This window comes from Microcebus murinus, chromosome X, assembly GCF_040939455.1.
Source record: "Microcebus murinus isolate Inina chromosome X, M.murinus_Inina_mat1.0, whole genome shotgun sequence".
NCBI lineage: Eukaryota > Metazoa > Chordata > Mammalia > Primates > Cheirogaleidae > Microcebus > Microcebus murinus.
In genome coordinates, this window is record NC_134136.1 from 84,829,196 (window position 1) to 85,117,553 (window position 288,358).

General features: G+C 41.7%; 1 protein-coding gene across 1 annotated transcript; it reads right to left on the reverse strand.

Annotated features, from left to right (window-relative positions):
- Nucleotides 1-9,120: 9,120 nt before the first annotated feature.
- Nucleotides 9,121-169,414, reverse strand: ANOS1 (anosmin 1). Its single transcript, XM_012782461.3, has 14 exons — nucleotides 169,107-169,414; nucleotides 141,304-141,351; nucleotides 83,697-83,759; nucleotides 67,264-67,486; nucleotides 56,845-57,029; nucleotides 53,998-54,127; nucleotides 43,042-43,247; nucleotides 41,246-41,390; nucleotides 32,274-32,420; nucleotides 20,047-20,141; nucleotides 17,103-17,274; nucleotides 16,059-16,279; nucleotides 14,758-14,899; nucleotides 9,121-13,324 (listed from the first exon to the last, which is right to left on the reverse strand). Exons 1-14 carry the CDS (start codon nucleotides 169,311-169,313, stop codon nucleotides 13,266-13,268), a joined length of 2,043 nt encoding a protein of 680 aa, XP_012637915.2. The 5' UTR covers nucleotides 169,314-169,414; the 3' UTR covers nucleotides 9,121-13,265.
- Nucleotides 169,415-288,358: the final 118,944 nt, after the last annotated feature.

Consider the following 288,358-nt stretch of genomic DNA (forward strand, 5'->3'; position numbering starts at 1 on the left):
CTTGGCCTTTGTTTCCTGGGACTGAGGCCCCCATGGCTAAGGATCCCGGACAGACACCAGCAAGAGTCCCTGGAGCCCCGTCCCAAATGTCCTGAGAGTGGGGGTAGGGCACAGAGACCATGATGCCACGACAGACTGCAACTCCAGCAAATGATTTATTTCTCAAGGTGGTAAAACATCCAGGCAAAAGACTCCTCTCCCCCGTAAGGACTCTGCAGGGGCTTCTAGGACACGTCACCGTCTCCATAAAACATGCACTTCAAGTTCTGCAGTGTTTTTGGTGCTGCAAACTGCACGTGGATGTAAGCTCATACCATGCCGTGCAGTAGGGTAGCTGCGGCCTCCTCACGCTGCCAAACCATCGCCGGACTGCAGGTCTGTTCCATGTGTCCTGTGTGACTCCCAGCGCCTTGCTCTGCTGTTTACAGGTGCTAGGGTTGTCAGCAACCACATGAGTGCCGAGGTTTTCGCTTTAGGCCCTTTTTGAGGAAGCTGGCAAAGGCCCAAGTGATGACAATCCAGCACTGATGAAGGACCAGGCATGAAGGCACACAGGTGCCACTGTCCGCACAGCGGTGGTGCTCCCACACCTGCAGTTAGAAGGCAGCCGCAGGGCCGGCGTCTGCTCTCCCTGGCACGGGCGCAGAATCTGACTTCTGCTTCAGCTTGGTAATGCTTCCGGAAACCTCTATGGGAATGCCAAAGGGAAGTCTGGTAGATGATGCCGGAGGGGCCATGACAGCTCGTTGGCATGTTCTCTCAGGCTCAGAACTGGAGTCACACACTGACGTTTGGATAAGGGAACTGTGGTGAGTGAATGTGATATTGAAGAATGAATTTGATAATGAAGAATGAATTTGATGATGATAATGAAGAAGACGTTGAAATGCTTTGCATCGTTGGCCTGGGGGTACGGAGTTACCGCTAACACAACTACCTTTGGGAGCGCAATGCTAGCAGATACTTTAATTGTTAAATCTCAAAACACTGCATGCAATTAACTTGGGAGAAAGTACAGCTATCTTCATGTGTAAAAACAACAACATTGTGTCTGCAAACTATTTATCAGTCAATAAACTTTTCTTATATTAAGGAAAATAATTATCGAATGATGTTTATAGTTAACATTTGATACGGTTTATTTAACAATCACTTATCTCTATACGGATGTAGTAAAAAAATTGGGAAACATTTGCTCATGAAAAAGACCCATAAAATCCATCTTCAATTTATTGTCTGATTTGACTGCAGATGTTTGGCACTAAGAAGCACAGGTTTGAGCCAGATGTGCTAACCTTGCCACTTTTATTTTATCTCAAACTAGAATATTTAGTCATAGCAAACCTACAAAAAGGAGTTCTTTTTAATTCTTTTTTTATTTTTAATTATGGGCACATAATAGTTGGATATCTTTATAGGATAAATGTGATGTTTTGATACAGGCATGCGATGTGAATTAATCAAATCAGGGTAGCTGGGGTACCCATCAACTCAGGCATTTATCATTTCTTTGTGTTAGGAACATTCCAATTCTACTCTTTAGGTTATTTTAAAGAATATCCTAGCTTACTTATGACTGCAGTCATTTTGTTGTGCTATCAAATATTGTTCCTTCTATCCAGCTATCTAACTGTATTTTTGCACCCATTAACCATCCCAACTTTACCTCCACCACCCTTCCCATCCTCTGGTGACCGTCATTCTACTCTATGTCTATCAATTGTTTTTAATATTTAGCTCCCACATATGAGTGAGAATATGTAGGATTTGTCTCTCCATGCTTGGCTTTCTTTTTAATTCTCTTTTTAAAACCTCTAGCAGTACAAATTCCCCATCCCATTGGCTGTTTGACTAGAAGTGATCAATAAGTGGGAACAATACAGATATTTGCACACCCCCCCCCAGGTGAAAACAAATCTGACAACTATATAATACAATAATTATTGTCAAGTCTTTGACTAAGTCCTTAAACTATGTCTCCTGAGGTTTCCAAAATTTACTCAGAAACTAAAAAGTAGAGCTCATTTTCCATGTAAAGTCAAAAGAATTAAAATTGCTTTCCTGCTATCTAGATAAGGGAGAAAGTAGAGGGAAAGGAAAAGCTTTTGTAGAGGATCTCAAGGGGTCACCTGTATACACGAGCATGCATGCCACTGGTCAAGCCAGGGAGTATTGCAAGAAAGAGAGGTGTGGCCAAATCGCAAAAGCCTGCAGTTCTGCACGGAGTATTTGGACAACCCCACATGGCAGTCGTTCTCTCTCTCTCTGGCCGCCTATTAGAATCAGTCCAGAATCTTTCAAAATATCGCACTGTCAAGAATATTCCACTATTCTGACAGAATCAGTAAGGGGTAACTGAAAAACAAACACAAACAAAACAGAACAAACAAAAAAACGCCCCCAACATACCAAGCCATATTGACATTTAACTTGCTCACCATCTATACATAGATAGTATATTTAGTATCATATACAGTTAGTATAATATGTTTCATATATTTATTGAAGTTCACACTGATACATAATATTCCATATATATTAGTATTTTATGCAGGTATACAAAGTATTTCATAATATATACACAGTATTCTATACATACATGCATAGCATTCTATGCATATACATACATATTTCATGCATATATACACAGTATTCTGTGCATAGATACGGAGCATTTCAGATACATATGCATATTTACCCACACATATATAAAATTACATGCTTACTTGTTACAGGCTACCTAATATCCTTTGTAACTTGAGCTTACAGGACAGTTTGGCAGGCAGAAGACATTAGTGATTAGCTGTGAGGACATTGAAGTTCAGTGGGTCTATTTTCAGACCCTGTCACTCACTAGCTACCTGACCTTGGGCAATTGACTTAAATGATCTTTGCCTCACTATCCTCAGCTTTAAAATTATCGCCAGCTCCATAGGGTAGTTGTAGAAATGAATGAAAGAACGCAAGTAATGCACTCAGTACCTTACAGTCGGCCCGCAGTCAATTTTAGCTCTAGAGGTTAATTCTCTTAGTAGCCTCTCAAGTAAACTACAGCAAACTAGAAGCATGACCCTGTGATTCCCTGAAGTGGGGACCGCTCCGCAGAGGAATGCAGGATGAATTCCTGTATTCAGAGTGAAGCCAATTGCACTTGATTGGCTGCTGTGTCAGATGGGGAAGGAGATTTAGGGCATGAAAAGGTTAAACCAGCATCAGTTTTGGATTCCAGGCTAGTCTGGTGCTCTGAGCATAATGACTGATCAATTCTAATCGGCTGTCTTTGCCCTTAAATCACTACCAGCTGCCCCTTGAAAGCTATTTCACAAGGCCCAGAAAAGTCATTTCTGCTAACCAATACTCTACAACACCCAAAACTATATTCGACGAGCCCTGTATTTTATCAATATTTCTCAGGATAAATTCCCAGTTATACCTAAAAGAAGATTGAAAGGAAGATGCTTATTATATCTGCACCTATATTCATGTACACGTATATATATATATATATATATATATATGTATATTTACATGCATAATCCTGTCTATAGCTACATCTTTATAATTTAGTCAAGGAAAATGTGTGGGGAGGTAAAACTTCAGTTCTCTCTGGTTGCAATCAAAATGCGATGCTTCAATATGACTTTTTGCTTCTTTAGCTCTGCAAGCGGGAGTGCTTCGAACATTTACCGTTCAATACCTCCTCAAGGTCTGGAGAAGCGTTCGTTCGTTCGCAGCACTGGGCACATATTCGAATCACCTGGGGACCCTTTAAACTAGCCCTGATGTCCGCATTTCCCTTCAGATCTGAAGATGCCCGAGCGCACTGGTCGCCTTCAAAGCCCCCCTGGGAATTCTAACAGGCAGCCCGTTTTGAAAGCCTCTGACCCAGAGGCAGGGTCATGCTAAGAATCAGAGCCCATTGTTCCAAACTCAATATTTAAGGAGTGAATTATTCTGAAACTCAATTTTCTTTCCTACTTTGGGGAATCTTTAGCTTTCCAAACAGTATGAATTTCAATGTTCTTTGTATTTTCTCAAATCCACTTCTGGACTATAAATTTGCACCAGGATTCCTCTCAGCTAGGGGAGTGATCTTTCAAAGCTATAGAATTACTTACACATAAATTTAATTTCCTTGGACAAGACAGATTGTTCTAGACAGACTTGTGAGGTGCTCTTATGCTTTATGCAAACAATCCATTGACTAAAATTCAAGACAACATCAAATGCATATTAAGTCGATCATTTCTATAGCATTAAAGTTAAAACCAGCACCAAGTAAATTGCACTCAGCCTTAGGGAAATGTGCAAACATATACAATACATCCTTAAAATTCATTCTTTGAGTAATTGTGTGTCCATTGAAAGGTGGTTGATCTGATTAAAACACAGTGGCTTGTACACATGTGATAAAATTGCACACAATGAAATACATGCAAACACCACATGTGCACACAAGTGTGTGCATGTAAAACCCACGAGATCTGAGTAAAGGATATGGTTTGTGTCAAAGTCAACCTCCTGACTGTGATACTGCACTATAGTTTTGGGAGATGTCACCATTGCAGGAAACTGGATGAGGTATTCGGAACAATAATCTCTATTCTTACAATTGCATGCGAATCTACAATTTTCTCAAAGTAAAAAATAAAATAAAAAACAAAAATACTCCTTTAAAGGAGACTGGCAAACCATAGAGGGCTTGGATTGGAATTTAAAGTTGACAAAACACAGGAAGCCCTCCAGACTACGTCAATGCCATGTACGGTAAACTTCTCCTCAGCAACGTTTAATCTAGCATGCTCCCATTTTCAAACCCACTGAGACATCCAGATCTGATCTCCAGCCCTTAGTTATTTTGTGAAAGTTCCAAGGTCTTCTCCACTCCTTGCCCACTCACCTTGGTATTAGTCTTGCTTTGCCCTATTTTCTAAATCTCCTCTTTGTTCTAATTTTTGTCTTCGTTCTTAGTCCTTTCCAAGTTCCTCTTACTATGTTCTCTGTAGGTTAGAACCTTTTGTTATGAAGATCCTATATCAACTGCTCTTTTCCTCGTCTTATCCTAAAATACATTCCGTCACCCACAGGGATTGAGTATCAAGAAGGGTTGGTGCGAATGTAATGAATGCACTTACTTTTTTATTATTAATAGTGGCACTAAATTGTTTTAGAGACTACAAGCCCTCTATCCCTGACCTTAGTCATGACATTTTAAAACACATACGTGTGCACACATGGAATTTTTCAAAGCACCTCCACATGACAGTCTTCATGGGAACCGGGAAGACAGTGGCAAAATCCTAAGTTTGGAAGAGAAAACTGAGCAGAGAAGGATGGGCATGCTCCTTTTGTCAAGGCACAACAGAGAGGGCCCAATTCTTATTCTTTTTATAATTTTTGCTCTGTTACCCACAGTGACAGGTTCCATCATTGGCTGGCATTTGTAAAAGTATCTGATTTATAACAAAGCTGTTGTCTCCAGACACATTTGGGTGACAATATCTCCCCAAAGGAAACAACAGTAAAAATATTCCTGGGGTGTAAGTCCCCGCCAGGACACTCCACGAACCCTAAGAACGTGCTGATTCTGTACCTGAGCTCAAGAAGTGAAAGAATGTGGCAGAAGGTGGGTGTTTGTTGCAATCCTCAAGGCGGGTGTCCGGGCCTGGAGCCCCAAGCCCTCTGACCTCTGAAGGCCACTGGGTGAAGCACGGAGAACCAGAGAGCAGTGGGAGGTGCCGGGCGTGCCGCTCTGCTGATAGGCAGGGGTGAAGCCTCAGATGGTGGAGGGGATAAGGACTTTGGGGACATTTGACCCTCCGAGGCCAGAGACAGGGTGGAGTCAAGTCTCGTGGGATAAGCACATTAGGAAGCTGGCAGGGGACACAGGCGGGTGGGGCAGTTGCAGCAGCCATTGAAGAAAACCAAAATATTTCAACCCAAAATATACTTCTTGGACGTATTTTGAGATGGCTGATCGGAGGCCCTGCAGACACTAGCAGCCCTGCAAAGCTGGATTTTGCGGGGGACATTCGCATCTGCAGAGAAAATGCGCGTGGATGCAGCCAGGCTTTCTCTGAGCACCTCCGGTATTGGGAATCTAGGAAAGATGGACCCAGACTGTGACATCTTTGAAAGTCTGGAAGAAGAAGCATTCGACGTCCACTCTCTCTGAGAGTCGCGACCTAGGAGGTTTAATCTCTCCAGCAAGACCACCTGTGCCAGGCAGCCTCCTCTCCTCTCCCTTCCGTAGCCTGTTCTGCCAGGATCCAAGCCCCATTATTTCTGCACCCTTACGACGGTATAAAAGTGTGAACCATCTGGCCATTTCTCTGAATTCTTCTATTTTGTAAGACTCCCATACACAGGAGTAAATTTGTGCACCTTTTCTCGTGTTAATCTGCTTTTTATCACATAATTTTCAGTGAAACTTCAGAGGGCAAAGGGGAAGTTTTTACACACGGCACCGTCAGTAACATTGCATGTCATATTCAAGAGAAGCTGGGAACAAAAGCTACACTCGCTGACACTTCCTATTTAAGATCTAGACCAGTAGGATGTTGTGTATGGCATCATGTTTGTTTAGGTTTCATTTGAAAAACCAGAGATAATTTACACTGCAAGAATCTCTAGCCACTGAGATGCCTAAGAAGCAAGAGTCATTAAGCTGTATTTATATTAAAATTGAGTATGACACACATCTGGGTCTGTTTTTGGAAATTAAGTGGTATTGCTAATATTTTCTTTTTATTGTGCCAACAGTCACATCCCATAAAACGAACCATTGTAAACTGTACAGTTTAGTGGCATTTAGCGCATTTATAATGTGAGCAAACCCCACCTCTGTCTATTCCAAAACGCTTGTATGCACCCCAAAGGGAAATCCCATACCCGTAACACAGCCTTTTTCCATCCACCCCTCCTCCAGCACCCGGTCACTACCAATCCACTTTCTGCCTCTGTGTAATCCACTCTTCTGGACATTGCGTGTAATGCAGTCATGTGACATGTGACCTTCTCCTTCTGGACTCCTAGGTGGTATTTCCAATATTACTTAAAACCATTGCACCACCACTGCTTGAAAACTGCTGAGCACCAACCACAACCATCTCTCTAGGTGCAATGGCTTCTGGCTATCCATGAACACAAAACGCACTTTTAAGCGATTTTTGGCAGGAAAAAAGATTCATAACTTTTAAGGAGTGACTATAAAACAAGAAAGCAGGGATAAATGGCCCCAGAAAAGACTCAGGAACCCCAGCCTCAAATCTAGGAGGCATTTTTATTCCTGTCTTTTGCTCCCTGCATGTGCAAGTTAATTCAGCTTCTTCCACATGACCATGACCGTGACCGTGACCGTGACCATGGTATTTTTACCTGCTCTCCGTGGGAGTTTACCTGGACTACTAGATCCGCCTCCACGTTTGTCCTTCCACAGGCCCTTGATGGGGCTCAGAACACAGCACCTGGAAATGAGGCCTCAGCAGCAGCCTCCAGAGAGAACGTGTCCCTCTGGCCTTCTCCCCACCTCCCATGTCTCAGCCTCCTTCTCCCCTGAGGCAGCCACAGGGACTAGACTCCCTCTTCCCCAAGGTGGCTCATAAAAGCCAGAATCCCTTTTCCCAAACGCTGGCCATAAAACCTGAATTATTCCATGTAAAAACTGGCCATAAGGAAATTCTCTGACTGCCTTGTTTGGCTATAGATCATGAGACCCCCATTCCAGAGAGGGTCCCGCCCCACACCCAGAAGGAAGGACGCCGCTCAGAGAGGCCAAGAAGTGTCTAGACAGACAGAGTCCCCTGGTATCTTTGGGTCTTCATTCTGAAGGGTCCCGTGTATACACACTCAATAAAATTAATTTCTATGCTTTTTCTCCTATTAATTAATCTGCCTCTCGTCAATGATTTCTAGGGGGGCAGGAGCCTTTGCCCCCACATTTTCTACATAAGAAACCCAGAGTGAGAGTCTAAAGCAGGGGTCCTCAAACTTTTTAAACAGGGGCCCAGTTCACTGTCCCTCAGACCACTGAAGAGTGGGCCGCACCGTGGGCCCGGGACGAGTCGGCTGCTAAGCAGGACAGGCAGCGGCGGCAAAAACGCCCGGAGGGCCAGGTAAATATGCTAGACGGTCCGCATGTGGCCTGTAGTTTGAGGACGCCTGGACTCTAAAGTGTTAAACATGGCGTGTGCTAACCGTGTAATGACTCCAGACCTCTCACGCCAGTCCCCCTCTGACCTCGGGGCTCCCCCACCCAGGATGAGGCCCCGTCCACCCTGCAGAGGGCTGGCGTCCCCGAACATTGACCGACTGTCCTCTGTGCGTGAGACACAGAGTCACCGGGTGACACGATGCTCTGTTTCCTTTCTACCAGAGTCCTCACCACCCCATGGCTTTTTTCGGGATTATTATGTCTTGTTTATTTATTGTCTGCCTTCTCCTACCAGAATGCAGAACCCATGGAAACAGGAGGCTTGCCTTTCCTGGTCAATGTTCTGGCTCTTGAGCTAGAGGGGCAGGGAATAATAAGGTAATGTTTGTTGGAAAAAATGCATAATCACATAAATCAGTGATTTTATGCAGAAAAAAATGATCCAAGTTCCCCCTGAGTAACACCATTTTATTTCTTATGCCTTTCCTTATTGCATAAGCGTTCTTTGAGTTCATCAGCAGCTATGCTATCAGTCTATTGCGTGTCAAAGTGGGGATGTACAAACCCCTCAAAACCCTTCTCAGATGGTGGAGATTTAAAGGCCTTCAACACAGTACGTAGTATTGAAAAACAGCGACTCGGGTGAATGCTTCTCAGCATCGCATCTACCTAGAATTTTGTGGGTAAATCTTGGCTGTTTAAAAACGATTTCAAGTTGAAATCGTTGATTAAAAATGCCACCAAAACCATCAGGAGTGACGGTTGTGAATATGATGGAAGAACTCTGAAGTGTTGATTGTCAAACTCTAAAATACCTTCATTAGGATGAAGCGCTGTCTTATTAACATTGACCAGACTTCAAATTCCAGTCATACTGACGTGGAAAGTTAGGCTTTTTGAATCTCCCTGGAAGCAGAAACTGTTAATTTTTCTGCTTCAACGAAAGAAAAGTGTTTCCTTAAGAAATAAATGAGTGGTATCGAAGGGCAGGTTTAAGGATAGTTTATTACTGAACCAGTATGTACAAACTCCAACATGAAAATAATGAGTCACAGAATATCAGACTATTTACAATACTTTTTTGTTTTTTTACAAAACATTTTTACAAGATTACTTCTCTCTAGATAACATGACAGACATACACAAAAATCAACTTTTTTTTATTACATACATAAATAAATATTGACTTTAAATGACCACTATAAGGGACATGAATTCGGCAGATCGTTTGGATGAGAAGGTAGCAGTTTTGTTATCTGCACACTACAATATAACCGAGTAAAGAGAAAAAGACAATACCTTTATATAGACCTCTGTTAATCACTCTGTGAATTGTGAAACTTGCTAAGATACCCAGAAGAGGTAAGACAGTCATGAGAGTCCATTCCATACCTGACACCGCACCTAGCCATGCAAAGTTGTAGAGAAGAGTCCACACGTTTACGGATTCATGTATATTCTACAATGAACTTTAAAGAACATGCAACGGATACTTAGCCACTGTGTTCTGGCTACAATGTGATTTAGAGTTACCTGCAGTCATGGAAATGAGCAAACTCGAGGAACCCAAGGTAGAAGGAAGGGCATTAAATAAACAAGTCAGGATCCCAAGGGACATTCACAGATACATGGAGCAAAATCAGGATTTGTACTTGTAGGACACAGACAGAAGTCAAAATCCAGTCTTTCCATCAGGTTTTTTAGTGGGTATACAAAAGATGTGATTTCAGCCTCACAAGTCAAATGCAGTAACTTCTTGGCTGTCCTGCAGGTCTTGGGGCTTGTTCCTACAATTCGCAGGGTTCCTTATAAAGGGAAAATTCTCATCTGTTCAGTAATGATCACTCTCTGGCAGTGGTTCTCAACCAGGGTTGCTTTTAGACCCCAGGGGACAGTTGGCAATATCTGGAGACATTGTTGGGAGTTTCGACTCAGGGGAGGGGACAACGGGCATCTGGTGAGTGGTGACGAGGGATGCGGCCAAACACCCTAGGGGCGCAGGACAGCCCCCCACGGCAGAGATGCACCCACCACAAAGGTCAGCAGCGCTGAGGCTCAGATAACCTGCTCTGTAGCCAGTTACGTGCTCTGAGGGTTCCAGGAGAGAGGTGTATTTTTAATCCTTGAACTTTGCTTAACAAACATTGCAAAAAATTAACTGCTATCAACTTTGTCTTCTCTAATATGTCATCTTGAAACCATGAGTGACTCAAAAGGGCCCACATTGGAATGCAAACATCGTTCTGTAGAGTTCCAGTTAGAAAAAGAGGGCAGCGCAGGTAAATGTGTCATGCAGGTGCCAACGCTTTAAATGAAGGCAATGCCCACCACGGCCGCAGAGCACCTGGAGATCACCACCTGCATTTGGTGATCGGATTTTTGCAAACCTCAATTTTATAAACAGTCACTACTATCATTGGATATATTTTCCTCATAGTAGAGGAAGGCATCTCATTTCAACAAAACATATTAGAGAATTAGGCACCAAAATTATGTTTTTAGGAAAAAAAAACCCAGATTTTTATCATTTTATGAGGGCACATGCATTTTTAAAATTCACAAATTTGTTACTATATTTTTTATCATTTGAATATTATTGGAGATTATTAAAATTTATAAAAGAAACTTATGCTTTTATTACCTTATCAATAGCATCTTTCTTCCAATAACACTAATAAAATTGAAGTTATAAATATAGCAAAATTAGAAGCTTATAAGAACGACTTTACATTTTGTAAGGAAGATGTGAGCTTAAGAACCACTATCTGAACTAAAAATATATTTATTTGTTCAATGTCCATTACCCAGACAGAAAAACATAATTAAATTTTATAAAATTAAATTTTTATAATAATTTAATAGCATTTTGTATCTATGTATAGACTCCCATATTTCTAACTATGCAACAGGATGAAAATTGGCTGGTATAAATACTTGGATTTGTTCATGACCAATTCGTATAAAAGATAAATGTGTAGCCAATAATGAACAGTTTTAATTTTTGAAATTCTAAGCACTTGCCATTCAGATGCTGGTAATGGCGCTAGGATAAAGCATCATTTAAGAGGGGTGTCAATGGCACCAGTTTGCTCAAGCTCAGGGGTGTTTTTAAATGAAGGCTGTTTCCTGTTCTCTCCATTCAAAATTCTCGGAACCGGGCGATCTCCCAACACACTGTGATAAGTGCATTCCAGCCCGCGACGGGAGCTGCAGAAAACCATTCAGGACCAGCATGAACTTTCCATTCTGACATTTCCAAGTTACGTGACTTGTACAAAGCAACATTCCTGCATCATTTGCTTTTAAAACATTGTAACACACAGGAGACAAGTTTCAGTATCTATTATCACAGTATCTATGTTTATAGCTTGTGTTGCCTAAAGATACCCATCGTCTTCATAAAAACAGTTTCCCCACATTTTATCTTGCATCCGCCTTCAGAGACTGCAGCGCAGTCTGTCTCATGGGTGCAGTGAGTGCTGAGCTGCCCACGGCGCTCCGGAACGATCAGGCGTCTGCACACCTTCCAGAAACAATCGAACAGCAAGGAGGCAAGTCTCACCAGCAAAACCTAAGAATAACGTTACTCGTTTTCTTCCCGCTGTAACTGGAGAGATAACGAAACGAGGAAGACTTTCTTTCGTAGTGTTTAATTTTGATAAATCACTCTTTCCTCAATGAATCAGCGTTGATGGGGAAAATATATTATCCTTGCGACCTTTAGAAGAACTACATCTTTATCCACCACCGCTGAGCTATGAAAACAACTTTTTCAGTGGTTCATACTCAGGGTATATTCATGTACATACATGTGTCTCTGTGTGTATATATATATATGTATATCTATATATTTGTATATATATGCACATTTATAAGTATAAAGACACATTTCTATGTGCATTTCAAACCGTGTATGTGAGTATTCCTTCAAGAAAAAGCTATGTTAAACTAAACATCTGTGTGCTTTAGGTTATGCCAATACCCACTGCAAGCCCATGTATTGAGAACATGTTTTGACTTAAGTTCATGCTGCAGGGGTAGTTTGGAACATGAGAAATTTTCCAAACAATAAGATATAATAGATTTGAATGAGTATAGGTTAATTAAAGGCAAATAATCACCCTTCTCTATCAATGAAAGTCCTTTTTAAAAAATGCATTACTGAGACTATTTTAGCATACAAATAGCTCACTTTGATTAAGAAAACACAAATCTCCATAAAGATTTGAAAATGCTCAACAGTTCAGGTTCTTTCATTGAAGCAAGAGGTTTTGTGAATTTTCAGGTGGTTAAGAAAAAAAGAAAGTGCACCAAAAGGTGCTATTCTACAGTGAGGAAAATAAGGGAAAATATAAATAACATACCAGGAAAATCTCTCATATTACAGGACGAAATATCAAAAAGCATCCCCAGAAAAGAATTTTCATTTCTCCGAGGCAAAATCTGATTAGCAGCCTAATTCATGGAGTCCCCTTGGCTTGAGTGTGTTTTTTAAATCATAATTTACAGATTGAACTTTCATTTACATTTTATAAAAAGTAGCATAGCACACTTGAAATGGGAGCATTTTTAGATTTAAATTCCTTGGTATATTTTAAGTTACAAATTCTCAGTTAAAAAAAAAAAATCACCCATGATGAAAAAGATCATACAAAAGATTTGAGTACATAGTGCTGTATAATCTTAGTTGATCTTTCAAATCAAATCAATAATTTAATCAAAAATATATTTTATTGATTGAATTTATGCTTGCTGTAGGCACGAATTGTCTATGTGTTACGCTACGTCCTGGTGAGAGTTAGCTGCACCAAATTCGGGGAAATGTCAGTTCTGAAATAATTCAATAGAGATGGGCGAAGCCACGTATGGAAACACAATTTAAAATGAAACAGGCCTATTCTTCATTTTCTCTATTCTCACAGGGGACTGGTGACCGGTTGACCGCTGGTGGCTTGTTTCCAGACGGGTCTGCGAATGACAGGAGAACTCACTGCACGACAGGTTCACGGGGGGGCGGGGCCTCTGGGGAGTTCCTACTGCCTCTAGGAGTGCGGTGCCTGCTGGCTGCCGCTCCTCAACACCCAGGCAACTTTTGAAACTCTTGCTGACCAGTTCAGTATCTTTCTGGAGAAGGCTTGTAATGATGTGGGTGACGATGTTTAAGGTGGGGTCCTGAAAAGTGACAAAAGGTAACTGTCACATCACTAGATCCACACCGAGTAAACAGTAGAGACCCATTTACTTGTCGTGAAAACTTCGGATCCAGGCAAACGTCCCCTCCTACGACCGACCGTGTCTTTCCTGTTCTGAACCCGAGTGTGCAGACTCACATTCCTGACCTCTCTTCCTCTGCCTGCCCAGTTTTTCTCTTCATCTCCCCTTCATTCCTGCCCCAAACTGTAAAATAACTAGAGAGAGAAGACGAGTTCCTTCCCTGAAGCTTGTAATTATTTAAGCAAACCATGATCCTTTTTTTATTTTCTTAAACAAGTTTTAAAAATTAGCAAATAATTGTATTGTGTACAATTTTGATGAAGAAACATCAGCAAAGCATTTTCTTCAACCCTAAAGACTTTAAGGGCTGTCCAGCTCCCCCACTGTGATGGGTTTTGTTTGTCTTCAAATTATACGCATACCAAGTTATGGGCACAAATGTGATCCATCGTTTTCAAAAATCTGAGTTAAAAATATTCTTAATTCTCAGTTTGCTTATTAACACACAAATCTTTAGACATTACTTTTTAAATTTAAGCCAGAAAATAAGTAAACAAAATACATAATTTAAAAATCAGCAAGAAGCTACTTGTTTTGAAAGAGCATATGAGAATTTTCTTTTTCTAAATTTACTTGATTTAGCAAAAGTTGAGTAGACAGATTTGGGTCATGCCATGAAGGAAATTCATGTTCTGTATTAGAGGAAAATATATGTAACAAGAAAATAAGTTCCTTAGCAAATACTATTTCCTATACTGCCATATTGGAAACTCTTCATTTAAAAACATTTCAGATTGCTATGAGACTAAATATTTTTTCCACATGTATTTATGTACAAGAGACAAGGAAAAAGCATGTATTATGTAGGGAAAGAAATGCAAGAAAGGAAGAAGGAAGGAAAAGAGGAAAGGAAGGAGGGAGGGAGAGAGGGGGGGAGGAAGGAGGAGGGAGAGAGGGGGAGGGAGAGAGAAGGGAGGGAGGAAGGAGGGAGGAGGGAGAGGGAGGGAGGGAGGAGGAGAGAAAGAAGGGAGGAGGGAGGGAAGGGGAGGGGAGAAAGGGAGAGGGGAGGAGTAGGGAGAGAGAAGGGACAGAGGAGGGAAGGAGGGAGAAGGGAGGGAGGAGGAAGGGAGGAAGGAGGGGAGAGGGAGAGAGGAGGGAGAAGAAGGGAGAGAGAGGAGCAATTAAGTATTAGCTATACTATTCTTGCTAAATGTAGCTGGAATCAAATCCAATAAGTAGGTACAAAGGTGAGTAAGTATTTCAGATAAGGAGAATGCCTTATTTCTTAGAAGTCTGTAATAATGTATCTCTTTGCTTCCATTTTTCAGCAAGACTTTTCTCTCTGTCCCCGAGACCTGTCAAACCACCTGCGTGCCCTGACGCCCACTCACGGTGTGCTGCTGAGGGCGGGAGGGCGGGCGTCCGGAACGTCTTGACCGTGGCTGGCCCCTCCCCGCCCGTGGTCAGCACTTGGACTTCCAGTCGATAGAGGGTGGATGGCCTCAGGTTGGGCACTGTTAGAACATGATGATCCTAAGGAAGCGACATAAAATACAGTCATCAATGAATGACCTTTTAAGACACAACACACAACGTACCCATAGTCACAACAGCTTCGTCCGCCAGTCTAGGGGATTATGTGCATGCATGTTGGGTTGGTCTTTAAAGTCAGGCTTTAACTACAGAATATTTCCGCTCATGTGCAGGAGTTCTCCGCCATGTGGTTTCTTAGCACCTAGCTCAACTCTTGGCAGCCTAGGACACTTGGCAGACTCAAAATGTGCCAAGGGGCCGGTTCTCAGGGCTTGCTCCGGGATTTTATTTATTTTTTACTCCTTAATATAAGACTTTCCCAGGGTTTAAAGTTTTCGGCTGCACATCTTGTGATGTGAATTCCTGATAATCCAAATTTCAGTGAATGAGCCAACTGTTTTTCTTAAAACACAATATCTGTCATTGCCCAGAAGTGAAAATGTTTATTTTTATGCCAACACATTCTTTTCAAAACTCAATAAAACCTGGTACATTCATAGAATAACTACTCTCTAATTTCATGGAATTTTTCCTTCTGGGATTTACATCTTATATATATATATATATATATATATATATATATATATATATATATATATTTTTTTTTTTTTTTCCTTTTTGTATTTTTGCAGCAGGACTTGGCTATTCTAAGGGCATTTTCAGAGAGAGTGAAAGCCCACACATTTTTTTTTTCAAGCCAAGGAATTAAGTGCCCTGGAAGACAGGCCAACTCATTACAGGCTCTAGCCAAATTTGAAGGGGGAAAAGAAAGAAAAACAACAAGCTTCTTTTTAGCTGTTTTCCCCCCAGTTCAACACTTCCAACAGGGCATGTCCACTTGGGCCAGAGAGACATGGAGTTAATGAAGATAGAAGAAAATGGCTCAATCCCTTGCATATGACATAGACAGGATAAGATCTAGTCAAGAGCTGGCTCCAGTAATCAAGATTTGCCTGGATGACAGCTCATGGGATTTCCTAACTCTTTATAACACCTGTGGCGTGGCAATGCCAGCAACATGATGCAACGAGAAGGAGAGAATGCGGAAAGAAGTTTGCATGGTACAGCAGGCAGCTGAGAGACCCCCACCCCTGACGATAACTAAAAAAAAGGTAAGAGACAGCGACAGCCCAGGCACAGGACATGAGATGGCACCTACTGAAGGCAGGATCTGGGACTGTGAAATGATACTGTTGGGTAGACTGTTCTGTCTGCTCTCTGTGGTGACCTCTGCCCACGTCACTTGGAATCCAGTCATGGGCTGATAGAGATTGGCCTTGGCCATCTTCCAGGAAAAGTGGCCCGTGATGTTAAAGTCCTGGACGATGAAGGAAGCAGAAAGGTTCTCCGGCTTGGCTAACACTTTGGAAAGAGCGTGACCTGTGGCAGTGCAGAAACGAAGGCTGGGGTTAGGAGAGAGCATGGACAGGGGATGGATTTTATATCCGCTGCAGGGATTTTCGGCTGCCATTCATTCATTCTGCAGCAAGGAAGCGGCAGTCTGACCTCATTCTTTGAGCATGGGCTCAAGCCATCACCCTTTTGACAAATGGGGATAAGTGGGTAGGAATCTTATTTTTATAACTTTGTGCTAAATGCTTCCTCTAATGCTTCGGGGATTATTTTTTAGAACCCTGCTTTGGGGATGGCAGAAAGGGAGGAGTTTAGATTCTGGCAAGACTCAGCTCTTAAAGAGCAGCAATGACTGCAGTGGGAAGGGTGAAGGTTGAAGTTATTATTAATAGAAAAGTTATTAAATCCGGGACATTTAAAGAGCCCTGGGTAGTTTTTATCACGGTAAGAAAGGGGCTTTGGTCAAAAGGGTGGTGCAGACGTGCAGACGTGAGGTTTGGTGGGTTGATGTAGAAAAGTTCGTGGAGATAACACATACATCAAAGGGGTAGGATAAAAATAAAATAACGTATGCCAAAGCTTGCCGAAATACAAGCAGTATCTAAACATTTGCTTTCATCTCCAAAAGGATGATATTGCCCACAAAGGACATCTTTCCAATGTTGTTAGGGTTCTAAAATAATACAAACATTCCTACATATCTTCCCTCCAAATTGGGCCATCATTTTACAACTTAGAAAGAGGGGCACTTTGAGACTTTAGGGTCTTATGAAGTAAGGATTGGAAATGTTTTCAAAGTGGTGCTGACATCTTAGAGCTGGACGTGGAGGTCCTTCGGGAAGACACGTACCTGCTTCTCCAGGGCAACTAACATGCTTGTGGCTTTTCCCCTTCAGAGCGGAGCAGGGCGGAGTGGCAAAGAAAACGGTCTCTGCCTTCGAGTGCCCCTTTGGCCGGATGGGTTGGACAGTCACCTTATATTTGCAGGAGAATGACAGATCTTGAAGAATTATATAATTTTCCTAGAGCAAGAGAAAGAGAATACGCTAGCAATAAGTCTCATCAAGGAGTTGAAAAAGAAATCGGCAGGAGTTGGAGTCATATTCCAACAGGGATATTTGCCTATATCTGGAGGGTGGGCACTATGGCTGTTATAGAAAGTGGAAAGGAGACACTGTCTACGTTTTGACTGATGACAATTATTAATCACTCTCATGGCCATGGGATGCATCTTGTAGCATGAAACAGTGCCGCAGCGATCCCCCATCAGAGCGGCCGGCTTCCGAGGTTCGCAGCCAGCACTGAGTCCACAGAGGCGCAGGTGGGAAGTGTAAGGCTGCCTGGTGTTTGCAAAATACAAATCTAATTTTTTTTAATTAAAAAAAATTTAAAACCCCCCAAAAACCTATTTCAGGCTTTTCGGAGACACAGAACTAGCTTATATATGTTTTCCTGTTTAAAAACATGATATATTGTTTAGCCATGGCTCTTTTCCCATTTTGGAATGCTGTTATTGCTCTCTGCCATAACGGGATTAAATATAAATAAAACAGGCTAAACTGCTAAGGAGTCAGAGGCTTCGAGTGTAACTTTAACATGACAGATGGCATGTTCTGTGATAACAGTTTGCAACTATATTTCTTTTATGTTTGGTGAGGTTCCACGGAGCTGCTCTATGTTGTAGTTATCATGTCTTAATATGTGTGCGTAAAAGGTGCAGACGGAGCACGTCTGCCTGGCAGCCCTCACGCAAACGGTGGGCGTTCCTGCCATGCAGCAGCAGGGCTGCGGGGGGAGAAAACACAAAGCAAGAATTAAAATAAAAACGGAGGCTCGCCAGGCGTGGTGGCTCACACCTGTGAGCGCACAGGTGGCTCACATCCTAGCACTCTGGGAGGCCAAGGTGGGTGGATTGCTCAAGGATTGCTCAAGGCCAGGAGTTCGAAACCAGCCTGAGCAAGAGCTAGACCCCCGTCTCTACTAAAAATAGAAAAAATTAGTCAACTAAAAATGAAACAAAAAATTAGCCAGGTGTGGTGGCTCGCACCTGTAGACCTAGCTGTTTGGGAGGCTGAGGCAGTAGGATCGCTTGAGCCCAGGAGTTTGAGGTTGCTGTGAGCGAGGCTGATGCCACGGCACTCTAGCCCGGGCAACAGAGTGAGACTGTGTCTCAAAACACAAAACAACAACAACAAAAACAGAGGCTCGAGTCCTTCCTGGGTTACCTGAGGCAGGAGTGGAAGCTGCTGCAGGTGCAGCCGGGTATGCTCAGGGCAGATGCGGGGAGAATGCCAGGGCTGCTGCCCTTGATCTAGACGGGGACATGAGTCAGGGCGGGCCCAGCTCCACATGGAGTGGCAAACCAAACAGTGCAGAGAAATCAGCTCAGTCCAGACCCCCCAGCCTGCTGCTGTGTCTCTTTGGGAGTCTGAGCTGCTTCTCTTTAGGAAGGCACCTGCACTTTATGTGGCACTAGGCTGGAACCCAGGCTTAGCCGTGAAGGACTCTGCTCCGCAGGTATGCCGAGAATGCTTTCATGTGGCCCAGAAGGCAGACGTCTGCGGCAGTTAAGCAAATTAGCCAGTGCTTCATCCTACCATGAAAGTAAATTAATTGGGCCCAAAGGTCGATTAAAAATGAAAACAGACAAGTTGTAAGCCTTTCACAGTATGCTTTTTTGAGACTTTGATTCTTATTTCTACCAGATACATTATATATGCTCCGTGAATAGCTATTCTCACTGTCAGAGTTAATGGAGGTGCCAAGCCTAGGACAGGATGGCCACGTGGCCACAAGCCAGGGTCCGGAGGGGTCCCGGGCATGTGCCACTGAGCCAGGGGAGCCTCACCCCTGCCCACAAAAATTTCTAATGAATCCTGCTTCCGTTTGATTCTTTTTCTACTTTTAAAACAGCTTTCCTTATTTCGAATGTCTGCTTAATTTCTTAATGAAGGTCACAAACTTTGGGACTAACTTAAGGATAAACAAAAGGAGTAACTTGGGTAAACTGATTGAGACAAGTCAAATCCAGAAAGAAAGAAAGAAAGAAACAAACAAACAAACAGAAAAAATAGCTGTGTGTTTCTGCAAAACCAGTGACTTGTTTTCTCTGCCTGTCTTGAAGTTATGTGATCACATATGATCCTAAACATAGTGTCCTGGTTGCTTTAGAAAGTGTTCAAGAGGAAAAGGTTCCAGCTACATATCCCAAGCCATAATACTGTACCTTTGGGGCCATGTTTTTGAGTTTTTTAAACTGTCCTGATTTTTGACATGTTCATTGCTGCTGTCAACATCGTGTATGACACAATGGCCTCTTACACATGTTGTGTTGGTTTGCTGATTCTAATCTATAACTCATGTGTTAATCCCAAAATATCCAGAACGATATTCTGAGTAGTATTCAGTTACTACCCCCAAAGAGTTGAATGCTCTCTTAAAGTTAAATCTCAAAATATAGGCACTTGCTGTGCAGGACAAGCAGCATGTCCCATTGACTGGAGGAACTGATGGCACTTAAGGACGTGGCAAAGAGAGGTGCAGAGTGAGAGCGTCACATAGAAATTCAGCATTTTAGGGCTTGCCCTGTGTCGCCAGTGGAATAAGTTCTCCATGCAGTGGTGTGCATGGATGAAAGAATGGATTAGTGACTGCTAGATTTTCAGTTTTCAATGGGCTGTTATTCGATAGCCCATTTGTGAGAGTGAGTTATCCATTTTACATATCTGGTTTGCACATCGTCCCGCCCAGCTATACACACACAGGTCAAGTCAGTCCAGAGAGCATCTTCTTACGTGGGTCATGCCGGAGGATGTCTCCCATCCCGCTGTTTTGTTGTGGGCACACGCTTCTGGAAACCACTGCACGTGATACCGGTTGACGCTGGGATCTACAACATCAGAACACACAAACGAAAGTAACGGCCTGGAAGTTACATCCCACGTAGTCCACTGTTCTTAAACGTGAGAGAATAGGAAGAGAGAACATGAAATTCTACAGGTGCCCAAAAAATGCATCGGTGAGCCCAAGGAGCTATAATTCCGATTATTTAGTGGTTAAGAGTAAAGTAAGTGGAAAAAGTAATAATACACTGCGAAAAGAAAACCTGTGTTGAAATGCAAGTACTAAGTAGGAAAAAAAAAACAATTAGCAAGGTAATAGCAAAATGATTCTAAAGGAGCCTTTCTTGAGAATAAGCTACCCATGTTTTTAGGGTACGCCAAGTCCTGCAAGAAAGGGTGACACTCAGAGCAGCTCTCTTCACGCCTGCTGTAGGAGAGAACCATTAGAAGTCTCTCAATCCTATATTTTTTGGATAAAGATGAGAAACTTTTGGACCCACAAAGAACAAAAGCAAATGTGAAGCATCGGCTATTCCTATTTATTTCCTGAAGTGCGGCCACAAGGCAGCTCCTTTGTCAGGAGGATCAGGATGTTCAGCCCCCTCTTCCCCCTTCCCTTCCGAGCGTCTGATCCCTACTGAAATGTGACTTGCTGGCCCCAAAGACAGGCAGGAACACTGGCCTTTCGGACATTTGCATTCCCAGGTGGGGCAGCATAGTTTCTGTGCATTTCTGTACTTTGGACAATAATGTGGGGGCAAGAAGGGGGAGACAAACCGAGGACAAGCGACTCATTGAGTGTGGGAAAGGAGCTCTTGACAGGCTCAGGTTTATTAATCAGCCCAGTGAGTCCGAGGGGTGTGAAACGGCGCTGCTTTGCTGGCGATTAACATCTCGTCCCGGACGCTCGCGCCAAGCGTTTGATGGGGGTTTTCAGAGGGGAAAACTCTTTGATGAAATTGGGTTGATCTAGTGGGAACTTGCTCTGAGCACTTTGGAACCAGAAAAGAAGAACTTTTAATCAGAGAAAGGAAACAGATACAAAGTGAGCACCCAGGGCGTTTAGTTTAAAGGGAAATCACGGGCTAGAGGTTTTAATTTTTGCACGGCAGACATCAAGGGTTTGATTTTCTTTTTTTCTCTTTTTAAAAGAATGATACATTCTACATAAGGATGAGGTCGGTCGGTGAGTGATTCCATATTGTTTCCTTCAGCAGCAGCAGTATAATCACACAAGCACTGCCCTCCTGAAGTGGACGTATTAACGGGGATACACAGATAGTAAGCAAAATGCATAAACATAAGATCTATATTAGGTTGAAAGTATTAAGTCTACAGATAAATACAGAAGGCCAGGGAGTAACAATTTGAAATTGTAACTTTTGGTATCTGTCATAAGTCTGCAGATAAATACAGAAGCTAAGAGAGTTACAACTTAAAATTACAATTTGCATGTAGCCAAAAAGTTACTATTTTAATTGGCCACGTGTCTCACCGAGAAGCTCACGTTTGAGTAAGGACCTTGGGGAAGCTCGTGATGGGCGCCGGAACGCAGAGACCGTGGGAAGGGCACTGTGGGTGGGCTGTAATGATGAAAATATTCCCTATGCAGTAAGCGCTCGTCACCTGTGCCTATAATGCACTTGAAATGTCACCAGTGCAACTGAGGAATTAAATTCTTAATTCTATTTCATCTTAATCAATTTAAATGTAAACAGCCGCCAGTAGCCAATGGCTGCAGTATTGGACAGTGCAGTTCTGCCTGCAGAGAACACACAGCCACTGTCAAAGTCCTGGGCTGGGAACAGAGCATGACTGGAACTGTTTGGTCGAGAACAGTGGGGATTCTGGGTTGCCATTTGACAATCACATGACCAGGCTTGGCTACCGCAGAGGGTCCTATGTAACTTGAAGATCATTTATGTATTTTATGATGCAATTATATTTTTGCAAAAGGAGGCATCAAGAATGACACAGATACTCCTTCCCTCCCATCAGCCCTAAAAGCTGCCATGCCTGAGCTCACCCCTGCTTAACTTCTCTTTTGTATCACCTCCGTGGACAATTTCATTCATTCCCATGCCTTGGAAAATCATTTTCCTGCTGACAGATCCCAAACCACTACATCCACGGGAGCTATTTCCTTGAAGAGCCAGTGCTCCCTACTTCCTATACCACATAGTGGCTTTCCAAACTCAACATTCCTAAGGCTACACTCTGGATTTCTGCCCCTAAATTGCCCCTATGCATGCAAGTTCTTTATTCTGGGTGCAGAAGGCAGAATTCTGGCCCTCGTGCACAACCTTCAAGGAAGGTGGGCTTCAGCAAGGAAGTCCTGGAACCTCACTGAGCCTGTTTCTTCATCTGAAAATAAGGGTACTAACACGGCCAGTGCAATGGGTTTGCAATCAGTCTTAAATCAGATTGTGCACCAGTTCTCTACGGAGGCTGGGACAAATTATTACCAATGTAGTTGGTTAAAGCAACATAAGTTATTCTCTTGTGAAGGTCCAAACTGAGTCTCACCAGGCTAAATTCAAGGTATTGGCAGGGCTGCGTTCATTTCTGGAGACTTTGGGGGAGAATTTGTTCTCTTGCCTGTTCTAGCGTCTAGGGGCCCCTGGCACTCCTTGGCTGGAGAAGCCGTTGCACGACCTTCAGGGGCTGGTGGGCCGAGTCCTCCCCACAGCACCTCCTCTCTGGATCTTCAGCTCTGCTGCCCTCTTCTACTCTGAAGGGCTTTTGTGACTGTCTTGGTTCCCACCCAGATCATGAAGGGTAATCCCTGCTTGTCAAGGTTGGCTTTGAGTCACGCAACGGCTTTTCTTTGCTCCGGAATACACATGATGCTCCTTTTCGTGGCCTTCCTGGTCTCGGGTGGTGACGGCCCCCAGCTGCCTGTGCACGCTCACCTCTTGCAAATCTGCCCGTGTTCTCAGCGCTTTGTTTGTTCCTGTCGCCATGTGATTAATCCCTGTCAACCCCGTTTGGTGACAGCGCCATGAACGCAAATGATGTCTCTTTGGTGTCGCTGTTGTGTAAACAAACGTGAGCATGGTGCCTTGCGCCGTGTCATAAACATGTAATGAATGAGTGAGTGAGTGAATGCCCATTCAAATTCACTTTTATTTCACTGGCTGTTCAGGTTCTAGTGAAATAGAATTCCTTATGATCCAAAAGAAAAAAGAAAAATAAAGTGTGAAAAGAAGATAAAGTATTATGCAAGAGCACTAAAAGAAATGTGAGAAGGTGAAAAATATTAAATAAACTTAGATTTAAAATGTCCTCAAAGCATTGTAAATGGCATCTCCAAAGGGCGGTTTGGGGACATTTATATTTAAAAAGCAAACAAAAATATGCACATACTTGTTTATGTTATTTGAGCTCAATTTTTAAAAAATCAATTCATAGACATTTGCTTCCATGGAAGTCATTTGCACAAACATCTTGTCTTTAGCTTCATCTTGCCAATTATTAAAATCCTAAGAGCTTGTGTTTTAGGCTATGACTGTAGGACTTGATCTATAACTTGAATATTAAAAATAGTATTATTCAATCAAACACTTCCTAAAGGGTTTCACATGAAAATTCTATGCTAAATGTCTAATTGATCTGGTTCTCGATCTTAATTTCTTCCTTCCACAAATAAATGACGCTATAAAGAAAGTACTCGAAAAGTATTTTTAAATGTTGGAATTTACTTGCGCTATGCTTCAACTATGCTTCAGAAATTAAACGCATCTCATTATGTTTTCAAATACAGCTAACTCACAGGGTCTGGAATAAATGAAGCGGCTCTAAAATTTTTAATGAAATGTGAATTCCTAAATTTGCAAAAGTCTGATGATCAGAATGATGGGGTTATTGACATTAGAGCTCTGAGACATAGAGGCAGTCTTGGGTTACCCCAGGACAACATTCGCCATAACAAATAAGTGAAAATCACAACACTAGGGAGAGGCGACATTCATTTGGGAAGGTGTCACCAAATGCCAGTTCCGTCAGGGTAGGGACGGAACCCTGACGGAACCCAGGTGCCAGTTCTGTCTGCTTCTTCACTGTGTCACTAGCACCAGAAATGGTGCCCAGCATGGGGTAGGCGCTCAATAAATGCAGAATGAATGCTGTCCTCGCATTGAGTGATGCCTCATTTTCCTTATATCTTTAAAAATGATTTGATGAAATGGAACTTTCTGTATGCAATTAAAAGAAGAATTTTTGAACACCTCATAGGCACTTGCACATAAAGTAAAAGCATAAATGTTTTCTCTCTCAGCCAGTTTTTTACAAAACTGTAAAAACTTTGTGTTGTATAAACACAAAGTCTAAAGCCAAAAAACTTAAAAACAATCAATTGTGTATTCTAGTATCACACAGGAAAAATGAACTAATGTCAATGGAATAATATAGTTATTTTAAAAATGAGCTAACTGGAATATTTCTTTTAAGTAATGTTTTTTTTTTTCTACAAATTCACTGTTGAAAATATTTGTTTTCTTTCAGAGCATTCACTATTATAACCCAACTACCATACGCATTGAAAGGCTGATATTTGATGCTTAATTCATTTTCCTATACAATTATATGCTACCTCCTAATAATTGAAACTCTCTCTTTGGGAAATTTTAAGGGACATGAATAGATCTGTGTTTTTAGATTCCTAACTCCAAGTCCAACAACAACATTTTACCTACCATCGCTTTTAGGAATTGTGCCATAAGAACCAATTTCTGTTTATAATTTTGTTTTGATGAATGAAAAAGACCCTTTTATTCCCCTAGTTGTCACCATCATTCAGCCCTTTTAGGTTTTCAGCTTCATTTATCCACTGTAGAAAATAGACTATAATTCAGGACTATTCAACTACTTATGTCCAGAAGTTTAAATCCCATTTGAGATGAATCTATTGAGTTGCATAGACAGAGCAGACAATTTCTCAAATTATATATAGAGTCCCAAAATCCAGAAAATCTAGCCAAAGCATCCTTTCCCATGACAGAAACTGAACTCATTCACAGTCTACACAGCACTGATACTCGAGTAGGACTGTGAGTCAATTTAAAAGGTCTCCTTTCCGACATGTGTGATAATTATGAATATGAACATGTTTTATAAATATCTGGGGAAACTCTTGCTGGGATTCTGTAGGTCATACAGCGAATGCATGAAAGGTTTCTGGAAGGGGTAAAAATGTGGAATAAGTTTGGAACACACACTCTCCACTTCACTTTACTCTGGACTTCCCAAAGCCTCCAACAAGCCCCTTCCTCCATGTGCTTTACCAGAATGAGCTCTGCTGCAATTTACATGGCAATTTGGCTCTCATTTTCAAAAATAAAAACGGAAATGGGGATGGATACAATTTAAGAAAAAGGGCTTTTTTTTTTTTTTTTTGGAAAGTATGAAACTCTATTTAGAACGCGCCTTGTTCTTAGTTCCTAATAAGTAACGGTGTGATCCAGTGGAAGTCAACTCACGTTTGCGGGCGTTCTGCCAGCAGCAATCGGTGACCGCACCGTAGCTCCAGCCAAATCCATACTTCTCCTGGACAGCTGTCTCCCGAGCTCTAAGCATGCATTTCTGACTGCCTATTAGACTTTTTCTGGATAGCATGCCATTAACTCTAATTCAACACACCGCACCCAAATTTCCACCCTCCCTGGGAAACTCATTGCAATTTTATTGTTCACATTCTTTGTTCATCAAAGTGCTGTTAAGTAGTCACTCAAGCCAGAAGGTAGAGGCTCCACTTGGATTCATCTCTCTTTCCTCCAGACGGGACTTAATACCCAGGTGGCTATGTGTCCTGGCTGGTTTTCCTGGGAGAGTTGCAGTCTATGTCGGCTGGTGAGGAATAACCTTGAAGAATGCCTCCTTTCATGCTCAGTGAATCCCAGCTCAGACAATAAATTACGTGGCCACTCTTACAATCCTCCCCCAGCCTGCTCCCAGCACTACTGCCTTTATTTCACGCTCCGATTGCTTCTTGTCTGGGCTACTGAAAGTAGCTACCTTCCGGCAGACAGCCTGCACCACGCTGTCTCTGAGCAGGCCTCACCCATTCTCCTCTTCCTCGCACGCCTGCCTTGGCCGACATCTCCAGCTTCTACCCGGAGCTTCCCCTCTACTTCACTTCCCTCTCCTACTGTGGAGAACAAAATCCACTCTCTCTGCTGTATGTAGCACGAAAAAGTCTCCATCATTTCATGTCCCCAGCCTCACTCTATCCCTTCCTCCTTGTCACCAACATTTGGCATTTCTGATCTTTCATCTGCATTGCTGCTCATTTCCTGGGCCAGAACTCCTCTTACCTGCCCCTCCCCCAAAATAGTAATCTGGCCTTTAAAATTCACCCGAAACTTTACCTCCTCTGTGCACAAATCAAAGGCTTTCTCCTGGCAAGTGCTCTGTGTCCATACCTTTATGAAGAATAACTCTCATTATGTGGCCACTGCCTCTTTGCCTAAGACCCAGGACGCCAGGTCCCTTCAAGGTAGAAAGTTTACCTGTTGCTGTATCCCGTCATTTGGCACAGTGTCTACTGTGAATAGGTGATGCACGCACAATAATCCAAAATAATCCAACAATGCAAAATAATTGGAAAAAATTGCAAAATAATCCAACAATGAAATGAAAATGCATTCATTGATACCTAAGTTAATTCTGATTTTTAAAACGTCCCACCTCCACGTGGAAGTTGCACACATCATTTTCAGAGATACTAAACTACTCTGCTAAAGATGCTTTTAATGTTTGTAATGCCCATTGCTTAAAGGATTAATTTAAAAGGAAAATCAGACCTTTCATTTTTTCCCCCTATATTTCTTTTATCACCTTAATCAAAGTCAAAAGCCACCACTGGCTTTCAGAGGCAAGATTTGTGCAGGGAAATTCAACTCTATTTGATTTTGTACTCTATCATTGTGGTAAAGGGCTTGGAGTACAGAGTACAGTCCTGAGTATTCCATCTAGATATTTTTACATGATGTTTCTTTTATATTCCAAACTCTTGGGGAGGATCTCCCTAAATAAAAAGTAAAAGCCAAATGCCAGATTCCATATTTTTGCCATCATTTTGAAGGGAATCCCCACAGAGTGTTTCAAGCGCTTCCTGTCACTTCAAAGAAATGTCTAACATGCACATTTAGAAAGGACACAAGCTGAAGTGGCAAGGAGCAGACTCGGGGCTGACAGAACATCTGCAATGACAGAGCCCAACGTGTCAGTAAAGACACAGAATGAATCTCCACCTCGTGAGGAGGCAGCTGCACGAGCATCGCCATGGTTTTGACTGGAAGCTGCGGTTCTCAACTGTCAACCACTGCTGCACACAACATCCTCTGGTATAAATATATTTCACATCAAGTATGTCTTTGGAATTAACGTTTGGCCAACCCCAGTGAATGTTCTCAAGCCAGCATGGATGTATACCGATTAGACAACGGTCTAACGTTGGCCTATGTGGGGGACATCCCTGGAGGTTAATAGAGCTCAGAAATTGGAAATGGATGTGATTAGAACAGTTTGGCCACTGGCCGACTGCGTGGCATTTAAGTGAATGAGACGGGTCATTCCTGATGATAGCTGCTAGCTGGCCTCCGTTGCATCAGCTCTTCACTCGCAGGTACTGCGTGGTGGCCTAGGGTTCAACTCACTAAACACGACGCAAGTCAGCATCAATTTCAGATCCCAAATCGAGGCCATTTCTTTGCCTTTGAGTCTGGTCTCCTTATTGTCAGGTTCATAAATTTACACATTGTCAAGTAAATTGGATCATACTACGTAGCCTGGAATTGACTAATAAATATGCACACAAATCTCGCCTATAGTCTCTTCAAGGACTTCTGTATTTGAGGAAACAATTGATATTCTTCACATTTATTTCTAATTTTGGATTATTTAAAGTAATGTGTGTGCATATGTGTGCATGTGTGAGTGTATATATCTATGTCAACGACCGGTGGTGATATGATCAATATTCCCATAGGACGATTCAAGTGCATAAAAGCAAACATAATTCTTTATTTGTCATGCACTCAAATCATTGTCATCTGAGAATATTGATCATATTACTGCTTGCTGATATAGTATAGTGAAGGTTAATCTTTTTTCTACTGTCAAATTTAATAAGATACTTAAGTTTTATAGCAGGCGTATTATAAATCGGACAACGAAATCATTTTTAAAGCACTGATCTTTGTTGTCTGCAAAGGAGAAAACATTGAGAGTCAGTCCTAAAGCAACAGGAAGCCTTATGGAGCTAGGCTAGCGGCTCTTTACCTCTGCGGGGATGTCCTGCCCTCTCTCTGCACTTCCGCCACTCTCTCTCTACGGCTCTGCCTATAGCAGGGCTGCAGGAATCCTCACAACTAAATATCCAGGTGTTTCCTTTGTGCCAGACACTGTCCCAAGCAATCTGTGTGTGTAATATCCTTTAATCTTCTCAACAAACCCAGAAAGTAATCCATCATTTTCCCTTTAATTCATTGTATCAAGAGAAAAAGAGAAAAATTCATTGATCATCTCACTAGATGCAAGAGAAACATTGGATAAAAATCAGTATCTGGTCATGACAGAAACTTTTTTTTTTTTTTTTTTTTTTTTAGGCAGAGTCTCACTCTGTTGCCTGGGCTAGAGTGCCGTGGCGTCAGCCTAGCTCACAGCAACCTCAAACTCCTGGGCTCAAGCGATCCTCCTGCCTCAGCCTCACAAGTAGCTATGACTATAGGCATGCACCACCATGCTCGGCTAATTATTTTTTTCTATATTTTTAGTTGTCCAGCTAATTTCTTTCTGTTTTTTTTAGTAGAGACAGGGTCTCAAACTCCTGGGCTCATGTGATCCTCCTGCCTCAGCCTCCCGAGTAGCTGGGACTATAGGCATGTGCCACCATGCCTGGCTATTTTTTTCTATTTTTTGTAGAGATGGGGTCTCGCTCTTGCCCAGGCTGGTCTCAAAATCCTGACCTCAAGTGATCCTCCTGCCTCTGCTTCTGAGAGTCCTGGGATTACAGGCATGAGCCACCATGCCCAGCCATGATAGAAAATTTGCATATAAGAACAGTAGAGAATTGTATTGATCTGACCAGAGGTATCTTCAAAATCCTAACACCTACTGTCATTATGTTTAGCGATCCTTGTACTGAAAGTCTTAGCCACTGTTAAGGCAAGGGGGAAAAAGTAAAATGTTAAAGTCCACAAAGAAAAATATAAAATTTTCATTATTTACAGATTGCTTCTACAGAAAAATGCAAAAAAAATCACCAAATGAAATATTATAATTAGCATGGTAACATAACAATATTGCTGGATTTATAGTCAATACCAGCAACAAAAATTAGAAAATGAAATAGAGGAAAAAGTATGCAATCTATAAAAGGATAAAAGAAAAAATACCAATACCTTGGACTAATCATATTAAAAGATACTATAGCCTCTCTCCAATATATCATAAAACACTGTTGAGAGAAAATTTTAAAACTTGAATAATGTAACATGCCATGTTTATGGATTGGAAGGCTCAATATTTTTAAGATATGAATTCTTAAATCAACATATAGATGAAATACAATATAAATAAAGTTTTCATAGAAAATGAAAAGCTAATTCAAATATTTATATAAAAATGCAAAAGGGCCAGGAATAGTCAAGAATATTTGAAAAAGAAATGAAAACTGGAGGATTATCTTTAAAATTTTACAAGTTTATAGTAGTTAAGACAATAAGGTATTGTCACAAAGTTGAGAAAATATGCAAAGTGACTCTGTAAAAGTCCAAAAATTAAGCTGCATATATAATACTTGATTAAGGGCAAATGTGGTACCTGAGAGCTTTGGGGAAATCATCATTTTTAAATACATGATGATGCATCAGTCAGAGAAGGCAATCAGAGGGAAAAAGTAAAAGGATATTGACCCCCATATTGGCTCCTACAACAAAACTCAATTCTGGGTAAAGTCAGCCAAGAATGAAAGGTGAAATAATATAGCTTCTGGAAGACACGGAAGGAGAGCATCTTTGTGACCTGTGTATAAATAAGCAGGAACTTCTTAACCAGGACACAGAGAGCACGAAACCTAAAGGAAGCAACGTGGTAAACTTGATTGTCTCTAAAAGTAAGACTCACTAAGACAGTTAAAAATGCAAGAGTGGATCATCAGAGTGGAAGAAAATACTTACAATACATGCAACCAACTAATGACTCACATATATAATGTATAAAGAACTCGTGCAGGACAGACTGGCAGAGGAGTTGAAAGTGTACTTCAAAAAAGAGGAGATACAGCAAACTTACGAAAAGGTATTCAACTCCTTGGGGATCAGAACGATGCAAATCTAATGAGGTATTGCCATGCACATACCAGAATAGCTTAAACCTAAAGAGATGGAAAATACCACATGGCAGAGAAAATGTGGGGCACCTGGAAATAGCACACCCTGCTGGTGAGAGTGTAAATTGGTACAACCACTTTGGAAAACTTAATGTGTTCTAAAGCTCGACAGACTCTGTGACCCTAAGAATTTCACCTCTATGGGGAGAATATGTATATACATGTGCATCAAAACACATTTGCTCATAGAGTATTCATAGCAGCGCTATTCGTAATAGCCCAACATTGAAACAAAGTAAATCTCCATCAACAGCGGAAAGAATACATACACTGAGATGAATGAATTATTGTTTCATGCAACAGAATGCATTAGTTACTCATATAAAATGCTCAGTGCAAGAAACCAAATGCATTGCAAATTGGATGATTTCATTTTGACAACTACTGAATATAGCCAAAACAAATCTTGAGTTTTAGAAATCAGGATGGTGGTGAGTACTCTTGTATGCTTCAGATGTTTACACTTTTTATACTAGATATTTACATTTTCATTTCATTACATTCAATGTTTAAATTTTTAATATTATTAATAAAATATTATGCTTTGTTAATTTATTGATAGACAATTTTAAATTGGAAAATACAATTCATCAAATCATTTTATCATTTAATATTTATTATAGAATTATTAATTTTAATGTGGACATATAATATTAATATAATCTTAATTTTATAAATATTGAGTTAAGGAACTTTAAGTTTAATTAACATATTATAGGAATATATTTGAATAAAATATATTCCTGTAATATTAATGGTAATGTTATTTTAGTTACAGAATGGATTTTAACAGCTTGAAAGATAATTCTGGAAGAAGAACTGCTCTAATATCAATATTCTTTATGGCACACGGGTCACAAATACCCTGTATGAAATAGAACTTGAGAAGAAAGAAGACAATTTTTTAAACTGAACTTTTGAAACAATCTATTTTGCTTATGTCTTTAAAATATATGAGTTATAAAGATAAAAATGTATGTTAAATAAATTCTAAAAGTACTATTTCAATAGTGCAAAAATAAATATTCTAAGAGTAAAGAAAATAAACAAAAAATCATCTTAAAGATAAATGTTCAAACAAACGAAAAGAATCTATCCTAAGGATAAATGTTCATGGCAGCCTTAATTAGAAATGAAAATTCTAAAGTCACCTAAACATTTCATTGAATTGGAATAATAACATGTACCATGACATGAGGATATACCCATGCAAAGCAACAATGAAAAAATGTTATGAAAAATGCATGACAATACACAGTTCTTATAATTTTATGCAGAATATGTGTGTATGTACACACTTACACACACACACACACACACACACACACACACACTCCCCTTCTGAAAAGAAATCCACCAAAATGCTGTTTCCAGGATATGATATTGCAATGATAGGTGACTTTCTATTTTCCAAATTATTTGTATTATAGGCTTTTTTTTAAAATAAAAAATAATTTAGAATAAAAATTACAGCTTATAATAATGGGTGATTTGAGTATTTTTGGACACAAGATCAGCCTTCTGGGAAAGAAATAAAGATAGGCCAATAACCTGAAATTCAAGCATGTAAGCAATTGACTGTTGCTGATCTCCAACTGTGGGAACCAACATCAACCCATTCGAACTTTAATACGGCAAGGCACTTTTACAAAATGCATTTGAGTGTTTTGTTCATCAACCATTTGCCTTAATGTCAATACTGTGGCCTGACATTTACTTTGTCAAAAGTGTCTTTACATCACTGTGCTGCTGAAAGCAAATAGCAAATAAGCAGCAAACTCCTGCGTACCTTCCGTCTTCTTCCAGTAGATTTTGACCTGCAGTTGGTTGTCTTGAAAGAACGGAGCTCCAACTTCCAGCGGGCGCGTTGGCCGTCGTCTTTGGAAAGGGGGCTGCATTTGCATCCCACCTTTTCTGGTTTTCCCAAGCTCTTCTTCTGCAACAAAGCACAACATTCAAATGTACCTATTAAACATAATTTTATAACCTGCTATTAATCCCAGTGCACTTAATTTCATCCTGTTTTTATTCACATCAGCACCTGTTTTGTTAAAGTAAAAGGGGATACAACTGCATATTCTTTCATGCTCAAGTTAAAAATGTGTTGGAACTCCCTTTCAAAATGTGCTGGAATACTAAAAGTATGTTACATGTGATCACTACAATTTAAACTGGTAATCAATATATATTTACCGGGCTTGAAAGTATAATTGAATAAGTGTACTTATTACTTAAGATGTTCTAAAATAAGGAGTTAGCATAAATAGTATCTCATTATAGATAGATTTTTTACAGTTATGAGGGAAATAAACAAAATAATACTGAAATACCACTTCATGAAAACAATAGATAGCTTTCACAGAAGCATGGGCATTAAACATCAACACTTGCTACAAGGCCCTAAACAGAAACAGCGTTCAACTTTGTCACGTTAGTAGTTTAGAGCACAAATTGCTTGGATCCCGTTGACAATACCAACTTCAGTCTCAGCACTCAACAGCCCATCTGGGTGCAGTTCAGGTTAGCGACAGACATTCAGACTCTGACAGATATTAAAGTGAAGTATTAAAATACCCAGGAAAGGAAATGCAATGCAATGGCCACAACACATTGGACTGGGCAATGGAATATAAGGGCGTATTCACTCATTAGTTCTTTCTGTGAGTATCTATGAGCACTTCCCAGGAGCCAGAAACTGGAGCTAGAAGCTGGGGATGTAAAGGTTTTGTACATCAGGGGCTCTTGAAACAGCAGAAGATATTTCCACCATGATTACAGCACACACTGAGAGAGAGCTCCACTCAAGGCTCCTGCCCGGCGCGAGTGCCTAAGTCTGACAAGTCACACAGTGTCTGTTCTTTGAAAAAGTGGCCAAAAAGTTTTGGATGAAACAATTCACAGAAGCACATTTGTTGCAATGTGGGATGGTATTTTGTGAATAAACCAGAACACTTCAGGAAAGAAGAGATGAGAACATGTTCACATGTTCATTATTATTACTTTTTTTTAGCATGAACATTTTTTTACCTATTGTCCATTTTAAAAATACGTTCAAAACATACTCATTGCAGAGCTAGGATAGTATAAAAGTGAATAAGAAGGACCCCAAACCCCAATACGCCATACCCAATGCGACAGAGAGATACGCTGCTATGAAACAAAACACCATGAAATAGTTCTGTGAATCAGGCAATTTTCAAACGTTTATTCTTAGGCTAGGTCACTTCTTACTGTGCTGCTGTTTAGGGTCACAATATGGCTCTAGTTTTAGTTTGCTATTTGTTTTTCTGTTTTAATTTGGCTGCATCTTCCCCTCCTGTGCCATTGCTAATTCCTGAAATCCAGTAGGCTCCTTCCTACCTACACTTCTGATTGCTTTAGCTCAGAACGTAAGGCACTACTTGTTTCTCTCTGTATCTCCCCTCTTTGTCTTTCAAAACTTCCTGTAAGCTCTCCCTGGCGAAGATGTCCCAAAGTAAATGGAAACAAACAGCTGTTTAGTGAGCCTGTATTTTCTCAGTTTTCAATATTGTTTTTCCTTAATTTGTTTGTCCAACTCCATTTAGAACTATCTAGAAAGAGACTCTTGTCCTAATTTTCCTTGGATGCCCACTGCCTACCTCAGAAACACACAAAGTCATTGCTTAATATGTATTGGATGCAGTGAAATGAACAAGTCTATGAATTCATGGCTCTATGGACCAAATGTTTGTTTATCTGGGGTTGTGTGGGGTGTTTTATTTATGTCAGTACAGTAATCCTTTGACATGGGATTCAAACATGGGGTACAATCTTCTTTGTTGTAGGAAGGGCAAAAACACCCTAACTTTTTGAGTCCAGTTGTGTTTCTGGTGGGCTTTAGTTTGGTTGGTGAGCTTTGATACTATTTAATTTATATCTGTACAGCCATCCTATGAAATAAAGCCAGTAAACTTTTCATAAAGGGCCAGATAGTAAATGTTTTCGGTTTTGTGTGCCAGTCTCTCTCCCAACTACTTAATTGCTGTTGTAGCTTAAAAGTAGTCAGAGGTGATACGAAAATGACATGTAAATAAATGTAGCCCTGAGCCAACAAAATCTTAATTACAAAATCAGGTGGGGTCTTAATTTGGCCTGTGGGCCATAGTTTGTAGACACCTGAGAAAGAAGAATTGGCTCACACTAAAGACAAGAAAACAGTAGCACTTGAAACCACTATGAATCCTGTCCAGTTTCACAATTCAAACAGTGAAGCTGAGATTGAATTCTTTGGCCACCTCATGCCAAACCTGGGTTTCCATCACCACATACTGACAGCTGACTTACATGGTTGTATAATTAGGATGTCAAAAAATTCCCCTGCTCTCAAATCTCTCCTTCACCCTCTCCCTGAATTTAGAAATTGCATGCATGGAAATTCTGTCCTTTGATGCAACTTATGAATTCCAATAGCTCTTTGAGAGATAACAAGATAGGCTATATTGATTACGTACTGATACGCTATGGATTTTTCGTTTAATAAAGCAATAACGCTTACATTCTGGGGCAGGTGAGAGGAAGACGGGAAGATGAGATGGGGAGAACTTACCCAGTCTGGGGTAAGACAGGACCAGTCAAGGGAGGCTGGAGCTGCAGATGACAATCTATACTGACTGTCACTTTCTCTCACACTGGCGTGCCCACAAAATTGTCCATCCAGTGGATGTGATGAAAAGGGAATGGAAACTTACATGAGTTAGATTTGTCTTTAGAGTATTTTTGTTTAAGGAGTTCCAATCAATGTTTGGATAACGGAGAAACACTTACTAGGCCACTATGTTGTTAGGTCCACCATAACCCTGCAGAGAGCTGGCATGGCCAATAGCACAGAGAGCTCAGAGTCCAGGGGAGGGAGAGAAACCAGACATGGAGAACTCAACCCAAACCAGTCACCTCCTTGACACCATCATGGAGTTGAAGAATCCCCCTGGTTTCACCCCAAATCTTTATTACATAATTAATTAAGGATCTAAAACAGGGGTCCTCAAACTTTTTAAACAGGGGGCCAGTTCACTGTCCCTCAGATCGTTGGAGGGCTGGACTATAGTTTAAAAAAAAACTATGAACAAATTCCTATGCACGCTGCACATATCTTATTTTGTAGTAAAAAAACAAATGGGCAAAAGCACCCACATGTGGCCCGCGGGCCATAGTTTCTAAAATTTTCACAAGCCCATTTTTGTTTCCCATTTCTTTAATAATCTGTAAGATTGAGAACTCTTCAGTGGATAACCAATGAAGATGTTTAGATACTATGTTTCAACTCGATGTGCATCCTGTCTTCCTACTTGGTTTTATATCCCATGTAAACTATAATCTTTAATTATAGATCTAAGAATGTATTTTTATATATCTCAAGATTGGACCATTATTGCTTTCCTGACATGATTCAAGAGCAGGACTCCACCAACAAGTGGTATTGCTGATACACGCCTTGGGTAAACTACAGATAAGGTGCAGATTTCAGTGCTAGGAGTATGTCCCTGACTTTATAAGAAAGTCTCCTCCACTTTCAGTAGCAAACAGAAATGAAATAAAATCATATCTACCACATTCTGAAAAGGCATGAAGTCTGATTTATGCTATTTGGTAGTCATAAAAGTTAAGACAATCAAATATGTATACTATTTTTTTCAAACATCCAAATCTTGATTAATTTTACAGATCAAGAGATTTATAATATTTTATCTCTACTCCATTCTTATTTTGGAGAGCTAGAAAAATATTTCAGTTCCATGAGGCAAATATAAAACACTTGGAAACTGTCAGCCTTGAAAATATTCCTCCTACCTCCAAAAAAACCAAGCTACATTTCCATTAAAGACAGTGTTACATCTTACTCCCTTCAACAGACTCTTTCATAAAACTGCATGAACATTCAGCCTTTGCTTGCATAAAAATATTTATCATTAAAACACCGAGTAGCCTGCAGACCTGGAAAAAATATAATTCAAAAAGTAATTTATATGCTGACATTTACTACTCTCCTTCCTATAAAATATAATTTCCCTTGCTTATACTATAAAGTTGTAATTATTCTTTACCTCTAGTTGGTTCATGATGAAATATATAGTGTTCTTATAAAAGTCATGTACTAGTGTTTATGAGATTATATATCAACATTGGGATATAAAACCCTGACAAACACTCAGCTGTATCTTACATAATCCGTTGTAAAGCAAGTTACTTCTGTAGAATAACTTGGGACCCAAACAATATGTGTTACTACAGGTACTTTGCACTATTATTTTTTTTCCCTTTTACTTTTCTTTTATTATTTTTGTGACTCTATGTGACAGGAATTAGTCCTAAGAATAAAGAGGCCTTTGATAGGTTAACTATCACATGTCTTTTTGGTTAGGCAAGACATGATCTAATTGTAAGTGATGACTAGAAAATGATCGTAGTACTGAGACTCAGCCAGTCCAATAGGTAGGGCCCTCTTTCTCTCTTCTAACTGCCATGATTCTAGTGTCTTCCCATCTGGCTAGAAACTCCCACCAGTGAAGAGAATTCCTCTGGAATTGTCAACCAAGTGAAAACACAAACTCTCGTAGGATATAGCTAAAATATGCAAACAGCCTGCAAGAGATGAACAACCTTGGTTGTTGGAAGTTGAGACTGAAAGTCACGTCATTGTCCCTTCCCTTCGTATGTATGACCGTATGAGATGAATCTATTGGAACCTTTAGAAAGCTGTAGTGTTAGCGTATGGGTCAAAGGTGGCTGAATGGAGAGACGGTCCCATTCTGCTGAGCTAAAACACTTAGTGAATTCCTACTGAGTTCCTTGAAGATTCAAGAAGCTGCAGGTCTTGACAAAAGTTGCAGGACCTAGAAATGAACTAAAGGGAACAGGAAGCAGTGAACAAAAACTCCCAGGTTTCTGGTCAGCAGTAACCCCACTGGTGACAACAAATGCCTGGGGACATCAGGCTTTGTCAGTGAAGGGTATGAGTCTAACGTGCAGAATATTGTGTCTAAGATGCTTATGTGACGTTTGGATACGAATGATGACAACCTAGAGAAATCCAGTATTAGCAGAGAAATCAAGGCTGGAGCTGAGTCATCAGGAATGTCCCCAGAGTAGGTAGTGACAAAGCTGTCAGAGTGGGTAAGATGGAACTCTGGAGAGGCCCAGAGGAGAAGGAGACCCCACAAGTAAAACTGAGCAGAGGTCTGAGAGGAATCAGGACATGTGGGAGTCAAATACACACGGGTCAAAGTGTAGCAAGAGGGCAAGTGCAGTTAAATGAAGACAAATGCATCAGGAAGGAGCAAGAAAGTTGGGAATGGAAAACGTTCATCAGACTTAGAAATTAGCAGGAGCAGACTGAGTGGGAAAGTGAGATTGAGAAACAGATTGCAGCTGCTTGAGCAACACACAGACAGGGGAAGGATAAATGGTAGCCAGAGGGAAACCAGACTCGAGGGAAGAACTGTTTTAGAATTGGAAGCTGAGCAGATCTAGCCCGGGGAGAGGAGTAGGTCGAGGGCATCGGCAAAAGAGGGAGCAGCTGGTTAATTTGGCTCCACAGATATTTGTGGTGCCATGATGATGGGCCTGGGACTATGACGGGGGCTGTGGGTCACAGGTAGAAATCTGTGTCTCCAACCTAGATGAGACTTGACCTCGGTGGATGCAGGTCTGAATCAGGAAGGGGTGGGTTCACCACGTGCAGGGGGACGGACGCCTCCACCTCACAGCACAGGGGACTGCTCAAGAGGAGCATGGGCATGGGGTGGACATGCTTATATTCATGGGGGATTGCATGGCTTATGAGAGGGAGGGATTTACACTAGACAGTGCAATGTGGCTTAAAGGAGAAAGGAAAGTTTACAATCATCCTTGGGAGAGGATAATGAACGATGTCCCTGAGGGCCACTTGGGGCTGCCCCAGGAGGAGTGAGAAAGCCTGATATGCGGGGGAGACCCAGGGCCCCACAAAAGTTCCATCCATGGGCTGGACCAGGATGAGCCTCTAGATCAGGTATCTTCAAACTACGGCCCGTGGGCCACATGCCTCCTGCCTAGCACATTTATCTGGCCCTCTGGGTGTTTTTGCCACCACTGCCTGTCCTGCTTAGCAGCTGACTCGTCCCGTGCCCACAGTGCACATGGGTGGAATGTGCGCCACCATGCTCTCCAACGGTCTGAGGGACAGTGAACTGGCCCCTTCTTTGAAAAGTTTGAGGACCCCTGCTGTAGATAATGTAACCTCAACAAGGACAAGTTGAGGTTGGGGTTTTCCCTCCTCACTCTCGGTTCTGGGAATAAACACACAGTAAATTGTGGGAGTCTGCAATCCCACACCAGTTGCTAATGGGGAAAGAATGTTGTTTGTTGCAAGAACCAGGAGAGGAAAGAGACAAGCTCATTTTACAGGGTGGGTGAGATCCCCACCACCAGCAGGAAAAGACAGGTCCTGGGTGAAGCAGAAGTTTAAAGGAATGTGGTCTGAGGAGGAGGATGGGAAGGAAAAAGGAGGAAAGCTATGAAGGAGGAAGTTTTGGGAGACGTGAAAAGAGAAGACAACTTGCTGGCTCTCTTGAGACGGGAATTCGGAAAAGAGAGAAATCTGTAATTAGGTGGGCAGTTTCTAAAGGATACTTTGCCGGCTCTACAACAGGAAGGATATTAAAGAAAGAGCAGAAACACAAACACTAATTAGGAGCCTGTTTTAATTTTACAGGAAAGAGATGATAGTGGCACAAACAAGGGAAAGAGTTGGACAGATCCCACGTAGAACTTAAAATTAGAGGCAAAAAGACTTTCAGAAGAATTGGATTTCTGGAGAGACAGAAAAGAGAGAAGAATGAAGGCTGACTTCTGCACCTTGGGCTCCAGCAACCGCGTGGAAATTGGAGGCATTTGCGCGTGGAAATTGGAGGCATTTGCGGAGACAGGAGAGCCCGGGAGAGGAGCAGGTGTGAGGGGAAGGCCGGGGCTCTGTTCGGACGTGTAACGTTTGAAATGCCTGCCAGCCGCCCACGTGGAGGTGTGGAGTAGGTTGAACACCTGAACATAGGACTTCGGAGTCCAGGGAGCGGCCGGGATGGCAGCCACTAGCAGGCGGATGGTGGTGAAATGCCTGCAACCCAGTGAGAGCTCAGGGGAGAGAAGGGTCTCCCAACACCCTCATGCCTCCCCCGTGCCGAGCTCTCTGCCTATGCTATGCACTTTTCATCTCTTAGCATGCTTACACGCTGCTGCACGTGTGTGCAACAACACCCGTGCTCTGTGAGCCCACGGGCCACTCACTTCTCAGGACTTCATGAGGAATGACATGCCTGTCCACGTTAGTTATTTCTGCTTCCCGTTTCCTGTGGTTGTGCATGCAACCCACGGGTCTCTGTGCAATCATTTTATGTATTTATCTCCCAAATTCAAAACTGGGTACTTTTAAGACAAAGATCGAAATACATGTAGTGCTGCGAGTAACGTGTGTGTGTGTATATGTGTGAGTGTGTACGATTATGTCTATATGTGTGTATGAGTGTGTACATATGTGTATGTGAGTGTTCATATGTACATCTGTGCATAGGGTGCAGATATATACATATGTGCATATAATATTTACATTTTATAGAAAATTATGGTCCATATATGCATATACACAGCATATATATAGACTATATATTTGGCACCTACGATATATAGTGTATGCATGTATAATATTATATAGTATAGTATAGTATTCCCAGCTTTAGGCACAGTAGTCTCATAATTCACAGGTGTTCAATTTCAATGTGATGGATGTAGATGGATGACTAGATTAAAACATGAATGAAGTTACTAAACACACAGAAATATTTCCATGAGAACTTTTAGTTAAAAGTCACATTGTACCCAGACTCCCATAAAAATAGCCCATTTCAAATCCATTTAATCTACAAAGAGACTATTTCTCAGGCAGGCAATGGAGTTGCTATTTCTAGAACTTTTTTGAAAGCATCATTTCAAACAAACCTGCTCATTTGGATCCTCCTTTTCTTCCAGGTGGTGGAAGGCAGTTGGGAGCAATCACTGCATCTAACTCTGCGGACCAGCCCTGCCATTCCTAAATTCAAACAAACCTTTAACACATTCTTCTTCCCCTTCTGAAGGAGGCCCCCCGCCCTGATGGGAGGCAGATGGGACCACAGGGGCCTGCTGGCCTAAGGAATCCACACTCCTGGGGCCCCAGACGCCTGGCTTTCTCCCTCCTCCTCCCTTCCAACCTGCCCCCGGTCCCTGACGCCACGCCAGGCTCCTCTGCGTGGCAGTTCTAACTTTTCAACAAAGGCAGAGACATCAAGTAACTTATTTTCTGACTCAGATGTGAACATCACGTAAGACTCTCCTCTTGCTTTGCTGTGTTTATGGCAATGGTAAGAAAAGATGGAAACATGAAAAAACCAACGTGAGAATGATTTAGTAACTTCAGTCAAAGGAGTATGAGGCAGTCTTCCCAGGAGCAATTAAGACCATTGTGGAATACCAGGAAAAAAGGGTGTGCCACGTTTTCAGAAGGGAAAGAACAGTTTATATGTGTTATCTTTAAAAACAAGTCTGCATGTGTACAAATAACGTAGATATAAAAGCAGCGGATCTGTTGGGATGACGTGTAAGTTTTCTTGCCAAACTTCCATGACGCCAGCAAAATATCACACTTAGAACACATAAAAAGCATACGGAAGAATTCAAAAGTGCGTCGTGATACGTCACAATCAGCGTGGCAGACGCGACACGCCTGTCACTTACTGTTGCCGGCCGCACGTGTGGACGTGAAATGGAGCGACGCCTTCGCGCTCTTGAGGCGCGTCTGGCCCCAGTACGCGATGGCCTGCAGCTCCGCCACATAGTCGCAGTCGGGCTGGAGCTTCTCCAGCGTCACCGAGTTCTGAAACTAGAAACGAAGAGAACATGCCCAAGCTCCATCACAAGCCTTCCACGCCTCTCACCGTCATTGCAAAGTCTTCTATGTCATTATGCGGCAGGCCAACTTCTGGCTTAGGTCTGCCTTTAGTTTTCCTAAGATTTTCTGCATCTTTAGGATCTGAAAATCCAGTTCTACTGTGGATCGGAGGAAACTTCATAGAAAGGCCAGATCTATTTTCCAAATATTGTTCCTAATCCGATTCTTGGGTGCTCCCAGGTGGCAGGGAAATGAATCATGCTGATCACTCTGCTCTCTGAGCTACCACCTTGCAGAGAAAAGAGAGCTGTTTACAGCAAATGGACAGAGGGTTATGTTGCCACGTACCTGGAAAAATTATGAATCAGCATGAATTGTATTTCTTTGATATCTAGGCTAAATGTTTATGAGCAGATTTCCACTAAAAGCTATAGGAAAAGTCAACCTGACACAATGCCTCAAGATTTTTCTGTCGCCATGTGTTGAGCAAAAAGTCTGGGTGAGGGAACCTGCCAGCATTTCATCAGGTCGCTTTTTGCCCTAGATTGCTCTGATTCCCCAATTTTAGCTCTCTCAGCTCATGAGGTAAGCATGCACTACCATTATTACTTGTAGCAAAACCCTTCAACACAAAAGATGGAATTGTCAGAATTTTTTTTTTAAATAAAATGAAAATAGTATGACAGCTACATATCCACGATATGGACTTTTTGAGACGTTTTTATAATTCTATATATAGAATTATATAGGCTGGTATATATATTGGAATCTATATAGAATACATGGAGTAGCATAGATATTAGAATCTATATAGAATTATATAGACTGGCATAGATACTGGAATCTATATAGAATATATTGAGTGGCATAGATATTGGACTCCTTAGGTCAAAACTATAGTCTTGCTATCTTTCCATTTTTAAACATATTTATCTATCCATGAGATATGACTTATTAAATTAAGGGGAAATGTGTTTAAGTAAATTTTTATAATAATAAAATAAAGGAATGTACACTAAAAGGAAACTGCATAACTCTTTTTTTATGCACCAAACATTTCAAATGATGCAAGATATTTGCAATCATAGAAATCTCATTGCAGAAAAGGTTTCAGTGAAGATTTTATTTCTTGGCATCTGAAGAATAAACCACTCCAGATTCTTTTAATCAATATACCGTCAAACATGCTGTTTCTAAGTTGTTTACTGTGTGCTGATTTGATTACAGATAGAAACACCTTTCAACAGAAAAGCCATGAACACTTGCTCTTCCATTTACAAGAATCTTGCCAAAAAGAAAAAAAAAGACCTAAATGTAAAACACATTTTGCATTATATATCATTTTCCATGGCTAGACAGGTAGGATGGGGATAATTGGAAGCATTCTTTTGATTTCTGGAGTTGTGGCTGCCATTTAGATAAGAGTTGGTTAATGGACTAAATTCAATTATTTTTGCCTTCAAATGTAAAAGGCAAAACAGCTGGCATGCTCCTGCGTTCTCTGAACCTCCTTGGTCATAACGAACAGCACGGGCATCCGTCCCTTCTCTCCGCTCAGCGAGCCCACCTCGCAGAGCCGTTGTCTTGAGTTCAAACTCCCCGTGCGGGAAGAGGCGACCCTTTCCCTCCCGCCCCCACTTACCCCGTCTGTGGTCTTTCTCCGCTTCTTCTTCGTTGGAACGAGAGACTTGCTGCTGACCGTCCAGCTCCAGAACACTTTGTAGTGGTGCACGGGGATGTCCGGCTCCTCGGGGACATCCCAGACCACAGTGACAGTCACACTCCCGTCACCGTTTACGGTGGAGTTTGCGAGCCGCAGGTTAGCCGGCGCAGGTGGGGCGGATGGGTCTGAAATCCAGCAGAAAGACAAACCGTGTGACTCAGCTACCAACGACAATGACAAAACTAGTGTCTTTGAGCCTGTAATTGACTACATGGTCATGCAGGAAGCACTGCTTTTTATATGTGGAAAAGTGGAAAAGAAGCGACAAGTAAGGTCCCCTTGTTAAGCCTCAAATGAAAATAGAGTCTATAAAACAGCAAGATAAATTTGTTTGGTCCAACAAATGTGTAGTCTAGAATGATTCTCCAAACCACTGCAACCCAGCTGGATTTTTGCTGTATTGAAATGGATACATTTCTGTAAAATCTAGTAAAATTTAATGCAGGTGAATTGACATTAAGTCAGTAAGCAAAGTAGACTCGCCCTTGAAACCTCCAAAAAGAAAAAGCTAGAAATCCAGTTCACACAAGTAATTGTTTTTGGCTTAGGGACCCTGTAGTGATTGATATTTGCATCAGCTAAGAGCAACAAAAAGAGATCAGGAAAAACAAACAAACAAACAAACAAAAAAACAACCCTGCACCATTTTTACCCACATTACAAATTGGATGACTTACTGGTAATACCCATTTTTGTAATTTTTACCATTTCTGGTTTGTCTCCTAAAACAAAATCTTTCTCAGCTGTCAAGAGAGAAATGAGGTGCAGGAATTACCACCCGGCAAATCTCCATTTAAAGCAGGTGTAGGAAGAAGACGAACTGTGAGCAAACCTACAGGGTCTTTGCTGCATTTTCCGCCACAGACTGGGTGAGTGGGGACGCCACTCACCACACACGACCTACAGACGGTCTCAATTTCAAGTCACCCTCCCAGGAAAGTGCCGTCGATAATTGCAACTATGACAGCATGTGCATCGGAGGTGCTGAGAAGTCACATACAACCTGATACAAATGAAGACTGGAGAAGAAAAAACTCCGTGTGTTTACTCTCAGCATCCCTTGTGGTTTTGGAATGAAGGAAATATGGATTTTTTTTTTTTTAATTTCTTGTTCTTCTCTATGATCTATCATGCCTGGGGGCTTAGTTAGGTTAGTTCCTTCATTTTGTAAAATAAGAAAGCTCTGCAGTCGTTTGTAGGCTCGGGGCTAACGGGAGAAGCAAGTCATGTGATGCTGGCAACCAAGCAGCTCTCCAACAAGTGACGTCAAGATGTCCCGGCCGCCCGGGACTTCCACGGGGCCTTGCTAAGCCTGTGAGTGCAGCTGGGCCCAGAAATACATGCATCGTGTGTAAAACACACAGGTAATTCTGAAGGAGACGAGCTGCAGGGGAGAAGGTAACAAGTGTGGCATGAGGTGCCAGGAGGCATGAACGCCACTAAGTTCTGGGCGCAGTGGAGACACTCGCCCCGCCCTTGGGGACAGGAGCACCGATGTCCTCACCATGCAGCTCAGCAGCACCAGCGGAGTCCTCCTCCAATCACCAATGCCCATAACCAACGCCATCAATGCCACCGCCGATCGTTTCCTTCCCTTTACAACACAGCCTTCACTGGGCTTCCTGGTCACCTCTCTCCACGGGATGTTCCTTCCGTCTCACCACTTCTCAGCCCCGCGCCCCACAGCGCCTCCCAATCCCTCCTTGCTCAACAGCAGAGCTGCCCACGTCTGCACTGACCTGGGGGCTGCGTCTCTCCTCGTGCGCACCCACTCTGCAGGAATCGTGTCCCGTGTCACTGCTCTAAAAACATCTTTGTGCCCATGGCTCTCAAACCAATGACTTTGACACAGACCTCAGCCCTGAATTCGGGTTCAGCTGTTCAGAAATCTTCCAGCCAGCTCCACTTGGAGGTCCCAGAGGCATCTCGAAACCAAAGTGTCCCAAACCAAAATGATGACCCCTACGCCCCCAACACACAGCCCAGCACCGACACCTCCAGCTCGGCACATGGCAATTCCTCCTTCCAGGGGCTCCAGCCGCAAACTTTGAAGTCATACGTCGATTTTCCACTCATAGCCTTGAGCGCATCGTGTTAGCACCACCTTCAAAATGTATGTGGAATGTAACGGCTTTGCCCCTCTTCTGGCATTCTGGGCCAAGCCACCAGTGCCTGTCCCTGTCACCGTGGAGCTCCTGGCAGCGTGCCCTGGCGCCCACCCTCCATGCAGCAGCCGGTGATGCTTCCTCACGTGGACCAGGCGGTGCCACCCTCCTCAGAAGCTCTTCACACAAAAGTGCTACCTGTCTCCGGGTGCCCTGCAAGTCTCACTTCACACCAACCTCCTTCCCTTGAGTCCCGGCCACCCCCCGACCCCAGCCACAGAGGTTCGAGGAAAGCCAGGACGCTGCTGAGGCTATCCCACTGGCTTTGCCTGAACGCATTCCCTCGATAGCCCGACGACGGGCTCCTGTCCCCCTGCAGGTCCGGCCGCCCTGTGCACAATAGCCACGTGCTCTTCCTTCCACTGATTAAAAGCCATTAAAACCCCTGATTTTCTCCGGCTCCATTATTCTCCAAAGCCCTGTCACCAACCGGCTTATCGCATACTGTGCTTGCTGTCTGCCTCTACTCACAACCAGGAAATCTCCACGAGCGGAATGGTTTCTGTCTGTTTTGCAAATTTCCATCTTTCCAGCATCTAGCAGAGCAGCCTGCCCACCATAGGTGCCCAGTAACCATTTGCGGAATGAATGAATGAATCAATGGATGAATGAAGGGCTTCTTCCAAATGTAGCTTTGATTTGTAAGGGGATATTTCGGTTTCAGGTTTAAACCGTTGTCAATCGGAATTGCTAAACCACAACAAGATCATAAAATGAATTGCAAAATAAAAGGATTGCTTATTCCCAGTTTGAAATAAGAGAATTAAAGTGACACCCCTTCCTCTGGCATTGGATTCAATCCCTAACCTACAGAAGGAAGCTACAGACCTTTCTTGACAGGGAACCTCGTGGCAAGTGAGTCATCACGTCAAGGCAAGAGAAAAATTAAAATGCATAAAGAAAAGAACAGTCATTCATGTTCTCAGTGATGCACCTGAATCTCTATATGCTGAGAATAAGCAATCACATGAATTTTCCAGGTATTCTGGGCTCAAAAGGAAAAGCTCAAAATCATCTCTCCTTTTAAAAAAAATTTTAACATTTAAGAAGGTTAACTAATGCTAGGTATTTCATCATTTTCCTTAATCAGCTTCATTCATTGTGTCATTATTTACTTCCCTGGAAAATCTTTCTTATATCTTAGATGTGATCATAATATTTCAGAATAATATCATCTAGTTAATGAAACCATGAAATGTTATAAAACATGAAACAACATAAGCTATGAAAACAATATATGAGGAAATAATGCTATTAAAATATTAATTAATAATATTTTCTCTGTATGTTCTCAAAACTAAGGCTTATTTTGAGCTTTTACAATATTAAGATGGTGCACTTCCACTATTAAAATGAGATCCTCCCAATCTCTTCCTCCCCTAAAACAATCAATATTAAATTAAAAAATGAAAAGGAAATTGTGGCAATCACCTGTTTATTCCCCCATTGCCCTCTGCAAACTAGCCATTCATTTATGCACTTACTCACTATAGGGTTCACCTAAAAGAGGATCAGTTTGGCTTATCTAATCTGAAGCATTTCATTCAATCCTAACATACTTCCAAGTTTAAACCATCCTCTGCCTTAAGAAACGATTCCCTATGCTATGAAACAAGGCATTTTCACTTGGTTGAATTATACAAAATCTTTTCTTTCAACTTACAGGATGCTTTAATTGTGTTAGAATTTTCTAATGCGGTTGGATATTTGCATGTGAAATATATATACACACACATACATCTATAGACATATATAGACAGACAGAAAGATAGAGAGACAGATCTATGTTACAATAAAGCCCTGAGAGATTCTACAGGTTATTTCACTTTTTTTTTTCTTTTTTTACTGGTGTGAGTCTTAGGGGTCAGAGAGATGAAGTAACATGTCCAAGGTCATTTGTGTAACTGGTGGCAGAAAACAGAGTGGGAAGAAAAATGAGAGGAAAAAGAGAAAGTTGAGGCTCTAATAATACAAATCTACAAGTGCCACACTCTGTATATGTTATATTCCATCATCATAATGAGGGTCAATATCCCTGCAGAAAGTAAAAATGCAAAGCCTTTTAGTGGAGAAAGTGTTCATCGTAACAGTCTGGAGCAGGCACTGACAGACTTTTTCTGTAAAGGGCCAGACAGCGAAGATTTTGGGCTCTGTGAACCACACAGTCTCTATTACAACCACTCAACTCTGCCCTCATAGCTCAAAAGCACCAGCAGACGATACGTAAATACATGAGTTCAGATGTGTTCCAATAAAACTTTATTTGCATAAACAGGCAGTGGGCCATAGATTGCACACTCCTAGCTGGGAGAATTTTGAAAACTGGGATACCATTAGCTTTAGGAAACTTGACAGGAGCACTGCTTATTTCTAGTTTTATAAACATATGGTTATATTTTGTTGACTAAATGTTGGCAATATTGCCCTTGTTTTAGAGATGAGGGAAAATTGAGGACCAGAGGGTCAGGAGCACAGAGGGAGAGGGTAGGATTCACATCACAGACCTTTGAACATTTAGTATGTAAATCCAACCTCAGCCTTGGAGAAAAGCAGTTCCTTCTATTGACGATCGTATGTGGTGCTTTTAGCAGAGGAAGATGGAACAGTTGGCTTTCAGAAAGATAGATTTCAGGTTTCATCACTTAACCTCTTGTGCTTGAAGCCACAAATGACAAAGTAACAGGCACAAAGGTCTGGTACAATGGAATGACTTTGAGCCTACGTTGGGTAAAGTGACAAGTAAAATCACTTATCACCCGTGGAGAAATGCAGGTCTATTATTGCACTGACATGAAATCTCATGGGAAAGGACGGCTTCTGCCTGTCCCGGGAGAAACCCCACCACTTTTTGTGAGGCTGGCTGCTTTAGGTTTTCAGACAACGCTATTTATTATAAACAGAAACCCATCCTTGCATGTTAAAAGAACAACTAACTAGCATGCAAGGGCCATAAAGACAGCAACTTTTACACATAATCATAAACAAACACATACGCACACACACACAGAGGAACAATGCATATTTCAGGAAAATGAACGTTGATTTTACTTTTTTGTTGTTTCTACTACTGATGTCTGTTGATCAAATTTCCCACTGAAGTGCATCTTAGGAATACTTTGTAAGGTATGTAACTGTGATCAAGTGCTGTTACATTGTAAAAGATGATACAGCTATGTCACAAACTTTCCAACGAAGTAGAAGGTTGGTTCTAATAATATTTAAGCCTTTTTTTTTTATTTGTTTCCAGACTTAGCAGTTGGGATAATGTTCCTTTGGCCATTTTTTAAAATACATTCACTCTCCAGTATCTAGACGCACAAGAACTCCTAAGTCTCTGCAAAGCTGCTGAAGCCACAACTGCAGGCAAATTTCCAGCTAGTCAATAGTTTCAAGACATATGTGCAACCAAGCCTTGCCCACTGCAAATAGCACATCCCAAGCAGCTGTGGAGCAGAGTAGAAAGTCATGGGTCCCCGGGGAGCAGCAGGGGACTTTATTACCACGAGTGGGATCTATTCTAGTTTTGCTGATGCTCTGTAATGCATGCATGGACCGACAGCAGCGAGATGCTTATGTGCTGTGAAAACAACGCCGTCTGCTTCCTTTTCCTTTGCAATGCACATGGAAAAATGGGGAGAAAAGGATGGAGGAAGAGCTTTTAATTTGAAGGGAAGTGAATATAATAACTAAAAGATTATATGTTAAAGTTAATGATAATTTCAGTTGGATTATTAAATTTTCCTTCATAAGATCCCTTAAAAGTATGTTATTTTGCAATGTTAAACTGACAATTGACTAATTCTAGATGACCAAACAAATGTTTCCCTGCTTTTTGCAACATACAAAACAATGGATCTGGATTTTGCCTTATATAGTCCATAAAACTGGAACTTTTCTTTGTCAGCTACCCATATTGACACATAGATGTGGTTTCCATGGCCAGAAGCAAGCAAAATTTATTTGCAAAATCAGCAAACTTGTAAATACCATCTTGTAATAGGTAGTCACTACTTAGCAATACATATTAAGCAAGCAACATATGTAGTTTTTTGCTTCAATAAATATCGACAATATCAAGAAAAGGTTAAACACCAATTTACTGACAAAAAGAGAACAAGTGCTAAAGTATTTTTCTAATTGCACAACCCTCACCCTACTTCCATCACTCACAAGTTTGGGCCCTGCAGTGACCTTGCGTATGGCGTCTCCATAGGCAAAGATGACCATGTCCATGTTCCAAATAAAGAGACAAAAAGCAGAATGAGCCATTAGGCATTAAGCTATTTAACTAGTATTAACTTTAGTTTTTAATTTTGATGCTGATTTTCCTTCTCAAGTACCAGGAGGAAAGACGTATAGAGAATTTAAATAAGTAAATATAGAAATTATTCCAAGCTCTTTTTTAGCCTTTCCAGTGCCAGCAAAAATTAATGATTTTACCTATTTTTTAATCATGCATTTATGGGCAAGGTAAAAGTTAGCAATAAAAATATCCCAAAGTGGTGTTAACCAGGAAGAGGAAAAGCATGAAACCGATTAACTTATCTACGAATAATTTAGAATTTTATATGAAAATAGATATGTTTAGTCAGGGTTAGATTATGGGAAAATAAATCGGTTACGAAGAAATTAACTTAAATAGTAACCAATACATTTTGGCAAACCACACACTCTTTTTGTATTTAAAAATAACCATAAAGAAGATAATGACAAGAAGTTTGGCTTAGCCATGAAAATCAGGATCATAGCCCATGAACACCAAGTGGTGAGACTAAACCAAATAAAACTCATTTTATTAATTTTGTTTTGTTTCATTTTACTTTTATTCACAGAGGTATTCATTGTGGATGGAAATAATTCCTTCCTCTTTCCCTTGACTCGAACTTAGATTATGAAGGTTGGCTCTCTCTGCAACCCAAACACACTGGATAACTGCTCACCCTTTGCACAGACTACTACTACCTTGGAGGCAGTAACTCTTTCCTTAAAGCAATTTTAAACCACTAGGAGACTGGTGCAGTTTCAGTTCTGGGGCATAACGTGAATAAGTGGGCATGCATTGACTGAAAGTGCACCATTTTCGAAACATTGTAGTCATCATTACAATGCTGTTCTATCTCCCACTTTTACAAATACTCCCCAAATTCACACTTCCATATGTCTCCTTGTGAGGAACATCCCAAACTTCAGTTCTTGCTCTCTGACAACCAAAAGTGTCTGTGCAGAATTTGCAGCAGATTCCAGGATGTTCCCAGTGAAGATGTGTCACAGAACGGCGGGGTCGTCATGGATCAGCTACCCGGCAGGGACATTCCAGCCAGGGTACGCCTAGAGGAGGCTCCACTGCTAACAAGATGGGCCACAGCTTTCCCCACCTCCCTCCGTCTCATCGAACGTAGAAAAGAGCCTCACTGGGAAAGATATGTTTAACAACTTTATTGAAATAGAATTTTCATACCATAAAATCCACTCATCTCACCTGTACTAACTAATGATCTTTACTACTTACTGAGTTGTATAACCATCACCATTACCTGGTTTTAGATTAAGTCCATCACCCCAATAAGATCCTCCATGCCTTACTAGGAAAACTTTAAAAAGTTTATTTTTCTGTCTTTAGCTTCTCTTTTTATTACTCATCTTTCATTTCTTTTTTTATACAGAAGAGATTTGTTGAGTGGCTATGGTGTGTCTGGAATGGTTCTAGGCACTGGGGATAATAAGTAAAGAAAAAGGAAAACAAACGTATCTGTTCTCATAGAAAACACACACTCCCCATCATCATCATCATCATCATCCTTGGATGCAAGGGGAAAGAGTAAGCAAGATTAATAAGTAAAATACTCTAGTGTGGTAGGGTAGATAGCGACAACTGACAATAAGAAAAATAAAGAATGGAGCATGGGAGATGCGGGTTGGTTTGTCACTCTCTTACATAGGGTGGCCACAGGTTTTGCTGAGAAAGAGATGCTTGCACAAAGCAGGCGAAGGACTCAGCCTTGGCCCCATCTGAAGGCAGAACGTCCCCAGTCCAGGACCTGGTGGCAGGTGCAAGTGTCCTGAGGCAAGAGAGAGTTCGTAGCATTCACATACTAGCAGGGCAGCCCCCGGCTGGAGCAGGGAGACGGGCCAGCAGCAGATCAAGTCCCAGAGGGAGGAGGTAGGTCTGCCTGGTCTTCATATCCACTGTGAAGAACAGGCTTCCACCCTGAGTCTGATGGGAGAGCTGTGGGACATGCTGAGCACAGAACTGGCAGGAAGTGGCTTGGGTCTTAGCAGGATCACTCCCATGGCCTCCTCGTGGACACTTCCAGGGAGGGGCGCAGAACCAGGGCTGCCCTTAGGGAGCTGCTGCGGTGTTCCTGGTTAAAGGTGACTGCAGCCTGGATAGAGCCAGAGGGGACACACGTGGGAAGGTGAGTCTGGCGGGATTCGAGGACTTGCTGTGGCTTGTACAGAATGACTGGAATCAAGAATGACCCCAAGGTTCTCTCGTCACAAACGACTGGACGAACAGCATTGCCAATTCCTAACATGGAGATGATTGAGAGAAGAGAATGTTTAAGGGGAAAGTCCTGCATTTCCTTTGGGATGCTCCTATTTCTAGGTCACTGTGGCTGCTGTGCTTGCCGTCCCAGGCTCTCCTAAGGAGTAGCTGCAGGTAGGACTCGGAGGGATACTGACCATTCTCGCAGGGCTGCAGTTGAGAATCACAGGTAATAAAAGAAGCTACAGACACAACGTAGACTCCCTTTCTGCCTTTAAACTTTCTCAGTAAGGCATGAAGGATCTTATTCGTGTGCTGGCCTCATTCCCAAGCCAGGTGATGGTCGCACAACTCAGTAAATACTAAAAATCGTTGGGTTGTTCACTTAAGATGAGAGAATTTTAGGGTATGACGATTCTATGTCAATAAAGTTGTTAAACACATTGGAGGAAGATGGGACCCATCTTGTTAGTGGTCGAGTCTCTCTCAGAGACGTCCGGGAGGGAATGTCTCCACCACTTAGCTGATCAATTACACTCCCATCTCTCTGTGACGCCCCCTCACTGGAAACGCCCTAGAGTCTACTGCGAATTCTGCGCACTTTTGGTTGTAAGACTGAAAGCACTACAGCCTGGGCTGCTCCTCACAGTGAGACATATGGAAGTATGAATTGTGGGTGTATTTATAAAAGTAAGGGCAAGAGCACCATTTTAATGATGACTGCAATATTTCAAAAATATGGTGCATTTTTATTCAATAAAAGCCCATTTAACTTCGGGGGACGAGCGACAGCTCTTACAGGTAATTAATTCAGCATCTGTCTCTAGGGGCTGGGGACCACTTCTGTCTGATGTCTGAATTGCAGGCTTGCTCTGAGAGCGCCAGCCCATCACGTCCTGCCGGCAACGGAACAGATGGTAACGCATTTTGACCACGGCATGTCTGGATCGCATTTGAACCGTGAAACCCAAGGTGAAGGGTTCTCTAGCCACCTCCCAAACCCACTATTAATTATTGATTTCACTTGCCTCTCTAAATTGTCAGATCAGCTGCAGACAGACTCTTAAGGCAAAGTTTGATGTCTTGATTTATAATTTCACTTTAAAGCTTCCTTAATTAGTGTATTTGCCTCTCTTAAAAAAATAAAAGGAACTTTCCCTTTTCTTAAAATGACTTTGTAAAAGAAAATCTACAACATGCCCTATAATAGAATCCAAATATTATATTATGTTGATTGCAAGTTTTCCACTTGACGTTTATTGTTATACAGAGAAAGGGGTAGCAATATTCCCTAGTGAAAAATGGATAGTCTATGTGAGACATGTATGTTTTTCCAATCATAGAACAGAAATAGAAATTTATAGCAGCCACTTTAAACCTTCTCATAGAAAGATATATGATTGATATTATAAGTCTTACATTATTCATTAATATCACAATGCATTTTGTTTAAGATAAATCTAAATGAACTTCCATGTAAGAAGATAAGTCCTGATTAGTAAGCGGACAACATGATTAATCTGTATTTATGAAACCAGATCTTGATGGTTAGCCAAGCAGATACATAATTAATTTGGAAGGTGCACAGCCATATGGACACAACTGGAGAAAGATTCCTAAAATATTATTAATATCTGATCAGATTATGTCCTTCAACTGTCACAGACTAAACTAACCAGAAATAGAGAACACCATTCATCTGATTTCACAGAGATTTTTAAATAGCAGTGAAATAGGAACTGAACAAAATTATAGCAATCAATTTTGATCAAATGACTCAGGAGGGGTTTAAATTGTGCATGTTATGAAACAAAGTAAGAGATAAATTCACACTCAATTTAACAATCATTTCCAAAAAGGCTGCATCCTCTAGCATGGGTGAAATTCAGTTTTTCCCTCTGAAAATTAATCGAATGGTGCTTGATGCAGAATACCGTTAAGCAAAAACTCAACAGAAGTTGATAATGGAAACGCACCCCCACTTCAAAGCTAAAAAATAAAAAAACGCTTATATTATCTTTTGTGACGCCTTGCAGGTAAAAGCCCAGTGATGCCCTTCACCAGCAATGGACAAAGTCCTTTCAAACACATCCGGTCCCACACTCTAAGGACAGAAAGCCACGTGCCCGTTAACCATTCGTGTGAGCACACAAAGAGTGCATTCCACCTGTGCCCGGGAGGGAGCGAGGCGCATGCGCGTCCGGGCAGGGCGGGAAGACCCACCTTTGGAAGAGCGGAAGTGCTTGCTGGGGGCCGTGAAGCCGCGGGTCCCGTGCACGTTCACAGCGGCCACTCGGAACTGGTACCACCTGCTGGGCCGGATGTCCATCAGCTGAACCCTCTCGTCTGTGGTCTGGGGAGAGATGTCACAGAGCACAGGGAACATTCCATTTGTATTCTGGCATGCAGCTTGGATCAGTTTTTAAAAATACACTGACTTCTCAGCCAATGCAACTCTGGGTAGAAAGCTTGTCATGCCCAGTTATGGAGGGGGCAGTTAGGGCTCAAGGAACCCCTGCTATGACACCCCAAAGAATTAAACACCTCTGGTGTTTAATTCAAAATCTTGTGATAGCTGGGCACACACAGTGGCTCACGCCTATAATCCCAGCATTTTGTGAGGCTGAGGCAGGAGGATTGTTTGAGCTCAGGAGTTCGAGACCAGCCTGAGCAAAACCAAGACTTAGTCTCTACCAAAAATAGAAAAATTAGCTGGATGTGGTGGTGCACACCTGTATTCCCAGCTACTCGGGAAACTGAGGCACAAGGATTGCTTGGGCACAGGAGTTTGAGGCTGCAGTGAGCTATGATGATGCCACTACACTCTAGCCAGAGTGACAGAGCAAGACTCTGTCTCAAAGAAAAAAAAATCTGTGACAAATGCATGGGCTATTTTTAAATCTGGTGGCTAGATACAGCATTTCAGGGATTTAATGAATAAAGAATATATATGTATAGTAATCTTTACATTATAGACATGAAGATGAAATCATCTTTAGATTATAGGAAGAAAATGCTCCTTTAACTTGCATGCCAAATATAATTCTGGAAGTTAGGTATAAACAACTCACATGCTTAAAGAACACTAACAATTTCTGGAGGTAAATTGTAATCCAAGACACTATTTTTTTTTTAATTTGAGCAAATCACCTAACATCTATGATTTTATAGGGTGAGATGTGTTAGTATATCTTTGTCCAGTAAAATGCCCAAAGCAAAAAGACACTTGGAAAGTCAGTAGGCTTTGCTGTCTGTACTGCCACGAGCCCAAGATATCAAATAACTTCAACAGTGTTCATACTATATAGACTTGCTTTCAACAGTGTTCTACGTTTTGTTCCCATTTGCAGATCTGAAAGCTTTGCCTTGAATTCCAAGGAATAAATACTCACAGTCCATGTCCTCACCTACACCTAGTGCCAAACTCAGCTTAGCTCTATGGACGAAATTGGAGAAATAGGTTTAAATTCAAACCTTTTCAAACCTCTGTCTATAATAACTTATAGAAAAGGACTGTTGCATTTACATCAACATCCAAAAGGAGCTAAACATTTCTGAGATCAAAGGAAGACTATGAACTCGTAAACTGGGCTCTCTACTTGATTTGGCAGAATTTGAGACAACACTTTCAACTGACTTCACCTTTTAGAGTTTCAGCTGTAAATTTAAAAAGCTTAAACTCAGCGGTACATCCAGAACATTTAGCTGACAAAGGGAAGAAGTACTATGTGTGGCATTAACTGGCAAGAATAATACCTACAATAATTCAGGGGCTTTCCTCTTTCCAAAAGAAGAGGATAAAAGGGATGATCTTACTGTCAGTTACTTTCATAAATCTTTATATAACTTGGAAAAGTTACAAATGAATCTGTAGTACCATTATTTATGGGAGAAGGCCAGGTACATCAAATGCAATTTTGGGCTGTTTTCTGAGTAAATTTATGTTTCATTAAAGCAAATTTTTTTTTAATAAAATAGGTATAAAATACAACTGTTAAGTTTATATGGCCAGGCATTTTTTTCTAATATTAAACTAATTTAATATTACTTTCTTTCACATTAAAGTTCTTATTTATTTGGGGGTTTTTATTTCATTTTAGTGTTTATCCCTTTTGAGACATTACAATTGAGAAAATAACCAAATTCCTCTTCTAAACACCTAAATGCTGAAATTTATTTATATTTACTGAAAAAAAAATGAAAATCTAGTTCTTAGAGAAAAATGATCTGATCAATTTAAGGTAAGAATTTTTCCCTATAGACATAAATGTGGAGAAGGCATTTTAGTTGTTGAAAAGCATGAAGCAGTTTCACATTGAGTATTTATTGTGTTTTTGTATATCCATGTAGTTTTGTGATTTTTTTCTTTTTCTTCTTCTTCATTTTTTTTTTTTTTTTTTTTTTTTTTTTTTTGCAGCTGGTAGTCCATTTAACAGCTCTTAAAAAGAAAGAAAATATTTTGCTTTTCTCATCAACAGGGCAGAAGAGGAGGAAGTACTGTTAAGATAAACTCTGGGAGTTTTGCCATCCAGGTGGTATATCAGTTTTTAAGTTGACTAAGATGAAGAAGAAAGCACTTAGCAAAGATTTATGAGCTGTTGGCTACTTCCCACTAAGCAGTTTTGTGATATGAATCTAGCTCCATGCTACCAAGGTCCCTGGGTGGAATAGTAGCTTAAATGTAGGAGAAATAGAAGAGACGCCTTGTAGATTATTAAATATCACATTAACCAGTCCTAACAGTGTGGCATTTCCCTGACTCTGGTTGGTATTGGGTTTAGCTAAAGGAAATGTAGTTCTTGGAGAAAATAAACGTGAACAATCAGATTACAAAATTACCTCCCTTCCATGTGTTTTTTGAGCAAATGAAGCCAATAGTCAAGTCCCTGGGTGTATTGGTTTATATCTGCAGTCCTCATTCTCTTTTAAGCAGATAAGCAGGATATTAATTCCACGTGTGATTAAGTTATTTTTGTAGTCAAGCTCTTCCGAGGCATAGCAAGTTAATTTTATGTAGGTGTGGAAGAGACACTACCTCAGGGGGAAAAGCAAAGTCTAGGAGGCGCTCACCTGGGCCACTGTCTGCCAATGCGTGGCATCGTCCTCACTGGGGTGGATGCCATAGTTCCACCTTCTCTGGACCACATAGATGACAGGCTCGATGGAAATGTTGAATTTCGAGGACCACTTAATCTCCAGCTGTCCAGACTGCAGTTCTGTGAATCGTAACTCTTTTCTGGGCTTCAGGGGGACACCTGCAACAAAACCATGCCAGTTAAAATAATCTGTGTGTGCCCCAGATGGAAGTCAAATTTGAGGAACAAAATCTACGAAGAGACAAATCTCATCGGCTGACAAGTGATGGTCTATTTCCATTCATAAAAGTGGCCTCTGCATGCAAGCTTTCACAACTGAAGTCTTCTGACATTGAGTGCAACTATTAGCCCCTTTTCTTTTAGCTTTTCCTTTTCTTTATTTTTTTTATGAAACAGGGTCTAAATTGATACCTGATTCTCAAACATAATGAGTGAGATGTGCAACGTTTGGGGGATGGTCACGCTTGAAGCTCTGACTCGAGGAGGGAAGGGGGGCATGGGCAATATATGTAACCTTAACATTTGTACCCCCATAATATGCTGAAATAAAAATAATAAATAAATTGATAGCTGATTCTGAACAAGTAGTTTTCTCCCTCGTAATCCCTAGGGCAATGGTTTCATGCGCGCTCTTCTGAATAAATCACATTACCAGGTTGCTTCACTTGAATTCAACATGGAATTCACACGAGGTGATAGTTATAAAGAACGTCAAGTCACTTTTCCCATTTTTAACACGCTCCATTTCTGTTGATATATTCTAGGTTCACTAGAACACGGTTCCCAGGTTTGATGTTCTTTCTATCACAGGGCATTTTCCATTTAAGAAAGAAATTGCAAAGCTAAATCTTCTCACGTGGTGAAATCTCACAAGACTGATTTCCAAAGCGTTAAGTGTTTTGGATTCCCCAGTTGATTGCTTGGGCGCTCCCCTATACATTTCATGGTTTAAAATTGGAAAAGGATGAATTTGTCATGTTCGGTTTTGGCACGAGTGAGTGCATTGCTTCAGAAGTTTCACGCAGGTGTCGCATTTTAAAGTAGTTAATCATGCTGATTTCTCGCAAGCTGTCCGGTGACTGAAGGATTTAAGATCCACAGTTCAAAATAGTAGCCATTATAGAAGGGAATTTTAAAAGAAATTTATAGTACTAAGAGGGTATGTAAAAGCAACTGATTAGGTAGAATCTCTGGTGCCATGATATTGAACACCATGGACACCTAGAACGAATGCATCATCATTAAATCATTTTCTGTGGAGAATGGGCATTTGCCTAGAGCATTGAAAACCTATTTGAAAGGCTAGTTCAGAATGCTCTATTTCTTTTCCCATTTCTCAAGTGTAAACAGAGAGGAAACTGGAAAAATGTGCAAACACCAAATGTAAATAATATTTGATACACATTGGTGACATGGCTGAATTTCAACTCATTTCATTTTGATACGAAAGCATGCTAAGTCTTGTTTAGGAAAATTTTAAAGTTATCAAATATGTAGTTGGATGGTTTGGATAATTTCTAAAAAGCATATTTATGTATATTCAAAAGTCATTGATTTTTTAAAAAAATATTTTCTAAAGAGCACATTTACCAAACCTACTGAATTCTGCATTTGATGTGCTGGTGTGTTACAGCTGTACTTTCTTGCCCTTTAGTTTACCCTACATTTGCCCCACCTGACTCTCACTGGGACTTTGTAAAGTGGGTGAAGGGTTAATTATTTGCATTTTGAATGTGAGATAATGGAGTGTAAGGAAGATTAAGTAAGTTGCCGGGAGCTATGATCTGATCTCTAGTTTCTCTCTGAATTCTCTACTTCTTTTCACATTTAAAATTAGGAAAACACACACCAACTGGTAGAGAAAAGAGGTGATTTCTGATAGATCTGCAAAACCTTGGACAATCTTATTCCAATGTCAACTTTCCTGCTTGGCTTGGAACTTGACTAAGCAAGTTTCTGGCTCCTCTTCTGCTAAGACATGAATTTCTTTCAAACTTGTATCATAAATTTTCTTCTCTGTGCATAACCTTACAATGGAGGTTACATTTACTTTGACGGCTAGAATATTTCAGCTAAGAAGACGATTTTCTAATCTATCCCCAAAATCTGCCTAGGCTGCAAGCTACCCTCTCTCCCTCCCTGCTGAATTTCTCTGCTCAAATGCCATCTCAAATTCCTATCCCCAAAATATGCTCCTTCTCCTGGGATATCTGTCTTCATGGCAACTTCGTTCTTTAGGACAACTAAGAGCTCTTAGAACATTTTGTGATTTGTTCTTGAACCCACCGACATGTAGTTGCTTTATTGCACAGTACCTTTGTAGGAATTCCTGAACCATTCTGTCTCCATGGTGACCACTCCATGTTACTTCCCTCCTCGTCTACTTTCACAATAGCTTCCCGACCCATCTCCCTACAACTCTCTTTTTCCTAATTCTCTCTTCTGGGCATTTTGTAGTTATTTTTCTAAAGTAGAAGCAAGATTCTCTCCTTCAGATTCTCAAACCCTTCAATCGCATGCCATTCTCTATAGGATGCAGGAAAACTGGCCTCTTCTTCATCCATCTTCATCCATCCTTCATCCATCCATCCATCTTCATCATAGGCTGCCATTTATCTTTCAGTTTATCTCCTCGGACATCGTACATTTTCATCACAGATCCTATCTTTAAACCCAGCTTTCCTAGAAACACACTGTCAGGTACTTCATACTACCATGGCCTGTATATGGCTTTTTTCCCCCCACTCTGAAATAACTTGCCTTCTATTTTCTGACTGCAGAAGCTTGAATACTCCCAGGCTCAGACCAAATACCATGCCTCTGTGACACTTTCCTTAAACTTCCCGGTTGGAAATAAAGGCTTTATTCTTTTGGCCCTCTTCAATGTTGAGCCTGTAGCTGTCAAGACATGCATTGAACTGCCTCTTGCTGCAGCAAGGTCATTTAATGATGTCTGTCTTCCCCAGCTAAGTCACAGCCCCCAGAGGTCCAAAACCATTTCTCCTTCATTCCTGCACTCACAACGTCCCAGGACAGAACGTTCTGCAATAGCAAATGTTCAGTAAATTTTTTGCTGAAGGAATAGCCTAATCCACTTTCCTATTCTCCACTCTAGAATGCATCTCAGGAAATAAGAGAATACTGGAACATTTATGCAAACCTTTGAGGCAATGATAAGCCTCTCCCTGCTTGAAAGTCACTTAGGGAAGAAAGAAAACATGACACATTTTCTGTGCTGTCTTCTTAAATCACATATTCTTTCAAGAAACTCAGATCTCTGTTTTCTGTCACGGTCATATTTCTCACTTGTACATTTACTTACTCTTTTGAAAAAGGTAAATACTAAATAATAAAGCAATACTAAAATTTTTGCATGTTTATTGCACTGACCATAGAACTTTTCCATTAAAAAAAGAAAGAACATTTTGTGATAGGATGGAAATCCCAAAGTTAATTGATGATTGGCTTTTATCCAGAAGTGTCAAGAAGATGCCAATGAAATTTTTTCAGAGTGATGAGAAACTAATCTCAACAGAATGATCATTTTGCATTGTTCCTGCATTCAAGGTGTGCAGGCAGGTGCTGGACACATAGTTCTCCTGAGGGCTCATGTGGAGACAGGAAGAGAGAGCAACCTCTGAGAGCATGTCACAATTCACTTGATTTTTTTTGTGTGCACGGTAAAGAGGAGATGACCAGCTCTTCAAACTCATGGAGGACACTCTCTGAGACATCCAAATCCGCCTTTCTCCTTGGCTTTCCAATGCCTGATCCTCTAGAGTAAATACAGCTACAGTAAATACTCCAGCAGCCGAAGCAACCTGAACTCGCCAGGAGCAAATCCAAGCATCCGAATCCCCTTGCTGTAAGGTTTTAATCTTGAATATCACTCAACTACCAACAGCCTTTATGGAACATAACGAGCATCAGTACGCTGTCAGTTCAAATTTCTTCATTTGAAAATCTCTTTAATTATGATGTACCCTGATCCTGCAATTTGCATGTTGAGAAACTGTCCATCTGCTTTGCATTAGGGTCAGTTGGCTGCCTTGATTGGAAGTAACTCCAGCCGCTGCTGTAATTGTGTGCAGGTGAGGCTCGGCCCCTCAGACCTCTGCCCACCACGCTGCCTGTGCACACGGTCCTTCCTCACTGGCCGAACCAGCATCCCGATTGCATAACCAGATGTGCAGACTGGCTCTCTTCTCAATGTGTTTTCTATTACGTAAATGATTGGAATTTTTTTCTTTTAAAATTATTTCTGAACAAATGAGTCATCTGAAATCTAAACTAGTCTGCTGAAAAATTCAAAAATGTTATGATATGGCACCCCACAATATGTGACAATAGAGGCCCATTTTCTTTTGTTTTTTTTGTAAATGCACAAAAGTATTCTGATGAAATTGAAAGAACAGAAACCCAGTGCTTTAAAAAATGTTGAATATATATCAATAGAAAAACCAGTGAGGATAAACAATCAGCAGTTATACTCACTGTGAGATTTTATTCCTGTAATTTTTTTTTGTCAAGAATCTAAATGATATAAACATGTAGCAAGATACCATGTCTTAGTGAGTCAATAATTAACCACTATGTAATATCTCTCATAAAGATGATCAGATAATCTAAGAGTTTGTATTTACATCACATTAAGGCATTGGGCCACTGGTAATTTATTTGTGCAAAGTGATATCAGTCCATCTCCAGAGGCCTGAAGTTTAAATATTTTATGGATTAATTATGGCAATATTAAATCAACTGCATTACCACATCTTTTTGAAAAGAAACAAATTGACACACAATTAATTGTTGGTTTATCCATTGGCAAAGGGAAACTATAGATAACTGAAAGCCACAAATTAGTCTGAATCTTTAGGTTTGTACAATTTTTCAACTTTTCTCCTTCCCTGCCCAAATCAATTGCCACAGTTGGAAACCAAGAGAGGCAGTGGGATTTGTCAGTAAAGTAGTAAGATATGTCGCTTTCTGGTAAGAAGACTGCCCACCAAAGCTATAAAATAGATTTAATACAGAAAAGAGAAGGAAGCTCCCCAAAATGCAATCATTTGTGTTCTACCTATAGAAGATAAGCTTCTTAAACTTTCTACAGCTATATTAAGGTTTGCATTTCATAGAACTAGCACTGGCAGGCATCTCCACTCAAGTTAATATTTTCAAGTCTTCTGTTTTGCTGCTTAATAATTTTATTTAAAAAGTAAAAGAAAGGGTCTCTGTTCTTTGTTTGAAATTATTAGACTCATCTATAAAGTTAACTTATAGGCATCAACTAAGACCAGTTCTAACAGCATAACCCAAATTCAAGGCTCAATTAAATTAGTACCTTCCATCTTCCCTTCCACAAACATGGCAGACCAAATAGAAAGTATGCATGTGCTTTCATAGTTAAAAAAATGTAATTAACCCAATAATTAATAAAATGAAAAACAGTGCAGGTGTTGGTACATATCAATTTATTTCCAAAGTTAAGAAAATGATTTGCCCACTATGTGGTGGTTGGTGTCATATTGACCTTTGCACCCTAACACCCATTTTGGATCATAGCAAATGTTGGGCATTCCGTAAGAGTTTTTTCAACTGGAAATGTATCTGTACTTGTTAATCCAAGTGATATCACCCCTTTTAAACTGAAACTGGGGAAAACGTTAAGAAAATGCTCTTTACAATTTTCAAATAGCAACTACCTATGCAAAAACATTTTACTAAGTAAATAATGAATGGCAAGCTCATGAGGAACTTATAGGTTTTCAATATTTGTCCAATAGAATTTGGTTCTCCATAACATGCATTCTGTATCTAATTTAAATACTTCAACTCTACAATGTAATTGACAATTAAATTCAATGAAGAACAATGCCACAAAATTCATTAGCCTTAAATTACTAATAAACCATGATTGTATTAGATTAAAATATTCTATATTGACATGTCTTTTAGTTGGCCTATTATCAATACATAATATTGTAACACATTGATGCCCAATGAGTGCTTTGGTTAGTGTCCTATACAGTCAAAATAAAAATGGCAGAGGAGCTAGCCCAGGTGGGAATAGGTATTTGATGTATTTCTGCTACCAACCACCAAATCCCTTAGGAATGGCCTGCAACCTTAGGTTCGGTGGTGGTGAACTGAGAGCAGGACTAGTTATCACCAACTACTGGCCATGGCTCCCACTCTTCCTAAGGAAAAGGACTACACACACCTAGCAGAAGCACAGGGAGAGAAGCAAGCTTATTTCACATTCACTTGTTTGGGGCAACAAGAAGGCAGTTTGGGTAAGAAAGACAGTGACCACAGGTACCCCAAGATTGCTAAGGTTGGTTTGTATGTGGTCTGACCGAGCATATGCCTTTCTCCTCCCAAAACCAAGGGAAGGGTCAGGAGACATGATTCCCTTGGGACCTTCTCTTGTCTTCTGAGTGAGCAAGTTCTCCTGGTTGGGAATGACAATGGGGACTCCAAGTGGAGAACTAGCCAAGATGTCTGTGAAAGGGTTGTAACAGGCTAAATTTCGCCCTTCTTTTTATACATGTGAACTCAGTCTTGGGTACTCTCAAACACTCCTGAGACATGGAAGCCAGCCTTCCCTAAAGGGCTCTGAGGAAGACAAAAGAAAGATGACTACCTCTACATATATATCTTTTTCAAAATTATAATCTATTGGCCTTATAATGGTCATTATGCAAAAGTCATTCACAGGTCAACAGAGTCTGTTTCTTTTATTTGTAGTTAGTTCTCCATTCATCCCCAAAATCAATAGAGAACCCTCAAAAGTCCAAGAGCTACTCTTAAATAGAAGAGTGACCTGAGCACTTAAAAAAAAGAAAAAGTTCATCTTCCCCAACTCATTCTACGAAACCAGCATCACCTTGATATCAAAGCCAGGAAAGGACACACACAGAAAACAAAACTACAGACCAATATCCTTTATAAATATACAAGCAAAAATCCTCAATAAATTACTAGCAAATTGAATCCAACAACACATCAAAAAAATAATCCACCAGGACAAAGTGGGCTTCATCTCAGGGATGCAAGGATGTTGATTTTACATATGTTGATTTTTAATAAATCAATAAATGTGATTCACCACATAAACAGAAGCAAAAAATAAAAGACTTGATGATCATCTCTAGAGATGCAGAAAAAGCATTAGACAAAACTCAGCACTCTCTCATAAAAATCCTCAACAAACCAAGCAAGGAAGGAACATATCTCAAGATTATAAAAGCCATATATGACAAACCCACAGCCACCATCATACTGAATGGGGAAAAACTGAAAGCATTCCGACTAAAAACTGAAAAAAGGCAAGGATGCCTACTGTCACCACTTCTATTCAACATAGTGCTAGAAGTCCTAGCCAAAGCAATAAGGCAAGAGAAATAAATAAAGGATATTCAAATCAGGAAAGAGGAGGTCAAACTATTGCTTTTTGCTGATGATATGCTGTTATGCCTAAAAAAACCCAAAGACTTCACAAAGAGACTCCTAGAATTGATAAATAAATTCAGTAAAGTCTCAGGTTATAAAATCAATGTACATAAATCAGTGGCATTCCTGTACACCAACAGCAGTCAAGCTGAGAGTCATATCAAAGACTCAATAGCATTCACAGTAACTACAAAGAACATAAAATACCTAGGAATATACTTAACCAAGGAATTGAAAGATCTCTGCAAAGATAACTACAAAACACTGAGGAAAGAAATCACAGATGACACTAATAAATGGGAAAACATATCATGCTCATGGATCAGTAGAATCAACATTGTTAAAATGTCCATAGTAGCCAAAGTGATTTATAGATTCAATGTAATCCCCATCAAAATACCAATGTCATATTTCACAGATCTAGAAAAAAAGAATGCTATGCTTCATTTGGAACCAGAAACAAGCCTGAATAGCCAAAGCAACCTTAAGCAAAAAGAACAAATCTGGAGGTATCACATTGCCAGACTTCAAACTATACTACAAGGCTATTGGCACAAAAATAAAGACATATCAATGGAAAAGAACAGACAATCCTGATATAAAACCATCTGCATACAGCCAACTGATCTTTGACAAAGGAGACAACAATATACACTGGGGAGAAGAAGGCTCATTCAATAAAATGTGCTGGGAAAATTGGATAGCCATGTGCAGAAGAATGAAACAGGATCCATCTCTCTCACCACTCATAAAAATTAATTCAAGATGGATAAAAAAATTAAATGTAAGGCATAAAACCATAAGAAAACCATTCTACAAGAAAATATTGGAAAAACTCTTTTACATAATGACCTAGGCAAAGAATTTATGAAGAAGACCCCAATGGCAATCATAGCAACAACAAAAATAAATAAATAGGATTTGATTAAGCTAAAAAACTTTTGCACAGCCAAGAAAATAATCAACAGAGCAAATAGACAACCTACAGAATGGGAGAAAATGTAAACTATTTATCCAATAAAGGGTTACTAACCAGAATCTACAAAGAACTCAAACAAATCAGCAAGAAAAAAAAATCAATAACCCCATTAAAAAGTGAGCAAAAGACATGAACAGAAACTTTTCAAAAGAATATAGACAAATGGCCAATAAACATACCAAAAAAAAAAATGCTTAACATTATAATCATCAGGGAAATGCAAATTAAAACCACAATAAAATATCTCCTTTCCCCCATCAGAATGGGTACAATGAACACTATCTGTGTGATGGGTACACTTATAACCCTGAGTCAAGCATAAAAAAATTGACACATGTAACCAAAAACCTGTAATATTTTGAAATAAAAAAGAAATTTTTCTCACCCCTAAAAAAAAAGTCCATCTTATTAATAGTGAAGCATAGGTTCACAGTACAAGTGTCTTTGCACAATTAATCAGTTATTCTGGCCCTTCCTATAATATTCCCCATATACTTAGTAAAACAGGAATATTTGAAATTCACAGTGATTCTTCAATGTTTTTATAAAATATGCATATTTTAATTTATATTATATCTTTAAAATGCCCGACTTTTAAAGAGCTATGGGTTTTACAAATGTATTTAAAGCAATCATTCCAAAAGCAATCCTATTTTTATGGTGAATGCTAATAATAACAGATAAGGTTTCACGATAACAGATGTTTTAGAAATTAGATGGTTTTAAGGTTTGCAGAAGTGATTTGATGTAGTTTATAATAAGAGGCCTGCAAATAATACAACACTAAATCTATTAATGAAACGTCACTCAGTAGGAACGGGAAAGCAGCAATTATTTCAAATCTGAGACATAGTACATATGCTATGTTTCCAAAAATCCAATAAAAAAAGAGGAAAACTAGATGGATTACATAGATTTCAGAGTATTTCCCAGGGGGAGCTAAAGGAAGATGGGGCCGATACCTAACTTCTGGGAGATGCAAATTGTTACAAGAGCATGGGGAAAGACGGAATCTAAAAATAGTGAGCCAGCATAGAATTCTAAACTGGTATTGAGAGTGAATTCCACTTTATACACACTAGAGAAAAAGATATAACAGTATTTAGAAATAATGTAAATTTGGCGTGAATGTGCGAAAGAGAGAGAAAAGGAAAGACATCTGTTACTCTTTCTACTTGTAATGAATGCTGCCGACAGATTGATTCTATTTTACTCTTCCAATCACACCCCCCAAAATTAACCAAATGTTGTGATACTTTGATGGTATCTCTAACTATACATCATACAAGGGAATGGGGTTGTATTATCAGGTTGTAAAAGAACGTAGTCATATTAACAGGAGAAAAGCAATTAGCACTTGGTATCAAGGAGTGAAGTGCTCTGGAAACTGCTTTTGAATGTAAACTATTACATCTGCTAAATTGTTTGATAGACTGAATCCTCATCTTTTGGAAGAGGGCAAATACTCTGTCTAGGACCTCAAGATCCTAATCAAAATATTTAAAGTCTGTACAATGACACTTCTGTTCTTGGATTATGCCAACAGTAAAACCAAAATACGGGTACATTTATTATGCATTTTTGAAGGGTACCCCACCCCAGCCTATTTTCCAAGGATTTACATCTGTTTATTCCAATGTCCCCAGTAGAACTTAATGGATTCATTCTCCTGGAGAAAAATAGAAAAAAGGTTATAGAATGAATTGCTGTGGTCCTCCATATATGTTAAGTCAAAAAGAATTGATATGAATGACCTACTCTGCCCCAATTTGAGTGTATTTTGGCTTATCTCTGTGGTCCTGGAATATTTTTGAATGTTTTTCTATGGCATAAAACAAATGTTCTTAGAGTTTTGCCTTTTTGTAGACTTTTCACAGCCGTGACCGATGCCTTTCCCTGGACGCGGCACACAGATTCCTGTGGAGGCGCAGGTCTCGTCACAGGCTCAGCTGTGCTCCTCACCTTTGTACAGGGTCTTGGGGACCTGGCAGGTGTGCCCACACCCATTCGAACAGCATTTCTTCACCCCGGAACACTCATTGTCAACTTCGCAGCTTTCAACACAGGCGGCGGCAAAGCCACTGGCTTTCTCGGGAGCCGGGCAGTCTCCCTGCTTCACCAACAGGATGTACTTGAGGAACTCGCAGCTGGTCAGGCACTCATAGTTCTTCTTGGGGAAGAGCGGCTAAGGGAGAGAAGAATTAAAAAAAAAAATGTATTTCATTAAAGACACATGCAATCTCATTTCCAAGACATCTGAAAATAAGGTCAATGTTTTTATATCATCAAAATTTCCCTTGAATGTTTTACACAATAGATGTCTTTGGTTTTTTTCCCCTACTGAAGTGACATGTTGTGCTGATTTCCCAAAAGAATATGACTCAGGAGGGATGACTTTTGTATCGCATGCAAAAGACACACGCCATGTGCATGCACACACATTCACATACCGTTATATTCCATCTCAGTTCAAAGGGGGTTGTCAAAACACTGAGTATAAATATTCACAAAACACATGAAGTATGGTTTGAGGAGCCCTTTTGGACTTTATACATTATATACATTTTTGTTTTCTAACAAGTTATTCTTTTTCATTTTTTTCATATACAATAAATGAAATACTAATCAAAATAGTAGTAGCAGTATAAAACTTTATAATTCTCACAATGGTAACACACTCACTGGTATTATTATATCACAAAGTTGTCTAAGCCTGCTAACTGAACATATGTCACTCATCTCTAGCTTTGAGGGTTAATACGGGATTGTCAATGAGTCGCTCGGTAAAAGAATGTGAATCTTCTTTAACAATCAGGGTGCCCCTATGTGACCTGTGCAACAGGTTCTCAATGGCATCTTGCTGAGGACACTTGGGTGGAGCCCAGAATCAATCAGTCATCAGCGAGAAGAGGAAGTCCTTGACTCATTAGTGGGATGCATTACTGACACAGCACGGGTACTGAAGAACCATTTATCAAATGCATCTTTTTCGTTGGGAAAAATGGTTCAGGACAGCGCTCGGTCACCCCTAAGACGTGAGCTGTGGCCAGAAGATGATGGCTTTTTCCTGCTACTGAAATGAGGCGCTGCTGAGGCACCTAGAAGCTGCCCCTCCCAGGGAAAGAAGTGGGAATGACACCCTTGGTGCTTTGTCCCTCCTTTGCCCAATGGGAAGAGAATGGCCACGGCAGCCCCAACCAGCCCCAGCCCCCTGCCCAGACCCTGACCACCGCCCTCGAGCTGGGACATAGAAGATGGCTGGAAAGACAGACGGCCACCACTAGTCTGACTTTTACCCTAAACCTCCTTTGACCTTTATGGGAGATGGCTTCCATGAAAACTACCCTAGCCCTAAATCCATTTCCACCTGGAACACACCTGCCCAGCCAGGTTAAATTTTCCCGCCTTCCTTTTACCTAGGGGTGGCCTTGAGCTGCTCCATGTGCAAAAAAGGCAAGCCTGCAAGTGCCTGGACTCTTGGACAGGTGGAGCTCTGTTGGCGACAGCGGTTCAGCTTACTCTAAGCCATGCACAGACCAAAGTCTAAGGGTCCCCGCCAGGAGCCCAGCATCCAGCGAAGGGCTGCCATGCTTTCTCCATGGAGGAGGCAGGAGTTGGACGAGGAGGGCGCTCTCTGTTTACTCGATGTCACAACAGAGTTAGGGATATAAAAATAAACGTGGTAGCGCTGCTGAACACGAGCCCGAGCAGATTACGAGCGTGCCTTGGCGGCTCGTGATGCTTTGTAGCGATGACTAACGATGCTCGTTCCTGGTAACACCTGCTAGTCCTCACTGATGGCTGAACGTGGCTCTCCTCCACCTTGGTGACACCTGAGTAACACCTGGTCATACCTGCCGCTGCCCGTTAACGCCTGGGCAACACCTGGAAAACACCTGGTAAGACCTGCGCATGCGTTGAGGGTGCTTCTCAGCAACCTGGATCTACGGCCAGGTAACGCCGCGTCCCGCCAGCGCGCAGCCTGCGGCTCGTGCTCAGGTCGCACCTCGGTAACCTGGCAGGGGACAGCGTCAGTGAAGGATTTGGGCTGTTAGCCAGGGAACGTGTCACACCATGGCAGAAGTATGCCAATTTTTGAAAAATGTACCATTATTAAACTCTCTGGGTAGAAGGTGGGAGGTTGGGGACAGGGGGAATGTCTGGAACTCTTTTCCAAAAAGGCAGTTAGTTTATTAATTTCAGCCTATCATTTCTCATGCCAATAGCTGGAAATGCCACCCAAAACTCTAAACATAACTCCTGCAAGGGAACATCCCAGTAATCCTGGGGTAACTACAACATCAGCATAAATTGTTCTCTGTTGCCTCATCAGTGCTTTCCCCCAAACCATGTTGCATTTAAAATATGTGTTAGAGTCAAGAGGGTAAATGTTATGTTTTGTGCATTTTTAAAATCTGTGAAAGAGCTGAAAATTTTATATACCATGAGGATGTGTGCAGCATCAAACAGTAGTGCTGTTTTATAGACACGATAACATTTCAGATGTTGTAAATGTAATGGATGTCAAAGTATCAATACTTTATTACAATTAAATATAATTAAATGCATGTTCTTTTCTTAGGTTAATTAACAAAAGGAAAAAAGTAGAATCACAAGCTAAAAGGAGTATAATTTCAAGGTTTGAATTAGAGTTATAAATGCCATGTAAATTTGCTTGTTAATAATCATATATAAAATTTGAAAATAACATAAATTGACTGAACTAAAATTATTTCTCAATTGAAAAACTTTACCGGTAGAACTTAGAAGAAAGGCCATATGGTCAATATTGAATGACCACAAATTTGCAGTTAGTTCATTTAAAAAGAAACCTTTTTAAATATTTAAGCATCATCAACTCTCGAGGCTTTTCTGTCTTACTCATTTCACAGTTCGGTTTTTCTGTTAACTGCTAGATATGTTTTACTTCATTGGCTTTTGAAGTTCTGAATCTAGGTTCAAACCTAAATTAGTAATAAAAGCAGCATGCTAACAGATCTATAGCAATTATGTAGTGTTTGCCAACTTTCTTCTTTCAATAAAATGTATCCATTACACACATTGGAAAAAATACTCAGTTACCAAAATCATCCGTCCCCACCATGTGGACTGAGATTTCCAAGCAGAAATGATTTTATTAAATCTGGCAAGTGTTTGCTGCTTGCTGACTTGGAAATCACAGTGATATAGTTTTGCACCATGATATAATAAAATCAACTTAGTTCATATTTTTTTCTCATAAGAATCAGAGTATGAGTCAAGAATCAGATAAAGTTTGCGTTCTCTATTCATGTTATTCTAAGTGTCTATGTGCCACCTGCCACACCCGTAAACTGCGGGGGCAGGAGAACAGAGACAGTGCCCTAGTCGTCTTCGTTGCTCACTGACCTAATGAAGCAGACCTGAAAACACATGCACAAAGACAGTGACGTAGGACAGACATGAAGCATGTGTTGTTCCCAGAGACCATAACAGGAGAATGCTCATCATCAGCCCAACAATTTAGGTCTTCCAGTTGATGTGAGAGTTGTTCTGTGTGGCTATTCAAATATTTCCCCGTTTGGTAAGGATTCAAAAATGATTTCTGTGATTATTTTGAGGACAGTGCAAACGAATCATCTTTGATTCATTTGAGTGCAAAGTTCACCTTTGCACTCGTGGCTTCTAAACTGGTGTGTAATTTTTAAATATGATAGGTGACATTGTGACTATTACATGAGATAACACGCATAAAGAACTAAGTTCTATTGTGTGCACTAATAAGAGTTAAGTGATATTTGTGTCTTATTTCTTTTCCCACTGCTACAAGTCTACTGTTTAACATTTCAAAATTCTCCTGATAGTCTGACAACATTTTTTATGAGATCCAAAACCAGAAAGTAGGCTCTGCCTTTTTCTACAGTGTGATCAGCCACTAGATTCCAACGTGCCACTCACAGGTCAAGCACCGGACTCTGCTTCTAGGGAACTGCACCCTATAGGAACTCATAAGTGTGTCTGTGACCAAATGAAGTTCATCTTACAACAACATAGATTTGGTGAAATCATCTTACAGGGGAGCTCTGTTTACCGTTCTGTTGATGATATTTATCAAAGGCAAACTTTGATGGTCTCTATCAATTTTCTTGTATAATTCTCTTGGATCAGGTTGAAAAATATTAATGGTCTGAATATAAATTGGAGAACATATGGTATGTGTACATAAGGTCTCTATCCATATCTTCAGTCATAGCTTAATGAGAATTTACTAGTGGAACGAAACATGGAGAAAAATGTGTGCAGGTCAGAGAAAACAATGTGTGAATATTAATGCTCTAGATATAAAGAAAATGTGTAAATTGGTCCCCTAATGGTCTGTAGAAATCCTGTGAAAAAAGGTCAGCTGGGTATCAGAAAAGCAATTTATGACCATTAAGCATGTAAAATTTCTTGTGATATTGCAAGTTAATTACTCAGAGACTTGTTAAGAGGAGTGTGAAAATATTAGGAAAGAAATTATTCAAATCAGGGCCATGCCCATAAATTTTATGGCAAGTGAAGACACTTGTGGCAACACAAATATATGTGCTCAATGTTCTATTTCTTGTCTATACAATTAATTCAGGCAATTACGGCAAATCATTAATTGTAAAATTAATGTAACTACAATTCCCATTATAAAACTATTCATATGAATAACTTCACAAATCAAATAAATGTCAATCTTTTGCCATGTCATTGGCTCCAACTTAAAATTTAGAAAAAATATGTTTTTACTATGCACCTTAATTTTTTTTTTTGCCCAATTTTTCTGTCCTCACTGTCCCTCAAACTAAGCAGGAGTCCTCAAAGTTTATGCATTTTCTTAGAGTAGCTAGTATCTAAATGCATCCAAAGAAGGGATAGATAAAGCAAAGTGGCAAAAAAAAAAATAGCTTAATTCAATCTCAGCATTGGATTAAGTAAAAATTCCTTCATATTTTAAAGAATACATATCTCATATTATATAAATTAAATATGCAATATTAATTAATTCTCATCAATTTCTCTTACATCTCATCTCCTAAGAGCTAAAAGCTAGTTTATTAGTGCCTTACCTGGACAATATGCTAAGTGCTATTAAGAAAAAACAAATAAAACATATTACTTTACCTATTTGTGGCACATGATGAAAAAGAAAATGAAATACTGATTATGATAGGTGACATTTCTTGAATTTTTTTTAGCAAAAGATACTATTGTCTTTGTTTAAGTTTGGTATAACATGCAAGACATTGTACAGTTAAAATAATTGTGCAGCAATCATGGAATGATGAACATAAAGACTTCCAATTCAGTAAACTACCTTAAAATGCTTAAAATCATGTGAATATGAGGCTTCGGCTATGGAGAGAACACTGTGTCTGGAATTTGATTCAATTCAACAGAATTACACCATGTGCCAGTTCACTAGGAACAGGGTGGGCTTTGCAAAGAGCCAAGTGGCTTCTCTGCCTGCTCCCAGCCAGCCATCAGGACTGCCACCTTGCATGTGGTCTCCTAAAAGAAATGCTCTATCATCATCCCTATCACGGAAGTTGCAGTTCATCGCCACCAGATGCTAATAATGTCTTCCACAGCCCTCATGCTATCCTGAGCTTTACTTCTTCCTCTCACTTATTCTTTTCCAGCCCCCACAACCATTATTATTTCCATTCCACAAATGGGGAAGCAGATGCCCAGGGGGAGCATAATGTACCCAAAACCACACAACAAGAGTCTGGACAACTATTAGATCCAGTGTTTTTCAAAGGCCCCACCATATCTCACGGTAAAACGGGAACACTGGCCTGATCCAGTTGCTCTCGGCCTGCTTTCCTATTAGAATTTTCTCAGGAGCTTCCAAAACTAACGTCCTAGGAGAACTCCTGACCTGTCACGAAACCATCATTGCTGTGGACCCTGAAACTGCACTTTTCAAAGCACGCCAGGTGATCCCAACGTGTGGCCAAGACTAGAAAGCCCTGGATGAATGGATCTCTAGATTTGTGTTCAGGTATTAGAGATTGTATGATTCTACACATGTTTAGAAATAATCTGAATTTGCATAAATGCCATCTTACAGTTCCTGGGAGAGTGATTCTGAATGACTGAAAGCTGCCCTCCCAAAGCACAGGCAAATGGACAGAATGTGAATTCAATACATTGAGGATTCAATACACACAGACAAGGCAGTGAGAGAACCGGATGAGATGGGAAGGGAGAGGAGAGAGTTACCTATAAAAATATAAAATGTAAGGCAAAACAAAAACATAAAGCTAGAAAATAAACTAGAAATAAAGAGGAATGGAATAGAGAAAAAAAATTGTAAATCAAAGGGCAGGTTATGTTCCAGGGATAATTGAAAAAGGCAAGAAACACCAGAATATAGCTTGTGCCATTGAATGCAAAGGTAAAACTATTAATACAATTTTTTAAGAATCTAGGTAAAAAGGCAAATTGATTATGAGAGAGAAAATATTACTGCCCCCAGATTTCTCTGTGTCAAATTTCATGTGTGAAGCCAATGTAACAATGTCTATATAACTCTAAGAAAGATAAACTTCATGTGTGTGTCTGTACCATGCAATGGCAAAATCTAGCCATTCTATAAATGAACAAAAAACAACAAATGGGCTAGATATCCAGTACTCAAATAAAATAAAGTAATATATATTATGCAAGAAAAAATGCCCAATCCAAGTTGTACTTCAGATATAAGAATAGATAAAATTTCTCATGCACAAACTCAAAAAAACCCACACCATCTATAAATTTATTTTTTAAAAATAAAGATATTAATGAAATTTAGAAAACCAAGAATAACTAAACTGGCTGAAAAGAAGTAGTAATCATTTTACCATCCACATAAATATAAAACTAAAATTAACCAATGTATGAATTATGGTTAAGAAAGAGAATTTGATGTAATAAAACTAAAAATAAAAAATATTAGAAAAATTGGCATTTGGAAGGAGCGATGGGTAAAACCTATGAGTCTGACTTATCTCAAACTCAATGTTTGGACATTAGTAAATAGGTAAGGAATTTTTAAAAAATAACTATTTCAGCTTCATAATTTTTTTCCTAAAATGTGAAGGGGTCTCTGTCTTCTGTTAGATTCAAATAATATTAAACTGTAATTATTTATTTAAAACTCACATGCGTAGTGTTTCCAGATGCCAGTGTTTAATCAGGCATTAGGAGAGCAGTCTCAATCCTTTGTATTAAATCTTTTCTGGATGGTGAACCATGGCTATTTCTAGAAGGTAAATCTAGAGAAATGATTGGGCTTCGCTCTTCTGTGTAGTTTGTTATATTAACTTCTTAATGGATATATATATATATATAGTTTAAAAAACAAAGACATAAAATCAAGCCAAACTTCCCAGTATATCAAGGAAGGCACCTAAATACTAAGTGTGCATGAAATAAGAAAAATAATTCTTAATTCAAATGTTTCTAATTAATGCTTAGAAATGCAGTTACAATTTGCTGGAAATTCAATTATAATTATTAATTTATTAGATGTGATTGCAATTAATTTCATTTCCAGGCAAATTATGGACATTGATCATGAGCAATATAAAATTAGGAGAAAATTAGAAACCTGCCTATTAGGGAAGTCACTTTTCTATGAGCGCACACCCTCTTTTTTCAATTGTAGTAATCTTTACTTATCTCTGTCTTGGCTTCCCTCTTCTTGGCCTGGTTCTTCTGTTCATTTTGAAGGCAAATGTGTTACTTTGTATGGGGACATGTATGAGTCAGCAGCACTTCAGAATCTTGCTGCAAGATCATCAGGCTCATAAATAATCCCAGAAATTCAAAAAATCCTAGAGAATCAGAGGTGGTCAGGACACCTTGATTAAACTATCATTTGGTTCCTTCTTCTCTCTCTTGCATTTTGTTAATGAGAATTACCAAGAATACCAATGAAATGACTAAACCCCACTGAAGCCATTTATATACTGATTCATAAACCCAAGTGGCATTCTAGGTGCTAGGAATCTGATGTGGAACAGATGAAGCTGGGAAAACAGTGCCCCACTAAGCTTCTACTTTATACGTTTACTAACAAACAGGTGAAAACATTGGACCGTTTAATTTGCGTCATAGTAAAGACAGACAAGAAGTTGTGGATGTAAATATGAAGTCCGCAAAGGCTTACACAAGGAAAAGAGTTTTAAGACAAGGCATCGATACTGAGATCAATAGTGAGGAAGATTTAAGCAGGTAAGGCTGATGTGGGAAGCAGAAGAGAACTAGGGAGCAGGTGTGAGAGCAAGCACACTACGGCATCAGTAGGGTAGGCGCTGTATGACTTGGGGGCAAAATCAATTCTGCAAGTCTCAGTTTCTCCAAATACAAAAGGAGGATCAAATATTACCCTAAGCCTTAAATTAAATAAACCTTCCAAAACACTTAGCCCTGATTCTGGTACATAATAAAGGTGCCATTAGTGCTAGCCACTAATATTCATATCAGAATTTCTTTTTTTTATTATTATTCTTTTTTTGAGACAGTCTCACTCTGTTGCCCGGGCTAGAGTACCGTGGTGTCAGCCTAGCTCACAGCAACCTCCAACTCCTGGGCTCAAGGATCCTCCTGCCTCAGCCTCCCTCCAAAGTAGCTGGGACTAGAGGCATGCGCCACCATGCACGGCTAATTTTTTTTTCTATATATATTTTTAGTTGGCCAATTAATTTCTTTCTATTTTTAATAAAGACGGGTCTTGCTCTTGCTCAGGCTGGTTTCAAACTCCTGACCTTGAGTGATCCTTCGGCCTCGGCCTCCCAGAGGGCTAGGATGACAGGCGTGAGCCACCCCACCCGGCCCAGAATTTCTAAACAGAAAGTTTAATATCTTAAATACCAAAGTCTTAACCTATAAATGATTATATACCATCTTAGAAAATGTGCCTAACGATGATGGCTACTTTATTTCCCTGAATAAAGACCAGTAAAAAACTTAAAATCAACATCCTTTTAAATTTTCCTAGTCCATTGTAATGTATCTTAGGCATGAAGAACTAGCTTGGCATAGTGAAGAAAGAAATAATTGAAGATAACTGAAAAAAAAATAATTTCTTTTAAAGACAAATGCACTATAAAGTTGTTGAATATACATGTTTACTCTTTGATTAATATTGTAAAGTTTTGGGTAGGTTTCCATCTCAGAAAATTTTGCACACACTGTCCCATTCTACAAACGCATCACACCCTTCCAAGGTTCAAGAAGAAACATACTTCAGAAAAGAAATATGGTTTTATCTTCTAGGAAATCTTCCTTGAAATCTCTCATTCCTTAGTTTGTACACTCCTATGTGAAAATTAGCCAGAGCAATTGATGCATTAGCCAGAAATGCACAAATGGAAAAGAGAGGTGAGACCCCATCACTCTCTAGAGAAGCGTGCTGGCCACGGCAGGAGACAGACGTTGCAACAACCACACCATGACCTCGGAAGCATTATAACAGACATGCACACATGTCCTAGAGAACCATGGGTAGCACATGTACAAAAGGCAATTGAACCGTGTGCAGCAGTGTGTCCTATGACAGGGACAGAGAGAATAAAGTCATAGCTTTCGCCTCCATTCTGACTGCTTTCCAACAGAGAGACAAAATGTATGTGAACACATCCTAGTGAGTGACTGCCAGATTTCAAGTCTCAACACTCTGGCAGCATTTTGCACAACCAATCGCCTCTTCCTTCTTGAAAAGCTTTCCTCATCTGCCTTTTGTAACTCCACACTCGCCTGATTTCCTCCCACCTGATTGGTCTCTCAGACTCACTTGTTCTTTAGTCCTTGTCTCCTCATCCTTCCTGTGTTGGTGTGACTCAGAGCTTAATCCATGAACCTCTTTCCCTGCCATCACCACAACCAGCTTTATGACTTTAAGTAGTACCATTGATTAAGGATGACATCTGTATTAATATTTCCAGCCTAGAATCCTCCCCAAAATTCCAGACCTGTCTTTCTTTGTCTACGGCACATCTCAAACTGATGGTCCAATTTGCATCTCAGACATAATATGCTCAACGCCAAACTTCTGATCTATTCTTTCTCCCCATCACACCCCCAAAACAACCCGTGCCTGACATATTCTATTAATATTTTCCAGCTTCCTTTCCCTAGCTGTTAAGGACAAAAGCTCTGGTGCCATCATGGATTCTTCTTTCTGCCATTCCTCGTGTCTGACCTGTCCTCAAATTCTGTAAGCTCCACCTTCAAAACGTATGCTGACCATTCCTGAGCACCTCCACCACGACTAGCCTGGACTTCTTTTTAACAAAAGTAGAGTCCATCTTTTAGATTGGACCCTAAATTAATGAATCAAGGAGAGTTCACTAATTGGCTTTTCAAAAGAATAGCGGAGACGGTGTCTGTGATTCCTATGGGGTGGACTCAAAGTCAGCTTGGTTGTCTTGAGGCTTGGGTATATCCCATAACACACACATCCGGGACATATTATATTATTTTCATGTCTACCTGTCATAAGCTTCTTTCATTACCTTTAACTATTTTACAGGTGTATCCAGACAGGTGAAGGCTCTATTTCAATTACTAAAGGGATGCATTGAATGAATACTGTAGATTTTAAGATGTGAAACGGGGCTGTGTAGCAGTGGCGAGATAAAAAATTTTGAGTGCAAGAACTCCCCACACAAGAGAGTGCATCTTAGCCCTTCTACTTTCTGAGCCTCATTTCAGTAGTGTTGAAACATTCCTTTCATGGCTACCTGAAAGTGTAGGGAGCCTCGCCTTTCTTCTTTTCCTTGAGGTGCCATTAATTACCTATGATGTCCAGTAACTAAAGCTTCCTGGTCATTTTAGAGTAAGCCTGTTCCAGCAGGGCTGGTTGGGCCGACACTTTACATTAGGCACAGGTGTGTCCTTTATTTTCCAGTGAGGGAAGTAAAACCTCATCCTCTACTTTGAATGCAGTGATATAAAATAGCTTTAGAAGGGAAATCCTGGAATAAAATATAGTAGAAAAGAAATGTAACTAGAAGTGATACAACTTGGATTTCAGATCCTATACCGCCACTAACTAACCACGTGATCATGGGCAAATAAACCTGTGTTCTCCTTGTACATCAGTTACGTTGTCCGTAAACTCTACCTAATGAAATTCGGATCTAACTCCTTCCAAGAAATGTCATGGAAATCAAGTCCAATAAGCTTGAATAACATTTTGAAAAGCAAAAATCACTAAGAAATGGCTCAGATATTATATACATAGTAGAATGAACACCTCCTTTTTCTTCCTGTTTTCAGGCTGATAAGACTGCATATTTCAGATGCATGTTGATCCAGCACAACTTATATTTTTTCCTTAATTGATTCCTGAAGTAGGTGAGGTTGTAGCTTTCCATGGCCCCAGTGTGTATTTCATACTTCCAATGTTGACATCCCAGTGGGTTTGTACCTGGTGCAGAGATCTCATGAATAAAAAAACATCAGATTCAAAGATGGGTGTTTTCTCCAGCCAGCAGGCAACTCAGAAAATATGATATCTCCAGTGTCATAAAAACTAAGACACCATTGCTTGTAATACATATGATTATTTTGTACACTATTAAGAATGAGAAAAAAATTATTGTCATTTATAATTTAAGATCCCATCAATTGTGAGAAAGGGATGTTTAAACGTAGAAAAATGTACATTTTGTGATCAGTAAGAAAAGGTTTAACATAGTTTTTAAGATTTTTAAAAATAGAAGAATGGTGATAATGGTCAGTTTATAAACTAAACTAGCAAAGCAGGATCTATCTGCCTGTCTAAGTATCTATCATGGCTCACCATATTCTAAGAAAACAATGCATGAAAAATTATCCCATAAATCCAGAGAAGAACTCTTGAAAAATCTGTTTTATGCCTATTCTAACACAAACATTTTATGTCTTCATTTTAAAAATAGCATTATTAACTATGACATAGCAAAAGTTATTTGGTTATCTGTAACAAAGTATGGATAATAAAATGAGAAGCAATAGAAATCGGCAAATGAGAAAGCAAAAGAACCAACTCTAAGGATGCTACTATTAACAAGCCTCCAAAAGTCTCTTCCGTGTAAGAAAATTTACATTGTGATTAAAAATGACCAAAGATAATGCATTATGTTTAGAAATGGGTGCTAGTAATACTGATTTAAAAATGACTCCAAATTGTTCAGTAGATTTTGTGAAATAATTATAAGAGTTCTTTCTCTTAGCATAGGAGTTGGAAAACTTTTTCTGTAAAGGACCAGATTGTAAGTAGCCTTAGCTCTAAGGGCCACCTGATCTGTCACAACTACTCAGCTGTGCTGTCGTAGCACAAAAACAGCTATAGTCAGTGTGTAAACAGACCAGGGTGGCTGTGTTCCAATAAAACTTTATTTACAAAAACAAGAGGCAGGGCAGTTTGCTCCATGGGTCATGGTTTGCCAACTCACTCCTTAGAAGAAAACTAAAGCTCAGACCATCTTGCAAATAAACACATTGGGCCAAATGTGTCTAACAGTCTAGTTGTTTCAGTTGAGGAAGAATGAAATCTAGAATCCCTTTCAGTTCTGAACTTTTACAAAGTGAAAGCTGAGAGTCATGCCAACTTCGGCTTTGTATGCATTTTTAAATAATATGAGGATGGAAAGGTTGGACAGGGTTGTATTAGGCCTGCCTTAAGAAATGACCAGCCTTAAAAATGCTGAAACAGCCTTCAGTGTTTAGAGGGTTTAGCATATTTCAACACAATAGTCACATATTTACTGCAAAATAAAACAGAAGGGAAAACCACACAGAAACCTAAAAACAATCAAAGCAACTAAAATGGTGCATCAAGGCTTGAGTTATTTTACCACTGGCCTGAGGCAGCTCAACAAAGTTTTTCACATTAACTGGCATCAGTTTTGCCAACCTTTGTGCTTCAGTTAACCTTTCCCGCCAGAGTGCATCACAATTCAAACACCTGAGTCCCATTTTAACAAACCAGATTTGGTTCACAGTTATCTAAAAGGATGGCAGTTACAGAATCCAGCTCTTAAACTTGGAATTTCCAGGGAGAAAGTTTTCAAATGACCTTCAGTTACATCTTCCTTCCCTGGGATCAGATGTAAAAAATATCAGCCCAGAGTCACTGATATTTAGGGATAATAAACTTGTAAAACAAACAGCACAGCACACCTTGTTCCTCAAAATTCTGTAAAAACATATTTTAGTTCATACAGATGCATGTTTTGTGTGCAGAATAGAATATACAATAAGTAGGAGAACAATAGTCACTCAACTAGACATTTGGATGTAATTGCATCAATATAGATGATCAATGTAAGAATTCAGAATTAATAGCTGATTCAGAGACACCTGCCAGAGCTGTGACCTACAAGCCAATAACACATAATACATATATGTGTATATATATATATATATATGTATATATATATTCTGTTACTTCATTATAGCTTGACAAGCTCTGTATAGTGTGTTCACATTCATTATCTATTTCAATCACAACACTGAATAAGATAAATAGAATAAATTCCTCCTTTGAAAATGAAGTTAAAGACATGAATTAAGTGACTTGCCTGAATACATGTCATGAGTAAGTCCTGAAGTTAGGATTAGAGTCACGTTCTCCTCATTCCCAGCTGAGATCTCCTTCCATCCAGGAGAAAACAAACCCCACCAAGGGAGGAATTTTTGTCCGATTGGTTTACTGCCATAAGCAAACTGCAGTGCCCTGCACCAAACTGCAGGTCTCGCCGTATATACTCAAAAAGTTTGCGTTGGATAAATGAATGAATAAATCTTTTCTAAAAAGTAAAAGCAGGAGCATCCTTTATAGAATGTAGAAAAAGACACTGGATGGATTCACTCCCCTTGTCTTCACATCAATTTGTTGGTTTTGTTTTATTTCTGCTGCCTTGTCTGTGTCTCAGTGGACCCAAATCCTTACTGTGGATTTGCTTTCCGCAGTAGACACCCTCAGTGACCCCCCCTCCCCCCGGACTCACACGTTGGGGCCATTACCCGCTTTATGTGTGTGCCAGGGAGCGGTGGGAACCTGGGACTTGCTCCTAGCCCGTGGCATTTGGCAAAGGTGAAGGCGTCAGCGCTGGGATCAACCTGGGACACCCAGGACTGTGTCTTAGCAGACTGGGAAGCGAGATTCTCCGGCTGGCCTCGAGGGAGCACATAGCCATGTCGGGAACTACCCACAAAAGGGCCACCTGACAAGGAACTGCAGGTGCCTCTAGGAGCTGAGCGTGGACTGATAGCCAACAACGAGAAAAGAAAACCTCTGTCCTACAACCCCAAGGAAGGGAATCCTGCCAACGAGCAGAATGAGCCTGGAAACAGCTGTGTACCTGGCAGAGCCCCAGGACTAGAACGCAGCCCAGGTGACACATTGAGTACAGCCTTGTGACACCCTGATGCAGGAGCTGCAGTGAGCTGCACCCCAACTCCTGAACGCAGACACTGTGAGCTGGAAAGTTGTGTTGTTTTAAGCTACTAAATATAGGGGTAATTTGTTATGCAGCAGTGGATAGCTAATACAAAGACACATCACACTTAGTACGCATGTTTTCTGGAAAAGTTTGGATTTTGATAAAACAGATGGATAATATGTCAATTCCCTTCAGGGATGGCAAAAAGCACAAGTTATACGACTCTGTACCATTCCCGGCATCTAGAAAAGTGCTGCATGCAAAAAGACATTTGAAGGTTCTTTTTCTGTTTGATCTAACATGAAATCATGACCCTAGCCATGGGTGTCAGTCGCAGAGCAATTGGCTAAATAGCCAGGAGTCCTATGTATTATTTGATGCATTTTAATGTTCACAATGACAAAATGATTCCAAAGCTGACATTGACAGGAATCCTCAGGCCTCCTGAGTGCTTCTAGTGACAGGCATGGTTACGTAAAGGTTTCCAAATAACTTATATTCCACCAGTCACAGAAAGCTGAGCAGGAACTACCAGAGCAAAATAAAACGAAGACAAGGACAATCGTGTATTGATCACTTTAGTAATTGAGAAACACTTTCATTCCACTTTTCTGAAATAACACTGTAACACTATGAGCCCTGGTGATGGACCATGTGGTTTTCACCAGCAGCAGCCCTTGTTTAGCAAGTGGCGTCAGAAGACAAGAGCTTTAGACCCAGCCTTTCCACCTGGAGCGCTGGCCCCTGGGTGAGCTGCTCACCTGACCAGCTTCAACTTCCCGTCCTCGTGGCCAAGAGTCCACACAACTCTTGGGGGCTCACTGTCTGCCTTGCTTAACTCTAGGGTAATCAAGAAGGCCAGATAAGATTGCAAAGAGATTTCATGCATACTATATACTGATGAAGCCATTATCCCAATTCCACAGCCATCCTCTCAGGATAGGGTCTGGGTACCTTCCAGAGTGAAACCTAGGCAACAGGATCACAGCAGCAGCAGTGGATGGAGACTAGATCACCATGCTTCTCTGGATCCTCTGGTACAGCCCCCTGTTGGCCCCCAGTTCTGTTCAAAGACACCCCCTAACATCATTTTATTCTTCTGGCTCCTCCCCAGGCCCTCCCCTGGGCTTCCCTGAGCACTGTGGTGCCCTCCTGTAGCTTGTCCTCTACGGGCCCTCATGGACTTTCAGATTCTCTTGGCTTCTTGAGGCCACTGTCTTTGGAACCAGGCAGCCTGCGGAGCCCTGCATCTTTCTGGCTACACCTTAGCAGAACCAAACCTCTGTCCCTCGTCTACCCAGTGGGACACAGGGCAGCAAAGCCTCTCTCCCGCCTTTCACACTCTCAGTGACATCAGACAGGGTTCCTCCTGGATGGTACATTCTCCTAATAAGGACAATCCATGGATAGATGATAGATAGGTACGTAGGTAGATAATACAACCGATAGCATAGGTGGAGCAGGACACCTCCCTCCCATGCCGTTAAAACTGGGCCAGCATTCTGCCCAGGTCATGGGGAGGAGCCCCGAGGGAAAACAGTAAGATGAAAATGTCTAAGAAAGCCTGATTGCAATCATACGGGCCACCTCTCCCAAACGGCTTGAACATTTCAATGACATGTGCTGAACTGCTCCTAGAATCGCCATGATGTGAGGTGGGAAGGCTGGGACAGTTTGTACCTTTAGAAAGCTTCTATTCTAGTCTTCCATCTATACATAGTAACTTTTTTTTTTCTGTCTGGTTAACCAATAACGTAAGTAGTGGGTAGCTAGGTTTTAGGAAGGCTTAAGAATTTGTTTTGTTTTTTTTTTTCCTTTTTTACATGAATTGGCATACGCATACACGCACACCCCTGGAGTAAGCTGATGGCCAGGGTGCAGGAAATGCCTGTCCCTACCCACCACCCCACTTATGCACAGTCTGGTTTGGCCGAGCGGGGACAGCACCTCCGCCACCCTTACCTCACAGAAGCTCTGGCACTGCTGCTTCGTCAGGTCCCCCGAGTCCTTGCACGGCTCCAAGCACTGGAAGACGGGAACAGTAAATGTAAGTAAAACATGGCTAAGAAGCAGAGCCAAGAGGAAAACAAAAAGAATTCACCTGCGGTGGTTGATTTTCAGTGCACGTTTTGCCTAATTTGTTTAGGAAATCCAGCTACTTAGCTGATCATTTTAACTGGATGTAATATAAGTGATTTCACCATAAGACAGAAAAATTTGGGTAAGAAGCTATTTTTTATGCAATAAGAAATAATTTTAAAGGTTGTTTGTTCAGATGAAATATTTTTCTCATAATATGTAATATTGACTTGCTTTTAGATGGCAACGTAGGGCTATTTTTTGTGCCCTCTTCTACAAGTGATTAAGTGAAAATGCATTGTATTAAATGTGCACATATATTATTGTTATTTGTGTTTTACCTTAATGAGTCCCACAGCATTAACATTCATCCAATTTAATCACCCCATTAAAATATATTGAATAAATCTAAACACTAGATTCTGACATGAGAATTTCATAATAGAAAATTAAGTTCACGTAAACACACATACACCCCTAGCTTATTACCTTGTATATTCTGACAAATCAAAGACACTAGCCAGTCTGTATTGTTCAGAAACAATTATAATATTAAATAACATTGTTGAATAAATAAATTATATACATATACAACATATAGTTTATTACCATGCATACTATATCTAAGGTATATATAGTATGTGTATATATATGGTATGTGCATGTGTGTGTACGATAGTACCATCCCTCATGGTTGAAGAAAATGTCATGTTGATATGCATGGATATTTGATTCCATGCATTAATGTTACTTTAATGGAAGTTTTAATTAGTAAACATTAATAGTCATGTATAGTCGAATGTAAGTCATTTAAATATAGGCATAGCCCTGGCTTTCATGAGCGCATGATTATTTTATCTATATTATTTTTTCTCAGTTGAATTTCAAGCATATATAATATAGAATTCAAAACATATGCTATACCGTTACTATTTCTCCACTCTATTTCCTAGTAACCTCCTCTCTGTTTTAAAATACAGATATAGTTGGAAGATACACTGGAACACTCTATGATGGAACTTAATTTTCAAATATTAATTGTCAATTTTTAATCAAAGATATATGTGAAAACAATGTCCCCTGTATCAACTGCCAATCCTTTCCAGCATACTGCTCAAAGTATGATCAATGACAAATATTATGGCCCCTCCTTCCTTGGAGTTTATTAGAAACGCAAACTCATGGACCTCTCTCTCAACCTACCGAATTGGATTCTCTGGGAACAGGACTGAGAATCCCTTCTCATAAGTTCTACTAGACATTCTGGTGCTTGCTAAACTTTAAAAAGAACCGAGATCAAATCTGTAATGTCTCTCTCTTGCTTCGTATAAGTTTCGTTAGGAACAAATATTTTTATGACAATATTGTAGATACTATGTTCAGCAATGTTGCATGTGAACAATTCATTTCTAATCACTTTAATTAAAAAAATAGACTTGAGCTCTTTAATAATTCTTTCCTAAGACTTGTATGAGCTTGTCCCAAGTTTTAGTGTTATCTCTTCCAAGCAAACCAGAAACAAATGTACAATCTTTCACCAACAGAACAATTTTAAAAGAATGCCATTTTTCTAATATCAATGAAACATTGTTTAAAAATGTGTCTACCTTGCCATATTTGATCTGTTCCTTAAAGAGTTAGTTTTGTTTCCAAAGGCTATATTATTGCTTTATCCCCAGATTTCTCTCTCTTTTTGGGGGGGCGGGGGGCAGACATTGACTCCTAGGCAAAACAGTTTACCAGTTATTTAATATGTATGCTTAGACTTAATTCTTCCTCAAGACCATTTGAAATTAATGAATGGCACTCTTCAAAATACCTTGAGATTTTTTTCAGTCCAAGAAGTGTCCTACGAGTTAGCAGGACCACTCCCCAAGATCTGGGGATTGTTCACAGACACAGGTTCAGCTACTTGCAAGGTAAGCCTCTGTCATTGCAGGCAAGAAACATTCAACAAGCATTTGTTCCATAAAGAAACTGTTAAATTCTATGTGGCTAACTATGTCTCAAAATATTGTGATTATGCAATTCTTACTCTCTGTCATTACTAAAATGTAAGTTATAAAAATATGCTGCTATGGCCGGGCGCAGTGGCTCATGCCTATAATCCTAGCACTCTAGGAGGCCGAGGCAGGTGGATCGCTCAAGGTTAGGAGTTCCAAACCAGCCTGAGCAAGGGCGAGACCGCGTCTCTACCAAAAATAGAAAGAAATTAATTGGCCAACTAAAAATATATAGAAAAACAAGCCAGGCATGGTGGCACATGCCTGTAGTCCCAGCTACTTGGGTGGAGGCTGAGGCATGAGGATCCCTTGAGCCCAGGAGTTTGAGGTTGCTGTGAGCCAGGCTGACGCCACAGCACTCTAGCTCAGGCAACAGAGTGAGACTCTGTCTCAAAATATATATATATATATATATATATATATATATATATATATATATATATATATATGCTGCTACATGTGTACCTAATTGCATTTTCACAACTGTAGGTATCACTGCACAAAAAGTCTCAATCCTTCCAGATGTCCACAATTCCACATAACCATGGTCCTGTCAAATACCTTATATAAAACACATATCATTTATAAAAACAGGCATATTTCTGAAACACTAATAGAAGAAATACATAACACACTTGTCTTCCAATTAATCCAGCATCTCTGTCTGCCAAGTCTTGCATCGGTATATGCAATTCATTTAAAGTTCTATTTTAATTGCATGCTTGCTTCATTTCCAATTGCTAGTGATCAGCAGTGTCTAAAGGTATATCTCAAAATGTTATTAGTGATCGCCAATTTTTCTTTCAATAACTCTCTATAAAAACCACCTGACAAGAACAGCTCAGATGCAATCATTTAAGTAAATCTTTGCAGGAGGAATTTGCCAAAACTCTATTTCTTTACAGTACTCCAGCCAATAAAAACGGATTTCAACAAAAGCTAAAAGGAAGGGGGGGGGGAAATGACAGCCATTTATTTTGCACTCCATATAGAAGAAAACACTTCCTGATTCTCCAAGCCATAAAAAATTTTGCCAAAAGGCAAGAGCCCTCCATTTTTCTTCCACGAGAGAAGTAAATGTGAGAGAAATGACAAAACCAACAGATAACTGCTTTGGAATTTATTACCTATCACATCTATAAATGCTATGATCATATATTGCCTAATGCTACCCAGAATGGTAACCAAAGTTAGTATTTTTAGCAAGTGTGTTAAGACTTGCAAATGTTAGAATGATAGACTGTTTGAAATCTTGTCTTCCTAGGCTACTGCTTCAAGCCCAAAGAAAACGTTCAATTTCAGAGGAAAAAACAAATAGGTTGAGAGAGCTGATCGTATATGTCATTGTTTGGCATGAAGATAGCGATTATTTTTTTTTTTACTTAATACCTAGTACCTTTCTAGACTATGGAGCACTTTTAGAACTATCTGCTCAGTAGAGCCTCATCATGACAAATCTGGAAGTATGTAAAAGTAGGTGCTATTATGCTTACATTTTCGAGAGGAAACACTCAAGGGCAGAGAGGGGAGGAAGCCAAGCTAGTGACAATGGGAGTGAGAAGGGGATTGGGATAGGAACCCACACTCCGGCACATGCAGAGGACTGTTATTTCTGTGATAAAGCATCACCCTATATATGCCACTTGCTGCAGGGGCTTCATGGGGTCATACAAGAGATTTGTAAACTGGAAAGTACGTGGCAAATATATTTTTACTTTACTAAATTATTATGATCCCAGAGAGGATTCAGTTCCAGAATGCCCTAGGTGCTAGATATTCCAAAGCATTTATAAATTTAGAAATGCTTTGGAATATATAGTAAACACAACCAATAAGCTAGAGTATTTCATGTGATGGAAAAAGTCATCCAACTCATGAGCCCAAGTACCAACAATCAAGGACGTTGTTGGTATTACTTTGGTGAACTACCATCTGGCCAGCTGAAGCACAAAATTCCATAACTTACACATTTAACCAAACACTTTCATAAAAGCACAGCAGAAGAAGCTTTATTACCTATAATAATAGGTAATAAATTTGCCATTTATATGGCAAATACTATAAATTCTGATGCAAAAAAGCTTCACACAAAATATGAATTTTAACACATGCTCAATAATCCAGGAAGTGGAACCCACAATTAAGTGATGCTAAAGAAATAGAACCCAAGCTGAAACAAAGCAACTAGCGTTCCATACATTTCAACCTGCTCCAGTTAGCATCCGATTAGCTAAATCAACAAATACCCTATGTGTAAAGTATTTGTCTAGTCACCAAGGCAGAGGAAAATGAGGCAAAAATCATTCTGCTCTGAGGTGGTGAACAATCTCTTCTGGGAGAAAAGCATGTAGATAAGGAAGTCTGCATCAAGGAATCATTAAAAAAAAAGAGAGAAAAGAACAATGTGCTGTAAGAAACTAAACAACTGGCATGTATATCCATACGGGATCATGGGAGAGGACTTTGTAGTACTGGGAACTCAGGAGTTTACTTAGAAGGATGAGCGGGACTTGAACAGCTATAAGGTCCGGGACCTGGATAATATTGTAAGTCCACTGGGGAGGGATTGTGGTGTGTGTTGTTAAAAAAAAAAAAAAGAGAGAGAGAGGACGTAGCAGAAAAGAAGGCTGGAAAGATAGCCCTTGGGATTCAATGAGGACCCAGGGATACTCTCAGCAGGGAGAGTTGCCCTTGCTCTACTTTGTGTTTAAAATGACTTGAGTGTTGGAATAGAAGACAGACTTTGAGAGGCAAGATGGAACAGGGAATGAAATCAGAGCAAAAGTCTTTACAATGTCTTCCAAATCTTCTCTCGATTATTTCTAGTGTCCGTGTACCATTTGGACGTCAGAGAAGATGGGGAGAATTGGAAAGGAAAATTAACCTATGAAAGGCAACATGGATGTGCAAGTTCTTACCGGAACCACAGCGTCATGCTAAGTGATGGGTCCACTACATCTATGAACTGCACAGGGACCTGCCTTCAAGAACCCTCCAGTCTAGAAATGTGAAAACTGCATGTTCGTTAATAAGCAAAAGTTCAGGATAGGTGTCTAAAAAGAGGTACAGAAAAAATGAGCTTGGAGTATCAAAAATTTTATGATAAAATGAAAATGACAACCTTGAGGAGATTTCATAGTGCATCAAAGTTTTTCCCTTTAATCTGTTTTGTGATCTCTTTATGTGTTTGTGGTTCAAAACAAGGTGACTGGAACATGTTGGTGGGCAGAAAGGATCAGGTGGAAGGTGTCTGACTGAAGAGGTAGGAAAAATATGAAATAATCAATTGATGATGTCCCAGAGAATGTTGCAGAGGTTACTACAACCCCTGTGGAAAGTTATTTGGAGATACCTTAAACAGCTACAAGTAGAACTACCATTCGATCCAGCAATCCCACTACTAGGCATCTATCCAAAGGGAAAAAAGACATTCCATAAAAAACACGTCTGCACTCAAATGTTTATAGCAGAACAATTTACAATTGCAAAGATGTGGAAACAACCCAAATGCCCATCAATATATGAGTGGATAAATAAAGCGTGGTATACGTATACTATGGAGTTCTACTCAACCACAAAAATCAATGGTGATCTAGCACCTCTTGTATTATCCTGGATAAAGATTGAGCCCATCCTTCCAAGTGAGGTATCACAAGAATGGAAAAACATGCATCACATGTACTCACCATCACATTGGTACTAACTGATCAACATTAAGGAGTTCACATGGTAGTTAATACTCACTGGGAGTTGGTCAGGTGGGTGGGGGGTAAACCCACAACTAATGAAAGTGGAGTGCATTGTGCGTGGGAAGGACACTCTCATAGCCCTGGCTTGGGCAAGGCAAATGCATTACATGTAACCAAAATGCCTGTATCCCCAAAATATCCTGAATTTAAAAAAATAAAAATAGATAAGATGGTAAAAAAATAAAATAAAATATGAATCCTCCATAACTGTAAAACACACACACACACACACACACACAGAATTTAAGAGAGACAAGAAACCTTTCAAGTCATTGAACTCAACCCTACACCTCCCAGATTTGAGAACCAAACCGTCTTCACAGAGGCAGTGGCCGGGTGGTAGGGCTCAGGTCCATGGGGCCACCTGTGACCGGACAGGGGCTATTCAGTGTCACTCTTTAGCTTAGAGGATGGAAGAGTTTGGCTGTAGCGGGACGTGGCCGCTTTCCTGAGCAGCACATGCTGTTCAGTCACAGGTTTCCAGCAGGGGGGACAGAGCTGATGATTCCATGCAGGTGCGATTCTGGCGTCCGGGCTTGAGTGGCCTTGAAGGGAACTCAGACCACTTTCTAGGTGAGGGACTCAGAAAATGAGGATTCCAGCCGAGTCCAAAGGGGAGAGAAAGAGCATGGAACCTTAGGGTTGGATTGACCTGGAGGAGAATCCAACTAGGTCAATGCATGCTAAATGAGTTTTCTCCATTCAGGTTTTATTTTAACCTCTTTGACCTACAGGTTTCTGACATGTAAAAGAGTAGAAGAATATTTGCCCAAGAAATAAAATTTTTGAAATAAAATTTATGAAGACCACCTTTTAAAATACCTACACATAGGAGGTCCTCAGTGAATCTGGTTTTTATCTGTTTCTAGGGGACCAAGAAGGAGAATTTCTGTTAGTTTTTTCATATTTCCCTACATATCTAGCTTTTTTGTCCTTTAAATTTTCTTTTAATCCCAGTCCCTCAAGTACATACTAGCAATTGCTTTTAAAGTGCTGGATTTCTTGCCAAAAATTCCAACAGCTATGGTTGGTTGGGTGATAATGTTCTTGCATGGCCAGAATGTGGGATGAAAAGCAATATTCCAAGACTAGGGCACTGTGCATTTTGCAGGACATATAGTATGTTTTCACAGTAAACATATAGTATATATAGTATAGGATATATAGTATATTTTCTGTTGAAAAATTAAACATATAGGACATATAGTATATTTTCTGTTGAATAATTTAAAAAAACCAATAATGATTTATATTTAATTTCTGTAGGGATTATTGCCTGGATATAAGGAATGAGCCTAGAGTTCTACCCCAAAATCCAACTTTTAAAATTGTATATGTGTATACGTTCATAGCACATGATAATGCTATCCACAGAAGTTTGCAAAGACCATTTCTGTTTTCCAAATCAGCAGTGGCAAATTTCTCTGGGAAACTGTGAATCTGTCTTTTAGATGGAAGTTTCTTTCCTTCCAAAATATTTCCGTAAAATATGCACACCCTACTGCCTTTGGAAGTATTTGTGGACTCCCTCCAGCTCTAAATTGGTGCCGTATAGAAATTGTTACAATCCTGTGTGTCGAAAAGCACCCTGTGTCTTGCCAAAATAATGAAATCTTTTGGCAGACGGCCCTCAGAATCGCGGTGGAACAATGGCCAGAGGATTAGCATGCCAGCCCAGCTCAGCGGCGCGCCCGCGATGCTTCCCATTGCAGTCCAGCTTGCTCCGAGACAGTCAAAGGACAACTGCTGTCCCATCACCGTGCTTATCAGGAAGCCTGGGCCCCGTTTTATCACAACTATTTTTCACCATACAGGGAGTCCAAACATCAAGGCCTCTTTCGGTTTCAGGGAAAGTATTCAGAAACTACATAAATAAATAAAAAAGGGAAAAGTAGTGAATCAAGGTAGTTATTATCAGAAAGCCACACTGCCGCTGTAATTCTTTCTCAGTTAAACTATATGCCATTGTGCACTTCACTGAGTCTCTTGGAGAAGACAGGGTCTGGAATTCTGTGCCATGGAAGCCTGACCACGCCTTCTTAGCGTCCGGATTTTTCAAACCCAGTGTTCTGCTGTCGTGTTGTAGCATGGTATCGAAGCCTCAAAGAGTATTCTCGTGGTTGCTTCTCAAATTCAAAAGATATTGCTTATGAAGAGCAAGCAACAACTTTATAGTAGAGAAACCTGGCAGAGAGCACCTCAGCTAAGGGATGAAAGGCACCACCTCCAGGGATGCGGGAGGGGGACAACACAAAGCCTGGGTGCCTCCTGAAAGGACACACTAGGAAGGACACAGCATCACGGAGGCAGGATTCCTGCCCAGTGTGCAGAACCTGCCTCTAACCGTGAGAACACACCAAACAAACCTGGACTGAGATGCCTTCTACAAAGCCCAGAGCCTCTAGTCTTCAAGAGTGTCGACATCCTGAAAGACGAAGAGAGGCTGAGGAACAGTTCCAGACCTGGGGAGAATAAAGACACACGACAACCAAACGCCGTGCATGACGGTGGATTTGATCCTGAATCAGACAGGATGAGGCTACAAAGGACACTACTGGGGCAATCAGAGAAATTTATATATGGGCCATGGATTCGATGCTAGTGTTACATTTAACAGTGGTTAAATTGCCTGATTGGATAATTCCACAGTAGTTAAGAGAATGCATTTGTTCTTGAGAAGTGCATGCTTAATTATTTGGATGTAAAAGTCATGATGTCTGCAATTTATTTTTAAGTAGTTGAAAAATTATCATGAATGTGCATATATATATATATAGAGAGAGAGAGAAAGAGAGAGAGAGAAAGCAAGAATTTTTAGAAAAGGAAAAGTTAATAATTGGTAACTCTAGATTGGGTTGAGAAACTAAAAACCAGGGACCAAATCTGGCCCGCCTCCTGTGTTTGCAAATAAAGTTTTATTGCAACACAGCAATGCCCACTGACGTAGGCATTATTTGTGGCTGCCTTTGCGCTACAACTGCAGAGTTGAGTGGTTGTGGCAGATGACCACGCAAGCCAAAATTACTTACAAGTTTCTGACTTAAAACTTGCTATACCCTGATTTAGATGAACAGTATATGGAAGTTCTTTATGCTATTCTTAGAACTTTCTTAAGTTCTGTTTTTCAGAAATAAAGTTAAAATTTAAAACAATCTTCAAGTTACTTAAAATCTCAAAATCACAATTTGTTTCTGGTAAGAATCATTCAAAAGCTATTGTGGATATAAACGTCTGGGCAAAGATTATTTAAAAATTAAGGTGCTCATAGGAGGAAATGGAGATTTAAAGGCAAATGCATGAGAAAACGGAAACCTCACACTAGCTGGATGGCATGTCTTCCCACAAGACTGGTTAAGAAGAAAGAGACAGAAGCCTGGAATCATTCAGGCCTGGTAAGGTATGGTCTCATAGGCTCTATAAACAGGTGGTTTAACCACTGCCTCAGGAACCCAAAGGGACAGGAGCCAGTGCAGCCTCAGTCAGCTTGGACGTCCCAGGTTAACTCCAGGGAGGTTCTGTACGGATCCCAATTGTCCTGCCTCTGTGTCCTGGCTCCTAATTACAACAGGCAGGAAACAAGTTTACCCAGCACTGCAGTCTCAGAATGCCCCTCCCTCCTTCACACTAAATAAATGCAATGTCAAAGCAAAATGTTCCTCACAATGAAAATGGGAAGTGAATATAACCCACTTCTTTGGAAGTTGCAAACTACCCCACAGCGCGTCCTGAATAAGTACGAGCTTTCAGTAAGCAATATGCGTGCTTTCTGCCCAAGTTCATGCACAAGTTCTGAAATCAACAGAATCAGTCCATGTCTATTAACTGTCCAAGGGGGACAGCTGGTGTGGGTGTCGGGCCAAGACAGAGAAGCGAAGGAGGGTGGGTCCTCCCCTCACAGGAGGAAGTTCACATCCCAACAAGAACATTTTCCTAAAGACACCAGAAGAACTGACCCTCAGTGGGGAATTTCCTGGAGAAGAAGATAGCCCAAGAAAGTGATATACATCACTAGACAGCATTTTCTCCGGGAAAATAAAATATGTTTATTTGATCAAAGTGTTCAAAATATCAATAACAGCTAGAAAATAATAGCTAGAAGAGAGCTACACATAATTTCAAACCCAGAAAGTGCAACACACACACACACACACACACACACGCTCCATTTTTTAATTATAGTTTGATTACAAGCATCTGTGTCTTTTGGCAGCCTCTCAAATCAACCATCCAGCTTTCCCCAGTATTGACCCCCAGGTAATCAAAATAATTCAAGAATCCTGGCAGAGCTACGAGTCAGTTTTTATAGGCTGAATTAAAGAGAACCACTTTGTACACCGAGAATCTCAAGCGTTCATTAGACCAGATTTTTGTATAACCAAACTGGTGTCACCGGCCACAGCACTCCGAGGGCTTAAACATCCAGACCTCCCATCTCTCCCGCAGTGAAAGTTAGGATTTAATCTGCACAGCTTGATCCTGACATCACCGAGCCCCAAGGTTAAAAAACTCCTCTGTGACAAATTGAATGGAGATTAGGGGTCCGCTGGCTTCATGCTAAATTTAAAAGCTCATGCAAGCCTAGCACAGATCCTTATCTCTGTATATATATATATATTTTTTTTTTTTCCCTACACATTTTCTTGACACACACGCTTACTAAGAAAACATTTAATTCGTAGTTCTGGGGAACCATGTCAATTGTCTTCTCAATCTGGGTGGCCTGGCATCCTTTTTCCCTGCTAATGACTTTATAAAACGTGGCGTGCATCACAGGAGGAATTGGATCTTGTTCTCTGTCTCTCTGGTAAATCTCACAGAGCTACTTACGAGCCTATCATATTTATAATACCTGCTTCCTGCTTAACAAGCTTGTTTACACCAGCAATATATAAGAATGCCATGGGTAGATATATGCTGTCTGCCTGTTATTTTCTAGAAATGAAACCTGTCTGTCTGAGAGGTGAATGGTTGTAGCAGGTTCTAAGAGAGAGCCTAAGACGAAGCATGTCCTTGCAGCCAGACAAATAAGCAAGGGTGTCAGCACTAATCCTTTGCAGATAGAAGCAGCTTGCAACACTGACAGCTTAATATCTGTCTGTGTGGTTTGGTCGTCTGACATGTGAAGCTCAAGGCAGGCATAGTGCGCTCTTGAAAGGACCAGAGAGACAAATCCCATGGGATGTTCATGTTTCCTGCCGCCCGTGCCAGATCGAATCACCCAGCTTTGTCAACATGAAGCCCCTCCCAGACATTAGTGCACCCCTGAGCAGACCCGTTCAAGCCGGCGTCATGCGGTGGGTCCACTCCAGGCTCACAAGTTAGACATGATATTCACAACTTTTCAGGAGCTGGAAACCTGCACGATCTCATTTGGATATTTAATTTTATTCTCCCTTCACCCCCAAGAAGGGCAATGTGGACGTTCTTGTGGGTGGCCAGTGGAATTCCATTATGATAAAATAACAATTAAAGCTGTTTGTGAACCCAACCAAAACCAGTAGCAAGCGCCAACTCAGTAAATTTGGATCAGAATGAAGTTTTGTTTAATTATCCCAAGTCTTTCAGGAGGTTTTGTACAGAGTCTAGAATAGCCTCCTTGCATTGTGGGCAATGCAAACCTCAGTTTCTTGAGCTTGTTTTCCCTCATTACTCCCTTTACCTGAAGCACATATGTAAGAACTCAACCGAAGACGCCTCTTCTTGTCGTTTTACATTTCACAACTCAGCTAATTGAACTCTGTTGGATTAACTCTCAGTTTATCCTCTGGAATCCTTTACCTACTTGTTCATAGTTGCTCTGCTGGAACAAAAAGCGAAAACAAATGCAGCTCACATAGTCTAGAGCAGTGGTTTACCACATAATGTGAGGGTGGGAATGTTCCACAGATATCCTGTCCAATATGGTAGCCATCAGCCACGAGAGGCCATTGAGCACTTAAAAGGCTGCCAATGAGACTGAGCAATGAAATATTTAATTTTACTTCATCATAATTAATTTGAACTTGTACAGCCATATGTGGTGCGTGGCTACCATATTGGAGAGGAAAAATTGAGATCATTAAAAGGAAAGTACATTAAGTGTGCATTCAACACCCATGACGCCCACTTTCTAGTGGGAGAGGAAGTAAAAACTGTGTTTCCCAGATGACCGTGTGACTATAATTCTGCATTCAATTAGGTCATGCTCATCAATACATATATGTAGTATTTGAAGGCAGAAGTAAAGCAGAAGGTATTTTCTTGCCTGTGCCCTGTTCACTGTCTCTGCAGCGTGGAGCCACTGTGGAGGTGGGAAGGTCTTCTGCTGTGGGCCGTAAGTCTCCCTTCCTGGGTGTCTGCAGAGCCTTCACGCCCGGGGAAAGCTTTCCTAACTCTGACACTGTTGCTCCAGAAGCCCTCCCAGGAAGCAGGGGAGCCAGCTCTCCATTGCTCTAGAATCATTCCTGGAGGCTCAGCCCGGAGTCCATTCCGTCAACAATTCCAATCATTTCAGAAGCATCTAATCCCCTGTATTAAATTCTCTCCAGTTGATGTACCTAGAGTAGTTTGTTTTCTTCACTGATGCTACCTGATACAAGCAACTTGAGATGATAGATGTGTGTTCAGATTTAACCCCTATGCCATCAAAAATACAAAGATTGTAGCCACAGCTTCTCCTGTTGTCTACTGTGTCACCAGTGTTCATTTGTGCCCTTACAAGATTCTCCCTTTCCTTTGCCATTTCTTTCTCTCACTCCCTCCCTTCTTTCCCTGCACATATACTGACTGAGCCACATCTATGTGTCTGGCAATCTGAGGGACGCCAGGAGCACATGAACACATCAAATAGACAGGCTGCATGCTTTGACCTTAGCGTGTGATGGGAGACAAAACTAATCAAGACCTAACAACACAGTGAGATTGCAGGTGTGGGAAAAGGGCGAACAGCAGCTCAGATGGGAAGAGCCTAACCTCAGTGACCGGTGTGCAAAACTCCCTGGGTGAAGGGACATGTCCAGGTGGAAAACAAAATGATGAGTAGGATTAAGCAGGCAAAAGCAGGTGGGCTGGAAGATTATGTCCCAAATAGATCTGGTCTTTTTAAGCATGAAAATCAAGCAGTAAATTTCAGCAGTGGAGGTTCACTCCATAGGTTGCTGCTGTTCTGGGACAAAAGACATGAATGATCTCTAATTCATAGGCCACTCAGAGTCCACTTTCGCTATGGGGCAAGCGGAAGCGCGGATCTTAGCAATACTTGGAGTGACTGCTGAATGTGTTTCCCGAAGTACAGCAGCCATGATGTCCGTGCAGAGCAAAGGGAAGGAAATGACTGTGTTATTAAAGGAATTCATGTTCCTTTTATCAGAGACAAAGGACCTGGCTTCTGTTTCCCCAAATTTCAAATGCCATTGATAAAACCGATTATTTAGTTGCCTCAGAAAGATAGCATCCAAAGGCCTGCTTTATCAAATGGTAAAATTCCCTAAGTAAAATTCTATGCACCTGAAAATACTTTGTCAGGGGCCACCCCTTGTTACAACAGACACGTGATGTTGATGAGGTAGGTGATGCCATTATTGACAGCTTTCTTCCATCTGGGCAAGACGCAAAAAGAGTCTTAGTCAAACGTGTGGTCGTTGTGGAGATTTTATGGCAGGTATACAAACCACACAAATCTGAACAGACAGCTTAGTATAATGAGGTGCCACTGTATTTAACACTGTAACTGGCCAGGAACACACAGAAGGAAAGTAAAAGACACTTCTTTCCAAGTTTCATTATTTTCTTCCCAATTCATTCAGTTTTTTTATACATGTATCAATTCATGAGAGTAACCTAAACACCCTGAATGCCCCCAAAACTTGTAGCATCAAGATGCTGCTAGCTGATAACGTAGCCCCACTTCACTGAGGGAAACAGATTTGTTTTGTTCCTAATGGCGTTTAATGTGCTTTTATAATTTAAGGAATGCTATTCTTCTACTTCTTTAATATAATAGAAATGTCTTCCACATGCTCACATAAAACATCAGAAACTCTTACCCAATTTATTTTTAATCTTTAATAGAAACCGTGATGGACAAAAATGCAAAGATTGTATTGCACTGAGAATGCAAAGCAAAAATTAAACGTCAGAAAGGCATCTTCTGCAGGAAACAGAGTTGGCTATGAATTTTTAGAGATTCCACATCTGTGGAGATAAGGCAAGTCCTTAAGTCCTTCCCATGAAGTGATACGCTTCTCTATCCTCTTTCTCCTTTTCAGTCTCCCCCTCTGCAGATGCAGTTTCTGTCACTCTTTGTTAATGAGCAAAGCCAGTGACCCTGGAGCTCAGAAATGACTCGCCAGTCACCGCCTCCAGCACACCCCCAGCCAGGGGACTAAATGAACCAGTGACAACAAAATGCTCTTGTGCCCCGGCCACGATTCCTCGGGGCGTTTATAGACCACCTAACAATCGCAGAGATTCCTCGGGGCATTTATAGACCACCTAACAATCGCAGAGGGGGGCTGGGGGGAGGCCCCCTTTGTCCCCACTGCTACTTTGTGTTTTTCCCTCTGGCTTCCCAGTCCCCTCCCCGCACCCCCTCCACACACACAGCCCGCATGGCTAAACAGCAGAGGCATGGGCTTTCACTCCGAATTTCACGGCATGATAAAATGCAGGGGCTGCCTGGCTGGGCATCTCAAAGCCCTCCTTTGTGGGCCCCGTTGAGGGTCAGGTTAAGCTCCGCGTTTTTGGCAGTAGGCATCTGTTTGTCTTCATGCCATGATCTCCTGAAAGGAGGGAGGGAGAGTCAGGGAAACCCCAGAGAGGAACCAGTTTCAGAAAACCATCTTCACAGGAGCAAACAAGATTCCCTTGTGCCACTGGACAGAGTATGAGGCCCATGTAAACCCGCCGCCCACCACGCTGATGGTCCTACTGAATCAACGCCGTTAAGCCGTGAGGGAGGGAGCTTTTCCGTTATTACAGGCTGAGTCTTCACTTGTTGCTTCAAGGAGAAGTAAAAACAAAACTTCTGCTCAGAATTTTTATAAGCAAAAAGAGCCTGTGCAAAATAAATAATAGGCTTGGAAAGACTGCATTTCTAGACTTTTCCCTCTTGCAATAAAATCATAGAATTTTGATATTGATTCTCCTCCATACAAGAAACCTGTTGCTATACTTAGGAGACATTTGCTATTCAAGGCCAATAAAGAGCTTATTCCATTTAAAGAAAATCTTTATGTAGAAAGGCTTTATAGGACATGACTAATATCAATTATTTCTAGAAGTTACATATACAATGTCTACTCCACGGAGAAACCAATAGGTAGAGATTATCTCCTAATATCTCAACCCACTGAATATGACAGTTCAAAAACAGAGTAGGTTTTCTAATATAATTACAACCTACATAGCAATGTTTTCTCATCATAACAGGATTATACTTCCTTCTATGACATTGTTCTTGAAGATTAGTTGCTTATTTCAACAGATCACCCTACGTGCAGAAGAATAAGCTTTTTTAAATGATGAGAAAATTATTGGAAATAAGTAGATCAGTCATACGGAATATGCAAAGGAATAAGGAATTTCATAGGGGAGAAGTCAATCAAAATAAAATATTTTATGACTCTGAAGAGTCATTGTAAAAATAATCAGATACAGATGGGCACATACATGCACACACACACATACAACACAAAGAAAAAAAGCCAACTATCCTCAGCAAAGTAGGAAATGGTAATTCATCCTCATTAAAGGAGGAAATAATCAGATGTGCAGAAAGAGGAAAAAGAAGGCTACCATCAGAGTATCAAGTGATATAAATAGTGTTCCTTACATTCATCTTCTCACTAAACCATTATCTCTGTAATCCTTTTTTTTCTTCAGCAAGGTGAATGAAATTATTCTGTTAACATTTTTTAAGGAAAAACAATGTCCATTGGAGAATCAGCCTCTTTAACAATTGTCAGAGTTGCTCTATTAGAATATCATAAAATAAAATATGCAAGATATGCATATCAGGAGACTGAAATGGAAATCACACTCATGTGTATACACACACATACACAAATATGAATTAATGCTATTTTATTTTAAATGTTTATGGGTTTCTTAAAACCCATGTGGATATTACCTCAAGTACACTGAACAGTTAGTTCAGATCCTGAAAGTAAATGTCATTCCAAGGTAATGATTTGACATTGTGTGGGGTTTAGTTAGCCTATTCATCTTTTCTAAAAAGTATTAGTCAAAATTCCCCCAAAGCTGACTTTAATATTCCAGAAGGGGACCCACTCTGATTTGTTTTCTGATTTTTTTTTCGTTTTTTTTTTTATTAGGGATTTTGGTACTATTATATCAGGGATTTGCAATGGGGAATTTAATGTAAAAATACCAGGATAAAACATACCCAAAATGTTATAATTCTATCCATACCACTAAAAACTTGTACACAAATATTCATAACAGCATTGTTCATAATAACCAAAAAGTGAAAAGAATTCTAACGCACATCAACTGAGGAATGAATAAATAAAATGAAAAAATACAATAAGATACTATTTGGCAATTAAAAATAATAGAATACAAATACCTACTACAGCATAAATGGACCTTAAACACATTATGCTAAGAAAAAGGAGCCAGATACAAAAGACCATGCATTGTATGATTCCACTTATAGGAAACATCTAGATTGACTCAGCCAACACAGGGACAGAAAACAGATTAGTGGCTATGTAGGACTGAAAGAATTAGAGGGAAAGAATTGCAGAATTGGTAATGGCTGTGGTGTTTTCCTGGAAGTAGTGATTAAAATATTCTATAATTATGCTGACAATTATACAACTCTATGAATATACAAAAAAAAATCATTAACCTGTTCAAATGGGTAAATTGTATGGCAGGGGAATTACATCTCAATAATGACAGTATGTAAAAAACAGTTTCTAGATTCCCTAATATATAATTCTTATTGAACAATGATTAAAAATGAACTGATTTTTTTCATGCCAAATCTTCAAATTGTAAGTTAAAACTTTAGTGATCTTCAACTATTCCATTTTGAATGATTAGATCCATGCTGTCAAACATAATGTAGTCCATTCAAAGGACTAAGCATGTAGACTGATGTCCCTTAAAGTGCCGATTGTATCCTCCCCTGCCCTCCCCTCTGCTTTGCCAAGATTTGGATTAAGTAGATAAGCAGATTGGAAGTTCCAATCAGGAAGAGGCGTCCCATGGGCAGCCCAGGTGATCCTTCTACAGGCCGAACTCGAGTCACGATCCAAATGATAGCAATGCTCCTAATTACACCAAGTCTGCAAATTGATACTGGCCACATAAAACTGGGAATTTTTTTAATTTCAAAGTATTACGGGGGTACAAATGTTTTTGGTTACATGGATCACCTTTGTAATGCTTGGGTCAAGGTTAAAAGTGTGCCTGTCACCCAGATGGTGTTCATTGTACCTGTTAGGTAGGTTTTTGCCCATCCCCTCCTCCCCGCCTTCCCCCTGCTTGATTTCCATTGAGTTTTACTTCTCTCTGTGCACATGCATGCTTATCACTTAATTCCAGTTTAATAGTGAGTACATGTGGTGGTTGTTTTTCCAGTCTTTAGATACTTCACTTAGAAGAATGGGCTCCAGCTCCATCCAGGATAACACAAGATGTATTAGTTCACCATTTTTTATGGCTGAGTAGTACTCCATGGTGTACACATACCACATTTTATTGACTGATTGATTTAGAAAACAATTACATTATCTTAAACTTTATAAGACAATTGAAACATGTTTTTTAATGTATTGATGACCTCTTGAAGAATAGATTATAGCCATACCAACACAAGAATTGGCACTCAATGAATTCCTAACAGTGCATATAGAGAAGGTCTTTGCATTGAAAAAGGAATATGTCTGTAACTCAAAATCATGTGCCCTTTATTAATAGTCAAAATGATATATCATCCCAAAATACTGGTGACTAAAATTTTCAGCATAAATCGTGTGTTGCACTAATGAACTGAGCCCTTCCATTCTGTTGTTCTGTTCTGCTCTGTTTATGATTTAGGTTGAAGAGCATGCCGTTATGCAGAGCACTTTAACATTATATTAAATGGGTTTCCCACGCACAATTTTGAAATAAGTGTTTTTACCATGACATGACTCAATTTCAAATGCATGCCCCTCAACAGGCAACTTAAAGCTCCTCTGGGGAGAAGCTCATGAGGCAGGGGAGCAGCTGTGACCTGCATACAACACTGGTACAAAGGACTCATGGCTTCCTTTTGCCCAAGGAGGGGAAATGACCATGCCTTAAGCAGAAAGGGGAATGAAAGTGTTTTCTGCAGATGTCGGCAGGCCATGCACTGGCTAAGCTTTCACCCTGGCCTTTCTGAAGAAACACTTCTTATATGGACCCTGACACTCCACACTCAAGACACGTGGACTCTTCACTCAATTTGAGTAAATAACCCTGCCTAACGCAGGGGTAGATACACCTGGTTGGACTTGGTGTTTTTACATTTATTCCCCCTCTTTATATTTCTCCACTCTTCTTTGGAATGTGTTATCTTTAAGATTTTTCGTGGTTGCTGTTGTTTCCATTTACTTGGAAATACATCTTATCTTTCAGTTCTAGGAGAAGAAACACGAGCTCAAACCCTGTCCGAATCCCAGAAAGTTGGGTCAACCCAATACAGTATTTCTTAAGCTTCTCTTTTGATATAAGAGTGGGGGGGTGGGAGGGAGTTGCTATATACAGATGCATTCCTCAGTAATAAACTCATCTAAGAAGATTGAAAACCCCATGTAAAAAACTACAATGGACCTCTCAGGGCAAAATCATCTGAGAAGATGGCTACAACACTCCAGAGGGGATCTCAGTAATAGAATTTCAGCTTTCTTTACAGCCTTAATCCAAAAGCCACTGGTGCCAACGCACACCACCTGATATTGGAAAGTTCAGCAAACCAGTCTACCCCTTGAATAGGGAATGAACAATGTGAGTTTCTCTGCCTGGGGGGATTCCCAAGGAGGTCCTTCCTTCCGATTCTGGAAAATACTTAGCTTGTCTTGAAACTCCCCACCATTTATTTTTTCAAAAGAGGCAAGAACATATCTAAGTACATCTAGGTATATAGGCTTATGAGACTCTTATCTATGGCCATACCACCCTGAATGTGCCCAATCTCGTCTGATCTTGGAAGCTAAGCAGGGTCGGGCCTGGTTAGTACTTGCATGGGAGAATCTTGACCAGAGGAAGAAGATGACAAAATGTGTCTATCAGAGCTTTGTTCTTTTAGGTTAATACTAAAGAGCAGAGGAAAAGATGGTGAGTTCAGTGACAGGGGCAATAAACATGGGACACTCAAGGAAGAGAACTTTAGGTAGAGCAGTTTGAATTTTGTGGGCCCAGTGATTTGGGAAACCACTGCTAGGCTTTTGAAGTGCTTTGACACTTGCTACATCGAAATGATGCCGTACTTCTCAGCATGAAAATAAATGGCAACACTAGCACCCATTTTCCGTCTTTACTTGGCTACAGTAGAAAACTTTATATCTTTTGCAGATGGCAATGATAAGGAAAGACTACTTCCCAAAAGGAGAGGGCTTGAAAATAAAATCATGTCTTACTGAGTAGTACTCCATGTGGCATTTGCATGCTACTAATGAGATCAAGGTTGAGGGCTTGATCCCACGTGGTACAATTTGTTGTGTGCACACAAAACGCCTCTATCACCAAAGGCAGGGAATGTGCTACTCATCTAGAATTGGCAGTTTCTCCGCCAGAGCTCTACTGACAGCTGGGGCCGGACAAGTCTTCTTTGTGGGTGGCTTTCCTGTGCCTTGGAGGACGTTGGCAACTTCCTTGGCCTCCACCCACTAGTTGCCAGTAGCCCTTCCCTCCCCAGCTGCAAAAATCTAAAATGTCTCCAAACATTGCCAAATGTACCCCCTGGGGGGAAAGAACTGCCCCCAGTTGAGAACCAGTGGGACAGGGTAAGAGCTTATACATAAATAAGCACAAAACCATCACTACCATGGCAAAAACCAGTCAGGGCTTTTCAAGTAAATGCTAGGAAAAAAAATTCAATAAACCTACAGGTCTGAGTCTCCACAATATCAATTTCCCAATAATGTAATCCCGATTGAAATTCTGAAAAGGGGCTAAAGCAGGCGTCCTCAAACTACGGCCCCGGGGGCCACATGCGGGTGTTTTTCCCTGTTTGTTTTCTTACTTCAAAATAAGATATGTGCAGTGTGCACAGGAATTTGTTCATAGTTTTTTTTAAACTATAGTCGGCCCTCCAATGGTCTGAGGGACAGTGAACTGCCCCCTGTTTAAAAAGTTTGAGGACCCCTGGGCTAAAGCAACTAGGTTAGAAGAGAACCAACTCACTATCACAACAATTCAAAAGATTAAAAAAAAAGTAAGTAAAACATACAGCAAGTATAATGAAAATAACTTTAGAGAATTATCCACAAAGAATTTCTACAAATCAATGCTGCTTTGAAGAGTGCTTCTGTGATATATTTGGAATATTTATGTAAAAGAAGTAAGATCTGCTAGCTTTTTAGTGAGTTGAATATATTTCCAGCTAGAAGCTATGTTAGGGACATTTTTCCTCTTAGCTACAAGCACCACATTATAAATTGATAGATGAGTCAATTAAAATAAAGCTTACCAGGTTAACCTTAATAATGGAAAATAATTTATATGCTTCCAAAGTGGACCACTATGATATATTAAAATAGAATAATTACATAAAGATAATTGTGTAACAAAGGAAACAAATTTAACTGGATCAAGTAAATGCTAAAAAAAATCCAATAAATGTCTAAACTAACTATTAATATTTGCTATAATTCAAAAGTCTGAAATAACCAAAACAATTTTAAAATGGGTAAAGTTTTCATAATTTTGCTATACCTAAATTGAAGAGTGAAATTATTTAATATATGTTGACTTTAAATTATTTTTATTTTCACTCTATATTATCACTTCATAAAATCAGGATACCATAGAAATTTGTTACTCTACTTATATTTAGTATCAGTATTTATCAAGTAACAATATTACTTTAACAATACTTTCATGAATCTCCAAATGGTCCAAATTTGCTATAAAATAGTCAGTTTTGACATATGTGATTTTTTTCTTTAGTTTCATGTCTTTTTTTTTTTTTAATAAATGTAAAGATTAGTCCTGGGGGATGTTAAGGGACACTACGCGAAGTCAGGCACACTCTAGGTGCTTAGTAAATAAAGACAGAACCCAGGAGTGAATGTTCACTTAGATATCGTTTCCTAATTATGAGGAACCAAGAGATGGTTAATCTCCCGAGTCAGCATTTCCCTTGTCACCAGATGCAGTGATGCTAATACAGAAAAGTTTAAAGAAGCGAAGATGAAGACACACTAGGTTGATGCTACTCTAGTCTACTTCTTCCCCAGGAACGGCACCCACATTCCTTCGGTACCCAGAGTATTTACAAAGAGCCCAGTCCTTAACTCCAAGCTGTTTCACAAAATGCAAATCCCAATCCATTGTCTCCATCTCTGATGGTGAGAGGCAGACAGGGGTGGAATCCTTGAGACTCGGGCATGAGGTAAAGAAGACAAAAACATCAGGGCTTATAAACCCCAGGCAAGAGCAAGACAGTCCCATTTTTCTGCTGAGGACGTTATGACTCAGCGGGTTGACAGATGTGACTGACCCAGGGCGGTATGCTTTGGTCATGACAAAACTGGAACTTGAAGATGTATCTCGCCATTGCCAGTCAGCCGTCACCCCCAGGGATCCACCAACACATCCCTGTGTCTCTGTGTCCACAGAGAAGGGACCTACCATTGCATTTCCCTCTCCTCCCCTGCCTCAGTTTCCCCCATAGCCTATTATCCTCTTCTCTTAGATCCATGAGGACAGAGTGCCGCCTCTGTTCCCACTGGCCTCCCCAGGAATACCTGGCATAAACAGGAGGTCCTCGGCCAAAGGCAGCCCCTCACTGTGGCCCCCTCCAAAGCACAGGAAGAGGGCCGGGTGATGGGTTCACGTAGAGAATTTGCAAAATTTATGTATTTCCGTCTATTTTTCTTAACTGCGTAAGTTTCCATTCCACACACCCCAGTCCTATGGTGATGATAGCTTTATATTAATATCTGGCAAGGACTTGGCCAGTGTTCCTTGTATCTGCTGCGTATGATGGCTGCCGGGGAGCTGGCCGCTGCCCCCCGGTAGCATGATCCCCTTGCTGAGATGTGGCACTTCCCCCGGACGCTCCAGTCCTCTTGGGTCTGCCCCAGGTGTTCCCAGGCAGCTGCAAAGCACGACAGCACCCCCAGGCTCTGCCAAACTGTTGCTTCAGTATGTGCTCACAAACACATCTGCGGGTGCATTTCCCAATTGCCCTTTCCAAGGACACCCCCAAAGCCTGCTTGGAAAACCAGGAAGAGCCGAGTGAGAATCAGAACACACCAAATCATATTCTCTTTGCAAATGAGAACAGCATGGCGAGAAAGCAGAGCGAGCTAGAAGACGGGTCAAGTGGCACAACCACAGAAATTATGAGAGGATGGCAAACAAGGGAGGGTGGAAGATGCAGTACTAGAAAATACCATCAGGAAAAGACATGCAGGCTGATGCACATGCATTACTGCCCATGGGAGGCTGTCCTTTTGACCACCCTCTGAGTCACAGTCCAAGGAGAGGTGCGGACAGTGGGGAGAACAGTCCAATTTGTAGTCACAGAGGGAGTACTGGGTGAAAAACATTTTGAAAAGGAGTCGGGGCTTCAAGAGAACCAGTTTATCAATGAAAGACATTTTCAAGCCCTGAAAGAGAAATTACCAATGCCCATTGCTAATTAATCACTCCCCGGATTCTCATGCAAATGCTCTTTTGCGTGGCTTTGATCTGCACTGACACCTGAAAGAAAGCACACAGTGTCCCCAGACGGACGCAGCGAGCGAAGGCTGGGAGGCCGTGGCATGTGCAGGCACTCGGACCCCCGTGCGGTCACCTCGTACCCTGGGAACGCCGGGGCCAGGCAGGGAGCGGGACACCGGGCTGCAGCCCAGCCCGCAGTGGGCGCTGGGAGATGGCTCCTCCGCCGGGCCCCTTACCTCCCAAGCCACAGACGACGCCCTGCTCACAGGCGGCGGCCTTCCCATGCCCTCTCCCTAAACCAATGCAAATCGCCTCCGGAACTGCTCAGCACTCCCGTGGGCGCTGAAAGGAGAACTGAGTGCGCTGAGACCTTGCAGAATCGGGGAGGAAATGTTAAATGAAATCAGCTGGAGACTGGCAAGGTAACAGCTGTCACCTCATTGATGGAAAAGAAGAAAAAAAGGGAAAGATTATTTGGGTAACATTGAAGAGAAATCCTTGTCCGGGACGATGTTCTCATCCAATGGTAGGCAGCCACGTGCCGTCAAAGTCGTCGTCCGTGTCAGATTCAGAACAGCGGTTTGTCCGAGGGATGGACCCCATTTAAAATTTAAAAATATGTGAGATCAAGGAACGACTTCCTTAACTGAGATTTTGCCACTGGATTCTAGAAGGTCTCGCAGTAATAAAGCACTCAGGAGTGGGAAAGAGCCCATATAAACGTAGGCGGGTTGTCGCCTTCTTACGTACATGGAATAAACTCCTGTCTCCCTCGTAGTGCAGCTCATGTTGCCCTCACTTTCCTAGAGTTTCAGCTACAAGTCGTGGTCAACGGGACCAGAGGTCCCGTCTCCCTCGCGGGAGATCTCCCCAGTGGACGTACATTTCAGACAGGTAAATCTTTACCTGAAATGTTAAATGAAATCTACTGGAGACTGGCAAGGTAACAGCTTCAGGTAAAGACTCAAAGAGGTCATTAGCGCCAGCCTGGTGTGCATTTAGTTTTCGGATTCTTTGTTGTTTTTAGGAATGATTTAAGATGACAAATATTCAGAAGAAATAGCACAATGACCTAATTTGGAAGTTAATGACAAAATAAATAAATAAATAAGAGGAAACAAGGACATCAGATGAATCCATGAATCCACTCCATGGAGTCCTCAAGCCACTGAAGGAGAGCCACAGACTTTGTTTTCAGCTTTCTACTTCCCAACAGGAAACGAATACCTTGATCGGTCTCCACAATGCAAGTATTCATGAGTTTAAAAACCTCGAAGGAGGCTAGGTTGAAAAATTATGCCCAATATAAAATCTAAAAATAATTGTCCTTTGATGTTCAGAAATAGCACAACTCGCAATGGAATGGACTCGAGGGGATCCTCGTAGCAGCATGGTTGAGGGGCTTCACGGAGCCCTTTCTCTCGCACGCTGCACGGAAGGGCCGCATCTCACCAAAGCAAGGTCAACGTCTTCAGTTCCCCAGCGCCCGACTAATCTTGCCTACCAGCACTCTGCCCAAGTGGACTAAGCCAGTCTTCATATCTGTTTACAACACCGGGTATAAGTCACAACATTCGCAAGAAGGTTTGTTTCTTTCATGTTTGCTTTTGCCATCTGCTGGTCTCGTCCCTGTACTTGTTTTAGGTTGGGTGGTTTTGGGGTGAAAGATGGAAGAAGTAGAACTCAACTTACAGCTATCTGAACAGGTCTACCTGAAGCCACTGCCATTTTACCTGGATGCTCCCCTGAATTGAAAGGAAGTACCCGGATTCTGAATTCTTAATGTCAACCCCAGTAGGGGAAGTGGGCCCTCCATGCCTGGAGTCACTGTGGACACCTTTCTTCCTCTTGTTACCCCAGTTTCAATCCTTCAGCACATCCTGTTGGCTTCACCTTCGAAATGTTTCCCAAAATACCTACATTCCCTCAATACCTACATTCCCTCCTTCACTTGCTCATGGGTGCAAATACACAAGACCTTTCACAGTTACATTTTGGAAACACTCCAAAGTAAACACTCTGTCCAAACTCGATCTCCCTTGTAGCTGGCTTCAATTGTCTCCCTTCCCCTCCTTGCTAACCACTGTCATTGACTGAACTCATTGTGTTCTCCAGTGGCCCCACGCTAGAGGGAGCTGCCTGTGGGCGTGGGCGTGTTGCCGCTCACTCTATGGACCAGAGCGGATGCTCTGTGCATGTCCCGTGCATGAGGGAAGAACGATGCGACATAACCCAGGGCTGGAGATACAAAGACGATGGTTTGGTTTCGCAGTTAAACTGCACTGAGTAGCAAGCATACCGTGTTTCCCAGAAAATAAGACAGGGTCTTCTATTTATTTTTCCTCAAGAAGACACCCTAGGGCTTATTTTCAGGGGATGTGTTTATTTCCCCTCAAAGCCTCAGCTCCCAGCACGCACAGGATGGCCAGGACTGGACAGGGGGAGCCCACTTTGTTGGTGGGGCTGCCCGCACCTTTCCGGTCACCTCTGGGAAAGTCGCTGTCATGATGGGGCAGATGAGAAGGGCTGCTCGTGTTCTTTCCTGCTCTGGGACAACATGCACGGGTTGTGCAGATGCGCTGCATAGCTACTCCCATCACTAGGGCTTATTTTCGGGGTGGGGCTTCTATTGCGCACATGCTTAGTAATCCTGCTAGGGCTTATTTTATAGGTAAGTCTTATTTTCGGGGAAACACGGTAGTACTGCATGCTACAGGTTCGCTGCGACCAACACGGACGTGGCTATAGCCCTCAGGGAATTTTCCAGCCAAACCGCTTTGCACTGACCCTGAATGGGATGAAATTCATGGCTGTGAACACCAGCTCAAGCCTCCGCCCCTCTCTGTCCTTACTCTCAACTCTAACACATGCGGCGCCAGGGCCAGAGCTGAGGCCACCTGTGCCAAGCCTGTGTCCCCCGTCCTTGAATCTGGATCTGGTGTCCTGTCTCCCCTGGGTCTGCATCAGCTCAGATGACACTGGCACAGGACTTCAGTGTCAACAAACCACTTGCGTAGCCGAAGAGCACTCAGTCAATACCCCCAACAAAGAAAGTCTGTGCTCTACTTCTAAGGAGCAGAATGCCATAAAAGAAAGAAAGAAGCTACTATAGTCTTATTGAAAATGTATCTCTATTTCATTACCCTGAAGAAATATTTATCACAGTAGCCAAATGTTTCTGACCTTCTGCTAGAAACTCACTATCATGGGAACTGACAAAAGAAAAATACATGAAGGTTGTTTTGCAGCAAGTAGGCAAAATTTTGCAAACCTTGATTCTTGCTTTTATCTCAGTTCAATTCACTAAGTATAGAAGCAGTATGCTTTTTAAAGAATTAAACATAAAACACCTCTAGCATGTGTCCAGGAGCTAACTTAAAACCCGCTGGTGATCTTACCCCCACGACTACCGCTCGCATTGCAGTGTGTTGACATGATTTACCCGTCTGTTTACTGCTCTGGAATAAGCCATAAGCTCCTTAAAATCAGGGGTTGTATGTCTCACTGGAAGTTTGGCAGGCTAAAGCCGCCGGGAACCAAATCCAGCTCTACACCTGTTTTTGTGCAGCCTGCAACCTTGCCATGATTTCTAATTTTCAGATAGTTGACAGCTAATATTTTGTAGCATCAGATAATGATATGAAAATCAAACATCGATGGCCCAAAACCAAGTTTCACTGGAACAGAGCCACGCCCGTTCATCTACGCATTGTCTACCGCTGCTTTCGTGCTACGCGCTGGGAGTATTGAGTAGCCGAGGTAGAGACCACTACATCCCACAAAGCCCAGCATACCTGTATGTCCGGCTCTTTAGAGAAAGAATTCGCCAGTCTCTGGTCAAATTCACCTCCTACTCCCCACAATACAGCAGGGGCCTGGTACAGAGCCGATATTCATCAAATGTTTATTAAAAATGAACTGAAATTGCCTGCAATCATCCTGACCTTTGGAAATAGTCTGAGATCTCACAATTATTTACTTTTATCTCATAAAGCAAGCACTGTTCGTACAGTTAGCAAAACAGGGCTCTGGCAGTTACGAAGCAAGTTTATCTCATCCAGAAAGTTCACTGGCCAGGAAAAGTGGAGAAGCCGGTTTTATCCGAGGGGATGTTGAGCAGTCCAATCCGCCAACATCGGTGGAGGAAGCGGAACTGTGAAACAGCCCCTTAGATCCCCCAAATCCCTGAGTGGACACCCAACACCGTTATCACAGATGCCGGCACCAGCCCTTGCCGAGGCAGCACTCGGCACATACCGCTGGGCACAGAGCTAAGGAGTCAGAGAATTCAAAGAGGCCTCCGCTGTCTGTGCTTGCAACATCTGACCCAGCCACTGCACGCACAGCTCCAGCACCCTCTCATAGCATCTTGCCACATTCCTGCAAATGCCTCAAATTAGAAGAGCCTTCTTCCGTACATCGCCGCAGGGCCGAACCCGCCACCTCTATACCTGCATCCAGCAATGGCGGGTAAGCGCATAGGCTGAGGCATCAGCATGGCCTGTTGTGAAATGCCCTGAGAGCTTGGCGAGTCATGTGGCCTTTCTCTGCCTCAGTTTTCTCATCAACACAATGGGAATAAAGACATACCTCCAAGTCCCAGCAGTGATGTTTAAGGCACCTACCTTTCTTGGTTACCCTTCACCATGAGCTGGTCACGGCCTGTCCATCCAGCTGCTCAGACCCTCCACTGCCCCAGTCCTTTGGAACATCCTTCACATCTTTCCATTTCTCTGCAGCCCCTGGCCCACTCGCTCACCCTCGTCCAGGTCGGTACACTTTTCTACCAAGGTTATGCACACAGCTTCGTACCCATCTCCCAGCTCCCTGACTCTCTTCCAATCTCTTCTTCCCCTTGAAGCCAGTACCGTGATGCATGGGATGGACCCCTGGTCCCCCAACCAAGTTCAGGCTCTTAACACAGATCACAAAGGACTAGACCCCGCCCACCTCCACACTTGTGGCTTTTGACATTTACACACAGACGACTGTAGGTCTGCACCGCTGAACCAGGACCTGAAGCGTCCCTGGACCTGCTGAGGGAGCGTAAGGTGTGGAACCTGGTCTCGCTCAGAGGGAGGTCTTCCTCCTACCCCTGGGAGGCAACCTCTAAACCGTCGGAACTGCCTGCGTGATAGGTTTGGGCCTATCTCTGCCCGTGGGGCCAAACCAGCCACAAGCTGCAGAACCAAACGAAACATGGCAGGAATAGATTACAGCTTATTTGAATACATCCAAACCTGTGGGTCCATAGTAACCACACAAAAATTAGTAAGAACATAAAGCTCTTCCTTAAAATAGAATGCAAGCCAATAAATGTACGAAGAAAGAAGTGCCTGGCAGCTCCCAAGCTGACCTGTCTGAGAGCTGCAATTTGGAGGGGACATATTCCACGGTGCCTTAGTAACGAGCAGAAAGGTCCTATTAATACCAAAGAGTTTTCTATTCCTGGAAAAAATAGTGGAAGGCCCTGCTGTCCAGTGTTAATCTCTGGGTGCTGGACCTACGGGCAACGTTCCTTCTCTCCAACTACTTCCATTGTGTATGTATTGCTCAATACCAGTGCGTATTGGTTTTCTCATGAAAGCAGCACGTTTTACTGCTACGTGCTCATTAAGACAACTGTCGAAGTCTAAAATATCAAAATACTTCCTTATTGAGACCACTCAAGAGGGATGTGGACATTTCAGGTGCTGAAATGTTAGGGACCCAATTCATTTAGATGTTGCTAAAATTCTCCTTCTACATAAGTTACCAGTATTGGAAAATAATGTGATCATTTAATTTAACCTTGAACAACTTCAAGCAGGTAACAGGGAGAGTATCTACAAAGCTCATCATTGCAAAGTGAATTACTTTAGACAATGTTCTTTAAAATTTAAAACACTGGCATTTCTTCACCCCAACTCCTACATGCCCCACAAAAAAGGATGGAAAAAAAAAAGATAATAAATTTTAGCCTTATTTTATAGTCTATGACTCATATTTATCAACATGAAGAGTCTCCCCTTGATCACATTTAACAAATTTTAAAGACTAACATGAGTGTAAGGGAAATAAAGGAAAAAGGAAAAGGATTAACAATTCAGTGATTTCCAGACCAGTCTTACCTTATTTTTCCTATATCATAAATGTTATAATAAAAAATGAAACAATGTTACTGGAACCTGAGACAAAATTCACACTCACACGCACACAATGCAGTCATAAAATCTGCAAAATTGTGAACTATGTTTTCAAGCCTTAACTTTCAACGTGCCGATGCCTCATTATAGCTGGTTACAATGGAAATCTCAGACGGCTGAATTTATAATGTATATCCCCCAAAGCATCTGGTATCTCAGACATGGTGATAACCGTAAGAGGAAAAATGCTCAGTATTCTCCAAATGTCCAAGGAGCAAAAACGGGCAAACTGGTTTTGTAGTCAATGAAACTGTGGCATCCATCCAAAACGTGGAGATCTCCATCAGTGCCGATAAGTGCCCTTCTACTTTCTATTTCCTCCCAGTCTCCAGCCCTCTTCACGACTGGAATAGTTGACTCCCAGACGCTGGCCTCTCTTTGTGTGCCTGGCGTAAGGCAGAGGGTCCCCAAGGGCTGACAGCATCACCCCACACCAGCAACCCCCCCTCTGGCCCTACCCTAAACAAACACACCAAGTGTCAACAATTGGAACAGCCTGGGAGAAAATGTACCCTGCTCTAAGCTAATTTGACTATTAAAAAGAGTAGAAATACCAGCCATTACCCATGGCCTTGGGCTGAAAAATGTAGAACTCTGTAGGCATCAGAAAATTGTAAATTCTGTCCACCATATGCTTTCATCCAGCCTTGCCCCATGGGGTGCTCAGAGTTGCTGAATTTTCCCAATAAAATTCTAGCACCTATATAATAAAATTCAAGTCTAAAATAAAAAGGGAAATGGGTTTACATTGGCTTGAGTTGATTGGAGAGTCAAGCCTTCCTGTTTTGTACAAATGAAACTCTTCTGTAATTTCATGTGAGTTTTTTGTGGGTTTTTTTTGGGGGGGGGCATATGGGGAGAGTCTCTCTATGTTGCCCAGGCTGGTCTCGAACTCCTTGGCTTAAGCGATCCTCCCACCTTGGCCTCCTGAGTAGCTGGGACTACAGGTGCTGTGAGCCACTGTACCTGGCTTCATTCAAGCTTTATAATGTCATCATTAATCTCAGACAAAACCCTAGGAAACCAGTCATTTCACAGTTCCAATAGAAAAGCAGAGCTCCAGAGGATGAAAATGACCCTGGAACTGGGCTTGCACAGTGGGTGGGGGACAAGTGGTGACCATGACATGGACCACCCACCCCTCATCCACTTCAGACCCTGTGAGGTCCACTGGACATAGAATATCTTCTGCAACATGGTGGGTCTCTTTGGGTGGGGTGAGGGGCAAAGAGTACACTAAGGGATTTAGCTACCAAGGACCAGAAAGGACCAGTCTCTTCTCCGAAGGCATTCTCCCAAATCCTGCCTAGGTCAGAAGGGCAAGAGTATAGCTGCAAAAGAGTAGGGAAGGGAGTTAGCTCAGAGCATGAACTGTAGAGCCAAAGGGTCTGGATTCTAATCCTGTTACTCTCAGATTCTCCCAAAGAGCAATTACTTCATAGAATTGCAGTGAGGTCTGAGCAAGTTAACACTTGCAAAATGCTTACAAGTGCCAGGAGCATAGGCAGTCTATTCAATCAAAACAACGGCAATGAAAACCTCTGCATTCACAGTAACAGGATTGGTATCATAAACAGGGGTGTGAGGTGAAGCTTCCAGAACACCAGGGACCCAAGGCAGGTAAATCAACCTGGGAGAGGCATCACCTGCCACTGTCCTGTCCACAAACCAACTGCCTGACTCATTGACTCTCTTTAGGATAATAAGACCAGGGAGTTGCCGTATCAAAGAGATCAAGTCTGCAGACCCTGGTAGGAGTTTTGAGTCATTCTTTCATTTTCATTTCTTTTCTTTTCTTCTCTTCTCTTTTCCTTCTCTTCTCTTCTCTTCTCTTCTCTTCTCTTCTCTTCTCTTCTCTTCTTCCTTCCTTCCTTCTTCTTTTCTTTTCTCTTGTCTTTTCTTTCCTTTTCTTTTCTTGCAGTAGTTGGGAACGTCCAAACCCACACGTAGAAAGTGGAGAGGGGGCATCACTCACACAGTCTTCCTCCCTCAAACACGTCACAGCCAGTCCTTTCAGAGCAGCTAGGCAGAAATCAACAAAGCCAAAAAGGAGAGGATAAAAATCCAAAGTTTCTCATGAGGACGGTAAGAAGATCGGTGGTTGCCAGGAGATTGGAGGGAGGGAAGGATGACCAGGCAGAGCACGGGGGATTTTGGGGGCTGCGAAACTACTCAACATGACATTGTAAATGTGGATACCTGACACAACGCATTTATTAAATGCCATAGATTCTACAACACCAAGAGTAATCCCAGTGTGAACTGTGGATTTTAGTTCGTAATATGCATTAACACTGGCTCATCAGCTGGGCTCGAGCAATCCTCCTGCCTCGGCCTGGAGTAGCTGGAACTACAGGCATGCACCACCACACTTGGCTAATTTCTCTCTTTTTTTTTTTTTTTTTTGTAGAAATGGGGTTTCACTATATTGCCAGAGCTGGTCTCAGACTCCTGGCCTCAAGCAATTCTCCTGTCTCGGCTTCCCAAAGTGCTAGGATTACGGGTGTGAGCCACCGCGCCCGGCCACAAGATGTCAATAATAGGGGAAGCGGGAAGAGGAAGGGTGTGGGGACTACTTCCCACTCCATTTTTCTACAAACCTAAAACTGCTCAAAAAAGTCTATTATGTTTTAAAAATCCAAAATCTCTTAATATTTTTATACATATACTAAACACATGAATATTTAATAAAGGGTAATATCGCCAGAAATAAATTTATCACCTACATACAAAAACTGTCTTGAAATTAACACCTGCTCAGAGAAGGTGTGTGGGTTGAATCAATACGATGGATGAGAAAGCACAATTTAAAATCCTACATACCCTCGACACAAGGGTTTGTAAAGAAAAAAATAAATAAAAAATAAAAAAAAAATAAATCCTACATAGATTAAAAAAAAACAGATGCATAAGAAACTATCGGTCTACTTACTTACCCTCATTTGCATATGGTAAAAACGCCACTCTGCACGTATTATTAAGGATCTTTCATTCCAGTGCAGGACAGGTGAAGGTGGCTTGCCCAATAGATACTCGATGAGAGAAATAGTAACTGCTGTTTCCTGATTCAGATATTCCAATCCCCCCACCAGATGTGTCAGAGCTCTGTGATTATTTCCATTACAAGTAGGGTCCTCGTCCTGTTCCTTAATCTTGTGGAATCGAACAGTTTTTAGGACGGTCCCCCATCTCCACCGTCGCTGGCATCTGGGCTCCTCCTCTCCTTGCTCCCAGGAGTTCATACAGCACCTTCCAGCACAGCGCCTACCACATGCTAGAAGATTTGCAGAAATCATGCTTCCCGCATGCGGAAATCATGACCCTGCAGGGAGCAGTTTCATTTTCATAACCCTTATGCGGGAGAAGAAAGGGGCAGGAAGAGGACGGGACCGGATTCCGTGCTGGCCCTGGGTACCTCCACCTCCACCCCTAACGTCTGCCGTGTCACCTTCCTAGACAGGACGAGGGTCCAGAAAACACCAGTGCTCATCACTCTGACCGTGTTTGTTGAGCTGCCGCTCAGGGAAGCAATTACAAATACTCTCTGGGGCCAAATTCTAGAAGAATCCTAGCAACGTGTAGAAATATTGAAATCACCCGAAGGTTTTCCTAGGTGCAATCATGGACAACTCGGATTTCCATGCTAGTCCTGACTGTTTCTCAGCTAGACACAGCCACCTGTCTGTCTGACAGCCCCCTTGAGAGCCCCACTGGGTTCAAAGGCACCATGACCAGAATGCACGTCCTTGTGGCTCCCCTTCTCCCCATCAGGAAAAGCCCAGCTCCTCCTCCATCCCCTTCACCCGAACGACCAGCCTGCCTTCCTGCCCACTTTCCCAAGGAGCCAGGCAGCAGAGTGCCTGCCCTTCAGACAGAAGATGAAATATGTGGTCGCCAAGGCCCTGCTGTCCGGCTCTCCTGTCACCATGCAACAGCTCGGTAAAGTTCTCCAAATTCTTCCCCACCTCAGTGCCTTTGCACATGCTCTCTTCTCTTTGCCTAGAAAATCCTGCTTTCCAACATTTCTCATCCTCAGAGCACTTTTTCAACAAGTCCCGTCTCCTATCTTTCTGATCACAGCATCCGATTTTCTTCAAGGTGCTGGATACAACATAGGTTCACTTTTGAAGAGCCTGCCTGCCTTCCTTCCTTATGTGCCTCTGCGTGTATTACACTCACTCTGCTCCTTGAAGGCAGGGTCTGTGCCCACAGACCTGAGTAGCGCCCTGTCTGGAAAGCGTCCAGCACAGAATAGGTAAAAATAAATAAATAAATAAATTATAAAGCAAATGAACGAATAAATGGTTTGCTTGATTATTTTAAACAGGAGAAACATGTTAGCATCAGAATTTCTGCATTCACTAAATATTTACACTAACCGTCTCAGGAAGGGACAATGTCCTTCTCACATGTAAGTGTCTACACTCCATGATGAGATGTCAGTGCACCCCTCACCTATGAGCCAGCCTCACTTCCAGGAGAGAGAGAAGTGAAATACTAGATTCTCAGCAACACATCCACTTGTCACCTTGAGAGGTATTTACAAAAGGTCACATCATTTACTTCAAGGAAAGATTATTTTCATCTCCATGAATAAGAGTTGCTTCATTCTGAATATTGAACATTCAAATATATTTTTTTTCCAGAAAACTGGGTCAAGGCACGTGAAAGTCACATCAGAGGATGTTTGTAGAAAGGTGCAAATTACATTTCTTGTCTGGTTGTTAACAAAGGAATACAGTGCTAAATGAATTTTCTGAATAGCAATTTCTTATTTATTTATTTATTTATTTTTTAGAGACAGGGTCTTGCTCTGTCACCCAGGCTGGGGTGCAGTGGCACTAACATAGCTCATTGCAGCTTTGAACTCCTGGCCTCAAGCAGTCCTCCCCCCTCAGACTCCTAAAGTGCTGGGATTACAGGCATGAGCTACCACACCCAGCCTCCTGTTCATTTAAAAAAAAAAAAAAAAAAAAAAGAACATCGTTCTGAAGCCTTGATATTATGCAGAGATGTAAACTCGAGCAAGTGCTTGAGATCCACCAGGAGTTACATGGGTTTTTATGACTTAGGATATATTTGTACATGCCTATAAAACCCTACCTTTTGTCAAATAAATCAGCATTTGTATGCAACTTACATTATGACTCCACATATCATGTAAATGCACGCACAAACACACAAAATGCATGTATAAAAGATCTTGAAAAAATCCGACAGGAATTAATTTTCTTTCTTTATTTAATTTGGGAAAGCATATTATTGTTTAATTGACAAATAAAAACTGTACATGTTCATGCTGCACAACATGTTGTTTTAAAACATGTGCCCATTGTGGAATAGCGAAATCAAGCTAATTAGCATATGCATTACCTCACATACTTATTTTTCTGTGGTGAGAACAATTAAAGTCTACTCTTTCAGAAACTTGCAAGAATGCGATACATTGTTATTAACTGTGGTCACCACGTTGCACACTGGATCTCTTGAATTCATTCCTCTCGATTCACTGAAATTTTGTATCCTTTGACTGATACCTCCCCAAACTGCCTCCCTCCTCATTTCCTTAAATTGCATTTAAAAAAACCTCTCTTCTCCCTGGAAAAAAATTCACAGAAGTAGACTCCTTAAGGCTTTGCACACACAAACACACATGCACGTGCATGTACACAGCCATGCACACACATAAACACGTAAACATCCCGGCTCTCCATGCCTGCTAACTGCCTCCAGGGCCTGGCGCTGAAGACGCCCCGCTGCTTGTGCACAGAGCTGTGCGCATAAATCCCTAATCTGCCAGGCCCGTGGCCTGTGAACGGGCTATTTAGGGTCGGCTGGACGCAGTGGGAAGTTGACCCACGCAAGATCACTGCCTTGTGGAGCCTCGGAGGTCAGGGTTGTTATCTCTGTCAGTGGCCGGGGGCATCTGTTCCCAGCGTGGGAGTCTTTCACTGCTCACAAAGCTGCAGCACAGGCCTGGGAGAGGTGCAGGTGGCTTGTCTCCTGGCCCCTGCGTGGGACATGGAGAAAGAGACCCCCTCAGCACTCCCGGCCTCGCCAGCCAGCGGGAAGACTCGGGGATCTGTTAATGTATCAACCGGGCTGTTCAACCTGAACACCAGCCATACTTGGACGGCAACAGGAAACTCATCCGTGAGAGGGTGTTTGATCTAACAGGGTGGGAGACCATGACTGCTACATGGATTCCTTCAGGAAGCAACAAACAAGGGTAAAAGGGCACTTTCTTAGTTGCTCTAGGGAAAATAAAACCTAGGAAAAATAATAGAGCCAAGCAAGAAATTAAAACTTTATCCAAGTAGCGCATAACTAAATTAATATCATCTAATATTGAGCAACACTGTGCTGTTCAACTTTATGGTCACATATCACAATAGAAAAAAAGAACTATAACAGAAGAATTACTTTCTACATTAAAATCATCTGTTATTTTAGACATTTTTAACATAAAAATATGAAGGTGATGTAACACGATTTTAAGATAAAACCCATATTTTACCATTCTTACTGGGCCACATCAGCTCACCTTTTGGCATTAATTTAGCAAACCACACTCAATGCTTCATTCATGGTTAACAACTCACTGGATGCATTTTGTAAGTTGGCAAGCAAAACAAAACAAAAAAAAAAATTGCCTATTGTCTCTACTTATTGATGTCATCAGGAACGATGCTTTTGTTGTTCTTTTTCACAGGCTGACAAGAAATCTTGACACAACATGATGTTGCTTCAGAAACATCCAAACAATGGGACTTGGCGGCTTTATCCCGGTTCTGTTCCCCAAAACCACAACCTTCATCGAGGGAGGAGAGCCTCTGTCAGACAGGCCCAGAGAGCTTTTGCAAATGCTGTCAGAAGATCGTGCCCTGGTTCGGACAAAGAGAGGCCAGAGCAGCCTGGTGCTTCGTCAGCCTTCCAGACTCAGCACCAGCGACCCGGCAGCGACCTTATCAAGAAAAAGAACTCCCTTGCAGCCCACAATCAACTCCTGATTTCTATCTGTCCACGTCGTTCTGCATTTTGGGAGTTTTAAGAAAGGGACAGTGAGTTCTGTCATGCCTTAGAATGTAAAATAATGTTAACTCGGATTTTGCAATGATCATGTTAGGAAAGTATCCCAAAATGAGAACGGAGACAACGCATAATTGGTTTTCCAGGTTGCACTGCGGTCCAATTTTTCAGTGAGATGGGACGACCAAATGTGCGGGTGCTGGGAGGAAGGGACAGCAGGCTGGGGACAGAGAGAGCCGCAGAGGTGTGACAAGTTTGACACCTACCTTCACAGGCCGGCTTCAGCTAGTTTCCCAGCCACGCTAAACTTTTCATCCCGAATTCGCTCTACTTTCTCTCTCTCCTCAAGGTGTCGAACAGTCTGTCATCGTGTTCCAAATGCCATCAGCAAAGGACACTTCACAGCCTCCCGAGAAGGGCCTCATAAACCAAGTGTAAGAACCTTTTGGCTTCTTTCTTTATAACGAGAAACTCATAATCTGGATATTTTCTCTTATTGGCATAGAAAGAATCTATGAAAGAAAGAGACCCCTTCACTCTTACCTGATAGGAAAACAAGAAGCAGAATCAACAGGCAAACCTGTGATAAGAGTGCAGAAACACTTCCTCAAAGTCTGGACTCATGTATGTTTTAGAAGAAAAGTATTCCTGTTTATTTTGTTTGTTTTTCTAGAAATGGGAATGGGAGGGGGGATGCCTAGTTGGTCTGTCTTGCTGTTTATGTTAGTGTTTCTGTGATCCAGGAAAATCAGACTTATAAAATTAAAAAGTTTCACAAATAGAAGAAGAATCAGTCCTTAAAATGACAAGTGTCCCCAACAGGGTGGGGTGGTTGCTTTATCTACTCTTCATGGCCTCCAGGACACAGGAGGTCCAAATGACAAGCACTCAAGTGGGGACTTCATAATAAAACGCACATGGCCCGTTCACGGGGACTTGGTAATTCATACACAGAACTCCCTGGCTCACCCTTAAAATGTGGGGGAGCCCACGAACCACAGACAAACTCCAAATGGATGTTGTCAGGCAAACCGTAGTATTTGTATATTTCACTATCCTACCAGGTCACCCCTGTTCTGCCATTGGTGCTGTCTTCCTTCCACACAATCAACTGCATCTAGCATGACAGCAAAGCCTCATTTGCCAGCCCCTCTCTGACTACAGTCATTCTTCCCAAACATGAGCCGAAATGCGTTATGTGAGCAGGTGAAGAAAAGTCTAGAAATTGAGCTTAGTGTGCTTGGGCTACCACACAGCCTATGCAAGAAATTAACTGCTCAAAATCCGAGAGCTATGAATTTGGCACCCCTCAACTAGCACAAACTTCCTTTCAAAAGTTGAGAGAAAGAGAGAGAGAGAGAGAAAGAGAGACTCCTAAGTATCCTGTAGCTTAATGTATTCCACATTTTCATAGGCGTCATTTTTAGGCCAAAACATATGGTCATACATAAATGGATCTTATGCTGCCTGCAGCTAACTCTTAGCACAGAAAAGCAGCATCTCAAAGGGGTTCAGCAAATCCTTTAAGAAAGGCGTGGTAATCACTTCCCCGGAAATCGCTTCCTCTGTGGTTCTGTTCAGAGATCGTCCACCCAACTAAGGAAATAATGACAACAGCAACCTCTACCTAAAAGTGGAGCTGAAAATAGCAGTGGGTCGTTACCACTGCTAGAATGCAGCCCTCAAGAAATTTAAACATAAGTGTATTTAATGGGTCTCTAAAATTTAACGCTTCTATCTCAACAATATAGCCTAGAAACAGTTAAGACTGGTCCCCTTGGGTGTCCTAATTTATATTCCTTACTTTTGTAAGCAAAATGCTGTTTTGACTGATCTGTCCTTTATTTAACCCAAATAGCCAACGAGCCACCTTTACTTTATAGGGCCAGCAAATTACTAAATTTGCTGAGTTCTTATATATCTGTTTTAATATTATATACTTTGATTTCCTCTCCAAATTAGATCATTTGGCTGAGATAGCACAACTGCTGTATAACTGTTTAAAGACATCGCCAACTTTTCTTTTTAAAATGCAAGCTTAAAAAAACTAAGATACATGCATTACATTATCTTTGTTTGCATAAACTAATCCAAGCAAAATGGGCTTCACAAATACAAAAAATAAAATGACTTAACACTTCCCATAAAGACTGCAACATAGTTCTGTCAAAGTGGGGGAGGGGTGGGGTTCTTCTCTTCTTTCAGGAGATGTTCCAGCAAAATTACAGTCTGTGATTTCACAAAGATCCCACACCTGTCACGTTCTTGTTCAATGAGGGGACAGAGAATCACATTTTCTTCACAACTTTCTTTCTCCGCCTTTCAACATTGACCATGGAAAATTAGGACATAAAAAATATTTTGGGTTTTGAGAGTTGATCTATTTCTAATGTTGCACGTTGACTACTTTAATTCTTGAGAACTTTACAAAAGAAGCAATGGTGATTAAAGTGGAAAAGAGAATAACTCACAAGTAGGAAGACCTGGGCTCCCTGTCCCCTGTAACAGGGACATGGTGTAGCCAGTTTTTAAAAAATATATGCACTTATTCACATATTATGACAGCCAAACAAATCACTTACACTCTCACTTTTATAACCTATGAAATAGGGAGCTTCTCTGTTTTAGAGTTTTGCAAAAATTAAATTAGACAATTGATGGTAAAATATTTGTCAGCCATGGAGTACTACAAAAACAGCAAGTGCTGTTACTAACCACACGACTTCAGTGACAATCACAATTTCTGAAACCTAAGACAGAGATTGCCTACAGAAAAGAAACCCAGGATCTGTCACACCTCATTCAAAGGAATTTATTTTCATAAGAATATCACTTCCCTGCTCTCCCGCCTCCTCACCTCACAAGACCTTCTGTCTTCTCTCTCCCCTGAGACGTTGCTGTCCGGCAGAACGAAATGTCCGCAGGAAGGGAACCGGGGAGCTGCATGCTCTATGTTGTGCCATGTGATGTCACAGCCTCTAACGGCATCCAGACATTGAGCACATGAATGTGGCCCATACCGTCTCTCGCACTCAGCACGATGGGCATTTGGGGGGCCAGAGGATTCCCTGTGCTGGGGCGTCCTGTGGACTGCAGGGTGTTGAGTGGGGTCCCTGGTCTCCACCCTACAGACGCCAGTGGCGCCCCCTCCCCTCTAGTGTGACGACCGAAAATGTCCCCAGACATTGTCCGATGTCTCCTGGGGTACAAAAATCACCTCTTGTCAAAAAACCACTAGGCCAGTGTGATGGGCGATGCAAATTTTTAATCGTACTCAATTTAAATAAATTTAAATGTAAATAGCAAACGTGGCTGGGCACTCCCATATTGGACAGCAGTGCCTTAAAATGTACCAAGATTGTTATAAAAAGCCAGACAGGACAGTTAAGAAATATATTGGGAAGTTCAGAATATATATAAATATATAATATATATAAATATATATATATATTTTTTATATATTTCTGAAAGGGCTAAAGATTGGTTAAACAAAGTAAGTTTTCATTTTATTTACATATAGTGATTGGTTTGCCGTCTTTAACTCAGTGGCGCGGTGAGAGATCATAAGCTGGCAAAGCATAAAAAGGTACAAAGTGGTAATAAAAGGGGGCAGGGGGAGCCACCGCAGGGATTTATACCCACCCCTGCCACCCAGGGAGGCAATAATGAGATGAACAGAGATCTCCCGGTAGCAGGTCTGGAATCAAAGGAGAGAATTAACAGCCATAACCACCCCAAGCTGTTCCCGCTGGGCGGCCCAGCCTCTCCCCACTGGGCGCTGGCCGGGGCTGCTCTCAGGCAGCAGGGATGACCTGACCTGCACGCTCTCTGCAGACCTGCTCTGGCGGTTTCTCATTTCCTTCATTACACAGGGAGCCAACGCACCGGAACTTTGGAAGTGGTTGCAAGGGTTCCTCCAACACACTGCAACCTTTAGTAACTATCACTTTCACTGGAGCAGTGAAAACACTTCCCTATCAACATGGGACACCTGCGTTTGGTTAGGGAATCTCATAAGTTACTGAAAGTCCCAAAGGGAGCCCAAGCTCATACAAAATATTGTGTAGAACAAGCGATCTCCTTCCGCATTTCAAAGGAGATTGAACCCCAAACGCCTAGAGACTGAGCTGTCTTACTTTCTAGCCCTGCACTTTAAGAAATGTTAGGATAGCGTGTGAAAGAAATAGCATTCAGCATGGTGGAAAACATTGAATTTTATGTTTCGTCTCCAAATACTTGGAGGGTGAATGTACTCAGTTTCTGATGCCAGGAACAGTCATTAAAAGGATGAAGACATAACATGAGCTTTAGAGACAAATATTCCAGCAATTTATCCCCCCAACTAGAAAATTTTGGGAACCTTGGACATTATTCCACTGAACCCCCATTTTTTCAACTGTCAAATGGGTAAAATAATAGCCACCTCCTCAGGTTATCAGGAGAATGCTAGGGAACCTAGACCCACCTGCATGTACCACGCATTTCACGTGTCTGAGCTCCGTTTCCCTTTACTGAGCAGGGCCAGCCTTGGTGCTCAAAGACGCAGGAAAGAATAAAGACGGCTCTGCCTTCCCAGGGGCTCACATGCACCCCAAAGGTTGGGATCCACCATCTTTCCTCCTAAGGAGACCCCAGTTGACCTGAGGAGCCAGACGCATAAACGAGTCACCCAAACAGGGAGCAGATGAGAGAAAACCGTAGTGAAAATGCAACCCACTCACTGTGGGAGCACTCGGAGCCCCACGGGGCATATACTCGGGAGGGAAAGTGCCCCCCCAAGTGAACTGCCATGAAAAGAGAGAAAAACGAACAACTCTGATCATAAAACAGAAGCCATCAGGCATCCGTTACATTCTGGGGGCTTTTCGATGAATAAATAGCTCTAAAATCATTCATTCATCTCTGTGCATTCAGCTCGAGAGACCTAGAGCCCAAATGGTGACACTGACCTGTCAACCTTCTTTTCAACAAATCAGAGTTAAAAAGTAATAATTAAATAAAAACTTGGCGTTAAAACATGCAGTGTCTGCTAACTGAGATACAAAGAAAAAACAAAATGAAGAGAGTGGGATTCCACCTAGATAAGGTCCTCAGAGTAGTCAGATTCATGGAGACAGACAGGGACTGGGAGTGAGAGTTTGACGGGGACAGATTCAGTTTGGGAAGATGAAAACATACTGGAGACCGATGGTGGTGATGGTCACACAGCACTGGGATGTACTTAATCCCACAGAACCATACACTGAAAAGTGATTAGAATGGTAATCTTTTAATGTTTTTTAACTCAATAATAAATAATAATAATAATAATAAAAGATGAGTAGACTGCTGACAATGGGGGACCTTTGTCCTCAACATAAAAGAAATTTATATTTTAGGCACATTATGTAATCCCAGCACATTGGGAGGCCAAGGTGGGAGGATCCCTTGAGGCCAGGAGTTCAAGACCAGCCAGAGCAACATAGCAAGACCCCACCTCTACAAAAACTATGAAAATTAGCCGGGTGTGGTGGCCCACGCCTGTAGTCCCAGCTACTAGGGAGGCTGAGGCAGGAGGATCGCTTGAGCCCAGGAGTTTGAGGTTGCTGTGAGCTATGACGGTGCTACTGCACTGCAGCCTGGGTGACAGAGTAAGACCCTATCTCCAAAAACATTTTTTTCTTAATTTTAAAAAAAGATACTTGAACTCAGCTTGTCTGAATGAGTTTTAGTTTGTTATGATATAAAATAAACTCACAGCTTGATGCACAGAATAATTTCCATTAGGAGCAAAAATAAATAAACAAGAATAGTTACGCAGGGTGGAATGGAGAGTTCACTCAACCGTGCGTCCAGATGACCTTTAGCACCAATCACCAAGGCAGTACTAGATAAGGCGCTATCTCCACGAGCTTCAGTATTCTCGATTTAGTGGCTTAGACTCTTGCAGCTCAAAGTGTGGTCCATGCCCCTGCAGCGTCAATATCAGCTGGGACCCTGCTGGAACTACAAGACCCTGAGCCTCACCCAGACTTGCAGAATTTGAATCTGCATCTGAGCGAGATCTCCAGGTGAGGCACTGTAAGGTTGGAAGACATCTGCGCTAGATCCGTGGCTCTCAAAGGCAGGTCTTGCCACATAGGTGTGTCATAATATGGTGTGTGACATGGCACCAGTAATCTGTGGTCTAGAGTAGCAAAAACAGTGAGAAATGTCAAATAAATAAATTGAGAATGATTCTAAATTGTTCATAGAAAGTGCAAATGTCACACACCGGGAAAAGAAGAGGGAATTGGGGAAAGAGATATGGCCAAGGTAAGAGTGTCGCCTGGCTGCACTCATTAGATAAAGCCAAGACATGCAGCAGAATGACATGAGAAGTAATGAAAAATGTAAACTAAAAGAAGAATTATTCGCAGCAGATTATTAGGCATATACTGCTCATTAAATAAGCACTACCTGAATTTTCACACAATGAAATGACACCATTTCATCCAAGTAAGCTGCACCGACCAGCCCTAGATCAAAGGAGTCCCACGCCCATGTTTGTGCAAGAGAACATTTTCCCCAACATGGTTAAATAAATGATGCCTTAGGTGTTCTTATGTGTTGGTCTTCATTTTAGATTTTGAGTATATAAATAAGTTAAAGCATTTTTTCCATTGCTGGCATTATTTGCAGACCTATCAAAATGACAATGATTAAAAATAATATGTCATCATTACAAGTGAATTTTCCCAGTGAGGTAAATTGCATGCTGATCCCAAATGTTTCCTTCCCTCTCTGAAAGCGGATAACACATCTGTGACCATTCCTACACACATGTCTCTGTCTCAGTGATGCCACCTCTGGCTCTGTGATATGCTTAGCCAACAGAACGTGAAAAGAAGTAGCAAGTATCACGTTAGAGAAGAATTTTTAAGAGCTTTCCAAAGGTTCTGTCATTCCTGTTTCCCCACCTCAAAACCACTATAAATGTCAAGTTGTATCTCACATGAACACAAGAAAAATTAAATGAAGTGAGCTTTGGGGATTGTTTCTTATGACAGCAAAACTTAGCACAAGCTTACTGATATGCCTAATAATGGTAAACAAAGAAAACATTTCGAGGCATTTGTTTGGCTCCTAAATAGCTACATTAAGAAATAAAATAGTATTATATCCATTATAAAGGTAAAAATAACAAAAGTTATATTTTGTGCTCTTTGCAAGATCCTCTATATATAACAAGGCATATTAAGACACTTTGGTCTCTGTAGACATTTAATCAAATGTGTTTCATGCCTTTAACTTTATTTATATTTATAATATTCAAATTCAGGCATTTTTCACACAAAAAATGTCTTATCCTTCAAAAACATTACTTCTATGGTCAAATTCACAGAAACAGAAAGTGGAATGGTGGTTACCAGGGGCTGAGGGAGGGTGAGATGAGAAGTCATTTGATGAGTATAGAGTTTTACTTTGCAAGGTAGAAGCACCCTGGAGATGAGGTGCATGACGACATGAATATACTTGATACCAATACCACCAAACTGCATGATTAAAAACGGTTCTGATGGTAAATTTTGTGTCATATGCACTTTTTAATACAATTAAAAATAAAAATGCTGCTTCTCTAATGAAAGAAGAGGAGCCACTTGTTAGAAAGTGAGAAGCAGCAGGAGCTGGAAGAGCTCTCCACCCTCCCCCTTTCTGCCCAGAAGCTGAGCATAAATTCCGCTTTCGTAAAGGTGACATAAATTTCCATTTGTAAGAAGTTCTCCTCGCCCACACCAGGAAGAGGACAACAACTTATGAAACAGTAGCTATCTACCATATATTTCCTAGTTGCCTTCCCACAGTCGATTGCCTCCAGGAGCCCAAATCACCCATTTTTTTTGGCCTGGTCACTTCTCCACAATTTATTGCCCTTTAACAAAATGGTATATAAACTTCCAAGTCTAACCATATCTTTAAATTTTCATTTCTTTTCTATGAAATTTCTGTGCATGTAAAAATGTTAACATCAAGTAAAATTGGTAGGTCTTATTCCTATTAACATGTCTTTTGTCAATTTAATCTACAAGCCCTAATAACAGGACCTAAAAGGGTAGAGGAAAAAAGTTTTCCTCCCCTACACTAGGCTAGTCACCTACCAATTATATACAGGGCAAAGAAAATCAGTGTCAATACAAACTAGTAAAATGTGAAGATGAATAGCTATTTATGTGGATTCAAGAGCATAAATCTTTTGAGAGATTGCCCAGCCTTTCCAAGACCTTTGTCCTCTTTTCTTTATGGCCACACAATCAAAGAAGGGGTAAACTTCCAGCACATGCTCCCTTTTCACGTCTTCCTCAACTAATATCCAGTGTGGTTCCTGCCTTCCAGGCTTCCCTAAGATTCTTCTTTCAAAGTCACCAGTGACACTGGGGTCCATTCCACCATCCCCACATTATTAGCCATGGGACTTTGAAAAGGCCACGCTGTGTCATTTCTCACACTACACTCAGGGAAAGTTAATGCTTTCCATTCCCATCTGTGAAGGATGCTTTAAAAGCAAATGGTATTAATTTATGTGCAAAGTCTATGCAAACTGCAAATCCTGACCAAATGTAAGATATTAAGATCATGAGTGAAGATCAAGCCAAAGTTACCATCAACACATGTGGGGAGGAATCCAAGAGTAATAAAAATGTCAAATTATCACTAATGTAAGATAAGGAAATGAAAGAATTACATTGATTAGGAGGTACTTCTGAGAGTGCAGAATTTCAGATTTCTGATGGGATGACTAGATTTATATCTCACTCGCTCCCCACACCCCACCCCTTGGGGCCAGGCACAGCGATGGCACATATTTAAAGCTTAACAAATGAAAAGTGAACTAAGCAGGACGAGTTCTCAAGACTCAGGCAGCTTGGAAGAATCAAAATCCATGAGACAGTGAGAGTGAGCATCAGGACAGCATCTTGCAAGCAGGCGAGAGGGACCCACTAATTGGTCTTGGGATGGACACAATATGAAAATCAGGGAAAGCTGCACAGAAAAAAAAAAACAACTATATCTGGCTTTTGGAGGAGGAGAATTTCATAGTCAAAAAAAAAAAATAAGGAAATAGAACAACAGGGAAAATAGTAATTGTAACAAGAACAACAAAGAGAGTCAACACATGTGTGCCGGGTACAGTTCTAGACTCATGGGACACATGAAGCCATTAAATCTTCACAAAAACCCATAACACAGTCACTATTGTTATCATCTCCATTTTCTTCTCAAATGCAAAAATCGAGACACAGAAGGCAAAGTGACTGGTCCAAGCTCATGCCTCCCCTGAGTAGAGAGGCCATCATCTATTAATTAACTAATGAACCATTTAATAATCACAGGCTTGCCACTTCTCTCCTCTCCCTTGCTGTGCCACTTCTGCAAAAATGGTACAATCAAAAGCAACGAGGTATAGAAGAATGTGGCATGCTGAAGAATCTGGGAAAATTCTCTAAATGATGAAAAAATGAACACAGAAAACATACACCAAAAAAAAAAAAAAGAGAGAGAGAGAGAGAGAGAGAGAGCAGACTTACCCTGAAAGTTGGGCGAGCACTCAGCGTGAAGGACACTGAAGGACATGCTAAGGATCAGATTTGACGCTGTAGCTCAGGGCCACCTTGCCCAGCTGGGATCCCCTTAGAAATGCAGACTCTCAAACCTCAACGCAGACACACGTCAGAACCTCCGAAGGCAGGGCCAGGGAATCTGCATTTGAGCGAGCTCACCCGGAGGTTCTTAAGCACGCTCAAGTTTGAGAAGCTAAGACCCTGTTCGCTGTAAAGAACAAAAAGTAGGGAGAAAACTAGGAGCTATGGGACTAGTGCATTTTAAGGACAGCGAACATACGAGTGACATCAGACGGGGTGACAAAATAGTTTCAGAGACTCATCTGGAGGACTTGTCAGAGAGCTGGCCAGAAAGGTAAAGGAGAAAAACGTACTAAGGAGGCTGTGACATGCTCAGCGTGGGTGATGGAGAGAACAGTAATGCTTGCAACTAACACTGAGACTCCAGAGACAGGCACAGGCTGGGGGCGGCTATTAGGCAGTGTGGCCCCAGGCCACGGAGCGAGGGCACCTGTCACACCTTGCACCTGTCCCACCTTGCGCACCGGCGCCCAAAGACTAGGCTCTGCTCTCCCGCTCACTGCCCCTCCCTCCAACGGCAGAAGACGTGAGTTCAAATTGGGACACGGTGACTTCAGGGGTTCAGAAGGGATCTTACTTACATCAGAAAGGGCCAGTAAGAAGTCACATCTAGCAGTCAGGACAGGACTATCGCAATGGGTGGTGCGTGTCGTCAATGGAGGAACATGGAGAAGAATGAGGCGAGAGAAGAAGACGCGTTTCAGTGGCCAGGCATGCAGTTCTCACTCGGCCTGTCAGAGCTGTCAGAGGGCCGCACTGTGGCCCCATTTCCTTCAGATCAGGGTGACTATGAACGAGAGGTGCTTCAGTTCTGCTCTGTAAAATGTCATGATGCTTGATTGACGCTGCTACGAATGCATGATTGCCATCAACCGCAAGTCCCAGGGGAGTGCAGGCACGCTGGCGTTGCCTGTGTCCTGACCAAGACACGGCCCCTCGCGACTCACAGCGAACGTGTCTGCACCAAGATTTTGGCAGAGTGGCACACGCGGGCACAGCGAGATCATCCTCCTGGCCCGTGTTGCTTTGTCCTGCCAAATACTCTGCGAGGAAGGAGCAGGAGACGATCTAGCAGGAATGCAGGAAAACGTCCCTGCGTACATAACTTTCCATCAGAGCTCACGATAGGGCCCGATACCACCCAGAAAACTAACGTCCTGAGGAAGTCACTGCCTCTCTACCGCGCCATGACCGAGAAATGGAGTGGGGACACACACAGAGCATGCATGGGATACAGGCAGGGGCGGGGGCCAGAACCAGGTGACGCTGAGGAATCTTAAAACGCACATTTGCCTTGGGGCTTGGAGCTGCTGCTGGTCCCGGAAGAGCCTAAGCGACAGGGCTTCCCGAGGTTCGGAGGACCGTCCGATGCCGCTTGGTCCACGATGGCCAAGATTTACAGTTGATTAGCCTGCACAGTTCACTTGCTTTTTCAAAAGATTCTAGGAAGGGATTATTTCTGCGCCCAAAGAGCCCGAGAGAATAGAGAGGGCCGCTCGCGGGCCGCACCGTGAATTCCCCAGACTGGGTACACTGTGCTCAGTGAAGCGGATAAAGCAAAGTTAAAGCAGCATTTAGCTCTTCAGAATGCCAGCCTTAGTAAGTATCTTTTTGTGGAAGGATTTAGGAGGAGGGGAGGGTTATCCTTAGTGCAGGCATTATTTCCTCATACAAAAAGGGAAAATGTGCATACAGTTGGATGTAAAAAGCCAAACCTCACATGACCCCCCCTTCCTTCTCCCCCAAGGAAAAGTTGCTGAACACACACTCCCAAACACGAAAGCATGAATCTTCACAGCTTAATAGTCCCGCAGCCATTGTGAGCTTTCTCTAGGGAAACGCCGCTCATTCATCTGCAACTGACCAAGTTCAAGCATTCAGCGGTGAGAACCCCAGACTCGCACCGTCAAAGCCCCGCCGTCCCCGGCCAGCGGAACCGAGGGGCTGTGTCCCGAGGAAGATCTGAGCACATCGCTTTTTACTCTCAACCATGCTCCCACGGAGGCATGTAAGAAAAGTCTGCAAAAGGCTGAATCGGCACACATCTGCAGGCGGCCAAACTCCCAGATTGATCTTTGCTTGCACGGGGCACGGCTCATCCCGCTCTTCCTGTAAACAGTGCTCCTTGTGTGGAATCCCGTGCAGAATTCGTCACTTGTAAGGAATTAAAATGCATATGGTTTAATAAGGCAATCTAATGTGAGCTCATTTTCCTGACCACCAGCAAATTTCTCCTGTTTACACCAGGTGTTTTCCCCTAACCTGTCTTCACTCGTGAATATGCACACGGACTTGGAATGAGCTGCAGGTAGAAAGAAGGTAGTAGCACCATTCCCACTGGAGTGGTATTTCCATTGCAGTTAAAGAAGTTGAGACCAGGAGCATCTCTCTCTGTGTGCTTAAAATGTTCAGCTCGGGCTACTATAACTAAGGCAGGCTGACGGAAGGTCCTACAGAGAAATCACCATAAACATTTACTAATAATAAAGAGAAAAAGAGAGAGAGAAGAAAAGAAAGAAAGAAAGAAAAGAAAAGAAAAGAAAAGAAAAGAAAAGAAAAGAAAAGAAAAGAAAAGAAAAGAAAAGAAAAGAAAAGAAAAGAAAAGAAGAGAGAAAGGGAGAGAGAAAGCTTTACAAAGTGCACACTTTAAGTCATTTTTCCCCCACACAAATGGAAAATGAACTTACCCACATTGGTAGCTCTGCTCTGAAAAGAGCCAGTTGAGAGAAGTCCTTTCTTTATTGTGTGGTTTTAAAGACTATTCTTTGACCTCTGCTATTTACGGTTTGAGGTCTGTGAAGACAGGGCCAAACCCCTTTGGCTCCAAAGGCTGCCAGAGACAAAAGCGCTTCACCTTTGTTCCACATACCTCATTTCCCCATCAGAACACGCCTCTCCTGCACTCCCTGTTTCCCTAATTTAAGTTGTGTTCTCTTATTTTTTCTTGCCTAGTTACAGCCATGACTTAATACCAGAGGCTGCCATTGCTCTGTTCCAATAAAGGTAGGGTCCCATAATCACCCCTTTCCAGCTGCAAGACCTTTTGCATGAATTTAGATGTCTAGTCACTTCATCGTGTTTAACCATGAAATTCTGGATAAAATGGTTCCAGAAACTAAACAACTCATTGGGCAAGATTCAGCCACCGCATGACACCTTCTACTTACTTATTATTTTGTGGATTGATACATTTCTCTACGGCCTTTCTCACTCTTAAAAGAATTCAAGACAGTTTACGACGCTCTGTATGACACAGCCAGAATACAAATCTTAAGTGGGTGAGAAAAATGAGATAAAAGGAAACAAAAACTGGTAGAAAATAAATAAATACATGGAATCAGAGATAAAGCAAGTTCCCCAAATATATGTGACCAATTTCAGTACATTTGCTAAAGCCAGGATAGTGCATGAATCTTTTAGCTTTCTAACAGCCAATTCTAAAAGAGAAATACTATCAATTACAAAATCTACAATATCCATAGGCTAAACAAAATGCCCATTTCTCAGGCAGGCACAGTTAGTACTGATAATGTGATCAGAAGAAATGTCCTTCCAAGTTTCCTCCAAAAAATGTCAAGAAACAACAGACCGATGTCCTGAACAACTTCATCAGAGTAGCTCCCATGACCAGGTTTGTAAAATAGCTTCTGAGAATATTACGCATATTATATTGCGGCAACATACAATTCAGCAAAAGCTACTTGTTAAAGGAAGGTTTTGCAATGGCAAAGGTGCACAGTTTAGTCTTGCAATCAACACATGGATTACACAGCATCTGGAAATAATACATCCATCCAGCAGGTATAAATATTGTTCCTCTCCATGGGCCTTTGGTACCACAAGGATGTAATGACTTTGATATTCTACTCCTTGGCAAGTTCCAGGTCCGTTGATGGCTTCGCTGAAACCTTACTGTCATTTCATAGCCAGCAGAGCTTTTGTTAGCTCTGACACTCACAGTGAAATTAACAGTCCTAACAAGGACATGTGTCTAAATAAAAAAGCAACCCCACTTCTGCACAGACATGCATCCAAGAAGGGGAAGGAAATTTTTTACAAAAACCCTCCTCAGAAAAAAGTGGTTTTCTCTTCCAACTCAGAAGAAAACAGAAGGTGTAACCTCAATGCTATATTCCATACATCACAGCTACAATGATTTTAGGCAGGAAAAAAGAGTATAAAATAAATACCCAGCTTATCCATTAAATATACACACACACAAATACACATACATGTACACACACATACATATACACGCACACATATACACATACCCTCAAATTATCCAAAGAACATCATGCCTTGAGCAATAAATCTTACAAGGAAGTTCTGTGACCTAACTATTGCAAAATAAATATATCAAGATAGTTGAATGTCATTATTTATGGGGTGACCCAGTTTCTCCTCCACTGAACAAATAAAAGGTAAGAATTTTTTAGAATTTTAGTTATGATAATTAGTCTCTATTCCTTCTTTCAGACAAGTTAGATAGCAACAGCATACATGTTCACCCAGCTGGTAAAAACAGAGTTAAAATTAAAACCTAGATTTATTTTCCTGCAATGACTGCTCCTTTAGAAACTTAGATACATAAAAATTTTCCAAAGTAGACTATGCACAAACACGACTCAGGTTTTCTAAGAGGAACGACTGTGTGTGGCTAGGTAGACAACTAGACTTGAACCTCATGCGAAGAACTACCCATAGAGTGAAGTCAAAATTATAAACACAGAAAAGCAAATGGTAACCCCCTAAATTCAAGTGAGAGTTTTCACCAGAGTAGAGAATATGTTGACAGTGGCTGTCATGGAAAAAGGAGGGTGACATAGCACAGCCTTGTGTCCAATGCCCACAAATTCTAATCTAGCAGCTATTGCATCTGTTACGTTATTGAACACAACAGTCCCCAAGTTTCAATCAGTTCGGCACTGGTGCTTTTTGCCAGTTGCCAGATCAAACCTCAGCATCTTCAAACCGTCGGCACTCATCCACGCTCTGCGTGCCTTCTGATGAACACATTACAACTTCAAAACATCTGTCAGACTGTAATCGCCATGTAACGCATCTTGGCTCAGATGGTTTTCACATGTTCAAAACAGATTCCCTTTCGCAAAAGCCAGCTTTCTGGAACCTGTCTCCGATTGTGAACCAAATGAGAGACTGTGCTTGCATCTTCTTTCATCAGGTGGAGGGAAAATTAATAGTAAGGGATTAGGAAGGGATGAAGATAAAGACTTACACCCAGGTTCTTTTTCCCTTGCACATGTCTTTCCTTTGAAGTTTATAGCAGGTGGAAAAGTCTTTCACACCCATAAAATTGACGTGGAAAATCAGAAACACATTGAGCTATTAACTTGTCACATATTGAATTTGAATCTAAAAAAGAACTTGCTCTCTTCCTTAAGTATTGATTGTGTACCAGCCTGGCAGGAAGCTTTGCGTGTCCTTTCAGCAGATAGGCTAGTTTCTAGGCTAAAGTAACCTGGAATGTTCCAGCTCCTGCAGGCTAATGATCACCCAAATGCACACTAATATGTTTGATAAAAGTTCTCAGCATGAGGGCAGAAAACACTTACCATGAGAATGACAGTGGCCCCTGCAAGCAAATCGGTGACACCCGTTCATGCTGCCTTCCAAGCTGGAGGCTCCAATTAGAACATTGAGCTTGCATTCCAGGAGGCAGAGACAGATGGAAGGTTGCGCAGACCTCTCATTGTTAAACCATTAACTCACCGACCACCTGCACCATGGCTAGAAGGGACCCTGCTGGAGGCCTTCAGCAGTTTCTCACAACCCTCAGGACTATTTCCTTACCATTTAAGAAATGGTGCTTTGAAACTAGACATTTACTTAGCTCCCCTATTTCTACATTCTTTTTTTTTTTTTTTTGGTCTATTGTGCACTCTCACTTTTTTCTTTTCTTTTTCCTCTGCATTTCCCTCTGTACATCAGAGATGGTGCCCATTTTAATGTTCTTGCAGAGCATGACCAGGTAGAACACTCATAAATGATGTCACACGTCCAACCCTAACTTGATTTTCAACTGTGTCAACTCCTTTAAGAGAGACTTTATTTCTCAGTAAGCACATAAGACTGAAGCTAACACAAGAGCCATTGGACTACTTAAAACCATGCAATTTTTGGCATGATGTTATACGACAGTCAGACAAATTTGTCTTCAACAAGTTTTATTAATCATGTGAATATAATATTGTATGTACAGATGGGTTTTTTTGAAGGACACCAGTTGAAACTTTACACACACAAACAATTCCTTTTTACATACATTCCATACAAATTTTAGGTCCACTGTTGCTTTAAGAAAATAAAAGAATATTTCTCTCATCTTGTGTAACCTTTATTAGCACATTATATTTATTTCCTCCTAAGAAACAAAGACATGATCTTTACTTGTGGAAATAATAACATTGACATCCAACATAAAGGGGAATTAATTATATCCCATTTGAAAAGTTTTCTATACGAAGCTATCTCTTTGAGTGGCACAAACTCACTTTTCTCCTGACAGTCATTGTCAAAGGTGGCTTTGGCTGGGAAACAGGCACTTGCTCCAAAAAGAGATTGATAAGTTAGACAAGAGATGCTTCATATACAGCACTTTGTCCTGGAAATTTATCATCTATAAAGTCAGGAAATATTGTACAAATATCAGTAACTATCACAATGGCTCTATAGTCTATAAAACATCTAAAATTTTGATCCATCGCTTATTAGAATTGCAAAAAAATAAAGACGCTCAACTTTGGTACTTTGATATTTAGACACAGTGCATTTCCATGTGTGTCTGAATTTTCTTTCTGCTCCTGAGAAATGTTTTATTTGGGCTCTATGGATTTACAGTCATTACCACATAAATCATAGAAAGCATCTAACACAAAACAAAAATTTCAACAGGCACATTCAGATGAGTTTCAGAGGTTTGACCCTCATCCAGTAAATTTCCCAGATGTCAAATGAAGTCATCCAGATCTTCCATACAAGCAAAACCAATCTTCCTTACCTCTAAACTTGGTCCTGAATATACCTGAAAATCCCTCTGATCTGGAGTTGTAGCACTTGTAACAGCTGAACTCCCACTGAGATCAAAGCAGCATGCCCAAGGCACCAAGAGTCTGCCCTAAATTACTACTTTTCAACACACAGGCTCAAAACCAAATGGGAAACAAAAGTCAAGTGAGTGAGTTACAGCACCCAAAGGAAGAAGAGGGAGCAGGCATGCTCCCACAGGAAGGTGGGTGTCACCGGGAATGCCATCGTGAGACGCAAGGTTTGGAAAGGTGACGCTGAGCCTGATGTCAAAGGAGAAATCTTTTATAAAGTGAAGACATGACTCTAATGCAAATGGAAGATGGAAATGTGTCAAAGACTTTATTTAGCTCATGAAATAGTGATATGTCCTGTCTGGTTCAAAGGAAATCTCCAACAGAGAGAGAGAGATGACAGATAGGTAATAGATTGAGAGGCCTAGATAGACCGCTAGATCAATAAGGAACAGATCTGGATAGATTGACAGGGAGGGTGATGGATGAATGCTGAGGCATTCCTGGATTTACAAACAGTCGCAAAACGGTGTAGTCACGGGGGAAGTGTCCGATGCATTCCACTAGACACGATTCATGTGCGGTTCCAGGGGTGAGAATTGTCTGAATTATTATCAATTTTCTACCATTCACAGAGTAGACAAATACTTCACAGGCAACGAACAGTGGACAGAACCTTTAAAAGTGCAACAAAGAGGAAAATAATCTTTTCTTTTGCCTATTTTGAAGTATTTCACAACTTTTCTTGACTCTGATAATTGCATTTTAACATTGAATTTTCAAAAATTAACTGTAAGTTATTTATTTGCAATTTTTTAACTATTGTTTGCTATTCACTCTTTCAACCAATCCCTGCAGGATGACCAACAATGCTCTATAAACCATGTCAGAAACTGTCCATTTTTGCTTGACCTTGAACACTTTAAGATATTTCTTTGACTCGACAGAAGAATGCAATTTTATTTCTTTGGTTCAGCTTTGTAAGTGTGAATGCGATGGGCTAGGACAGGGATTGACAAATGACAGCAACAGGCCAACTCTAGCTTGTCACCTGTCTTTGCACAAGCAGTGAGGTGAGAAAGGTTCTTACATTTTCAAAGGGTTGCAAAAATAAGTAAAACTCCATAACATGAAAATAATGTGAAATTCAAATTTCAGCATCCACAGACAAAGTTCCGTTGGAACGCAGCCACTCTTCCTGGTCTACGTATTATCTGTCACTGCTTTTGGTCTACAGCTGCAGAGTTGAGTAGCTGCCACAGAGACCTTGCGGGCTGCAAAGACGAAAACATTTACTATGTGATCTTTTACAGGAATCATTTGCTGACTGGCCTGGAACACTGTGTCTGATGGAAAGTTACATTGGAAAGGGTGATGGGGCTCCGGACATGCTACCCCAAAGTATGCCACCTGGGCATGTTAAAATCAGTGACAGATGCAGGAAAGTCTCTTTGACCTCTTCCCAATACACATACACACACACACACACACACACACACACACACACACATACTCACACACACACACACACACACACACACACACACACACACACTCTTCTCCCCTGATGCAGGACATGAGACCCCCATGGGAGAGGTCCCTCCCTATACATGGAGAAAAGGAACATCCTTATGTCTGAAGATGAAGGTCACAGAGAAGAATCTGAGCACACAGGCCTGACTCAGTTTCCCCAGTTTATTATCATAATCACCGTTGCTCTCATACCCACTTTGCCCTACCCAATTTTCCACAAGTACCCACTCGTCCTCACACTCAGCATAAAAACACACAGATTTAACCATTTCTTTGAGTCTTCTTTTCTTTATGAAGGCTCCTGGGTCACCTAAAACTTATTAAATAGATGTTGATGCTTTTCTCCTGTCAATTTATATGCTGTTACACGAGCTTAAGCCGTGAGTACAGGCTGGGTAGAGAGAGTAGGACATTTTTCCTCCTCTGTGAGCAAAGAGTCCCTAAGAAACACAGATATTAACACAGCTCATTAACACATGTTGCCTTCTGTCCTGTGATTATCGTGTTTCCCTGAAAATAAGACAGGGTCTTATATTTATTTTTCCTCAAGAAGACACTCTGGAGCTCATTTTCAGGGGATGTGTTTTTTTATTTTAAGTACAGTACAACAATCTACATTTATTCAAATACAGTTAAGGCGTCTTCTTCTGGAACATCATCCTCACTCTCCAAACCCCGAATTCCATCCTGAATTTCTTGCAACTCTATTTCCTTTAGAACCACTGGCCCCGATCTCTCCTGTCGAGCACTAGAGCTCTCATGGGGCAGATGAGAAGGGCTGCTCGTGTTCTTTCCCGCTCCTCGAGGAAACGCATGGGTTGTGCAGATGCGCTGCGCAGCCACGCCCATCACTAGGGCTTATTTTCGGGGTGGGGCTTCTATTGCACAATCGCTTAGACAGCCTGCTAGGGCTTATTTTACGGGTAGGTCTTATTCTTGGGGAAACACGGTATATGCCTGGGTATTTTGCCCATCATTCAAATCTCCAGGCAGATGCTCTAAAATCATTTCTAAGCTGGTCTTTGAAGAAATGATGTACAATGGAAAATGGAATCTAAGAAGAAGCCCTTCCTCAGAGGTGGAGGCTCTTTGGCTAAACAGGTGATTGCTTTAGGACTCAGCTCCTCAACTGCACAATGAAAAACTTATACTGGAGCGTTCCTAAAGTCTCTTTAGCTTTAGGACTCTTCTCTCTGTCCTTCCTGCAAATAGCGGTCTTGGGGGTCTGTATCATCCATTTTTCCTTAAAAATGCCAGTGAGCAGAGCCTGATAGAGAAAGGTCCCTCACACATTACCCACTGATGGTGACTACAAAGGGACCTCAGAATGGGGGGAAAGAGTTAGAATTGGGGAAGAATTGAGGGTCACCAAAGAGAAAAGTAGAGATAGACCCTACAGGTGTACGAATACTCCAATGTGTATATTTGGCATGGAGTAATTTGTTATTTAAGGGGAAGATTAATTAAAATAAGTCCTTACAATAATGTACATTGTTAAAACTGGACTGATTTAAAAGTACCATTGGAATGAAAATATATCACATTTTATTAGTATGTTTTACAGCATTATAGTAATATTGAATTCCAAAAAGTATTTAGGGTGATGTCATGGACTTAAAAATAAAATTAAGATAAGAAAACCTACATAGAACTTCATGAATCCCAATAGAAATGCAAACTGCAATTACTGCACAGGCATTCAGCTGTGGTGACACCCACTGAAGATAAACTTTGATTAGTATGTAAGAGTCATTCTTCAAAAGCCCAAGTTAAAGACAACCTTTAAACTTATGTCAGCATGGTAATATATTCCAAAGTTTCTGTTGGAGTTGGCTGTGACTTATTGATTCATTCTTGCTCTCAGGCAAAAGGGATTGATTTCTTTTCTTGTGAAATTCAAAGTCTCTCATGCCAGCCTTGATCATTCAATCACAAAATATGGTTTAGCCATCCATGATCCCCGGTGGTTCAAGTTTCTTCCATTGCAATAATTTGAAAAATAGTTCAAATGAACCTCTTCCATTCAAATTCCTCTTAAGTCTATAAAAACTAATTAATTTCTTGATGGGATGTGGAGAAAATGGGTGCTTAAATAAGAAGCGACACTGGTATAACAAACTATCATTCATGGAACACCCAAATAATACAAAATTGGACAAAGACAGTACTTATGAAATTTAGTCAACCTCATGGCACTATGTGTTTTCTCTTTAATATGACATAAACAAGTTACCCAAAATTCTAGTTGAAGAGCAATTAATATAATTGATGCTAGAAAATGTCTTGTCAGAGCAAATGCTTACAATATTACATAAAAAGAGTAAACAGATTGTAACCAGACATTTCATTTCCACCCAAGAACTAGAGAATCAGAGGTAAGCAAAGCTTATCTTCCCCAAATTATTTCATATTCATGTAATAATTCTGTTTTATTTTTAAATAAGATTCATGTGTATAGGATGTGTACAGGATGCAATGTGTGCATGATTGCTGGAATACATCATATAACAGAGTTTTGGTTTAGGAATATTATTCTATAATCATTTATTTTATGTGTTTGAAGAACTCAATAATAATAAAATAATAATGCTCTTTCAATATTATTATATGTTCCTTAGATTAAATTTTGGTTATAAAACAAAGGAGTATTTCAATTTTAAGGATGAACATGGTATCTATGAAATAAATCTTAACAAATCCTATTGTGATCCCAAAGTTGCTCCAATATTTTTGGCAAACTTTGTAAACTTTACTTATTTACATAATCTGATTATAAAACCTACTTTGAACTGGAGCTAAAGTATCATCATATATATATATATACATATCAAAAAAAGATTGATGTTTTAAGACTAATGTAAGAAAGTTATTCTAGTAAACACAGGAATGAATATAATGAGAAAATATAGCATACTAGTGTGCAAAAAGGAATACTAAAAAATGGAAAAGAGACTGTTTAATATATAATCAAATTATTTTACCTGCAATTCCTACAAACAAACCAAAATATATACAAAATAATTTAGGTGTAGATAGAATGCATTAAATCATCTGGTCTCACTGAAAGTCATTTTCTCTTTAACTTTTTTATCAGAAAATTACCAAACAAAGAGAAAAATAAAGCAGTATGTAGAACTATTGATACATGTATCTTGATGGCAGTGATAGATACACAAATTGAATCTATACATGTAATAAAATGTCATAAAATTACATATATATACATTCTATCAATGTCAATTTTGTGCTTTTTACATTGTTCTACAGTTATTTCAAGTGTAGCCATTGTTGGAAATTGGATACAAATGATTTCCCTGTGCTATCTTTGCAACTTCCGGTGAATGTATAATAATTCCAAAATTAAAAGTTCTTTACCTAATAATAACACAGTTGAAGGAAACTTACCTTAGAACATTGCTTGTGATTCTGGCACCAAACCAGGGAACCATTGTTCTGCAAAAAGAAAAAAATATATAATGACCCATTAAATAATCTCCTAATAAAAAACTGCACATATACACACTTACAATTTTTTTAAATTATCATTTATGTGTATAATTTTTAAATATTTATATTTTAGCAAAAGACCAATCTTGCAAACCTGATGTTCCTCTCTTCCCTAGACAGAAAGTGTGTTTCCAATATAAGTCCTACTTTGTCGTCGCTTCATGATATAAGCAAAGACACATAAAATAATAAAGATTCCAAGCTATCTGAAAGGGAACGGTATCTGAGCCAGCTTCCATGATGTGCTGAGCAATGAAATGCAGCCCAGCAGGAAAGTGAACACTAGACATTTCTTCCACACTGAGCAGCTTTAGTTAAGTGTACAAGTTAGGCTTGTGGACACTTTTGGTCTCCATCAATTTATAATAATAAGACTTGGGGCTTAACAGAAAGAGTTTCTGAGAAAAGCCTTTTTTTTCCCTTGCACTAAATGCACAACCATAGACAGGGAATTTAATGTCCCTAAGCCTTAGTTTACCCATCTGTAAACAAGCATAAAAGCAATATCTCAGGCATCAGGTCATTGCACCAGCTAAATGACATGACACATGCACACGCTATATAGCAAATATTGGGACTATGATTCATTATCCTGATTGTTAGAATTTCTGCCTGAAAACCACTATTGCACATAACTAAAATTTTGGTCACAGTGTTCACTTTGGCTGTGATATTTTAAGTCAGATTGCGCTGGGCTGGAGTAGTGGGTAAAACTGGTGGAAACCATCAAACCAGTACATAAGATGCCGTGACCTCGCTTCTCTGAAGGACAAAGTTGGAGATGAGACAAAGTCATCCATCCATTTCCTAGGTGTGAACTTCTAAAAAACTTTTGATTTGAAGAATAACAGTATAGATACAGTAGTATTACATGTGTTTGCAGTTCTGAGAAAAGAAAATTGAAATAATAATAAATCTTTTCAAAAATATTTTTATGACAAGTTTATTGAAATATAATTCACATACCGTAAAATTCATTTAAACTATACAGTTCAATGGTTTTGAGTATATTTGGAAGGCTATGTGACCATCACCAATAACTAATTCTAGAACATTTTCATCAGCCCAGAAGGAAGCCTGTACCCATTCACAGTCCCTCTCATTCTCTCCTGCCCCCTGGCTGCCCCACCCTGGCAACCTTTAATACTAATTCATTTTCTGGCTTTATATATTCGTCTGTTCTAGACAGTTCATATAAGTGGAATCACATAATATGTGTCTGGCTTCTTTCACTGAGCATAACATTTACTAATGTTAGTATGTTACTATGTTACATTACTATGCTAAATGCTATAGCAGTTTTACTTCGTCTATACTGTAGTATATATTAGTACTTCATTCTTTTTTTAATGTCAAATTCTATTGTGTGGATGTACCACATTTTGCCCATCCACTCCCAATAATACATCTTAGTATGTCCCATTACCAATGATGATACATCTTAGTTACAGGATCCCGAAAACCACTAAGTTTAAGTCTTAACCGTGTAAGATTAGAAACCTTCCTCTTATATGTAAAGATCTTTGGCTGAAGAGATCTCCATCCCATGTTAACGCTTTATCTATGAAGCCTCTCTACACACAGCCCTAACTCTCCTTCTCAGCCCGACCTCCCGGTGAGTCCTACACACCCCTAGGATTGCAGCCAATCGAGTGGCGGCCCCCCTTCCCACCCACGGAGCCCCCTCACCTTCCGGACCAGCAAGGACTGAAGCTGGGAGCATATACGAGCAGCCTGGGTGAAGTTCAGTACGACTTTTGGCAGGGGTTTGCACCAGGGACATAATTAGGCTGGGCAGAGGCTAACCCTGGACAAATAATGGGCGTGGTTTAATCACTGGGAAACGAGGCGTCAAAAAAGGTGCAAGAGAGAAAGAAGAACGTGTGCCCTTTTATAAAAGGAGTCATCGCCCTGGTAACAGACTAAAAGTTCATGGGGCGGGCTGGGGGTGGGGGTGGGGGGTCACACAGACTGAGGCGTGTTTCTGAACAGGGTGACAACTGCCCAAAGCGGGGCCAGACATTGCGAGGTGTGGAACGCAGAAGCTGGGGGCAGGGACGGGGCAGCTTTTGGAAGCCCTCCCTCCCACGTGACGGCCGCTCTTGGAAGGGCACGCCCCGTGGACCTGGGGCAGAGGTGGCTCCTGCCGGGACTTGTGAGGACCCCATGTGTCCAAGCACCTCCTGGCCGCAGCGTGAGCGTGCCATGTGCGTCGCCCGGTGACGGAACGCAGGGAGGCGCCTTCTCAGGAGACTCAGAGCTGGCACGGATGGACTCAGACCTTGGGCACCGGGTCAAGGCCGGTTCCTGACCATCTCGTTCACCACGGTCCTGGTTCGAAGACTTGCAGCCTCCTCGGGCCAGGTCAGCGAGTCCTGCTCCATGGGCCAGAAACCTGGACATCGGGGCAGATCCCACATCCTTCCCTTCCAGGTGTTTCTTTTTCCTGGGTAGCCGGACAGGCCCTCACCCCTACATGAGACAAGGGGACACTTGCTCCACCGCTCTTGGGGATGTGTCGCACCTTCTCCTGCTGTGCGACGCGTTTTCTTTTGTCTCCATCCCGGCTCCCCAAGTGGAGGTGGTCCTGGAGATGGGACTTCGCATTTCCTCTCTGCCTGTCTGTGTCGCAGCGGCCACTAGGGCAGCTCCCGGTGCTCAGAGACACGGCGTCCGTCCCAGGCTGGGCAGGACCGGGGCTTCAAAGGCAGGCGTGGCGACAGTGGCCTGTCCCCAAATTGTTGGTTAATAAAATATTGCTAATGTGCTGGTACACCTTTGACTATTATTATTATTAGTAGTAGTAGTAGTATCATTATTATATTGACCACATCTGTGTGACAGACACTTGCCTTGGTGTTTTACACATTCACCCCACGTAATTGTCCCACGTAATGGCACGCGCCTCATGGAACCACTGCCCAGTTAAAAAACCTGTAGTCAGGGAAACCAAGTAAAACATCCAGGGTCACGAAGCCAGCGACTGAACTCAGCGGAAACTAACAGAACAGGTAAAACCTCAGTTAAACGAAGAAGTGAGAGGGACACTCGGTTTTGAAGGAATTTCCAGATGTATGACCTCGGAAGGAGAGATAAAAATTGGTCTGGGTGGCCCTGAGCCTCCCACGCCCAGAAGCAGCAGGTCAGAGGGATGGTTTGCTGCAGAGAATAGGAGGGGAAATGGGGTGAACAGGTAGAAAGCAGATTACAAGGGATTTAGACTTATCTCTGGAAAGAGAACTTTTTATTTAGTAAATGTCAGAGGGTTGATAAAAAAAAAAACAAAAAAAAAAAAACAGAGGATTAGAGTCCTGACAAACCCCGTGCATTTCACACTCTGATTAGCTTCTTCTTGTTCCCTTTGCCCATAGGGAGAATGGCCAAGTTTCAACAACAGAAACACAAAGAATCCAGCAGACACAAAGAATGCCTCCACTGCCCAAATGCAACCCCACACCTCGCCCCATGCTGACCTTCCTCCTCTCCTGAACTTGACTTGCCCCATCCTATCCTATCCTATGGGCTCAGACACACCCAGCAAAATGACCAAGAAACCAACAGCCGTATACCCCATCTGTTGGACTCCTCCCATTTTACTGGGAATTAACATCAACACATTGCCTCAATCAAGGCATTTTCTTTCTGAGCAAAATTTCCCACTAATCATACAATGAAAAGCTCTGATGTTACAAAGAAATATTTGGGGCGATAGCAAGAAATCATGAAAGCTTATTATGATCAGAATGACTTTTTGTTTATTAGGGAAGACAGTATGTCGTAGGATGCTTGGGAAGATTAAAAAGATAATCCATGTAAGGTATTTAGCAAAATGTCTGGCACAGAGTTAGACATTGTTAGGGAATATCCACTGTTATTATGGATGTGATTTTGTTGTCATTTGCCATTATTATTGTCCTCAGGAGAGGGAGACAAATCCTGGACTTAAAATCTCCCCGCTCTCAACTGACGAACTGATTCCATCCTATTAGTGAGACTCAAAAGTACTTACTGTTGCAAATACTAGAATGTAGTATTAGGCATGCCTTCCCCTCCTTTTATCTTCCCTTGGGTGGTAGCAATCTGTCAGCATTTGCCATTAGGATGAGTGGGCAATGGTCTAGTATTTTTGCTTTCCTTTCCTTTGATTGGCCATTTGTATTTCTTTTATGGTAAACAGTCTGGCCCTTTTACCATATTGTAATGGTGCATTGTTTACCATGTTCTTATCAATGTTAGCAGCTATTAGTACCAGTTAGGTTTAATAATCATTTGTCCATTCCAAAAATCCTTCAACACATCATTTGCCATTTGAATTTATTCATGGAATTTTTTCCACAAAGAAATGCATGCGTACACACACAGTTATACACATCCATGCATACACGTGTATATTTTTCCTCAAAGTACACCTCTAATTCCTTTTTGGATTTGGGGTTTCCTGTTTGTCTGGAAGTAATCCCCCCCCCATTCCAAGGTTTTGCAGCTGTTCCGTGCTTCTGCCTTTATCAATCAGCATTCACCACGTTCTTTCTCTCTACAAAGAGCTTCGAAGGGCCCTGCCTGAGAAAAATCAGGGATGCCGGTAAACCCACGATTAACTCCGGCCACTTTGTTTAGGCCAGGTGTGCTCATACCTTGAAGCATTGCCATCCACCTACGCTGCTTACCTATAATGCTCTTTGAGCAGGAGAGCAACAAAAAAAATACAAGAATCCAGTCTGTTTCACCATCCCGCTGCGGGGAAAGTTCTCAGTCAGATTACAATAGCCTTCACCAGCTAAGCCACTTGACAACAAAAATAAAATACAGTATTTGCAATAACGTCTTGTTCTGGCTTAAAGCCAACAAAGATAAAGAGTCCAAGTGCATTAGGCTAGAAACACGTTTGTCTCTAGAGTCATTATTGTGACCTCCAGGTAGGATTAGACAGTGGGACTTCTGTAATTATATAAAGATTACATCCTGCATTTCATTGGTTTAACCAGATCAAACACGAACGCTAGTCAATCCGACTTTCAAAGAGTTTATATAAGTTCAATCAACTGCGCCTAGCCATTATTTCAATGACATTTTCAAAGTCTTTCTATCCCTAGCCTTTTTATTTTTCCTTAAAGAAAAATAATTCTTCAAAAGCTTTAAGTAAAGAAAACACGTCATTGACTCAAGGAAAACCCAGAGCGGAAGGATGAAGATAAATGAAAACTAGTTATCCAGATACACTGTTTGAAAAGAGAATTACTAACAGATTTCACACGTTCTCTTTAACCTGAGCAGGTGTTGGCGTGGACTATCCGTGGGGACTAATCAGCCCACAGTTTCAGAAACACACACCAAACTAGTGTCCAACAACAGGACAGAATGTTTGAAACTGACACCATCTCAGATAAATCACCATAGACCTTAACGTGACCAATCAAGGCTATAAAACTACAAATAATTAGCCATGACTCTCAATTGGCAATTCCATGCCCATGCTAAATGTAATGTTTGTTTTTTTTTTTTAAGGAATGGATTAAAATTTAGAAATTCATTTTAATCCAAATTATGTTTCTGTTATTTTGGAAGTATGGTGTTAGATAATTGAGTTCATGTATTATTGTAAGTGTATTCTTTTCTATCATCAATATACCCAGAAGTTTCTCATGTATTCCATTGGGACAAAATTTATATTTTCTGGTGAACTATGGCGTCTCCACAGACATGTACAATAAAACCCAGGAAGAGTTCAAGATGAAACAAAAGACTTCTGCTGAAATAATTCCAACTTTCAGTAGGTTTAGAGAGAACATTAAATGTAACAACTAAAACTTGGTAAATGGCTCTAATTACAAAAGAAGGGAGACATCAGCAATCGAGCACCTACCATGACTTGATAGGCACAGCTTTGTTCATGGGAAATCTAAAAAACAAAGAAATGTGTCTGTAAATCCCATTCTCCTCAGAGCCCTTCCTTTACAGCAAGGGCAAAGTGTCGATGAATGCAGACCATAAAAGCAAGCATGCCCAGACGTGACTCTCAAGTTTTTACTTGCCCTGTGTGTGACTTCTCCTAAATCCAGGACCGTCTCACCTGTCGCCGTGTCCACTAGTCTGGAAAGCTTATGGATGGAGCCACGTGACAAGTGTATAGGTCGTAGGTGCTGGGTGCATCGTGCACGAATGACCATCTGCTTCAACGCGCTCCAAGATTCTCCCTCTCTAAGGTGGAGAGTTTCAGTCGGCCACACCTGCCTCAGGTGGGGAACCTGTGGCCTTAAGGTGACATGTGGCTTTCTAGGTCCTTAAGTGCAGCCTTCTGGCTGAATCCAAATTTTACAGGACGAATCATTTGCATTTAAAAACCTAGAAGGCCACATGTGGCCTTAACGGCTGCAGGTTCCCACCCCTATATCTAACCCTTATACTGTGAAACTTTCCTGACTTCAGCATTCATAATTTGTTTGTGCCTGAGTATTGTCGAGAAAGCTACACTGGGGAGAGGAGAAAGGAAGACGTAGCAGACAGGAAGGGAATGGGATAAGGAAGAAAAAGACAGAAAGGTACCAAAAAGTCTGGGGTAAATGATGTATTGGGTCTCTGGGCATAATCGTGAAATGTAAAGACTCCTTTACAGTTTGATGGAAAAGCACATTTTGCTTTGTGATGTTGAAAATGGCAAAGGCAAAGCGTGTGCACCATGTAAGATGATTACAGCCCAACCATGCGGCAAGCCGTTGGCTCGAGGACTGCTTGCAGACACCAGTGGGCTCAGCCCTGGCAGCCTCCTTGGGGGCCTCTGAACACAGAAGAGGCTGTTCCTGACACCAGGAGGTCGTGCTGACTGATCTAGTGGCCCAGTCTTCATGGCACTTTCCAGCAATGTCTGAACTAGACTCGGCACCCTCCGCCCCCAACATTTAAGTATCTGCACACATGGGTTCAACCAACAGAGGATGGAAAACACTGGGGAAGAAATGGAGTTGTGTCTGTGCTGTTTTCCCTTGTCATTATTCCATACACAATACAGTATAACAACTATTTACAGAGCGTTTACATTGTATTGAGTATTATAAGTAATCTAGAGCTGATTTAAAGCATACAGGAGGATGTGAGTACGTTATATGCAAATGCCATTTCATATCAGGACGTGAGCATCTTTGGATTCTGGCATTCTCTTTAGCACTGCCTGGCATTGCACAGATACATCCGAGGAGGCAGCTAATCGAGCTAGGTGTTTTTAGGGCTAAAATTTTGCACCTATCGAGTGGCCAAAAGGCAAGAAAATGAAGCTACTGACCAAAAAAAAAAAATGAAAAGGATGAATCTTGAACTCTAGACATGATTTGGGACAAAATTAAAAGAGGCAGGGCCAATGTAACAGGGGCGCTTCCAACTTCCTGGGGCAAAGAGCAACCTAGAGACAAAGGCTCTCAGGGACTGACTCCGAGGGCCTGGACCTGACCCTGGCATCTGTAGACTAATCGATGCCCCAAACGTTTCTTATAGTGACACACACTTGGTAAAGATGAGGTCAGTCGGGTTGCCAGAACTTTGGGGGATTATGGACGAGGTTCTCGTGGTACAGAGCAGGGGTAGGAACGAATGAAGGCATCAAAGTGGCGGATGTCTGAACTCAGAGTGGAAAAGTGGAGTTGAAAGTATACAAGGTAGAGGAGCTGGGGCTGATGATTAGGTCTACAGTGTGTCCGTGGTTGGAAGTTCATCAACCCCCAAAGAGGAGGAATCTGCTGTACAAAATAAAAGAGTAACTGTCTGCAGTGGACACGTCATGGTGTACCCCTCAGTCCCCACATCCCATAACTGAAACGCAGATCCCCCGGCTGCGGAGGGTGTGAAGACCCGACAGTCCACAGAGAAATCCCCCTCTGTCGACCCTGAAGCTGAATTTGGGTGAAGAGAGCTGCCTGGCCCAAGACTAGGCACCTCGTTTAGAGGAAGTTCAAGTCCAGTGACAGGTTGATTGACGCTGGGTGGCAAAGGGCCCACCTCCCTTTGGTTCGGGACAGCTGCCCAGGTATTGCACAGGTGTGCCGTGCCATCTGTGAGGTGGCCGCTGCAGCTGTGTGGCAGCCCGAGGGTGCTACCCGGTAGTGTGGAGAGCTCAGCCCTCAAAATCTTGGAATATGCTTGATGAATAATAGATCGACTCATGAAAAGCTTTTGTTTTCCCATACGCTTCAAGTATGAGGGCCTAGGCGAAGGTCAGGGAAAGGTACAAAGACGGGAGGTGTATTTCTTGACAAAGATGAGGGTGTCAGGGGACTTAAACCAGGGGCGACAGGGTGGACTGGCGCCGTGGAAGTGTAGCCGGTCCGGTGGTGAGAATAGAGGCAGGACCAGGCTGAGCAGCAGAAGCGCTGGGGACGCCCTTGGTAGCCCAAGAACACACCTCATGTCAAGTCTCAAACTGTCCTCAATCAACCGAGCTACTCCAGGGTGCACTACAACCTCACTTCAGCTTGATATACTTTTCCTAAACATAAAAAATTATGTTCGCAAGGGTATTCACCCAAGAAGAACGTATTGTTGTTTCAACTGCTCCGGGCAGTTGTGTTCACTGGTGCTTTTACAAGCAACTGTAGCGCAAAGCTGTGCACTGAACAATGGAAAGGAACAGCAGAAATGCATTAAAGAGCAAACGCCAGCCCCATTCCCAAGTCCCTGTGAAGATGAAAATTATCATCAAAGAAGAAAAAATCTGCAAGACCAACACAGAAAAAAAAATATTCCTAATTATATCCTTTTATAATTCTCTGGAAAGACTATGATGTGAGACACATTTACGACTGGCTCAAGTATACTCTAAGTGACATACACAGTTTTGGAGTCCTCATACATCTTTTCTTCCCTTAACTGTTGTTGTTTTGTGTTTTTATCGTAGGCTATTTTATACATGAACAAAATTAATCAAGAGAGATTTTGGCAAAAACTAAAATTATGTAGCTAGTTCCTGGAACACTGCCTTGTGGGTTCTCTTAGCTGCATCAGGGTGCAACTTGCCTGCCGCGGGAAATGCAGTGTGCAATCACTGCTCTTATTCATCAGTGGTGGAAAACCATTTTCTTTATTATTGCATTGAAATGTCTTGAGGGCTTTTGGAATTCTGACTTCACAGTTAATCACACGAGCCACGTAGGACCCCAGAGCTCTCTGAGAACTTCTTCCACACCACTGACAGTTCTCCGTGCAAAGCACTGGCATCAGTGGGCTTGTCTGTCAGCCTCTCCCCGCTAAAGCATAGGACCTATTTGAACACAGCCAAGCCTGTTCTCCCAATACAACCAGGACAGGAAAAAAGACCCAAAATGTGATTGCACTCAAAATGTTTGTAAACTGCAGAATTCTGACTCTGATGATACCATATAATTACAAATTAGAGAAGACCTTTGAGAGTCATTTAATCCATCTTCTTCCTGAAAACAAGACAAATGTAACTCAGTAATGACATGTCATTGTCTCATAATACGAGGAACTTTCCAAGGGGAAAAGGTTACAGTGTCCCTGTAACATGCCACCCTCGGCACCAACTTTTCCACCCCGAATTCCCCGTGAGACCTCTCAAAGCCATTAAAGAGCAAAGGGGTGAGGAGTTGCACGTGCGTAACTTTCCGATTTGCTGCCTGCTGGTATTTTATTCTCTAATTAACTAAGTCCTCTAGTGATCTCTCCAAAACATTTACCGTGCCTAAGGAAAAGGTCACAGCCAGAAGGGGAAAACACAGCACAAGGTCCACCCTGGCTGGGTGTTAGGGAAGAAGGGTATCACACAGGTATTAAATTCTGTAATATTCGTGGGCACGACCAAGAGAACAAAACAAACAAGCCACATCCTGCAAGTGAACATGAAATGGGAAAATTTTTAAAGAAATGGTCACTAATGTCTGAAGGGAAAAGGTTAGTAAAGAATAAGGCTGGAGGCCGAGGCGGGTGGATTGCTCCAGGTCAGGAGTTCGAAACCAGCCTGAGCAAGAGCGAGACCCCCGTCTCTACTAAAAATAGAAAGAAATTAATGGACCGACAAAAATATATATACAAAAAAATGAGCCGGGCATGGTGGCGCATGCCTGTAGTCCCAGCTACTCGGGAGGCTGAGGCAGGAGAATCGCTTGAGCCCAGGAGTTTGAGGTTGCTGTGAGCAAGGCTGATGCCACGGCACTCACTCTAGCCTGGGCAACAAAACGAGACTCTGTCTCAAAAAAAGAGAAGGCACACTTCACTTGGAGTCAGAAGGCTTTATTTCACCTTCTAGACTGCTCATTCGCCAGGAAAATTAATTTCTTCTTTCCTTAAATGAGAAGAATGATTTTTATAAGATCATCACAGAGATGTTTATGAGGACCACCTGTGGCCATCTATGAACTCAAGGCTGTGGTCTCACCCGCAAGATGCAAAGTCCGTTGATGGGAGTGCTTGGAGCATAAGGAGTAATAGTGTAGAAGAAGGTCTCAGAGACCTGTGGTCCTACATCAAGGAATATTAATCACAGTTAATCATGAGACTCCCTGTGGCAAAGTCAGAATTCCAAGAGCCCTCGATAAGTTTTGATATAATAATAAAGAAAATGGTTTTCACTTGCTTATAAAAAAAGAACTGTTGCATGAATTCCTACATCATATGGTTGTTCTAAGTCTTTGCAAGGCACAATATCCATGCAAAGCATAGAATCCATACAGTTTTCTAATGCCGGGTTACACTAAATTGAATTCATAAATCAAAACCCCACACGAAGGAACATAAAAATGCAATAATACCATTGGATAGTATTCTTAATATTATTTAAAATTCAAAATGAAATAATAGTATCCTAGGGCTGGCAAATCAAAGCACCACAAACTGGGGGTTGAAAGGACAGTACTTGTATTGCACCCCAGTTCTGGAGGCAGTAGATGGCGGGTGGGCAGGACCACGCTCCCTGGGGCAGGTTCTAGGGGAAGAGCCTGTCCATGACCTTCATTCAGCTTCTGGTAGCTCCTCTGCAATTTTCACACCTGTGTCCTCACATCTACACGTGTCTGTGTTCAAATGTCCTCTTTTTATAAGAACATCAGTCATTTTGGGTGAGGGGCCCACCTTACTCCAGTACGACCTCATCCTAACTAATTACATCTCCAGTGACCCTGTTTCCAAATGAGGGCACTTTCTGAGCTACAGCGGGTTAGGACATCAACATATGGATGGGGGCAGGTGGCATTATTCAACCCAGAAGAGTGGCTAAAATAAACCAAAGCCATGGAACAAAAACCCTGTGTTGTTTCAATAATAACACTTCCACCTGCACCCTAGCTGAGAATCTTTGCCTTTATGTGTCCGGGTATTTTTTTTTCAATTTGCTTCAAAAATAACTATCAGTGTTTACGCCTCAACTTTGGCCCCCTTGCCACCGGCCAGCAGATGTCAGACCATAGTGTTCTGTGACCACCCCTCTGTCCAGCTCGCTGACAATGGCTTGTTTCTACCTAAAGTGCTTAGATCTTAGAGCTCATGGGTGCATCATAAGAAGACATTGGTTATCCCTAATGTAAACTGTTTAGGATGCAGTAGTCCGGTTTAGGGTGAAAACAAACTGCTCACATGCCCCTGGAAGCAGCACACAGCCATGACGAGGTGGTCTGGCCAAGCCTTGACCTTTGTTCATAACTTCACCTTCATTACCAGGGAACCCCCACCTCCCAAATTTCTGCCAAGTGCTCTTCATCCTAAACCTACAATCCCTTACCACATCTGTTCGGAGGAAGTGATAATGGCCCCTTCATCCTCAACGAGTTGGAATCAAAACTCATGTTTCAAGAGAGTTGGCAGCCAAAGAGTGATTCTGCCCCTCCCATCTGACCAAATGAGTATCCTGAGTCCAAATGTGTCTACAATGACATTCCCGCTAAGGACACCACAGCTGGCTTCTACTTAGTAAGCCAAGACTTAGTAAATTTTATGTAACCTCAAATGAAAAAGGGCTCGTCAGAGGAATGTTCGAGCTGGCAGGCAGAGAAAGGACAGTTTCACGCTAGAACTTGGCACATGTCACCAAGCAGAGAAAGGCACCAGAGAGGAGCCCTGTGGCACAAATAGCCCTAACACAGTGGCTCTCAAAGCCTCACCCTGGAGCCAGTAACATTGGCCTCCCCCAGAAGCTTGTGAGACTTATAAATCTTTGGGTCTCACCTCCAACTTGCAGAATCAAAAATTCTGGGTCGGGTGCCGCGAGCTGTTTCACACATCTGCCAGGTAAGCCCGACCCTCGCTGAAGTGCGCAGTCCTCACTCGGGGCAGTGAGTGCATTGTGCTCTGCTCTGTAGGACTTCACGGAAAGCACTCCAAACGTCTGTCTCTTCCTTCTCTCTCTCCAAGTCCATTTGCCAAGCAAAGGACTGGGTCCTTCCTCCAGTTCTTATAGGGATCTTGCAAGAATTTAGTTATTGAGAAAGAACGATCCTCTCCACAAATCAATCTCTGCATGTGTCAGTTTCTGTCACTGCGAGTCTGAGACATGCGGTCACACTGTCCAGTGGCCTGTAGACCTAGCCGTCCTCCACTCAGGCTCAGCCTCCCTCACTCTGTGCCCGTCTTCATAACAAACAACTGTAGAAAGACGTATTTATTGCTGGGGGTCGCAGTGAGGAATAAGAGCAAGGTGGACTCTTAAATCACTCGATTATTTTTCAAAATCGAGACTTGACAGCTGCAATCTGTTGTGCATAGTGAGCTATTCCCGCAAGCCACCTTCCTGCCCGGTATCCGGCGTGTTGGCCAGCACAGGCTAAGGATTAATTTTAAATTAATCAAGCTAATTACTCACAAGCATGAAGAGTAGCCAAAGACAATGCCATGCTGTCTTGCTACTAGCAATATAAACATTCCTTTAAATCTAATTTTTAATAAACAATGCCCTATAAATGAAAGGTATTATTTTTCATGTGTTTTCCTGCAGAATATTTTAGGAACACATTTTGGAATACATTCAGTAAATCCTATAGCTACCTATTTGAATAATAAAGCAAAACCTTGATAATCACATATAGCCTGGGAGATGCAAGACTTAGTCTAGTTGTAGTCTATTTGTAGTGGGAAAATCTAAGCAGGAAAAATAAATTATTATAAATATGTTTTCCCCATTCTAATTGGCTTTGTATCAGATTTTTGTCATATTGTTTTCTTGTTGATATACGCTTTTTCATCATGCTAATGTATGTGTTATTTATTAAAGACTGCAGAATAATTCATCCAACTAAAATAGAGCACCTCATAGTCTATTATGTCCTGATTTATATGATATTCTAACCCATTCATCATGATTCTGTGTTATTTTAATATAAACTTCAAAAGATAGCATATTTTAATCAGGGACCACTTGAGGAAACATGATTAATTAAATGTGATGTATGAGAAAAGAGCAATAACCCCAAGAAAAAAAACCTTGCTTTGCAAAAAGAAAAAAAAAATTCATTCCAAGAAAAATGTGTTAACTTCAGAATTATAAGCACCCAGCGTCTGGAAAGTCAGATATGTTTTCATAATTGCACAGATGATCTGGAATTAAATGACTTTTTCTCCTTACGCAATATTTATCCAGGATTTCAAATTTCAATTTAAATTCTGCTTAATCTACCCCCATGCATCACATGGGAATAGGAAATCTTTAAGTGGCAAAAGCACGCATAAGAAATCTGAATTTTTTGTGCTACCTACAGAATTGAACTCCTTTAAACAAACTTGAAAAGGTGAATTTTTTAAATAAAAAAAATTAAGTTTTTAAATTACCTTTTTATTCAAAGGGAGGGGGCTCAGACCAGACCATGAAGCACTGAGGCCCCAGGGGTAATCAATATTTATTTTGGAATCCAAGGACCTCAAGCACCAGGCACTCAGTCTGTGCCTACATCATGTTAGCAGCAGCCGGGCTTCTGCAGAGCTAACTGTGCGTTTCTGTCCTAAGTAATGTCACAGTACCATGAATGAAGCCACATTGCCATCAAAGCTGATTCAAAGGGCAGTGAAATGGTCTGCAAGAAAAGTCACACACAAAAATCTTCATAAAGGCAAAGGAGCTTCCTTGCAAAGGAGTTCCAAGGGAATGAGACTTTAGGATCAGATCACCAAAAGAAATCATAAGCATATGTATGTAAAGGAAAAGACGCAGCACGACCAGATTTATATGAGCCTATTCATGGGTGAAAAGCACCAGTTTCCTTAGATGATTATCTTCAATGCCATGACCTATCTTCAGAATCAGCGCAGAGATAAAGTTGTTTTCACCTGGGAGAGAGCATCTTAATGGAGCTTAATGGAGCTGTGCAAGGTCTCATTTACTTCGAAGGTGAAAATGTGACAGGGTAACCCTGTCCTTTTGTGGTTATCTCAGTGCACAAACCTTCTCCTCTGACTATAAATGGTGATGTCCACAGCTTTCCATAAGGGAGAAATTTCACAGTGTCAGTTTTGCTACCTAAGTTGCTCACATGAGCGATCCCATAGATGGAAGGGGACAGAACCAGGTGGGAGCACCAGAGAGTGTGCTCTGGGGCACCACCTCTGAGTGTGTGCCATGCAGTGCCAAAATTGTCCATCTGCATCCTTGGTCTGTGGTCCCCTAACACCAGACTGAGAACCTTAAGAACGGAAGAGTGTGCGTTGATCTCTGCATGCCAGTACTGAGAGCCTGACCCTGGACAGCCACTTGGTGCTTCAGTTTTGTCATGACTGAGGGTGGGAGGGGTGACACCAGCATCCAGTGGCTGTCTGGCCAAGGATGCTACTAAACCATCTAAATGCACAGGACAGCCCCCCAGCCCACAAAGGATCATCTGGTCCAAAAGGTCAATAGTACCATGGTTGGGAAACCCTGAATTACATACACATGGATACAGGCAATTATATGGAAATGGAATTCTAGCCCTAATTTCATAAAGTTGTTTAAAAAAAGGAACTTGCTCCTTTTGCAAATTGTGGAGTAATGAATGGATTTAGATTGTGTAAGCCTTGCCCTATTGAAAATAGGTTTGATGTGTTGCACAAAGCCATGGCTGCAGGCTGATGGAAAGATGAAAACTCAAATGGATGTCTGTCTGAATGCAGTTGCACCTCTAAATATTTGGTTTTCTTTCTATGGTGATCCGTGATACTTAACCAGTCAATATTGTCTGTCCAGATTTTTTTTTAAGTTTCTTTGCAGCTGTGAGGACATTAGCTCATAACTCCGGATACAAAAATGTGGAAACAACAAAAACAACCAAAAGATGTTCTCTGCTTTCTTTTAGACTCTGGCCCAAAGGGAGGGGGAAAAAAAGAACAAGTTCCCAGATGTAGGCCATCTCTGGAATGATCAGCAACTGGGTTTGGCTGTGCTATTTTCAAAGTGGTCCAGCCAAACATCAAAATAACAAGAGAAGGAGGGACAGGGAGAGGGGGACAGAGAAGAGAGCCACGAGAGAGAGAAAATGCATTTCTATTCAAAGACATGATGGGCACATCCATCAAACCTCTGCTGAGAGCCTACTTTATCCAAAGAACAAAGAGAGATCCGTGGGGTACACATTTTAGATTTTAAACGCAGAGTTCTATTTCCAAACAGCTTTAATAGCCCAAAACACGGAAGGGGAAATGGGAACAAAGCGTCTACTTTCAAACAATAGCTATTTTTAATGGTGGACACCACCCTAGGGGACTTCTCTGTAATTCCTCGCCGCAGTCCAAATAAAAGAACCTCATTTGGCAACACGTTTTCACAGCAATTGGCCTCCTGTTTTCTTCTCAGTCCTCATGAAAGGAATCAGTCGCTCCTGCAAACACTTGGCATTCTTGTGGTCCGCAGACTTAGTTTCAACCTTGGAGGGCAGACCCCAACAGGCAGCAGGGACAAGGATAAGTAGCTGGCCCTGGAGAGCAGGTGGGAATCTGAGCACCTGCACAGAAACCGTTTGCATAGAGATGTCCAGGAAAACATTTCCACATTGCCAAAGGTGGGGATTGTTACTGTTACTACCATTATGTCATGATGGGAAAGGGTCTTGTACCTGCGTTCTTCTGCAGAAAGCCCTGCAGTGCAAGGCTGGTTGGCACATTTGGTTTGTTAGAACAGCACTTGGGACCTGTCCAGAAGGTGGGGTGACACATGTCAGTATAAGATGTGTATCCTATTCAACACACCTCTCAGAATTTTAGGCTTACAGGTTCTTGTCAGCTTTCTTTCTGGTTTACACAGGATAACAAAGAGCATACCTTTCAAAAGAGTATTTTTACTTCCAATAGTGTAGATATTTAAAAACAGGAGCTGGGATATTTGTATATATCTAGAAAGGGCTGTCTCTTGCAATTATGCATTATTAGAGAATTAAACAAGAGGTAATAAACTTTCATTGAATGACCCACTTACAGTAACCCAGCGGGTGCAGAGTGAATAGGTGAAATCACTTTTAATTGGAAAACTTTATTTTTGTTTGCATTGAGACTTTCTCAGTTGTTTTAGTCTTTCTTTTAAAGAAGTGGTCAATTAAGAATGTAACCCACATAGTTTATCTTTAGAGAGGCACCTCATTTGCTTTGGGGAGAAGGAGGAACACCAAAAATAATATGATGTATTCCAAACACATGAATTATTAATGCATCAGAATCTGACAGTGAATTGAAAAAAGGTGTGAACTGAAAACAAGAACGGGGAGAAAACATCTCTAAATGTCATAAGTAAATGAATTCCCATCAGTTCTCTCATCCCAAACACTAGCAGGATTAATGACATTCTCAGAAGGTGATGGATTACTTTGCAAGATTAATGTGTTTTCTTTCATTAAATAGACTCTGTTTTGTTTTCATTTCTGAACTTATGAAATTGTCACTTCTCTGGGTAGAAAAAGAAAGTAGCTATGAAATTTAAAATGTAATCAGTGATAATAATACAAAATAGAAGAAAGAAAAGATAGTTTTGTTCTTTTAAGGTGATTTGAGATCATGTGCATTCAAATTAGGAAAACAGGCTTGCCTAAAATGAAAATTCCATACATTATGTGGTGACAGGTATCTGCCTTATCTTTCAGAGAAAGAAGGCAATTTGAAAGACAGTTATATATTTCTGAGTTCACTAACAAAATATTATTTTCTCAAGTTGGCAGGATATTAATAACTTAAAGGGCAAAAATCGTATTAAATGACAAAAGTAACAATTTAAAACAAAAGGGTAAACAGAATGAGAATTAAGAGCTTTATTTAATCCTCTTGTTGGGGTATTGTTTCTCAGATTCCCCTGAGGATAGGTTTAAACACTTTGGGGATTAAGGAGCCCCAAATCTTCACATTCTGTTTTCATGTGCAGCCTTGAGAATTTTCAGAATTCTTCTTTTCTCAGAATTTCCCATTTCCCAACCATCATATTTTACAGAGATGCTGGAAAGAATCACAAAGTGTAAACACACACACACCCAAAACCCAAACAAAAGGAAAGAAAGCGAAGTTGTCAGGCACGCTGAGCGGGTGGAAAGAACTGTCCCATACACACATGCTACAATTACCACTCACAGATACCCCAAACATGTCCCACCGCCATACATGGCAGCCCAGAATGAGGGCACAGAGATGTCTGTCATTCACAGACTGCAAACATGCCCTGTCGTGCCAAGGAGTCCAGACAGCTGTTGGTGGGATATTTCTGCAAGGATCTCAACACAACTTTGCTATTTCATGACACACGGAAATTTGGGTGGGGCTGAACAAAAGCAATTTATAAAAGGAAAAAAAAAAATATTCTTCATCTGAGAATATCAATACCCATGATCAGGTGTTAAACAATTATATATAAGGATTAAAAGATGGTTCGTGGTTACAGTAGTTTTTTTCTTTGCTCCAACAACTTGTTGCAGAAATGTGCTTTCCTTTCTCCAGTAGAAAATAATTCTCTTGAAGGCAGGAAGTGCATCTCCCTGTGCTGGGTCCTCCCAGCTAAGAGACCTGAAGGATAACTGGGTTTGACAGATTCTTATTGGCTGGAAGGATTTGGGTGGACACGAGCGTGCACCGCGGATGGTGCTGATGGACTGAGAGTTTTCAAGGCTTTTGCTACTACACCAGCAAACTTTCAACTGTCCAATCCTGTGCCACGCTGTGACGTAAAGCTGCCCCCAGGAGCCAATGAGAGAGCGAGAAGTGTAGCACTATCTCCCTGGCAACTTAGCGACTCTCCATCATGTCGCAGCTGAGACTTCCACTTTTTCTCTCACTGTTAACACACTGAGAACTGGGGTCATTCAGGGTGAACATCTGGGAATGTGACAATTAGGGCTAGAGTTTCTGCCGTGAAGCCTTGGCTCTCTCACTTTCAGACCTTCCGTTTTCTTATCTGTAAAAGAAAAAACAACACTCTGACCTGGCAGAGTTGTTGTAAATCGATATTTTATAGTGAAACGACACTGTCAACTCCAAAACATTAGGGGAGGCAATGCTAAACACCCTCTATCCCGTGGTGGCTCAGTAGTTCAGAAGCACTTCTAACTTTGCGTCCACACCCACTAATTCAGAAGTGGGGTCCCACTATAAGCCAAGGCTAGGAGCCCGCCCCTCCTTCCCCCATATTATAATGTCTGGGGCTCCTTCTCAGGGGGCTGTCAAGGATCCTAGAGCTGAGAGTCAACCCGACTAGCAAGAACCAGGGACAGTAACTACACACTCATTCTAAGCACAATGGCCGGGGCAAGCTCGTCACCTGTCCTGCAGAACAAAGGACTTAGGCTTTGTTCAGGTCACTCCCTCACTAATGAGGTCCCCCAGCCCTGCTGAGCTGGGGAGCTGATGCTGTATCTTGTCCATCGGGCCACCGTCCCCAGTGGATACAACACACTGTCGCAAGACACTGCGTTTTCACTCACGTTGTTGCGGGGTGGGATAACTCAGCTTTTGAGGTTTGCTCAAGTATCATCTACCCTGTGACACTTTCCCTAAAAAGGTGAGCCCTCCTCTGAGATTTCGTACAACAAATTCCATCTTAGCATAACTTTGGGACTAAAGATGTCTGTTTTACAAACACCTCTTAGCCCCCACTACACCATAAGTTCCTCATAAACGGGTTTTACTGTCTCGACTTTAGCAATCCATTGTAATTAGCTGAAAAAAATGGAAGTGCTTAAATCAGTGCTTTTTTTAATGGGGGAAAACCTCCAGCACTTAGTCGGTGGTTTACATTAAAATGATCCACAAATACTGCTTTCTTATTCGTTTCTGTGTGATTTTTATTGTTATGGCTATCAGGGATGACTCCTTTCAGTCAACACTCTACCATCAGCAAGAATGTCTCCCTTACCTCTCTGAAACCATTTGTGAAACATTTTAGGAATGTGGAAAAAATTTCAGGTCGTGGAGGACGCAGCTCCTAGGGAAGTAGCTCCTCGGGTGTATACTGAGTTAATCCAGTGCTGGTTGCTACATCAATACTTGGTCATCTGTGCCTTCTCCCTAGGCCTGCCGGGGAGGACTGTGGTTACATGATGTCCTCTCTCCTCTTCCTCTGTCCACCTGCCATACAATGATTTCAAGCTCGCCTAAATAGTAAATATTTTCACATTCCACTGAACTCTGGACAATGATATATTGGGTTCAAGAATTGAAATCTTTTTACTAAAATCATCAGGAGATATATATAAACTAAATTCACATAACAGAAAATGTTCTGAATCTAAGTGTTTCTTTATAAAAGGTGGGGGTTTTTTTTGGCATATTATGGGGGTACAGATTTTAAGGTTTCAATAAATGCCCATTTCCCCCCCTCCTCCCGAAAGTCTGAGTCTCCAGCATGACCATCCCCCAGATGGTGCACATCTCACTCATTATGTATGTATATACCCGCCCCCCTCCCCCCTGCCCAATACCCTATTACTGTAGTACCTATGTGTCCACTTAGGTGCTACTCAGTTAATATCAGTTTGCTGGTGAATACATGTGGTGCTTGTTTTTCCATTCTTGGGATACTTCACTTAGTAGTATGGGTTCCAGCTCTAACCAGGAAAATATAAGCTGTGCTATATCACCATTGTTTCTTAGAGCTGAATAGTACTCCATGGTATACATATACCACATTTTATTAATCCATTCTTGGATTGATGGGCACTTGGGCTGTTTCCACAGCCTTTTAAATTTATATACACTCTCAAGATTTCGGGTTTTTTTTATTTTTTATTTTTTTGAGACAGAGTCTCGCTCTGTTGCCCAGGCTAGAGTGATGTGGCGTCAGCCTAGCTCACAGCAACCTGCAACTCCTGGGCTCCAGCGATCCTTCTGCCTCAGCCTCCCGAGTAGCTGGGACTACAGGCATGCACCACCATGCCCGGCTAATTTTGTTTTTTTCCTCTACTTTTAGTTGTCTGGCTAATTTCTTTCTATTTTTACTAGAGATGGAGTCTCACTCTTGCTGAGGCTAGTCTTGAACTCCTGATCTCAAGTGATCCTCCTTCCCGCCTCGGGCTCCCAGAGTGCTAGGATTACAGGCGTGAGCCACCATGCCCAGCCTCAAGATTTGTTTTTGAAGGATGGTAGAAGTCTGAGCTGGGAGTTGTGAAAGCTAGGTTCTATGTTTACTTCCCCTGCCTACTAACTGTATGTGCTTGAACAAGTTGTTGCTATAAGCATCAAGTCACCTAATCTGAAAGCACAAAAGTGTTGAATTGGATCAGGTGTCTGTGAAGGTAGACGTCTTAGATTGGGTTTCTTAGAAGCAGAGGTTGGAATGGGGTTTCATGGACATGTGCTATATGGGAGGGAAGCTCTCAGTGGAAGAGAGAGGGGAAGGAGGAGAGGGGAAGGGAGGAACCAAAGAAGAGATGTGATTTCAGCTGAAGACCTGGGTGAGCTTAAACCACGCAATGCTTGGAGCATGAATTGCACTGCAGAGCTGATTCCAGCAGGGGGCTGACCTCCTATCTCCTCTTAGCAGAGAGCCAACTGCCCGGGATCACACACATTAAGGAAGGAGGACACATGGCCGTGCCGGCAAGATGGCACCCATCGGCCAAAGGTTATTTCCTTAAAGGGAGCAGCTGTAAGCTATTAGCAGCTGATATAGGAGCTGTGGGTGGGGTAGGGGGAGGGTGGGAGACAGGAGGTCACCAACTGCACCTCCCGGGGAAGGCATTGGTGTCTGTGACCTATTTTCAAGCATTTCAGAAAATCCAAAAGAAATGATACATTTTCCTAAGATGATGGTGCAAAGATAACTAAAACGTCATGAGTATTAGTTTTATCAATCAGCTCTGTTCATGTGGGCAACCTCCTGCAGATCTGAAGCTTGAAAGAGTTATGGCTATCTTTGATTAATGTCGAGGAAAAACGAGGTCATACTTAATAAATGCCATATGTTGATAGACAACATGCTTTCAAAATATGGAGCTCAGCGTAAGTTAAACAGAAATGTTGAAAGGTGGTCGACTTCAGATCCCTAACGGCCTATGAGCTTAGACACAGAGCCCAGAAAGTATGCGATCCAATAATCTGCACAAGGCATTGCAAAGAGGCATTTTCATTTTCCTCTGGTCCTGTTTCTTAAATAAAAATGCTTTTTGACAATATGCATATGCTTTACTGATTGCTGTTCCAAATCCCCACCCTCAAAATTGTACAACAGTCAAATTTCTGGAAAGCAACACAAAGTTATACATAGAAACTTCTCCATTTCTGACAATACAAGCAGTGTCCACTAACACTTTCATACGTTTTTCTTCCTTAACCCTAAGGTTTTATATGCACTCGCTGAAACATACAGGTAGAGTATAGCATGAAATCTGGTGAATTCATTTCAAATAAATATAATAACCTCCAAATTTATGATTAATTTTTTTAAAGTGGGAACACTTGCCCCAACAATATTAACTTTTTAATTTAAGTATACAAACACACACACGTGCATATATAATACCATATATGCAGATATATATGCACATATATTAATATATTTAATATGGTACATGAAGAAACGAACAAGTTACTAGGTACGTTTTCTACTGGGTTTCTAAAATGCTCTATTGTGGTCCCGATAAGGTAGACTTTCAAATCGCGTTCAGGGAGAAACTCTGTATTAAAAAACACAAAACTTTGCGATGAAGAGTGCAATGTTTCGTTTGGGTCAAATTCAGAACGTCTTAGAAACACAACCAGAGGTGCAGTGACACGGACCAGGATGCACTGGGACCAAACTCGATCACCTCGTTTCTCTCCTGGCGGCTCTCTATGTGCCCGGTTATACTGGCATAGGACTCAGGACTCACTGCAGGGTAAACTGACCTATTGGGCTGGGTATATGCACCACAGAATCCTCTGAGATCTCCGAGCCCCAGCTGATTTGTAGCTGCTCGGTTTTTGATGCGCTAATTGTTTGTTTACTTTTCCTTGGAGGAGAGGCCAGGCCTCTAAGTAGAAGGAGCTAATCGCCAGCTTCATTCTGCTCTTTGCCAAAACAAACAGCTTCCAATTACTGCTAGGAAAAGCCTCTGTTCTCTAATCAGCTACCTCAGAGAGGCTATCAGCGGTACTTTATAGGGTGAATAATGTCCCATTAAGCAAGAATCTCTTGACACTAATAAAATTCTAGAACCCTAGGGCTAAGGCTGCCTTGATCTGCTATTTATCTTTCAACAGGACACACATACACACACACACACACACACACATGCTCTTCTCTCTTGCACACTGACTACTATTTTTCCTTAAACCCTATTCTCTGGAGCCTACTTTGAGGAAACAGGCAGAGAATGAGCAGGTCCCAGAATGAGCTGCTACCACTAGCTCAGGCACGCTGTGGCCAGATCACCTCCTCTGCCCGCTGCTGGACCGAGGCATTGTACTCTGTCCTGGTGCAAGTCCTCAAGAAGTTGGGCCCGGTACCTCCCCTTCCTGCAGCTAGCTGTTCCCACCTGCAGCATGTGGGCATCCCCAAGGGTATTGCAGCCAGCTCATGGACATGCTAGGAGCCTGGCCAACCACCAGACACGCCAGGGTGCTACGAGACAGCACCGTGCCCCAGGGCAGTGCAGGGCATCCATGCCCCACCAGACCCTCCCTGCACAGGGCAGAGCTGGCAGCTATCATGGGATGGGCAATAAGAAAGACGAGGCAGGTGGAGGCTGGGGTGCCAGGGGATGGGGGAACAGGCAACAAGAACCTGTCCTGGAGAGGTGAGGGGGTGGTAGGAGGCAGGATCACTCATCAGCTGAGGCTCCAGGCCTCCGATGCACGTGTGAGTGTGTCATCCAACTGTCACACCTGTCCCATCCAACTCTCACATGCAAAACGCAAACTGGAAGAATTCCACTATGGCGACTGCCGAGCATGAAACCCTGAGTGCAGGTTGTCTCTGAGCACGGAGTCACACACCCACAGAGCCAGCTCTGGTGCGTGTGTTTTGTGTAGCAAAGGAGCAGGACCTTGCAAGCTTTAAGCCTATTTAGTGTGGCAGTTCTTCATCGGGCGTCTGTAGTGTTAAAAGGGTATGATGCTGACGTATGCTCGCTTGGGAAGAAACCGCTCTACTCCCGTGTTCTCGGCATCACCAGAAGACGAAAGAAGAAGGAAAGGAGGGAGAATCTGTCTGAGATAAGCCTGGTCTGTTTTTAGGTGACTCGTTTAACTGGAGAGCAACTTCATGCCTTATGCTGGTTGGGCCATTCCTAGGGGACACACCCCACCAGGCACACCCCAAAGTCCTGGGGGATCCTTCTCTGTCTCCTTGCAACATCCCTGAGTCTGCTGTTTTGGTCCTTTCTGACCATCTGGAGGATCCCTCCAGGGATAAAATGCTCCAATATTTGCAAGTAAAATGGGCACTGCACAATATAAACATAAAGAGTTAAATGTCACACTAATCATTTAATATTTAAAATTTCCTTTGAGAACAATATAGAAAAGCAAATTGAAAACACCATGACAAGTCAAAAGAAGCAGGCCACCAGAGAAAGGGAAAAGTTCATATTTCAGTTCCTTTAACAAACACTTTTTTGTGTGTGCTATTCGAATAAGAGGATTCGTGTTAGTATTTTTCACCAGGCCCTGAAAATTAGGAAGTAGACTGATCAACCGACCAATAAAGTCCTAAAAGCAGAAACAAAGCCAAACACTGGAAGCCACCATCACCGGGAAGCCAGCTCCACCGCCACGTAGCTGGGTGGCTGACTGGCTTTCTCAGGACCTCTTTCTCTTATCTATGACGAGAGGACAAAAACAGTACCTGCCTCGCACGGGTGTTGTGGGCATTAAATGAGACAGTACTTGCAAAACTGCTAGAAGACTGTCTGTACTTAGCAACCTTCTGGGTAGAGTTGGAGACTTTATTACCATCACCTGTGTCACTCCCAACGTGTTTTAGGGCCAACTTCACCTTGCAGGGCAGGTACTCATCTCCCACTCAGCACGTGAGGGGCGACATTCAGGAAGGCGGTGTGACCCGCCCAAGCTACCTATCTGCCGGCAGCCAGGCCTGGATGCAAGACAGAACTGCCTGGCTCCAAAGCCCCCCTCCCGGCTCCATACCCCACAACCTCATTCTGCTGGGTAAAAGAAAAAAAAAGGATATCCTCCCCAATCACGTCATTTGGCAGGATTTTAACCACACACATGAATAATGTTCATGAACTTGAGATGCTACACGCCAAATGCCTTGAACAAAGCATCACAGAGCTGGGTACCAATATTTTGGGAGGTGCTAACGTGCACTGTTTCTTTTCATGAAGGAAGGGCGGCATTCAGTAGTCAATTGATGGGGTTCAGAACTCCTCTGCCTTTCACTAGGATGCTCTAAGCTCTTCCAGGTCAGGGGCAGTGTTAGGTAATGCAGGTAACCTCCGGCCCCTTCCCCACCCCCTCGAATCAGTATGGAGTCCCTGGTGTCTGGGACCATGGCTGGCTGCCACCGCGTGCGGGTGGAGCAGAACCAGCCCACACACCTGGAGCTGCCAGGTGTGCACATCTACCTGCAGCTTTGCCACATAGGTGCTGCAGGGCTAGGCAGTGGAGGACACTGGGGAGACTGGGGCTGGACATGGTCACATTCCGCCTCCTCTGCAGGTCACTGCCCATCAGGGCTCCGAGTCACTGCTTGCACTGGGACTGCAGAGGTGAGGTTCTTCCGTGCAAAGGCCTGGCAGCTTTCTCACCACTCCAGGGTCCACACACCAGGCTGGCATCCCTTAAAAAGAGGCCCGGAGTTCTGCAAGGAAGATGTGAACAGACACCTGCTCCTGAAGCAGCCTTTTGTGTGGGCTCACTTGAGGACCTCGAAGGCAGGGTGACCCTGACAGAAGGGGCCCTTCCTAAGCCTGCCTCTAGACCTTCATAGACAAATTAATAACCACCACATGCAGTGCCATGAGTTGGCTGCAAACTGATTGCTCCACTGTCCTTCTAATTATTATTATTTTAAAGGCAGGAGGTGGGGGACGGGGATGCTTGGGCTTGTATATGGAGAGGATGTTTCTGTCTTTTCAGGTCTTAAGAAAGCTTAATCCCTGCGATTTGGATAAATCAGATAGGCATTATCAGGTGAGGGTTAAACCTCCCAGAGTGGCTTTGCAATTGATTACAAACACAGCAGTTATCAAGCCTAACTGAGTAATTTGCAACTTGTTTCACCCCCAGCTAATTAAAATGTAATCGGGATTGTCTGGCAATGTGCATTCTGTCAGCAGTTTTTTCTTAGGAAGAGAAATCATGCCAGAGACCACAAGAAAAGCCTTTCACGGGAATTGGCTTGGTCTAAACTGCTTCTTTAGACGCTGAAACTGTAAAACAAATAAATCACAGCAACTGACAATTCAATAAAAAGAAAAAAGAAGAGGGGGAAAAAATGATACTCTTCCTCCCCGGGAATGGACTGGACTGTTTTGTTTTGGTTTCTGTTGTTGAAACAATAGTGTAGCATCTTCTCAGGAGGGTGGCTTTCGGCGTAGGGCGGGGTGGTTTTGATGCCAGGTGCCTGGGAACTGGGCCCCTCCTGGGTCTCTCTCCAGGATGTCCAGGTAATGTCACCGCAGGAGGGAGGTGAGCGCTCGGGTTTTTCCTATCCCTGAAGTCCCAGAGGACCGCAGAGCTTGTGGTTCTGACACCCACAAGGAACCTGCGGCCTTGGGGCCACATGGAGCCTTCTGGATCCTTGAGTGCAGCCTCATGACTGAACACAGACTTCACAGAACACATCTCTTTATTCCGTGGAGTCTGGATTCCTTCCAGGGGCAGCCCTCGGGGATCCGAAGGGCCCTGCGTGCCCCTGCGTCCACACGTTCCCCACCCTGCGACGTTGCTTCTTTGACTTAGGACAAACAAAACTACACACTCCGCACTAGCCAACTGCACCAGCGGCGCGAGCTCTGAAGATCCCGACTTTGAGCTCTCCTTGTGCGCCTCACTCATTAGCTTGCCCGCCGGGAAGAACATGCCCAGGGGCTGCGGAGAATCACCCCCCACTTTGCTGTCGCTAACCTCGCCTGCTCGGGCAGCTCAATTCCCTGGGCCCCTCGGGAGCCCCCCATTTCCCCGCCCGGCTTGGGGCGGGGGCGCCCAGTTTGTTCCCGAGCGGAGGGCTGGGATCCCAACCCCAGCCCAGCCAGGGGGTCCCGCGTCCCCGTACACCTCCGCACTTTTCCCTGGGGCGAGAAGTTGGGACCTGGAACAGGTGGGCACCTAAGGATAGAGGCGAGAAGGAGAGGGAGGGGAGCATGGCAGAGGAGAAACAAGGTGCCTGGGTGCATGATCTCAGAGCTAGCGTGCTCGCCTGGGCTGGGGCAGGCAGCCGCGGGACGCGCGCCGCGGAGTCTGGGAGCTGCTCCCGCGCCCACCCGGACCCGGAGTCTCCGCGCGCAGGTCTCACGGGGGTCCTCGCCACGGTGCAGGGTCCCAGCAATCCACAGGCGCCAAGCGTGCGGCTCCCTGAGCCTTCTACACGCACGCAAACCTGCTCCACCCTCTAGCTGAAAGAACCCACTGGGTTAGGGGAGACCCCGGCACACGCCCCCGGAGCATCCAAACACTGCGTCGCCAAATCCCCAACCCCAGCATTACTTCCTTACGCTCTGCGCTAGTCTTGAGCAAGACCTTGAATCTTTGTGACTCCGACTGAGGTGCGCACCGCGTCCCCCCAACACACACACACACACACACACACACAAACACACATCCTGGAACACACGACTTGGCCCAAGTGCCCTGGCTGGGGGCTCCAAGGGTGGGTGAGCAGTGAGCTCCAGGCCCGCCCAATGTGCAAGCCACAGCTCAAAGGAGACAAAAGTGTCGGCCCGCCGGCACCTGCGGGGCTGGTGGACGTCGCGCAGATCCGGGGGACATCGCGCGGGTGCCCGGGCGCAGCCGGGCGCACCTCCCGGACTCCCCTCCCCGCGCCAGCGGCTCCGAGGGCCCCGGAGCGCCCGGGAGTTTGCGGGACTCGCCCGGGCCGGGAGTGTCGCGCGCTCAAGTCCTGGGAAACTAACAAACCCACGGCCCCACCCTCGGCACCCACAAAACTGCTCTCCCTCCCAGAGGAAATCCCGTGTCGTTTTCCGCTGGGAAGGGGTGCGCGGGGAAAGATGCTGAGGCTTCCCGTCGTTCGGCGAGCCGGGAGGGGCTGGAAAGGGCTGGGGCGCCCCGACTGTAAGACCCACGCGGAGGGAAAGCCGGATCCGCCCGCGGAGCCGGGCGAGAAGTTGGGGCGCCGCGGCGCGGAGAGGACCGGGCGGGCGGGCGGGCGCCCCGCGTACCTGGAAGTGCTGGAAGAAGGCGGAGATGCGCGTGATCTGCAGGCTCAGGCACCTGGAGGCGCAGCGGGCGCGCTGGACGCTCCCGGCAGACAGCGACTCGTCCAGCCGCCGCGCCGCAGCCGCGCCGGGGCCCGCGGCCAGGCAGCCCCCGGAGGCCGCCAGCCACAGGCAGAGGGTCAGGGCCGCGCCGGGCGCCCGGGGCACCATGGCTGCGGGTCGCGGGCGCGGGCGCCGGGCGCTGGCCGAGGCTCCCAGCTCCGCGCCGGGGCCGCACTGCTGGGCACCTCGCGGCCGCCGCAACTCCGCCGGAAAGTTCAATCATTCAACTCCGGCCGCAGCCCGCCCCGCCGACCTCCCCCCCGCTCTCCCCCGAGGGGTGGGGTGAGGGTGACAGGAGGCCGCGCCATTGGCTGGGAGCAGCGTGAGTGACAGGGGGGCCGGGCGCAGGGCCAGTGGGCAGGTCCGCCCCGCCGCGCGCCCGGGCGCTCCGGGGAGGGCGACGCCAGCGGTCCCCCGCGCTGCGCGGCTTTCGGGAGGGTGGGACTCCCGGCGGGCCCCTCCGCGGTCCGCGCCAACACCTTCCGCACCTGCAGCCCTCCAGTCAGTCCGGGTGGGAGGCAGGTGTGAGCAGGCCCGGGCCGGCGAGGAGAAGCGCTCTCTCGGGAAGAGGGAGGCGGGCGTCGGGACCCCCAGAGGCGTCGGAACTGCCTGAGCAATGACCCAGCGCCCCCAAGTTGTCTGCTGTCTCCCCAGTTTCTGCCTCGGGCCCAGGCTTTTCTCATATCTGAGCGTCCCTTTGCCCAAGTAGGGGAAAAGACGTGAGAAACTGAAATAAACGTGTAAGTCGAGAGGGGGTGGCCAGGGCCGTGGACACTCGCGGGACAGTGCCCCTAACATGGTTTCTCCTCCTGCCCAGCTCCGTGTCTTCCTTCCTTCCCTCACCCTCCCGTCCGTCCTCCCCATTCCTTCTTCCATTCCTTCACCCCCTCCTCCTTTCCTCCTGCCTTCTCTCCCGTCCTTCCCTCATTATTATCATTACCTGGAAACACCCTGAGCTAACAGCCTCATTGAGATCCACACACCTCGTTTCCTCAGGTGTCTGCTTTTCTACTAAGCATTACACGCCCAGAGTGAGTGAATTATTGAAAACAGAATTCTTCCGTAAACTCTTTCATTCCCCAGGATTTGCCCCAAGCCTCTTGATTTGGCCATGATAGCTTTGAAAATGCCACTGCATCAACTCTTGTCATCTTTTCCAGGACTCCTGCACAAGTTCTCCCTTTCCACTCAGCATAGTGCCAGGGAAAGACAGGAGGCTTTGATAATGCTCTACCTGCAATAGAGCCTTGTACTCTCCCAAGCTCCAGGAGGAAGGGACACTCCACCCCCCGCCCTTGCAGGTAGGAGATCCCAGAGTAAAAAGACTCAGGCACACTCCTATTCCAGTGTGGAACAACTGACTGATATTGCTGTGCTCTGACATGTCCTCATTGCCATACAGAGTTGCACTTACACCTTCTGAAACATGATGTCACCATAAGCACACAGCTAAGCACAGCCATCCTGTCTAGGTGCTCTACACCTGCTCAAAGGTACATCAGAAAGCTTGATGCCTCTTTGCATAGACTACTCTTTCCCCCCCCAGTTTCCACCCCTTTTGCCTATTCTACACATTTATCTGTCTGCAGTTTTGAGATCTCAACCGATTAACAATTACAATCATCTGCAGCTATCCTATCTATGATTCTTTTGCAAGTACATCATCTAATGTGTATATTTCTTCACATAGCTTAAATCAGCAAAGTCAATAGAATTAATTGGCCTTGAAGTGTTTTTTCATCTAATTAGAAAATCATAGTTGTCTTGTTCAAAAGATGCTATCGGTTGAGCCAGCTGTAACCTGTGCACTTGTATGGAGTTCCACTCTGAGAAGAATCCACACTTGGTTGAATGTTCTGTTGTCACCACCTTAAAACTCATTATAGTTTTTGAATAAGTTTCCCTGAATTTTCATTTTCCATGACACTTCAAAGATTATGTAGCCAACTCTACCCATAGTTTCTAGACATGACAATATTATACTTGGGCAAGAAACCTAAAAATTTAGACATGAATGAGCTCAATGGTTTGTTTAAAAGATGCTCACAATTGCTAATGAAATCTTTTTAAGTATGTTACACATAATTAATGTTGACTAAGAGTAAAGACTCTAGCCATAGTGACCCCAAGCAGGAATGTGTATAACCCCATGTGACAATGAATGGAGAATGACATCTGAATACAAGGATTGTCCTATAAATGTCAATTTCATTTGTGAATTACTAAAACCATTTCAAAAGCTGTAGGGGATACGTTCCTGGTGTTTATTTTGAGTTTTAAAAAGTTAAGCAAATGCCTGGTCTTTGTGAAGGCAAGGATATTATGCACACCTACATTTTCTTATGGTAACTTTTATTTATAATTTTGCATGTCATATCATGAAATTTATATTCCAGAAAAAGAAATCACAAGGACAAGCATGCTGAGCTTTTATAAACAGCTTTTGAAGGTTCAAAGGGATCACTGTACTTTTTTTAAAAAAAAAGCAACATGCGTGCCACTTATATAGGTTCCATAGCATATTCATTTCCATGAATAAATGTATTTTACAATAAACCACAAAAGAGAACAAGTAGTCAGTTGAACAGAAAGCTTGGGCTTAAACATATAGGGCCACCTTATTATATATGTTAAAATAATACTTGCAGTTATATTGCTTTCTTCCTTTAGAATTGTCACAGACATCCTCTGTGATTATGCAGGCCTTTCTCATATTATTTATTTTAACTGCAGTTTAAAGAAAACTTTTAAAAGAAAAACATTCTAATAAGGTCAGAATAACAGTCAAAACCCAGTTTTTCTACTGTGCCCACATATGCCCAATTTATTACACAGCTCTCCTTGCATGCTGATATGTGGAGCTGCTCTAACTTTTGGTTTGAGAAGTTAGGCCACACCCTAAGTTCAGGAGAGCCAACCACACAGGAGGAAAACCCTAAGAATACATTGAAAGAACAGTGGATAAATAAATAGACAGGTAGGAATTTCCAGGTACAGCTAGCAAGAAAATGCTTAGAATGTCTTTGTCTAAGTCTCCTTAAACCCCATTATCTGAATTTATCTAGAGAAGAAATGAACCTTACACAGACCTTGGTTTGACTTAAATAGACAAGATGCACAACTAATAAAGACAGTAGGAAAGTGCGTTGATTGCCTTTTATCTGTATCTATGTGAAAAAGGACAGACCAAAATGTGTGGCTGTCTTGATCAGGTTATATAGAATGATCACATAAAATAAGGCCCTCATCCAGGTTTCCTAATATCAGTTATTCTGCTCCTCATCTTTTGTTTAGGTTATCGGTTCCTTTTTTCCCTCTTCTCAGCAAAGAATAGGAAACACCTTGGATGTTTCCTGAAGGTAACTCCAGAACCCCAGATTCAGAGATTCTGGGTCCGTATCTCTGAGGCATGGGGTTGAAATCTCAACTTTTAAACAACACCCAGGTGATTCAATACCGAGTCAACCAGGGACTACAATTTGAGAGAGAATTGATTTTAAAAGCACATATCCCACTAAGAATGGAGCAGGAGTTTTGATTTAAATAGCATCTATGACTTAACTTTGTTTAAAGTTCTTTTTTCGGGTGTGTGTGTGTGTTGATATGGTTCGGACATACCCATTTAATATATTTTTTCCAGTACATTTAGCCAAGATTCTTTTAGACTCATTGTTTTCTCAAGCTAGCAACTTGTCTTTTAAAAGGGTTTCCAGCTACGTTAGATAAGGATAAGGTATGAAGGAAGTCAGGGCAATCTTTTTTCTGATATGCCCCTCTTGAAAAACCACGTTGACAACTCACTCTAAAATTGTAGAGGAATAAATACTCGAATTTTACAGCACTCATGAGCCCTAAGCAGAGCAGCCTCCCAGGTCATTGGTTATCAGGGGACAAGGAAGTGAGATGAGGGAAGTCACAGGTGGGGACTAGACTCCTTTCTATCTGCCTCCTGTCGATGATACAGCAGCTTGCATCTTCTCTCAGACACTGCAATTCACTTCAGGAAAATGCAAAAGTGGAAAAAACCGGGCAATGCAGCCTTGCAGGAGCGCTGGCCCACACCCGTGCTTCCACTCTGGCAGGCTGAGTCCTCAGAATTTGCTAGCTGACTTTCAGTCTCTTCTTTACCTGCTTTCCTCCTACTCCAGACCTAATTCCTTCTGCTCAGCTTTCGATTGCAGGATCCAGGCAACACTAAGAGTGCTCCTAAGAGGGAAAAGGAAATAGTGAATCAGAGAGCCCAGGATGCAGTTCAGAACTGAATGGCTAAAGGTCAGATTTGTGTCAATATCTTTGGCAATGTGGTTTCGGGCAGGAATGACGCATACCACTGTGGTAATGGGTCCATGAGGTCCCTGACAGCCAATTCAATGACTGTATAAATGGTGTTTACTGCTTTTTGCATAGGGTCTCTGAAGATACACTCTAGTTTGCACAAAAGAACATCACATGCGTTTACAATCTTCAGCTTTTTTTTTCATCATCTCACAAGGCTAGGTACCATATTTGGGGATAATTTTAGCGTACCACACATTTTTCCCCTTCAAGGAGATTATTCAAACTTAGTTGCAGTCTATACAATTTAAAGGCATCATTTTTATCTATCACCTTGATGTTTACTAAGATTTTACAGTGTCAGAAATGTGTTTCCTATTACCTTTGAACACTAAAAATACGTTAATGACATTTTTAATTTTTCTTGAAAAATATATGAAGAATTGTCAAATACTGTGATTTCTGAACTCCTACTGCTTTTAAAGGATGTATCTCCACTGCCTTTGCCTCCCCTCTTCCAATGTCCCCATCTGTCACTGTGAAATTTGTTTGCTGCCTGTTCCACAGATGTGCTAAGAGCCTGTTCTAGAGTAAGCTATCATTGAAGTTTTAATTCTGGCTGCAATCATTACTAAAAGTAAAATAATTTCCAAGTGTATTACTGTGGGCATTTTCCTGTGCTAAGGGCCGATTGCCTGGCCATGGTGACATTCCACTGGGGATGTTTTTCCCTGCCCAGAACCCCACCCTGGGCATCTGTCTGCTTAGCACAGTGACGATGACCTCTGTCAGTGTCTTGCTCAGCAGAGCAGCTGCTGGGCCAGGCAAGGGCCCTGGGCTTTTGGAACCCAATGATTTCAAAGGATGTTCGGTGCCAGTAAAACTGAACACTTGTCCCGGTGACCAGACAGTTAACTACTTTTACCCTGATTCTAATGTTAGCAACACTACAATAAGCAGCCATAAAGAGTCCGGGCTCTCGTATCAGATTTTATATGTAAGCCGTAAATACTAAAAAACATAAATAGCTACAAAAGAAAAACTACTCAGTCGTCAAATGTGGAAAGCTATTTAAAAATATTAAAAGTAATGTGTGTATTTCTAGTTCTTGACATGACCAAGTTATTACTGGCTTGCCCCCCAACAAACATCTGGAGCATAGACAATTTAAAAGGAACATGTAAGTTTAACAAAATCTTAAATGATATAACTTCTACGTGTCTCAATTCTGAATGGCCTACTTTTCATGTGAAATGCAATGTATTTTTCAGCAAAATTTGCACTTAAAATTTTGTAAAATGAGACTTTTTTAAGCTTTTGTTTAAACAGAGCTCAAATACACAATCATGATTTTTATTCTGACTTTCATTCTTAAACATGAAAAGAAATCTTCAGGTGCTCTTCAGAATTATTGAAACGCTATTCTGTTAAAAGTTTTAAGCAGGTTTTTCTTGTCTGATGTTCTCAAGCCCATTGAAATTTGCACTGAGCCCTGTAAACACCAAGAGATTTGGAGAGAAGCTTCTGAAAATTAAAAAAAGCAGCTTTTAATAGGAGACAGCGCCACACACTGGCCACATAAATAAAAAGCAAAGGAGCGGGAAAAACCCTGTGTCTAGGAAAATCTAATTTTAGGAATACATGGTCCACTCCAGGGCATGTATCTGACTGAGGTAACCGTGCCATGTTCTCACTTAACCCTGGCTGGATCAGTTCCAGAGTGGATCTAAACATTGCCAGGGTTTCCTGTGCATCTGCTGCCACGGTGACCTAAATTAGGGACATTAGCATAGCAGTCTTCAAACGAGGTCTTTTCCTAGCTTTGAAACACTTCTCAGACTGTTTCCTATAAAATTAAATGACAAAGGTGGACTATCTATGAATTATACTTGTGAAATTTCTGTTCAGAACAACTTTTCTCCAGCTCATGCATTGCTTATTTCTTAGGATTTCATGCAATATGGGAACATATGAATAAAATTTGACAACGGGGGAATGAGAGCAAAGAAAGGGGGCGGGCTTTATCTACCATGCTAGAGAATACAAGGAAGACACAGATAGTGCCTTTCAGCAATCACCAGCCACTTTAGACAACAGGAACCAACAGCCAAGCGATTAAGATAAACACATTTAAGAGCTTGCAGGAAAGTCAGGCATGGTGCCTCATGCCTGTAATCCTAGCACTCTGGGAGGCCAAGGCAGGAGGATCGTTTGAGCTCGGGAGTTTGAGACCAGCCTGAGCAAGAGCGAGATCCCGCCTCTACTGGAAAGATAAAGAAATCAATTGGCCAGCTAAAAATAGATAGAAAAAAATTAGCTGGGCATGGTGGCACATTCCTGTAGTCCCAGCTACTCAGGAGGCTGAGGCAGAAGGATCGCTTGAGCCCAGGAGTTTGAGGTTGCTGTGAGCTAGGCTGATGCCATAGCACTCACTCTAGCCCTGGCAACAGAGTGAGACTGTGTCTCAGAAAAAAAGAGAGAGAGAGAGAGAGAGAGAGTGCTTGCAGGAAGACCCATGTCACTCTAAGAACAAGTATATAGGATCTAAGGATGTAACTAAGGCACAAATTAATCATTTCCTCTTCTGAATCAACAGGGGCCTAAAAAAAAAAGCATCCCTTAGCCCCTAAAAGAAACAAAAAAGACATATTTGTTTACTTCAAGGATTTTTCCAATGGGCAACTGGAACCAGCTGGATAATATACTGGTCTCTGAATTTAGGGTGTTTCATGGAGCCAAAACCCAAAGCTCACTCCTTTCCCTCTCACCTTCTTCCCATGGCTTCTGGCGCTCTGAATGCCCACCCGTCCTCACACATGACACATCACATGAAATGTCCACTTTGAGTACCAGAGAATGCCAAGGCTGGGAGCCCTTTGTTTGTTTAGCAGGCTCGTGTCTCCGGACACAGATGGACATCACTTGGATAGCAAAGATAGTAAATGTGATTCTGTTAGTGTTTACATGAGGGTTCCCTAATGGTACTGTTTTTCCTGCAGTCATTCTGGATATTATCTCATGTAGAGACCGTCCTCAGCAACATTGTATTAATAACAACTTCTGTGCTCAGAAAACCTTCACTGGTAGAATGGATCTGTATGCAACCAGATTCCTCTTCTTTTCCAGCAAATAATTAGTAGCTGCCATTTTGAATGATGAGAGGTTAAGTGGTATTCATCCCCGAGGAATCTGTTCTCAACATCTTAATACTTGCAATGCTCTTTATATATGGGAGGACCCATGCTAAGAAAGTGTTCAATTGAAAGCAATCATGCAGGCAGGCATGTAGCTAAGTCATTGATGCATAAGAAGCCAGTGAAGGCCAGTGGGATAATTGTAGCACTGGTTAACTCTTTCACATTGGCAGGATATTGCTAAATGAATTGCTGCTTCCTGGTATTATACACAAAGAGAGAAATAAGAAGAGATCTAAGCCCTTTCCTGTTTTCAGAAAATTAGGTGCACGTGTTCATTATTTATTTAATATCAAAAGACGTTTTGCCCTTGTCTACAAAGATGTTAAAGTTCCTCAAACATTAAGGGATTATAAAATTATATCTATCTATTTATCTATCTATATATATGCACATACACACACATATATATACACACAGTTTAGGGGTTAGAAAGAGTGAAGAATATCAGTTTGGAATCAGACTGGTGTCGAAATCTTGGTTGCAGCAAGAAGGACTGGGCCACCTAGGCAAATTCCTTCACTTCTCTGCCTTTCTTTATCTTCTCTTTGTAAAAGAGAGATTGTAAGAGAAACAAATTCCCAGGATTATTTTGAGATAGTTTTTCTAAAGGACTAGATATGGATGTTTAATAATAAATAATGAGTGCTTAAACTGGGTAAAATACATGCAACATTTGCAGTACTAAACAATGAGTTTATAATGTTAGGGTTCTCTTTTTTTAAACTATTAAATATCTTTTTGTTTAGCATAAACTTTGCACCAGGGTTTCTCAACCTGAGCATTAGCGACATTGGGGGCTGGGTAATTATGTGCCTTGGGAGTCTGTCCCATGCAGTGGAGGGACTGAGCAGCGTCCCTGGCCACCCGTAGGTGCCAGGAGCACACACGATACATCCCCAATTGCAACAAACAAAAATGTCTCCAGACATTACCGTGTATCCCTTAGGGGTGAAATCGCTCCCAGCCAGGAGCGTCTCAGCTAGAGCAAAGCATCTCGTAGTTTGTTAAGAATCTATTCCCATGGATGGGAAGGTAAAAATAATTTGTTCATGACTTCTGAAATGGACATGGTTTCTGAACATGAAAACCAAGTCCCCTTTCCAAGATGATTTGTCAAAAGTTTGCTTCAAATCAGCTTATTGAACAAAATGGCATTGGTGATGCCTAAATGATGGCAAACTATAGAGAAACACCGCTGTCCAGCACAACTGCTATCTGCCTCCCTGGAGTGTTGGACATTAGCGTGTGCAAGTTGGATGTTGTTCAGACAGAACTCACACGGGACACGTGAGCACCAGAGCCATTTGTCTATATCCCACTTGATTTTAAACATACTCTTTAAGACTCAATCAGTGTGAAATTACAATGTGGGGAGTTACAGGGTTTTTTTTTTTTTTTAATTTAACTTATCGGCATAAAATAAAATTAGTTTACATAGAATGCCTGCCTATTTTTTTCCCACTTAGCATAACACTTTTGAATTCAAGTGATTCCATGTAGGAATAGCGTATTCCTTTTTATTGCTGCACAGTAACCCACTGTATGGATATACCACCGTCTGTTTATCCATTCTCCAGGGTTTGTTCCCAGATTGTGTCTCCCATTGGGTTTGTTCCCAGATTGTGCCAAAGATGATTGATGTTTATGTCAACATTCTCATTCAGGTCTTTGTGTGAGCATACATATGTTTCCATTTCTCTGGGGTGGGTTCCTTGGAAGGGAATTGCCAGATTGTCACATTTTACTTTATGGAAAACTCGAAACTATTTTCCAAAGCAGCTGTACCATTTGCATTTCTACCACCGATGTATAAGAATGCCAGTTGGTCCGCATCCTTGCTAGCATTTTGCATTGTCAGGGGTGTGTGTTTAAATAATTTTAGCTATTCTAGCAGGTGTGTACTGATAGCTCTTGTGGCATCAATTCACATGTTTTAGTGGCTATGATAGTTAGCATTTTGTCAAGGGCTCCTTTTCTGTCCATAGATTTTTCTCTGGGGAAATCTCTACTCCAACAGTTTTACACTTTTGAAGCAGTCATATTGTGACATTTTTTTCTTGCACAGCTTTTAATTATGCTTAGTCAATTTTATGGCTCTTTTGCTTTAAGTCATTGTACTTTAAAAGTACATCCCTAACGCATGATTTTTTTGAAATTCTATATTTTCTTCTAGTAGTTTTACAATTTTAATTTTTGATCATCCTACAATTTATTTTTATGAGGTGTTAAGTAAGATTCAACTTAACTGTTTTCCAAATGACTAGCTAATTTCCTTTATTATGAAAAACTTATTTTTTCTTATTGATTATAATTATTTCCTTTATAGTATAGAAAATTTCTGAGTAAAATACTGTTTATAGACTCTATATTCTTTTATTTGCCAGCCTGTACATTTTAATTCTGATTGTATAATTTGAATTCCACACAACCTTATTTATTATTGTTTTGTACCTTCAATATTCATTTAGATTTATTCTTATATTTATTCACCCTTTCTGTTGCTCATTCCTTCTTACGTTTCCATGTTTCCATCTGGGACCACTCCTTCTGCTTGAAGAACTTAAATATGTTTAATTATATATATTAGTGTAGTTCTATTGGCATCAAATTCTCTTGGATTTTTTTTTTTGAGGGTGTGTCTGGAAATGTCTTTTTTTATTTTTATTTTTGAAGAATATTTTTCTCTAGAAGAGAATTCCAGAGTGGCTGTTATTTCCTTTCCTTATTAGCACTGTTCATTTCTTCTCAGTAGAAGAGAGGCCTGCTCTGCCATCTGTAACCAGAAGTCGCTCCATTCAGTGTTCTTTAAGCCACTCAGCTCCTGCCAGTGAATCGCCTTCACCGAGGGTACAAAAGCTCCCCTTGTGCTTTGCTCTTATCTTGTTGAGCATACAAGACTGATTCCCATAGGATAATTTCAGGGTTAGCTGAAATTATTGAGGCCTGAACCCCTTCCTTCGAAACTCCCAATTCTAGACTCCACGTACCCTCCCTCGCTTGCCTAGTAGTCATTGTTCTTGTCGTGACCCTGCTCTGCCTCACAGAACCAAAGGGCAAGCTGACCAACGCGCTTTGGCATGGGCAAGAAAGCGCACCCAGCAGGAATTTGGGGTGTTCTTCTTCCACCTCTTGAGAGCCACGTCATTAATGTGGTCCTCTCATTTGTTGTAAAAGTCGGAATCTCATTTGCCCAGCCCGGACCTGGTGTATACTTGGGTGAGTCGGCCCTGGCTCAGGCATGGGTGACTTATTTTTGACTGGGGCCCAACACAGTTACTGAGTTTTATTCCCAGAGATTAAGACTCTGCTGGGTGTCAAGCAGCTAGGCCAGGAGGGGATGTCCAAGAGTCTCTCCCTGATGTCTTCCTAGTTGCCCTGCAGACCTCTAAGGTTTGCATGTCTCTCTCTCAACCTCCGACTTTGCACTAGCTTGAGCTACATGAGACCATGTCCCCGTTGGACATTTCCACAGGCAAAGGCACGCGCCACCCCGCCTCAGGAGCTCGCCCCCAGCCGACCGCTGCGGGAAGAGTGTCTGGCTGCCTGTCCCAAAAGCACCCAAGGGAGGCAGTTTAATGAAAGCCACTAAAAGCACGGAGCCTGCTGCAGACTGCCTGCGTCTGGACCCCACCTCACCCTTTGGAAGCTTTTAGACGTGCGGTCTTGGGGATATTATTTATCTTCTTCATAGCTCAGTGTCCTCAGACATTAAATAGGAAACAAATACCAACTTCACAGTGTTGTCATAAGTATTGATTGAGTTAATAGAAGTAAAAACTAAATATTAACTCTTATTATTATTATTATTTATTTGTTTTTTGAGACACAGTCTCACTCTGTTGCCTGGGCTAGAGTGCCATGGCATCAGCCTAGCTCACAGCAACCTCCAACTCCTGGGCTCAAGCAATCCTCCTGCCTCAGCCTCCCGAGTAACTGGGACTCCAGGCATGCACCACCATGCCTGGCTAATTTTTTCTATATATTTTTAGTTGTCCGGCTAATTTCTTTCTATTTTTAGTAGAGACGGGGTCTCGCTCTTCCTCAGGCTGGTCTCGAACTCCTGACCTTGAGCGATCCTCCTGCCTCCGCCTCCCAGAGTGCTGGGATTACAGGTGTGAGCCACCGCACCCGGCTGACTGTTTTTATTATCCATCACTTTGCCTCTAGTTTCGAACCTGCCTTATCTGTCACCCAGGTGCCTTAGCAAAGTTCTTTCTAAAATTAGCATCCAATATTATTGCTGCCCTATTTTTAAAAACCGTGGCGGGCTCCCCACTGCTTCTTTGGCAGTTGTTTATCCCACAGTAAAGATCCCTTTGTAATGTTTTCCCCAATCAAACCTCATCTCTGCTACACCCACCCTTGCCAGTCACGCCACAGTGATGAGAACCCGCTAGTGACTCCGTGTCGTGTGACTCCACACCCGTGCCACCTATGTCTGTTGCTCTCTTTCCTGAAACGTCCATCTCCCCCTCGCCTGCCAACCCTTTTCCGCTGAGAAAATTTACCATCTTAACCATAGATACCTTTGCTCTCCTATATGCTGACTTTTCTAAATTCTCAGGTCAAACTCCCTCGGCATGTCCTTTATGCTCTTTATTTTTATTACTATGCTCATCACAACGTGCTGCCTCTCTGTTTGCATACCCATCTCCGCTCTACTCTTTGTGCTTTATGACTATTTCTGATGGGCGCTCAATTGACAAATCCTTTGCCCAGGCCTGGAAGCACCTCCATATTGACTTACTCTGCAGTATGTGGCTTCATTTTTTTTTCCTGTTTGCTATTTCTTAATTGTCGTGTTCCATACGTAGCTTTTACTCAAGGATTTTGAAAGTATGATACAGGAGCTTACTAATGGTGTAAGAGTTATCAGAAATGATGGAGCCTGAACCCATATGGAAATTCATCACTCCACACCCTTCCCTCTGCTTCCCTGAATGCATTTGGTGGATAGAACACAGAGGCCCTGGTTCCACCTGCTGGCTGCCCTGGGAGGACACCCTCACACCTGCCCCCAGAGCCGCAGAGGTGATACCTGGGCCTGAAGCTAAGTCTTAGGCAAAACACCACCAAAGGCAAAGGTTAGGGTGACAATATTGATTTACCCTCCAGGAAAACCTGAGCAGGCCCAGGAAAATGAGAATGGAAATCCTCAAACGACTTTCTGAGATGATTAAACAAATCAGAAGTTAGATCAAACACGAAGGCAGCATTAGACAGACACTTCTTAAATAAAGCACAGAAGGCATCAACTACAAAAAAGAGAGGGAGAAAATCTTTGATACACTGGGTCATACTAAAATTAAAGCAGTGTTTGTCAAAGACACCTTAAGGAAAGAAAAGAGACTAGTCAACAAAGTGGAAGAAAATATCTTCAGAATTGACAAAATATGAAAATGAGGAATATGGAATTAATTCATACAAATCAATACAAAGAATACAAATGGATCAAGAGAAAAACGGAAAAAAGTTATCAACAGGCATGGAGAGATGAGGAAACATTATTTCTAAAAGACACATAAAGACATGTTCAGTATCATTGGTGATCAGAACATACCCAAAACAAAACCACAGTCCATGTTATTTTACATCTTGCAACTTTACATTGGCTGCAATTTAGATGTTGACCATGCAAACTCTGCTGCCATTGGGAAGGCTGGCTGTCCTAACTTCTCGCAGAGCCTCTGTGTGGCTCCGCAGAGTTTTTTATACTTTGCTAGTGGGGGGTGTCAATTAATGCAAGACTCTGGAAAAGAGTCAGATATGACTTCCAAAAAACCAGCCACCCACATAGCTGATGACTTCTCATTTCCACTTCTTGTGCAACCCAACTGAGGCCATTGCAAATGTATTATCAAAGACATGGTCAAGCAGTAACAGCACAGCTCACATTAGCAAGACCCTGAAACCAACAGAATGTCCACTCATGGTAGAGCACATGTGTGAACTCTAGTGTATCCACATGATGACATATTGTGTAGCTGTCAAAATTAATTAGCTACAGCGATGCATATGTTAAAGAAAAATCTTAATAATATAACAGTAAGTGAAAAACAATGCTGACAGACTATATATGGCAAGATAGCCTCTTTATAAAAATAATTAGAATAAAAATTTAAGTAACATATTCAATAAATCTATATTAAAAAGGAAAGAAAAGGGTACATTGGACCTAGGTTATAGAATCATGGTGGAGAAAACAGGAGGATGGGTTTATTGTGAAAGACCTAGCTTTTTTTAGTAGTGAGAGATTTGTTGGCACTATAGTTTTAACGATAACTAATTAAATAGCTCACTGAATAGGTACAATGAGCTATTAATATATCTGAAACAATGATGAAACTGTCATGGACCAAGAATTATGATTTATCTAACTTCATGCTCCCGAAATTTAAAAATATAATGAAGTCAAAAGAACAGTACCAGACATTACATGTTTATTTAAGCAGCGAATAAAAAAAAAAGCTTCTGTAGCAATATATTAAATGTATCATTTGTTGAAAGAATGAGTCAAAAAGCAATGTTTCACTTTATTTTATTTTATTTTATTTTCCCCTGGATTCAAGGTCAGAAAAGAATAAGGCTTAGTCATCGAATGTTATTCTTGGGAATCATAAGGAACTAAAAGGTAGTGTTCAAATGACTGAACAGTGTTGACCTTGAGCATGAATAGCCCTAGACTTTGTAGAGCTGTCTCGAGTCTCTAGGAAAACAATATTTCACTGTCAGAAAAAATTGGCAGGTGAAGTGTGCAAGAAAGGGAATTGACTCCCGGGGGGAAAAGTGAGAATTCTGTGGTTTAAACACCCAGCGCCTGGAGTCCACACCGAGAATCAGTCTGCTGTGGACCGTGACCGTCCCTGCCTGCAGGGAGGGAGCACCTTGGCTTTGACCTTCAGCTCTCTCCTCCCCCAGGACACATACATTTGAGGATTGTCATCATAGGAATAAAATTCAAAACTGAACAGGCTGAGGGAGATCACATAGGGTGTAAATGTGTATATAAAAGGGAGGAGCTACAAGGAGATTTAAAGGGTTTATATAGGCGCCACATGCAAGAGAACTAGTCACTACAATGCTTCGGCCTTCTTCCTATCCATGGGTTGGTGAGCTCCACACCACGGAGACTGGTACTTTGGGGCAGGATTTAAGTAATGTAATATTGGGAGTTGGCATGTGAAAAATCTGTATCTGTGTCAGTCATTGGAGGCTTTTCTGTTACTGTGGTTGAATTGTTTTCTCCATCTCTGGAAGATCTTTTTCAGTTACTTGGGAGAGTCTTAGGAAAGACTCTGGTCAAACTTCAAACATGGGGTTTTTTAATGCTATTGGGAGACCATTTGGTGATAAAAAAAAAATAAATCAACTTCTGCTTCTATCTCTATCCTCGTGACTAATTCTGGGAAAGTTCTGAGCATGAGGTAGGGAGGGGGGAGAGAGAGAAAACACTTGCGCTAATTTAGTTAAGGCAAAAGGAAGTGAATAAACTAATAATTTGACTAAAATACTAGAGTGTTTAAATCCAAACCACAACTAATTATTCTAAAAGTTATTTTTTAAATTACCAATCCACAGGTATTTTTATGTCTTGGTTTTTATTTACAGAGAAATTATAATGGTCTTTTATTTAGACTTACAGTCCAGCACACTAACAGCATGGAACTATATAAATCAAATTATTATTATTATTACTAATGTTGCATCTCTGATAATTCGCCAATATGTTCACTATAATGAAATGGACTCAGAAGTTGAAAGTTGCTATAAAGATGTCAAAACAAAGAAGTAAACATTTTTATTCTATTCCACAACTACCTCTGTGAGACCAGGAACATTTTTCAATGCAGATTTTTCTTTATCTAAGTGAAAGAAGAAAATCTTTTTTACGAAATATGAGTGAGCACATAGGAAGCCATGGAGTAACAGGTAGCTGTTACCTTCTTGTTTGAGTTGGAGGATTGCATCATTTTATTTGTGGATATTCTGAATGCAGATGAGAAAAATCAACGATGTGGATTTCCTGTGTTATGTCATTTAAATGATTGCCACTCAATGCTGGAGACATTAATTTAAAAAGCGGAGGCCCAGGCCCTACCACACACGAGACATCCTCATTTAATTGTCTGGGGTGCCTTAGGTGTCAGGACTTTTTAAAGCGTGCAGGTGATTTTAATGCCTCCAGGTTTGAGAAGCAACAAAAAGAATATTATTTTCCCTAAATTCAAATGCTGTATTTGAGAAAATTTTTAATATTTGATAAAAATAGTGGGAAACCCATGGTTTCTCATCATCAACACCATCAACATCTTGGACAAGATCCTTCTTTGTCATGGAGTCTGTCGTGTACATTGTGGGATTCCTAACAGCACCCCTGGCCTCTTCCCACTAGATGCCAGGAGCCCCCTCCCCAGCTGTGACAGCCAGCTTTGTCTCCTGACATTGCCAAACGTCCCCTGGGCTCTTGCCAGTTGAGAACCACTGATGTAGCCAATCCCATGTTACAGATATTAAAATGTAATAGTTTGTTAGTTCTAGAAAAACCAAATGAATAAACAAACATGTCCTTCCACTGAAACGGCAATGCATAACCACACACACACAAAACAGACACAATACTTCAAAATGATGCTCTGGATGTTGTTTGGGATTTGAAATTAACCAATATGGAAGTTCTCCATTTCTTCTGCTATTCCACCTCTCCTCCGCTCTCCTATTCTCTTCGTGGTGGAAGTTCATATAGGTTTCTTCCTTTCTAATTCCATCTCTCTTCTCACAGTGCTTTTTTATTGTACCTCTCTGGCAGAAAGTTAAATAATATTCACCCACTCAGTAGCTATCCGAGCCTCTAACTACATTTCACACACTGGTCTAGACACGGAGATACAGTAACAAACCACATAAAGTCTCCACCCTCTTAAAGGTTACTCATTCATACCCAGAAGCGGCTACATCATTCCATAGCACGTTTGGAAGATGCAAATGCAGCCTGCATTTCCCTATCGCATGAGCTCCTCTTTTGAACAAATGTTCAGCTTATGAACACTTATGGCTCAAAAGAATGCTAAGAATGTGATTTTTAAAAAAATGTTGAACTTGCCTACCCAGGTATGTGAGTACAGGTGAATCCTGTTAACACTTTGCTGTGATCATTTTGTAACCAGCCATTATATTGCACATCATTTTGAGTTATTTGACAGACATGGCTGGTGTCGTGTTGAATAAGTTGAAAAGCAAAGAATGTTGGGCTCCCTCCCAGTGACACCAATATGGGGTCTTAGGCCGGATGTCATCATCTGTCCCTATCATCAATGCAGGTGATCTAAGGGATGCAGCCCAGTTTTCGTCAGCCTCATCAGAGAAGGGGCCCACTGGGGCCATCTTCAGGGGTGGGCCACATGGCTCAGTCAGCTGCTGTGACGGCTGAATGTTCCAAGTAGCAACCCCCTGAGGATCAGTGAAATAAGACAAGGTTCGTCAAGGAGAGTCTTGGCCAGAGCTGGGAGAACGGCCTTGAGTCCTGTCCACTTCAGGCTCTGTCTGGCTAGCGGTGAAGTGGAGGAGCCATGACTACACAGCGGACTCCACTGGGTTTCACCTCAGCCAAACCGTGGGTGAACCAGACCTTGGCATTTAGGGGTGTTGAGGAATGGTTGAAGTGTGGCTCATAAAATTATTACTTTATTGTATCACCCAATATTTCTATATTAAAGACAGAAATGATTTCAGGACCTTTGCAGGGCTTTGCCCTGAAGGAATATGCGAACTGGTTAGTTTGCATATCATAAGGTCACCTCAGCAGGGTGTCTCAAGGTCCAGTTGGGGCTGTATTTCATGAGATGCCATATCTCAAACCCGTGGCACCCTCCTGTTCTTGAAAGACAAGAGAGGTAAATACTTGGTGCCATAGAATGGGAGCTGGAATAATGAGTGCCTAGACCAAGAGGACCACATGTTCCTGCTTTCTCCTGACTGTCTCAATCCGCAATAACTAGATAAGAGAAATATGGAGCCACTATATCTCTGTGTTACCCCTCTGTTAACCGATAGCTATCTCTTAGAACTTAGAAGTTAGTCCTTGAAAGGTTTTGCAACCATTTGTTCACATAGATAGAATAGATTAAGGAATTTTTAGAAGCCCTTTGAAAAAACTTTTAACCCAAAACGAAGTTATTATTATGTATACCTGTTACCCCTGGCAACTGAACTACCTGTTATTATGTAAACATATTACCCCTGGCAACCAAACTACCTGTTGTCATGTAAACATGTTACCCCTGGCAACCAATCATGTAAACATGTTACCCCTGGCAACCAAACTACCTGTTGTCAAGTAAACATGTTACCCCTGGCAACCAAACTACCTGTTGTTATGTAAACATGTTACCCCTGGCAACCGATAACTAATATCTGTTGTTATAAAAACCTATGTGAAACTCCGCTCCTGGCCTCACAACTGATGGGGATGTTGGGGGGGGCACCCCTGAGTACCCTCGCTTTACCTAATTTCTTTACATAAATCTATAAAACTATACCTTCGTCTCTGTGTATTCTTTTATTCCCATTATTCTACTTCCTATTATTTTCTTGTCCTCTGCAACAACCTGTATGTAAAGGACCCGATTTCTCACAGGGAGAAGCAGCTGATCCCCCCACAAGGGCAACCTCGGGGAGTTGAGGCTCCCATTCACCCTGGGGAAGAGCAGGAGATGAAGTTTCCCCAAAAGCGTAACTGCTAAATGTAACGCCCAGATGCCCCAGAGCAGGTAGCTGCCTTCCTAATTTTCCCATTCCCATCAGACAGCCGGGGCTATTGTGCCCTTTCCCACTGTGTCAGTCACTGAGTCGGAGTTGATACACCCGAGACAGGAACATCAGGCCAGAGAGGAACAAGACCTCCACAGATCAGGTGTTCAGCATTGGCAATAGCCCAGTAGCAAGCTAACAGCCACTTTGCCAACGGTGTTCCTGACAGGTGTATCAGGGAAGCAATACATCCCAAGCCCCTAGAGGCACCCAGGCCAGGGGGAAGCAGCTTCCCTTTGGCAGAGACTCTACCTGACAAGTCATTCATCAGCCATAGAGATCGCAACTCACATGGGGCCTTACTGTTGTGGACCCTGAAGGCACTAGCAATTCTGCAGGCGGCTCTTCATGGCTGAGAGAGTCCCCCTACCCCGACGTTCAAAGTACAAGGACATACAGCACATAATGCATCAGTTTCTACTACATATTCACTTGTAGAAGCAACAAAAACAGTGCATTGAATTGGCCCACAGAGCCCCCCCCCCCACACACACAGGGCACTCATATGCCACAGGGAACCATGTTCTCCCCCAAATTGGCTGAATTGGAGAGTTCCCTGATCACATAGAACCGGGCAGGATAGCGACTTGGGAGTCTGTATACAGCAAAGTCATAATAGTTTGAGTGGTTCTCCTGCACAAAGTTTCCCAGCACAACTGGACAGATGTGCATAGTCTTCAGCTCTGCTTGGGGACGGGGAGTCTTAGCTCCAGCCTTGCTGTTGGAAGTGGCTGAGGCTGGCTGGAGCCTGAGGGGGGAATGAGCTATGGAGGGAGAGAGAGTAGATCCGCCCCACTAGGTAAGGCATGTTTACTTCTGCTTTGGCATGGCCTGGCAGAGGCCTGGCTTTGCCCGCATGATTAAACATTAAACGCAGTTCGCAAAACTCCTTTGAAGAGGTGGACGCCCACTACCCAGTGTGTGCAGGACAGGTGAAGAGGACTCCCCTGCTTGGTCTCTGGCCAAGAGCCACTGTGGATGCTCTTGCTTGAGCTATGAGATATATTTAAATTTTAAAGAGGTCAATATGTGTGAAAAAAAAATAGGTGTCTCAGTAAAGATAAAATACGCAGCTCGTAGTTTGGTTATGAGGCTTGAATGCATGAACCTTACCCCGTGTGCATGGACGTGGGCCGCAGTGAGCAGCACTCCGTGCAGTTGTCATGGAAACCCAACAACGCCCCTGCTCTGCTCTATGGCCGGCTTGGTTCATCTGTACTGCCACCTTCCACGGTGACAGAGGAGACTATAACAGGACAGAAGCCACATGTTCTCATGTGATGTTAAAACCCCACTTAGAATGAAAAATAGGCCAAATAGCTCTGTAAAATAAAGGAAAAATGAGCTGAATGGTCAATTCTCTTCAAGAACCTTAAACTGGATCCACGATTTCTGACATGGTGCTCTTCTACTCCCCTTGCCAGTCCGATGCTCACTGCTGCTGTGCCCAGCCACAGCCGGGCTGGACTTGCTGCGCACGCTCTCAATGTGTGGCCCTCATTTACTTCCATTCGTGCAAGATTTTTAAAAGCAGTTCTAGAACCATCATCTCAGACTTTACAGTTACATTGACTGACTGTATTGGTTTTTATTGTTCGTGCCGAATGAGTAGTCTAGTAAATATGAAATTGCGGTGAAAAAGAAATGTTTGGTTCACAACAGAGTAATAAAACTGGAGACATAAAGATGTTGGTACATTATCGTTAGCTGGGGTGCCAAGACTAGCACACACATCAACATGACCCAGTAGGAAGGAGTAAAATAAAACGCACGGTGCTTTTTATGAGACTGTTATTAACGTGTATGCTTATAACTGCAAAATATGAGACCTGACTTTACAGCTATTTATGATGTGCCGGTACATGGCTTACACTATTTTGGGTTTTGTGGCTGTTACTTATGTTTCTGCATTAAAAAGCTCCATTCTTAACAGGCTATTTACTATTTCTGTCACCATCAACTGGTATGACATTTTAACAAACAGTTAGATGTGGTTTTTCTTTCGTATGTTGTATTTCCTAAGAATAACCAAGTACTTGATTACCTCTTGCAAATACATATGTATATTTTATATACTTTATTTGTTTAATATTCATAAACAGTTAAGTAAAAAGGCCACTAGAATTTTATGAAACTATTAGAAGAGCAGTAGGCTATTAATTGAGGATTCCAAATGTTAGCATTTTGTAGTACTTTTAGCACCTTCTCCGTTTGACTTAATGTTTGTTTTTGTTTTTGAGACAAGGTCTTGCTCTGTTGCCTGGGTAGAGTGCAGTGGCATCATCACAGCTGACTGCACTCATGTTCCTGGGTTCAAGGTGATCCTCCTGCCTCAGCCTCCCAAGTAGCTGGCACCACAGGTGCATGCTACTGAGTCCAGCTAATTTTTCTAATTTTTTGTAGAGACACAGCCTCCCTCTTGCTCAGGCTGGTCTTGAACTCCTCACCTCAAGCAATCCCCCTGCCTTGGCCTCCCAGAGTGCTGGGATTACAAGTGTGAGCCACTGCACCCAGGCCTCTGATATTTGTTAAGGAAGAAATCATAAATTATTGCAATCCCTACTTCTTTGTACTTTGGGATTATCATTTACTATTATCTAGTCTGCAAAGGAAATATCATTATTAGAGTCCTACAGAGGAGGAAATGAAGTCTCAGAGAAATTAAACAATTTTCCCGGTGTACACAGTGGGTAAGTGCAAAACTATTACCCCAACCCATGTCCAAAGTCCATGATTTTGCATTAGACCATACCTACAGACCCCAAAATGAACAAGAAGGTTTAATGGAAGGAAAAAAAGAAATTGGGAGTAAAGGTTAACATTAAAATCTTAATGCAAAAGTAAACATTAAAATAATAATGTCATTCCAGCCAACCACTCACAAGGATCACAGTCTTCCGGATATTGAGTAAATCTGCAGGCCAGAGTCTGGGGGAGTGTTCACTGACTCGGAACGTCTAGAAGCATGGACTCTGGACACGGGCTTGGCTGCTGCATGTGGCCATGATATCATACAGGGATCAGAGGTCAGGAAATCTGCAGGGGGTCCCTGAGTCCAAAACAGGGGTCCCCGAACAACAGCATAGGGGCCAAATCCTGTTGTGAATAAAGTTTTACTGGAACCCAGACACACCCATTCACTTACATGTTATCCGTGGCTGCCTTCACGTTATGAAGACAGAGTTAAGTAGTTGAAACAGAAATCATATGACCTGCAAAGCTTAAAATAGTTCCTCTCTGGTCCGTTATAGAACAAGTTCACTAAACCCTAGTCTACTGCAGAGCAGCTGTCGAGCGGTTGGCACTCCTAGTGTGGTCAAGCCGCTTGCCTGGGCCCCAGTCTGCGTCCTCGTGCCCTGGCTTTCCCAACGATATTGTTTTACGTGGATCCACGACACATCTTCTCCAAACCTCATCGCCCCTCGCACCTGCCCTGACACTGCTCTTTTCTGTTGGCTGCTGTAGTCGCCGTCTCAGGCAGCCCTCCCTCCCACACCTGCCCACCCACGACTCCCCGATGGTGGCCAGAGGGAGGTTGCAGAACACAAAGCGGGTGACGGCTGCCCCAGGCTCCGCCCCTCAAGTCTCCCACCCTTGGAGATTAAGTCCATCCCATCATCCCCGCCCTGCACAGCCTTCCTGACAGGTGCTCTCTGATCTCATCTCACCATTGCTCTGACTGCCCCAGCCCCAGAGCCTTTCTTGCCAATGTTAAAGCTTGTTTCTCCCCCAGAGGGTCAGCAAGTGCTCTTCCCCGCACCGAAGACACCGTTACACCAGACCCTCCCTAGGTTCTCTGGTCCCTGCTCAAACACCCCCATCTCATTCTTTGTGGAAAGGAAAATACGTCCACAAATCCCCTATGTAAAACATAATCAGAGCATAACATACCACTATAAATAACACAACGTGCTTATTGTTTGGTATGTCTCCCTACAGCGAAAGCCCCGTGAGAGCAGAGATCAGTGTCCCTCTGCTGTGTTCCTTGTACCTGCTAAGCCCACAAGCTGTGTCCGCAGGCTCTTCTATGAGCAGGCGTCCAGCCGGGATGGGCCAATGGGGGGCAGTGGCAGGCATCTCCCGGTGGTTGCATCCTTTATATGTTTCTTTATAGCATCCTTTATATCCTTCATAGCACCTCTAGATATGCCAGTCTGGGCTGCAGCTTTCAAGCTGAAGCGTCACCCCTGGGTTTGACTATCACTGCTTCCCACTTGGGCTCTGTCCTCCAAGAGTGTCTCAGTGGCTTTTGGGGTTTGCCGTTTGCCTTGCATTCCATCCCCATGTTGGCTGCTAGCTCTCCCATCACCTTCCTGAATTAAATGTCCTCTCTTTTAAATACTCAGAGTAGTTTTCCTTGGAGATCTTGAAATATGCAATTATATTTCTTCTAGTTTTCAACAGTTTGTCTGGGAAGTCAGGTCAGTGAAAGCAAATCAAAGCAGCGGACATTAAGTTCTTGTCTCACCGCATAATAAAACCAAATAATTTTGCAGCTCAATAGGTTTAGCAGAACAGCCCTAGTTTTATAGGTTTTCTTCATTATCATAAGAGAGATGCACCATAAATCACCACATGTAGACAAGAGTTATAATCTGATGTGCGGTATAATCGCAGTCGTCGACGGCCAAGTAATTCATCATGAGCTTTTAATGATATGAACCGACACATTGAATTTATCTCTGTGTCCTTATCATTCAGTTCACTGCTCGGAATGTAGCAGCTACCTGATAAATGCTTATTTAATGATGAAATGAATGAACTGAAAGTATTAAAAATTATGCATGCTAAGGCTATGCGTTGCGGGTTACAATGTGAGACAGCACAGGAATTGTGGCACCCTATGAGCATATGAATGAAGAAAACCCCCCCTAGTTTGCAGCACAGAAATGCAGAGGACAGAGGCGAGGGTCACAGTGCTGTGGGTCACAGAGGGGAGTGGGGCTCTCCAAGGTCATCCAAGGGCGCCGGGGCAGGCCAACCTCAGCTAACCACACCTCTTGTCATTGGCTTCTCCATGGCGTCTGGACATCTTGCAAGATGTGACAGGGATTGTCTGATGTTCAAGAGAGAGAAAGAAATACTCAGAACTGAGACATCTACTGGGAAAATGGTCCCTGTGAGGTCACGAGCCGTGCTCGAGGGCAGTGGTGTTTAGCGTACAAACGGTCAAATCAAGGCCGGACCACAGAACAGGACACAGGGACAAACTTCGACTACTGTGCCACGTTGGACACAGAAATACAGAACAGGAGATGGAGGGTACAAAGGACACACCTGGACTGTTTTATCCTACCGTCCAGGGTGTTGGCAACAGCCAAGAGCAGTAACAAAGATCAGCAAGGACTTCTGCCCCCCGATTTCATTAACATACAACTCCACATGATCTCAGACACCTCCATGTGCATTGCTGGCTTCAGAAGTTCCTTCCTGAGCTGCCACTGTGGGAGTTTCCGTGGGATAAAGGTGACCCCCGCTGTGCAGCCTCCAACACTGATCCGTTATTAATATTTGCAGGGGGAAAGCTCCAGCATGCTGTCCCAGCCCCACACAGGCCACATGGGCGGGCAAAGCCAGCCACAGTCTGACGCATGTCGTGCTGGGATGTCCTGTGATTTCTTCTGGAGCCAGAGGTGCGAGGAGCTGCTAGGAGGCATATCCCAGCCCTGCTTGGGAAGACAAACCCCGGCCCATTTCTCTGCCATCTCTCTCCGTAGCCTCAGGGGACCATAGGCCCCCCACTTCCCTCCCCTTTAGGGTCCAGCCCAGGCTTCGGTGTGTCTGTCAAACTGCTGGGCTGTGGGTTGATGTGGAGCTTCAGCAGCGGAGCCACCCGTGGCTCGCAGCGCCTGTTGTCCACCGCTGTGGTCCGCTGTTGTTGTGTGGGACTCCAGCCTCGGGCGCCACAGCGACGGAGCACTTGCTATCTGCCTAAGTGACTCGCTGTCAGAATCTGTTTGGGCTTGTGGGCCCCTTCCTGGGCAAATCCACTGGAGAGTGGCCCGTCACACTGGCAGAGGCCACCACGCTGCGACTGCTGTTTCGGCTGGCACGGCTGCATGCCTTGGCTTCATCTTTGCTTCCCTCCACATCTCCCTCTGTTCACTGACGCCCCAGGCCTCCAAACTACCGTGCTGACGCCCTGAGTGAGGCACAGGCCACCCCGGACAGCACAGTTGTGTGGGAGCTGTTCTCGGTGATGTGGCCACAAGCACCCCTGGCTGGATTTCAATGGTCCGTCGAATTCACCCGCATTTCTGCAGGTCGAGGTTCTCCGTTGTGCAGCCCTGATATTCCCATGGAGCATTGATGAAGGAGGTATGAGCTAAACTAGTTGATTTTATCAGACCCTCACATTGCTCCAAGTTTATGACGTTACTCATTCTATTTGAATACGCTGAATGCAAAGGTATTTCCTTGGGGAAAAGAAAGTGAGTTCACAAAATTTGCAGGGCAATACTATGTTATATTTCATCACAGAAGGCATGCTTTACACATCTCCTGCACGTTAACTTGACTCAAAATATTCGTAAAGTCCTCTGCACAGACTCAAGAGCCAGGACAGGGTTAAAGAAGGTTTTTGGGTCTAGCCATGGAGTACTTTGCTTTGGCCACATAAGCCCTTCTCTAGCCATAGCTTGACAATAAATAAGTAAAAGCCCTGGCTTATGTCAGTTAAGAGTCACTTTGTCATATGTTTTCCATCGTGGTCCTTACTAGTTTTGAGTTCTATAAGAACTCGAGTTCATTCTTAATTATAACGATTCTATACTTTTGCAAAGTATAACCCAGATGTGATACGTTGAGAATAAAAAGCAGATGTCTTCATCAGAGCCTGAATATGCTCCTCTCATAAAACATATCTGATCATAAATGTCTTGGGCTATGCCGTGATTTATGGTAGCTGAGCTTTCAAAGCCCCAGCAAAGAAAGGCCAGAAACACAGGTGTGGGGGTGCCCAGTGGTCCTGGCAGAACGAGAGAACCCACACCCCTGCCTTCACCATGATCGTGCCCGAAGACAGGCTTGTGTTATGCTGTGCCAATGGGTTTTAGTGGATACAAGGGTTTAATTCCCCAGTTTTTCATTTCGGAGTCACAAGTTATGGAAGAAGAAAAAGAAGGAAGAGGTGGAGAAGGAAAAGAAAGGAAAAGAAAAGAAAACAAAAGACTACAGAGCAACTTTATCCAGTCTGTAACTGCAGAATATTCAGAAAAGAATAGATAAGAAGACTGGTTGTAGACACAGATGAGGCTATAGGTTGTGAACGTTGTGAGAACCAAAATGGAGTCACTAATGTTCCAAAAAAAAAAAAAAAAAAATCCTGACCAATAGAGCCAGGGAAGGCCATCCATGCAGGGAAGGTTTTCTTGCTTGTATGCCTAATAACAAAAACTGTCACAAAAGACTGCAAAACTCACAACTTTGCACAAAAGCCATCACAACCCTGCACAAAAAGTATTTATTTCTGCAGGGACATCTGCCCAGCAACGGCCTGTCCAACCTGGGACTGGCATCACCCTTGTCATTGATCTTTGTAGCTAAAGGCAATTACTTCAAAATGGTTATGGAATCCTCTCCATTTTTTCCTTTAAAAACCTTGTCTTCCTTTACCTCCACGAATAGACACGCAGTCTATTATGGCACATGTATCCCCATTGCATTGCACTCTTCCCAAATAAACTTCTTTTAGACAGGCTCTCTCTGTTTATTGTTTAGGTTAACAAAGCAAAATAAAATATAGTTTTCAGTATTTTGACTTCAGGGCATTTTCTCTGAGTCTCAGGCTCATCAGAACATGTTTATGTGTAAGGAAAAATTGCTGATTATCTGAGCAGACACTGCCATGATAACAGTGTGGGTTTAAAGGGGACACCTCCTAAATTATTTCTACTCAGAATATGAGTTTATGGGTGAAGATATAGTTGAAACATAATTGACCAACTACTCATTAAAGCTGAATTATGAAGACAAAAATAAAGAATATGAGTTTAGCAATGATTCCAGAATACTGCCCTTGAGAATGGCCTGCTTGTGTTTGGGAGGTGGGACCAAAGTGTCCCTTTATAGACACAGAGAATTCCCAAGTCCCAAGGGGGCTTAAATATTAGTCAGTCTCAAATCCATAGAAACAGAAAGTAGCTTAGTGGTTGCCAGGGGCGGGGAGAAGGGAGGAAAGAAGGGTGGTTATTAATGGGATTTCTTTTTGAAGTGATGAAGATGTTCCAGAATGAGATGGTGGTGATGGCTGTACACCCTCATGAATATTCTAAAAACCACTGGCCAGTTACACTTTAAAAAGATGACTTTTATGGCATGTGAAGTATCTCAATAAGAACAAACAAATACAGGCCAGCACTGCGCTAAAGTTCTTCTGTGTGCGTGCTCACCTGTCACCAGCCAACCCCACCATTCGTGTGGTAATCCCAACCAACACCCCTGCCATGGGATCACTCGGCTTACATGCAAAACCCCTGGGATTTGCAAGGCAGCATCTTCGGAAACAGCTCCTACCCTCTTTGAATGAATCTAGCCATTAGAAAGGAATTGCACTCGGCCAGCTGCAATGGCCTTGCTGAGGCTTCCAGTGTCTCCAATTGTACGTCATGCAACTTGGTTTTGAGTCATCTTTCTCACTAATCTCCCCAGGGTGTGTCCTGTTCATCTGGGTTCCTTTAGAAGTGTGGTGTTGTGAGCTGACACAAGTACTCCTGGAGTCACCTTCTGCAGTCCTCCCAGAAGAGCAGCCCCAAACCCGCCCTGACCCTGAGGTGAACACCAACAGGCTGTAAGGTTAGATATCTACTCTTCAGTGGGGTTGCCAGGTAACATACAAAACTTTCAGTTAAATTGGAATTGTAGATGACAGCGAAGCATTTGCTTAGTTTAAGTGTGTCCTCAATACTTCACAGGACACACTTATGTTAAAAAGGTATTTGTTGTTTACCTGCAATTCACATTTAACTGGGTGCCCTGCACATTTTGGGTAGACTTTATTTTTCAGAATGGTTTTAGGTTCACAGCAAAATTAAACAGTAAGCACATAAAGTTCCCATATGCCCCCATCCCCAACACACCCACATGCACACTGTCAATATCCCACAGCAGAGCGGTGCATTTGTTACCATCCATGAACCAACATCGATACATCATTATAACCCAAAGCCCATAGTTTCCATTAGGGTCCCCTCTTGGCATTGACAAATGTATAATGCCATGTATTCACCATTACAGTAACATATAGAGCATTTTACTGCCCTAAATATCCTCTGTGCTCCTCCTTCCCTCCCCAAAACCCCTGGTAAATATTGATCATTTTACTATCTTCATAGTTTTTCCTCTTCCATAATGATATATATATAGCTGGAATCACACAGTCTGTAGCCTTTTCAGATTGGTTTCTTTCACTCAGCAATATGCATTTCTGGCTCCTCCATGTCTTTTCATGGCTGGCTTGCTCATTCCTTATTATTGCTGAATAACATTCCATTGTACGGATGTACCACCGTTTGTTTATCCACTCACCCATGGAAGGATACTGTAGTTGCTTCCGAGTTTTGGCAATGATATATAAAGCTGCTTAAACATGTGCATACACATTTTTGTGTGGGCATAAGTTTTCAATTCATGTGGGTAATTATCAAGGAGAGCAATTGCTGGATTGTATGGTACATCTATGTTCAGTTTTGCTATTTTTGGCAAACTTATTATCCTTATTATCAATGAACTTATACTTCTCTGGAAGAGACAAAGAACAAGCATATACTTCAGTGAAAAAAGGTAGCAAAAGTAATCTGAAATTCATGTGTTCCCTCATTCATTCATTTGTTTGATGTTTATTGAGCACACTTATGTGCTAGACCCTGGAAAGAAACACATGCTATAAAACAAAGGAAAGCAACATAACAAGGGCATCAGTAAATGTTTCCAATATGCAAGTAATAGAACAAAGAAGAGATGGAGAAATTTTCCCTGTAGAGGTTTCAAGGGAGGCTCAGACAGTGCATCCCAGAGAAAGAAAGTACCTTTCTTGAAAAGTGAGGACAATCCCTGCAGGGGTACTGGTGGGAGATGCATGGAGGGAAGATGATGTAGGTAGAAGCTCAAAGGTATGAACTCACAATGAAACACATTTACTCAGTAAGTATTTATTATCCTTCTGCTATGCTGGGTCTGAGGACACACCTATCATGAAACAGGTGGCCTCACTCAGTATTCTACAGGAAAACTATGAGACCAGGTTTGTGCAACTCAGAACTACAACCCCTTCCTCATGGTTGGGACAATGGATACCCTGAAATAGTGGATCTTTTTTCCTGTGATTTTGTTCCCCCCTCTTTCTGCAGAATTCTCTCTTCTACTCTAAAAAGGAAATATAACCATCAGTTTCCCAAATATGAGAAGGGAAATAAATGTATGTATAAATAGTGGCTACTTCTCATTAGAATTTCAAGCTTTGGTTTAGGGATTATTTTTGTCCTCATAATTGAGATCTCCTAAGTTGTGTCACGATCCATAACTTCAGTAACTACTGTCCTATGTGAGATTTTTGTGTCTTGCATCCAATGCACTAGTTAGACATTTCTTTATAAGCATTTTAAGATTTACAGGTGCACTTGATCAAATAGCTGGAAAGGTTTGAGATATTTTTCAGTGGATAATTTATTCCATATGTACCCAAGAGCCAAGCATTTGGCTAGTGACCAAAAGATATGATTTTAAAAGCCTGAATAGTTCATGCAGGAAGTAAGTAGCTGACAGATAAAGAAAAATGGGCAACTTTATGCTTTAATAGCAATCTAAACTATCTAGAAGGGGCATTTATCAGTTCAACAGAATTGATTTCTTCACTTTCAACTCCTATAACAAATCTTCCCTTTCTAGTAGTAGGAGAATTTGCTCCAGTAATTTATTTGTTTATGTGTAACTAGACCATGGTTAGAATCTCTATAAGACATCTGTCTCTGGCTCATATTGTATCTTGATCCTGGGTGGAAGATAATAACCACCAAGTAGCCTGTTGACTAAAGCACACTTAAAAGCAAGGTAAGGATATTTTATGTAATGTGCACTAACAGGACACCCGTGCAAGTGTTGCGTGAGTACTAAGATAGACAGGCAAATGTCAGGGTGAACTTCACCCCTTAACATAGAGAGTTCAAGAGATGTGAACTATCTAACCTTACTTTGTTCCATCTGATATTTTAAAATGACATAAGACAAAAGAGCTTTGACTGGTTGATCAGTGAAAATCTAACAACAATGGGTGTCTGGTTAACTCACAGAAAATGGCAAGTTTGAATGAATTTCAAGACCACATTTGAACTAGGAAAACAAAGTTAATTCTCATGTTTATAGAATCACAGAGAATAGAGATTACTGTTTATTCAACACTTGTTCTTCCGATTGACCAATCATTCACTCATTTGGTTTATGTGCATTGCCTACCTCCTGCATGGCTGGGAGTGTCCCAGGTTCCAGGGACAAAACTATGAATATGACAAAATTTCTGCTCTCAAAGGCAACAGTTAAGAACACCCACAATGCTTGGTTTGAGAGGTTATGGATCCCCTACAGAGAGGAAAAGGAACCACACTTCTGTTAGAGAACCAACAGAAAAGGTGAAGAATAAGGTGGTCTTTGACACAAGCACTTGCCCAACATAGATGAAAGAAAGTGTAGCACAGCGAGTACTTGTGGTTATTAAGTCTCAGCTATGTCCATCTTGACTACTAGCTATTTGTTCTTGGACGAAATACTTAGCTCTCTATGTCTCAGTTTTCACATCTGTACAATAGAGACAACGATGATAGTTAATTTTTAGGTTAGTGAGAGGATCAGAGATGCCATAAACACTTACTCATGGCCCTAAGTGCTGAACCTATGAGCATTCCAGTGAGTTTGGTGGCTGCACCTTGCTCTGCCATGGACCGTGTAGAAATAGCATGCTTCCCCCCTGAACTCTCTCTCTCAGAACCAGGAGAGGAATCTCTTCAACCACACAGAGCTGAAAGCGAAAGTTCTGTTCGTGTGCAATTCAACACTAGGTGCCATAGCTCCCTAGATTGTACCTGCATCTCCTATCTCCAGTTTTTCTTTTCTAGGATTTCTTTCCATTTTTGTATCATTTTTTTTACATTGTCTTTTACTGGCAAAAGGTTTAGAGTGAGGCATAACTGTGATCAAATCCCAACCCTACCCTAGACTGTTGGGTCCAGCTTTGATTTAGATTTATTTTGAAGTATTTCCACATTCCCAAGTAGTGCATAGTTTTTGATACTTTGCTCATGGATGTGTGATTTTATGGGATTATAGTTAGTAAATGTGGACCGTACAAGGACTACCTTTTTGCAACGCTTACTCCTGGCACCCACTGTGGCCCCACTCTTGGGCTCGAGAGAAGCTGTTGGACGTTTGAGCGGTAGAAACAAGAAAGCGATGGCAAGATCCTGATCTTCTGCTTTGAGGAACCAGGATGTCCCCATTGGCCGATGCCAGCCCCTTCTGGAGACCCAGCCATGGCTCGGTAACCAGGACCTCCCTAAGGATGGGACAGTGAATGTCTTATCCATCCTATTCCCGGAGTCTGACAGAGGGCAGATGCCTAGTAAGATTCCTTAAGTAAGAGAATAAATGTTTATTCTTACTTTTCTTTAATGTGCATGCCTAATTTTATAATATGTTGATAAAAATATAGACCCCAAATAAAAGGGTCCTTCAAAAACTGTCATTATTTTTGGACATTTAATCCGTTCTACTTGTACCCTGTTTATGGATTAAAGGTATTTCAGCTGCCCCCCTGTTGTTGGTGAGGTAGTTCATTGCAACTTTACTTTCTCAAACAGCGCGACATAAGAATGTGAATTGTAAATAAAGTAAAAGGTAAAATAAAACTAGCACCAACATTGAAAGAAAGCAAAGTAAGATCACATCACCCTAAGTAGCATAAAACATTGATAAACTAGTCTCATGGTCGACAACATCATCAGACTCGTAAAAACCGGTAAATGGAAATGTGATTTTGAGCAGGGCATTGTTCAAAGCAATTCCTCTTCTTGACCGATTGTCTTTACCCCAATCACAAGCTACGAAAGCTAACAAGAGTGGGAAAATGACAGCATTTCAGTTGAACGTAAGCAGAGACAAACCCGTGAGCTTTATGCATGCATCATTGTACACGGGGGTTACTTTCACTAGCGACACAGAGATAGGAGAGAGGGAGCATTTCCAAATGCCCTCAGTACCTCTTTGCTTCATGCTATTCATGCATCTGTGAAAAAATCTGCAGTATTTCAAAACATCATAAGCAGAGCGAAGACTCAACGTGAACAAGTCTGTGTGCTTTGTCGGATCACTGGCTGCACATCATCATGCATTCTTGGCTGTGATGGAGGATTTTGATAATGCAAACACTAATTGCTCCATCAAACGCTTCTTCAAGCACTGGTATGACTGATGAATTATGTGGGTTGATATCAGCTCCCATTACTCATTTCTCTTTAAAATTTTCATTAGATCCTGTGTTGTAAATTATTGTGTTTTACAGAGAAACTTAAAATATTTTTTCTTATCTTCAAAGGGAAAATTTATGATTTGATTTTTCCTCGTTTTATTGTACCATAAAAATCACCATTCTAGTTCATCAACTTTAGTACATCCACAAGGTTTTGTAACCATCACTACTGTCTAATCCCAGAATATTTTCACCACCCCAAAAAAGAAACTCCATGCCCATCTGCAGTCACTCCCCACTTTCCTCGCCCCCAGCCCCCCAGCAATCAAAAATCTACTTTCTGTCTGTTCTGGTTTGTCTATTCTGGACATTTTATATAAATGGATCAGATAATATGTGGCCTTTTGTGTATGGCTTCTTTCACTTAGGATAATATTTTCAAGGTTTGCTCATGTCATAGAATTAATCAGTCTTTCCTTTTTAGGGCTGAATAATATTCCATAGTATGAGTACATGACATTTTGTTTATCTTATCTATGCATGGGTTGATGAACAATTAGGTTGTTTCCACTTTTTGGATGTTATAAGTACACTACAACAAACACTTCTTTGTAAACACATGTTTTCAGTTCTGTTGAGTATACATCTAGGAGAAAAACCATCAAGTCCTGTGGCAATGTTTGACTTTTTGTGGAATGGCCAAAGCATTTTCAAAGTGGCTGCACCATTTCCCACTGCCACCAGCAGTGGGTTCTAATGTCTGTCCTAATCCTCACCAAGACCTGTTACTCTGTTACGCCTGGACATTTACCACTGAGGAGAAATGATGCATATTCCACAAAGAGTGGAGTTACTATGACAAACTTATAAAGGTTGCATTTCAGATTAGAAGGAGGCAAAAATACTCCACCAGATTGTAGCAAATCAGAAAGTGCAAATCTCCTTAATTAATCAGGAAAAAAACATAAAATTAATATTCATTAACAATAATTGGTCAACACGTAACTACATTTCAATTCATCCTTTTTAAGAGAATTATTAAAAGAAAATGAAACATAGTGTAGAACAAGTTTCAGAAATAAATGTTATTGGGGTGGTCTACAAAATGGAGTAATATAGTAAAACCCGGCCAAAGTCTCAAAAACATAATGCAAACGTGATCTTACAAAATCAGTTTTATTGGAATCAGAAATTAGTCCCACCTGGATGAGACCACTGCTGCAGACATTAGTCTTTTATTAACTCAATCCAGTGTCTGTCTGTCTTAGAATGGATGCACAGTATTTTGGGTCGGCTAAGCAAGGCACACTCGTCATACAACGTCACAGGCAGAAGGAGGAGGAAGGCAAAGTGAGTAAGTGAGAAAGACCATGGTGCTCTTAGGGAACAAAAGTAGTTTCTGTGGGTGGAGCATAATGGAGTTCTATGAAAGGCATCCTGGAAGATGGGCTTGGAGGTTTGTATAAGCAGAATCAGACATAAGTGGCATTAGTGGTGTACAGGAAGGAGCTAACGTATCAGACATGAGATGGTTCTCCTTACAAAGATTGGCCCTTGGCTAGTATCTGGGACTTCAGTTCAGAAAGGCTGCCACCATCCCCTGGCAAGAATGCCTCTTTTTCCGTGCCTAATTTACCTGCAAAAACAACATGGTTTGTGCTGTACACCTGATTTCTTTCTGAGAGTCTGGCATTTTGGTAGATGCCAGGCAGCACGTGCCAAGTCACCAGCTCCCAGTTGAAACCCTGGACTCCGATACTCCAATGAGTGTCTCTGGTTTACAATATTTTACAGATGTCTTCGCAAATAAATGATGTGATCACACCCACAGCCACACACACCACCCAAAGGAACAAACAAATCCTGATCCCTTCTGTCTATGGGGGACTCAGGAAGTCCCGAAAAACTTGCATGTTTAGAGAGGATTGCCAATCGCTATTTAATTTTGAATTCATCAGAAGACTAAAACACATTTTAAATAAATGAGGAATAAACATTCAGTTAACTTGATGACAAAAAAAAAAAAAGAGCTTTACCAACTGCAATGATGGTCCAGAACCCTTGGACAGTCAAAATACTTGTTCCATGCAGCCCTGACATGCTTTAAATCTGAATTTCATTTCACATGTAAAGAGCGTTTTCAAAAATACTGCTAACAAAGTTTCAACTTCAGCAGCCACCATATTAAAATTAAGAAATGTTTTTAACCTAGTGTTATTGACTTCAGCATAAGATGCTTTTCTTGATGCTAGAAAACCAAAACTCAGTGTGTTATTAAATAATGACTTCTCAGGGTGGAAAAAAATATCACTATGTTCTTATTTCATAACATTAAAAAATAATGTTCTCTTGTTTACTGCAGTACTCTTCCAAACGGGGTAATACATTTTAGGGAACAGTACACTGTCCTGGATCACTTGTTCCTTTGGAATTGATTTAATTAAATAGGAAAATTGATGTTATGCTGTCTTCTGGCCTAAGGGAAAAGATGACCTTCTGAAAAATCTGTAAATGTCAACTTCTAACAAGAAGGAAAGTGTCCCTGGGTGCATCTGAATCATCTTCTGCGCTAGCCTTCAGCCCGCCAGTGACAATCTCTTTCATTTCAGAAAGAATAAAAGACAACTCCAAAAACAAATCCACGCCCCCACCTCCCATTTTCCGTATTACTCTCAGATTAAATTTTTTTTCTTTTGAAATTAATTGTAAAGATTTTCTCATTTCTGTGAACAGGTAGTGGCCCCACAAATGCTTTCTATATAAAGAAAGAATATATATTAAATTGCATTTTCAAAAGATGCCTGATGGTAGTATAGCCTCTAAAGCATCTGAAGATCTATGTCTACAGAGTCGTATTTTTTTCAAACTGCATAAGAACTCACAATGCTTGATAAAAACTGAAAGTCTAGGCCAATTTAAAATGTGCTTAGACATTAGAGCCTTCGAAAACCATTTACACACTTAGAAAATATAAACTCATGTGACAATGATAGAATGTGCAAAAAAAAAAAAAAAAAAATCTGCTTTGGCCAAACATGCAAAACCAAAAGTTATAATAAAAACCTAGGCCGGGCGCGGTGGCTCACGCCTGTAATCCTAGCACTTTGGGAGGCCGAGGCGGGCGGATTGCTCAAGGTCAGGAGTTCGAAACCAGCCTGAGCGAGACCCCGTCTCTACCAAAAATAGAAAGAAATTAATTGACCAACTAAAAAATATATATACAAAAAATTAGCCGGGCATGGTGGCGCATGCCTGTAGTCCCAGCTACTCAGGAGGCTGAGACAGTAGGATCGCTGAGCCCAGGAGATTGAGGTTGCTGTGAGCCAGGCTGACGCCACAGCACTCACTCTAGCCTGGGCAACAAAGTGAGACTCTGTCTAAAAAAAAAAAAAAAAAAAAAAAAAACCTAAAATGTGGATGAACCCAAGACGGCCGTTTCTGGTGTGTAGGCAGACAAGCCTGGGGGTGGGGGTGGGTCCAGAGAAATGTCAGTGTAAATACTATCATGCTTTCCAATTTTCTACCACTTGACACGTAGCATTCTAAGTGATAAGATGACACAAGTACGTTGGCATCTTTTATTTCTGGTTGAGGAAAAGAAGCACAGGCCTTAGCAAAAGCCCTAAATAAACACTCTCGATCGGTTTTGGGTGTTTCAGAGGTGCCGGGAAGGAAGGGGCTGCAGAGGTCCATTGCATGGTCCATCAGAGATTGTGTGTGGGTGCAGGCGGTTTTCTGTTTTTTTTAGAGACAGGATCTCGCTCTGTCATCCGGGCTGGAGTGCAGTGGTGCATTAACACCTAACCATAACCTCAAAATCCTGGGCTCAAGCGATCCTCCTGCTTCAGCCTCCTGAGTAGCTGGGACTACAGGCATGCGCCACCACACCTGGCTAATTATTTTTTGAAATGGGGTCTCACTATGTTGCCCAGGCTGGTCTTGAACTCTTGGCCTCGAGGGATTCTCCCACCTCAGCCTCCCATATTGCTAAGATTACAGGTGTGAGCCGCCGTGCCTAGCCTTGCTGTAGTGATTTTACAACCTTTGCAGGAGACACGGCTAGGAATTTACATGAAATATCCAGAATCAGCAAATCCATAGGAACAGAAAACAGTCAGTGGTTGCTGGGGGTTGGCTGGGGGAATGGAGTGGGGCAACTAATGGTCACAGAAGTTTTTTTGGTTTTGTTTTGAGTGTTGAAGATATGCTGGAATGTGGTAGCAGTTACAGTCGCACAACACCATGATAGTGCTCAATGCTGCTGACCCCTACGCTTCAGAAGGGCTCCGCACCATTTTAAAGTGATTAAAATGGTGAGTTTTGTGTTGCCTGTATTTCCCCACATACAATAGATACGATGAAAGGAAAGGATGAGGAAATACGTAGAGAGAGGTGTGAGGTGATGGGAAGAGGGCCTTTTACTTTCATTTCTTTTCTCTACAAAGCAGGTAAGTGAACATTTTCGTATGTTGCTGTGAGTTGTCCTTCTAGAGAGAATCCCCCACCTTGGAATCTGGTCAAGTTCCTCACCCCCACCTGGTTATCTGTGTCCTTGACCTGCCTTTAGCGAGAGTCTGGGTGGAGCAAAAAATCTCCCTCCACCCACCTTGCCATTCAACCCAGTCCCTCTCAATGACTGTCTGCCCACCGGCCCCACCCTGGGCTCTTTGCCTCTGCAGCGCCAGCCAGCCCCTTCTGGGAGTTGAGTTCACCCTCTCTCCGCTGCTATTCTCTCTCCGCCTTGAATAAAGCCTTCCTCCACACCGGTTTCCCAAGTCAGAACAATTGCTCTTTGACAGGCTGGAGGACAAGGGGAGGGAGGGAGCTCACAGGGATGCAAAGGAGAGGAGTGATTGCCCAATACCCTAGTGGGGTCCAGAAATTTATACACCCCCATTTCACAGGGCAGGGGGAGATGAGGGGTATGGGTAATTCAGTTTAAGGGCAACGAATCCTCACTGGGAGGATGACTAGATACTTGGGAGGATGAATGGATGGGGGGGAAACACATTGACTTGTAAAATCAATCTCTTTAGAAATTAAATTAACCTCAGAGGCAGGTATTATATTTGAAATGATTTGGGCCAGGTCTGGTAACATTCTTGATCCTCTTTCCTGCAATGTATTGAAATAACAGAGAGGGGAAGGGAAGGTGATTGTTCTCTTTGATGAGTCTGTTTTCTTATAAAGAGAAAGGCAAAGCCCCTTCTAAAGCCTGTACTCTCTAAAGGCTTTTAATTCAAAATACTCTTTCTACCAAGGAGCCATATTTTGGGGTGAAATTTCCTGAGCGTCTTCAATAACAATAGTAGTAAAGTATCTGCACCAACATCAATTTTCTAGATTAAAGTTGGAAGCCCCTGGCTTCATATATGAAAAACCACAGTTAGTCTACAATGCATTGTTGTCTGTGATGATATTTAAAAGCTAGGGGAGCTTAAACCCCACACTAACTGTTTCATTTTTAAATGTGACCCATCTTGGGTTTACGTAACTTGTCTGAGATTGCACAGCTGTTTTTATTTATAGTCTAACGGGGGAATTTCACTTGTCAAAGATGCTATGACAAATAAATGTCCCTGTGTGCATTGCATTCTGTGGTGTGGTTCACTTATAAGCCAACAAAATGTCAAGAAATGTCATTAAAATCCTTTTAGCTGCAAAAAGACTGAATTATCATTCTTCTCAAGTTCTTGTTCTTTGGGGGACTATCATAGGAGAAGTTCACATGCAAAAGAGTCACATTAATTTCTACAACATGCTTACTATTTTTAATTCAGGAAAAAAAAAAAGTCATACTCATCTTCAGACCTCAATACCATCAACACAGAGAGGTAATAACAGCCGAGTGGACGTGCTACAGCAATGCACAGACTCCAGTACACTGGTGGCCAGTAAGGAGGTATACTTCCTAGGGTGTCACAAAAGTGCTGATGGATTTGCAGAAAATAGAGCCACCCATTCATCTGGCTGCCTCTGCCTCATGTGGGTTAACTCAAATGGCTTCCATCAAAATACTACCCCAAATACAAAAACTATAGTATTGGGCTGCCCTTCCTTTACAGCTTGCATGGATGGCCATTGCCTCTTGCTAACTGCTCAGATCTCTTGCAAAGTACACGTTAGATTTATTTGCCTACGTACAAGTGTGTGACCCATAGCTGTTTCCAAGCAATGATGACTGAAAGGTACCAATTGGGAAACTTGTCATTTCTTTCTTCAAGAAAAAAAAAGACAACTGGTTTCCTGCTGCTCCATCCCACTTAAGTTGGCCACAGAAATTCAAAATGTAAGCCTTAGCCTTAGGTTGTCAAAAGGTCCTCCTTCTTGTTGCCTTAAGGCTGGCTTGCTGATGGTAGCAGAGACATCCAACTCATGGTTCTTTCAGGATCAAGCAGATCTATTGGCCACGAAGTGATGCTATTTCAAGAAAGGCACTTTCAGCCTGCACGGAGGCTCAAGCCTGCCATCCTACCACTCTGGGAGGCCGAGGCGGGAGGATCGACTGAGCTCAGGAGTTCAAGACCAGCCTGAGCAAGAATGAGACCCCGTCTCTACTAAAAATAGAAAAAATTAGCCAGGCATGGTGACACACACCGGTAGTCCCAGCTACTCGGGAGGCTGAGGCAGGAAGATCACTTGAGCCCGAGAGTTTGAGGTTTCAGTGAGCTACAATGATGCCACGGCACTCCAGCCAGGTGACAGAGCAAGACTCTGTCTCACCAAAATAAATAAATAAATAAATAAAGGCACTTTCAAGAGGTAATAAAATATTCATGTACTTTTAGTTATTTCTCCTTTGTACTTTTGCTTGTTTTAAAATGCTGTTCTGCTCATAAATATTTTTGACAAGATGAATAATAGATCTATTTTTCACATTACGAAACAAACAAAAATTATTATGAAGATAAGTCAAAGTGACTGTAAGCAGAAAATTCTATTTGGTTACTAATTTTCATTAGTATTTCAAAACAGTTTTCTGTGCAGCATATTCAGATATTTTGAATTCAGCAGTGTAGTTGGATGTTTTATTATAAAACACATAAGTGTTCTTATGTGGTAATCATATGAATTGTTTCTTTTTTCTTTACTTTTATTTCACATTGCTATTTTTTCACTTGTTTTAGAGAGTTGCATTTTCATAATAAAGACTCCCTTTTCTACATATTTGGTGTTCCCTTTTTGCAAAATTACTCAAAAACTTTTTTTAATTCTACAAAATCTAAGAAATCAACATTCTTTGTTTTGATTTAAGGGCATCTCACCGGTCAGAAGAGTTTGCATTCATTTCTCCCCAACAGCGTTACAGGTTTTCAGTTTCTGGGACATGGAACCGAATGATGCTTCATTCTCCCAGCAGTGATATGTGGCATCATGCACAGAGCACCGCCACTCGGGGAGCTCCACCAAGCCTGACACCCGCGGTGCGCTGGGCCAGCCTTGGTCTCCAGCACATCCAGAGGTTAACATTGATACATGCAAACCAAGGCCGCCACTGTGAATCACATTGCTAGCATAAACTGTCTGGCATGGCCCAAGGCTCCAGGTAAACAAAAACACTCTTGTCAGGTGGGACAGTCCAAGGGCTTAGAGGTTATCTCCTGGGAGCCTGTCAAAGAACAGACGTTTCATGGGAAAGTGCGGGGTTTGGACAACACAGACCTGCTGAGCTACCCTGTTAATGCATCCTCGTGAGCTGCTGCTTCAGCTCTTACTCTGAGCTCTCTCTCGTCCTAAAAGGTACAGATGTTTGTCCCTTCCACCCTTACGAGAATTACTGCACTCACAATAAATACCCCATTCCTCGAATTCAGCTTCCTTTCAACAACCCAGGCTTTTGACCTGGGTCAAAGCCACCATGTCTGGATGATGTTTTGACCTCAGACTGAATTCCTCCCAGGCAGCTTCTCAGTCCCTCACGTGACAAGGGTCCTGGCAGACCCACTGTATCCACTGGGTACACATGCACGCTGGAGTCTGAATCACAGCTCGTCCTCTGCATTTTCCTTGGCCTTGACAGGATGAATCCACATATTCCAAATTCTAGATATCCTGACGTCACAATATTTCTTGTCCATGTTTCTTAAAGAGGGGGCAAATGGAGGCAGAGACGTTTTCAACAATAAGAAACAACATGTCATTCTCCCAATTATTCAGTGCTTCATTTGAAATCAAAAGTCCTTTTCTAATTTATTGATATCATTGGGAAATGACTGGTGTTCAGCTGTACTTAATCTACACCACGCTAATGCCCAACATGGGCTTATGGAGGAAGTAGACCTATAGGTGGCATTCCTCCATCCCTCAGCCCAAAGCTCTTGGCTACCGTCAAATGAGCAGAAGACAGGGGAAAACAATAGGAATATCTTAAAGCTGTGGTCTTCAGGATGGAAATATATTATGCAACCCAATTATTTCCTTACTTTGTATCTATTATTGTATATAACCCAAACTTCAGAGCTGTCAGAGCAAACCTCAAATATGAGAACAACTAACAGGTAAAATACAAACAAAACAAAAGCAGTCCATTTCTCAAGGATAGGGATTTTTAGTTCAATTAAATTTCCTATACTTATACTGCTCATTCATCACTCCAAAAACAGCAGGCCATCTTTTTATGCAAAAGTCAGTGTGACAATGTACTTCATTGGTGTACTTCATTAATTTTTTAACTGGCTACATTTTTTTTTTTTTTAGGTCCCCAACATTTTCGGCATAACTGGCTACATTTTAGGGATAATAAATTCATTAGAACCCTTGGCCGAATTGAAATGGTTTTGGTTGTGGATTTTTTACCCAGACAACTCTAGAAATGTGGACCAAACTAGTTCATTTTCTCAAAGGGCATACCTTGTGCATTGTGGCCTATGATTAGTCATATTAATTGCCTGTTAAATACACATTAGCTTGAACTTAGATGTTAAATGTTAGTTATTATTACCAGCATTTGTCCTTTTGTGAAACCAATATCAGAATACTTGCACTCTAACACATTCTTTATAAAAATGTATAAATTCTTCAAGACTATTTAAAGAGGAGTGTTATTGCATGCAGATAATCATAATTTTGAGTTTGCCTCAGTAGATTACTAGGGCAAATTGTTTCATTTATTTTTTTAAATGCCCTTTGATATTTAAAAGAAAAAAAAGGAACTGTAATTTGATTGGCTGATTTTAAGATCAGCCATAAATAATCAGCAGTCTTCAAAAGCACTTTCAATGGCTTGGTCATCTGGGTGCTAAAGGGCAGAGTCTGTGCCATTGACTGTTTCTAATGCAGCACTCAAATCTTCCCACCATCTTTATGACTCTTTAGAATAATCATATTGATAAAATCATAATTCATGGTTGAGTTTCAGAAAAAAAGATATTCATTGTACATTAACCATTTAGAGGTCATTTAAGTAACAAAATATTGTATTGTAAAAGACCAATACAATTTGAAAACAATAAAGATTACAACCTGTAAATGTGTGTGCCTTCTAAAGAAGGATACATTTTTAATATATTTGAGTGATTGCTGAGAAGTGTGAAAAAATTGTTCTGTACCATATCAAAGAGAAAAAAATGTTTAGTACAAAAATGTTCTTTAACTATATGCTATGTAACAGGGTAAAACAGTGTTATGCAGAATAGAATTGCGTGAACTAGAACTTTAGAGAAGTTGCCATAGAGTAAAAGTATTTAAATGAGTAGTTAAGTTGGATGAGACTTGTTTCAGATTTGTGGTTAAAGAACAATAATAAAATGATTCTTTTTCAGAAAAAAAAAATTCCTTGCTGGCTACATAGATGTAATCAATGATACATAGAGCGAATGTAGAAGATATTTCAACATAATGTAATCAGGTCGAAAGGGGTTGGTAATTTTTGTATTCGATTTGTTTCAGCCATTCTGTTTGAATTCCTGCTAATTGGAATTAATGGCAACGATGTGGAGTGCCATCTAGTAAAACAAACAGCCTATTTAGACCATACCAAGTTTCATGGACAACAAGTAACAAATCACTTTGTAGAAATCAATACCAGCCAGTCTGCTAAGAACAAAGAACACCTGCTATCATCTACCCTCGGTTTGATGCTCTTCAATCCTTGGGAAGGCCGACCTACGTGGGGTCTCTCCAGGAGCACATCTGAGGACATAAACAGGAATTGTCAGTAGGATGGGGACAGGCAAGGTGTCATTTCATTACCTAAAACAGGGACTGCACTAACTCTCCTGAGTATAAAGAAGAGAAAGAAGATAGTTTTCAGGACTGTTTAAATAAATGCCATTCTGTTTATCAAAACAGAGAAATCTGGCAGGCATCGCTAACCATATGGGGCTTTGAAAATAGATGAGAAACATCTGATTATGTGTTTAGCTGAACATTATTAAAAATGTATGCAAATCCTTGTGAGAGCTTTTGGCCTAAGTTCCCTAAAATCATGCTCTGGAGCATCCTACTTGATATGTTGTTGTGTGCATAAAATTATTCCAATATAAATAAAGCAAAGCCTCAGTGAAACCAACCCAGCCCTTGTGCTTGAGCTATTAAATACTTCCAAGCATTATTGTAGTCATAAATCTCCATAATCATTTCCTTTGGCCCTATAGGTAATATGACAAGACAAAAACCTCCAATTTTCTAAAGTGGAAAGATCAATGTAAAAGCAAAGGTGTTTCATACTATTTACGAAAGATAAATATATCCTGCAAGCTGAGAGATGAACATTGTGTGCTCTTTTGAATCACCTAAATATCATCAGTGTATCTCATTACAGCCTCATGCCCAGTCCTTAAACAATCAAAGTTTGCTTTCGAGAAATGTAAGTTAAAAACTGGTGACCATCCAAGGCTTGGGGAGCCAAGGACACTCTTATTTCCTTTATTCTTACAAGTTTAATAATCTGTTTGCCCAAGTAAATAGACTTAGATGTAAACCTCATACCAAGATGCTAAGTGGAGCCCCATGCAGAATATTTCAGAGTGGGATTTATTGACTATAAGATTATTTTTATGACTGGGACATTGATGCAACCATCAATGTATAAAAAATAAAATATATTTTTTAAAATTTGTCTCTAGCATCAACTTGAAACATAGTCTTGATATACCAACTTCCAGGGACAGGTGGGATTTCAGGTAACACAAGACAGCAGCTAAAGACAGCAGTTCAGATGCTCTTAAAACAGGATTCTCCCTTGACATGAAGCCAGCAAGTCACTCTTTACAAAGAACATGCATCATATGTCCACTCCTGGAAGAGAAGGATGTCACCTCATTTATTCATTCATTTCCTTATTGAGTTATTGAATAGTTTTAAAAACTACTCTGTGTTGGCTGTTGTGTTATATGCTAACGATACAAACTCTAATTTCCAAATTCGAAGAGTTGATAACTCTGGTAGTTGTGGTCAGGTTAAAACAAATTTGTAAAAAGAAGAAATTATAATGCCCAGTGTTATAATAGATGCTAAATGATGAAGGATCCATAAAAATGAAAGACAAATTATTCATTGGGTAGGTGGAGAAGACTTTACAACAGGAGAAAATGTTTGAGATTGGTTTGGAAGGATAAGGACAAAAAGGTAAGCAAGTAGAAAAATTGAGACAGAAAGTAGTAAACATCTCTGTTTTACAATCTCACCAACATGTGGGCAAAAGACATACACAGAAGTTTTTCAAAAGAAGATAGATAAATGGCCAAAAAGCATATAAAAACTGCTCAATATCGTTAATCACCAGGGAAATGCAAATTGAAACTATAGTGAGATACCACTTTATCCTTATCAGAAGGGCCATAATTAAAAAGTTAAAAAAAAACCCAATATATGCTGAGATGCTGGCATGGATGCAGAGAGGGAGCAACGCTTATACACTGTTGGTGGGACTGCAAATTAGTACAACCTCTACAGAAAGCAGTATGGAGATTCTCAAAGAAATAAATGTAGATCTACCATTTGATCCAGCAATCCCACTACTGGGTATCTACCGAAAGGAAAAGAAGTCATTTTATCAAAAAGACACCTGTACTCAAATGTTTATCACAGCACAATTCACAATTGCAAATATGTGGGATGAACCTAAGTGCCCATCAATGCATGAGTGGATTAACAAAATGTAGTATATGTATACCACAGAGTACTAGTCAGCCATGAAAAGGAATGAAATGTTATCTGCAGGAACTTGGATGGCACTGGAAACCATTATCCTAAGTGAAGTATCTCAGGAATGGAAAAACAAACACCACATGTTCTCACTAATAAGTGAGGGCTAAACGATGGACACACACAGGCACAAAGAGATGTCAAGGACATTGGAAATCAAGAAAGGGGAAAGATAGGAGAGGGTATAAGGAGTAAAATCTTAGCTATTGGGTACAATGAACACTATTCTGATAACAGGCACACCACATGCCCTGATTTAAGGATTATACAAGGTATCTGTGTAACAAAACCATTCGTATCTCCTTAATTTAATAAGCATTTTATTTTATACTTATTTTTCCCAAATAATTTTAGCATTATAGCAAAAAATAAATTAATTAAAAACAAAAAGAAATTCTGCTACCAACTCTAGAGAGGGCACTAACTCCTGTCAAGTACCCAGAAACTCAATCAACTACTTTGCTAACTAATCTTTGAGGAACTTTACTCATAATAGCTAAGAACACCAGCCAACAATTACCATAGACCAAGCTACACACATACACACACACAGAGAGAGAGAGAGAGAGAGAGAGAGAGAGAGAGAGAGAGAGAGAGAGAGAGAGAGAGGTATGACGTGGTGCTGCTGGTGTGGTAGGTTAACCACATACGGATTTCCTCTCCTTTTCTAAGAGAGAGGTACTTGCTTTGCACAGTACTACAGCAGTGCAGGATCATAAAAATAAGCATGCAAGTTGAAACCATCTGGAGTGATCATAATAACCAATGGGAAAAATTATGATTTTTCTGTGACCTTTAAAATTTTTGCCAAAATATTATAAGTTCTCTTACTGGAAGTTATAAATATACAAGGACATTAAAAACATAGTGAAAACTAATAGTTATTTAATATATTTTAATTTAAAACATTTGAAATGTTGAGAATTTTTAAAAAGAAATGTTTTATTTCTTTTTTAAAAAATATCAAATTTTTAAAGTATTATCAAATATTTTGATGGTGCAGGGTTTCCTAGTGGGGTAATAAAAAAATGTCCTCTTGCCTTCTTCTCACTGTATAATTTATGCCACAGAGCTAGCTCCTTTTCTAGGCCTTAGCAGAAGATTGTCACACTCTATTCTAAGTTTGGGTCACCTTTGAAACTTTTATCCTTGGTTGCTGAAATGGCAAGATATATTTATTTCCCTTTCTTTTTCTTTTTTCTTTTCTTTTCTTTCCTTTCCCTTTCCCTTTTCCTTTTCCTTTTCCTTTTCCTTTTCTTTCCTTTCCTTTCCTTTCTTCTTTCTTTCTTTTTCTTTTCTTTTCTTTTCTTTTCTTTTCTTTTCTTTTCTTTTCTTCTGAGAGTTCCAGTAGTGTGAAGGTTTTAGCCAGTATCACTTTCTATAAGACATCTTCATTCTTTGCATCACAACTACTTTCCTCATTATGTTGAAAAGTTTGCCTTCACCCATTTTATCTGGCTAAATTCTCTCAAGTGATGACAATATACCAATAGTCAGCTCTTTCTACTACAACTCCAATTATGTTTTATTTGAATTGCACTTCCAGCTTTAGCACTCCTCATTTCTTTGCTTTGTTGGCCAATTTGTCTTTGGAGTTTCTACTTTTGTCAAATGTCATGATGAGTATTTCTTGAGGGAGATAAGAAGGCAACATAGGTACATACTTTGCTTTTCATGCACAAACGGATGTGTGATCAGGATACACACCTTCTTATTTTGTAAATGTAGTGATGTGTAGACTGAAGATCCAGCAGCAACATTTGCATTTTATGCAATTACAATGAGCATATCACGGTAACTGAGATTGTAATCATGCTGTAGGAAGACTGATGTGATTTGACTGCACTGTGGTAGTAACTGAAATTCAGGAAGATTAGGATTTTACTAAGCAAGGACTGCCTCTGTGTGTCTGTGTGTATGTATACAATCATTGATTTCCCTACATGCAAGTCCTATTATTAAAACTACTTTACAGAAATGGAAACTGAGGCATAGGCAGGTGCCATTGCCAACAAGGGGTGGGGCTGGGATTTATGTCTAGGTTTTTGGCTCCAGAATTCAAGTTCTTCACACCCCACTATGCTGCATTGCTTGAGTAACAGTACCTCCAACAGTACGTCTCTACCTCCATTTGCCCTCTCTTTCAGAAATTTGGACAAGGCCAGGAGTGGTGGCTCACGCCTGTAATCCTATCACTCTGGGAGGCCGAGGCAGGCAGATCATTTGAGCTCAGGAGTTCGAGACCATCCTGAGCAAGAGTGAGACCCCATCTCTACCAAAAATAGAAAAAATGAGCCAGGCATGGTGGTGCATGCCTGTAGTCCCAGCTACCAGGGAGGCTGAGGCAGAAGGATCGCTTGAGCCCAGGAGTTTGAGGTTGTTGTGAGCTAGGCTGACACCACGGCAATCTAGCCTGGGCAACAGAGTGAGACTCTGTCTCAAAAAAAAAAAAATTATCTGTTGTTTATATAAAATTCAACTTCAACTTGTCATTTTGTATTTTTATTTGCTAGATCTTGGAATGCTAACCATAAATGAAAATTGCACAGGTCTATAAAAGAGCAAGCATTAGATGAGACTAAATTAATATTTGTTTCCATTCGCAAATAATATAACAAAATACAAATAGGATACAAGTCAATAGCCCTATTCATTGTCACTCAAGGAAGACGTGGGTGGGAAATCCCCTTGATCAAAGCAAACCTTTGATCAGCTGCAAAATGAAAGACTTACTCACATATGCCAGACACATGTTAATGTGCACGGTTAGAATAAAGCATGGGAAACATATTAGAGTCAGAAACATCCTCCAAAGCCATAATTGTAGCATCTGAAATCTCCTAAAAATAATTAATCCAGGTTGGCACAGACTAACCCAATGCCAGCAATCGGGGTAACACTGCAATACATGGAAATCTAAGACAGTGATCGGCAAACATTTTCTGTAAAGAGCAAAATGGCAAATATTTTCAGCTTTGCAGCCATCCAGTCTCTGTTGCATCTACCCAACTCAGCCATCATAGCTTGAAAGCAACCACAGACATAGACACCCATAATTGAATGTGTGTGGCAGTGTCCCAATAAAACTTTATTTACAAAAACAGGAGGCAGGCTGGATTTGGTTCACAGGCTAGAGTTTGCAACCCCTAACCTAAAACGAGTTTATAGGTACCTCCTTAACCTATTGATAAGCTTTTTTTCTCAAAGAGAAAAACGACAATTGCAAGAATTATTAAATGCTGTCAAGCTACTCTAATAGAATATCCAGGAAATTAAGAAGGCTTAGTTTGGTGCATGAGATTATAAAACTTCAAACTCTCCATTGTAAGTGCAGTTAAGAAGGGGCAGTTATCTTATGAATGAAATCAACTGGCTTGTCAAATAAGATCTAAATTTTGAGGGTCAAAAAGATGAGAGGTCTGCTGGTGTGGCAGGTTAACCACATACGGATTTCCTCTCCTTTTCTAAGCTCAAAATAATGATGTCAAATCAATATGCAAATACATAAAGACAAACTGAACAGAGAAGTCAGTAGCAGAGGAAAATTCAACAAATTTTGGAAATTGAGAAGTAAATGTAAAACAGTTAACTGATTCGGAAAAACAAATGAAATCAAAATCTGGGGTGTGTCCTATTTTAGGAGAGGGTACAGTTTTAAGCCAGGAATTGGGGCCCTGGCTGAGAGTCTTTGCACTGAGCTCTGCTGTAGAATATGGACAGTGATCCTCACGGCAATTTCCTCCACCAATCTCAGTGGCACCTTTTCTTTCATCCTCAATCATCTTGCCAGATTCTGGTAGCAAAGAAAAAAGAGTGTTACTAAGAAATGTTGAATGAGAAAAGTCATTTTTCCCAATCATTACAATGTAAATAATTCTTTTCCGAGAGTCTTGACATGCAGTCCAGTCCACTAGCGTCATGTTGGGGGAAGAAAAACACCTTTAGCCATAAATTTAAAAAGAACGAAACAGAAGCAGTACATGTTAATAATCCTGGTTTTATTAAATGCAACCAACAGGTGTTTGATTCTGTTAATAACCAATCTTCACATTACTTTGGATTAAAATCTGTACTATGAAAATATTCTATGTTATTTCTTTTGGATCTGATGTGTTATCCAATAACAATGGAAACCTATTTTACCAAAACAAATATTTTCTTAAATTACAGTCAATCCCACCTCATTTCATCTTATAAAATGTTTAATATTCTAGCTCCCATTAATAGCAATGAAATTACATTGGGCCACTGGGCTGATTAATGTTCAGTTTCATATTCTTTCTTTTTCATTCAATAAAGAGAAAAATGAAATCATGTTGTATAACAGAATTAATGGAGTTATGTCTGAATTTTATAGATGGTTCTTTATTAATTATTCCCAAAAGCCTAACACCAGCTCACATATTTACCAAAAGAATAAATATGTTGTTACTCATTATTTAATTTGCAGTAATGCAGGGTGCTGTGTTGTATAAAATTGCAAGTTCTTAGATTTATTCTTGTTTATGTAACATATAATCAAAATGGATAGATTCATTATATTAGCTCTTGACTGCTTTTGGTAATCAGTCTTCCAAATGTCTATTGTAATTTATTTTTCAGTATGTCTTATGATGTTTTTTGAAACATATATTAACTCATTTATTTGAATTGAACTATTTAGCCTGACTGTTTTGACAGAAAGGAAGTCTGACATGGTTGAATACATTGAAAATGGACTGATTTGTTAATTGAAAAGAGGGCTGATTTGAAATTTCCCACGTATTGAGAAATCCATATACATAGATCCAAGGTTTTGACAAAAACATACATAGGGAAAATTTTTATCAAAAAATGTAGTACTGGGAAAGGTTTAGTATAATTCAACAAAGTTTACATTGTTCTCAACTCTCTGTTTATTGGATTAAAAGAATGCCTCTATGGGAAAAAACAACATCTAAAATGAATAATCATTTGATAAGTTCTATTACATTAATAATTAATTTTGCTTTAATAATGAGAATTTGAGAAAATGAGTGACTAGAGTGATGGGCAGTAAATCGTTTTGAAATTCGGTGTCTCCAACTTTTTGTGTTCACAGAGTTGAAGGAATAGTCATTCTCATGAGGGAATAGATTGGTCCCCAGGAAAGATTTGGCAAAATATGGAGACATTTTTTGGTTGTCACAACTAGGGATATACTACTGCCATCTAGTGGGTAGAGGCCAGGAATGCTGCTAACCATTCTACAACACACAGGACAGTTCTCCCTCCTCTGCAAGAAATTATCCGGCCCCCAATGTCAATAGTGTCCAAGTTGAGAGACCCTTATATGTGGACATAGAAATAAATTAAAACAAGAGAAAAAAGGAAGTCCCATGGATCTCATTCAGAGATTTGTTTCAATAAATTTTATTTGCTAATTATCACTTTAGGCTTTAATTATATGTAATTATGATTTAAATAATGTATCTTTATGTTGTTTTGACTATGTAATAATAATAAATTAATGATAACACAAACTACCAGGAAAGTTTTTAAACTCTTAGAGTTTTGTGGTTCCAAGAAATTTTTTAAGGCAAATATTTAAAATAATATTCAGTTTTGTTTTACATAAGTAAAATAAGTTATCAATAAAAGATGTTCAAATATGACATAATGTCACTTTAAGATAAAATTGCCGAGGATAGTGGGATGGAAATTAAAACTCAAGAAAGAAAAAAATAAGGCAAAATTCCCTCCTGTTCAAGAAGAGCTTTTTCTGGGATTTTAATTAATTATAATAGGTATCAAATTGCTGTGGGTGTTAGATGACATCAGAAATGTTTAAAAGTGTGACGTTACAGTTATGTTTTTAAATTTTTGTATTTACAATAGGCTAGAAATTCCATCCTTCCCATCTAGTTAAAATTATGATGTAAAGTTGTAGATATAACTAAAATGTGCTAGGAGCTGCACAGGTCGGCAAGATTCTTTTTGACAGTATTCAGACAAAAATATTCGAAGACCACCCTGGTACAGGGCTGCTCCGGTTCCTTATAAGGGGACTTTCAGACAATTCACGTTCACCCCTTTGCCACAGGGGGCTACAGACAGGTGAGCAGAGATAAATCCCCTCCCATTCCAAGGCCACATGCCCTTTTCTGTCTCTTGAAGCCCCAAAGCATTTTGATCAGCAACTTTTCCAATCCAAATAAACTAGTCATTCATAATACTAAAAACTGTTAAATAATAATTCTCACATTATTGGGGTAACTAAATAATATTTTGATGCCATGAGATGAAGGTACAAAAATTTTTCCATTGTCAGACTTCGAGAATGATTCTTCTGTGTGAAGAGAAGTGATCATGCAAATGCTTTGTCGGATTTTTAATTTAAATATTCATTAAGTGAATTTAACACATACAGCATATATAATCCTCCTCCTTTGAGAAAGAAAAGAAGGCATTTATCTGAGAATAAGAGCTTTCCCTACTTAGCAAAACCCAAGGGCTAGAAATCTGAAGATTTATTTCAATTTTTCTCAAGGACAGTTGAATAACGTTTAAGAAATGTAACACAAGATGGCAGTATTTCCATTTTCTAATTCATACACACACGTACAAGTAGGAAAAAGACAGCATTTCTATAGCGACCAAAATTAGGTGGAAGGGGCTTTAAAATAAGTATTGACAATAGGCACAAATGCTTAAATCAGAAAATTCTCTCTACATTTTAGATAAGTGACTCATTTTTCCAATACAGTTCACTTGGAAAATAGTTCAAAACTATTATTTTTTTTCATATTTATTGAAGCAGCAACATATAGCTAGGTAACCTGTATGAACACTGACAATTCAAGAATAAAAAGAAAAAATTAGACTAGTGAAATTCCCAAACTAGTATACCATATCAGCACATTTGGCTTAATTCAAAGGTTTTTGTTTTTCTTTAAACAACTAACTCTGTAGCTTTCCCTGAACCTAATATACTCAGATGAATGGATATATATAGGACAACACGTAGTCATCTATACATTACATGAAGAAGTTTAAGAAAGGACCACGATTTTTGTTTTCACAGATATTCCATAATTGGTTGCAAAAATATTGTGGACCCTATGTAGGTATCAGAATTAACCTGAAAATGTTCGAGTCTGTGAAGCCAGTAAGACCTGCTACTTCCAAGTTCTAGGAACTTTATAGACTTTTTAGAAAACTTCTCAGGGACTCATTCAATTGCTTCCTCTCTAAAAACAGATATAATTTCACCAACCTGGTTCTTGAGAGTAAGAGAGGGAGTCTGTGAAATGCCTAATCTAGCATATTAAACTTAGTAGTTGCTTGTTAAAACAACAGCGATAATCACTGATGACTTTAGTTATTATTGCTTGTTAATTAGGATTATCTTTAAAATGAGAATGTGTAGGAATCCTTTGATAAAAAGACTGACTCTAATGAAAATTAGGAACTTTGTAGCTTCTGGGCCTCTCTCCCTATACTTTGCTGCCCCATCAAATGGAACATCAAGTCAATCAATGATAGTTTTATTTTTTTGCCAGTTCTGTGCTCATTATGTTTCCCATCAACATTAGATTTTATACATTACTATTAACTTAAAGAGAAAGAATCTATTACTTTAGCACGTGCATATACCAGTGCTTTTTCTATCTCATTTGGTGTACAAAACAAGCTTGTACATTTTATTCTATTGTGCTCATTTTACAATCCAAAACCTGAGGATTTGACTAGGAAGTTTTGTGATTTAGGTCACAGAGTGAGTAAAGTGTAGATTCCGGGGATTTCAACAAAGGTCTGTCTGTTCCCTTGGCCCAGGCATTTGGTAATAGTTGGCGCTACACTCGGAATTTTTCTCCTTGTGAGAGGAAACACAAACATCAGGTGAGCAGAGAAGTTTTGGAGAAGGCGCCCCGCACCCCACCCCAGCAGGCGGCAGCTGCCACAGGAAGCAACCCATAATCCAATCCCATTGGGTGTCCTCTCCTCCTGGGCTGCTCCATCCCACTCAGGCTGTGGACCTGCGTCCCCTCTCTGTCCCGGGAGTGCATTCTCAATTCCTTTGGACAGAGCTGGTCCTGGGCTCCTTAGGATTTGAGTCCCCTATTTATTTGGGGTTCAGCATGCCCGTCTGGCGTGGAACCTCCAGGCATTGATTTCTTCTAGGGGTTGGTCCTGTAAACATCCTCCCCCTTACTATTCGACCTCTGTTTTCAAGTGCCTGTGCTATTTTTCCTTGGCTATTTTCACCTTCTCTTTATTTAAGTAAGTCTAAAGGATTTATGGAAATCAATACAGTGTCAACTTGTATCGAGTTAGAAAGTAAAAATATTTGGAGCCGACTGCAATCTCCTGACACCGTTTTATTTTAGTTCATTAACATTACACAGGTAACCTGGCATTTGACGGCCTTTTTTAGAATGAATAATCTAAATACTTGTCAAACATTGACCTGAAAGTTGTCCAAACATTTGTCTAAAACTTGCCAAATATTAGATTACGTGACTGGGGTCTCTGTTTCCCTTCCAAATTTACTGTTTGCTGCGCCCTTAAGAAAGTTCCAGTTCGATTTCTCAGAACAAGTCTGTTTGCTGCCAACGTCAGGGTTAGCAGCACAGGGTTGATTTGCTCTCCATAGTGCTCTGTGAACAAGGTGCTATGTGAGAATATGGTCCCGTACTTCTAACAAGAGCTTACACCAAGTCTCAGATGCAATCATGTTCTCTGTAAGTCAGTCCTTTCCTTGGTCTGCCATTGTCTTGCTGCGAAATAAATTCTTGGCCTGGTGTATCCAGTGGGTTCGAATACACACACTCCAGCTGGAAGCGAATGTCTTCAGTTTTATGCATCTTTGACAAAAGTCCTCACCACAACACAAATTTAGCATCATTCCCACGAGTTCCTGAAGATTCCTTTTCATTTTGACTCACTGATCCCTGCCAGTCCCTTTATCCCCAGAGGGTGATAAAATGGAGAAGCTGTAGCCTTAGAATTCAGAGCAAGAACAGAAGTGGAGCCTTTTCATTAAAGGAATTTTTTTTTTTTTTTGAGACAGAGTCTCACTCTGTTGTCCAGGCTAGAGTCCCCTGGCATCAGCCTAGCTCACCCAACCTCAAACTCCTGGGCTCAAGCAATCCTCTGCCTCAGCCTCCCGAGTAGCTGGGACTACAGGCATGTGCCACTACACCCGGCTCATTTTTCCTATATATATTTATTGTAGGATAATTTCTTTCTATTTTTAGTAGAGATGGGGTCTCGCTCTTGCTCAGGCTGGTCTGGAACTCCTGAGCTCAAGTGATCTTCCCACTTGGGCCTCCCAGAGTGCTAGGATTACAGGGGTGAGCCACCACACCTGGCCTAAAGGAACTTTTAATTACTATGCAAGTTGTCAAACACAGCCCCAGGGCAGCAAACCTCCAGGTACACTTTGCCTCAAGTGAAAGTCAGCGGTTCTCAAACTTCCACCCACCTATTTCTTCTTTAGTGGATCATTTGAAAGCACATGTAAAACATCCAGTGGCCCCATCCTGACTTGCTCAGGGTCATTCTGATCTCAGTGCTGAAACCCCCACATCCCAGGAGTCCATCTATCCCAGGATGGTGGTCATCTCTAAAGGTGAGACACCATTATTCACCTCTAATTTCTTCACTGTCTCTCTTTAATTAATAAGAGCTTAAAAAGAAAAAAAACTTAACCGCCATACCAATATCCTATCAAACCAAATTAACAATTATTTCTTAATATCATCTAATACCAATCATGTTCATTTTTTCTTGACTTTCTGCAAAACAATAAAGTTTTAGCATTTTGAGTCAGGATTCATATGTTGGAAACCTCACCTAAATTTCTTTTCATCTATAACAGTTCTCCCTGCCTGTTTTTCTTTTTTTCTGCCATTTATTTCTTTAAGAATCTGAGTTATATTTCCTATAAAAATTTCCCACATTCCAGATTTTGCAGATTGCATTCATGTGATGATCTTTAACATACTCCTTTATTGCACAGATTTTATATAAAGTGCTGATTAGCTCTGGAAACTTGATCAGATTCCAAGATAATTTTTCAAGTATGCATGAATATTCATTAGCATGAATACTTATGCTAAGTACTTCTTGTTGCATGCCAGTGGGGGGCACATTTAATACTGACCAGACAGGGCAGACCTGTGGTTCTGCAGGGGGCCACCCCATGGAGTGATTTGAAAGTTCCCTATTAGTCTTCCACCTAAGGATTGTAGCAGCCTCTGATGATCATTGCCTTGATCCAAGATATCACTAGAGATCCCCAAGCGCAATTTTCTCATCTGAATATTCCTTCTCCATTTATTCGTGTGATTCTTCAACAAATACATATCTGGTTATGTTGAAGTAAAATCCAAACAGAAAAGATGGGATAAATGTGTAAATTTTTTAAAATTATTCATTTTTAGAGTAAATAGCTGGTGTCCAAATCACTTGCAGAGATGACCAGTATAGCTGATTTGTGGGGAGGGTCCTGGGCAGGGAGGGGCAGAAGCACCACGTTGAACTCTCTGGTGTCTGTCCTTTGATGCAAGTCCAGCATGCCCTCAGCTGCTGTCTACATGCAAATGTATATGACGCAGGACCATAATTTCCTTAACAGGTGTAGACATGCAAATTTGCAAGGGACCAATTTGCTTTGCAAATTTGCATTTGGCACATTATCCAAATGCAATTTGGCACATTATCTTTCTGTTCTCTTCACCAGGAAAATTTGATCCATTTCAGGGGCAATTATGACAAGCCAAAGGCAACATCATCAAGCAGGTGAGAGGAACGGTACTACCCGCTTCTGTTCCTGCATTGCTGTTATTGTTCTTGTTCTTCCTCACCCTGGTCCCTTGACTTCCAGGAAGGTGAATTTAATGTCTATTGCAATCAGCTACTCTTGCAATCACCAAGCCACACATTATACTCCTAAAGTCTCCTGCCTAATGCATCCCTCCTCTCTTTTCTTTTAAATCCTCCTCGTCGCAATTGCCTGAGATCTCGGGCCACAGGAGAAGAGCAATCTCAAAAACTAATCTGCACGGAGCTGAATACTCTTAATGAGGGAGTTCTAATTTGTTCCTTTTCTTCCTATCCCACCTGGTCAATCCCAAAATTTAAATTTTTAAAAGGAGTCAATCCTTGGGTCCGAGGGAACATATGTTTAATTGCACGCTTCCAAAATGTCTTGAGTTTTTCTCCTTTGAGATTTTATTCACACTTTTCAAAACATCTAGAATACTGCCCCCCCCCTTTGTGCAAGCCAATCCTTCCTTCCCTTCAAATCTGTCCAAATTCTATCTCCTTTGTCATAACCGTCAAGTGTCTTTGGAACTCAGGTGATTGCTATCATCGAATGCCTCCTAAAAATGATTTTACTGTTGTCCTGAACTCTTATTTACTTCCTACATTGTTTTTAAACCATTTTACAGGCTTAAAAAAGATTTCCCTACTAAATTGTACTTTCTTTGAGAGAAGGGATAGTGTGCTGTATTTTAAATAGTACCTAGCAGGCTGTAGACACAGCATGAATATTTGAATCAATAGTAAAATACTGGTAAATGTTTTAGGTGAGAACAGGGCCATCAGAGACAGATCTAGAACATTCCATTTACCAGCAGGCTGATACACATTTACACTGCCTATTGCTCAGCATGATTATTCCTTTGAATCATTCTAATACTGTTTAAACTTCCTATTTTTTAGCTCTCCTACTATAAAATGATGCATTTCTATGTAGATAATTTGGCTTGTATATTTTAGGATATATGTAATTCCCAGTATAATCTATGCTAACTAAATTGAAAAGTAACATCCATTAGACCACCAGCATGAGCTGAGGTACAGAGAAATGATGACTCATTATGTTTCATACATTGTTAATATGAGACACAAGCTGACATCTCATTCTGGGGGCAATGTGGGACTATATACCAAAAACCTTAAGACCGATGCTACTGGTAGTTCCAGGAATTCCACCTCATGAAATAATTCTAAGAAAACAATCAGAGACATATATCCACAAAGATGGATGCACATGGATTCACGTCATTGGTGTCTAAAACAGCGAAAAATTGGCAATGACTGGAACATCCAAAAGTAGGAAAATAAACCATGATAGGTATGTGCAATTGAATAACCCATTCAATCATTAAAAATACTTTCTAAAGGAATAGCTCTAAAACAAAATTCACCATTAGGTAAAAAAACAAATGGTTTAAAAGCAGTGAGTAAAAATAAATGCATAAAAAACTGGCTTGAACACTCTGAAACCCTAATAGTGGCTCTCTCCGGATGTGAACATTATAGGCAATTTTTATTCTTTATGATTTTATACCTTACGATTTTATGAGCTTTCCAAATTGCCCACAATGAATAAATATTATTTGTAATCCCAAAAAGTGTTATTATATAGAATATCTAAGCTACATGGCAGTTTTACGATAGCTATTTTCAAATACACACATAGTTATGACCAGCAATTGCATTTCTAAGTACACATACAAAAGAAATGCATGCATACCTCCACCAAAAACATGCACAGGACATTCAGGGCATTCGGGGGTGGTAAAAATGTTTTACAATTAGACAGAGGTGATGTCCGAACACTATTTTGAATATGCTAAATGCTGCTAAATTGTACACTTTACGATGGATAATTTTATATTATGTGAATTTCACCTCCATAACATTTATTTTTTTTGAGACAGAGTGTCACTGTGTTGCCCAGGCTAGAGTGCCGTGGTGTCAGCCTAACTCACAGCAACCTCCAACTAAGCGGTCCTCCTGCCTCAGTCTCCCGAGTAGCTAGGACTACAGGCATACGCCACCACGCCTGGCTAAGTTTTTCTATATATTTTTAGTTGGCCAATTAATTTCTTTCTATTTTTAGTAGAGACGAGGTCTCGCTCTTGCTCAGGCTGGTTTCGAACTCCTGACCTTGAGCCATCTGCCTGCCTTGGCCTCCCAGAGTGCTAGGATCACAGGCGTGAGCCACCGCACCTGGCCATAAATATTTTTTTAAAAAAAGGATATTCAGAGCAGCAATATTTGTAAAGAAGAAACAAGGAAAATAAGCCAATGTCTAACAACAGGAGATTGGGTCAGTAAATGGTGGTGACATGGAAATAAGAGACTGCTACACAGCAGTGACCATCAAGGAACTAGTGCTACATACAAGCATACAGAAGCTCCCCACACACGTACCACCAAGTGAAAGAAGACGGGCACAGAGAGAACATTCTGTATGATTCCACATAAGTAAAGTTTGAAATAGATGCAAGTCAAGTCACTCACAGTGTCAGCAGTCGGTTTCACAGTTATGGTGGGGAGGGAGGTAACTGGTGACAAGGGGTGACTCGGGGAGGGGTCTGTGTGGGTGAAAATATTCTGCAGGATCATCTGAATGGTGGTTGGACACACAAGTACACATGAGTGAGAATTCCTCACATTGCACACTTACAATATGTACACCTTATAAATTGGAATATTACAACCAGTTTATATGGCTATGGTATTGTATGATTATTCTCTCTTCAATTTGTAAGACACCTCCAAACTTTTTGAAATTTAAAAATTCTTCTAAAAAGATGGCCTGTCAAGTATTCCAAATCTGTTTAAGCATATAGCTAAGAAGCTATTTTTAAAACCCCATACATTATACTGCACTTAATCAACCCAGTAATTTCATCTTCTAAAGATAAACCTGATAGCATTCTAATTTAGTTTTTCAAAAATATTTTGGCATGTATGTTTTTCATTAGAATAAGCAACTAATAATAATGATGTTTTTCCATTGCTAAATTATACAGGTTATTAGAATTTAAAAATCAATTTCTAAATTCTTAATACTATGCAGCCAAATGTTTCACTGCATAGAAAATAGTCCCTGGCACTTGGATTCTGGTAACCTGTGAAGATTATAAGAATGAAATTTATGATTAATGCTACAAAAGAACAAAACCATATGTTAATGTGCAGTGCCCATTAAACCACAGAGGTTTATACCAATTTCCCCAAGCATTTAAAGGAAAAAGAAAATTGAAGAAACATGTCTCTTATGAATAAACGAAAAGGTGGCATGCTCTCATTTAATGTCATTTAAAATTCTGAAATAGAAACAAATCAAAGAAATTGCAATTTAGGATAAGCATTTATAAATTATGTATATATATGCACATACGTGTGTGTGTGTGTGTGTGTGTGTGTGTGTGTACGTGTATCTCACCTTTTCAAGAAGCTCAATGTGCTTCCTTAGGATGCAGCCAACAATACCCAAGGTTGGGAAGTGACTTCATGATCTTATGGCAATTCAATCGTTCACTTCGGTGTTTCATTTTTCATGTTTTTGCAGTTTTCCTGTGCCTTATGAGCATGGCTTGTGTGTTAGTAAGTTTGTATTTGGAACTTTTTATTTGCTATCTTATTTTCTGCTGTGTTTGTGCCACAAATTGCATCCTAGTTGTGCATCTTCTAGCTTTCTTAGCAAAGAGCATATTGAATCCTATACTCTGTAGGAAAATGGAGACCTCATTTCTTTTCAGAGTTAAATGAATTCTATGTTGTAAGCCATAGCAACAGTATACCCACCTTCTAGAAGGAAAGATGACCTGGCTGTAAATAATTATCTAAGGCTTCTATAATTTTAAAATTTGAACATTTTATTGCCGAATTTTATGCCAGATCTCTTCTTCACTCCCTTCTTGGCATAATTATAAACACTATTCTCTCAACACACTTTTAGCAGAAATATGAGTGATTGGCTGTTGGTGACTCAGCCCTCTGGGCCTTTCCCCATAGTTAACCTGGGCTTCAGGACATATTATAGATATAAAGGAAAGCCAACGGCTTCAATATTCTGCAGTTAGAGAAACCTCTGTCAACTTAGGCCTCTCTCTGTGCCTAATGTCTCAATCACAGGTTACATGGCCCAGTCAATCCTTTTTCCACAATGTTCATCAATTGTTTTTTGTCCCCAAAGTTACTACCATAATTTACTTTAAACACAAGTCATTTCTGATTTATCAAATTATGTCCATAATCCTTAATTGACTTGCTAAATCTGGATTCTCCCCTCTTAAGATATAACAGCTTGCCATGGAACAAAACTAAGAGCACAGCCTCAAGAATATTTAAATTCAGATCATATCCTTTCATTTTATTTCATTGAGAGCCACTCCCTTTTGGAAATGTTGGGCTCAAGCTATGACAGACCCTTCACTGTTCCCTGAGCAGGCCACGCACACTGAGGTTCCCATGCATTTGCTTTGCTCGGAAAGCTGTCTACTGCCTGCCTTCTCTCACTGATGGACTTCTATCTGCCCTTCAAACTCATTCCTCAGTTGGCATCATGGACTGCCTCATGCCCCAAGGCAGAATTAATGGCTTTCTCTTCTCTATTTCTCTTGTTATTTATAAAAATCATAATATTCTATAGTACAGGTATGATGCTAAGCTATTTATGAGGCTGGTTACACCTAACACTGGAGTTCCTTGAGAATGGCACCCATTCATTTGCTGTGTCAGTTACATAACAAGAATGTGTTGTGTCAGTTTACATAACAAGAACACATTATTCACTCCACCAGCAATCCCATAATGAACCCATTATGTTGCCCCAATGCAAGATCCTAGAGACCTGATGGTGAACAAGTCACATTCCTTGCCTTTAAAGAACTTCCAGTCCAGGGACTGAGTGGTCAATATATGTTTATTGAATCATTTCACTAACATTTATTTATGTCACGTTTGCATAATGGCAAATGTTTGTGAGTGCAGAAGGGTTCCAGTTTTGTGAAGTGGTTAGTCATTTTGTTCTACTTGATTACAGCCCAGTGGGCCTCTAATGACACTTGACGAGCTCTTCTCCAGCCTGTGCAGCTGGGTCTAGGACTCTGTCTCTCGGGGTCTCTAGGAAGCTCGCACGCCCCACCTCGTGCTCCTAAAGCCTTTAAACCAGTAAGAGTAGGAGCCCATCAGAAGGGCTTAAGGAGAGTTTCATCCGCGCAGGCGCAGGCTCCAGTGGTGTCATAGAGCCCTGTACTCCCTGCTGCTGTCAAATAAGGTGGCCTTCGGAACAGCTTCCCTTCATTGTTTTGCAAACCCTATTTGACAAGGACTCTAATGATCCCTTTACAGCCTTCCTCAACGAATTGACAAACAGGGGATGCCACTTTTCCCAAACCAGGTTGATTCCAGCTGTTGGTGCTAATAAGAGACATGCTCATTTATGAGCTGGTCATCTAGACAATGCTTCATTGTGGGAGGACAGTACTGTACAGGCAATGTCGAATGTCCTTGGAAATGAACCCTCCCCTCTCCCCAAGAATACTTCCCTTTAAGGTGCAGCTGCCTTCTTGAAAGTTGAAGGTACATTGCGTGCTTAGCCATCAGCCTGTATTCTGCAAGCAGCAGGAGCGCAGACACCAGAAGATAACGATTTTCAAGGCCTATGAAACAACCACATATTGTCCATTGTAACTCACTTCCATAATTTAAAGTTTCCATTTGGGGAACATATCTCCCCACGCTCACATCCTACTTATTTGCACAAATGGTAGGTAACCTGGCACACACACTGTGAGGAAGGCCAAGAAAATACTGAGTAGAGTATGCCTTTTGTCCTTAAAAATAAAGGCTGTTGTCTGGAGAAGGATGAATAACTTCTCTCTGCAGAGGCTGGCATTTCAATTCAAATTCAATCCCTTTGATTAGATACTAAACCCAGCAAATTAAGTTCTCCATTCAAGGCGACCCCCTGAGGCATTCTTAGGAAGGAGGGGGGAGTTTAGGGAGAAAGAAGAAATGACACTTAATTTAAAAGTTATTGTTGGGATTTCATGCAATAAGTTGTCACACACAATTGCAATAATATAAAGTTTTAAATTAGTCAAGGGCACAAGACCATGAAAAGAGCCTTGGAATATTAGAAAGACATTTTTCTATTCAAACTAACAGATTAGAAGATGTTGACAGTTTGCCTACTTGACACAAAAGAACACTGCGATAAGTGTGCTGATAAAAAGATGAAATGAGGATGGTAACAAAGACAACGAGACATTGCAGGCAGCGTGTTTCTGAGGACATGGTGAATCAGTCCCTCCTCACTGTTTTTTTTATGGATCAATCTCCTTGCTCTCTGGGCAAGTCAGCATAGCCAACTTCCACCACTGCAAAATCTGCAATGAAAATACGTCGCCAGGCACTGGAGGAAAACAGGAAATACAAAGCAGCGTCACCACCATGCCACACAAACGGTCTAAAGGGTGAAATCTTGAAAGCAGAGTGAGATTTGCTTCCATGAGGCTACCCTGCTTTGACTTGAGGTTGTCACCCTGGGCTTTAAATCTTACGCCAGGTCTCTATCTCAGGTACAAACAGTTAAATGGTTGCCCCTTTAAATATTGGAAATGGATAATGGGCTTCCAAGAAGGGAGGATTAAAGAAAATACATTAGCTTCTCAGTGAGATGTCATCCAGTTTAAGACAGGAGAAGCCGAAGATAACAGGGTGACGCCTGCCTCTCTTGCTGTGCAAAATGAGGATGATTAGGTCTCCCAGTTGCCTGCTTGCTCCCAAATGGAGAGCATTGCTTATTTATAGCTGAGTACTGGGAACTTGGTGGGCGTCTTATTGTCCATAATTATCTTTAATATTAGAATTTGGCAAAGAAATGATTTTGCTATTAATGTATTTTTATATACCAAAGACTGTGATAGAAGGTCTCCAAATCAAAGATAATTCATTCTATCCTGTGTACCTAACATACACGCACACACACACTCACATACATATTCACATGCACACATCTTAATTGACAGAGCACCAATTCTGTGCTGGGGAAATAAATATAATCCTTTAAGATGAGAAAATAGGTTATTTTCTGTCCTGGAAATGTTAGGTGATTTATGACATAATAACTTAGTTATTTGTCTATGCTGAGAGAGAAGGGGACAAAAAGACCCTATTTTGCCATCTTGAACCAAGGGCATTGAAATGGACCTTGATTTTTAAGAGATTGGTATCTCCCATAAACCACACCGAGAGTAACTGTTGCTGTTCATAGAGGCAGGGAGTAGATGAGAAGTTATCAGGGCCTGATATTGCTTAGTGGGTACCGAGTTTTCTGCTTGGGGTGATGAAAAGTTTTAGAACTTTAGTTTGGGAGGCTGAGGCAGGAGGATTGCTTGAGCACAAGAATTTGAGACCAGCCTAGGCATCATAGTAAGGCCCCGTCTCTAAAAAAAAGTTTTTAAAAGTTAGCCAGGTGTGGTGGCACATGCCTATAGTCCCAGCTACTCAGGAGGCTGAGGCAGGAAGACAGTGTGAGCCCAGAAGTTTGAAGCTGCAGTGAGCTATAATGATGTCACTGCACTCCAGCCTGGGAGATAGAGTGAGATCCTGTCTCTTAAAAAAAAAAAAAAAAAAAAAGGAAAAGAAAAGAAAAAGAAAAAGAAAAGAAAAAGGAAACCGTAGTGATGGTTCTGCAACAGTATGAATGTCATTAATATCACTGAATTGTACACTTAAAAAAGTTAAATGGCATATTTCATGTTACATATATTTTATCACAATAGTTTTTTTTAAAAATGCTGATACAACTTTTTTGTCATAGAGTCATAACGGAAGTTGAGTCTTACACTAGAATAATGATTGTTGAGCTATTGATGCATCCACTATTGGATGTCTCCGTTAATTTGGCCCATTTGCATATAAATATTTTACTACCAAAGTTGAACAAAGAGAAATTCACAGGAGTAGCTGTGAATTTCACACATGGTGTGCCGCGTCTGCTGTAGACCATCAGATAAGGTAAGCTGCTTTTATTCTGGTGAATAGAAGAAATGTATACTCATTGTCAGGGCCACGTCCTTCCTGCAAATCACACAGGGCACACCACGTCCACATTTGTCAACTCTGAGAGTTAAGGTGGCTCACTCTACCTGCTATCTGGAGTAAAGCCACATGTGCTGGAATCTGGCGTTCTTCCCCTTTAGCGGGGTGATCCGGGGAAAGTATTTACTTAGAACCTGGATATTGAGAAGATGGAGGTAATCACTCAATGTGAGGCGATGTTCTGAGAATTAGAACTTTGGTATTTAAATCACCTGGCAGTGACATCTAAATATCTTCTACTTTCCAGATGACAAGCTCAGCAGGGCTAAGAAGACCCCAGAGGGGTAATTCTAACATCACGCTCCTCAGTTGTCCCTGTGAAGGAGGACAGGGAGATTGCAGAAAGAATCTTTCTAAGGCTGAGATTTCTCTCTGATGAGCTCAGCTGGCAAAAGAAGCCAGTCTAAGCTGGTTTTTGCACGTGGGGAGGTGGAAACTACATGCCGGATCTTCCATTTTTTTCCGCAACAAGTTGTATATATTGAGGAATAATTTACATGCATGAAGTGTGATCTTCACTGTCTTGAGTGTCATGTCTTTTTACATTTGTAAATAACCATACCGCACCACCCAGGTCAAAGGGTAGAACATTTTGATGGTCCAGTTACTGCCTACCTCCCCAACCCCACCCCCGAGTGGACCTCTGCTCTGACATCTCTCACCGTTGATTGGCTTTGCCTATTCTTAAATTCCACGTCAATGGAATCACACAGAGTGTAATTTTCATGCCTGGTTTCTTGCCTGCCACACAAGATACAGCCACATTAAATTTCTTTGTCTTATGGCTGAGTGGAATCCCATTGTATGAACAGACCAAAAAGTGTTTATAAATCTATTGTTAATGCACATTTGGGTCTTTCTGGTTTGAAGCAATTATGAATAAAGTGATTATGAACATCTTACATGAGTTTTTTGTAGACATGAACATTCATTTCTTTTGGATATATACCTACAAGTAGAATTTCTGGGTTACACCATAATGCATTAACTTTATTAGAAACTAACAATTTTCAAAGTGATTGTACCGTCGCACATTGCAACCATCAGTGAATGAGAGTAGACTTCACCTACCATATATTAAAGTAAATGTACAACAACAAAATCAAACATATTGAAACTGGATGGAAAATTCCCTCTTTCCTGAAAAATGTCCTGAGTTCTTAAGAATCACGTACAGTATTAGGGGCTATGTATCGAGAATGCAAAGATCTTGCAGCCATGTGGCATCGATTAAGACTTATAGATTAAGGAAGTTTCTTTACTCTTGTCCTTTTGCTCTGTCTACTTAAAATTCAAAAAGAGATGCCAGTTTTCTAAACCAAATTAACCCTCTGTCCTTTCTCACCTTTATAGTCAAGGAGAGTCTGTGATTCTCCTATCTGGCGTAACAAGAATGCAAGAATTTGCAAACTGATGGGAATTCTCTTCACTGAGATTGAATCATAACAAGAAATCAAACTTCAAGATGGAGCCAATGTATGTATAAGATTTGTATAATTAGGACTTTGGACATTTCAACTTGCAAAGGGCATAAACTTCAGCTGTTGTATGTGAATTTTTGAACAATTGTTTGGGACAGAGTTTTGGAGCAATCAGCCAGGTAGATGGCTCTGATTTTGTATGCATTTGCTAAATATCCCAAGAACCAATGTTTTACAGCTTTTTGTGGAAAATGAACATAGAGTCAATGCAATTAATCCCAATGACAATGATTATAGCTAACATGGCAAAAACCATTACTGGTAACGTTATAGGTAGTAATTCAATTAATTTGATCCATTATGTATGATGGTTTTACCTCGTGAGTCCATTGCATAGAAAACGATCTTTTAGTTTAAGATACATCTTCATTATTCACGAAATGTATTATCCTGGAAAGGGGTGATCAATTCATTTAATTGATTTGACATCTTCGTTTTGAGTAGAAGTGTTGAATGTTATTTGACAGGATGTTATGAGAATTAAGTGATTATATGCAGGATAGATTTTGCCTCTAGTTTTCCTGTTACTCATTCCTGTTTTTGTCATCATAGTGAATTCAGGATCATTCATTTCCAATAAGAAAATGTCACGCAGGAATGATGACTCATAAGCAGTTCGCTTAGATGTTTTCATTGTGAATTTTTCTTGCCTTGCAATCAGGAGCCTGTTGACATATTTCCCCCGTGTAAAAGGCTGAACCAGAAAGTTCCAAGAATGCTTTCTTGGAGTGCAATGGCAATGCCACAGGTGCTTCCTGGGAGAATAAAGATGTAGAGGTTTGCATTAGGGGTCTTGAGATAGGTACATCTTTTAATATGTGGAGGGCAGAGAGCAGAGTAGGACTGGGAGTGGCTGCCAGGCTTCCAGCTGGGTGTGCAGGGTGTGTGTACGAGGGGTGGCGAGGTGCCATCCTTCCCTGCGTGCTCCTGCTGCCATGCAAGCTCTGCTCTGTCTCTTACAACAAGGCGTCACAACTCTCTGCTTTCAGGACAAGTCTCCTTGACACCAAGGATGTTGTTCAGTTGATCGTTGCATCCTCAGCTCGTAGCCAGGCACCCAGTGAGCACGCCATACATATTTTTAGACTGAAACCACCCAGGGGAGGATGAAAGAGGCTCTTTTGAGGCACCAGATGGTGTCTGGAAGCAGAGTTCTGCCTGCAAACCCTTCCTCTTCCCAACCTTCCTTCTCCCACCTGCATTCTCCTCCGTCAACAGTGGAACCCCTTCATCTCCTCCAGTGCCACCAGCCTGGGACTCACCTACTCACTTTCAGGAGATAACATGGCACCCTGCTTAGGAAAGCAGCGGAAGTGATCAGGTGGAATGACTTTATCTTTCTCCTTTATCTTTATCTTTTCTCCTAAACGTACCTGCCTCTCTTTTCACATGCATGCTGATCCCTGGGAAGCCCCAGCCTCCAGACAGCGACCTCTGCAGTGTCCCTGGTGTCTTTCCCGGATGGCTCACCTCCCTCCCTTCTGGCTTCTTGTCACCAGCATTTAAATATGACAGTGTCTCCCCTGTCCCTGGCCCTTCTCTTCCAATTAAAATCTGTCTTTCCTCTCGCCTTCCTTAAAGGTTTTCTATATTCATTGCTTTCTATCTTCATCTCCCTTGTGGTCTGTAGCCCACCGTAGGCAGACTTCTGTGCCCATCGCTTAAGGGGAAACTTTCTCGTAGCTATGTCCCATGAACATGGTGCCATCTTTACCGTATTTTCATACTTAACGTCTTAGGGGTGTTATCTACAACTGACCCCCTTCAACCTGGCTTCCAGGAAGCCTCCCTCTCCACTCTCCAATGTTTCTTTCTGCTCATGCTCTCTGCAGCCAGGCTTCTCCCAGTGTCCTGCGCCTGAAGCAGAGGTGGGGGCTGGAAACCACTGCATCTGAATCGAGAGCCCGGGAGGTTCTTACACTCGGACCTTCCAGAAGCACGGTATCAAGGACACATGCTCCTCAGAGATCTGCCCGTGTCTTCAAGCCACAGCTAATAGAAAGGGCTGGCAGTCTGCAACCCATGGGCCGAAGTTGGCCCACCACTTGTTTTCATGAATCAGCATTTGTTGGAACAAAACTTCCCTCCACTTATTCGTTGATGTATGTCTGTGGCTCTTTTCGAGTGGCAGCGGCAGAGTTGAACAGTTGCAACAGTGACCATACAGCCCACAAAGCCTAAAATATCCACTATTTGACACTTCGCAGGCAAAGTGTGCCAGCCCCCGGTTCAGCGTCTCCCGGATGCCCTACATAAGCGACGGCTGATTGGCAGCTACATGTGACCATGCCCAGACCCGTCAACTGAACTTACAGGCTCCCTCCCAACTTGTCTCTACTCCAGGGTTTACAACTCAGGGAAAAGCAGCCCAATCCCCCGGGGGCCGATTCCTAGAACCCTTTCTCTTGTCCCCCATCCTGTAAACAGTGAAGTCCTGGCCATTCTGAACTCATCTGTCCCGCAGAGGCCTGACCCACCGTCCCTCCTCACTGCAAACGCCACACAAGTTGTGTCTCCAAATGGTAAGCTTAACCACATTTCGTCTTCTGCCTGAAATCTCTCAGTGGCTTCCCTCAACCCCAAGGGTAAAAGTCTTGATGCTCAGGCATGACCTGCAGTGTCCTTCTGGATCTGTCCTACAGCTTTCTCCTTGTGACATTCTTCTGTTTCCACCTCCATCCCCACAGCCGAGAGCACCAGCCGCCCGGCCTTTGCAGAGGCTGTTCCTTGTGCCTGGAGTGCTGATTTCCAGACTGCCCTCTCCCACCCTGTACCTCTCATTACCTCTCTCACTCAGACCAGATGTCACATCTAGGCGGGCTGCCTTCGTAGGGCTCCCTCAGCATCACACATGCTCCAAGGCATGCATCAGGTTTTGTTGGACGTTGCCCACATCTGCTCTTAAGAGGAAAGTTCCTTGAAAATCTGAACCCAAGCTTCTTTGCTGGTCACGGTGCTGGCGGCTGGGCATGTGGAATGGACGTGTAAATATGTGCTGGAAATATAGATTATTTCATGAACATGTAGTATGGATCTTTTGGGTATTTTTAAATTTCTTCTCTTTAGGAAGACAGCTTAGAAGAAACATGAAATCAATTAGGTGGCTATGACAGTAGCTTAGGGCAGAGCACAGAGAGTACTTTGCTTTCATGAAATAACAGAAGAGAGGGGATGACTCAGACAGTGTAAAGGCTGTATTAGCCCACTCAATGGAAAATTATTTCAAGATAATTAAAGATATTTAAGATAACCTATGGTATTAACCCTTTGCACTCGAATGTCGAGTGTGACTCAAATGCCGAGTGTGACTGGACACGGTTAGCATCGGTAGCAGCAAGAGAAAAAAAGCAAGCGAGTGCAAAGGGTTAAGCACCGCTGTATTTAAATAATTGCTTACATATACTTCAAAATATCACCTAATTGTAGACCAAATTGTAGAAAGAAATTTTAAAAACACTCTAATTGTCTAATTAGAAAATTTTATTTAAGATTTTATTTAAAATTGCAAAATGCAGAAATTTAACAATTTTAGTTGTTATAATAATAATAAATTGAAATAATAGAAAAATGTGCATTATTAGTAACCAAACTATGTCATCTTTTATGTTGAGTATACTATAATACTTACCATGTAAAAACCATAAAATAATAAAAGCATTCCCTAAGTTCTGGAATTTTATTCAGTGCCATAGAGTAATAACATAGTTTCTCAGTTGCCTTGCACTAGTATAAAATACCAGAGGCCAATTTAATACAAAAATAATGGCCATGTACCAAGAGAAGAATAATGTCATTATGTAATATGCAAATGGAAATTTTGCAGTAATATTGATAGGGCAAGCCATAGTAGGCTTGAGTCATTGCACAAGATGTGTCAATAAGGGCATGCCAACCTGACAACAGCCCGCACCTGTTGCCATAGAGTCAGCAGAAGCCTTGCATAGATCTGATCTTTACTCATGCAAGGCTTCATTAGCAGAAAGTGTAGTCAATAAAACCAAATGAAAAATTCTCCTTAAATTAATATTCTTAATTTGTTAGTTTATCTCATGATGACCTATTAAATTGATTATCCCTTCCAATACTACATTTGATGATTAAGTGCATTCATCCTTCAAGAAGAAAACGTAATCATAGCAAAGACCATGGTTCAAATGGTGATTTCTGATGCTCCAAATCAAAGCCGGGTCAATGGCAAAGACATCTTCCTCTTCCTCAATCCAACAGCGGCAATTCGTTTTTGGAAAGAGAGCAACCTATCGCTTGAAATTAATGTTGTCAGCTTTATTTAGTTGTATGGGCTTTATACTTTGGCTTATGTTTCATTTGGATGTTTACTTCACTTTCACAGTTTATATAGGATGGAAACATATGTCACACACATAAAACATATACCTACTTATATATTTATACACATTTAAGTATATATACTGTTAAAAGGTAATTTTCAGAAAAAGGTAAAATCATGACTCTCATGCAGATATAAAAGTGAACATGTGTTAATGACTTCATCTGACTCGTTAACCAATGATCAAACTAGGTAGAAGTTATAAAGTTTTGGAAGGAAAAGTCAAAAATAAACAAATGTATCTGGAGGAAAGGAATCAAATGACAAAATGGTAGCACAACCAGCTTTTGCAGGGGTGGGGAGGGGAGGCAATGCTTCCATGTTTCCCTCCTGTCCAAACAGAGTTTCCACACCTCTCTGCTACCGGCAATTTGCAAAGAGAATCAAAGGCCCAGGGCTGCAGCCCACAACCTGGGAAGGATGTTATAGGCAATGCTTAGATGTTCACCAAAACATGATTTTTCTCTACAATAAAAATTATTTAATGCTGAACTGAGGTTTGAGGAGGAAATCTTTTAAATCGCAGGCAGGATCTATACATTCCTCAAGTATGAGAAATTCCGTGGCAAGCACCTACAGAAGATTCTGCTCAAGTCTGAGCATTTCCCAGATATATTACTTCTGATTAGACATATGATATTTTCAAATATATGTTAAAAATATATGTTGATATAAGTATACATGTATATATATATGCACATGTAGTCCTGCCTGGAGCTAAAATAAAAGGAAACAATCAGCACGAGAAGTCAGGGGTGAAAGGTAAGTGCACTTCCAGCCGCTGGCAGAGGGAAAACACACAGAGAACTGAGGGGTGTAAATGTCCTGGTGGCTTGGCCAGCATGTGATCAGAGAGAGGCACCTCACATATTCAAATGCAATAAAAATGGGCGCCGTGTTGATTCATCATCTCTGATCTGAAGAATTCAGGAATATTTCCCAACAGCCGAGTGAGCACTCTTAACACTGCACCCTACGGGGCATGCAGTTTTGTTACTAGACCCGTGTTACCTTTGGGAATGCAATAGTCTCTGCTCAAAACTTCTGGAAATGCAGTATGTGATGGAGTCTGTTGTTGCACCTTTTAAGGTGCATAATGTAAATACTATTATTTTTCGGTTCTGTAAAATCCTCTTGAAAGATTTTTCAATGAAAATGAAATTACTCTCTGAAGACTGGAGAAATTGTTGAAAGGTAGCATTTTCTTACTTTTGGCCTCTTACTCAATCTTGCTTCAGCTGGAAATTACAGCTTGTCTTCTGAAATCGCCATTTCCTTTTGCAATAGCCAGTTGAAATAGCATTTGACTAAACAGTGAAAAAGTGAAGTTAAACAAATTTCAATTGATAGAGGTTTTCTATAAGTGTTGTAGTCGTTTATACAAAGTCTTTTACTTAAGGAGGTAATAGGCTGACTCACTCATATAACCAATATGCTGTACGTGCAAAATAATGTATGCTGTTTGCAAATTGGGGTTATAAAAATGCTTTCATGTTTCTGGTGCACAGCCCATGGAGCCAGGTATGTGGAAATTTACAATCCCATTTTCCCCGTATGGGTCACTTCCTGCCTCTATCAAACAGGTATTTCATCTTCTGTTTTCCATGGTTCTCATAGAGACATAAAATGGCCTTTAAATTTATTATGCTCCCCACGGTATGCCGTCTAACACGCCGATATCGAAGGAAATAAAACAACATACGTCATTAAAAGAGTGGTATTTTTCAGTAAAATGGAAATAACAGTAATATTCCCAAAAGTACCAGAGATTATTAGGATTTTAGAACTTTATTACACTCCATTGAAACAAAGAAGGGCCACATTTTGAGGCTAGTTCTTGAATGCAAAGGTCATAAAAGTATGTTCAATTGTCCAGAAATATGGCCCAGTCTCCCCCAAGAAAATTATGATACTGTTGTTATTGTTAAACAAGGTCAATGTTAGGAAAAACTTGCTAAGGGCTTTGCTGGGAAGCCGGGGAGGCATTTTCACTAGGTCCTAGAGCCAACCCCATCAATTATTAACAAGCGCCCATAAAACAGCAGATGGAAGGCGACCTGCGTTTGCTCTTTGTGGCACTAGCATGCGTTCCTGCAATCCACAGAAATCCTCTATGCAGCCGCACACCTGGCTGCTTAAGAGAGTGACAGCATTCCCCCCCTTGCAAGACTGAAAACCTCTCTGCAGCATCGAGTCGCGCCAACACGGGCTTTTGAGCTGTTGCGTGGGGCGGATTTCTCTGCCCACTGTTCTGGCTGCACCGTGGGGTTTTGAGAAGACTTTCGTTCGTTCAAGACATGTTATGGTTTGTGGTGAGCAGAATGACGGCTCCCAAAGATGTCACGTCTAATCCCCGGAACCTGGGTATATGTTAGGTTACACAACAAAAGGAACTTTACAGATGTGATTAAGTTAAGGACATTGAGACTGGGAGATTGTCTCGGATTGCCAGGTGGGCCCAAACTAGTCACATGAGCCCTTAAAAGTAGAGAACTTTCCTAGCAGAGCTTACAGAAAGTTAGAGAGGTGAGGCAGGATGGCAGGACGCCCCTTGCCATTGCTGGGTTTTTGCCATTGCTGGCTTTTTTCTTTCTTTCTTTTTATTTATTTATTTATTTTGAGACACAATCTTGCTCTGTTGCCCTGGCTAGAGTGCAGTGGCATCCGCCTAGCTTACAGTAACCTCGAAGTCCTGAGCTCAAATGATCTTCCTGCCTCAGCCTCCCGAGTAGCTGGAAATGCAGGTGAGCACCACCACACCCAGCTAATTTTTGCTATTTTTAGTAGAGACAGGGTCTGGCTCTTGCTCAGGGCTCAGGCTGATCTAGAACTCCTGAGCTCAAGGAATCCTCCCACCTCAGCCTCCCAGAGCGCCAGGATTACAGGTGTGACCCACTGTTCCTGGCCCACATTGCTGGCTTGGAAGATAGAAGGGACCCTGGGCCAGGGAATGACAATGGCCTCTAGAAGCTGAGAATGACCCCATCTGACAGCCAACAAGGAAATGGGGACCTCAGACCTCAGGGAGGAACCGAATTCTGCCAACCACCTACACCAGGAGCATGGAAGGGAATTCTCCTCCAGAGCCTTTAGAGAGGAGCTCAGCCCCGTTGTACCTTGATTTCACTGAGATCCACGTCAAACTCCTCATCTGCAGAGCTGTGAGATGACACGTGGGAGAGAGTAAATGTGTGTTGCTTCAAACTGCTACATATGCGGTAATTTTATGGCAGCCATGGGCCGCTAAACCAGAATTCTCGGCGTGGATTCTACTACACTCCCTTAATTCTGAGACACCGTCCACTATAAATCACAGCAAAAACCTTATATTAAACATTTTTAGGGAGAAAAAACACCACTACATTAAATTGAAGGTGAGATGCATCCTGGCTTCTGAAACAATAAAGTTTAGCTGGGAAAAAATATAAATTAAAAAAGTCTTTATCTTTGCCTTAAGGAAATATGGTCTTTATTGGGGGTCCAATGTAGGGAGTATCCAAGTTGATATCAAAACATCAGTTTTCTTAGGCCTTTTAAAGGTATTTCTCACCATCCGTTCCCTAGAAATTTCCCCCTTTCTGATATGCAGACAAAATTAAGAAGGCAGTTTACATTGGCTTCCTTCCCTCTGTGTGCACTATCGTTTGTTAAATGTTCAGAGCCTAATAACGTTTATTACTGCTCAGCTCACTCCATAATAAATTCCTTACACACAGGAAGAACATTGATGACTTAAAACAGGGTTAACACATTCTAAAGAACTTCAAGATTATTAAAAGGAATGGCTCTCTCGTGATTCGAAGTAATTCTCAAAATTATAATTTGTAACTAACAAGACTAGCACAATAACTTTTTTTGTACAAATGCATAGATTATGGTTCTAGCATCGAATGAAATATAGAATTCATCTACTCATTTTAGCAAGAGTTGCCAGACACCATTTCTTCCTCAAAGACCGACCTTCCACCATTAGAATCTGAAATATCAACTGTTACCAAAAGCTGGTGAAGTTGATTTTCCTCTGGGGCATGCGTGTTGCTCACATTGTGTCGAGTTGTTTAATGTGTATGCTTGCAAGAATCTGCAAAAGTTGTGTAGGGGAAAACACGAAAGAAAGGGAGCAAGGGCTTTACCTGCTGTTTCCAGCAAAGCTTTGACGGAGCTGGATTTCAGATCATGCAGTGTGGTTTCAAGAAAACATTCTTGAGGGCCCCTGTTGAATAATCTCAGCTCAGACGCTGTTTCAATATAACCTTTGTTTTCTTTTCTGGAAATGTGAACAAAAAAAGAGGGATATTCTTTCCCGTTGGTTCCAGAAGTCAGCCGATCTGAAGCCACCTTGTGTAGATTAAATAACTGAATCTGTGTTATTTAATAGAGTGTGGGGCAGTGCAGACGATAGAATTTCACGAAATTTTTGCCTGCATTACTGATGGGGTCTGGTTAGACTTCCTAGAAAAACACTGGGTGGTTTATTTTCAAATACCGCCTTGTAAGAGGTCCTTTATTCACTCTTGGTTTTGCTAGCTCCAAAGGACCAGCATCATTACAATTTGTGATCTCTCACCTCTCCCCCATATCTTTGTGATTAAGATATTTGAAGAAATAAGTCTCCAAAAGTCTTAGTTCGGTACTGCATGGAATACTCTCCCTCCCCCATTTCAGATTTTGTTTCACACGGAACCATCTGTGGTCCACCCATAATGCCAGCTTCCACTTGCTGGGAGGGTACAGAAAGCGTGTTGGATTATGCAAGGGCCTGTGGCAGTCTGCATACTGAGCATCCAGAATTTCAACTCTTTGGAGAAAGCCCTGAAAAACTTGTTTTGTCTGTTATGCCTGATGTGACAGATGCCTAGTGTCTACGAGAGCTTTCGAAACACCGAGAAAAATGTTTGCATCCTAGAAGAAAGGTATTTGCCTCCAAAATACACAAAGGAACTATAAAATTATTAATAATTTCAAAATCGAAGTGAGAATAATTTTTGCACAAGGGTATTTAATTTTTTAAAAAATTAATGTGACGCGTGGGTATGTCCACGTTCAGATTCCCCAGGAGCAGGCCCTGCGGTGACCAGTGGTGTGCAAGTCACGTGGTAAGGCAGTGCGGGGACACGAGACACACAGGCAGGCCAGGGAGGGGCCGGGCAGGGCCGCGCCTCTGGGCAAAGCTCCGCAGAGGCTGGTCCAGCGGGTGGCTCTGCAGTGTGACTCAGCTCTGCCCAAAGCAAGAGCGCTGGATTCTACCCATCTCCTCTGGCAATTCTCTGCTGCTATAAATCGTCGGTCAAGGTCCTCTCTGGGCTGGGGGAGGGGTGAGTTCCAAGGCACTTTAGTGCTTCTGGGATAGAGCCTCAGGGACCAGGTTGGAGCAGCAACATCGCCAGAGTGGCATCTTCAGCCTCTCATCTCCCTTGACGGTTAGTCCTCGCCATGCCTTAGGACACACTCCCCACTGTGACCCCAGCGACCGCGCAGGGACCCAGCGGCTCGGCTCCTGCCCCAACTGCAGAGCCACTCTTGACTGGCCCCCTAGCTGTTTCCTTGGAGTGCACCCTCCGTGTCTTCACTGGTGTCAAAGCCGGGCTCTGTGCGCTGGCAAACGGGAGAATTTACCTCCTACGAAGGCAAATCGTTTTCCATCTGTAAGTGTAGACACGTAGAGTCGCCCTACAGGACCATAAGAGGATTAAATTAGATGCTTCAGTAAAGTCATTCACGGTAAAGAGGCGAGGAGATCTCAAAAAATCCTTCTGTCTTGTTAAAGGTATTAAGGATGCTAAAAGTTACACGCCTGCCCTTGTGAGTTCCTATTAGGACCTTTATTGAAGATATTGTTTCGTCTTCTTCTTCTTCTTCTTTTTTCTTTTTTTTTTTTTTTGAGGCAGAGTCTCATTCTGTTGTCCCGGCTAGAGTGCTGTGGCATCAGCCTAGCTCACAGCAACCTCAAACTCCTGGGCTCAAGCGATCCTTCTGCCTCAGCCTCCCAGATAGCTGGGACTACAGGCATGCGCCACCATTCCCAGCTAATTTTTTCTATGTATTTTTAGTTGGCCAAAAATTTCTTTCTATTTTTAGTAGAGACAGGGTCTCGCTCTTGCTCAGTCTGGTTTTGAACTCCTGACCTTGAGCAATCCACCCGCCTCAGCCTCCCAGAGTACTAGGATTACAGGTGTGAGCCACCGCATCCAGCTACATATTGTTTCTTGATTTTAGTTGCATCTCTCTTGGCATAAGTTAATGTTCCTCTTCCCCCTTCCCCTCTGTCCCTCCCCCCCCCCCGCTCCTCTTCCTCTTCCTCCTCCCCCATCCGCCTTGCATGTGTCACACAGAACAGGCAGCATGCACAGTGGCAGGGTCGAGTCTGGGGGTGGCTCCAAATCCGTGCCTTGCCAAGTGCCAGCCTGTCTGCCTGTCGTGGGCATTTCTGAATGTCAGCCTCTCCCTCTGTGACACTAACAATGATGCCAACTTCGCAGAGCTATTGCAACATAAAGGAGGAATATAATATGGGGAGTTGGCTGGCCTACCCTGGAAGAAATTACAATTGTGCCACCACCGAGATACAGGGAGCACTTATTATCAATATATGCCAGGCCATTTGCTAAGTCCTGGCCATATCAAGAAAGCCATCTCCTCTGCAGGAGCTCTGTGCTTGTCATTGGGAAATGTTTTTAGTGCAGCCACAGAATTCTCTGGCAGATTTCTTCTCTACCAGGGAGTGAATGAGATAACCTGACAATTTTTGGATTTTAATCTAGTGCCACCGGGGTCCTGAAATAGATGTGTGCCATGATGCCATTCTCATTATTGTCACGCTATGCATAAAATCAGCCTCTGGCCACACTCACTGTGTTCTTATGCTTTGAGAATGCACGTAGACACCTTTGATCCGTAGAAACCGTCTCTGTCCTTGTTTTCCTGCTTGTGCTGTCAGAGCAACTATTCTAGACAGCTTGTTTTCTTTTGCCATATTTTTGAACATTCAAACAGATATCTTCTATCACTTTGGATGAGCCAGATCTTGCTCTGCAAGGGAAAGCTGTCATGCCCTGTGTTTCCATGTCTAAATATGTACCTTGTTTACTGAATCAGATCTGTCATGGAAAGTGTATCAGCACAAACATTTCAAAGCCTGGACTCACTATTCTATAGAACTAAGATAATTTTTCCCTGCTTTATTCACCTCCTGATGACTCAAATTCACGGACTGGCAAACATTGTTTGAACATGTTCCCTATGAGTCTCTTTTAAAGACTATCAATAATAATGATATGCAAAAGTCAATATTCTTTATTACTTTACCAAACTGAATTTCTCAACGCACTTGACAGTTTAAAATTGCCATTGGGAAGAACCTGACTTTCAAGGAGAACTAAATGGCATTTATTGTGGTGACTGATTATCAGCATAAGAACCATGCATTTTTCTACTACAGTAGAGGAAATAATTTAATTAGTCTGTTATTGTAAATGTTCTGATTTTAATGCATTAACTTGTGGCCCGCGGCTGATAGGAAAGAAATTAACACTGCCTCTTTTTGACTGTGGAATGAATTGGACTTTCCAGAGCAAGAGAATTAATTACAAATGCTCCCTATTTAAGATGGCCAGATTTTTTTTTAAGATAAATGATGTAATTATTAGATGTCAAGTATACAAATAGTCAGGCATCGACATTTCAGCTTATTAATTCCAACGTTCACCATTGTGTATAACATATTCGTCACGTTTAATTGCTTAGCAGAGGGAAGGAAAAATCATTGTTCTCCTCGTTCTCCCTGTGATTTCCAGGCAGTAAATTTCTGACGACATTGAATGCTAATGCACTAAATTTCTTGTGACAGCCTCGTGTTTCATTTTGAGCCAAGACGAAAATAAATAAAAAGAGTATAGAGTAGGCTAAGGCAACCGAAGGAAGGACGGACTTTTACAAAATGACAAGCTAGGTGAAGTTTGTCTTTTGCTTCCTCTGGGCTATCCACTTACCTGTCTCTCTTCTACTCACGTTGGGGCGCGCGAGTGAAGACTCAGCGCTTTCAACTTTTGCATTCCCGGGAAATGTCCTTCTTCCCTTACCCATCAGTGCTCCCCATTCATTCTGCTGCAGAATGAATACAACTGGATGGCACTGGCAGAATTCTAGACCCCTCCTCCGTGACCATAGATGTAAGAGTCATGGCTGATGAAGTACATAACCTTTTTAAAAATTCAGTAAAGCTTTTAAAATAAATTTGTATTTTGTTCATCCCATCCGTGAAGGTCAGTTTTACAAGTCAATGTGGCTAAGCTAAAGTTCCCAGTTATCCAATCAAACACTTATCTAGGTGTTGCTAGGAAGGTGTTTTATAGTTAGGGTTAAAGTCCATAATCAGCTGGCTTTGAGTAAGGGCGATGATGCTAGGTCGAGGGAACCCCAAGGGTCTCATGAGAGGGTTTTGGGAGGGTCAGAGCCAGAAAGAGAAGGTCTGATATTTGAGGCAGCGGTGGAAGTCATGCCATCCGGGAAAATAAATTCATTAAATTAAAGCTGTTGGAACTTTAAGTTATAGCGAGCCTTGAAGGAATCTGATTGTAAGACTTGAGTCACGCAGCAAGCACCTGGAATCTTTGCTTCTCCCATTATAAATTAACCTTCTTCCTAACTTTCTCTCCTTTTGTAAGATGTAGTAAAAGATAAAATGGTACCAGAGATAAGACCCCTTTCCTTTTAATTTAAAAAGGTCAGTATCTTTGATTATTGATTAATTTTCTTCTTTTTTTTTCCTGCACACCATGCAGACTAGATGGTGCAAAAGACCCCATGATTATCAAATTGCTTAAGATGGAACATTAAGTGTACCCTTCCCACATAGGAACAAACGGTAACAAATCAAGTTGCTACTATTAATAAACCAGTCTTTCATGGACAGGTAATCATGGTAAACTTCTTTTATTTGCCTATATAAGTGAAACCCTAACCTCTCCGCCTTGGAGCACTGACCCCATTCCTTTGAAGTCTGACCATGCTTCCCAAGTGGCTGTCCTCACACTTTACTCTTGAATAAACTCTTTCAAGTTTAAACTCTGATCCCTTTGATTATTTCAGGTTGACACCTTGAAGATAGAGGGAAGGACCACAGGCAAGGAATGTAGGCAGCTCCTGGAAGCTAGAAAGCAAGGAAACAGACTATGCCCTAGAAGGTCCAGGAAGAACTAGCCCTGCCAGCACTTTAGTATTAGCGCATTGAGACCCATTTCATACTTTCAACCCCCAGGGCTATAAAGTAATAACTCTGTATTGTTTTAAGTCACTGAGTTTGTAATAATTTTTTACTTTAAAAATAGAAAACTAATATAGCATTGGATATGCTTAAAAATATATTATACAGGCCAGGCATGGTGGCTCATGCCTATAGTTCTGGCAGATTGGGAGGCCAAGGAGGAAGGATCACTTGAGGCCAGGAGTTCAAGACCAACCTGGGCAATAGCAAGACGCTATCTTTATAAAAAATAGAAAAACTAGCTTGGCTTGGTGGTATGTACCTGTAGTCCTAGCTGCTTGGGAGGTTGAGACAGGAGAATCGCTTGAGCCCAAGAGTTTGAGGTTGCAATACGCTATGATGATGCCTCTGCACTCCAGCCTGGGTGACAGAGTCAGACTCTGCCTCAAAGAATATATAATATGCAAATGCATGAAATATATCATTTATTTAATCTACAAACACTGCCTATATGCATTCAAGTCCTTTTTGCAATAATATTGCTACACCTCTAGAGGCACACCCTATGGGTTGAGACCACTGGCCAAAAACAACAAGCATGGACCAGGTAACACCTCCTGTCCGTCCTCACTCACTGCATTCCTCATTTCCTTCTGACCTTTGGTATGGTCCCACAACCCTTCTCTAGGCAGCCACTTCCAGATATGAGAGGTGAAACCTCTTGGCTTTCCCCATGAGAGACCTGTCCCCTTTTCCCACCTTATTTTCCACCTGAGGTGGGCAGAATCCTAAGATGCACCCTAAGATCCCCACCCCTGGTGTATAGACCTTATATAATTCCATCCCCTTGAGTATGGACAGGCCAGTAAATAGGATGTACACGACTCTCGTGATTAGATCCCCGATCAGCTGACACTGAGTTAATCAGAAGGAAGAGCACCTGTGCGGAATGGTCAACTCAGCTGAGCTCTTCAAAGTGACAAGCGGCAGCAATAGAGGCTGTCCCACGCAATATGAACTGCCCATGGGGACCACACGTCAAGAAACTTCAAGCAACTCCTAGAACCTGAACATGGCCCTGGGAGACAAATAGCAGGAAAACAAAGACCTCAAACACACAGCTGCAAGGAAATGTGTTCTGCCAATAACCTGGTGAGCTTAGAAAGGGCCTGTGAGCTTGAGCACGGAACAGAAACATAGCCCAGTGACACTTTGATCTCAACCTGGCGAGACCTGAGCAGAGAGCCCAGCCCACTTGTGTCCAGGTACCTGACTCGTGGAAACTGTGAGATGGTAATTGGTGTTTCCGTAAGTGCTAAGTTGGTGATCATTGATCACGCAACAATAGTATTATAAAAAGCACACCCCAGTTTCCTGTCACCAAACACACACAATTAATTCAAACTATGTTATTAATGATTGATAACCTTTCGTGTACCATAGAACAGGAGAAAAGATTTTCCAAAAATGAAAAGAAGTTGTAATCTGAGTGGAGCAAGTGGTTGGAAGAGATACTTTCCTCCAAAGTAAGCTTCCCTTCCAGTCTCCATATATAATTCTGACATGCTCACTGGGAATGCTTGGCTGGCCGGGGGCAAGGAGACATGCTGGATTTTCTAGACAACTGCTGTTCACTCTGGCCTCCACATTCTGTCCTTTTCCATGAGCTGTGGTCTTTGTCACTCACTGGAACTTGTGCACAATGATGGCCTCGTGTCATCATTTGCCCTTTGGGGAAGGTAAGTTTCATGTCGCCGGTGTATTTGAAAGTGGCTAAAGGCATGGGACCAGAAGACCTGGTTTGCGTACTGGGATGCGAGACTCTTTACTGCCTGCGCCTGTGGTGGAAGTTGCTTACTCTCTGCATCAATACCATGGTAGTCACCACACGTGAAGGTATGCGTCAAGCTCGTATGATTCAGCCTGTCCAGAAGAACTCGGCACACAGCCTTTCAACGACTAAGCACTCAATGCATGTTTATTCGCTCGCTCTGGAGGCGTGGCACCCATTGGTGACAGTTTAGGATAGGATGCAACTCACCTACACCCTAAAAATGCCATTGTCCAGCATTTGGGTTATCTAGCCACCTGGAAGGGCATAGGAAGTCGTCCTCTATGGGCTGCCTGGGGTATCAGAGATGGGACAACCATCTCTCTCACAGAGGGGGTGGGACTCAGCGACGTGCTGCCTCCGAAACTTCCCTCAAGAGGAAGCACAGATTCACAGCCAAGGCGCTCTGCTCGCCTCATTAGCAAACCCGTGGAGTATGACTTTTTGAGAACAAGAGCCAAAGAATGAGAGGAATTTGGAGGCAGTAAAGAAGATTGCTCACTCAAGACTGCAAATGAGGGTGGGATCTCCACTTCATCTGGAAAGTTCTGCTCACTAGACGTGCCTGAGAAGAGGCAAGCCTATGAAATGCTAATGAAGTCAAGCCCATTCACATGTAAATCTCTAGATTTTCCCCCCAAAACTAAGTCCTTACAAGTGATTTAAAGAGTAATTGGCTTCTAGAGAAACCTGCCTCAACATACATTTTGCAGGAAGTTACCCCAGTCCCAAGCGTGTTTGGAGGGTGACGCCGCCTGCTCCAGTTGCCTTTGGCAGAACTTTAACCGCGGAGGAGCTTTCTTGCCCTTTGCTGTTTCCATAACTAGTGCCGCCTTCTCCCCAGAGCATAAACCTGCAAAAGGGATTATGCCTCCCTGGGAACAGCGAAGGCACAAAGGGTATTTTTGCTTTATCCCCCAGAATCATCATCCTACTGCACATTTTCACAGTGTTCATTTTTTTTCCTCCTCATTCCAAATCATACACCAGATGGCAAATCCCAGGAAACATTTAGCAGGTTTGGCAAAAATTCTAAAATTCTAAAATGATTTTTGAAGGCTATATTTGAAGCAAAAAAAAAAAAAAGTGGAGGAAAGAAGATATAGATAGATTCAGTGCTGGGGGCTGATGAAATAGTGTTAAACGAAGCACGAAGAATGCTCTATGGTTTTATATTATTGTGAGTGGAATGTGTAGCTGAATAATCTTCAACGTGGATATGGAGGGAAACATGATTCAGAGGAAACTAAGGTTTACTATGAGCGAGCACAAAGGAGGGTTTGATTGTTTAAAAGAAATTAAATCCATATTCAGACTAACTATATCCCAGCATATCAAGAAGATTTGAAGACATAAGCATAGAAAAATCACTAGAAAACTTTGAGGGTGATAAAAAGTGGGTGAAACTCCAAACTCAGGCAAAGATCCCAATTTTCAAAAAGTGGGTGAAGGGTATGTTCAAGAAACCACTACCTTTGTTTTTTTAGCATCACTCTAATTCTTGTTTAGATTTTAAGTAAATGATGAAAACACACTGGCATGTTTTTAATTACTGTGCTACTAAAGAGAAATATCCTAGTAGAACCAGCCATGTAGCCAAACATCCAACTATTCATTCAGCTCTTACCTGTTTAGTTTCTACTAAACATAGGTACCACAGTAGGTACCTATCATATGCTGGTAAATGAAAGGAGATCCTAAGAAATCTGCTCTCATGGAGCATTCTAGAGAGAATGTGTGTACAAAGATTGTGATCATTGCTGTTGCAGAAAAGCAAACAGGGCATTTACAAGATTCCAGATCAGAGACAAATTGCCTTGTCTGAAAATACTGTAGAAGGCTTCCCTGAAAATTAGGAGATCTTCCTTTCCTTTAGGATTCTTCAAAGAAACTGATTTCCAAATGGGAGTAAAAACATTTTTATTTTTCTTGGTGGCCAAGCTAGTGCTCAATAATCCTTAGATTTCATGCTTTTCTGGCAAGCATGATTGGAGACATGGCCTAGGACAGATGCCCAAAGTGGTTTCACAGTCCTGACTCCTGAGTTGAAGGTGAGACAGACCACTGGGCACCACGAACCTGACCAGCCCAACCAAGCATGCCAGGGAGGCTGGAAGAGAGAGGTGTGGGGCTGGCCAGAGTGCTCCTCCAAGCACAGCTCTGGGCACTTCCCTGGGAGTCCTTTCTGCCCTTTCTCTGGGAACAAGGAAGAGAGGAAAGCCTGGCCCTTCCTGTGGAACCATGAAGGAAGGGAAAGGCAATGGGAAGAAAAGATAAGGTACAGCAACCCTGCCCACTGGCCCACGTGGCCCCTCCTCTCCCTTGCCCCTTCCATAGCACACTGCCATGGAAGTTTCATCCTTCAGAACCGCAACTTAGGGAAGGCAAGGAATGGAGTGAGAGGACTGTGGCAGGTCGTGTGTGTATGGACCAGCACCTGGTGGAGGCCTCACTGATAAAGACGGGGAGGGGACATCAGAGACAAGAACAGAGATACTGACTGATTTTAAAGAACTGGCTCACCTGGGTGTGAGGGATGGCAAGTTGGAAATCTGCAGGGCAAGCTGGCAGGTTGGAGATTCGGGTAAGATCGGATGTTGTAGTCTTGAATTGGAAGGCTGGAAATTCAGGCAGAATTTCTACATTGCCGAAATTCCTTCTTCTTCAGGAAACCTCTGTCTTTGAGGCCTTTGAAGGAATGAATGAGGCCCGCCTACATAATGGAGGGTGATCTGGTTCACTCATAGTCAACTTCTCTAGATATAATCATGTCTATAAAACCTTCACAGCAATGTCTAGACTAGTGTTTTGCCTAACAGCTGGTCACCATAGTCTAGCCAAGTTGGCACATAAGACCAACCATCGGGTAAAGTCAATCACAAGAAGAGAGACATGTCCTGCCCTGACAGATTTTGGCAGATCCACACAAGATGGAGAAGAGATAGATGATGGAAACTGGGCTGGGGGAAACGCACATTCTCTTTTAGCTACTCATAACAAAATCATATTCAGCTGGTCAATCGATATTTACTGAGTACTGAAGATGATTCAGGCATTGTCCTGGGTGCTAGGGACACAGAAGTGAACAAAACAGAAAAGTTCCTTCCCCTCATGGAGTTGACAGTCCAGACCAGGGGTCAGTAAACTATAACTCAGGGGCCACATCTGGCCTGCCACCTGTTTTTGTAAATACAGTTTTATTATCACACAGTCATGCCCATTTGTTTACGTGTTGCCCATGGCTGCTTTTGTGCTACCACAGCAGAGTTGAGTGGCCGTGACAGAGACTGTATGGACAGCAAAGCCTAAAATATTTACCATCTGGCCCTTTACATAAAAAGTTTGCTGGTGCTTGGTGTAGGCCCTTGCAAGAAAGGACAGTGAGGCCGAAGGACTCCGTTCTTTCTTTCCGTTGACAATTGCCAAAGCTGGATGGATGGCTTCTTCAAAACTAAGAAAAGAGAAAATTGACATGGAGCTTTTAAAATCTCAAGAAAGGGAACTGCTAGTAACAAAAGGATTTATTTTAGAAATTGGAAAAAAACAACTAAGAAGCTGCATCTGATGTTGAAATCAAGAAGTCAGGCCGCTATGAAAAAAAGAAAGTCCACAAGACAAGAACAAGTGAAAATGAAAAACAAATACTAGGTGAGGTGAAGAAATAAACTCAGTGATACAGGCCATGTTGCTTTTAAGAAAACCAAAATTAAAAAAGCAGAATTACAGCCTGCATTGGACACCAAAAGATCAGCACTGGCTTAGAGAAAAAGCTAAATCAGGAAAATGGAAAAGAGAGAAAAAGTACATGAGAAACAAAGAAGGTAGAAACAGATCGAGTGTAAAGACATTGATTTCCTCTAGAAGGCCACCAGAATAACTGGAAAAGAAGCAATTACAATAACTTCTACTAAGTAGCTACTATGTCCTGTGCATGTGGTGGGCACTTTACATCCATTATCAATTTTAATCCTTACAACCACCTTTTAAGACACAAATTAATTTATCCCTATTTGTTTAAATGAAAATGTAAGGATTGCAAGAAGTCTGAAAATTACCTATAGTTAGCTACTAACCAAATAAACCAGAAATCAAATCCTGGGCTGACTAAACTTAATACTCGATATTCCATATCCCTAATGAAAGAAACAAACAATGACAATTTTACTGAAGGGGAAAAAAATGACCCAAATTTGTAGATCAAAGCAATTCACCCTCATTGTGTTCCACACAAAGTAACGAAGAGTGCTTTAGATGCATAAACTTCTTGTCACTTCCTTGCAAAATGAGGAGAGATCCTCTATATCTTGGGTTGATACTATGAGCACCAATAATGTGTGCAAAACCCACTTGTGCAGTTTCAGGCTGCACTAATAGGAATGCGTTGTTCAATTGAAAAGACAGGCAATGGTATTCTACACCTAGAATAGGGTCCAGGTCTGGGAGCCATTTTTAAGGACTTTAATTGAAGTCCTCAAACAGAAGGCAATTAGCAGAACACAGCCTTGTGCGGTGTGTGGGAGGTCGCTGACTGGCACCAGAGAGGAGGACCATGCAGAGGCAGTGGTGCAGTGCACAGTGGGCAGGTGTGTGCCCAGGCATCTTCCAACACAGGCAATGCCTCAACTGACTGCTCCGTGCAAGTTTGACTTGGGCTGCCCAGGCACAACGCAATATTCAATCATCTCATATTGTTACATAAACAATGTTCAAATGACTTCCTGGGCAATTAAATAAGCTCTTGCTTGAAATAGTAGAGGAAGTACTATTTCATTGTTGCTGTTTTATAACAATTTTGTGGCTTACGGAATAGCTGGTCTATTTCAATCATTATTGTCATTTGGGAATTATTATGTTATAAACTTGGCAGAAAAGAATGATCATAGTCTAAAGATAACTCTCTAAAGCCACTTTGAATTGCCCCTTGAAGGGTTTTTGGATGCTTATGAGAGCTGAGTAAAAATTCAGCCCAATAAAAATGAGCTCTTAAGAGGACAAGAGTAGCCAAAAGCAGTAAATAAATATGCAGGACACAGTTTCACAATTTGTGTAGCTCTTGAATTAGTAATATAAAATAATCAAATGGAATACATTGTAAGTTTTCTTCAGAATATGCTAAAATAATAACTATTTTATGAATACCCCGTAATGTCAATTATTATTCATTATTAATACTTCACCATCAAATTAAAAAGAAGATATATGTGTGCTGTGTTCTCCTAAACTTGTTTCTTTCTCTGGTCTCGTTATAATACTCAATTGCTTCATAACTAATTAATGACGTGATGCAACTTGCAAATAGACATTACAACCTAAATACCAGACACTAAAGTTGATATGGGATGGCATTTTGTTATGTTCTCAGGTTGTTCATCAAATTTTGATTAGTGGTAAATATTTGATACTCTTCCTAAGATCTTCTTTCACATTCCAAGTAGTTTTATGTGATCATCTAATCTGGTTATTCTAATTTTGAAAAAGAGAGACAAACTCAGCAGTGCCTTTAATTTCAAAGCTTTTGCTTATTTCAATATATGGATCTGATGGGAAATGCTTTGGAGAATTGCAGATATTCATGTCCCTGCAAACAGCTGCAGCACATGTAAGTAAGATCATTGACTCTTAGGAAACATAAATTCCTTCATAAAGTAAGTGTTTTCCCTTGAAACACAGAGGTTAAAAGTTTTACATATTTGGATACACAGTTTACAGAAAGCTTTGGTATTGTCCCTTAAACCTCACAAAAATCCTACAAAGTAGTTATGTTGAAATCCCTTATTAGAGATAGCAAAATTGGGACTTGAACATCTGGTGTTTTTAAAGTTTTCAAACTGCAGGTCCGGACCTGAAAATACTGGCAAGATTCACTCCACTCCACCCTGCCGAAGTTGTTATTCAAGAAAAAGATTTGAAGACTTGACTCCACCCAGACGATTTCTTATCTTTCTTCTCAAAGGTAAACATGGAGAATAACACTGGAGATGATTATGAGATTTAAGATGTGTTTTATGTGATTTTCATTTGGTAGTCTAACTTTCCACAGCCTTGCTGACATGAGAAGACTGTTTTATAGGTTATACAAGGTGAATATGGACGCTGTGCCTGAAATGATTTTGTTCCTTTCTCAGAGCTAGCACAGGGCCTTGCATGAAATAGGCATTTGACAATACGGTATCTGTGCACCGATTCTGTAGCTGAACCTTTATTTGCAGGATGTGTTAACAACTGTTAAGTGTCCTCCTTTAAACTCTTAGCTGTGGGATGCTAAAAAGAATTTAACGCATCCATTTAGTTTAACAAGTGATCAATGGAATGAGAAAAATATTTATTGACCATTTTTACTAAGTCACCAAACTATAACTTCTCATTTTAGTTAAGCACTCTATCAGTTCAGCTCAACCATGTGGCTGCTGAGAATGACACAGACATGAGTCTCTGGTCTGAGGACAAGGATGTGTGGTCTAATGGTGCACTTGGCTTTAGGCTCCTGGTCAGGCATGGGAAAAGAGAAATTTGCCTTCATTTGGACATTTTGATAAATAAAAATGGTGAACAACTTGTCCCCAAACCTTAAAATCGTCACTGGGAATTTAAAAAAAAAAAATCTAGCAACACAAAATTCGAATTCTATATTCACCAAATTCAAGGCACAAAATGTTACAGAATTATGGAGAAAGTCCACCCAATCAATGGAATTCAGAGCTAAGAATTCAGCCACTAAGTGACATGATTGCTGTAATTAGTCAAATGGTATAATTATAGTAAACACACGATAAGTTGCCACTAAAGCACGTAATTACAGAGCATAATGGTGTTATTATGATTTCTGATGATATAATATGATTGGATGTATCATAAATGCCCATAACAATATGAAGACATTTTTTTATTTGTGAATTTTCTTAGTACCTGATTTGGATTTTTTACATTTTTGGGGTTTAAATCTAAGTCAGACAGGAAATCAGAGAACTGTTCCAATAAAAGGAAAAGACATTAGTATCCAACATAATACCATGGTGAGAATGTGGATAGAAAGAGATAAAGGATTTGAAGTTGAATATGAAATCAGTCATTAGGATAACCCCAAACAGGTATTATAGTTAATGGCTATAGCACAAGAAAACACCTGTATAAACATGGATACTATTTCATGTATATTTCATTTCCCAGGAATTTATCATTTTACCTGAAGCTTACCATGAAACTATCCAGGAAAATAAGTTTCCCAGAACACAATACTGTCCACACCATCTTTGGTTTAACATCCCTAGGAGAAGGCAATGGTTTTAAGGCATTTGTGCCTTGGTTATACATGTGTCCAAATTTTGTAGCATGTCATGTTAGACTGGTAATTGACTCGTCCTGAATTCTTTTTAGAGATGGAGTTTGTATGGCCAAAACTATTTTTATTTAATAGAATTTGAGAATTGGAAGAACTCTTCGCTTGTGGGTTTAGAAGACAGTTCAGGAGTTCATGAACTCACTGCCTTGAAGGTGCTGGGCAGAGCAGGGCAAGTATATTCTTCTGGAAAAGGGGTTTTCATCACAGTCTTCAGTGGGTTGTGAAGCCAGAGGGGTCTACCTGGAGATTACACCATCCATCTTCACTGGGGCTGGAATCTTCTCTACAAATGCCCATCAGATCTTCACTCCACTTCAACGTCAACCCTCTTAGTAAGGAGGCTCTAACTAAACTTCAAAATAGAAAAAAGAGCCCTGGGAATCTGTGACTTCTCTGCCTACCAACCAGCTAATACAGTTTAACTTTTTTTTTTTTTTAAATAAACATTGAGACATACTGTTGACTGTATTGAGGATACAGCTCACAAAACTGATAAGCACTGTCTCCTAGATAAGCATTGTCTAATAGAACTTTCTGTGTTAGTGGAAAACTCTCTATCTGCACTGTCCAGTTATGGCAGCCACTAGACACGTGTGACTATTGAGCACTTAAAATGTGGCTGGTGCAGCTCAAGGACTGAATTTTTCGTTTACTTCCATTTTAATCAGATTATATTTAAATGTAAATAGCTACCATATTGCACAGCACAGCCCTACACATTGCTCTACTCGGACTCCTCCTAGCACTGTTCTGCTCAGTTGTGGCACTCTACATGATTTCATTTTATTAAATTTATACATGCAGCGGTTTATTATCACCTAAGCAAATAGACAGCTTTAAGCATTATAAAAGTTCAATAAATATTAATGATGATCACTAAATTGAATCATAGACAATGAAATAGCATGACAAAATATGGGAGAGAATTATAATCAGTCTTGCTTTTATTGACAAAAATATTCCTACAACTGGGAGTCATGATCACATAATGGTATAGGTTTTCATGATTTTAAATTATTTTAATGAATTTCACACTTTTGATATTTATCTGAAGTTAATTCAAGCTTTTCCTATTTGATATTCTCCTGCCATGAATATTGATGAGTTTTACTGTAGTGTGAATTTTCAAGTAGAATTTCTTTTCGTGTACCCTGAAGATTCAGATTTTAGCATGCATTGTTTATTGCTTAATTTCATTCTACCTCTAGAGAAAGGAGGAAGGATCATTTTGTCCTAAGGATCACTGGGGGAAAGAAAAGAACCAAAATACGGAATGACAAAAGAATTAAGAATCCCATCCTGCTAGAAAGTAAACAAGTTCATGAATCGACAACCCAATTTTTATTTAAAATGCATTTCTTTTATTGCATTTGTTCACTTATTTATCAGACATAAACTGCTCTTAACGTTGGAGGTACAAGAGTGAGCGGAAACATGCATGGATCCTGCCCTCCCAGAGCTGACATCTGGTGCAGATGACAGACGTCAATTAAGGAACTTCAAAAATAAAGAACCATCTACAAGTTATGCTCCAGAAAATTCCACAGCACTCTGAGAGCAGATGACCAAGGGATCTGATGCCACGCCGGAAGAAGTGACACTTGGGGTGATATCTCAAGAAGGGGAGCAGAGGCTACCAGGCAGGACAGGGGCAAATACATGTTAGCATGAGGGATACATCCTGTGGAAAGGGAAGGAAGGATGATGCAAGGCCAGGCGGGAGAGGTGCCCACAGCTGAGCTTAAGACTTAATGCAGGGGACCTGGTCCCTAACCCAAGGGCAACAGAGGCCAACGGTCAGCATATAAGGACAGAGTGGGGACTTGGTGGTAGAACATGACTCACCCACATTTCGAACTGATCCATCCAGCTGATTAGAGAATGCTTTCATGCTTTTGCCCAGAGTCCCGGTGGGAAATGATTGCATCTTGCCTTGGAGAGATCAGACTGGCCATGAAAGAGGTGCGTGTCCTTGAGAAACATTCAGAAGGTCAAGGATTGTTAGAGAAGGGCTGTGAGTGAGTGATGAGGGAGACAAGAGTGCGTGGGTTTCCGGCGTGGGGAGCTGTGCAGTGGCACCCCACTCCGTGCTGAGAGCGGCTGGAGCTCTCAAGAGGACGGGCCGGGCGCAAATGCTCAAGAGCACTGACAGTCACACAGTCAAGCTAGTGCTTGAGGCCTAAGTGTTCACTGTCATGGAATAAAGCAATCTTTCCAGAATAACAAAGATGTAAAAAATACAGGAAGAGCTTCTTTGTGTTTGGGGGCGTGTGTGTGTGTGTGTGTGTGTGTGTGTGTGTGTTTCAAACACAAAGTAAGATACGCAGTAAGTCCCAATAATTCATTTTCTACCTTTTGGGAGTCTATTGGGTTTGCTGCTAGCATATCCCTCGCCTGTGCCTCTCTCTGAGAAGCGGCGCTGTCCTTGGTTTACACAGCGATCAAGCTGCCCCCAGAGGCTGCATGAAGATTTGCTGCCACCTGTGTCCCACTGAAGGCAGCCAGCGTGTCCCCAGCGCTGCCAGCTGAACACAACGATGCCCCCACAGACTCGAGAATTTCTACTGCCTTGGAATGAAAAAAGGGCAAACAACTGCACTCTGTGGCTTCCAAGTTCTTTGCTTATTCATAGCGATGTCCTGGATTCCTCCCTCGCCCTGCGCCAAGTCGGCGCGATTTCACCACGTGGATGAGTTTCCCAGAGCTGCCGTAACACAAGACCACAAATTATGTGCCCTAACACAACAGAAATGCATTGTCTCACAGTTCCGGAAGCTGGAAGTCCAAAATTAAGGTGTCGTTGGGACCACGCTCCATCCGAAGGCTCCAGGGAAGAATCCTTCCCTGCCTTTTCCAGCGCTGGGAGTTTGGTGTTCCTTGGTGTGAAGCTGCTTCACTCCAGCTCTACCTTCGCTGTTCCACGGCATTCTCCCTGTGTGTCTCTGTGTCTGAGTTTCCCTCATCAAACACATACACCAGTCGCTAAATTAGGGCCCACCCCCGTGACTTCAGCTTAGCAAGATCGTATCTACAAAAACCCTGTTTCCAAATAAGGTCACAGGGACTAGAGGTTAAGACTTGGACATTGCTTTTGGGGAAACACAATTCAATACTGTGCATTAAAGTTTCTTAACAGAAGTATTTGTGGGTATTTCTCTCTACCATCTTCCCCGTAAGTCTTGGTATGGAAGAAAGAAAACCAAGGAGACACATTTAGCCTAATTCTGGCTGCCTCTAGTACTTTGCCCATGATTTTATCAGCACATATCTGATTGTGACAATTATTCGATGATGTGTCTGTTCCCATCCCTGACTTGGGAGTGAGGTCTTTCGAAACATAGGTCGCTAAACAAGACCTGTGTGTCATGTATTCAATAAGACGTGTAAGACATAAGTCCTGTTCTAGCTTGGTGCCTCATGCCTGTCACCTTGTGAGGGACCCCAGAAAGCATTTTTCAAAATAGAGAGAGGAGAGGAGGGGAGGGGAGGGGAGGGGAGGGGAGGGGAGGGGAGGGGAGGGGAGGGGAGGGGAGAGGGAACTTGAGTGATTTTCTGGCTTCATGTTTGGTCTTCAGTCTTAACGAGATTAACTCGCCTTCCCCCTTAACCTCTTCTAATTGCCTCCATTAATCCCCCTCTCTAGCCTAGCAAGGATTGAAACTCATCATCAGACATCACTGACAAGCCAGGAAAGGAGAGATAAGGAGTAATGGTTTAGATATTAACCTGCCTCAAATCTACAGATAAGACAGATCAACTCTGGGAGACTCTTTCAAGACCTGTGGCGCTGTGGATTGCTAATGAAGATTTCTGCGGTGGGAGTTTCATGTAAAACCACAGTGGTAAGCATCACCCCGAAGTGTAGTAGTTTAGATTCAATTACCCAAATATTGTCTCCAAAACATCCTCATCTGCTGTCAAGGATTCTGTTTGAACAACCTTCGTAACCAATTCACTTGCTGTGTTAGCTTGCTATTGCCGCATAACAAAAGGACCACAAACTTAGCAGCTTAAAACAGCACACCGTTATTACCTCCCAGTTTCTGCAGGGCAGGAGTCTGGGCACAGGTCAACTGGGTCTTCTTTGCAGGGTTTTCACGAGGCTGCAAAGAGTTAGCCAGAGCTAGCGTCTCATCTGAGTGTCTAAGGGGAGCAGACCTGCTTCCAAGATCACATGGCTGTTGGCAGAATCCCTTCCTTGCGGTTACAGGGCTGTGGGCTTGTGTTTCTCACTGGCTCTTGGCCAGAAACCCCCCTCAACTCCTATGGGCTGCCCTTAGTTTCTTGCCATGGGAGCCCCCCAACAAGGCCACGCACCTCACCAAAGCCAGGAAAGGAGCGAGACTCTTCTCCCAAGAGGGAGTTCAGAGCGCTGTGTGATACAATCATGGGCATGACACCCAGCACCCTTTCTCTATTCTGTTGGCTAAACGCAGTCACACCTTCCGCCCACACCCTTAGGGAGAGGATTCTGCAAGGGTGTGAGCACCAAAAACTGGGATCACCCCGGCTGTCTTAACAGCCTCCATCACACTTGCTGACCCAGGCTAGGTTTTCTCATTAAAACTTGAATGGGACAGACTTTTACGGACATCATGTTACAAGGATATCCATGGCCAATGTCATGTAAACGTGCAGACACCACGATGATTGGCTGCTGCAGGCTGAATGTCGCTGCCTCCCCTGCTCCAAATACCTATGTTGAACCTCAGCCCCACCAGGACGGTGTGAGGAGGCGGGGCCTTTGGGGGGTGATGAGGTCCTGAGGGTGGAGCCTCCGGGATGGGATCAGTGTCCTTAAAAAAGGGACCCAGAGAGCTTCCTTGCCCCTTCCACTGTGTGAGGACACAGAGAGAAGGCACCATCTGTGAGCCAGAAAGCAGGTCTTCAGCAGACACCAAATCTGCCTTGCCTTGATCTTGGACTTGCAGCCCAAGAAACGGAAATAAATTTCTGTTGATAAGCCCTTCAATTTATGGCATTTTTGTTATAGCAGCACAAATGGACTGTCTTAACTCAGACTGAAAACGTGCTCTGCCCTTTTTTTGTGGTTGTTCAACAAATATTTATTGAACGTATATTATTTAAATAAGTTTTCAGTTGTCAAATAAATAAAGAAAATCTGTGTAACTTAAACCAAAGAAAGGAGCTTACATTTCTGGAAAGCACTTTTGGTACAAATCATCTGTGCATTCTAAATACATTTACAAATGTTAGCATCTGGGTTTGTGTAAGTACACTCTGTGGTGTTCGCGCAATGAGTAAATCACCTAAGGACACATTTCTTAGGATGTATCCCCGTCTTTAAGCAACAGTTGTTTCTCTCTTTCCAATTTTTAGATTTTGTTTTTTTCCCCTTTATTTTTCACTGGCTACACCTGCTAGTGTAGTGTGGTAGAAATGACAGCAGTCTTCTTTTTCTTCTTCATGATTCGAAAGGGGAATTCTTTGAGTATGACTTTTGCTATAGCATTTTTAAAACCATTTATTATCTTAAGAATATTCTATTCCATTCCTAGTTTTTCAGAGGATATATTTTAAGATCATAGATTAACATTGTTAACTTTTTCTGCCTTTATTGACAAATGTATATGGGGTTTTCTCCATAAATCTGTTAGTAAACTCTGTTTATTAGATGAATAGATATTCTTACCTTGAATATAAGAATGAGCTCTTAACCATTATGGTTAAACATCTGCCCACACAGAAACAGTATAAGCACAGCAATTATACAGATGACTCTCTGTAACTATCCAAAGAACAGATATTTTAATCTTATAAAACACAGTTTAGTGTGAAAATAAGGAAAACACACTAACAAACTATATAAAGTTAACATAACCTTGATATCTATAGAAAACAAAATTAATGAAATAATTAAAAAGCACAATTCTGTGTGATCCATTTATATGAAATGTCCAGAACAGGTAGATCCATAGAGACAGAAAGCAAATTAGAGGATTCCAGGGACTGGAAAGATAGCAAGTGATTGCTAATGGGTATAAGGTTTATTTGGGAGTAATGGAAGTGTTCTAAAATTGATTATAGTAATGCTTGAGTAACTCTGTGAATATGCTACATTGCATTGCACACTTTAAATGAATGAATAATGTGATATATGGATTGTATCTCAATAAATCTGCTTTTAAAAGTGTTATCCAAAATCACTCATGAACATGGATGCAAAAATCCTAAATAAAATATTTTAAAACCTTATAAGCAATACATAATGAAAGGTGACACATCAAAATCAAGGTGCTTCAAAGTGAGAATGGCAGTGAATCTAATCGACTCCATTAACAGATGTATGCAGGGAACCCTATACAGTCTTTATGTAGAAAACTGTAGTCAGATGGTGAAAACATTGAAGAACTGAATTTGGGGATGAAAACATGTTCATTAGGAAACTCTGTATCATAGATTTGTCGATTCTCTCCAGTTAATCCATAGATTCAATGTATTCATCATTCCAATCAAAATTGTGGCAGATGTCAAGGGAAAATAACCCAAACTCTGTGAGATAATTTAAAGAGGGTGATTCTGAGCCAAGTTTGAGGACCATGGTCTGGAGCCACACCCAATAAGCCTTGAGCAAGTGGAATTGCAGTGGTTGGGTTACAGCTTGGTTTTACATATTTTAGAGAGACGGGAATTACACACAAAGTCATAAATCAATACATGGAAGGTGGACATTGGTTTGGCCCAAAAAAGTGGGACATCTCAAAGCAGGAGCTTACAAGTTATAGGTGGGTTTAAAGATTCTTTGATTTGTAATTGGTTAAGGAAATGAAGCTTGTCTAAAGGCTTGGAATGTTTTAAGATAAGGGAGCCTGTTAATCAGAGACAAGCCACCGGTCCTATACCCAGACTCAGTGATCTGTTAAGTAAACCGATGACCTGCAGGGGTGACTTAAGCTCTGTCTTGTACAGCCTTAGGCCTGTTAATGAGTCACAAAGGACATCTCCAAGAAGGGAGGGGGACATGATGAAGCATTTCTGACCTCCCTTCTCATAGCCAGCAAATCAGTGTTAGGGTATTTCTGGGGTCCTCTTGGCCAAGAGGGGGTCCATTCAGTCAGCTGGAGGGCTTAAGATTTCATTTTAGTTCACACATTTTCCGGGAGCCATGATGTACTGATTAAAAACTTACATAGACCTTTTCTTCTTCCCTTATTTTTCCCTTCCCTTCCCTTTTTTCCTCGCAGGGGTAGCCCAGTACGGGTCCAAGGTGTGACGGGCTGATAAGCATATTAAAGCACATGCATATGCACATGCATAGAGAGAGCAATTGACAAAACCCTAAATGGACAGCACATGTGACAAGGTAGTACACAACACAGAAGACTCAAATGCCCAAGCAAGTGCCTTATTTCCTTAGTGAGCAGGAAAAAGTGCACAAGGAGACATCATTTCTTACTCAAGAGATTATAAAATGTTTTTTAAAAGTCTAACAACATCGTGTATGGGCCAGGATATGGAGGTATGGAAATTCTCATACCCTGCTGGTCGGGGTAAAAAACTATTTGGAAAAGGATTTGATATCGTCTGGCACGTTGAGTTTGTGCATAGTCTACATGGCGGCCATTCCACTCCTGGGTTCATACCCAGGAGGAAGAACTTTGGAATGTGTGCGCACCAAGACACATGATTGCAAAGCTTGTGGCAGTAATATTTTTAACAGCACCATCCTTAAGATTCATAGATGTTCTTTTGTCTAGCTGAGAGAATCTATTTATTCTGCACTACCTTAAATCCTAAGATGATTTTAACAAAGCTTCATAAAAACACAGTCTTGATTTCATCTTCATCCCCTGGCATCTTTTATTTTGAAAATCTTTTACTAGTCTGGGAAGCTGAAGATGAGAAACGGTTTTATTTTCAAATCCAAGCCTGGTTGCTATATCATCTCTTTACATTCTGCTTGGAAATTGTCCAGTTCTTTTTCTGGCTTGACTCTTTTTATCATACTCAGTTAAAATGAACGAACAGACACTCTTAACCATCTTTTCACTTTGCAGGGAAGAGGTGTTTCAATGATTTGGGGCTATCACATCATTATTATTTTTACTAATGAGCAGACATGTAAGTAGATTATTTCAGTAAAGTGTTTTAAAAAAAATAAAAACTGCATGCTACTGCAGAGGGATGGCCACTTTACCTAGGGTGCTGTTTACAAAGGCTTTTCTGAAGGATAATCTGGGCTCAGACCAGAGTGGTGACCTAAGTTCAGGCACATGAGGTCAGAAGGACCAGCGTTCCTTGCAAGGGAAGCAGCAAGTGCAAAGGCCCTGTGGTGAGAACGTGCCTAGTGTGTTCAAGGAACAGAGTAAAGGTTGGTGGGTTGGGGTGCAGAGGTCACACGAGAGAGCTGTAAAGAGATGAATTGTTACCTATTAACTTTGTAAACTCTGGAAAACATAGGAAATCGGGTTGTATTTGTAAGTCTGCGTGTAAGTTAAGTACTCATTAAATGGTTTGGGTGTGTGATATTGATCAAAATAATGCTACTGCTCAGGATGACTAACACTCAGCAAGCCTGGCCCTAGATCAAAATTATGAGGTTAGCAAAGTTTGCCTTGACGACATCTCTCCTGTGCTTTCTGTGCATCATGCTGTGCAAGATCTTCTTTCTTATCTGGCTGTGTTTCTCACTTGGGTGAGCCCTACGCAAACAACAGCGTCATCCGGAGATTAATCCACTCCTATCCAAACAGAGCTCAGCTGTGAGTCACTGCTGTTCACGGTGACCAGAAACACAGTACATCAATATATGTGAGCTCATATGACAATCCTCCCTTCTGTTCCCAACAGATACTGTTCTTTAAAAAAGGACTTCAGGTGGCGGCTCACATCTGTAATCTTAGCACTTTGGGGGGCTGACGAGAAAGGATTGCTTGAGTCCAGGAGTTTGAGATCAGCCTGGACAATAGCAAGACCCCATCTCTACAAAATATAGGAAAAATTAGCCAGACATGGTGGTGGGCAACTGTAGTCTCAGCTACTCGAGAGGCTGAGGCAGGAGGATTGCTTGAGCCCAGGAGTATGAAGTTGCAGTGAGCTATAATGATGCCACTGCACTCTAGCCCAGGCAAAAAAGAGAGACACTGTCTTAAAAAAAAAACACAAAAAACTCTGGGATAGAAAATGTCTAAGCTAAATCATAGGTTTAGACATTTTTATAGCAACAATGGAAACTATTACCCCAGCCCCTGCTATGATCAGACATCCTAACTAAGCATATATCCATGAGGTTGGTCATTGGTGCTAATTAAGAAAAGGACAAGAATGATAGTTCAGGAAGGGTAGAGGTGTCTCTCAGTAGCATTCATTATATTCTTTTGGAAATCACATGAAATGGTGATTAACCTATGTGTTGTCTCTGTAATTTTTCTCTACTTTCTACACTAGATGTCACTGTGCAGCTCATTATTAAGTAGCCTAAGGAAATCTTTGTAGAGAAATGGAAACTATAAAAAAAAAAAAAATCACAAAAGAATGCCTAACATGGCAGCACCCAAAATGCACGCAGGCATTCTGCTCAATGGACTGACATTTGCCAAGGAGACAGCTCATTCCCTATACATGACTTGCCATTAGTCTGCCCCAGTGTAACGCTAAGAAGACTTATCAACAACTTGAAATATGTTTTTCTGTCTTTTTCCCATTTGCATACCTGTCAACCTGATAAAAAGTGAGAATTTAGGAAATGCAAATAGCCTACTCATGAAATTTAATGATGTGCGCATATGCTCTATTTTGAAACATTGCAAAAATACACCATTCCCTTGATGCTTAAAAAATAATGTCCCCCCTGAAAATAATGGAGCTTGGAATAGAGTAAGGGCCTCGAGCCACCTACTTTGCCTTTTCTTGCCTCCCATTTTGGTTGCATCATAGACCTTGGAGTCAGGAATGTGTTTAATGTGTTTTCCGTAGGTATGATGACCAACTATCCCAGTTCGCCCCAGACTGAGGGGGTTAAAACCGGGAGGAGTCAGCCAATCTACTAATGACAGAAGCATGGGAGACAGGTTTGCTTGTGTTACGGCAGCTCATCACCCTTGTGTCAGACAGAATGCCTCTGACACAAACAATCTGAACCCTTGGTTCTTCTGCCCAAGAACCAAGAAAAGATAAGGACTGTTACTCAGCCTATGAGGCATTTTAAATTCCATCAGAATGACAGGCTTGAGTTGCTGGCCAACTCTCCAAAGGAAAAATATTTTCCAAGGTGCTTTCCAGAAGCAGAACACTTTGGCCATGTCCAAAGTTTTAACAAGAGCGGCTACTGAAATGGAATGACTTGAACGATCTCTAAAGTGTATACTGTAAGCCGAACACTCTGCTGAGATAAATATGGTGCCATCCTGGCAAAGTAGATGTTCCCATAGCAGATGAGAGGGTTAACTTTTCCTTAAAAAAAAAAAAGGCAAAGGAATAATGAGATGCCTTGATCTAAGGTGACAACCCTATAGTGTACCATGCCATTAGTGACACTAATTTCAAAGGCATGGCTTTGATATAAGATCTAAAATAAGATTATATCATCTTTCTCCAAAGAAGAGCAAATCAACAAACTGTATTATTAGTGTATTAGGAGATGAGGAAGAGGATGAGAAGGAAAATGGGAAAGGAAATAATGATAGCTCTAATCTTCTTTACTCTTCATAACTACCCTACAAGGAATGTATCCTTATCTCAATTTATAAGCAGGGAATTCTGGGTTCACACTTGTTCATCTTCACACAGGCAAGGTGGTGAAAGCAAGTTTTGAAACCAGCTCTGTCTCCCATAGGACATGGGACATTCACCCACTCCTCACCATGTCTAGGGTACCAGCCAGGTGGTTCTCCATGAGGAATTAGGTCCTGCTCGGGAACTGTCTGTCATCCTCGGGAGAGATTCACCTGACTACTGGCCGTAAGTACCTGGCGGGTCACCATGGCTAAGTAGCACAATTTTCACCTTTCACCTGAATGTTCTTTCATCTGAAGAATATATTTTTAAAAAGTTGAAAAGAATTGAGTCCACACCATAGAGTGTTCTCTACAGATTTTACAAAGCAGATAATAGAAGAAAAAATTTTAAAATACTCATTTTAAGAAAGACCCAGTAGAAGAAAACAATTTCAAAAAGGATTTAATACCCTGACTATTTGCAGAGACTACAGAGCAGGCGTCCTCAAACTATGACCCTCGGGCCACATGCCGGCCGCCTAGCACATTTATCTGGCCCTCCGGGTGTTTCTGCCGCTGCTGCCTGTCCTGCTTAGCAGCTGATTCATCTTGGGCCCACGGTGCGCACTCTCTAATGGTCTGAGGGACAGTGAAATGGCCCCCGGTTTAAAAAGCTTGAGGACCCCTGCTACAGAGGGATGCTCCCCAGGACTAGGACCTCTGCTAAACAGTGGCTTCTTCCAGTGGGTGTGGGGCGAGGGACAGGCATGCTACCAGAACCTGTGGGAGCTGTGTCCCAGAGTTGATCTCCTGCCTACTGCCAGTCTCCTTCTAGAAGCCAACAAGAAGCCAGCTGGCAAAGGTCCACAGATGCTGTCCATTAGAGTTGTCCTCTTAGAACACAGAGAAGATGGAGAAGGGTGGAGGTGCATCTTGTGGGGTATATGAGCTACACCCATGACTAGTTTTCTCTAGGCTGGTTCTGTGGGGTCTACAATTTGCCTATATTCCACGTGGCTCGGAGTGACTTTGATCATGGGGGCTGCTGTGCTCCTTGAAAGACCTCGTTGTGCATCTGCCTACACATGCTCATAGGTCTACCCCCAAATACACAAGTTTAATCCACACAACAACAACCAGCAGTTGGTCTCTCCCCCAAACACCTCCACGAGATTAGAGCTCATGCAGGAACTTGAAGAAGTCTGGTACTTCTGAAAATATATTTTAAAATATTCTACTTTGTCCTGTGAACCCAGCCGCATAACTTCTTCTGGAAACGCTTTGTTTGGAGCCATAGTGGACGGGAGTTCATATAATCCATTGGCTCTAGGTTGGGAAAGACATCACTGAGGTTTGCAGTTCCTGAAGGATGCTCGCGAGGCACTCACAGCCAATTTCCTCTAGAGCTAGTCCCAGTCGCCCCCTTTTCCATTGTCACACTGTTACAGGAGCCGAGTTAAGAGTCCTCTGCCCACCACTCCGCGGCGCCGCAGTTGAACTCTTCCATTGCCACACCCTGGCGGGTTGTCCGACCGCGGCAGGCAGGTGGCGCGGAGTGAGCTTCCTCACCAAGCGTTCCACCTCCGTAAGAAAAGGTAACTGATCAGCCTGCTCTTTCCTGTCACTTAGGAAGCAATTTGTTTTCTCAAAGCTGGTGCTTTGATTGAAGAATGTTGGCAAAGAACTAACGGGGGTTAGTGGTGCTTCACGGCTTGGGATTCGCATCATAGTGTTGAATGTCGCTGTGCTGTAGGTGCGCTCTCCTGGCCTCCCAAACGGACAATTAAGAAGCCATCCCGAGGGAGGCGTCACAGACACACAGACGCTGTGACACTGCAGGCGTGCGTGCCTGATAAAGCAGAACGCTGTGACATGGGCAAGGGCTTCGTCTCTAAAATCAGCAGCAGTACACGGACATACCACGCAGACCTCCAGCTCCGCGTGTGCATGTGCCAGAGGGCCCCGGCCACAGTGTGCTGTAAGGTCACGCCTGCGCCAGACCCCCTAGCTGAACGCGGCAGAGGTGCTACAGCGGGCTGAGTACTACCTCCTGACAGAGACGCCCGTGCCCTCGTCCCCAAACCTGTGACTACAGCACCTTACACGGACAGCAAAGGGGACTTTGCGAATGTGATGGAGGACCTTGCAATGAGGAGACTACACTGGCTCGTCCCCGTGAGCCCAGTGTCGTCACGGGGGCCTCAGAAAGAGGGAGGTGGGCAGGCCAGGATGAGAGGTGGCGATGTGACAAGCAAACAGAGGGCAGAGAGAGACAGCGCGATTTGAAGACGCCACGCTGCCTTGAAAACGGAACACGGGAGCCGAGAGCTGAGGACCCAGGCAGCCTCTAGAAACTGGAAAAGGCAAAGGAGCCCACAGCCCCCAACACCTCCGAGGAATGTGGCCTTGGGTCCTAGCCCCGTGACACCCATTGCAGACTCCGTGTCTCCAGCACTGTGAGGCGATGACTTTGCGTGGTGATTTGTCACAGCAGCACTAGGAAGCTAATAAAACTCCCCGTTTCGTTTCTCCTATGGGAGAATGAACCTTCACCCACACCCTCTTCCCTGCCCAGGCCGAGGAACCCCCGAGAGAGCTACAGGAAAGGCAGTACTCAGAAATGAAAAAGAGAACCAAGAGAGAAAAAAGAAAGAAGCATTTTCATAACACAGTGTCTGTTACAAAACCAGCACCTGCAATACGTTATTGCTGCGTCAGGAGAAAAATAAAGTCTTTCCCCTTAGAGAGCTTGCGGCCTAGGTCAGCACTTTGAAAACTTGAGCCGGCATGCGAGTCGCAGGGAGAGCGTGTTAGAACAAAATGGCCAAGTCCCAGCCACGGAGTTTTAGACCCGGCAGGTCTGAGGTGGGGCTGGAGGGAGACAGCTAGTGCTACCTGAGTGGTCAGGGACACAAGGTGACAAGGTGACAGGGGGGTGCTCTCTGAGAGGTGCAAGTGGGCAGTTCCAGGGGGAGAGAAAAGGAGGAATCCCAGCTGATGGAGGAGGAGGGGCAGGGCATCCTGGGCTGTGGCAGCTTGGGGGTGTGGGGGCTGTCATGGTGCGCAGTCTTCGCCAGCCCAGCCCGGCTCCCGTATTGCACTTCTGACAGTCCCCAACTGTGCCCAGCATGCATCCGGACAGCACGCTGACATTAAAGAGCCCTTTGATTATATGTTTCCCTAGGGTCATGGGGAAATCGTCCACATTGCTTGCTGAGGCCAGAGCCCAGTGTTCTGGAAACTCGATGGTTAGAAGTAGATGAACGGCTGTCGGCATTTTTCTTTCTTCTAGCAGGAGAGGCAGATCTCATTTTTGGGAGGGAAATTGAGTCTTCATTCTGGGAAAGCAATTATCTTAATGGGTCATTTGGATATGTAAAGGGAAAGCCTAAATCCTATTTTCAAATGGAGAAATTCAGAATCTAAGAAAGATTGAGCAACTGTGCATATTAACATCGGAGACCTGCTCCGCTGTGGGTGGAGTCGCGGCTCCAGAGAGACTGAGGCGAGAAGGAAGGATTCCCTGCTCTCTCTAGGGAAGACTGGAAAGGGAGCCTGAGTTCCCACGGGGGGCACGAAATGTGGCCCTGGAAAGTGGGCAGGGAGAACAGGGGCAGATGTATGTGGGGAGCCAGGATGCATGACACGAGAGGGAGACACTGTTTATAATGTCCTTGGGCTTCCATGCACATCCACCCAGGACATGGATGAGGATAGAGCCTTAGATGGACACAGCAAGGGTGCAAGTGAAAGCACAAATGCATTTATAGATACATCTAATGGTAGACAGGTACATAGGTGTAGAGGTGGCTGTGACTGTAGCTGTGGGCAGAGACGTGGACATGGGTTTAGGTGCATGTGTGGATGTAGATACAGATGTTCGCGGAGTTACAGATGCAACTTCAGATATACGTATAGCTATATGCTATGGTCTAAATGTTTGTGTCTCCTTAAAATTCATATGTTGAAATCCTTACCCTCAAGATGACAGTATTAGCAGATGGAGTCTTTGGGGGGTGATGAGGTCATGAGGGTGGAGCCTCATGGATGGGACCAGTGTTCTTATAATAAAAGGGACCCCAGAGAGCTCCCTCACCCCTTCCACCACGTGAGGACATAGCGAGAAGGTGCCATCTGTGAACCAGGAAGTGAGTCCCCACCAGACACAGCCTCTGCCACACCGGGATCTGGGACTTCCAGCCTGCAGAGCCGTGAGCAGTAAATATCTGTTGTTTACAAGCCACCCAGTCTGTGGCACTTTGTCACAGTAGCCCACGTGACTAAGACAGTATAGGTATAGGTATAAATGTACGCATATGTGCAGTTGAAGTTACAGTCATAGCTGTAGACAAAGAAAAATACATTTTTAGAAGCTACCCGTAGGTACAGAAGTAGGTGTAGTATAGACAATGATAAATAAAGATACCAAGAGTTTCCTGAGCTCATTTTTATCACTGAGCAGATCCTCCTCTGGAACAGTTTGTAAGGACTGTCGTAGGTACCTGCGATCCACCGAGAGCAAGCGGCAGAGACGGACAGGCAAGCACCGTGGTCTGCACAGCACCGACACGCTTTGTTAGGAGCCACGGCCTTGTTTTCACAGACACAAAATAAATGTTTACTTTAAAACACAACATATGCCCCAAATTAGAGTTTGCGGTCCCAGTTCTATCAGCTCTAATTAGTCATGATCCTCATTAAGTGTGAAAGGTGTCTTTTGTGTAACTTTCCAAGAATATTTAAATATGTCATTTAAAAGCATATTAAAAAGCAGGTAGCCATGGCAACTAGCTATCATAATACAATACCTTTGTTTGTGCAGTGCCTGAGCAAAGAGTTTTATAATTATCTTGGCTTATTAAATGATTTCATAATGATCTGTCATGTTCATTCTGTATTCACTTCAAAAGCAAATTTTGAATTTCCTGAATATATATGTAGTTTTTAGATGATTAATGCTAACATCACCTTATGAAATAGAATCTATGGCTACATGTTTACTTTATACCTTCTATTGTCAGAGCAAATAAAGTTAAAATAATATTCTAGCTAATGTCAGTTTTAAATTTTGGAAAATATAAATAATTTAAATTTCTAGAATACAGAAAATTCTTTCTCTCTGCTCATTTTGCTTAAGTAAATAGAATCGATTGTGTGGACTCTTAGATATCATGTATACTAACTACTTTATTGCTTTATGTTTCCAATTAATACCAATAAAATTAAATGGGACACTCAATTCATATTTTAAACATTGGATACTTGCTCTGGTCTGAATGTGTCCCCCAAAATGTACATGTTGAACCTTAAGTGCCAATGTGATAGGATTAAGAAGTGGCCCTTTAGGAGGTGACTGAGTCAGGAGAGTGGAGCCTTGTGAGCCCACCTTATAAAAGGGCCAGAAGGAGCTGGAGTTGGATCCTTTTGCCTTTCTACTTTCTGCCACATGAGGACACATGTTTGTCCCCTGAGTAGGATGCAGCAGTGACAAGGCACATCCTGGAATCAGAGAGATGGGGCCCTGGCCAGACACCAAACCTGCTGGGACCTTGACCTTGGACTTCCCAGCCTCCAGAACTGTGAGAAATAAATTTCTCTTCTTTATAAACTTTAATATCTAGTCTCAGATATTTTGTTACAGCAGCATGAATGGACCACTAAGACAGTACTCTACTAAAAACACAGAAACTCACTCACCCCAAATTTATTTTCTTAAAAGCTCATTTTGAAAAAAAAGCCTCCTTTCTCTTGAGGACGTTTGTATAACCACAGATTTGGGCCTTCGAGGGAAGGAAGCAGTGACGGTGTTGGATCTGGCTCCAGCGTCCGGGTGTAGGGCGGAGGCCTGCCAATATGGAGATGAAACATCAAGAAAGACGCAGAATGCTAGAGCAGGTTAGGCTGAAGGCTTGACCTAAAGACTAACACCTTGTAATTGAGGTGAAATCAATGCACAAGGAAGGCAAGAGTTGGAATCTGGGTCAATTTATTGAATGCAAAATGGAGCAGGGCATGGATTTGGAAGCATGGATAAATCCCAGGTAATACACACAAGGTCTTGACCAGCCGACCAAGCAGGAGAAACAGCATAGACACGTTTGCTGAAGAAATCGTCACGTAAGTGTTACCCAAGCATGACAGGTCTTCTCAAGGAGATCACGTGTTGGAAGGTCAGAGTGGGGCTTGAAGTTTAGACCAGAAATGCTGTGAAAGTAGTGTTAATCTATTCTTATGGAAATAACCCCAAAATAAAGAAAAACATCTCAAGCACAAAGATTCATCTTACAATATTATTAATGACAGAAAAAAAATTACAAACAATGTAAAAATAGAAAACAAAAATATTGCTAAGTAAATGATGGTTCTCCCATTTGACAGTCAAGTATATAGAAAATGAATTGGAGTTTTTATAATAATAAAAATAACAGCCATGTGAAAGTTAGCTAGAAAAACAGACTAGGATCGAGGGAGATAGTTAAAATCTCTCAGACATTTGGTAAAATGCTTGTCTATTAAGGTAATTTTTTTAGATCTCACCCTACCATTTTCTTTGCAGGGCCTGGATGTCTTTAATGAGACAAGAGTCCAGTCTCTGGAATTTTCCTAAAAATTTCCTGGAAGCTTTCTGAGGCTCCTAAAATCAACAACCTGGTCACATGAGTGACCCTGGCAGTACTTCTTCTAGCTTCTAGCGATGGGTTTACTTTGAGTGCCAGCGCATTACTTTCAGATTCAATGGCAAATTTCCAGGAGAGGTACAATAACGCTACTCAGAAGCAGGGCCACAGTGGTTCTTCTCATTCGCTCTTCCATCCTGGAGTCTCCATGCTAAAGACTTTCTTTTCTGTTTTTCCACATCGCCTGAGGAGAATGTGGTTTGCTGCATTCTGTTTCTGATTTGCTTTCTCGGGGTCTGTTTGGCCGTTAAGCCCATAGGTTGTGCCTACTGGGACCATGAATTTCACTAAGTTCATTCATTCATCTTTTAAATAAATATTAGTTGTGGTCCTACATTTGCCAAGCATGATGTGAACTGTACAGGCGCAAAGTACTTCATCCAGGGCCCCAACTACATACTAAAGGAGACAGATGTGAAATGCAAAACCAAATATTCATCAAGAAAAGCTAGTGGTGTCTGTTTCCTTGTCCAGCACTGGTATTATCCACTGCAGCTTCATGAAACCTGGTCAATCCATTACAGCAGATGTCTACTGCAACCAACTGGATGAAATGATGAGGATGCTCGCAATTAAGCAGCCAAGATTGGTCAATAGAGACAGGCTAATCCTCTTGCAAGACTACGCTGGACCACATGTTGCACAAACAACGCTGCTCAAACTACAGAAGCTGGACTTAGAAACTCTCTGTCATCCACCATGTTCACCAGACCTTGCACCAACTGACTACCACTTCTTCCAGGCTTTGGACCACTTGTTGCAAGGAAATATATTCAATTCTCAACAAGCTGTGGGAAATGCCTTTGGTGATTTCATTGTCACTTGCTCTTCAGGCTTCTTTGCTGCTGGCATAAGCAAGCTACCGTTAAGACGGCAAAACTGTCGATAGTTTAGGCACATACTTTGATTAATTGTACTGCTTATTTGAGATATAATAAAATACACTTTTGATTTAAAATTGGACATCTCATATTTAATGACCTAATACCTGCTCCATCACAACTGAGCTAAGTGCTGCTAAAGAAACTGCCGGACTGCCCTAGGGGAGTTCAGAGCAGGGCCTGTTCTGAACTGGGGCTCCAGCAGACACAGATCCCGAGGCCGGGCTTCGACCACAGTGATGTATTTGGAGGTGCAGGCACTCTGATGGGGAAGATGGGATGTGGGACTGGGAAAAGGAGGCAGCCCATGGAGGAGCCCTATAAGCCAGTTACCATGGGGAGCAATTGGAGCTGAATCCCACAGCAAAATGTAGAAAATGGTGCAAAACGTAGGTACTGGAATTAATCTCACCGAAGGGGGAGCCGGGTGTTATGTGCCTACTTGCAGCACTCCTCTGTGGAGGACTCTGCACAGGGCTGTCCGTCCCAGCACTCTGGGGCCCACAGCACACACCGGCAGATCAGCCTGCCTGGGTTCCGGAAGTTACTGCCACGACGAAATGGTTACGGTTCCAGAAGTATGAGCCATGAACTGACAGATCGCGTACAAGGCACAATCTTACTGCACAAGCACTATATTGACAAAAGGTGGCTCAGATGGAATGGAATGTCTCAGCAAAAGACATTCAAGTGAATGAAACTGGGGTTACTTTTTTAAGGGAACAGAGAGACGTTGGTGCAGCCAGAGCACACAGTGTCGCAATCAGCACAGGTCACAGGCCACAGGAGCTCCGCATCCATGTAGAGTGTCAGGCTGGGCAAGGAAGGGGTGGTCTGGCCAGGACACAGCTGTGCATGACAGTCATAGTGAGTAACAGAGGGTCCCCTGGGCTCCCTTCATATATGCAAGGCTGAAGAAGTTCTGCAAGTCGGCCAGTCCGAATACATGTTTTGTAGCATCTTGCCCAGCTAACAACACTTCACTAGTCCTGGCATCAATTACCATACAACATGATCAGGGGGTAGAATAGAGAGCATATGTTCCTCTGGGATGCATAAAGCCTGCATTTATCACCTTCGGATTCCCCAGGCAAGCACAGCCTGGTCCACACACATTCCTGAACTCGGTGCTGTGGAACTGAATCGGGTACACGTCTCCAAGACATCTCTGTAATTCAAGCCCGGAGGTCTTAACTCCAGCCATAGTTCATTTTGTACTCATGAGAGATCCAAGGCTGTGGTGCATTTCCAAACATATTTTAAATTCATTTAAAATACTTTTATTCAGATGCACCACAATTGCATTTATGGAAATAGTAAAAGGAACCTTAAAACAATACTAACTTTTAGAAAGATTTTTATCAAAATAGAGACAATAGTTACTTGGAAAATAGTGTGAAGTACATATTCTTTGACATATGTGACAAATTTGCATTCCTTATACATACATAATAGACCTGTGACTTTGAACAAGTTACTCTATGTGCCTAAGTTTCACATTCTTGATCTGCAAAGTTTCACTTAATAGGATTACAAAAGATTAAATGAGTTAATTGCATAGCAACAGTATTTGGCAAAGAGAAAAATAGTTAATAAATGTTAGCTGGTGTTGCTGTTGTTAATTTCTAAAGGATAACCGTATAATTTATTGTCAGAGCCGGATTTTTTTGTATTATTAAAAGGGAGAGTTGTTATATAGTATGCCGCAGTCACAGACATAAACCTGCACTGTCGCTGGTAGGGTGAGATGTCCCCACGTGCATAGCCGACCACAGGTTGCAGGTCTAAGCAGCTGACCCATCATCTCAGCTGAAATAAGCCATGCTTCATGTTCAGAAGGTTTGCTATTTTGATTTACACAGTTGTATTGACGACGTATGTGGTGGGGCTGGGGGACAGGAAGCTAGAAAACAACTCTGGAGAGAGGACGATTGGCAACTTCATTCTACAAGGACGTTACTAGAGATTCAGCGGTGACCAACACAGGTGATTTTGCAGTTAACTTTCAATTGGTTTTTCTACATAAATACCTTCCTTCCACAGAGACACACACCGGGAGGTGATTAGCTGGCCAACCACCAATTATCGCTAAGTTTCTTTATTGCTTGAATTTGTACAACAGCAGCAGCACGAGCGTGGGCATTGGAAGGTTGTCCTCTAGTAGAGAAAGGCTCGTAGCTATTGATAAAGCCATCACTTTGAGTCAGGAAGTCCTCTTACTTTAGAGGTTTCATTTTCAACACGATAAGACAAAGACAAAGCTTTTTTTTTTTTTTTTTTAAAGAACTAACTCCTGACACTTTTATATATTCCCTTGATATTAAAGAAGTATTTCAAAGCTGCTTTCAAAGTAGATGAAATCTTGATCATTTACTCTGAAAACATGCTCTTGGATTTCACCCCTGACTTTGGTGTCTGACATCTGTCCTCTGTGAGTTTTGACCCAAACTTCAAGCTGACCCTCTTGTTATACACATCAGCAAATAGCTGTAGAACATGATAACCCTTTTATTGGATGCATGAGCCAGGCACCATGAGGGCAAAGATGATGGACTCTGTCTACTTTGAAATGCCATCCACTTCGCAGATGCTCCCTCCCTAGATGAACCTTTGTGCACGTGCAAGCTTCTCTCGTATACATCCTGGGAGTGAAATTGCTGAGACATGGAATAAGTACATTTGCCACTTTTCCAAATATTTGCAAACAGCTCACACATAATGTCCTTGCCAACACAATATGGTCAGATTCAAAAATGTTGCCGATCGGATAAATGTGAAAATGCATCTTATTTTTACTTCAATTCATATTTTCCCAAATACAAGCATTGCCCAGATTCGAATTCTTCTTGCTATTCCATATTATTGTTGTTAGTGTTAATTTTCATACTTTGGTGAATTTTCCATTCAAAACCTTTATTCATCTTTCCTTTGATCTCTTTGTCTTTTCTCCAATTGACTTGTTGGGTTTTTATGTCGTAAACAATATTCCCTTGGTCTGATACAGATAGATAGAAGATGAAGACAGATAAATAGATAGTAGATATCTTCATCTATTCTGCTATGAACCTTTAATTTTTAAATTTATGGTGACTCATGCTTTGAAGAAATTTGAGATTTTGATGCAAACATATTTATCAATCTTTTATGAGTTTTGTTTTCGTATATGACTTTAAAAACTCACTTCCTACCTTGAAATTATAAATATATTAACCGTTTTTATCCAAATGGTTTCAAAGTTCTGTTTGTCATCTTTAGGTCTTAATCTGTCTCTATCTGTGCTATGAGATAGAGATCTATTTTTTTTTTTTCTATGTGGAAAGCCAATTGTCCCAACACTGTTTACTGAATTCAAATATATAAAAGGGCACAGATTTGTGGATTTGCTTCTGGACTCTTCATTCCATGATTTTATTATAGCACTTTGCAATACTTCTTGATTTTAAATTATGAAAAAAACCCTCTATGTTCTTTTTTTTTCAGAATTTTCAGGATTATTCTGGTATTCTGGGAAGATTGCTGTTACTCATAAATCTAAGTATGTTTGCCAAATCCCAACAAAGCAAAATGAAAGTTGTTAGGCTTTTTAGTGGATGCTTTTTGCATTTATTCATCTCCTTCGGGATAATCAACATCATTATTAGGAAGGCTATCCATCACACAACTTGTGTCATTCCATTTATTGTGTCTTTCTATATTGTTTCACATTATTTTTAAATTTTTCTCTATGTAGAAGTTAAATCTTTTTTATTGGGTGTACCTCTAGAGACTTTATAGACTTTGTTCTTACAGTGAATGAGATTGTTTTCCTTTTACATTTACTCATTTGGCTAGTGCTTGGTATAACAGAACACTAGTGTTATTGGTACGTTGATCTTTATTTGGAGACACAGCTGAATTGCTTAACAATGCCAACACTTCATCTGAATGTCCTCTGGATTTGCTATGTAAAATATTATACATCTACAAATAATGACAAGTTTTTCTCATCATTTTTCTATTATTATTTTATTTATTTTCCTTGTCTTGTTGCTTTGGCTAGGGCTCCCAGTACAATGTTTGAATAATAATGGTGATAATTAATACCTTTCATTGTTTTTGCTTGCTTTTTTTTAATTAAAAAAATTTTTAGAGACAGGGTCTTGCTATGTTGCCCAGGCTGATCTAGAATCTGTGGCCTCAAGCAATCTTTAAGTCTCAGCTTCCTGAGTAGCTGAGATTACAGGCATGAGCCACACACCAGGCTGTTTTTATACTCAAATTACTGCCTCTTCAATATGATCATAAATAGTGGTGCTTGATCAGCACTTATGGTAGATAGTCTTTATCATGTTTTTAAAAATATCTTTTATTACTAGTTGCTAAACAGTGTTAGCCTGACTCTGATTCGTATATTATCAGATCCCTTTTCTTCCCCATCTATTGATTTTTTTTTTTTTTTTTTTTGAGACAGAGTCTCGCTTTGTTGCCCAGGCTAGAGTGAGTGCCATGGCGTCAGCCTAGCTCATAGCAACCTCAAACTCCTGGCTCAAGCAATCCTCCTGCCTCAGCCTCCCGAGTAGCTGGGACTACAGGCATTCGCCACCATGCCCGGCTAATTTTTTGTATATATATTAGTTGGCCAATTAATTTCTTTCTATTTTATAGTAGAGACGGGGTCTCGCTCTTGCTCAGGCTGGTTTCGAACTCCTGACCTCGAGCAATCCGCCCGCCTCGGCCTCCCAGAGAGCTAGGATTACAGGCGTGAGCCACCGCGCCCGGCCTCCATCTATTGATTTTCACTTTCCTGCTTTAGTCTGTAAATACACCACTCTCTCTGTCAACCTTTTGAAAGTGGCTTCTGTTTCTATGGATCCCTGAAAATATACCTTTAAATGTCATCAGTCATTTTCATATTCCCAAATCAGATGGTCACTCCTCTCAGCTCACCCCTCTCAAACTCTGCAGCATTCTACACAACTGGATAGTTCCTCCTTTTTGGAGCCCTTTCTTCTCTGTGCTTCTGACATCCTACATTCTCCTGGTGCTCCCCTGGCTGCACAGGTGGTTTTGTCACTATTTTTCATTGTTCTCTTTCTTTAGCAAACTTTTAAACGCTGATTGATTGATTGATAACTCAGCCTCTTCTTGATTTAGCCTCATATTCACGTACAATCTATCCAAAATTCCTGTACATTCTACCTCTAAAATATTGCACAAAACTATTCACTTTTCTCCATTGTAACTGCCACAGCCCTCATCCAAGTCACCATTGGTTGTCACGTGGAGTGAGCTCCATGAATTTCCTGAATCCTTCTCACCCGCCCCCCACAAATAGCATTCAACGTGATTTGATAAGATACTCCAATCATGCCACTTACCTTTTAAAACCCTTCGAAGGTTTCCCACTGGCCTGCTTACTATCTTTCTTTCTATTTGGCAGGCTGGTGTTTAGTAAGCATTGACTTATTCAATGAAATAATAAATTAGTACATAGGAATAAAAGAGCGAATACATTTTGACATTGGAGATATCTTCTAAAAGATTAATTGGATGAATTATGGCTTCAGGGTAAAAAATCCACCCCAACATAGAAAATAGCTGTGACATAGATTCACAGTGAAGGAGGAGTTAGATGTGAAGGCAAGTAACCACCCTGTCTAGACACAAAGAAAGTTGGAGCATGGTTTAAGATGAGCCTGTTGGTAGGCAGCAGGTTAGAGGCTAAACAAGAAAAGATTTTACACCTTTCACTAGGTAATGTAGCCTTTTCCTTGGATGTCTCTCTCTCTGTCACACACATACATACACACATAAACATGCAATATTTAATGTATGTCATACTTGGTACTTGTATGATTTGATCTGTAGATGTGTGTGCATGTGTGTATATGTATTGTGTGTGTGTGTTAGTCATCTGCTACAAAATTCTGTGAAGCTTAGTTATCAAGGCAACAAGCATTCATTATCTCACAGTTTCTGTGCATCAGATATGGTTTAGCTGAATTTTGTGCTTCTGGGTCTCATACAAGGCTACAGTAAGGTGCTTGCACAAGCTGCAATCAACTGGGGGTGGGTTCATCAGTTAAGACTTGACTGAAGGTGGATGTGCTTCCAAGCTCACTCACATGGTTGTCTACAGGATTCAGTTCCTCACTAGCTCTTGGCCTAGGGACATGCTTATTTCCTTGCCCCAAGGGCCTCTCCATAAGGATGCTCACAGCATGGCCACTGGCTCCATCAGGGCAAGCTAGGAAAAAGAGTAGAGTTGGAGAGCAAGCAAGATGGAAATCTGTCGCGCCCGCCTCACCAGCAAGGAAGACGCGGCAACCGGAGTTCTTCTGACCGTGCTTTAATGGGGTTCCCTTTAAACTTACATGATGCGGAAGACCCAGCCCGGCAGCGCGCAGGCCACTATATACCCCAGAAGTACAACCCCTAAGCTGCGATAGGCCGCTCAACTGTCGAGCCCCCAAAGCATTAGCCCATATCAGGACCCTTTGTTTGCATTCTCGCGCCACAGGGCAACCGACAATTGTGCCTGCGCTGAACTTGTTAGCTGCTCTAGGCAAAGCCGGAAACAGGCGCCAACTTGTAATGGCGTTGACACCGCGCCCCACAGAAATCACAGTCTTTTATCCTCCAGTCCTGAAGTACCATCCCATCACCTTTGTCATATTCTGCTTGTTAGAAACAGGTTACTAGGTTTGAGCAAAACTCACAAGGAAAGGGTTATACAAAGGTATGAATACTGACCAGAAAGGCCTTAGTGATCCCTTCATCTTGACTAAACTTCAGACAGGACTGCAAACTCCTGTCTTAGCCTGACTGGGATGCTAAAACCAAATACCTTAGACTAGGGTAATTTACAAATTTCTGAAATTGCTCAGACCTTGGACTTCCCAGTTCTGGTGGCTGGGAAGTTCAAAATGGAGGTACTGGAAGATTTGATGGCTGGTGAGGTCCAGCCTCCTGATTCATAGCTAGAAAACTTCTCTCTATGTCCTCACATGATGGAAATGTGAACAAACTCCCCAGGCCTCTTTTATAAGGGCACGAACCCTATTCTTGAGGGCTCTGCCCTCATGACTTAATCACCTCCCAAAAGACTCCACCTCTTAATACTACTGCATAAGAGATTAGGTTTCAACATGGATTTTGGAGGGAAGCAACTCCTGATTTCTCCTTTCTTAGGGCATTTTCTTTAGAAAATTATAACAGCAATTCTCTCTCTGCCCATTTGAGATGTAAATATTGTCCCAGGCTCTTGTCAGTTTTACAGTCCAGGAATATCTTTCTCAAAACTCTGGGAGCCACCCCTTTGAAATGTAACCATCAAAGGAGATAGGGTACCTGTCTCTCAGTTTCTGTGGGAGGGTTGGAACTTCACTCCTATCAATTAGCAAACACAGATGGCTTCATCAGACTGACCACCCACCCCTCCAATGTCCTCCAGTACTTTGCCCTAGCTCACCCCAGTGCATAAAATCTCTCCCTCTTCTTGTTTCATCAGTGTTGAGTTCATTTTCCCCTACTGAAATAGCCTTGACTCTTGCAATAGTCTTACATAAGGTCTTCCTTGCTGTTTTTAACAAGTGTCTGGTGCAATTTTTCTTTTGCAATACCAAGAGATGGGGTCCCTGGAGGGCACCTTAGTATCTGCCTACCATGGTGTGTGTATGTGTGTGTGTGTGTGTGTGTGTGTGTGTGTGTGTGTGTAAGTTAACTACACAGTAAGCCTGCATGTAGATTATCTAAAACATCAGTTCTTTTTAATGGATATGTATTGGTATGTAGCTATATACTACAGAAACATATTGAGTGTTTTAAAGATGTTAATACTGTGTTTGTACCCTTCACAGAATTAATGCTGATCAAATGACCTACAGAATTATCCAGAAAAAAACCCCTGTTTGTCCCAAGCAGGGCAGCATCTCTCAGCAATATCCTCTCCAAAAGACAAATAAAACAAATTTCCCACTGGTAACCAGTAATCTGTGCCCTATTAGACCTAGAATCATTCCTGACCTGGATCGTTAATACTCACCAAATGAAAACAAACACAAATTAGGAAGGGGGGAAAACATCTATTGCCTTCATTGAGTACTTCAATGCAGCCAGACTTGACATTAACATCTTAATAGTTCTGATAGAATCATTTAGGAGCCCGGCTTCATGTAAATAGAGAAAATGTTAATGAGGAGAAAATGTGGGTGATTAATAAATGTGATTGAAATGAAATGACCTTTACTTATTCACTGGGTAATTAAAGTAATCAAGGGATACCCAGCTGTGATGAGAAATGTCATGGAATAGACCAAAATGTAATTAGCTATCATCTTTGTGGGGAAAGAAAAATCATTAGATATGTTTTTACAGATGAAACGGTAGTTTTAAAAACTGCTTCTTGAGTAAATCTAGGGTTTTTCATGACTGCCTGGCGAATGTTCCTACTTCAGGGCAACCTCGACAGTATAAATACACCACACTGAAAAATACAACCCCTGTGGAATAAAAAAGTAGCGTGCAAAGATTTATCTTATGTGCCCCCAGATATGCTTTGAATTCCAATTAGAAGTTCCCTGCAGCGTGCAGTATCAATCAGAAAGCAGTGGCTCAGAGGCACCAGATCACTTTAAGTCTTCCTGATGTTGCTCTTGGGGAAGGAAAGGATGACGAATACAGTGTCCCCAAAAAGCCCTTGTCCTCATTCTTCTGGCAGCAAAACAAGCAACCCTGTCCAAAAAGCTAGGAAAGAAATCAATCCACAGTTAAGGGTCAGTGGCAAGGTTTTCCTGTATTCAACTAACTAGGGGCATTGGGACACCACTGCCTTGATTCCAGCTGATTAATACACGCAATGCAACCCACTGTCATCACCAAACTCCTTTCCTCCCCACTCCTTTCATGAAAAAGTACCAACTGCCAAACCTCAGAACACCATTCCCCATTTTAGCTGAGGGAACTCCAATAGCCTATTTGAGGCAGAGTCCCTGTGGCCAAATCCAAGCACCACTCTCTGGCTTCATAAACTTAGCCATTTACTGAGACTCTCTGTGCCGCAGTTCCCTAATTCCATTATTAATATGTCTGGGTGGGTCTATTTCCCGAACATTTTGGGATAATCGTTACGTAAAAACTCCAAACATATCAGAATAATTGCTAACATTTTAGAAGCTCATTACTTGGCTGGCCCTAAATACCTAGGAAGAGTAAACTTAACCTGTCTGAATTTCAGTTTTCCCATCTAGGTAGTGGGGATAGTATTATCATGAGAAAAATACATCCTAATGGGGTTGTTAGAGGAATTGCACAAGTTAATAAATGTAAAGTATTTAGTGCCTACCAAGTACCGAGCTGGATATAAATGTTAGCTGCTCTTCTGATGTTTGCTCTGCACTAACCTCTGGATCCTTAAAACTAGGCTGAAAGAACCAAAGCCACACACAGTTATCAGAAAAGGTTCCTTTGAGCTTCCTAGCAGTCACGTCAAAACAAAACTGAGAACAAAACTCTCTTTAATTTTATAATAAAAGAAAAGCTGTCCTTCAGATTACCTTGGGACTAAATCTAGAAGAATCCCTTCCATGGAACTTTCTGTATGGGACATTAAATTGTACAATGGGCAGAGACTTCAATGGGTTTGTAAAGGCAAAATTGCTGAAACAAATATTCTTCTGTGTCCTACTCATGTGATAACTGGCCTCACCCCACAGCTATGTCAGCTCTGCATGTTTCTCCTACTCTTGGTAAGGCAAGGCCAAAAGCTGGGAGGGCTGCGCGGCGCAGGGATGCTGACGGCCGGCGACACATGCGCACAAACGTACAGGAGACCAGCTACGTCACGGAACAAAGAGAAGCAGCGTGGAAATCGGACTGACAGCTCAGTGTCCTGCTTTCCTGGGGAGAGTGGGGTGGCTTCACGTATGCAGTGAAGGTCCTGAATGGAATGGAATTAAAAAATTAAAAAATGGAATTAAAACTCACATGGTTCAGTGACAAGTGTCGTAATGTTTATAAGGTGAACTCAACAAGTTTCTATTGAGTGCCTGGGTGCATAAGGTGTGGAGAGTTTTAAGGAGGAAAGATCAATTTTTGCCCCTCAGGTAACACAGAGCTTAGAGGGAGGAAAAACAGAAGAAAATGATGGCGAACTCCTGGGTGGAAGCAAAGGGTGTGGCTTGAAATAGCTAAAGTCAAGCAGGATTCGGGGTCCGTGGTGGGCAAGCTTGTGTTTTAACTTTGGTTTTTGCCTATTATCAAACTAAATAACCATGGTAATTTTAATATAAAACTAGAAATTAAAAAAAATAATAATTTCAAATCATCAAGCATTTAAAAAAAAGTCCCTAAGTCGATTTGTCATGTTTGATTCGCTGTCGTGGCGGAAGGTGTGGGCAGGGGGGACGCGCTCCATCCCGCTGCTGTCCTGCCCGGCCACTCTGTCTTGGACAGGAGACTAGTGTCTCGTCCTCAGTTGTGTCTTCCCTGACACTAGCCCCCTTCAGCTCTTCCTTTTTTAGGACCCTTAACCTCTCAAGATCCTTAAAAATACTAGGTTTGCTCTTCTGTCACTTGGAAATTTTATCTGAACTCACATTCTGAAGATGAAAGAGTGGGGAGGATTTGTTTATTCCAACCAAAATCAAGATGTGTTATCCTACAGCCATTTCCTGGCTCTTGAAAAGACACAAACAAACAAACCAAAAAAAAAACACATTTAATTCTACATTCACAGGCCATCGTGTTTCCTAAGGTGAACTCAGTCCGCCTCTGACATTTCCGCTGTTTTCCATGTGCCCTTGCAAACGATCCGAGCACACTGGTGCTTGGCAGTCACGTGTTTGTCCTCCCGTTAGACTGACAGACTTGAGGACACACGAGACAGGAGACAGTAGGTCTCAGCTTTCACCATGAGCCTTTGGGAGCAAATCGACTTTATGATGACTCATTCTTTCGCTTGCTGTTTGCATTTTTTAGGGAACTTTCTGCTATCACTTTGAACGCAAATAGATTTTCCTATTTTGAAGAAAATGCCCTGGCTGACAAGGAGAAATAAGAACTACAAGCCAAATCATAAATTTTCAACAAAAATTAGTTTTTTTCGTTTTTGGTGGTATTTCCTTGCGGGGGGCGGGGGTGTTTACTCACTGCTCTTAACAACACCAGAGGGTGCAGGAAAAACCTGAAGCCTTTGTTCAGTTAGCTGATAACATTGAAAATGCTTTCATACAGAGCCATAAAACTCAAAACCAAGATCGTTCTAAGTTACACAAGCTCATCACTTTTACCAAAAACACACCAATGTACGTGACAACATCGGAATCTCACATCTGTATTTCCTCCATTATTTTGAAATAAGTGGAAATATATAACCTCCGAGCTACGCCGCCACATGTCATTTGTTCCAGAATCTTCTTTATCTTGTTTAAACATAGAAAGGACAGTCAGGCCAGTGGAAATGTTGCACAGAGCACGATCAGGCTGGGAAGTTAGAGGACGGGATTGTTTTCCTAGAACCCCTAGTCCATTTTCACGAAAGAAATAATCAGTCTATTTTTATTCATTTCGTTTTGGCTTCTGTGTCCCCTCTTTATTTTTGGACTTTTCCACTTTTATCTGCCTGCCTGCATTTTATTTCTCCCTTCTCCTGAGACATTAGATGTTTTCTCTTCCCCATCTTCTGCAATTTGGTAGCCACTTTTCTTGTACTTTTATTTGTCTGTATTTGTGTGGTCCTTCCTCCTCCTGCTTCATTCTTTCAAGTCCTCTCTTCCTTTCTACTTCTGATGTGTTGACAGAAATGCATCACAGTTATTTAAATTCTTGTGTGACAAGCATGGAGTGAGCCTGAGCGACCAGGCGCAGAATTGGGATGCCACGAGCAGCCAACTAAATCCCAAGGAACAGCCCCGTCGTAGTGAACGCAGAGACAGGCTCAGACTATTTTAACGAAGAGAGATGGAGCAGCTGCATGCAAAGATAGACAGTTAGGGCAAACTAGGCACAAGCTGGGAAGGAAATGGGTAGACAAAAGATCACCCTTGTCAGTCCCTACAATGACCTGACTGTATGCATCCAGTATTCCAGCAATAGATTGCAATATATTCGAATTGAATTGTAGGCTCTAATTTTAAGTGCTAACAAGTCTCCTTCCATGGTGTGAATTTCCATGCCATCAATGGCTGAACATCAGGCCAGCTTCTTCGTGTAAATTCCTGTGCAAATCAAAGACCCATCCCTACGGATGCAGGTCACCAGCTGAACTGCATTGAGGGATGCAGGTCACCAGCTGAACTGCATTGAGTTCAAAGGCCACTCAAATGCTTCCGTTTAAGTGTGATGGTTAATTTTATGTGTGAACTTGACTATGCCATGAGATGCCCGCATATTTGGTCAAACATTACTCTGGGTGTTTCTAGGAGGGTGTTTTGGATGAGATTAACATTTAATCTGGTTGGCTAAGGAGATGGTTATACAGCAGGTGGGCCTCACCCATTCCATAGGAGGCCTAGAGGAGCACAAAGGGCTGACCCTCACTGAAGAGGAGCTGACTCTTCCTGCCTGCCTATTTTCAAATTGGAACATCAGCTTTTTTCCTGCCTTTGGACTCGTATTGAAACATTGGCTCATCCTGGGTCTGTAGCCTGCTGGTCTTCAGACAGGAACTACACCCTCGGCTCCCCTGCCTCTGAGGCTTCCAGACTAGGGCTGGAACGAAGCCAGTGGCTCTCTCGGAGTCTGCGTCTTGCTGACTCACCCTGCAGATTTGGGACTTACAAGCCTTTATAATTGCATGAACCAATTCCTTACACTGAATCTCTTTCCATGTACGCATGCATACGATCATTGGTCCTGTTCCTCTGAGCCCCTATGACTAATACAAACATTTTACCATGGCATGAACCCTTATAGTCATTTAGTGCAGCATTATATTTTTGCACAAAAGACAAATAAGGCCCAGAAAGACCAAGGAATCTGGTAAAAGCTAAACAATAAATTAGTGTTATTGTCATCTCTGTTCTTTCTCAGATCTCACGATGGTCCTGGTGCAGTCGAGATTATTTACGACAATGCACAGATTTGAATCCACGTCAAATCTGACGTCATGGAAGTTGGAAAAAGTAAAACAAGTAGACGAGGCAATGATTCTTCCAATATTAGTAAGTTCACTCCCCTCCAGTGAAAATTTTCTGGACAGTTTCTGCAATTATCCTAATTATTAATTTAACTCCCCTAAAATTGTAGTGTTCCCAACTGCCAAGGGGGGGGACCCTATCTCCGGTTTCCTTTGTCAGTTTAGTGACACTGGAATTGTAGCTCTGCAAGACTCACAGGGGAATGTTTTCTGACCCAGCAGAAGGACTGCAGGGGTATGGCAGGCGGAATAGCACCCTCCTCCCCAAACCACGCCCGCTCCCTAATGCTCTGAATGTGTGACCTTACATGGCAAAAGGGACTTTGGAGATGTGACCCAGTTAAGGATCTTGAGACGGAGAGATGATCCTGACTTCCGTGGGTGTGCTGAGTGTCCTCATAGGGGTCCTTACAGAGGGAAGTAGGAGGGCCAGGGTGAGAAAGGGAGATATGAAGATGGGAGCAGAGGTCAGACAGAGAGAGGGGTTGGGGGGAGAGAAATTTGATGATGTTATGCTTCTGGCTGTGGAGCTGGAGGGCAGGGCCACTGTCCTGCCCTCAACCCTGGCGTGGCTCAGTTTGTGCTCTGACCTCTGGAACTCGAGGATACATGTCTGTGTTGTTTAAAGCCATGAAGCTTATGATAATTTGTTACAGCTGCAGCAGGAATCTAACACAGTGGGGCTTATAAACATAGATCTCTGGGCCCAACCACCTGCAAGGATTCTAATTCACATCTCCTTCCACCAAATTTCACAGATATCAATTATCACCGTCATAATGTCAAAGGCTGCGCACAAGGAAGCTTACCGTCCAAAGGGAAAGTGAGCATTTTCAACAGGAAGCAC

Coding starts and splice junctions, on each gene's coding strand:
- ANOS1 (XM_012782461.3), bottom strand. CDS start 169,313: ATGGTGCCCCGGGCGCCCGGCGCGGCCCTGACCCTCTGCCTGTGGCTG. Junction 20,142..32,273: donor CTACTGGAAGAAGACGGAAG/GTACGCAGGAGT, acceptor CTGATGTTGTAG/ATCCCAGCGTCAACCGGTAT. Junction 13,325..14,757: donor CCCGCCCTCAGCAGCACACC/GTGAGTGGGCGT, acceptor GTCACTTTTCAG/GACCCCACCTTAAACATCGT.